Below are 288358 nucleotides of genomic sequence, written 5' to 3'. Positions count from 1 at the left end.
CCTGGACCAAGGGAGGAAGGGAAGCCAAAGACCTGGTCAGCAAGCTCTCCCAGTGCTCTCTCCAGCACTGTGGCCTGGGCTGATGCTGGCAGGCTGGGGACAGCCACCCTGATGTGTAGAATCAGATTTTAATTAAATCTTGTCATATGGAGTCCAAAGACCAACTATTTATCCTTCTAGGCAGACAGCATTCCATCAAAGTGTGTGAGATCTCAAGTGCAGATGTGGGAATTGCTGAGTGCATTTGCTTGCCGTATGAGCTCTCTCTTTACAAATTGTAAATTGATGATAATTAAATTATTTTCATATCTCTCTCTCTATATATATATATCATTATTTTAAGATGATCTAAAAATTTGCTTCAAAAGCAGCAAAGGGAATTCTCAGAGTCCCCCTGCAGAGCAGCTCTTTTTCACTCCTGTTTTACAGACAGATAAAACGAGGTGCTGTGGATCAGCATCAGTATCTGGTTTGGAGATCAGACAGATAGCTAGATGCAGAGCTAGAAATAGAAACCAGGAAACTTATTTTTCACTCTGTGTACAACAGCATCATCCATTCTCCTCCTGTGGGAAAGGGAAACAATGAAATTATCATGGGAGTGCTGTGAGTATTTGGAAGCTTGGAAGGAAAACATTTCCTTCCCCACACGTAGCTCCGTGTTGGCTTCTCTTCTCTGCCAACCACAGTGAGCAGTTGCAGACCCTCAATCTTGTGTCCTAAGGAAATGTGTCATTTGCATTTCTGACACTTACTGGGTGCCATGAACTCCTCACAGCTACAAGGCCACCCTCACTGAGCCTTCCAAGCATCCTTTGGGTGGGAGATGGAAGATCTGGCTGCTCACCAGCTGGGAACAGCGTATTGAGCCAAGCAGTGGCACTCCCTCTCACAACAGCTTTCTGTGAAATCAGAACATCCACCATTATTTGGAGACATGTTCACTCCTGAGCCCTCAGCTACAGCCTCACAGCAAATATGGTTACCACAAGATTCTTGAAAACTCTCCTAATTATTACATTCTTTTTCTTTAAAACAGCCTTACCTAGTTACTTGACATATGGTTCAGAGTATGTGATTTTCTGTGCTCTACACTTGTTACTAGTAATTGTTCCTCAAAGTCCATTCCTTCCACTTCTGTTTGCTGAGCTCACAAGAACTTGCCTAGGATTGAGTGATAAATGTTTAAAAAGTGCTTCCAGCAGCGTGGACTGAAATTTGGTAGGATAAATCCTGTTCAGGACAGACACGGGCTGAAATGCAGGACAGTCTGGATTTGGATCAGTTTTATCCAGAAGGCACACAACTGCAGCCTTCTCCTGCCTAGGACATAGCAAGGAACCTGCTAGTGGGATGATGAGGACAATGCAGCTTCTGTGTCTGCATATAGGCTGCTCCTGCAGCCTGGGATTTTTTTTTTTCAGCATGCTCATTTGACCAGAAGGAAGAAGCTGTGGGTAGGACTGGGGAGTCACCTATAACCTCCAGTATGACTTAACTTGTTTGATTTAGCATGGATAATTCCTTAGGCATCTGGTGATCAATGGGACCTGCTTGCAGCTGGGCCCCTTAGTGCTGTTCACTTTTCAAAGAGATGCAGCAATGGAGTAGAACAGGCAGCAATGAAACTCTGAAGGACCCCAAAGCAGAGCTTCTTTTTTCTCTTCCTTTAATTGCAGGGCTAATGTTCCACATAAATATCTAGCAGCTGGTTATTTGTGTATGTCACTTTGAAAGCCTGGCTAAAGAACAAGAGAGAGTACAGCTGGGAGTCAAAAAAGCTTTCAGAGGAGATAAGGCACTTTGCCACCAGCATTTCATGGGAGGGGCATTCAGACAGCAACATGATTTTAAAAGATCAAGTGCAGAGAGTATTAAGTTCATACAGAATTTAAATATTTATTACACATATGTACCAGAGGCAGGCACAAAGCACCAGGTTTAAGAGAGGACTCCTGAGATAAAGGTAAATAGAGGTGATATATAATGCTCTCTGGTTCCATGAGGAGAAATCAGTCAGACATTGCTAAATGAAAGAAAAAAGTAAAAGCATAAATCTCTGAAATTAGCTGAGCAGTAATTGCCTAATGTCAAAAAGACAAAGCACAGGGTTCTTTCCTCTATTCTCTTTATTATTTTTAATTAACTTTTTGCTCAAACCTGCAGCAGTAACTGCTCCAGGTACAGAGTCACCGTCTGGGAAGCTACCGGAGGCTGATATTTTAAAGGCAGAAGGGATCTGAGCTAGCCCCTGAAAAGCAAGGGCTCTGCCTCTGTAGACAGTTCCTCTGATTTTTCATGCAAATATATGGATAAATATCCAATTATCTGTATCTGACAGACAGGCATGTCTGTATGAATAGAGACATACAGCTGTGTGCTCATCTCAGACTCGGTGTTTAAAGACTCACTGCCTCCTGCCTCAAGGAAGCTGGCATTCAAGAGGAGAGACGTGTTAACTCCCAGACATCAGCTGAAAAGCCACGGGAGTTCACGTGGGCCACCTCCGACAGAGCTGGCTGTGGTGGACACGGGTGAGTAGGAGATCAGCTAATGGTCCAACAGCTCAGCACTCTGAGGAGCAGAGGGCAAGGCAGGGCACATGGGACACATCAAGTTCATGGGCTGGGCTGCTGGGAGCCAGTGCAGACAGAGGCTGTGTGGCTCAGCAGTGAAAATAAGAAAGGTGAAAATAATCACATGCAAAGACATGAAAGTGGATACTTGCAAACGAAGAAAGTCTTGGTTAAATTCAGAAAGCAGGTTTTAGAAAGGGATCATACACTGCAGATGACAAACGCTGCAGGGACATCAGTCACAGGAACTCAGCCTTCATGTGAGACTGGTTTTTTATGCTCTTAAGAAGTAACACTAAATTTTGAACTCCACATGATCTGATTAAGTATGTTCCTGTCATCTTACCTTAGCATAAGTAATGTGAAGAATATGTCTGTTGGTACTTGCCAGCAAGCTGCATCTTTTGACATTTTTCTCATGGAAAATCTTGACTCATCTCTTTCTCTCACCTCCAATATTTGTCCATTACCTACATTCCACTTAGCTTAACTAAAGCGAGGATGACATAAGATGCCTGTTACAGCTACTCATTTCTGGTAAACCACTAATCATATTCATATCGCATTCTATTTCTAGTGATCATAAACAATTTCCTCTATAATACAGGGCTGCTTGACTATTTATAGACCTGCTAAAAGAGTTAAAATTATCAAAGGGCCAACACTTGAGAGACAGGACATGATCAATTGCCAGCACCAGTGCTAGGGAAAAGAAAAATCTGTGAGAAGATGGCTTGGAGAGATGATAGTGGATGGAGGGAGTTTCCCACCAGCCTTTTCCAAACAGGGGTTTTGCTGTCCAGATGTGAGCCCCTGGTACAGCTGTTCTGTGGTGCCACAGGGCTTCCTTTCTCACTTTCCAGAGAGCTGGCTCTGGGGCTTGCTCTGCAGTGCAAGTGCTGCTGCCCTTGTTCATTGTGCAGGACTTCACTTTCAGAATGGCTGTGTTCAGCCCTTTCCTGTCAAATCCATGTCCTTTAAGTTATCTCCAAAATGGAGAAATTCTTAGGCATTTCCTAACCCCCAGTGTCATAAACTCAGAAAATTGAACGTTCTTAGAGCAGCCTAAGCTAATTTACAGGATCCATTTACTGGCAGGATATAATTTTAAAGGTTTTCCTCCCCCTGTTTTTAAATGCTTGCCAAATGGTCCTGCAAACATATTGACATGGACGCTCTCAACACGGACAGTCTCTAACTGTGCAATTAATGACTCTCAAATATTTGCACTGTGGGAATGTGGGAGTGCTATTGTTTTTCTTCCCAGGCAAGCATGATGTCCACATCACTCAACACCCCCTTCCAAGGTTTTTGGAAGAGCTATGAGAATGTGCCCTGCACAAATAGCTGCATGACATTTTTATCTAGACCAGATTTACTTTATGTGTTTTCTTCAAATATTTGTGGGAAATAGATAAATGCATCAGGAATGTATGGTAGGGAATGAATTCTTTTCAGAGGAAAACAGTGTCACGGACATACTGCAGCTCCTTCTGCTCCAACCTAACCCCTCTTACCTCTGCGGCTTATCTCTGGGTTTTAAATGGTTTTGGACAAATCCCCAGAATTCAGGTACTTTTTTCAATGAAAAATGAGGCGGACACCCTCACACATCTCACAGAAGAGCTGTTTTGCTTCAGTCTTGGATTTTTCTGTGACTATGTGTGCCCTGCCAAGCATTTTCATTCTGCTTCCTCAGCAGACCAAATGCAGGTCAGTCTGACAGTCATTACCAGGGCTAACAATGCTGGGAGCTCTTCCCTTCCCATGTTCTTTCCTGTGAAGGGAGATGGAAAGGTGGAAGCTTCCACAAGATCACCAGGAGGAAATGGGCACAGCATTGTCCCACTCCCGTTTCCACTGACAGGGAAAGACGTTCAGGTTCCTTGAGCAGAGGTCTTTCATGCATGTTGAGAAGTTCAAGGGAAAAATGGATTTATTTGTTCAACATTTTAAGGCATAAAGTTGAAAAGCCTAAAACTCTGAACTCGTTTTGCCTGGTGAGCACGAATGTACCCAAGAAGTAACAATACCTGCATGTCCACCACACTTTTGCCCATGTTGGTATGAATTCCACATTTCTGGAAAAAGAAGTAAGGGATAGACCTGCCTAAAGGCCTTTTGATCTCTGATCTTTGTTTTGAATGACCTTCTAGGCTAGTTTTGACTCAAGGGATGTTGTAAACTGGGAAGTCCTTGTCCTAAAGGAGGTAATGAAAGAACAGTTTGTGCCAAGCAATACCAAAGTGACTGCATTGAACAACCCAGAGACTTCTCTGGGAAACCAGAAACCTGTGGGTGAAAACTATTGATGCTTGACTTTTTATTTTTTTGTCACAATTAGCTTTCCAAATGTCAGTGCCACTCAGTTTGCCAGCAATAGCACCACTGTGCTAGAAACTAAACTGGGATACTGATTTATACAGCAAAAGCTCAGAGTGGAAAACAAAAACCCTTCAAACTGCACCATGATTTTATCCAACCTCAGGAACAGCCAGGAAGTTTTCACAGTCAGAGTTCATCTGACACATTTTTTTCATGCATCCAAAGTCCAACTTGAATTTGAGTTTTGCTTTCCAAAAGAGTGTTGTGTTCAACAATGTGCCTGTTTGAGTAACCTCTGTGGACAGGATGTGAGAAGCTCACAGGTAAATGTTACAGAAAGCCCAAAGCCCTCTTTGCACAGCTATTCTTAGCAGAGATTTTATTGACCCAGCATCATCTGTATTGCTTAAGATGCCAGTTCTGGTAAAAAGTGCTGGACTGACAACTGTGGGGACTTGAGGTTTGTTTACTCACTGAACCAAGAGAAAAGGAAACAGCAGCAGGGAATGCTTCCTTCTCAGCACTCCCTGCCAACTTTATTCTTATTACCTAACTTTTATACAAAAGCAGTTTTTCAGAGCTCCAACCAGCAGCTCCTGCTGCTGAGCACTGTAGAAACAGACAACCTCTTCCATTCCAGCAAGCAGGACCAGGATAGTAAAGCACTTCTCACTCCCATGAGATTTCCAAAGAAAAGACAGCTACATTCTGTGGATTTTCACTGTCCCGACCAAGACCTGCAGACTCATTTTTTGCAGGGAACAGTGTGAACACCTGGCATCACCTAATCACTCACCATCTGCTTAGGCTGCCATCAAAATCCTGCTTTAGGAGGACCCTGACCTAAAGCTGTGATATGTTTCTGAGTAGTACATATGCTTTAGCCAAAAAAAAAATAAAAAGAGGAACAGCAGAAGGAAACTAAGAAAGGGGACAGTTAGTAGAAACAGTGCATTACTGAGACATCTGTTTGCCACAGGGGCAGCAGAACAAGACAAACTTGTGAAAATTGCCTTCAGTGGTCAGGGTTGAAGTTGAAGAACCTGCCAATATCTCGATTTGGGGGGCAACTCCAGTAAAAGGAAAAGGCATCCCCATTTGGAGTCCACTCAGTTCAGCACCCAGAGACAAGTGCAGCCCTCCAGCACAGACCACTCTAATTGCATCCTATTCACAATGTAATTGCCCTATAAACAGACACACACATGCAGCATAAGATCATTTGGATCTGTAATTAGCAGTTAGCAACATTCATTGCTCCCTGCTCTATTTATCCCTAATGAATGGCCTGTGCAAACAGCAGGCTTGGTACTGGGACAAATTTAAGTGTGACATGGGCAAGAATAGTGCCAGAGATCAGCACCGTTTATCACAGAGTGAGGAAATGTCTAGTATGGGCAATGAGAAGATTCCCCAAAGCCTCGGGGAATAGGGGTCAGAGAAACAGTGCATGACCAAAGGATTCCGAGGACTCAGACTGCTTTTGACCTGGAAGTGTGGTTTCAGGAAAATAATTGGGTGTCTTTATGCATCAATTTCAGCACCTACAAGACAGGGCTGGCCTCCTCATTTCTTTGAAATTGAGGTGGGAGAAAGAAGAAAAATTTTATGCTCCTTGTATGATATATATCCTCGTATATTAGAGTCCAGAAAATGCTTTGAAATCTTAGTGGATGCAAAAACAATAGAGATAGATGACTTAAAGGCTTAAGCACTAATCAGCACCTAATGAGAGAGGCACTGGCTGAAGGGGCTCAGGAACATCTACAAAGTCAGAAACTTTAGGATCAGACAAAACCAGATGTGTCTGAGGTGTTGGCAGCAGACCATGGGGAAACAGGGACATCCTCATCACCTCAAGCTTGTGAAACAAAGCAATTTAATGTTAGGAAACTTTGTTCTTTGTAGCAAAGAAAGCCCTTCTGGGCCCGACAGATGGAGAAAATGGTATTTTCTGTCCCTAGAAGCTACAGTTCTGGGAAACAGAGCCGGGCCTTGAGTGAATCAAAACTGTGAGGCTTTCCAGCAGATCTGTCATTTGCTAAACAGTGATGATAATGGTGAAAAAATATCCATGTTCTAAAAAAACCGACTGCAAAGGGAAACCACCCAGCTGGGCTTCCACTCTCTGTGTGAATTCAGGCTGTGGTATTATCTGGGAGGATGCCTTCTTGCTGGCAAATGATAGCCAGTACCTGCTGGAAGAGAAAAAAATGGAAAACATTTTTTCTGGCCCAGCTCTCCTGTGGAGGTGTATCCTTCCAGGAGTGACTCAGCAGTTTAGCTTGGAATTGCTCTTTTGCTGCTCTCCATTTTTTCTTGCATTCCAAGGAATGTAGGTCATTTATTTTGGCCTCCCCAGGGAGGGGTCCTCGAGATCCCAAAGATCCTCGAGGGGTTTGATCTCTTTCCCTCCCAGAGGACCATGTTCTCCTCTGGACTGCCCCTGCCATCAGGGGCAGGGTTGGTGCAGCAGGACTGGCTGGGGTGGCCGTGCTGCTGCTTCCTCAGAGGGACAGCACTCAGCCTTGGTACTCCTGCACCAAGAGGGTGCCTTGTGCAGGAGGCTGACAAACCTCATATGCACCATTACTTTTGAGGAATTAAATAACTGGGAATTAAGCATGAATTTCTGTTCTCTCTTGTTTGATTAAGGTTGGAAAATACCATCTCAGTGGGGCTGTCCTCTTTTCCCACATACAGCCTCTGGCAGCTGAGGCATCTCCTCCTTTGTACTCCATAGCTTTGTGCCCTTCCCAATGGGTGCCCTGATCTGAGAGAACTCGTTTAATGAAATCTCCTGTCTAATGGCAAAGTTCCTTGACATAGGGACTTACTAGGCCCCAGGAAATTTAAGAAAAAGCAGAGGAATTTTTCCACCCACGCAGAGCAGAGTGTGAGCCATGGGTGGGTGGGCAGCAACCTTGGCTTTGGTGCTTTGGAAGGCAGAAATGCATCTCCTTGGAGAAAGGTAACTCCAACCTGCCCTGGGGGATCCATCCTCCCATTCCCTTTGAGGAAACACTCATGGAGGCTGCTTCTGGTTCATCTCCTTTCTGGCATGTGCTTGTCTCTTTGGACCCCTATTCCCATGAGCTTGCCTGCATTTTTCAGTGCTCTGCAGAGAAGGCTGCTATCTGTGATTCAGAGATCAGCCTCACCCTCCCATCACAGCGCTCTCCTTTGCGTTTCTGCTCTCCTGAACCAGGAGAGCCCCGTGGCCCTGCTGCAGCCCTGGCTCACCCCAGCAGGCTGCCCAGCCCCGTGGAGCACAGCATCACACCAGGCCAGGCTCCCTGGTGCAGCCCTGGCAGCCCAGCAGCTGCTGCCAGCCCTCCCTGTGCCAGGAGCCCTGCGCAGGGAGGCATTAGCCAGGCACAAGCCTGTTGACCTGGAGCGATGCACTGCTGGCCCTGCTTCAGCTGGAGAGCTCAGCAGGGCCTGGCTCTGGATAAGCACAGCAACCTAGGCACAGCCTCCAGGCTCAGCAAATACTGTGTTTCATGTGAATAAAATAATTACAGGAATGGCACTCACTGTAGTTAGAAAAAAAGACTGCCTGCACCTTCAGTGTGTGTTACCACTAAGGAGCCCTGTTTTCTTTAGTTTCTTAATTTAAATTTTCCTTAAATTCTGCTTCTTGCCCTGGAGCATTTGAGAGCCTTTGAGAACTAGCAATGGGAGGAGAGAAGAGGGGAAGAACTTGAAACAAATTCTGTGCTGGGCTCCAGGAGCACTCTGGGGCCAGATCCTTCTCCTCACCCGACCAGCAGCCAAACTTTTGCTTGGACCTAGAGGGAACACCTAGAAGGGGTTTATTGCGTGGCTACCTAAAGGGCAAAACCTTTTTGGCAGCATGAGGAAGAGAAGCAGCTCATTCCTATGCAACAGAAGGGCCCTACCATTAGAGTCACAGCGACAGAGACTTAAGATGACATTTTTAAGTCCCCTGTCCAAGACAGCAGTTGCAGTAAGCAAGACTTTTCTTTAAATTTCCAGTAGATACTGAACTGCTTCATGATGAACAGTTTTTGGCAGCCTGTGAACACAGAGAATGGGTCATCTGGACACATCTGTGGGTTGCAGATGGGGCAAGTGCTTTGCTGAACTTCAGGAGACCTTAGGATCTTGGCAGCGTGCAAGAAAGAGGAACAATTTCAGGGGCTTTTGTGAAGCAGCACCCACAATAACAAGAAATTTTTCTTGTTCTTTCCAGAGCTGCACAACTCTTCCAGTGCGTTAAGAACAAGGCTAGCCTGTAAGTCCTAACAACATCCATCAGGAAAGATGATACAATAGAGCATGGAATAAGTGTATGTGGGAGTAAAGGAGGGGCATGAGGAGATCATCTACATAATTTTTAAATCCAGGCAGATCAGATGTGCTGAAGCAGCTCCTCACATCCAGGGAGATGCAACAGCTGAGCAGGTGATTAATGAGGCCTCAGCTTGGCTGTGCTGAACATTCTGCCAAGGCGTGGGAAGCGACACAAGTTGGCGAGCTGGGGTGGAGTTGCAAGGAGGCAACTTTAAAAATTGGTACCATATGGCAGCTTGCTGCTTGCTCAGACTGGGCAATTCCTCCCTGTCTGGGTTGCTCTGAGCATGGACAAGGGGATTGCAACCATTAATTTTGGAAGGTACTTTGATTTTAAAAAATTGATCATTAATTTTTTTTTTTATTTAAAAAAGATAATAAATTTCACAGCAGCTCATAATAGCACCATCAGCAACACATTAATCCTCGTGTTCCTTGGAGACGAGCAATGGCAAAGATTAGTGAGGCACGTAAGCAGAAAGAAAGATAAAATAAATTAACATAAGATAACATTGACCTCGAGGAAAGTAGAGAGAGAAATGCACCATGGCAAGTTAGAGTGCATCAGAAAGGAGGAGAGAGAGCATGCTGAGTGAAGCAGCACAACGGGCCTTGGGAGAGCCATAGCAACAGAAACAGATTGAGGTGATAAAGCAAGAAATGCTTCACAGGGAGAGGTTTCTCAAGGCAGAGAGATGACTGAACAGGACTGAAACAAGACCAGCCAAAGAAAATCTCTTTGGAATCTGCTGTTGCTTGCTTCAGAAAATAGACCACTGGAGGTCAAAGCAGTCTCTTACCTTGGTTCAAATGAACCCTGACATGTCTGTTTTCTTGGAGCTGGAGCAGTTCTTAGGTCCAGCAAAAGTAAAGGCAGCATTAACAATCACAGTGCTTGGCTCTAGCCCTAATGCCTACTGGAGTGCATATTGTGCCATAAAATACGGGGTCCAGCATGCCTGTGCCTGTGCAGTTTCTTAGGCAAGTAATCTTATTAGACTGTGGCAGAAAAGATATGAAAAAGAATAATGGATTTTATCACATGATTTTGAAACAGACTGTTGTTGATTTTGAAATAGACACTGTTTTCTGCTCTGTATTTATAGAGTCTGAGATTTTAAACCCAGAAGGCACTGGGCAATTCAGCCTGACCACCTATCTTAGCAAGCTGGCCAGACTTTCTTACCAGCAATTTCAGCTTCAGATGGGTAACATCTGTTTAAGATCCACCATCTCTGATTGCTTTCTTTTCCCCAGTCCTCAGTCTGTTGCAAGAGCTGTTCCAACATTCAGGTGCAGATTAGAGCCTGCTCAACTGTCAGGTGACAGGAAACCTTTTCTAAATAGGCTCAGGATTGCAGTAACAAAGTGCTCAGCAAACAATATTGTCATTGCAAGGTGGTTTTCTGCTAAGATTGCTTCAACACACTGTTAATGATGCTTCACATCCTTGTGATCTTGGTCACGCATCATTTTGGGAGGAGGCTGGATGCGGTGCTGGTAACAGCACAGGTGCCTTCCACTTTCTGCTCTGAAGCTTTCTGCAGACCTTCCGTTCCCACCTCCATGTCCAAAGAGGATGAGGCATTTCCGTCTTGCAGGAGGCCTGTAAGAACTATATCACTGAATTTTCTGAAAGGCTGATCTACGGTGGGATTAAACCCATCCATCCATCCATCCATCCATCCATCCATCCATCCATCCACCAGGAATTTAGAGTGACAAGGTGAAATCTTGTTCCCCTTTGAAAAGGGAAGGCAAGCTGCTCCCTGATGTCAGTGAGATGCACAACCCTTCGTTTCAGTCAGTGGTAACTCTGCCTCTCCCACGGGGACTGATGGGATGATTGATACAGCCGGTGCAAGTACTGAGGACCAGAATATGTCCTGTTGGGAAATTGTAAAGGACAGGGTGAGAGTGGGCTTTAATTGTATTTGCTAGCAGACTTCACCACATGTTGTGTGAAATAAGATACTAGTATTGCTGTTAATCTGCAGTGGCAGCAATCTTGTTTTGCTCTGTGTGCTGACTGCTCACAATCACCAACCACTGGCACTTGCTTTTCTTCAGTTCTTTCCTTTAATGAGCAATTAGACTCTACAATGGTGGACCCATGGTGGATATAATGTTCAGGTGAATACCTATGCTATACCGTTAAATTATTACAAAATCTGCATTAACTGAGTTAAATTATTAAGAAATATTTCCTGGTGTATGAAGTGGCAGCTGTTCTGGGACAAGGGCAATCCTCCAGGCTCATAAAAAGCATATGAAAACGCAGCATGGGTCCTCATTGGAGAAATATCTTTGGCTGTCTCTACTCAGCCTCTTAGATAGCTCTCAAGCTTGAAATATAATCTTAAACCTACATGCCAGAATAGGGGAAAAAAGCCTCAAAACTTGAATCCAGGGCTTGAACCCTGAGCTTTGGGGAGTGGTGGTGGTACAGTAGTCTGGCTGCCCATGTGACGGTACATCAGTATAAAAGGAGTCAGGTTTGTGTCTGATCTTGCTTTGTCCAAATTAAAGAAATCTAGACAAATAACCACATCTATTTTGCTTTTCACAGACTCAAACTAGATAGGATGGCCCTCTTCTTCCTCTTGCTGCCCCACTGTTTTGCACATGCAATCAACAAATCTAGTGAATGAAACTGCTTGTAAGTATGGCAGTTCCACTCAGAACTAATTCAGATTCTGCAGAAATGTTGTAGAATAATTTTGTGGAACATTTTTCTTCTGTGTGCTTTTAGCTTCATGCTTATATGCATTTATTTGATCTCTCTTACTCTTAAAATATATCAGAAAGACTAGGAGACATTAATGATGAGATAGATTGCAGGTCTAAATTGCATTATCAACACTGCCTTGTCATCCACCATCTGGGTAAAATAACATGTAATAGAAATGGAAGTTTAAGTCAAAAAATCTGTTCAAAGGATTCAAGATTTGCCTCTCTAGCTTTACAGACAAAGCTGTATGACAACAACTACAGAGAGCAGTTTATTTTCTCCCTTCAGAAACAGAGTTCATTGGATGCTCTGCAGGCAGTATGCCTGAATTTAGAGTTCTGTGGAAACTCAGAGCAGCAAAATGACCCTCAGGGGTCCCTTTCTTTTCCTAAATCAATTTCTCAGCTCAAATGCTGAGATAGGCTATGGGATGTAATATGAACCCATTGAATATATTGTGCCCACTTCAGATTTTGCAGGTCTCAGAAGTTTCAGTTAGTGAGGAAGAGGTTGTCCTGTGCTAGAGGCACAAAGCATCATCTCCTGCTCTTGTTCTGCCCAAATGCTTGTAGACACAGTTCAAGAACCCTCATGGTCCTGAGATCCTGGTTTGTTCATCAGCTGCCTTTGCCTGTGACAGCACTAAGATGAGGCAGGAGGGCTGCCACTGCTAAAACCATTGCAGAGAGTGCTGATCTCTTGGGAATTTCTTCCTTCAGACCTTATATTTAGCTATAAATAGAGAACAATGCAAAATGCAATTTGCAGGGCATTTTCTTGGTTACTTAGCTGGATGCCTTCTGTCTGAGCAGATGAAGACCACCCAGAGCACAGTATTTTAAACAAAATACTTGTTTTACTTCTTCTTTTTTTTGTTTACTTCTTCTATGTGCTGGAGGCCTGAATTGTGCTAGACAGACTGAAGTGGTGGGTACTGACGGTATCCTGCAGCTAAATTTTTCCATAAATTCTTGGGAGATGGGCTGGGCTGGCTATGGGTGTAATAGAGGCAGGTTTGCCCTGAACCCTTGGCAGCACCCCACTTTTCTTTTGCTTAATTTGTAATAGTGTTCATTAGCTGCTTTCCACTCTCTGCTAAGGGAGGAAGCTGATCTGAATGCAGGAAGGGTCATGAGAAATTTTAAACAACAAGAAATCTGCTGGTGGAACTGGCTGTAGGCAGAGGTCTCTCTGTGGCTGCCAGACACAGAGCCCCTCTGGCAGTGGGACACACACAGCCCCTGCTTCGGAGTCAGCTCCACCAGCTCCAGGGGTGGGCAGGGAGGGAGGAAACCACACACAGCAGATCCCACACACCTTGAGATGTCCCCAGTGGCCTGGGACATCCTCTTCTGCACCCACCTGAGATGCCTGCTTGGTGCTTCTCGGGTTTCCTGCAGTCAGGATGACCCCAAGGAAAACCTTTTTCAGAGCCCAATGGTCGAAGAAAGAGTCGGGATTCTTCGGCTCTGGTTCACGAGGTTGTTTATTGTCTCTTATCTAAAATATTCTTTTTCAGACCCACAGAGGTCTGTCTTGCAGGTCTGTCAAGGGCACACTGCCTGCTCCCGGGCTGGTGTCTGCATTTTATACTATGAATTATGTGTACTTTATTTATCATTATTTTCCAATACCTGTCACCTATGTTAGACTGTCTACTTCTACTCTAAACCAATCCAAATGTGCCAGCATCACCAAGAAGATGGAGGCTAGGGAGAAGAAGGAAGAAGGACAGGACAAGGCCCAAATCCCTCCATCTTGCCTCCTAGACCCCTGTAGTAAAATCCCCAAAATTCCATTTTTCATCCTGTGATTAATTCATTATCATTCTACTTAAACTTCTGTGACATGTAGTTCTTCATGCAAGGTTGGTAATTTGCTCCATGGGTTAAAATCGAAATCCCACGTGTCTTTGGCTTCCTGCCAGGACTCCCCAGCCCCCTGCCAGGGGCACGTGTCACCCAGGGCACCCAGAGGAGTGTCCTGGGTTCCAACAGGTGGTGGTGTTTAGCCGTGAGTCTCCTGGAATGGGATCCTCCTGAGTCCCATGGGAGGAAGCAGTAGGCTGGATCCTCAACGCAGGGATTCCGTGTAGAGCACAGGAGTGGAGTTTTGGAGATGAATGCACAACTTTTGTTGTGGTCATTTCAGGAGAGTGGTAAGTACTCCAGCACTGGAACAGGTTGTCTTGTTGAAGTAATTGTGAAATCTCCGTCCCTGGAAATATTCACAACTTGGCAGAACAAAGGGCAAGTAACCCCACATGAGCTTGCCCTCCTTTGCATGAAATGATCCTCAGAAGTACATTTCCTCCCAAATTATCTTCTGGCACTCTGATGTCATGTCAGGGTGACACAGCTTTTGAAACAACTGTGAATATTCTCAATGCAGGCTGGGCAAAATGTTAGAACATAGGCTTCTAAACTTTAGGTTAATAAAAGTCAACTGAAGTGCCAAATCCACTGATGTAGATGGGCTCTTTAAACAAAAGAAATTGCTATTTTTCAGAGCTCACCTTAACCTTTCCTTTTTTTTTTTGTTTGTGTTTTTCTTGCAACTTAATAGTGAAGAAATATGATTTATTAACTAGAACTGACCAGAAAGAAAGAATTTTTATAAAGGATCAAATGCAAAGCTGCCTAAAGATTAAAACAAAAACAAGAAACCAAACAAAACCAAAACAAAAACCCAAACAAATGAAAAAAAAAAAAACACACAAAAAAACCCCAAACAAAACCAAAAAACTAAAACCGTAACATCACTTGCTCCCCCAAACACACTATCAACAGCCAGGACTTGTAGATTCTACAGAAGCATCCAGACAGGCCAGTTCTTAAAGCATTTATCTTAGGTATGGGCAAGCCAGAGTTAAGATCTTTACTCTTTCTGGTTCATTATGTGGTCAATGTTTTTAATTTATATTTGTTTTGGCTTAGGATAGGGCAAGAGCAACCTGAGATCTGCTAGGGGATCAGGGTCTCAAGGACAGCTAGAGGAAAAAGCCAGCTTTTTTCTCTAGCTTTCATCCAAAATCATGCTGGCTTGAATTCTGTACTGGGCATAGCTGGAATGAAATGACAGATCTGAGCCCATAAACCCCAGAACTGAAGCAAACTCAGTTACGCTGGTAATTCATTCGTCTCCCTGAGACAGGAACCAACAGAATTCCATTAACTGTGTGAGAAGGGGAGTCAAAACAACACAAACGTGCAAGCCTTCAGCAGAGATGAACTATTATAAAGCATTTTTCAATAGTTTAAAAAACACCAACATTTTCCTGTGGGTCAGATTTTTCCTGCTCTTTTTCTGCTCTGCTGCAGGTTGCACAGATGCACAGTCCTGCTTGCTGCCTCCACCTCTGCTGGGGAGGAGCGGCACAGACTGGGGCTGCCACTCTCATGACAGGTGACACACACTGAACAGGTCCTGTTGCAATCCATCTGTGGATAAAAGCATAGATTGGGTGACCTGCCTTACCAAGAGTGTCTCTTGGGGAGCTGTTAGAGATGTAGTAAATGGAGCAGAAGAAACCATCCCTTCTTTTCAACTTAAGGAACTAATTTCGGTACAGCCTGGAACAAAACTCTGGGAGAGCATCACTTGAGAGCTTGCACAAATACCTTTCCTGTCACAGTGCTGAATTCCTCAAGAATAGTGCAGTCATGAATAGAAATATACTAACCATTATATGTTTAGTGAAACCAAAAGAGAAAATTGGCAGAGAAAGAAATGTTCTTTTTAAACTTCTGAAAGAGCACTACAGGCAAGAGGGAGGAAATAGCAATATCACAGCCTAATAACATTGCTGCTTGAGGACTCCTTTAAAGTAATAAATATGTTTTTAATAAGCATATTTCCCCATTTTGGCATCTCTGGGTTCACATACAGATGTAATTTCATACGCAGAGAGTGGTTGTGAGGATACATCTGAAATGCCTGGGGACTCTCCAGATGGGGAGATGTGGGTATAGGAGCAGTCTCTGTTAGAAGGGATTTAATCTGAATTGTCTCTCAAAGATGAGAAAAAGCCAGAAAAGCTGGCATTCTCCCAGCCCCCTCCCTGTTGTCTGCCTTCCCCAAAGATGCCTGCACAGCAAGTTCTACCCAAGAGTGTGCAAGACCCAGCGCTGAGCAGGGCAGAGCATTGGTGTCCTGGCTGTGCCTCCTGGATCACACCCCAGGGTGTGGGGCTTTTCCTCTCCCGCCCTGTGCGAGGCCACCAGCCTCTGGGACAGCCACAGGGAATCTGCTGGCAGTGCCAGAGTGGCACAGTGTGACAGCCCATCTGCCAAGGGCCTCTCACACCTCTCTCATGGATCTGTAATAAAATTATTCTTTCCTCTGCACTGTCGGGTGAGGGAGACAGAGGGGAGGGGTAGGCAGACTTCGGGTATGATTTTCTTGTCTTCCCAAGCTTTTTAGTAAATAAACCTAATAAGATGCTGGGCAGCAATTCAATCTGTCATGCTTCACACATCAGAATAATTCAGCCAGAAATAGAAAGTGTTCAACCCCCATTAGAGGCGGTGCCCTAAAGAACAGGCTCATTTCTCTGGTTTTTGGCTTGTAATTTATTTCACTTCAATTATGCACTGCCAACAAAAGTAGCTTCGTGCCAAGCTGTGATCTGCTCTTCTTTTAAAGACATCCTAACTATTTAACTTCTTTTCAGACTGCTTGTTGGCAGATCCCTATTGACAACAAAATCTTAACTATGTGAAGAAGTCACACGTGGCACTTTGTTCCCAGTGCTAAAAGGTAATTCTCTCTGTGGCACAAGGTCCTGAGCCAGCTCTCCCAAAGTCTTTTCTTCTCGTTAAGAGGAATCCAAATTTTGCTTGGCCTTGTTCTGATTGTCTCTGAGTAGGAGCAATATGCTGAGAGAAAAATGTTCCCATCCCAATGACCACGAGATTGACCACACGCTCCCTGACACTCACTCCTTGGCGGATCAGGGATCCAATCCTTGCAGCTTAGGCTCATCAAAAAGAGGTGGCAGAGAGAGAAGCAGGGCTGCTGGGCACCATGGTCCAAACCACCCTGCTGGGAGCCGGACCTCATGTTCTCTGCACATCTGCATGCTCCCTCACTGGCTGGGAAGCTCCTCAAGGAAAGGGATCCTCTTTGCCTTGTAGGGCTGTTCTACCCCTCTGCCTCTCGCTGCATTGTCATGGTAATGGCTCTGCTGCAAACGAAAAGTGATACTATTTTTTTTATTATTGCTAAATTAATTATTTGGACCAAATTCCATATGGCTTTGCTTCTCATATTGCCACTAGCACAAAAAGTGGAAAGATTTTCTATCTAAATTGCACCCTGTGGAAAAGGCACAGATCAGATCTGCAACAGAAAAGCAAGACAGCCACCAGTCACATTTAGGCAGCATTGCTGAGCTGATGTTTCTGTAAAGCAGAGGGGAAGCACCTGAATGGACCAGCCCTGCTGTTCAGCTCACTCTGCTCAGTGTGATGCTCTCTTGCCTTCCCTAGCTTTCACTGCACAGTGTTTTTCCAAGTTTGCATGAATCAGACCTGGAATTCACAGCCTGTGCCAGGAATTGCTCATTCCATGCCATTCAAAGTTTTGCTGAATTGGGCATTCTTTTGAGTCTGTTTTTTCAATCATTTGCAAACACACAAGGGGAACTAAAAAGGTTTTGTTTCTTTGGTCCCACATCTCCATCATCTGTGCTGTTTTGAGAGCTCGTTGCAGGCACATGTGGAGATCTTTGTTCCAGTGAGCCATTGGTAGCTGCTGTCTTGGGAATCAGGAGAGAGGCAGGCAATAGCCCTCTGCCAGGGAGAAGGTGGAGGTTTTTTATGTTCTTCCTGCATGATGCTGGAGCCTGAAGGGAAAGGCATATCACCAAGAGGTGCAGCTAAAAGCCATGCCTGTCCAAGACATCCAGGACTCTGATCCTAAAGGGGATCCAAGTGGGAATGTTAATTAATGTTGTTGTTGAGCTGGCTATCATTTCCATCATTAGCAAGGACAGGCAAGAGATCAGTCACTCTCAGTGGCTGGCTCTGCCCCGGGGTGGGCATGGCAAAGTCAGTCCCTGGCGGCGCCGCAGTGCCAGGAGTGTGAATGCATTTGCCAAAGTGGATCCAGAGGGCCTCGCTTGCTGCATTCCAGTGTCTCTGCCCTCTGAAACAGGGGAGTCAGGCTGGGGAGAGGGGGCCTTGCCTCTCCTGGTTGCCCTCTAGAGGGATCACAAAAGCACCCAAGTGCCTGGTGTTTCCCAAGGGAAAGTAGAGCCTGCAGGTACCTGCTGCTTTGCAGGAGAGGGTGGCTGGGAGCTGGAGTCAGCACGCCAGCAGGCACTGAGACTGCTCTGCTTATGAAGGGTCTTATTTAATTACTTTGCTGCATAATGGCATTACCTGTGTGTTTCCTTTGCTAATACATTTTTGCTGGCTGTAGGAGACAAAGTGATTCTTAATCACAGCGCTATGACGGTTCAGGTATCAATACCTCACTGTGGTGGTTATGAACTACGGCAGTATTGCCTTTACATGTATTTTTATGCCATTTCACCTGCAGGAGGTTGTAACTATTTCTCTCTAACTTCCTAGCTAATACTGTTCTGCAGAGTGTTTCTGGGAGTTTTGCAAACAAGGCCAGCTTATAAAAGACATTATGATCTCTCTGAATAGCCAGGGTGAGCTGTGACTGAGCCCTCTCCCTGGTGAAACCAGACTGTGGTGCAGGACTGAGATGCAGAGCCAGCCAGGGTGGCTGCGGGTCACCCAGTGCTTCTCATACCCCTACAAGTGCCACTGTGGAGGGGTGGTGCTCCTCATGCACACTAGTTCTCCAATCTCCCCTAGACAGGTACATAAATATACATCTATAAATAGTCCTTTGCTTCCAAGCAATTATTTTCAGAAAAATCTCCAAATCTTCTGGGTTTACAGGAAAGCAGCTAGATCATAACAATTTCCTCTGGCCTATTCAAGCTGTTGTTACACTTCAGCTGAGACACTATGAGGTTTGCTTGTTTTCTTTAGAGCCCTGGCCTAGAAGCCCTGCCAGGAGCTCAGTGTGCAAACACGGTAACAATGCTGAAGTGCTCTTCCCAGCGGGCTGAGTAATGTTTCCATGCCCACTTCTTGCAGAGAAGCTCTTTGCCACCCCTAAATATACCCACAGCCAGGGTTATGTTCTTCTTACCCTGTCTATTTTCTTCTGCTTGCTGGAAAAAATGAGGAAACTTGGGTGTTCTGTAATAGAAGAAATTGTACAACCGCTCCTGAAAGTTTTTCCTGATGGGATAGAGAAAAAGCCAGGTTCCAGCAGGCTGGGCTTTACTGGCACAGCCAAGAGGTCTGTGTCTCATTCCTGTCTCCAGCAGAGGCTTTCTGTGTGACTGGAAGGAGCTTCACTGAGGCAGCCAGCACCCCAAAACACACTCTCATTCATGAGTTCTTTAATAATGGCTGATTTGGTCTATTATAGACTGAATTATTTATTTAATAGACATAAAACTAACAGACATAAGACTTCAAACAAACTGATACTACATAGGAGTAAGGACAAAAAGAGACTACTAGTAGGTATATACAGCACTGGGTTAAAGGTACCTAGTAATCTAACAGCTAGAGAAGAAGTAAAATAACTTAGGATTCAATGTATCTTACCGTCCAAATGTTGGTGGGGCACACATGGAGATCCTTTCCCTCAATCCCCAGGGAAGCAACCACGGGTTTGTGTCCAAACTCTGGGCAGAAGTCTCCCACACTTCCAGGATGTGTGTGTAGAAGGCTTCTGCCTCTGTGATAACTCGTGTGTTTTTTAGAGTTTGTGAAACAGTGTCTTTCAGTCAAGAATATTTCTTTTATCTCTTCCCACTCAGCTCTCCAGACTAAGATGCTGATTCTGGTGCCAGGATTATCCCTTTATGCACCGTCTGTAGTAGAGGGGGTGGATGTCCCGCCACACATGGGAGCCTGGAGACCCTGCAGCACTCACCTCCATGTACTCACCTCCAAACTAGAGGAAAGCACTGGACCCTCACATGATACATCTTCTATTTAAAGATAGGCCAAAGGACATCCTTCTCTGTCTCGATGACTAGGGACAAAAGCTCCACCTTGCCCATCAGAGTGTTTCCAAGAGTGGGAAGGCAGTGATTTCTGATGCAGATGGAAATCAGCCTCGCCTTGAAGCACAATGATGGCCTTATCTCATAATTATTTCCTAGTGAGTATCATTTCATATGCAAATCCTATCCATGCAAAAATTTAATCCTTTTAAAAATTCTGAATAAGTGGTGGGGTCTATAATTTCCTGCTGTGGTGGCACTGCGCAGTGTCATCAGGCAGTGTGGTGGTTCCAGCACCCACTGCTCTCATCTGCCTGCACCCAGCAGGAAGCATGGCCAGGAGCTTTGGGCTCTGCTGCAGGAACAGCCAAAGCTGCCAGGGCACTGGGCAAGCTGCTCTCTGCAGGCATTTGCAGTCTATGGGGTGTTCGTAAAACAGGATTTTCTCCAAACAAGCCCATTCAGGAGGCAAAATGCAGCTGGGTAAATATAACCCAGGTGCTTGGGGAACTGAAAAGAGTCCCTGATATGTATCTGAGAAAGGCTAATGTGGGTCAGGCTGATAGGTGCCAGCTGCCAGCCCATGCTAGCCTTGGCTTAGCACAGAGCTAGCACAGAACCCTCTGCAGATATTCTCTATGCCATCCTTGTCTAGGCTGGGCCTTCCCAGAGGAAAACTATATCCCTCATTAATTGCTGTCCCCATCCCTGTCTGGGATGTTCTTGAAGAATTATTTGGGAAGACCTATTTTTTTTCTCATTCACTGCTTATATCATCACCCTCTTCCTTGTGTCACTGTGAAGAAGAAAAGGAGAAAAAAGGAAATTTAGGAAGGAATATTACTTCATTCCTGAAGGTCTTCAGAAGCCTCTAGCTGAGAAGCCCAAGCTGAGAGCAGCCTGTGGGCCAAAGCCCATGTTCTGGCTGGGGATCTCCTGGTGGTCTGCTGAAGATTTTGTGTAGAGAGAAGTAAAGAAAGGCACTCTTCATGGGGCTGTTTGCAGCTTTCTGTCCACTATCAAGGAGATGAATTCAAAAGTTTCAAAAAACTTTAAATAGGTTTCATATTTACACAACTCAGTGCCCCAAACCTGTCTTCCACAAATCAGAATTTTAATGTGTTGAGTACCACCTGTCTCTAGACATTCATGTTCTTTTGATTACTGATGCTCACGTTGGTACACTGTCAAATATATACATATATCTATGTCTGTGTGTGTCTGTGTGTATATATATGACTCTTTCATATACATGTGTTTAATATATACAGCTCACAACTGCAGTCTGAGCTCTCTGAGAAAGGTGGGAAAAGGCAAAAACTTGAGGAGAACTGCTTTCTCTGCCTGGAATGGGGGCCTGCCCCAAGCTGGCAGCCTTCAACTGTGATCTGTCAGTATCAAATTCCTCACCAGCTTGCTTTCACATAATTACAGCACAAGTGGTGCTAGTTTTGATATAGAAAGCAAAAAAAAAAATAAAAAAAAATCTCATCTCTGTCTCCCAGGAGACTCCTCTAAATGAAGCAAGCCGTCCTGCAAAGGCTTCCCCAGTGACAAACAGAGCGTGCCTAATGCTGAATCGAAACTAAAATATACAGATTGACAAGAAAGAGTATCTTGGGCTGGGAACAGGAATACAAAAACACAGAAAGCAAAGCACAGAGACCAGGCAAGGAAGGAGGAGAGCCAGGAGGCAAGTTAATTTAAGAGACATGAGCTGCTCCAGGCTGGATGTCTTCTGCACAGCACTGGGACTCTGGAGCTAATGCTGGATTATAAAACAAGCTCTTGTGCTGGCTGCTGCTGAGGAAACTTCACTTACTACAGGAGCTGGGGAAGGGAACAATTTGCTGGAGCTGGAGCCCAAATCTGTGAGATATCTGTAACCAGGGAAAAAGCTAAAAGGTTTTCCAAATGGCAGGAAATGGCAAAGTAGAGCAACATATTGAGAAACCTTGGGTCTGCTGCCAGCCTTGGCCCTTGTAGATTTGTTGATTTATGCAAAGTTAAAGCGTGCCTGAGCTCTACTCACTGCAGTGTTATTGCCTGGCTTTATGCTAAAGAGCAGCAGTTGAGAAGACAAAGTACAAAGTTTTGTTTTTATGTAAAAATGGCTCATTCAAGTTTAGCTCAGAATAAATAAGAGCAATAAATGATTGTCTCAGAGCCCCATCTGTTAACCCAGGCAGAGGGAGTTTGGTGGCTAGCAATCCAGCTCTTAATGGCCCTGCTTGCAAAGCAGGGGCACATCCTGTCTTGTCAAACCAGAACAGGCGTTTCCACCTGGGTTTGTGAGAGAAGGCAGGACATATCCTCTGCTTTGAGATGATTCTTCCAAGGCAGGAGGTGAGTAGATTTAAGAACTGCAGAAAAAGTTATCTTCCCCACTGGTGTTACACTAAAGCCGCAAATAAATCTACTCTTTCTGAAGGCCATTGCTGGGCTGTCTTTTCTCACTGCCCTTATCTCTGCCTGTCCCTGTTGCCTGAATCTGAACAGCATCCACACCCTGTGAATGTCAACGTGTGGTCTAAAGGACAGTCCTTCCTGGTTGTGTAGGGAGCAGGGAAAAATCTGAGAACTAGAAATGAAATTGATTATTCTCCCATTTCCTGGCCACATTAGTATAAATTCTGTATTATCCTCTATTCATCCCAAAAGAACTAACATGACTCAGAGGACACACATTAAGAAGATTCACAACTGCACAGCAGGCACTGGTGGAAGTTACATTATGCTGAGGTTAAAAAAATATGAAGTAAACTTAAATTTGCCATTTTCTTCCTTGTTGCAGTTCTTCGGGAAGATAGATAATTTTACATAGACAAAAGAGAGGAAGAAAGCCTGGGAAAAGCAGCTGTTATCTTTGTACATATGTATGAAGCATGCATTCAAGCCCCAGAGATTTTCTACAGGAGCAGCCAGCCCAGAGAGTACCCTGAGGTCCTATGAGGCCGACCATGAATGCAAAATTGATCATCCTCAGTACTGGAAACTGGCTACTTTACACTATGGAGATGCTTTATGATGACCTTGCAGTGGGATTTATGCATCAGAAAATGGTCTCACTGATTAGTGGGAGAGCAGCCTGCAGGCCCCTGGGGATCTCTAGTCTTGCATCAGAGCGCTGAGCAGTGGGAGAGGAGCATTAGCCCCCTTTCAGCCTACTGCTCCCGGCAGAAAGGAAAGATGATAGCTTGCCAATCCCCCGAGTCACCCTTAGCAATGGGCAAGCATCAAACAAACAAAAAAAAAATCAATTACATTGCCCTTACTGCAGTGCAAGGCCTAATGAACCAGTTACTCTGTTTAGAGATAGGCTCTGGTCTATCTGTCTGGTCCAGACTGTGCTCTCACTGCAAGGCACTTCTGCTCCTCAGTTTTGTAGCTAGTTACTGCAACTCAAAAAGCTTCAGAGTAAAACATTTTATTCCAGTACCTTCCCAAAACTGAGTCCCATTGCTGTGCCAAGCTTGCTCAAGTTCATGACAAATGAACTACTTAATCCTCTGCCCTGCTCATGGTGCTCTGCCTGTAACAGTTCTGCAGTTCTCAGGTAAAAATAATGCCTGTCCTAGGTCTCAGCAAATCCTGTCTCCTCATGGGCTGCAACTAACCCATGAAACCTGCTTCTTCTGAGCAAACAGATGGGTAGCATCAAATTTAGTATCTCTAAATGGATGTCTGTCTTATCCCATCTCTAAATGGATGGGAGCTTCTGTTCCCTACGTCTTATAATTTATCAGCTTACTCTGGAAACAAACATATATGAGGAGACAATGGATATCCCAATGCCTGATAGAGACAAGGTGACATGGGTTTGGGGCTGTTAGGTACAGAAAGTTCCTAAAAAGAACTTGCCAGAGTTATCTGGCATAACTCTAAAATATATGGTCAAGGTGTGGAGATGCTACATATTGATACACCTACTCCAGTTTGAAATGTTATTCTTAGGCCCAAATAACAGCAGTGCTGTGCTCGCTCTGAGTTCCTATCAGCCAGGAAAATCCAGCTAAGAAGGTGGATAAATCTCTGCAAGGTTATCTTGTGTTGATCTTTGTGCTGGACAGACCCTGTAAATGTCAATTTAGGGGATCTGAGGTCTGTGTAACATGGTATTTGGTGCAAGCTGTGTGAGGCAGGAATCCAACACCTCAAACAACTCTGGAAAAGACATGCTCAGTAGATGCTGAGGTATAGGCACCTGTACACAAGTCTTTGTCATTTAGCCATGATTGTTTCATTTAATGATATGATGTGATTGGATTGTGAGCAGTTTATATAATTACAGCACTCATTGTATCTCCATTGTTCAAAGAGCTTCCTTATGGGAGAGATTATTCTCCCATATTATTCTCCCATATTATTCATGTGAACAACATTATTTGTTCTTCTGTCACAGATCTTAATAATAATAAAAAAAAAGCTAAATATAGAGTGGCTGGTGGATCTTAACTTTTCAGTGTTGCTTGCTGTAGGGGAAGAAGCCATAAGTGGGAGACTCAGATTCACCATTTCAGTGCATTCAACACTGCAGTATATGATGCATTAAAGCAGGAGCAGGCTGCACTGGTGGAGAGGGGAAGTAACTCAGGTAATGAATGACTGTATTGGCAACCTGTTTGTGAAACAGGTGAGAAAGGGCAAAAATACATGCAGCTAGCTCTAGATAGCACAATTTAGCTGCAAATCCCTGGCATGTAGCATCTCTGTCTAGCTGTATCATATTGTCAGTGGCAAATTGTGTCTCTAAACCATCTCAGAAGGGAGCATCTGCCCACAAGAGCAAAGTATTTGTTTATATGCTTACATGTCCTAGCTACTGCCAGACTGGATAAGGACATCAGTTCATCAAAACCTCTCTAGCCTGCTCTAATGCACCAATTTTAAGTCCTATCACATTAAATTGTCAGCTATGTTTCCCATATCTAATATCTTTGGAGACAATTAGTTTCACTCACCATAAAATGTCATGTTAATTACAAACAGAATGAAATGTTATATGCATTTACTTCATCCACTTTGCACATCAGGCAGTGGGTTGCACTGGGCACAGTTCAGTAGTTTGCTTTAGAAAAGCATCTCTGATACTGCAGAGCTGTGAAAATTGGAAAAGCTTGTTGGAACATCGTTGGACTTTGATCCTCAGCAGGGCAGACAGCAGATCTTATCATCTTTATTTCACTTTTTCTGAGTCTAAAACTCACTCTGGGAAGTGAGAAGTTCTTGCCAGCTTTCTGGCAGCCTGTGCTTCAGACTAAGCTGGGAGTACCAAAACAGCAGACTCCAGAATGGCAGTCAGCACACTGTGTCCTTTGTGCCTGCAAGGTCACCTTCAGCTTTTTCCAGGGCTCCAGGGACTGACTCATTCGTATTCATAGCCTCACCTGGGAAATTTAGCCCACAGGAAACCTGCAGCCACAATTCATGGCCTGTAAACCTGGTGCATCACACATCCTGCTCCAACGTACATTCATTCACTCCCAGATCACATCCCAGGATCAGAGTTTGTACATGTCCATCTTGCCATGCTAGAAACAAATGCATTTGCCAGTATTTCCCTTTCTGGGGGAACTTTTCATTTAGAAGAAACCCTCACGTTTTTGTTCATGATTTCATACATATGATGGGAGGCAATCTGCTGCTGTTCCAGAAACCTCCACCCCCCAGGCTGCCACACAAGCAGTGCTGTCAATCTGTAGTGAAAAATGAGCAAACTGATAATTTACTTGCCTGACACCCTATGGCCACAGAAGAGGCTTGTCACTTGTCCAGGTGAAATCTGAGGATGCAGAAGCAAAAGAGGTGAGGACGAGAAGGCTAGATCAAGCTGTCTGATTCAGACTGTCTTTGAGAGTCACAGAGTACCCAATTATCAACACAACATCAAGCCATAATGTAGGAGATCCCCCTGTTTTAGTAACAGGTGACATCTTGAAACTAAACTAGTAACCAGGCTGGTGAACACACATTATGTCATGGTGTAGTCACTGCACATAACCTCACCATGCCCAAAATGCGTACAAGGTCCTTGAATTTTCATGGTAAATCTTATCTGGTTTTGGTTCCTCTCCTGAGGCTCCTGAGCAGTTCCTTGGTGAACAGCATGTCAGCACTACAGTTTGCCTGAGTGTCCTACTGTGAATAGTTGCCTTTTTGCTCCTGCCATTACCAGGCCTCTTCCAGTAACCTACAGAAGATGTGAATCAAACAATCCACAGCAGGTGTTTAACAGCACAGGAGAAAAATACCTTCCAGTAATGCTTTACTGATGTGTCAGAGACACAGGAGGAGAGAGACATCACTAAGTGCACTGTGCTTTTACTATCCTTGTGTCCAAGGGTCCAGGTGCCTACTGACTCACCTGCTTATTTTCTTCCTTCAGCCTTTGGACTCTCACCTGCTGCAAGACATTGCCAGGAGACAGAGCTGCCCAGGAAGTCTCTGTGACATCGACAGAGCCTGCCATGCTTCCTCTCCTCCACCCTTTCCTTCCCGGGCTGCCTTTTATGTGCTGCCTGCCAGCCTGTAGCACATGTGGCCCCTTACTGAAAAGAAGCACAGAAGTATTTTAAATTTAAACTGAGTTGACAGCATCAGTGCTTGGAAAGATTCAGGTGGGGGGATGAGGAGGCCAAATGGAACTTCCCAGAGACTACTGTGCTGCCATGATGAATCACAGCCTCATCCCTTTCCATTGCTCTGGGCACAAACATTTATTCACTGTGCTGGCTGCTGAACCATGAGCATCAAAAGGATTAAATATTTCAGGTCTGGATCCATGTCCAGGATTGCTGCTGCTATTGCCATGACATCATTTGGGTCTCATTAGACAAGCAGTTTTTAAAGCACTGCTGCCTACCTGCACAGGGTTTTCTACCAGTAACAGGGTCTATTAATGAGGCAACTGGTTAGGAAAGCCTTAAGGTCAAAATGATGATGAGCCAACTCAGTTTATTGGCAGAAGTATCCAAGTCCTGTGTACAAATGTCCCATGATAAGTCATGGCCAAATCACCACCCACTCAGCACACTGTTCTTGGAGGAAGAGTTAGGTCAAAGAAATATATTTATCCCATCAGTCCTCCAGGGCTTTGCTTAAATCAGAGGCAAGAGACACTGCCTGTGCAGTAGGCAGCATCCACTTCTCCCCAGCTGCAAGCCTACTTAACATTTATCTAAATAAATAAGAGCATAATCAGCTTCCCTCAGAACTCCCAGCTCTGCTGACTCCTTGGTAGTGCTGTCAGGCACCACTGGAGCAGTACAGCCATCCACAGCATCCCGGAGGAGGGCTCTGCTCTTAGGAGAGGTGATGGTCCAACCTGGACAGTGGCACACGGGCCGCAGGCAGGGCCTGCTCGCCCTCATGGAAAGACTGGTGCAGCTGGAAAAGAGAAAAGGTGTCCATCCCAGCCCGCAGGGGGAATGCTCCCTTCTTGCTTTCCTTTCAAGTGGTCTCTGGTACCCTGTTTGCCCTGATGGACTGAAATTGTGCTCTCTGGAGAAGCTGCTCCGGGGTGGCCTCTCCAAGGGGCAGCAACAGAAAATGCAGCCATGCAAGCTCAGTGTTTGGGGAAAACCACATCTCCCAGGCTTCTTCTGCTTGCTCTGAGAGGCAGGCACTGCACAGGAGCAGGGGCTGAATGGAGCCTGAGCTTTGGAGGGCTTGGCAGGCAGTGCTAAGGGCCAGGGTTTTGCACAGTGGGGCAGAGCTCAGGGCTGGCTGGGTCTCCTTGTGCAGCCGAGCTCACCCCAAATCATGGAGAAATGCAGAAGGGATAAGGGCACAGCTGTCCAGCACCCCTGGGGCCTGCTGCCGCTTCCATGGGGAGCCCTGTGAGCTGCCCTTCCCAGGAAAGGTGAGTGGAGCTGGGTGGGCCAGAAGGTGTGAACGTGGCCAGAGACAGAATGCTTTTGGGTCCCAGATAGGGAAGACGTAGAAGGAAACCTCTTGGGAAAGCTGCATGTCTAGCCTAAGATTCTGCATCCACATTCTCCTTAAAATATTTACATTTCTTCATTTCTGCAACATATAGGCACAGGACTGGTAAAGCAGATTACAACAGGATGAGGCTTTTGTTTACACATTATAGAATCACTTTCTCTTTCTAAATGCAGTTGGGAGGCAACCTCCTTTACCACATAATAGATTATTTCATAATGCTGAAGTTTAAACAAAATACTTTTCCAGAACAGGAAAGAAACTGGGATCTACCAAGTACAAAAGAAATACAAACCCACTCAAGAATAAAGTATGTCATTTTTCTTCACATGGCTGAGATGTGGTATCAGCAATTGGAAGTGGCACTGTTCAGCATAAAGGCAAAGACAGGAAAATGTGACAAGTCACATAGAAGGAATTGTTAGCTGATGTAGCTAGTTTACACTGAAAAAATGTGTAGTTTACACTGAAAAAATGTGTAGAGCACAACCTTCTTAAATTTGTGCAGTTTCAGTTTCTTTAAAAAAAGAAACAAAACAGCCCACCCTGTTGGGCACATTGTTTCCTTTCAGTCTGGTTTGTGGTTTGGGGTTTTCTTTCTCTGTTTTAAATATTTTCCATGTAGGCTGGCAGTGGAAAAACCCACTTTGCTCACCCCCTTTCTCATCCGCCAGCTCCCGCACAAGCCAGCACAGCCCCCAGCTCTCCCAGCTTGTACCAGGCTGGTTTTGCAGCAGTGACTGCCAGTGGAGGAAGCAGGAAGACTTTGGATGCAGGACCAGCATCCTCAGAGGTGCAGACCATGTCATGCAGGTGCAGGTTGCAGATCCAGTAGTGCCTTTGATGCCATGCACAAAGCGGCTGGCACTTGGCTCAGGCTGGAAAAGCTCAGCTCTTGCTCTGTGGTGACAAGTAAACTGCTCTCAGTCAGACAGAACATTGTGGTGGTGGCATCCAGTCTGTCCCTTAGTTTGTCCATTGCAAAGCAGGCTTGTGAGACAGATGTGTGTGGGTGATGAAGACCTGGAGGCTGTCTGTAGCTGCCTCAAAGGGGCCCACACTGCAAACTCAGGAGGATGGCAGTGCAGAAGCTCTCACTGCCATGAGTTAATTAACAGGACAGACTCATCCCTTGTGTGATGCTTTGGAAGCTGAACAGAGCCCAGCATCTTGCTTCCATGGCATCAGCAGAGCACAGCTAGATGCCAGCCCCCAGAGGACAGGTGTTTGTGAACAAGGAAGGAAGTAGCTAAACACCATCCTTGAGCCCTTCAGGGAGGGAAGGAGTGCATTGGAGCAGTGGCAGTGATGGCAAGGGCAGCCAAGGCTGGGCTGCTCCCTGCAGAAGCTGCTGGGGAGCGATTCCTTGGCCACAAGTGGCTCCATGCTCCAGAGCAGGGTGAAGTGCCAGAGGTACCTGCCTGAATCATGCTGCCTGTACCCCAAGAAATGCCTTCCCAAGGCAGCCCCAGGAGAACAGATTCCTGGTGTTTATCAGCTTCTTGGAGCACAGCTCAAAAGCACCACAGGCTCCCTCCTCTTGGCAGGGATAAAGAAAGCAAAAATAAACCAGCTGGAAGAGACACAGGCAGTCCTGGTGACTGGAGCAAGTGCCCAGGTTTGTTCAGAGCACCCACAGCAACAGGAGGCAAGACTGGAGCAGGAAGGGCAGTGGGGAACAAATAAAGGCTCTGCTGGGACAAGGAGTGTCCCTGTGCTCAGGGTGGTCCTGTCCACTCTCTGGGGGCTGCCATAGGAGCAGAGCATGGAGCAGCTCTTCCCAGGCAGGCTGCTGCTGCTGCCCACTCTTTAATGCCAAATAATACAGAAAAATCTACTGGGTTTATTACCAAAAAACATCTGCTCACTGTCAACACAAACCGGAGCACTGAGAGAAGGGATGAGCTAGGCAGGGGATATGGAAAGTCTTCAGCAGCCTTTTTATCTGATCATCTCAGTGATCACTGCATCCCTCATTTTTCCTCAGCATGGCTATGGCTCTCCCAGTGACATGACCATGAAGCTACTTGGAAGGGAGTGAGCTGAGCAACCGTCCCTGCCTCTTTGATCCCAAAAATGGGGAAAGTTGGGCTTTGTGCTCTTTAACCTCGTATTAGGAGGCTTAGTTAGGTGTCTGTTGTAGACTCTTTGCAGGATATACTCATCTGGTATGCTTAGAAAGGCAATGGTATGTTTGCAGGAAATACACTTTTCCTCTCCCTCCACCCCTTTTTTTAATGATCTCATTCCCAGAGCAAGGAATGGCAGGTGGTTTCACACCACATATGGCCAACTCATAATGTGCATATCCACAGAACGAATATCCTGCCATCAGCAATGTGCTTTCTTTGGATCACATTTGGAAGGTGATATAATCCTGGATGAATTGTTGCAGGGAGACACACAACAGTTTATCTGCCACTCTCCTCCTCTGGTGTCACAGTGGTTATGTTCAGCACTGGGCTCCTGTTTGTGTGGGGTTTGTGCTCAGCATCACTGTGTGCTGAGATTTCTCCCACTACTGTCAGCTGGCCAACACCTGGTTTCTGTGTGAGAGCCCAGGGCAGGTGAGGAGAGCTGTGCAGTGCTCCTCAAGTGGGGAAAAAAATGGTAAAAAGCCTCTATAAGAACTCATCCCTCCACAAGCTGGTGGTAGAAGCAATGGTTAACATTTCTTCAAGTTCCAGTAAAACAGGAGTGCAGTGTAAACACGTGATTGCTAATACAAGAATTGTTAAAATAAATGTATATGTGGGAGATGTTTTAAATAAAGAATATTTGTGGGAGAGAAGGAAGGGGGTAGACAGCTGTGTCATCCTCACAGCCCTCCCAGCACAGCAGTAGGGGAAGGTGACTCCCAGAAAACACACGTGTGTTGTGATAATCTCCACTGACATCATACCCACCACTGCACCCTATGCCTGTTTGGAAGACACTGGGATTTACTGGAGGGCTTTTGGTGGCATCAGGCTACCTCCTAACTCACAGGGAGACAACCAAGTGCATCTTGTGCCACCAGAACTGACTGACAGCAGGCATGGAGCTCTGCTTCTTTTGCCTCTGTGGCAGCGGGGTTTGGTGCTGCTCTCCCACGGCACAGTGCTCTGGTTTTGATGGTTTGTTGGGACATCAGTCAGGGGACTTTGTCCGGTCTGCATGGTAATTTTTGTTTGACTTGAGCAGTCTTGCTGGGAGACAAATTTCTTGCTAGCAGGGCTGTCTGTATCTCTGAAACATATGAGCTTTCTCAGCACCTCCCAGGGCAGTTCCCAGGGAAGAATCAGAGAAACAGAGCTAACTTAATTATCTATCAACTAACAGTGAATAAACACATCTCACAGTGAGCAAACAGCATCTCCAGGCCCTTCTGTCTCCTTTGCCTACAAATTGTAGAGGAAAGAGAGAAGCCAAATGGCTCATCATTCAGTTTCCTGGTCTGGGAAATATCAAATCTATTCTTATTTGATGTTATCACAACATTTCTGTGTAGGTGAAGCAATATTTGTGGTGGCATTTTTGGATTTGCAGAAAATGTTTGGAAATTACAGGGGTTTGTTTCAATGAAAAATTGTAAATTATTTGAGGGTGTGTCAATGGATCAGAGGCCTCTTTTTTTTTTTGTTTACTTATGGAGAACAAAGAGGAAGGATGTGTGTATGGGCTAAGTGGAGAGGTACTGTAACTCGGCATGGGAAAGGGAATCTGACACATGTCCACAAAGCCAAGCAGATGGATATGCAGTTTATACAAAACCTGTGTGCAGAAGGTAGGGAACAATCTGGGGAAGGGAGGGGAAGGTCCAGAAGCAGGATAACTGATAATGTGTGTTTAGTGCCATGTAGATTTACAGTACTTTATGAGCCCTAATGAAGGCTCACAAAGGTTCTCCCAAATGACAGCTACAAATGCTGTCCTGCAGAAGAGATGTCTTCTTCTGCCTGAAATAACCCTACGCACATTTATACAGAACAAACAAAACAGGGAAATGCAACCCCAGCCAGCAGGAAATCCTCAGATGCATGAAGGGAAATAGGCTGTGCTAGTGAGATGATTCCTTCATTATGTCACCTAATTCAAGGCAAAATATAACCCCAAGGTTATTCTACAGAGAAAGGCAAGTAACCTTCTTTTGATAAACACTGTTGATGTGGGCAAAGAGACACAGGATGGCACAAACAGAAATATGTGCTTGGTTTTCATTTTGACTGTTTCATAAACCATAGAGAAACTTCCCTTCATTTCTCCTTTTGAAGGCCAGACTGGATGGGGCTCTGGGCAGCCTGGTCTGTTGAAGGCCTCCCAGCCCATGGCAGGGGGCTTGGAACTAGATGATCTTCAAGGTCCCCTCCCCACCCAAACCATTTTATGATTCTATGATGATGATTCTATGATTCTTTTCCCTATTACAGTTTTGGGCAGGGTACACCTTACCTAGCATGGCTATCAAGTGCAGTGGGTCACCAGTGGATTGGAAAAACCCTTGGGGAATTTCCCTCTCCTCATTTGACTTGTTTTTGGCAGCAGGGGCTCTGCCTGCCCTCTGGGAGCATTGCTGTCACCCAGGGCAGGCAGAGCCCTCCTTCTCTCTGCCTCCACTTGCCTCTCTCCTGCCCCTGATTACCATTGTATGGCTGTGGAGGGTGGCTGAAGCCCCAGTGCACAGTCTGGACTTTCTCAAACCACTTGATTACAACAGGGAAGACAGAGGCCCCTTGCTCCTTCTGGCTGTGCAGCTGTGTGCTTTCTCTCTGAGCCATCCTCCTGTGGTTCTTCTCCCTTAGCTCTTGGCTCACAGGCAGGTTAGCCTTTCCTCCTGGTTTGTCTTCTCCAGCTAGTCTCCATTTCAGACTCAGTGACTTGTCACACTCTTCTGTTTATTCCCTTTTGCATGTGGAAAACCATTTTTTCAGTGGATCTCACCATCTGTCAGGTATTGCTGCCATTGCTTGGATGGCTACACTGACAGCACGTGATGGAAGCATTTCCTGGACAGTAATCCAAGCACTGAAGAACAGTTCTTCAGGCAAAAATGTCCAGGAGCACAATGATCAGAGAAAAATATTGCAAGATTATTCTCACACTTTTTCTCTGCAGATTTTACTCATGTCCAGCTGTTGCCCACCTTCTAGCACTGTCAAAAATAATGTAGCTCAGTGTCATCCCTGAAACACGGTTAACTTGTTGTTGTCCTGACACCACACTTCCAGGGAGAGGTAATATCTGGTTTTCCTATAAATAACTGAGACTTCAACAAGTCTCAGGTGCTCCAGGCAACAATTCTCAAATACTGGCACAGATATTCAAGAGTCACAGGTGCTCTCTTCCCATTGCAAGTTTTGAAAACAGATCCAGAGGGAAGGATTTTCATGCTTCTCCAGTTGAGCTTCCAGATCAGATGACGTGTGAACAGCTATTCCCAAATCAGGGAAGACACTCTGTATTTGAGCTAAAGCAGATCCATCTGAGGGGACACTGGCAGGCTGCCATGCATGATGTGCAAGAAAATATTGAGGGAGTTGGGCTGCTGTAGCCTCAGGATGTTTCTCACTGCTGACTGTAGCTAACTCATGCAGCAAGACAGAGCCAGCCTCCTCTCCGGGTCGGAAGATAAGAAACAAGGAAGACAAATTGCAAAAAAGGGAAATTTTGATTGCATATGAGGAAAAATATTCCTCCCTGTATCATAGTATCATAGAATAGTTTGGATAGGAAGGGACCCTTAAAGGTCATCTAGTCCAACCGCCCTGCCATGAGCAGGGGCATTTGCAACTAGGTCAGGTTGCTCAGAGTCCCATTCAACCTGGCCTTGAATGTTCCCAAGGATGTGGCATCTCTCTGGGCAAGCTGTGACAGTGTTTCACCACCTTCATTGTTAAAAAAAAAGATCTCCTTATATCTGACCTAAACTTAGTCTCTCTTAGTTTAAAACCATTACCTCTTGTAGACACCCTGCAAAAAGTCTGTCCCCATCTTTGAGAGTCCCATGTGGGTACTGAAAGGCTGCAATAAAGTCTCCCTGGAGCCCTCTCTTCTCCAGGATGAACAACCCCAGCTCTCTCAGCCTGTCTTTACAGGAGAGGTGCTCCAGTCCTTGAATCACCATCATGACCCTACTTTGTCCACTCTCCAACCATCCTACGTCTTTCCTGCTTCTGGACACAGCACTCCAGGTGGGGTCCCATGAGGTTTCACAAGCTCTTTGGCAGCAACACCAAGCCACAGAGACATGTATTAATAGACTGGGTCCATCTGCTTTTTCCAGTGTCACTGCCCACAACTGGAAGGAGAGAGGAAAAAATAACCTGTGCTCCAGATTGCCTTCCTGACCATCCCAAAGGCCCAAAGTCTCTTTTGACTGCCCTGTAAAAGTGCTCACGCACTGGAATGGGTGCCCCAGGAGCCTGCAGTATTTCCACCCTTGGAGAGAGTCACAGCTGAGCTGGACACAGCCCTGGTGGCCTGATCTAACTGTGAAGACAGCTTGCCTTCAGGGGGAAGGTCAGCTCAGATGACCTTTCTAAGTCCCCACCAACAAAAAGCATCCTGTGACATCCACTAGGGCAGAGAAAGACAATGGAGAGCTTGGACTGGAGTGTAGGGAGTGACGGCAAGAACTTCATCTCCTGATTCTATTCTAACCGCTCACTCGGGAATACATTATCAATATTATGGTCTCAGTTCCTCAGCAAAATAACCTCAAAAGCAAACAAGTTTTAAAAATAACCCTTGGAACACACTAACACTGGACATCAAGACACCCTTTCTTGATCTTCACATGGACACACACTGGATCTTCACATTCCAGTGACAAAGACGAAACCTGAAAATGTCCTAAAGAGACAACTCTAATTACCTCCCTTCACTAGGCAGCAATGTGCTGTTTATAGAAAATCTTAAAATGAAATTTATTGAAGAGGAGAGGAGGAGACGAGAATTTGTCAAATGTGGTGACGACCAACGACCTATGGTGCTATATAAAATGATCCTTTCTCAAATTCTTGTTGTGAATCAGCTACTAGGTGAGAGAAAAGTGAAGTGGCTCCCCTTTGGATAAATCATGTGCAGCACCTTACCCTCAGGTCACCTCTAAGGGGACTGACAGGAGAAGAGAAAAGGATCTTGGCCAGGATCTTTCTGCAGGAAGCCAAAAGCTCAGTATTGCTTATGAAACATATTTTTGACTTTCTGAGGAAACATTTCCCAGCCAGATGCTTTTCATTTTTTCAGCACAATTAAAGGAAAAGGAAGAGGTAGGCTAGGTTTGATCAAAATAGACAGCAGTTGGTGGAGAAGGAGAGTGGGAAAGGTTGTCAACTGGAGCAAGGAGGACAGAACAGCCCGCTGTGCATGGGCACAGCTGGAAAGGACCATGGCTCCACAGCCTTTCTGTCGAAGGCTGGAGCCACTTCACCTTTTCATGTGGAAGAGGACAGGTTACAATAACTCTCACAAGAAGGGAAAAAATAATTCCTAAGCCCCAGGGAGAAAAGAGATCAATATTAAAGTGAAGGCAGTTATTCCCCATAACAGAATTAACTGTTTCCAGGATCTTGTTTTACAGCTACACCATCCAACTTCTGTGTGGCAGGGGAGGTGTTTTATCTGTAATTTAGTATATAACCTTGATTGTAATTTTCTCTGCAGGTATTCAAGATACCCCACGCAAGCATAGGAAACAGGAGGTCTTGAGCTAAATAACTTCCTGTCTAACTGCAGAAAGTAGAGGGATATCAAATAATTTGGTGGACATGATGTAGCTAGGCAGTACTGCATCTAGGCACAGAAGTCCGGTGTATGGAGTGATAGCAGAAATCTGTACACCCTGAAATAGGTGACCCTTCTTCAGGCGTCCTAAGTACAGCTCCTGTGACAGAGAATGTGCCCTTGCGCCCAGAAACACACCAGGTTACACAAGGTTGTTAAAGACTCCCGCACCAGCCACAAGAGACCACAGCAAACCTCCCCACTTCATTGGAAAAAGCACTTTTGATCAGAAAGCATGTACCCCAAGGTGCTGGGAGAAACCCAGCAGAAATCTATAAATGTTGTTAAAATTTGTCTTTGTTGTTCATTCTTAAGAGTGACAGAAGTGGCATAACTCAGTGTAGGTCTGCTTGTCTTATGCAGCTAAGGTAACTATGAAAATCCTTCTGACTTGCACTAACAGGCAGCAAGTTCCCATTTCTGAGTTCTCATTCCTTGTTCCCTACCCAGTAGGTCTCAGTGGGGCTGGCAGCCTCCAAGCTTGCAGAGACAAGCACGTGGCAACCTGGGTTCAGTGTGACAAGGGACATGTAGGAGAAATATCCTCATGTTCTTAGTATTGCCTTGTTAATGGGTGACCCAACACAGCCCTGCTTTGTGCACTGCTATTTGTTTAAATCCCTGCTGTGTAACACACAGGTACAGCTTCTTCTGCTAAGGGCCCCAACAGCTACCAAGGGCTGATACTGCCTGTGATGGTCCCCCAGACAATTTCTCACCACAACAAATGTTATAATCTTTTGCTCTGAGAGGAAATACACCCCAGCTTTTCCAAGAAAGTACAAACCATAGCATCCCAGCACAAAGAAACCATTCTGGCAAAGGGCAGATGTGAGGAGTTCTTTTTATTCAGTACCATTCTATGAAATTATTTCTAAATGAAGCCTTTCACTCTGAGTCAAAGAATAAACACAAATATTAGCTGAGTTGGTCTTGATGAGTTTCCTTGTACCTTGGGGTTTGTCATTATTGTGGCTGAAAACAGGGAGAGGCAGAGAAAGGGAAAATTTGCCATTCTTGCTCCTGTTGTTCAGAGAAAAAAAACCTAAATAAATCAATGAATAGTTCCTTTGCAAGCAGTATGTATCAAAAGCAACAAAGACTGGCTATTAAAGAATGTCCTTTGTTACAACTTGAGTAGAAATGTCACATCACAGAAAATACTTAAACCATTTCATATAGGAGTGAGGAGAGATTTTCTATTTGAGCAAAGGAAAAAAGAGGCAAGGACTTCAAAATGTTCTTTTCTGACTTACCAGACTGACTGCATTTTTATGGAGATTAGTATAAACCACAGATACCCCCAGCATCTCCTCACTCCTGCTCTGACATCTCGTACATTCCGCATTTTCACACCATCATCTCCTGAAGGCAGGTTTTGTTTCCAGTTCTCCACTTCCAACAAAGCCAACAAAAAATGGTTTTTTGTAATGGTCTGAGTAGCAGAAAGCTAAAAAGTCTCCTGAAGTCTTCAACAACACACTGGCACTTCGAGGGCTGTGCCATCACCTCCCGCTCACCGTGATGGCAGTGGGAGATGGATGCAGCTCCCAAAACAACCAGCTGCCTCTGGCTTTCCTGACACCTGATGTCAGCTCTGTGCTGGTGTGAACCACTTCATGGCACAAGTGAACATCACAGTGCAGTCCTGTGCCACGCTGAGGTGAGCACTGGCATGCAGATCCCCTGCCAAGGCAGGGCCGATCTGTCCGGATTTTAAAATCAAGCTCCTCCAGTCCTGCCTTACATGGTGGCTGCTCAGCACAGCCCTGCCCAAAACCCTTCCTGCTAGCAAGGCTGAGGGTGGGAGCACACCTCATCCTGCTCCAGACCACGTCCCAACACACCTGGAGGAGAAGAGTGGGGGCTGTTGTGGGCAGTTCTGCAGGCAGCTGGCGGGCGCTGAGTGCCCTGGGTGGGCACTGAGACACATTCCTGGTGTCTGTTGCTCCCTGCTCTCCCCCTGCAGAAACCTGCCCGTGCCACCTCAAACCCTGGCCTTCTCTGGGGAGCACTACAGGGTGGAGGAGTCGGCAGCAGGAAAGCACTGCTCTTCCTCCTGCACATGATCCTGCATCCCAGCGGTGCCCTTTGCCTTCCATGCAGCAGCAAGCAGGTCTTTGTCAGCCTTGGGTGCATCCTTCCAGGAACGCTTCCAGGGGAAGATGACCTATCATTACGGACATTTTTAGAGGAAAAGAGATAAGGGTCTTATCTCTTTTTTTTTTTTTTTAGGAAATCAGAACAGTTTTTTTTCAGAGAGGGCTAGATCTCATGACCCCAGTCTCTAATGACTGCACTCCAGGACTGTCCTGTGCCTCTGTGATTCATGACAAATCTGTGGGGCTGAATTAATATTTCTGAGCCTTTGAAAAATTCAGCTACAAATCAGAAGAGGACTTTTGGCCTTAATTAGGATAAGGCTGTTTTCTGCTGTGATGTACAGTAATAGAAGAGCAGGATTAAAAGTGGTTAGAAGGATAGGGAAACTTTCATAGGAAGACAGATTGAAAAGAGAGAACCTGTCTAGCTTGCAGAGAAAACGGGTAAGGATATGCTACATAAAATATGAACAGGCCAGAAACAGTAAATCCTTAATGCTTTCTTCTAGAAGAAAAATAAGATGTTCAGTGAAGCTGATACTCAGTAAATGCAAAATCCAGGGAAAAAATGTTATTTTCACACAGCACACAGTCAGCTTGTGAGACTCAGGATATTTAATCCAGGAGCTCAGCAGAACACAAGGAGGGAATGTGTGTTGTACAGAAGAGGATACTCTCAAGTACTATGGCAGAGGTTGAATTTTCAGCTGGAAAACTACAAGAATCTGTGAGGGATATAAACTGTTCTGTACCAGGATATCAGATAATCACTAATAGAGAGCAAAGGCAGAAGATTCACCTGGGCCATTTATTTTACAACAGCTTGCTGCAGGTTGTATGTGCTGACCCCCGAAGTGCTGCTGAGAGCCAGAGGCAGCCAGAGCTATGCCACCAGGGCCACAGTCCACTGTGGACTCCACACATTCATTTCTGGGAATGGTACCACAGCTGTGGAGCATCATCCCCCACACACAGCATGGATTTCAGCAGTTGCCAACATAAGCCCATGCCCCAAGGCAGGTGAGAGATGAGTGGAACGTGCAAAGCCAAGAGAGACTTGAATAACAGAGGCATGACCACTGATCCAGCAATATTAAAATGAAGCATGTTTTAGAATCTCTAAATTTATGCCATTGCCCAGTTTGACTTCCATAAGAAGGTCACAGACTTTTACTCATTTATGACTGTAGTGAGGGCAATAACTTCTGCTTAAGTAAAAGATAAGTTTTAGAAAACCAACCAGACTTCTGAATAATTGAATTAAAACCCCTTTTCTTCTGTCAGTTTATGGTTAATTTTCCATGTTGTTTCCATATATATTTCTGTGAACCAGAATAGTCTTTGCTGTAAGTGAACAAAACTCTCATTATTTTATGTTGGTGGCAGCAACATATCTTGCACCTCAGTGAAAACACACACTGCAGTACACTCAGTCACAAGATGATGTTATTTCTTGGTACTAATATAGGATCTTATATATTAGAAGCACTGTGGCTAATATTAGCTAATGATAAGGTAATTAAGCCAAATTTAGATGCCAATATAATTTCATTTTTGTTTCTAAAAGCATTTAAGCTTTATACAGGCTATGCTGCTCAATTAGCTGTATCTTGTTAAATACTGCAGTCTGCTACTCAATGTCTCAGACAGAAAAAAACAACATTATTAACCACTGATGGTATTTGATACAAATAATAGCTTTAGAGGTTGTCTGTCTTTGTCAGTGATGACAACCAGCAATTCCTTCTCCACAATAATTTTAATGATGACTTCTAATATGAAGACCAGACACAGTGATGAAAGTTCTCACTTGCACAAAACCGGGAGAACCAGGATGGCCTTGGGGGCTTTTTCCTTGTCTCTTAGGGGCTAGATAGGGGTATTTTGTAATGCAATCTGATCATCAGGTCTTGTCTTTTGTCAGTTATGCAACATGTCCCAGTGAGACAGGGGAAATTTGGCATTTTGAGGGCTGAACTTTCTCAGACAGTCCTCTCCCTCTACAAGAGCTACTTAATACTGATAATCTAGCATCAGACTTTGACAGGTCAGATGGCCCTATTCTCCTCAACCACTGCTCTACCTTGCAGCATACCTGTCTGCACAGGGCTTGGTCACCCACCCCATAAAAATCAATGTAAACCACCTCGTCTTTAGTCTTGTCACCTTTATACCACACTGGGACACCCTCTGATTTTATACTGAGCCATGCAGCTGTGGTCACTGGGGTTAACAGCACCAAGAGTAGGGAGATGTCCCACTGAATCCCTTGGGTGTAGAGGTTCTTTCCAACACAGTATTCCTTGGCTGCAATCACAAGCATATCGTAGAGCAGGTACAGCTGTGACCTTCTGAGTTACTCTGCTTTACACTGCAAGTTCAGCACCTCTTTTCTCCCCCAGCTCTGCCCAAAGGTTTTAGGGAGCACTGATGGCTTTGCAGAGCCCCCTGTGCACTCTGCCAGCGGTGAGTGCACCGCAGGCTCAGTGAGAGCAGCAGCACTGGGATGCACTGAGGGTGACTCCTCACCCAGGGGGGACTCATCAGGAACCTCCTGAATGAGCCACTGCCCCACAGGAGTGCTTATGCTGTACCTTGCTGCAAAGTTTGATTATTCCCATTTATGTGAGGTTCATGTCACCTCTGGGAAAGATGAAACAGACTCTTTTATGGAAGAGTTTCCATATCCTTTCTCATACTGAAATTCTCAGTCACTGGGAGGGCCGTCAGATTTCTCTGCACTTCAGCTCAGGAGAAAACAGCTCTGGGCCCTGAGCCATACTGGCACAGTTTTGCAGCTACAGCTTTCAGAGCATCCACACCTGCCTCTGTGTTACCAGCTTGTCACTGCTGGACTGCAATCCCAAGTGCTTGGTGACGTGGAAGTGGGAGAAGGAGCAGCAGGCATTGCATGAGTTGGAGGAGGGAGCAGGCTGGAGAAGGCCATCAGCTGTGACAGGTTGCCTTGCCTGATCTTACCCAGAGCAGTGATCTCACCTTTCCATCTAGCTCAGCCACTCTACCTTTGGAGGCAGGGAAATTGATATTTCTGCTGGTTTTGTCTGTCCTACCAAAGGTTCCTTTCATGCATGGAAATGTGAGATAGGTTTCTGTCCAGCACTTATGGACAATTGTCCAAGACATGTCCCCAGAGAGTCCTTACCATAAACAAAGCCATTCAGGGATGACTATTCTTTGAAGGTACTGCGTCCAGTTAGCAGAAGCACTTTGGTGATGCCGTTCCAGTACAGCACATTTAATTTCTTCTGGTGTTCAGATCAGTTACAGGACAACCCAAACAGGTCTTTCTGTACCCCTACATTGTCACTGCTCATGAGGAAATAATCCAAACTCTGAAACATAAAAGCCTGCTGTGTCACCCAGCACTGGTGAATAGTGTGGAGCAGATCCAACACCTTGGTCATGCAGCATCCATCAAGATGACAGAAACCAGGTTTCATGCCCTACACTAGTTATTTTTGCACAGTTGGACATGTCATCCCTAGCATAATATATTCGCTGTATCTAGATAGTCTTTTATGTACACACAAACTCAGTGAAGTCCTTTAAAAAAATTTTGGAATGCATTATTAACAACAAAAACGCTTACGATCTATGGAACAGGGTGCATGCTTGCATTCCTGCCCAAACTCCAGGAAGAGTATTATTAGCCTTATCTAAATAGAGCTCTTCTTTTTTCTCTGTACTCTTTCTGAAACGCAATCTGCCTCACAAAAAAGGCAGCAATTATCCCCATTTTTTGATTCTTTTTGATTCAGTTCTCTGGTACTCATGTGCATTCCTATAACACATCTGATGTTGATGGAGGTCTTTGGGTGCAATCACATGGAATTCACTTCTCAGAAACCTGGCAGTGCCTCTGTTAATTTGTTATGCTACAGATGTACACATTGCTCTACTCAGTGTAACCTAATGATAATGAGTTTGCCACATAGGTATGCTTTAATACTGTGATAAACACCTTGATTATGGTGTGACAGAGGTCTAGATCTGCTTTTCAAAACACTTTATTTCATAAATTATCTATTTACTTTCTTGCCACTATGTGAAAAAAGGCTGTTTATTTTCCTGATGTATTACTGAAGAATAATTGCTTTGATAATAAAATAATAGAATGTGGGAACCAGGGCACCATTTCCAAAACCAGAACTGAAGGGGTGATCCGAGAACCACAAACCAGCATTTCTGTTATTTATCCTGTTAGATATAAATGGTACAAAAAGGAGGAACAACCACGGTTTTTGCAGAGGAAAAACTTGCCTTGGGAACTGCTAAAATCCATCGTCACCCCTGGAGCTGTTCAAAGCTCGTCTGGACCCAGGCAGTCCAAGTACCCTGGTCCAAGCTGGCTCTGCTTCCAGTGGGCAATTGGATAGACAATCTACACACGTCCCTTTGACCTAAATAATTCTCTGATTCTATATTCTCTCAATGATGAGAAAAATGCACAAATGCCACATAATAACTAAACTTCAAAATTCATTGCCAGTGGACATCATTCTGATCAAAAGCAGAAATTATTTAAAAGATAAAAGCCATTTCCATTGTGGAAATACCAATAGCAATTAAATACCAATGGCAATTAAATGCAATAATTTGTGTTCAACCTCTGGCACTGGAAGTCCCTGCAGTTTAAATTACATGAAGCTAAAAGCTGCTGTCTCAGACAGCTCAGTCTTGTGAGCTTGGGCTTCTCCTGCACACACTTCCTCTGAATTCCTGCTAAAGTTGCTGGAAGGGTGGCAGCATTAAGTGGACTTTTATCCTGACTAGTGTAAATGCTTTTATGTGCAAAAGTGATGAAAGTGAATGGTGCACAAAGTGGTGCAGGGGTGGTAAAAAAGGCAGCAGCAATACCAGTGTGAGGCAAGGCTTTTCGAAACTAATCGTCTTCAATTAGCCTTTCACCTTTGAATAAAGACAGACTGTTACTGCCAAAAAATGCCTCTTGAATATTCATTTAAATTAACTTCCCTTGGCCTGGTTTTGTCCTGATGGGATTTGCTTTCTCTGAGCACTGACACAGGATGGTTGCTCTGGCATGGAGGGCTGTGAATGGGACTGTCAGAGCTGTGTGCCCAGTTGTCTGTGAACGAGAAGCTTTTGACTTAGTCACAAAACGTCGATGTCAGAAGCAACACACTGGAGCAGCAACACACTGGAGCAGCGTGGGCTTTTTTGAGCAGCCTCAGTAAAACAACTTGATTTCCAGGGAGTTGTTATTGGCCCAAGGCGATTTTAAACGAGAAAGCTGGGAATACTGTTTGGCTGCAAAACCAAACAAAATTAAAAAATACATGAATCTACACAGTCAAGGGAGAGAAGACGAAAAAACCCAAGCAAGTCTTACTCATTACAAATCATTTGCATATATTTTCCCCACTGCGTTGAACTGTACCTTTCTCATAATCCATCACACATTTTGGAAAGCAAGAGGTTGTGTATTGACCGAAACTTGCAGTCTCACACTTTCCTATTTCATATATTCACTTCTTCCTGGTCTTCTTGAACACCCCTGAGAAAACCTGTGAGCTGGCCCATGGGTCAGAAGTGCTGACTGACATGGAGAGATGTTCCCAGAGACGAGACACGCAAAGTAACTGGAATAGCATTGGAAACCCTGTGTTTTGAATGCAGCCTCGACATTTTTCCTTCCTTACATGATTCTGCCTACAGTGTCAGGCTGCTTCGTTACAAGTAAATCAAAATCATAAGGCCCCATACATCTTTTCTTAAAATATAAACCTTAAAGAGCTTGTGCAGTGGGTTGACCCCAGCTGATGCCAGGCTCTCACCACAACTGCTCTATCATTCCCCTCCTCAGCTGCACAGAGAAGAGAAAATACAACAAAAGGCTTGTGGGTCAAGATAAGGACAGGGAGAGATCACTCACCAGTTACCGCCACCGGCAAAACTGACTTAACTTGGGGAAATTAATTTAATTTATTACCAATTAAATCAGAGAGGGGTAATGAGAAATTAAAAACAAATCTTAAAACACCTTGGCCCCACCCTTCCCTTCTTCCTGAGATTAACTTTATTCCTGACTCTCTTTCCCTTCCTCACAACTCCCTGTTTTCCTGCACCCCTCACCAGCAGCACAGGAGGACATAGAATGGGGGCTGTGGTCAGTTCATCTCCCGCTGTCTCTGCAGCTCCTTCCTCCTCAGGGATAGGACTCCACACACTCTTCCCCTGCTCCAGTGTGGAGTCTCTCCCATGGGAGACAGTCCAGTCTTCACTAACTGCTCCACCATGGGTCTATTTCCATGGGGTGCAATCCTTCAGGAAGTTCTGTCAAACATCTTTCTTCAGCATGGACTCCTCTCTTCACGGATTCACAGGCCCTGCCAGTGTTGGCTCCATCACAGGCTTCCCAGCCTGCTCTGGTCACATCCACTGCTCTGGTGTGGGTCTCCTCCATGGGCTGCAGGAGGATCTCTGCTCCACCATGGACCTCCATGCGCTCAGGGACACATCTGCCCCACCACGGGCTGCACCAAGGGCTGCAGGGGAATCTCTGCCCCAGTGACTGGAGCACCTCCTGCCCCTCCTTCTGCACGGACCTTGGTGTTTGCAGGGCTCTTCCTTTCATATAGCCTCGCTCCTCTCCCCTGCTCAGTTTCAATTGCACAGGTTTTTGTTCCTTTCTTACCTCTGCTATCCTGAGGCACTACCACCATTGCTGATAGGTTCAGCCTTGCCCAGCTGGTGTTGTATCTTTTGGACATAAGGGAAGTTTCTGGCAGCAGAAGGCAGCCTGAAGCCCTGCCACAGCCCAAACCTTGCCACACCAACCCTGCATACCTTGGCAGTGTACCAAGCCCTCCCAGCCCTACCTCAGTGGCAATACTTACACCTGACTGCCCTACAGAACTTCACATGCAGCATGTAATAGACTTCTTGACAGCTCCCCAGTCATTGGAAACCCACATAACTATTCCAGGCACATTTTGTTCCTCCACAAATCATCCACACATTTCCTTTCCTCCATAAATGCTGTGATAACAGCTGAAAAGTGAAAGCAAAGCTGTGTGGTACATGTGAAATGCAAAATGGTTGCTCTGTGCTGGTACCATTTGTACAGTCCTTTTCCCCTATCACCCACAAAAAGGGGATCATCAGTAGAACAAGGCAAGAACTGTATTAGATGCACTGGTACAGTCCATTTAATACATTTGTACAGCTTACCCTGATAGCAGATTATTTCAGCCATGTTTGCATTGAAATTCTAGGCTTGGAACATGCAGATCAGAAGTTCAGAGATAATAAAAAAAGAGGAGATACAGAGAACTATGGGGCTGCCACTAGGGTCTCCTGCACAGGAAACAACTCCTCTGTTGTGAACAGAAACCAACATCAGCTCAAGGACAAGAAGGATTCAGGGCAAGCAGAAAGCCTCTGCCAGAGAGAGCTCTTAGTTCAGAGCCTGGTCTGGTAAGATGCCATGTAGAGTGAGGGAAGGGCTAGCAGCCTCGTGAGTCCCTTAGAGAAAACAAAACAAACCAGTGAAGTCACTATTACTAAAGAGGACTAGTACTCTGTGGCTTTGGAGCATGGTTTCTGCTCAGAATAGCCATCAGAAAGTGCTGCACAGGATGGGAAGGGGTACAGCCACTCCCTTAGGGTGAAACAGCTCCTGGACATGAGGGGCAGCCCCAAACCTTTTCTGTTCTGGGAAGCCCTGCAAGCTTGCTGCCTTCCTGGAAGGGCTGGTCACGAAAGCTGGTGAGAGAGGGTCTCTTTTTGCACATTGGCACACTTTCCTCTGACGTGTTCACACCTGGAACTTTGTAGAGCAGCAAGGGAACAGTAATTGCCAGACGGTTCATTGGGAGATAAATGCTTCAGTGTTAGAGCCCTTGTATAACTCTCCATCATTTATCATAGGCCTTTCAAGGCTCAGGGAGAGGGTTGAGGCATGAAGGGGCTGATCTGGAGGTGAGCAGAGCCAAAACTCTGTCTCTATGTACACACAGACATGTACACACACATGTGGACACACATGAATGCACACACAGGCATGCAAGTTTATTTTCACACGAATTTAATTTTATACCAAACGTCTGTGGAGAAGGATCAGGCTGAATCTCTGTTCAAAGCAACAACATAGGACTGTAGCTCACTTTTCTTATCTGCCTTAAATTTATATAAAAGTCCTTGTCCCATTCCCTGTCTGTAGGAGTGGATAATCTTCCTCTATCCTGCTGGAGATTAATCTTAATTGTAATGGCACCTGTCCTGATATTGCTCCTTTTTTTTTTTTTTTTTTGAGCCAATTCCAAATCCCTCAGGGGGGTTAAAATTCGTTCATATCAAATAGGAAAGAAATCTGTTCTTTGTGCAAGCGGTTCAGACTAGATAACATCAGATCTGGCTCTCAGATCTCTAGCACATGACTGAGAATAATAATAATCATGAGAGAACACACTCCACATCACCTTTGGTCCAACCAAAACAATCCCCAGGCTCTTTCTCTATGCCCTGTGGCCCCAGCCAGAGCTGAGATGGTTAGATCAGGGCGAGGATGATCACGGCCCCTGTGGTGGAGCACAGCAGGCCTGGGCTCATCAGCATGCCGACAGAGGCCCATCCCAAAATGGAAAGCACCACAGAAGGCTCATTTTAATGCTCTTGAGATGAATAAGACCGCAAACCAAAAAATATATCATTATCTGGGCACATCTTGTAATTCTTGTTCAAACATTTTGAGTAATTTGCTGCTACTTTTAACTTCTCTGTCCCCCATGTGGCAGTTTTTGACAAAGGGGAAACAGTAAATGATCTATTCTTGGAACATTTTCCATTGCTTATTCAGAGCAGACTCTAATTCAAAGGATAAAAATCCCCATACAATCAGGGGTATGAATAGGACTGTCTGGTGGAAATCAGCCCGCCGTTTAGTAGCAGACTAGCTACAGTTTGTTACCTCTCGCCCCTAGAGCTTTGGGGACAGGGAAGGAACTTTCCAGGGAAGCAAGATGAGTCAAAGATCAGTCTCATTAAATACAGCTTCAGCACACGTCTGTCACTGACCACTTAGATGAAGACAAAGCAAGGAAAGGCACAAAAGATATCTTTTTCCTACCTGCATGCTTGTCAGGTAATAGGATGTATCTGATGCAGCAATGTCTCAGAACTGCCACAAAAGATCACTTGGGATTTTTTATATGATGTAAACCTTGCTCTGAAGTTTCTGGAATTTTTGTTACTATGAAGAGCAGCTCTGCACTGCCATTAATAGATATGCTGAAAAAGGAGGGGCCATGGTCTTGCTTGCAGACCTGTCTTTGCTCTCCTGTGAGCAGCTATGGGGCTGAGCTGTTCCCCTGCCAGCTGAATGGAAAGATTTCTGCATTTTCCAGGGACAAAATTCCCCATTCGGTGGATACAGACATGGGCAATGTTTGACACATAGAATTTGGTATACCCTTTTACATGTCAAAGGTGTAGAGAGAGAGGATCCACTTTCATAAGAAATTAGTGATTTTGGTGCTCATGGGAATCATAGAATCATTGGAATTATTTGGGTTGGTAGGGACCTGTGCAATGAGCAGGGACATCAACTAAAATCAGGTGTCTCAGAGCCCATCCAACCTTGAATGTTTCCAGGGAGAGGTCACTCACCACCTCTGTGACCAACTTGTTCTAGTGTTTCACGAGCCTAATTGTAAAAAACTTCGCCCTTATATCTAATCTAAATTGATTCTCTTTCAATTGAAAAGAATTGTGGTAGGCCTGTGTCCTGCCACAACAGGTACTGCAAATGATGTTTGTCCTTTTCTATCTTGTAGTCCTTGTTAGGTACTGGAAATCTTGGATAAGGTCTAACTGGAGTCCTCTCCTCTCCAGGCTGAACAATCCCAGCTCTCTCAACCTGTCCTCACAGCAAAGTTGTTCCATCCCTCTGATCATCTTCACAGCCCTCCTTTGGATTCAGTCCAACAGGTCCAAGTTGTTCCTGTACTGAGGATCCTAAAGCTGGTTACAGCACTCCAGGTGGAGATCTCACCAGAGTGGAAAAAAAAGGGTGACTTTTTTATCCCATCAAAACAAAATCAAACCCAAAGCACTAATATTCATGGATAAACACTAAAACATTTGTTGCCTACTGTCACCTTGATATTTTCTGAAAAATCCTTTGCTACAATTTTTCCCTCCTGAGAGCTGAGGGCCTCAGGAAAGAAATGTAAACGATAACTATCTGCTGCTGTGGAATGCAACAGGTGCATCTGTGATTGGTGCATGTTGGTTGTTTCTAATTAAGAGCCAATCACAGATGCAGCTGCATCAGACTCTGAGAGTCACAAGATGTTGTTATTCATTCTATTGTTCTTTCCAGCCTTCTGATGATCTTTTTCTCTCTGTTCTTTTAGTATAGTTTTTATATAGTATTTTAATATATATATATATCATAAGATAATAAATCAACCTTCTGAGAAACATAGAGTCAAGCCTTGTGTCGCCACACATGGGGAGTCCTCAACAGCCTACAAGTAACTATCTGACTAATTCCAATCATAAATACATCCCATCAACATCATCCTTTTTTCTCTGATGAACTGAATTGCATTTTTCTATGTATGCAATAAATGCTAATAAAACCATGCCAGGGGATTGAGAGTGGCATGTGTCATGCATTGACACTTCCTTATTTGCAGAAGATGCTGAGAGATTATTGAAGCACTCTATCATTGTTTTGGGCTGGCCAGGGCGGTTTCAGCCACGCTGTGACTTACAGGTATCCCCTTGTTCCGTGGCTCAGCTGGGAACTCTCCAGTGGAGCAGTGAGTGTGGCTCAGAGGGCTTCACCCCTTCCCTCTGCTCCCCATGGCAGGTGGCAGCTGCTGCCCTGTGCTCTGCTTTCACTGCACCCAAGCTCCCTGCACACTAAGGGGCCATCTCAGCATGTTAGCAGGGTACAGACAGTGGTCAGTTACCAATGCTCCCATGATTTTCTAGGAAACAGCTCTGACTGCAAGCAAGGGTTTAACAGAATTGTCAAACTGCTGTACAAATAAGGCTGCTCTCTGGTGCAGATGATGGTGCTGATACAATCTTTGTGGCTTGGAGTTTACTTGCAGCATGGATGTTGGAGCATATTTATTCGACAAAGGGAAAGAAAATAATTACTTGGGCTACTGCTGGATTTGTCTGAGGCTGATGCATCAAGTCAGGCCAAGGCAGAATCCCCACGTGGTGTTGCAGATAAATGATGGACAGACTGGTCTTCTCTGGGCAGAGTGCCAGGGCATGTCCAGGGAGCCCCACTACTCTTTTAAAGGGTGTAGTAGTAAATGAAACGTGGATAAACTGACCTGTTGAGTAGATACAAGGAGCCCATTTACCCTGTATTCCCTAAACTGGAGGCAGATAATCTCCTTTATCTTTGTTTACACTCAGCTGCACACAGGTTTATTGAGAGGAAAGCCGCTTTCCCTGCGACTCAGAATGCAATTATTGTAAGATTGTGCCTCCAATGGGTCCCTGTCAGCAATTGAGCCAGAGGCACTGCCAGCAAGGAGAGCTGCCAGGAGCTTCTCAGGGCTATGCTGGTCCTTTGCACTTCACTCTGTGACAGGCTGGTGAGATCTGTCCTGCTGTCCTGCTCCTGGGGAGTCTGGTGCTGGAGAGATGTGAAGTCAATTTCTTCAGCATCAGTTCTTTAATTTTGTTTTACTGTCTTCTGTAGGTGTGACTAATTCCCTCCTTCATTGCTGGTGTTGTGAAGTGTTTATATGCTCCCATCTCTCCCATCAAGTCTCTCTCCTCATCCTGAGCAATCATTCTACAATGCACAATTCAGATTGTGCATGTGTAGCTTTATCTTCTCCTCATGTTTCTCTTAATTCCTTGCTAGCTGGGTAATTTTCTCATTGCCTTTCTTAGCACTTTTTAACTAATTTTTCACACAGTTGTGCAAAGAGGGAGAAATGGAAGAGCAGGACCAAGGAACACCCTGGCCTGCAAGAGCCCCACCCTGTTCTTCACCCTCATCCTTGGATAGCTCTGCTAGTCTCCATACCCCTGTGTGACACAACAGCACAACAGCAGTAGACAGAGTACTGGCCAGTGTCTCTGCCAGAACCCCTTGCACTGGACTCAAGAATGTGTATTTTTAACCCTTTGCATTGTAGGGCTACACCAGACAGAGTCAATCAGACTTCTGTCAGACACAACTGTGTAAGCTGTTTTGATTGCTTAGCTTTCAAATTCTAACTACCAGAGGAATTGTGTGAGCTCTGGGGTTTGGTGTGGGGTTTTTTATTCCTAATTATTTTCCTTTGGAATCAGACCAACACAAAGTGACTTCAAATAAGTATTTTAAGTTCCATCGCAGATTTCAAGTTCAGCTTAAGATAAGTTGTGATGATTGTGGGAAAGGCAGACTTACAAAAAAACAGAGATGAATACACTATCAGGAAATCATGACAGGTGAATAAATTGTGGAGTAATACAAATAACCAAAATAAGGGAGGATGGTAATTCTAACTGTCAGTGCTGACAGCAATTTTATACCAAAGAGGCACTGTTCAGTGGAGAGATAGGATCAGCCACAAACTAATAAAAGAACAGTATGAACGAATTGTACACTGAGCCAGGGGAAGCAGCTGATAGGCTCAATGTCTGCTTAGACTCCTCTGCAATAAAGCTCTACAGTGTCTCAAGGGTGGCAGTGATGGGCAAGAGATCCATGTGCTTCTTTAAATGGGCTTTCTGACATGGAGGCCACAAAGCATAGAGGCAATGAAATGATAGATAATATTCAGCTTTGCTTTCTCTGCTCCTGGCACTGAATGAGATTTGCTGAATTTGTCCTGAACCCAGGAAAACCAGAGGGCAGCCCTTGGCTTTGGGATGGGAGGAAGACTCATACAATTGCCTTTTTATGTTTCTCAAGGCAGGGAGGGGACAAAATGTTCCTGTATTAAAGGGTTCATGTTTGATAGCCACGCTGGGATTTGGACATGCTAGTTACTTGTCTGCAAGCCATTAAATGTGCTGTTTCCCTGCACAATCAGATTTACACTTCTGACCCACTCAGCTTTGTGGTTTATATCTGATAGCAGACTTAGGCTTTATATAATTAAGAACCAGCAAGTTAATAGAAAATTATCCCATTTCTTGAACAAATTAGAGGACTGTCACCAGTGTCTGAATGAGAAAAATGCCTGGAATCATCTTTATCTAATCAAATTTGAATTTGTGTGCAGTTGTTAAAGAATAATCTATGCACCTCTAGCTGTAATCATTCAAAAGGGTGAAGGCAATGGCAAGCATTTTATATGCAGGCCTACACAAATAACACCAATTAACCTGCCCTGAGAGTTCTCTAGAGAAAAAATTGTTATCGAGGAGTTCTCGCAATTGTAACAACTGCCAAGAGAGAAACTTTCCCTGAAAAAGAAAAACAAAAAACATAACCAAAGATTGCCACAAGAAGAAAAGGAAAATGAAGCGTCATGGAGAAGAACCAGCCAAGTAGCAACAATATTTAAAAGTTTTGATTGCGATTTTCAGTAGGAAGCCAAGAAAATGAGATTAATTTGCTGAGGATTCTCTCACTACTGTGAACTCAGGGCCTCAGGTCTGCCAGTTTCCAGACACTGGGACTTCCTCCCTGCAGGCATGAACAAAAGGGGGTGGCCGGTCATTAGCAGGTCTGAAGACGAGAGTGGGATCCGGCTTTAGTACTTACTGGATTATTATCTCCTCTTAATTAAAATGTCCTATAACATTATTCCTCCTTTAGGAGAAAGAGCCTTTGAAAGATGTAACCCTCAAGAACAGGTAGGAAAAGTTTCATCCTCAAAAATTTGAGGAAAAGGAAAGGTCATTTTTCCAAATTAGAGAAGCAAATCCAGGAGTGCATTTGCTGACTGGTTTCAGAAAGGAAATCTTTATCCTCGAGACAAAGCCAATTAGTGAGGTTCATGACTACATGTTCCACAAAGAGTATTTTGTGGGAGGAGAAAAAAAAGAAAAGCCAGTGGTAGACTTTGAAAAGGTGATGAATTTCTTGTCCCTCTTTCCATACAGTAGGCACAAACAGCTGCAGGGCAAAGAGCCTTCAAGATGTCACATTGGCCTGAGCCCACTGCCCTTTGGACCAACATCCAGGTTCCCAGATGTTCTTCTCTACCAGCACAGGGCCCACCAAAGCTTGCTCAACTCTGTGTCACAGTCCTGAGAGAAAGTGCCTTGTTTTCAGCGACTTGAATGCTGGAACTGACTCATATTCCCTATTTTGTTTATATACTCATCATATTTGCTTCCCACTTATGCATCACTCCAGCTTATGTCACAAAATTAGAAAATGAGACAGACTTGTTAGAGACCAAATATGATCTCTGGTTTGACTCAGCAGTGTTTATGAGGAGCTACCCAGACATACTGTGGTTAGGCACACTGATGATGACAGAAAGGACAGGTTAGAATAATTTTCCAGTCTGCACCTCCCCCCCTGAAAAAAGCCCGACCCATTGAAATTAATTGTCATCCCCTGACATCTTTATTAATAATACAAATAGATACTCATGAACATGCCTTTTAGATCTGAGTTCAAATTTTAAGACTCCCAGGAAAAGATTGCTGTTTTCTCCCATCTGTAGGAGTGATGCTCGTGACAGGTACTACCTCTCCCTCCACAAATGTTCTTGCTCATTGCTTCACATATGGGAAAAGATCATCCCAATTTCACACTTCAGATGTCTGCAAAAGGCTGAATCATCTTTATCTCTGGCTCTGACTATGGCTGGTTGTTTTAGGCTCCTGTGCAGGTGTTGGTGGATGCAGGCACGGGGATTGGGGTTTCCCGGTGTGTGTGGTGGGTGCCATGCCTGGGCAGAGGCTGGCTGGCTGCACCCATTGCCAGGTGTGGCTGTGGCTCCAGGGGGTGCCAGGTGAGTCCACAGGGACAGCAGCTGCACAGAGTTCTTCCCTAGCATTTGTGTGGGGACCAAAATGGGATCTGGCAGCCAACAGAGCAGATTTGTGTAGCCAACAGAAACTAGCAATGAAGGCAGCGGCTCCAGGAAAACAAACACAAATATAAGAGGCATAGCAACAAGATTCTATGGCAAGGATGGGAGATGAACTATCAAACTGACTCAAGCAATCAAGCACAAGCCAGCTGCACAGGGCATTCCTCAGCTTGGGAGGGAAGATGGGCAAAATACTCCTTTTTTGGCCCTGGAATGATGATATGCTGTGAGGGCAGCAAATTGCCAGCACAGGAAGTGATGATCAGTTGAGGGCATGGTTCTGGTGAGGGCTTTTTGTCAAGACGGGAAATAGCAAGGATCTCGTGTTTGAACATCCTCCCTATTAATTATGCAATTGACAACGTGTTACACGGCAAATTTTTGGCTAAGGTGATACTGAAACTGAAATCTACTAGGTCTGTATCCTCTGCCTTTTTCAAGTATTTGACCACATTCTCTCTATTCCTTTCCCTAACAGAATCACTGGTTTCAGACTGGCACTGCCTGGTCAACAGAGTGGAAGCAGCCGTGAGAAGGGTCCTGATGTTCCTTCTCCTCAGATACAGCGGGGCTGCATCCCCAGGAGTGAACACCCTGCAGGGATTGCAGCAGCAGTGCTGGGGATGGATGGTGGAGCCACATTTTTGGCCTGTGCCAGTCTCTGCATGTTCAGTACAGGGTGCAAAAGAGCCTCAGAATGGCTGAGCCAGGTGGTCTGGGTCGTATCTCTGTGGAAACAAAGCCAGATCATCTCCTTCCCTCTGCCAAGGCAGAGACCATGCTGGACTATTCACCAGCAGTCTGGGAAATGCAGCCAAATTCAAGACAAACATTGACATCAGCTTTTGAATCCTAACCAGCCTGTGCAAAGATACCCTTACTTACACTTGGTTTTCTTTCCAAGCCTGTATTCTCCAAAGGCCTGGGAACAAGCTGCTTTCTCACACTGCGTGAGAGCAGAGTTAGGATGATCTAGAGCCCAGAAAGAAGGGACAAAAAAACATCTTAGTGGGGTCACACAGTCTTGTCTAATCTTTTAGTTTTCTATGGGCCTTCTGTTTTGTTGTCTCTAGCAGGGTTTCTGGATGACCCCAAAAGCATAAGTCAGAGCAGTACAGCAATTTGTGGAAAACACATCACCTCAGTACAGCTCACAATGTGCTGCTCTTTTGTAGGGCAGCAGGGAATCTCAAAACAACTGGACCCACATTTCCACAGCAGTCAGCTCCTCTTTCACTTTCCCTCCACCTCAGTATTGTACCTCTCTGTCTTGTGACAAACAGCCATCCCTATGGCTCCCAGCTGGGGTGATACAAACACAGGATTAGGACCATGGCCACTGTGTTGTGTAAATTCCCTTAGGGTTAAAAAAGAGCAGTGAGATGACAGGCAATGAGAATAATGACCTTGTGCCATCAAATATTTATTGGGAAGGCAACCATGCCATCAGATTTGCAGGATTTTAAGCTTTTTAACAGATACCTTGGAAGCACTCATTGGCCTTGGGGGGCTGTACCTATCAAGGTGTTCTGTACCACAGGGAGCTTATTACCATGAGCAACACCAGGCAGCTCAGGGCGTTACTCAGTAATGACCTTGGTGGATACAGCCATGACAGTCACCCGGCCTGGCACCATGGCCTGGAATCAGGGGAAAATATTCAATGGCCTGTGACTAAATGAGTTGAAAATGGGGATTCTTCTGTCACTTTAAGAAAACTCACATAGTATTCCTGGCAGATAATCAATTTCATCTTCTTGTGCTGGAGAACTACTCTGTGCCCCTCGATGATAATTCTCATGGCATGGAGCACACACTGTGCTGCTGCACGACCACCTGTCACAGTCAGAATAATGTGGATCTCTTAAAACAAAAATGTGTCCTTCAGTGCAGGTTGGAGGGAAATTAAGAGGAGCCTTGCCTCAACACTTCTTTCCTGTCACTCTAGTTTTGTGGGGAAAGCATAAAGAGTTGGATGGATAGAAACAAGAGGTATTGATGCTTTCGATGTACTTCTTTTGGTGTTTCTAGAACACTCACGCACCTGCCTGTGATTTCAGCGTTATTTTGGGGGCATGGACCCTGTTGGGCAGCATGGTGGGCAATTGCTGTAAGGTGCTGCATACCATGGGCTTGTTAGGGAGCCAGTGCAGCTGAGTTCCCCCAGTCCTTGCTGGGCTCTTGGGTCCGTAACCATGACAGCCAGGAACAAACTCTGATTTTCATCTGATCCTTCACTTCCGTGTCCTTAGAAGGATTAGGCCACAGACAGACACTGAGTTTTTGTTTGATTCATTGTTTCACAAAGTGCTTAAACTGGAGGTAATCAGAAGGAGCAAGCAATCTCCTCTGGTGTGTTATAATGGTCCACTGGTGATAAGGGGCTCCTCTTTTGGGGTTCTCTATATGCTTCCTACCAATAAAATAAGCTGTCTGTCACACACAAGGAAGTTGGTCCTGCACAATGAAGGTCCTAATCTGTCACAAGGTGTTTTGAGGCTTGTGATGCACTGACAGGTTTCTTCTGGACCCAGCTGGATGAGTGGCCTGGGGTGATCATAGAGGTCCCTCCTTCAGGGATCACAACCTCGCCTTGCACTGTCCCTGCCTGAAGCCAATCTTTGAGCCAGAGGTTATGCTACTAAAGAAACAAATAACAAAACCTTTCTGCCCTTGGGATCAATAATAACAAGAGAGGTGGATATGCCACAACCTTTTCAAGGCAAGTATTATTCATACACCCCCTCAGACATGACTGGTGTATATAAATCATAGCAGAGACTATCTCAACGTGTCCTGCTCCATTCTTGTAAGAAAAGGTGCACCTGGATTTTATTTCTTTTTGAATTCTATTTAAAGAAGGAAAATAATCTTCAATATCATGAAAGTCTTTTTCATCCCTCACAGACAGTACAGAATAGAAGGCTCAGGATCCCCGAAGTGAGTGGCAGATGAAAATGCTATTCTTCCTTTCATAAATCAAAAATCAGAGCAATTTTCTTGAATTCAGTCCTGTTATTGTGGTTTTCCCTGTTTCAAATATGAGCATTAATCCTCCTCATTTTATGCAGCTATGTAATTGCATTCCCCAATCCAAGAGGACAAGTTTGCTTGTTTCAGTAATTCTTATGATTTGCCATTCCACTTGCAGCTTGGAGACTGCACAGACAAATAGGAAGAGCTTTGAATGACTCAGAGTCCAGGAGAACCTCTTGGGACACAACCAGCTTAGAGGCAGGCTGGGGGGAAGGAGGGAGCAGCTCAGCATCTCAGCCACTGGAGGACTGTGGATGCCTCCTTCCGACGTGTAATCCATTACCCTTACACTGATTTGTGTAACTACTCTCCAAGGAGAATCAAATGGAGAACAAAAGTGTTAGGTCTGACGTAGGAGTTGGATGCTTCTTATTAATTCAAGTAACATTTAAGTTCAAGTCCAAATGCGTTTGATCCTTCATCTTGTTATCTTGTTTGGCCGCTTTCATTTCCTCTTTCTTGCATGTTTCCAAGTCATTGATTGTTTCATTCTGCAGCTAAAGCTGCTTAGTTGGGAGGCGGTGGGGGGGGGGTGGTGGGAGATTGCTCTGCCTGAAATGCTCTTACTTTATTGCTGCTTGGGTCTGAATTCCTTCCTGCTCTTGCAGTCAGTAAATGTTAAACATTGCTTGCTCTCAGTATTTACCTATTTTTAAGCCTGACTCATTTTGTTTATTTCCATAATGTATGCCTCTCTGTGCTTTACTTCTTAGTATCCTCATTCATTTTTTTTTAAGCCGCAGAATATCCTCACTTATTTTCATTTGTAAGCGCTTCTGTTGTTTCTATTTTTAGTTCACTTTTTAACTCTTTCTTTTTTCCTTGTCTAGCTCTTGGAAGTTTTTTTCTGAGATGTGGGAGGTCATCTAGCCCAAGAGCTCACATCTCTCTGTATCCTCAGCTTGGAGCTGCTGAAGAAACACTCAACCTGTCAGAAACATTCACCTTTCTTACACTTTCCCCTGCAGAAATACTGATTCATCCAAAAAAATCCTTAAGTGTCTCATACCCCATTGTACGGCAAAGGCAGAGCTGAAAGCGTCAGGAGACAAATTATCTCAACAGTTCAGCTTTCTGCTTAGAAAAAGAAAATCAAAAAGAAGATTTTAAAGGCAGATCCTACGGGAAGCCAGCATGGTTAGCAATGGAAAGAAAACCCTTCCCTCCCCACTGCTAGTAATGAATCTTCTTTCCCTCTCAGCTGGTCCCAGTCCTCCCCTTGGAAAGCTAATTACCAGCGTAGGGCACACGTGAGCCGGCCATGCAGCGTTAACTCTCAGACCCTAATGAGGCAGAGCGGCAGATGCTGGGGTTATTCAGAGGTTATGGGTGACCCCACAGCCCAGGAGGGGAAGCTCTCCCTGGGTCACTACAGGCTCACACAGGGAGCCTGCCTCGGCATATCTCCAAGCCAACCAACAAAGCAGCAGACAGAAGGGTTAATGCTGCTCAATAAATGAACCGGCATCAGACAAGAGAGGCTTGAATCTTTCTTCCCCTGTAATATAATTTGTTGGCTGCTGGGAGCCTTCCCTGATTTAACTGGGGCTTTTCTCTCAGGCAAATCAGGGTGGGTGCTGCTTGCACAGCTGCAACATTGATTTCCAGTTTGGAGTAGAAAAGGAGTTATTTTCTCCTCCTTTGTGTCATCCCAGAATGAAAAGGAGACAAATAAATAAAAATCCCCTCTGTGCAGAATATGACACTGAGAGATCGTTGTGCATGGTACAGCCCCCTCCTCCACCCACCCCTCACCCTCTGGATACAATGCTCCCTCGTTAACTGGACCTTTCATTCAGAGGCTGTTGCCCAACTTAATTTGGAATAATTTATTGGATCAGATTCATATCAACTTAATAAGGCTTTAGTTGAGTGCAGAAAATCCATTTTTCAGCAGCAGTAATTGCAAGCGATGTTAGAAGGTGACTCCCTCCAGCAGACACTGATGGGGCTGCAATGCCACCGGGTAAGGCTTTCATGGGCACCACTGGAAGGTGGGATAACACAAAAGGTATTCCAAAGGCTTAATTCCAAAGAACACAATGTTTGTCCCCCATCTTTCCCCCCTTCCCACATCCTGCTGACCTCTGTTGTCCACTTAGTGGGTTTCTCCTCCAGCCCCTGCTTCTCAGCTCCGTATGGACCCCTCAGCTTTGCCCAGTTTCGCACCTTGTCAGACCTTCCCCTGAACCCATCCTGCCTCTCCAAACTCAGTCTTCCTTTCCCACTTCACTGCCTACACAGCCCTTTCTCATTCTGTATTCAGCCCTCCCAAATGACCAGTTTCACCTAAACCAGCGTTGAGGGAGACACACCCTTGCTGCCCAGTGAAGAGTGGGTATCAAGCTCTGCCACGACAAAGAAATGCCCAACATTCACTGCAATCCCATGCTGCTGCTCTCCTTGCTGCCCCCAGGAGCTTGGAGAAGGCGGTAGAACTCTGTTAAAAAGCAGTTTTGGACACTGTAATTCCCTCTCTTATCCACTTACAAATAATTTATGCTGAGCCAAAGAAGCACACTTGGAGAAGAGGGGCAGAAAAGCCCATCCTGGGCACAGCAGCAGGAATGCCTGGCAGTGAGGTGGGACCTTCATCCCCCCATAGCACCTGAAGCATCACCAGCAGCAAGGGGCAAAGTCTCATGAGGGATTATCCCTTCCCACAGCTGCTGGGAGTCACCGCCTGCTCTGGCAATTCAGTCTGCAGCAGTGACTCCCTTTATGTCCCAATCTGTCGGGCTGTGGAGGGGTTAAAGGGAGAGGCTGGCCCATATGCCAGGGCCTTTTCAGTGCCTGACCCCAGAGCTGCTGCGCCCGAGCAGCGCTGACTGACAGCGCTTTCATTTCAGCCGGGCAATCGCTCACATATGCCACTGGCTGTGCCCACCCAAGCTCCTCACACGAACTGGTTTTCCTCAGCCTACATCTGTCATGAAAGGGTTGGATGGACACATGCACACGGCAGGCTCACCTCTGCCCTGTGCACATCTGCCTGCCGCTTCTTCGCAGTGTTCCTCAGCACCGACCTACACTCTGCTTCCACTGCCAACTACAATGCAGTGGGGAGTGGGAGGTCGGGAGAGAACAGAGAGACCTCCTTTCATAACTGCCTGAAGCCCTCTGACCCTTTATTTGAAAAATTAGCATCATAATACCTGGCAGTATCGCTGTGCTGTTAATTCTTCTCTCATTGTCCTCCTGAAAGAAGCAAATGGCATCACCCCATTACTAATTCTCAGCATCAGAGTTCTCTTTGGAAGAAGCTAGGTGATAAGAAAGTAATTCTAAAATCAGCTTAATGGGCTTCTGCGGAACCTGAGAGCAGCTGGTGAGCCTGCCAATGTGCTCACACCTTCCAAACACAGCGGTGGGTGAATGAGTGCGCTTGCTGTCCTTCCAGCAGAGCACCTCTATTCCTGCTAGAGCACTAGGGAAAGGGTAAAGTCCTCCTGTATCCCAAAAATGAATAGCATTAAAGAAAGGCTGGGCAGGAAAAACATCTCCCCTGGTTTTCATAGTCTTTTGTGCAGAAGGAGAAGGGATTTTTCAAAAGCCCAAAGCAAACATTGACCTAAGGCTACTCTCTGAACATAACAACCACCATGGAGAGCTTTTGCAAATCCTGCTCCCAGGCAGAGAAGAAGAGTTTCATTTGAATAAAGGGAGGGAGTGACTGAAGTCAGAAAATTATAAAGCCATGAGATGAACTATTTCTGGAAAAAATCCTAAAACAAATAATGGAAGAAACTTTTAAAGCACCTAGATAATAAGGCTGAGAAACTTTTAAGTTAATAGGAATATGTCAAGAATAGGTTGTGTCAACATGATCCAATTTCTTTCCTGACAGGTTAATAGGGTTTGTGGATGAGGCAGGAGCAAGCAGTCAATGTCATGTGTCTTCAGTAAGGTTTGGACTTATATGACACACTCATAAACAATTTAGGGTAGCATGGCCCAAAGGCAGTTTCTATAGACTGAGTATAAGGGTAGCTTAAAACTGCTCACATTTAATTGTCAAGTTGGAATGATTCATCAGCTGAGATTTTGCAGTGATCATTCCTGTAGCAGATGTTATTCAATGTTTTCATTAATGGCTCAGATGATGGAATGAGAAAAAGCTTATTAAATTTGCAGGTGGCATTAATCTGGGAGGGACTGCAGGCACATTTGATAAGATTAGAATTCAAAATGCTCTTGATAAGTTTAAGAAATAGTCTGAAAATAACAGGAGACACTTTAATAAAGACAAGTACAAAGTAGTATCCTTAGGAAGGAATAATGAGATTACTGAATGTAAGATGGAGATGGTGGGATGGATAGTGGGTCTGCTGGAGGAAAAGGGCTCATAAAGAGTCATGTGCAGAATTTTGACCACAGTTACATTGTGGTGTAAAAAATCAAAATCATATTGGGATGTATGAATACACTTTTTAGGTGAGTCTACTTTGCTGGAGTAAGGCATTGATGCTCAGATGTGGCTCATGTGTCACATGGGTGCCCCTGTCACCACAGGGCTGGTCTGCAGAGGAGTGGAGAGGAAAATGTCTGGGAAGTCATTCTCCCAGTCAGAGCACTTTAACCAATGGTTAAATGCCTGAAAACAACAACAACAACAACAAAATAATCCCAAAAGTAAACCTCCCCAGCAGCCTAAACTTTGTAAAATTAAGGCTGGCTTCCTCCATCCCACTCACTTCCACACAGGGGTGCAGCCCCTGGGATGGAATCACTTGGGTGACAGTGTAGCCGAAGTGGCTGAAGCACCAGCCCTGCAAAAATAAGTGTTTCCTTTGCACTCTTTTGCCAGCAACTGAACTGCCTGGAAATGAACCCACTGTTTTTTTAACTTTATGAGGGTAGGATTCTGCCCCCTCAGTCCTCTGAAGCCTCTGTACCCAATGACCCACCCGGCTGTGGCAGCAGTCCCACTGGCCACAAGGTAACCAGTTCTCAACAAATACTTGCAAACCACACACATGTTGGCATCGCTAGGCAAAATGGCACGTTTTTTCAAGAAAGCCAAATTTCACAATTCTCTTACACTTGAGCAGAGATCTTTGCCAGCTGCTGATTGCAGCATAAGTCCAATTAGAGGCTTGCCTGCCTTCCCTGGGGAGCCTGTGACTGGTGATATAATGACAAAGTCTAAAACAAGCTTGTTTGTTTACCTTCTCCACTCAGTTCCATTTGCTAATAAACTGCCCACACACATATTAAGTCCCATATAATCTTACGCCTCACTACAAGTGGAATGAAATTGGTTTTCTCTCTTAGATCAAAAAACCTGATGTAACCTACACTATTTCTAAAAGTCAAGGACCCATTGGAATTAAAGCTGTTTTATATTGTTCTTCCTGTCTCCCACTCTCTGTTTCCTCAGAAAAAAACAGTCTTCTTTTCCTCCAAAGCAAACACCCTGGAGCATACCCAAGCCCAGCTACACCACCTGGGTTTTGCTACAAGCCCTGGTTTCTCCAGGAGACAGTTTCAGATGCAGCAGAGAAAATCCAGCTGCTCCCCACCCTGAGAAGAAAGTCCCTCCTTGCTCCCCTGCCATGTCCCTGTTCCCCTCCTTTCTGCTCTAGCTCCAGAGATGTGCTCTGGACACCTCCTTGCTTGGTTTGACTCCGAGACGAGCCCAGCTCCTTACAATGGCACTTTGTCTTCAGGTTAGTTTGAGCAAAAGGCTCTTTTTGGTGGCTTGTCCCAAGGTACAGCCCTACAGCCTGTTCTATCAGGGTGGCAGCAGTGGGGGTCTCTCACGCTGGGATACCACCCCACCAAAAGCAACACACCACGGAAAAACAACACGTGCCAGCTCAGATCTCATTAAACCCCTCCCGGACTCCTTTTACAGGACTAAAGTAGGTAGGCTTTAGCTAATTCATTGTCACTCTCCTGGCTGTCCCCTTGGGGAACCTGGCAGTCACTTGCACCAGGAGGCTTAGATCAGCCCTAATGAGCTCACGTCTGCAAAACAGGAGCCCACCGTTTATGCTGCGCACATTGTGCAGAAGAATGTGAGACTTAGCAAATGCTCACAAAGCCAGTTCAAACACTCATTTTTTACCTTAAGATACACATTTCCTTAGATAGCTTAAAATGCCATGGTGACTGCTGTTTGTTAAAACACAGATAAAGGCTCTCTTGAGAGCCTAGAGGCTTTTTGGCCAATTAAGCAAAGATCTTTTTGTAACCAGAGGGGTCATTTGACTGGTACAAGTCCACCTAAGGGTGTATGTACAGGTGTTGTTAAAACCCACTGAAAGACGAGGGGAAAACAAAACTGCAAAATTAAATGTAGAGCTTTGGGAGGGGCACATGTCCTCCTGTACCCTCCGCATGCACTTGTACACTCCTTCTTAAATCCTCCTTCAGTGAGAGCAGGAATGCCTCTCAGGAGTTGCCCTGAGCAGCAGCCTCAATGTTAGTGCTGTTGCTGGGCTCCTGTCTCCAAAACTCTGCTCTCTCAAGTGGATGAAGAGTTGGTACAATTATCCCAAAGCCTGTCCTGTTTAGATCTGGGAGTGTCTCAGGCTGAGATCTCCAGATAGGGACTTTTGCTGTGGGTATTTTTTTTTAAGACTGCCTTATGCCCTGCATACCCTGCAACAGCCTTTCTGTGGGGAGGGGGATGCTCTGCAGCCAGCCATGGAGGCTGTGGGTCAGACCGCACAGCATCAGTAACGCTGCGAGAGGGCACGTGCCCCCTGCCCTGGGCACCGCTCATGGCAGAGCTGCTGCTGTCACAGTCAGACCTGGCTGGATGTCTGCTGACATGCTGCTACCCAAAAAGGGCAAAGGAAATCTCTGTCGATAAGTGAGAGCTAGGCAGATGTGGAGTTTTGCCAGGTGAAGGTGTTTGGGCTGTTTGCAAGAGCTGCTTCTGCTGAATAAGGAAGTGCAAGGCTGCTTTGCTGTAATAAAGCACGCTGAGGAAATTATTTGTATAATCAAAAGAGCTCTGCATGAATGCACAAAGTAGGTAAAGAAGCTCTCAGAAAATTACCTTAGTACAAGGGTTAAAAAGATATGGGGGAACCTTGCATGGGGTTTAGGTTCCTCAGTGCCAAGCTAATGTGCTTCCACTAGTCTGTGCTGAAGTTACCAGAGCAAATAACTTTTGGCTTCAGGAAAAGAGTGTGAATATTGCAGACTTTTTATTTCCCCAGAAAGACTTTTCTTAATAAAAGGAGTAAGATTTGTTAGATGTGACCCTAGAAAATCTCCTAAGCATTCATTGGCTTCTATTTACTTAAAATGTTCTTTGGAAATGCTCAGTCTTGGTAGGTTCGTGCCCAAACACAAGCTGGAATTCACATTTGTAATAAGCAAAGTTGAATTGAAATGATGAACATATTTTTCCCCATATGTCCTTCCCACAAAGATAAAGCTCTAAACTGTTAACTGCACTCAAAGTAGCTCCCAGTATTTTCTACAGAGTAGGCTCTCACCTCTCTGATAGTGCTGGATTTTATTTTAAATTTCACGCCATTTGTCTCCTTGGCTACCTGGCCTTATTCATCTCCCAGTGCCCAGGGAAATGATATTTTACGCTTCTTTAGAAAAATATCATTGTAATTTCATTAGGAAGTGTGTGGGCTGAGGCCAGTTTGCATCTCGTTCTCAAGGTAAATATTGGAGAAGAGTCAGAGGCACCTCTGATAACAAGGATACACTGGAACAGTGTGTGAAGCTGGGGCCTTGCTCTTCCTGAACCTCTGCCAATCTGGCCACCCCACGACTATGTCCAAGCTCTGCCTGGCCTAGGGGCTGACCCAGATCTGAAAAGAAAAGCTGTTTGCTGTGGGCCTGCTGCCAGCTGATACAAGATTTAACTGCCAGCTCATATAAGATTTAATAAAAATATGATGCTTAAAATTCAGGCCGAGTTTGCCCGAGGCTAGAAGAGAGAGCTGGACCTCATCCTGAACAACAGACATGTCAGAGACTTGGCCTCTTGTGGTGAAGTACCTCCTGATAAAACTGACCCTTTATGGCTATGGATAGAAATGTCAGGAAGAGGGTGATGGAAACATGGTCACCTGTAAGCCTTATTTCAAACCTGTTACTATTGATTTGCATTTAAAGCTTAATTTTGATTATTAGAAAGTAAGGGGACTTGTCACCATTTGTACTGCTTCTTTACTCCCTATATCACTTCAGGTTAAACCTCTTAGGCAGAAGCACTCGCTAGAGACAGCATCCTACTGCATCCCCTATTAGCATGGAAGTGGTTCATAGGCTTGGGACTGGCTCTTGGCACTGAGGGAAACTGCAGCTTTGGTCCAGAGCAGTGATGGACAGCTTCACTTACTGTTAACACCTGCTGCTTCAGAGGTGTCTGCACATCCCTGGTGCAGGGACAAGCAGGGATGGGACAAAGTCTGTGTCGCTTACAGATGAAGAATCTGGATTAATTCTTGTTCTTTCCTTCAAAGTTTCTTCTCCCCAAACCTATCCATGACTTTGAATCCCACTTTTAAGGGGTGCATTTCCCTTCATTAAATGCTGCTATTTATCCTTGCTCCCTGAGAGGAGAACAGGCTCCAGGAACAGCTGCATTGGGAACTGGCCTCACTTCTGGCATGAGGGGAGCTGTCAGAGTGCCCAGAGACATGAAGAGGCCAGATGCAGGAAGATTTCTATTTACCCTAATGGGACTGAAAACATGTTTAGTAAATTGGCACAATATACTGAGAACAGAACTCAGCACACTGGAAAATGTGGAAGTTGGCAAAGGCATTCATGGCATTAAAAGTATATATGCAAAGATGCCAAGCATTATATTTATATAACTAGCAGGCAGTGGAACATTCCCATCCTGCTAGATGGTCACCAAGGCCCTGCTCCCCGAGGGAAAGGTGTCCCCAGGGTCCCACCATGAGCTACCCAGTGCTCTGTGCTACGCACATCAGTGTCCAACAGGTCAGGCAGGATGCCCCATGGCCAGGGCAAAGGGCAGGCCACCATCCTGGTGACAAAAAAAAACCCAAGTGGCCCTCCAGGCTACCAGTGAAAGAGGAAGAAGTGACTGAGGAAAAACCAAGTGCTCTGTCCCTTTGGTGTGAGGATCAGATCCTGCCTCTTGTCCAATGCCAACCCCATCAACCAAGGGTTGAGGAATTTAATTTTGTCCCTGCTCTGTCACCAGGGCAGATCTACATAAATGTTCTGTCTCTTTTAAGCTTTCCCTTGTTTACCCTGACTGAGCTCATACCACTCACTCACCCTCATTTTGGTGACCACCATGTGCTAAGCTACAACATTCTCTGCCGTGGTGCTGAACACTCCAGTCAGCAGGGAAAGAGGGAGCTGGCAAGCCTCAGCCAGCACTGCCTGACCTCAGCCTGACGCAAAGCAGGGCTGTGGGACCCTGCAATCCTGACACCTGGCTGTGGGCAGCAGGTCACAGCTCTTCTTTACGAGGGACTGGCTGAATGCCACCGTGCTGTGTCCCCAGCACGTGCCCCACATACAGCACACTCTCAGGGTGGTGCTGCACAAGACCCGCCCTGGATCCTGCTGACCCTGAGCACCTCCTGCTAACTCCCACTTTTCTTATAATGTGCTTTTCCCTTCTTTTGGTTACTCCTGCATCAGACTCCTTGTGGGCAGCTTTCTGTGGGTGCCTGTGGCTCCTCACAGCCTGGCTCACATTGACTCAGTAGGCTACAGCAAGGTGCAGGAACAGGTTATTTCCTAGGAACTTGTCGTGTTTTCCCTAAGAGAATCTTTCCTGCTGATACTGCAGTCAGGTGCAGGACAGCTTGTTGCAGCCTACCCCTAACAAGCACCATTTTGCTTGCAGGGAGGTGTTGGGGACTCTCTGCGTGTTGAGGGGACACGAAGCTTGACTCCATTTCAGAAGGCTGATTTATTATGTTAAATATTATATTAAAATGCTATATTAAGACTATACTAAAAGAACAGAGATCAGAAGGCTACAACAAGAACAGAACAGAACAGAATAGAATAACAAAAATCCTGTGACTGCTCACAGCCTTGGCACAGGTGGCTGTGATTGGTCATCAATGGAAAACAATCCACATGGACCGATCATGGATGCACCTGTTGCATTCCACAGCAGCAGATAGTAATTGTTTACATTTCTCTCCTGAGGCTCCTCAGCTTCTCAGGAGAGGAAAAATCCCAGCAAAGGATTTTCATAATATCATGGCTACAGGGAGGTGCACTGCGGAGAGCAAGGGACACTGCAGAGTACTTTACTTTTTTATGTAAATGTTGGCTTCTAACAAGCAAAGGTGCTTCCTTTCCCACAGTGAAGTTACTGAAAAAGCCTTGGCTTCAGTTCACTGTTTATGAATTTTTTCTATGCTTTTGTCAAATAAACCACTAGCATCAGGAGGAAATCTGTCACTGGTATATGAACACATTCTGGTTTCTTCTGGGAGTGAGTGAGTTTGGTGTCAGCCAGAACCTGGGAGAGAGGAGCTACACAGCCCAGAGCAAATGGCTACAGGCACACCAGCAGTGATGGCTGAGGAAGGGACACCCACCTCTGGCAGAGACTGTTCCTCTGAGGGGCTGCTGCAGTGGCAGTGGTGGAGTAGTGACCACCCTGGAAGGTGACCCCACTGAAAACTTTACTGTCACCAGCAGGAAGCCCTGAATTTGAGCTTTCAAGATGAGGAGACAAGGTGGGCATGCTCTGGGTGAGGGTCTGCAAACCCTGATTTGGCTGCACTGGTATCCAGGCTGGGAGCAACTAGAGGCACACAGCAATGGTCTTCTGTGTGTGACCAACCAAAAACTCAGCAGAGTGCAGGAGCTTGCTGGGCAGCAGCACTGCTGTGGCAGAGATCACAACCAGTGACATGAGTGCCTCTGCAAAGGGCACACAGGAAAGCCATACCTGCAGCAAACCACCAGCGCCAGCTGCAGTGAGGGGTCTGCTTTGAATATTCACTCTGTGGTCATGCAGGGTGTTGTCCTGCATGGCTGTACCTCTGATAGTGCCATGTAGGCAAAGAAGTCTCTGGTGGATGCTCTGCCCATTCTGCTGGAGCCTTCCAGCTGTTGCTAGCTGCCTGGCTTTGTCCAGGGGCTGAAGCAGTTAACTACAGAAACAGCTGAAATGTTAAAGTAGGTGGCCTATATATGCCAAGAAACATTCACAGCTGCTCTTTGATGTTGAATTTAATCTGTAGTATGCTGTGCAAGTACGGTTGGCTGTGCATCTCGTATAAATTAATTACAAAGCCCTCATGGTGCATGCAGGGAGCAGGAGGCAGCACTACAAACACTGCCTGCAGTCATTTAAGGTCACAGGGGGAAATCCTGTTGTGAGGCTCTGCCAAGGGGCTTGCCTCTTCCCTCCTTGGGAGGACACCCTGGGCATCACAGCTTCTCTGACTGGTGAGCTGCAGTTGGAGCACATGGGTGTTTCCCTCCGCCCTTGTCAACCCCAGTGGGAAGCACAGAGCCCTCTATTCAGGCACCAGCACCCTGGGGTTAAAGATGAGGCATGCACTTGGTCTGGATCCTGGGGATACACTTACTCTTTAGCAAAAAGATGAAAACTAGTAGATCTGGGAGCTGTTCCAGAAAGGGGCCATGCAGAATTACAGGGAGGCTGTAATGGGGTCACTCATTGGAAGGCTGGTTATCAGTGTCCCACATTTTTGGGAAAAGTACCGTGGAAAAAAGAGAGAGACCTTCTTAAGACATCTCTGCTTGGCAGTGGCACTTGGTTGGTTCAGTCTTCTTGCAATCTTTTGTTCTCAGCCTTGTACCAACAAGCTCTGAAGTCTTTACCTTGCATCTTAAAAAGTAAATTGCTGCTTAACTGTTGTTAGGAAGAGGGGAACACACATTCCATCTGCACTATGCACACATACCAGGCCCCAGCAGCACCTTGCTTCCCTGCTTTGCATAAAGAGACAGGCAATGTCCTTTTCAGAAGGGAGAAGGTATCTTCTTTCTTTCTCCCATCCTTCTGACCTGGAACTTTGGCAATGGAAATCAATAAACACAAAGGAGAAGCGTCTCACATTCTGTTAGAGATTAAGCCAAGGAAATCTCAGTCTACAAGGCAAGAAAAGAAAAAAGAAAAGCAACAAACAACCAGAAGCAAGAATTCAGAAGGGAAATGCAGCTTCATGCAGCCTCATATTTGTTGGTGGAAAACTGCTGCAGTGCTTACCCCAACATCTGATGTTGATTACCTTCTCACAGGATTTTGTGGTCATTAGCTAAATCAGCTTACTTTAATGTGGAAAAGGGACTGGGAGTATCCAGGATGAAGGGCACAGGCAGCTGGGTGTGCAGGGCACCAGTGTGGGGAGCACTGGGCCTGGCCTGGGGTGCAGTTTGGGCTTGTGACTGCTGGCAGCCTGGCTGCCCTTTCCTACCTCTGCAGTTTGAAAACACCATCACTGAGCTGGCACCTGAGCTTTCCCTCCCTGCTAGAAACCCTCAGCAGCAAATGGCTGGGAGATGGCTGTGAATGGCCAGGCAGGGAGAGAAGCTCCTTACTCCTGGTTTCATTGATGTGGCAATACAGCCACTCTGCAGTGAGAGAATGCAATGGCTGCAACAGACAACACAGCTGACCTTGGAAGAAAGGGCTCCAAACAAGGCTTAGTCATTAATTTTCCAGCTCAAATCAAAGAGGACGGGGCTGGGAGAGGGCTCTGTCTTTGTTTCTGCATGTTTCTTCTATACCTTCTCTTGTTGCAGCCCCTCAGAAACATTCACAGCCTTCCAGATGGGGACAAGAGCATTACCAGACCCCAGTGGGGTACTTAGGTTTAGGGGAAATCCCACTTTGCCCATTAGTTCTGACACTTTTGCAACACTGGTCTCTACAGCCCTCTTCCCATTTCCCACTGGTCCATCCCTCCTGTTTTTGGCCAGCAGATCCACTCATTAGGGTGTAAGACAGGCTCCTCTCAGGTATCAGAGGACAGGCAGCTTGCCTGTGTCATCTGCCTCACCTTTGCCTGTACCTGAAAACAAAGCACTGGCAGCTCTTTTCCTGTGGGCAGCTCTCCATCAGCTTTGCTTTCTCCAAGGAAATGTCACAGCAGGTGCCAAAGATGTCAGAGGGGTTGCAGTGGCCCCCCGAGTGCCGCTCACATCCCTCTCTGGTGCTGTTCTCCACCGGGGAGAGAGGACGGACTGCAGGTGCCTTTTCCTGCCTAGAAGCAGCCACAATCCCAATAATGCCATTGTGGGTGAGGAGCCAGCAGTGGCTACAGGGCTCTGGACATGAGGGAAATGGCAGGGCAGGAGCTGCAGCCCCCACAGCACAGCCCACCTGTCTGCACTGCTCACTATCACAAGAACCACAGCACAAGGTACAATCAGGGACCATTTACAAGTGGCAGTCATGTGGAAATCTAATCCCAGGTATAATCACTGCACTGTTATCACTGGCACGGCACCTGGGATTGCCAGCAGGCAACAAAGCCTGCTGGGATGATATCTGCTGACTCTTAGCATTGCCACACTTCGACAGTCAACTCTCAAAAACCAACTCTCTCCATTCAAGGATCCCACTTCTCTCATATCCACACATGGCTTGTTCATTTTTCTTGCAGCAAATCAGGCTGCTTTGCATCTGCTGAGCACCAAGGAGGGTTTGGGAGGTAAATTACTCAGGGTGGGAGGCCTGAGACAAATGCAGAATGTTAACCAGGAGATGACCCTGTGGTGTTTCATCTGTTAATAGGAGATGCAAAATATGTATGCTTCCAAAGCAGCTCCCTGTGAAAACTGAATGTAAGACCTTTAGATACAGCAGCCATACAGCTGCTACTCCTGGAGTTAAGGAAGATACTTGCTTGTTAAAAAAAAAAAAAAAATAAATCCACGAGGAAGTAAACACATGGAGAAACTTTGAGGTGCAACATCTTCAAATTATACATTGTTCAACGCAACTGCTCTACATACCTGCTTCACCACCACAAGCCCAGCACTGCTGAGGAGAGCGTGTCAGCCTTTGCTTTCAGGTGTGCCATGTCCTTGAAGCCATCAGTACAGGGTACAGAAACCTCTGGTCACCAGAGATGGATGCCAAGCAAACCCCAATGCAAAATTAGGTATGTTTTTCCCACAAGGCTGATCAAACATCATGTTTTTGGAAGGGGAAAGGCACTCAATTGCCTGTTGTACCAGGTTTTTGTGCCCACCCTGCAGACTTGCTGTTGGTTTCAAGAAGCTTCCTGTAGGATGTGCACAACAGGATGGCTTTTGCTGCTACCAGCCATGTGCCTTCTGGAAGGCTGTGGGTTGAGACACAGGGTCAAACAGGGTGTTGACTCTAGTCCTCCAGTGTTCAGGAAAGTACTGCAAAGCAGCTTTAGGGTAAAAGCTAGTCCTGACTGCTCTTCTGGAAAGCACGCTATGGCTATGAAACTCAAGAAGCTGTGATGGGTAGAAGAGCTTCAACTGCATAGTCTAACCATCCTCCCTGATCTTATAGCTTACAAATTTACCACTCAGCACATTTTCTGTAGCATCTTCCAAAGGAAACTGTAGGAAGTATTTTCAAGAGTGAGAAAATGACAACCCAAAAGGTGAAAACTGAAGTCAGCAACTATCTCAACATACTGTAGGGACAACAAGACAATCTCAGATGCAGAATAAAAGGACTGAAAAAAAGGATTCTCATGGATGCTCAGAGGAGCCCAGTTGCTGAGATGAGCAGCTGGGGGTAAAAGCAGCTGTAGGGTAACAGCAAAAAACATTGCAGAATTCTGAAAAACAAGGGTGGCAAGCCAAAGGGGTGTGGGAGGCCACTGAGGGGGGAAAAAATCTTGCTCTGCTCCAATGTGATATTCTTTTACAGGGGATGGAGTCTGTGCCCAGCCTGCTGAGATGGCAAAGCTTCTGCAGGAGTCTTGTGCAAGAGCTGGAGCCCCTTTCAGTGACCCTGTGTACGCACAAGATTCCCTCTGGCTCCTTCAGGTGACACTCTGGGAGTAGCTTTTTCACTTTAATTTTTGTGTTTTAGTTTGTTGTGGGGTTTTGGTGGGTTTTTTTCCTCATAAAAATGCTATTTCAACAAAGACATTGAATATGTCTTATTCTGCTTCAGATAAAATTTCCAGATATTGTTTTAAAAGTTTGTATTCCAATGACAATTTTTCTGCTTGTGTAAATTATTTAAAAGACAGAGATTCAAATGCAACCATTTGCAGGCTCAGAATCAAAAGGCCTTGACCAAAACCAAGTTTTTGAGATTTCCTTGAAAGAAGAGCAAAAATCTACGTTTCCTTCTTTCTAGGGCTTGCCACTTTTCACAGATCAGAAAACTCAATTTTCACAACAGCTTTTTTTTTTTTTTCTTTGAAAGCCTGTCCATCTGACCATGCAGCACCCTCAAAGAGCAAGCTGGGGACACAGATCCTGCACCAGATCTCTGCACTACCCTTCCAACACAAAAAGGCTGCCTTGCTCTGAAAGCAGCTTGTGTCTTGTTCCTGGGAAAGAAAGTGTCCTGTCATCATCTTCATGCCCAGCCCAGCCTCAGGGGCAGAATTAGTTCCTCTCATGAGAAATGATCCTAGCCCAAATGGGACATGCTATCTTGCAGGACCTGCGGAGCTGGGGTCACACCTGGTGGACACCAGGGGACAGGTGGCCAGAGCTGTGAGAGGTGCCAAAAAAACCCCAGAGATATCTACAGGGTGTTGATTATTTGCCCGTTTCAAAGTTGCAGGCAGCTGCCTGCTCTGTGCCAGCCTGCAGTCTCCCTTCCCTGGGCTCAGAGGCACCCACTGTCCTCTGCAAGTCCTTTCCACCCAACACCTTGCAACATAACCAAGTAAAGTAGGTCTGCACCCATCAGGTGCTGTGTAGGCAGGGGGCTTGCTTGGAGACGGCTCCAGCCCCTTGGACAGGGACCACCTTTACTTGCTAGAGCCCAGGAGGGGATGTCTGAGGGGGCAGCACACCCCACTGCAGCCAGCTCTGGCCCCTCACAGCAGCCTGCTCTCTCTCTCATGCCTCACCAACAGGACACACTCACTCATACCCCTCATGGGTATTCCCAGACTTGGCTCTCCGAGAAAAGATGACAGAAGGGGCCAGGCCCCCAGGGAAGAGCAGGGAGCAGTGCCACGCACCGGCTTTATCTGCCCTCTCCAAGGTTCCAGCTGACCTGGGAGAAAAATTAAGACTCAGCATTGCCTGAGGAAAAACCAAATCCTCCCCATCAGCATTGCGGTGGCTTGCTGCACACACAGTCTAACAGAACCGAGTCTGTGCTCTAGCCTGCCTTGCATCCTCTCCGAATGTATTTTAATGTGTTCAGCACTGCATATAACAAATCCTACTGATATAGCTGCCTTAGCACATTTCAGAGGCATCGTGTTTAACAAACTGTCCTATTTGGAGATGCAGAAAGGAGGCTGGTGTTTCTCCAGCCCAGGACTATGAAAAACAGGGCTCTGCTGTGCCTTTGATCTACACAAAAGGCTTTCTCCCCCGCAGTGGGGGAGGCTGCTAGACCCTTCTCCTTTACAGATGCTCCTCCAGCAGATATTCATGAGCACTGCTTGGGAGGGACTCTGGACCAACCTCTCCCTTCCCCACTGCTGCGTGGGCCCTCTGAGCCCCCATCTCTCTGTGTCCCGCTCTCTGTGAGTCACTGTCTCTGTCCATGGACTCTTATCAAGCACAAGACATTCCTAAATGATCGTTCACAAATTTTTCCTTTACTTTTTTTTCCCTTTCATTCAAACACCAGACTCTGGCTGGATTGTGTGGGATCCAGGTGCAGGTGCAACCCCCTCCCTGCTCCCCTCTCCACTCTGGTTTGCAATGCTTCTTCCCCCTGGTCCAGCTTGGAGTTAGTTTTCCATCCTTCCCTCTCTCCTGCCTGATTAAGTGGCTCAGCCGAAGCTCCTGGGGCACAGCGAGCTGGTGACTCTGAGCCACTTGATTTCCTTGGTCCTGCAGAACAAGGCTGCACGTCACTGTCAGCCCCAGGCCACTGGTGCCTGCTAGAGACGCTTCAGCCAGGGTTTGATTGCGCACTTAGTGAAGCTGCTGTGAAGAAAACCAAAGCCTGTCTGGGCCCGTGTAGCACAGCAGCGTGGTGCAGGTGAAAGCTCCCGCAGACCAGCTGCTGCCTTTTGTACATCCTCTCACAAGGGCCTCCTGCTGCACAGAGCTGCTGACCCCACTATGAGCTGTGCTGCACTCCACGCCTGCCTGCAAGGAGTCAGGTGGGATCTGCCTGCACCCATCCATCTGCCTGTTGCTGGGGAAGCCAGGAAAAAAATGTGCCTGAAAGTCTGATGTTACTTACCAAATGTGGTCACACAGACCAGTGCTAATGCTGTGACGATCTGCTCTGAGCAAACAGCATCAAAGAGAACGGGGAGAGGGGCAGAGCTGAAAGCACATCCTGTGGCAGTTGTCTTGCCATTGAAACACCCAGCAGGGAGGACAAAGGCTTGACCAGGCTTCTGAATTAATAAAAGGTGGGTGGGTGGGTGATCTAGGCAGTCTCAAACAATGCAGTTGCTGCAAAAGGCCTCTGGCTCTTGTTTATGCATTCAAATCTTGGCGGAGGGTAATATTTTCAAAAGCACATTTATATGTGCCAGAAATAACCCCATAGTTCCTTGTGACATCAGATGACACAATTGTTTGAATGACGAACATTGAAAATAAATGTTTACTACTTCTGAAACTCTCACCCTGATGAAGCAGCCTGTGCTATCCTCGGAAAACTGCTCATTACTTCTTTGAAACAATTTTGAGAGGTCTCTTTGAATGCAAATTTCTCTTTAAAAAAAGCCAGCATGACATATTTTGACTTTCCTTGTTTGACAATATCATAGTTATTTCATCTCAATAATGTAAAATGTGATTGTTTTGGCTGTGCCTTCCCATTTTGCTCTGTGTGCTTTTGTATTTCATTATCATATTTCAATGACACAAAGCCCAGATGGAGTATGTATAATATATCATCTCTTGTACATGTTCTGGCACAATCACACTGAAAATTTTGAACTTTATCACAGTAAAATGTTTGACTAGCTCCAAGGGAGGACTGAAGTTGTTTCAGAACTTGGATTAAAAAAAAAAAAAAAAAAAAAAAAAAAATCAAAAAAATCAGCACTTCCCCCCCGTTATGCAGCAAAACCAGCTACTGAAATGTCATATATACCCTCTGAAGAAATTTTCTGTTTCCCAAAGATTCATTACTTGGCGTCTGTGAAATGGTACATTTCAGCCCAGTTCCCAGTGGATGAGCCTTCAGTTTCCAAAGGACACCCTTGTGTTTGTGATGACCTCACCACACTGTATGTTTGAGGATGCCGTTCTGCATTAGGGTTTATCCATGGGGTTAAAGTGAGTTCAAAGGTTCCCACGCAATCCCACTCTGTGTACCTCCCTCTCCCTTCCCCTCACACAGGCATCATCCTTCTCTGTACCTTCAAACTGGACCCGTGAAACGAGCTGAAAATGAACACATTAGAAACCTCCCTTGGAAAAAGGGGTTGCATCAGGATAGGGACAGAGCTGCCGCCAGCTCCTTTGCCACCCCGTGTCTAACAGCCCTTTACCATGCTGTCATTCTCTCTCGTTGCAATCTTATCTGCTCTGAGACAGCCGCGACATTAGAATGCCGGCACGCCCGACTTGGTGTCCGAGCATCCTCCCAGAGGGACCCGGGGATGTGAGCCTCGCTCCAGGGCAGGCTCTGGCCAGGCTGGCTGTGGGAGATGGCCCTGCAGCTCTCTGTGCAGCCAGGCTCTTACCCTGCTCCACTCCACCTGGAGAAACTGTGCGTGTTCCCCTGCGCCCACGTTTATTCCCTTTTGCCTTTCTCAGGGAACCTAATGCAGTCCTCGAAACCACAAGGCCGTGACCAGCACGATCGAAGCCCCACTTGTATCGCAGAGAAGGACCGGGACAGTCTCGCTGCCGACCCTCGGTAGCTCTAACCCGTCGGACATGAAGCGATGGGACGCCCTCCTGCAGCTCCCCGACCAGCCGGGTGGGACAGGAGCCTTTTGTTTCTCCCATGGGTTTATTTCCATGGATGCCCCCGCCCCTCCTTCCCTCGCAGGAACCGGGACGCCGCTCTTTGTTCCCACGCGTCAAGATGCGGTCACAGGTGGCCCACGCCAAACCTGCACAGAAGCCACACAGGACCCCGGCGCAGCCCGCAGGTAACCCAGCGCTCCTGCGGGGGGCCGGGCCGGGCCGGGCGGCGGGGCCACCCCGTCGGGCGGTGGCGGTGGCGGTGGGCGCGGGGGCCGGGCTCAGTCTGGCCGCCTGCGGGCTGCGCGGCGCCGCGGCCGCCCCCGGAGCGCTCTGCCCATGGGGCAGCCGAGCCGAGCCCTCGGGACTGTCCCCCGCCGCCGGGACCTGCGCTAGGGCGGTGAGTGCTGTGCGCGTCCCCCCGCGCCGCGGACTTTCCCCGCCGCCCCTCGGGGTCCCGCGGAACGGGAGCGCGGACGCCGCCGCGGCCGTGCGCCCCGAGGGAGCCCGGGGCTGGCAGCCGGCCCCCGCTGTCCCCTCGCAGTCAGCGCGGACGGGGGAGGGATGATGGACCGACGGACGGACGGACGGACGGACAGGGGCTTAAGGAGGGGGATCAGCCCTTGTGCTGGCTGTGCGTGGCTGCGATGGGACCGTGCCCGGTCCGGGTAGGATGGGTGGAGGAGGAGGTGGTGGAGGAGGAGTCCTGGTGGGAGGGTGGCAGGTTGCTCCCAGCCGTGGGGGGACAGGAGCCGTGCCGCCTTGCGAGGTGATGCGCAGGCGGTGCCTTGGCTTTGTGGCGAGGGCTTTCTCCGGGCTGTTACTCGACTCAGAGGCAGGGGTCCGATGTCACTTCTTTTCTGGAAGTGCTCCGTTCTTTTCCGCCTACTCGGGAAGCGTCGCAGGAGGACCACGGTCCCCAAATGAGCACTTGAGGTGCCTGAAAAGGGAGGCTGAGTCCTGGCCACTGCACAGGCTCGGGGGTCAGCCTCGGTGGCTGAGCGTTGCGTCGGGTTGGGATGAGGGAAGCTGGCACAGCTGTGCTCCCCGTGGGATGCAATCCCGTAGGTGTGCTGGGGAGCCCTGGCCGCAAGGAAGGCTCGGCCGTGGTGGACGGCGAGGTGCTTGTGGGGGATGGAGGGAGAGGGGTAGGGGGCGGGAGCCGCGATGCGGGAGGGAGCCGGGACAGACCCGCTGCCATCACAGAGGGAAAGGTGGGGAAAGCCAGCTCTCAGCGGGTTCTGCATCCCCTCCAGAGCTTGCACATTCCCGCGTGCTGAGCGGTCTGCTATGCCTCTTACCGGGTCTGGCTGTCCCATCTGGGCAGGTGCACTGCTTTGTCTAGTGAGGCTTCTCTGTTGAGTTCAGCTTCCGCTGAGTAAACCAGGCTGAGCAAGAAGCAGCACCTTATTCAGCACCTGCTCCTTGCCCTGCCTCAGCGCTGCTTGGAGCTGGAGTTCAGTGAGCCTTTTTTCTTACCTCAGCAAGGAACCTCTTGCAGCTGCTTGAGAATCAGGGCTGCTGATGGTTAAATTGGTACCATTTAATCTCCTCGGTCTGCAAAGGGTGGGAATTACAAATGCCGGCAGCAACCAAAGCCTTGTTGACATTAGGGTACCACTAGCACGGCTGAGCTATGAGAAACTACAGAGTATGCAAGAGCACTGGCTGTTCTGGACTTGGCATAAATAACTTGTTCAGTAACTCTGTCTGCAGTAGAGCAGTCTGCTGAATAATGGCATTCAGGGCCTGTGGATGAGGAAAGTGATTTTTAAACAAACAAATAGTAGTTACAGTTCAAGCAGGGGAGTCTGCCCAGGGAGGAAGTTTGCTAAGAAAGGTTTTGGCAAAACCCCAAAATAAACAAGGTCTTAAGACTCAGCATGAAAACACCTCAACTAGCCCTAGCCCTGTCTCAGCTAGGTTGCATGAATACGCACCTGATGCGTGCCCAGCAGAGTGTGAGGGACACCATGAACCTGTGGTGTCCTGGTGCCCTCAGCAATGAGGGGCTGGATACTGATGGCAGCTGGGAAAAGGAGGGACTTGGTTGCTTTAGGATGTATGTGTTCTTGTTCTTCGACTGCAGTGCAGGGCAAAGTGAAGGGAGCTCTTCCCTGGGTAGGTGATTGTCCCAGCCAGGAGGCTGAGAAGGTGAGTTCTGCTCTACAGTCTCAAGAGAAGTTGGACCTTTCTGCTTGTGGGCCTGTAGTGACATTTTGTTGTTGAGATATGAACACAGCAAGGTGAGGCTTGGGGTGGCCATTGATCTCTTGGAGAACAAACCACAGACATGCCCTCCCCTGAGGTTTTCAGTCCATTTGGAGCTGCTTGGAAGCTGGGGTGTGATCCAAAGGCAAATGTTTTCCTATTGTTCTCACTGAGCATTGAGTGCTGAAGCGTGCAAAATGCCAGGAGTACATCTGCAGCTGGTGCTCACTTGTCCTGCAGCTCTCTGAAGGTCAGCATGTTGAATAGTAGGGGCTGGGAGGGATGGTACCACAGGCTGGTTACAAATACCACTTTGAGCTATTTGGATCATGCAATGTTCTGTGTGATGTGTGTGCTTGGTCCTCACCCAGTAAGCCCCCAAATTTCTACTGAAAACTGCTAAATGCCATTAGAACACATCTCCCTCTGACGCAGGCAGGATTGGCTGCCTTCCCACCGGGCTGCCCAGGAGGCTGCATGTTGACCTGGGTGGAGCTGTGCATGAGGTGGGGGTGTCTTGTCTTCTTAGTGCTATGTTTTTGGCTACAAGCTTTCCCTTGGCACAGGATAAAAGCACACGTGAACCAGAAAGATGTTGAGATTGTTTATGTTTGACTTCTGGCCTGGCGCCAGAGGGAATGGCTTGGTGACCTTGGCACTATTGGGACATTATTTATAGAACGTAGATCTTCTGGGTTTTGTATTTTTGATGTAGGAATGTGAAAATAAGTCTTGGGAGGAAAAGACTCAATGCTGGCCACAAAATACATTTGGATTTTTTCCAGAGCAGGAAAAATAACACTTAAGAGGTGACCAGGTGTTCCCTGTTCACATTGCTTTCTGCCTTCCCTTGGAAAATATGGGTTTGGTGCTGTCCTGGAGATCACAGGCTAGCATGAGTTCACTCCACGTTCAAAAAGTTCTTGTTCAAGATGCTAAAAGATGTTAAAAAAGAAATCCAGCTATAACCAAAGATACTCCTGATAGTTTACAAATGATAAATGACTCTCTGGCCTTCTGTGCATGAAGCTGTGTCATCTGCAAGGCTTAGTGCATCTCCATGTGTTTCAGTGCCCATCTGTGGTGCTGGTTAGTGTGGCTGACCCCAGATGACAAATGGAGAAGAAGAGGCTTGGATATGCACAGGGTTTTACTGGAAGGCCCATCACACAGTGCTGGCCCCACAGCTCTGCCTCCCGGGGCTCTGGTGGAACCCCAGTAGCAAACTTCCCTTCTGGGTTTCACAATGTGCATAAGTCTCTCATCCTCATTCTGAGCAGTGTATATGCTCCAATTACCTAAATCTGTAAATGTCTTTCTATCCCTCTGTATGCAAAGTAAGAACTTCTTGAGCATATTTGTGCATTGGTTTTGATGGGGAAGCCCTTGCCCAGGCTGTACCTGACTCATGTATACCAGACTTTGGCTGGACCCTTAACCAGCTAATCTTACAGGGCAAAATCAAGGACCAGTGTCTGTAAGAAAGTTCTGTTCCAGATTTATACTGACTGCTGCTGTCATTTTAGGGAGGAGAGATCCATCACCAAAACAGGGAAATTATCAAAATCATTGTAGTTGGGTCTAGTGCTGGAGGCTGAGCAGCTTCTGCTGATGTTGATGGTCAGAAACCATGTGCCCACTCTCTGAGCCTAAGGGGCCAAAATTAGAAACCTAAGCATAGGGACTGGTTGCTGGATCCATTGATGCAGAGTTTCCTAGATGTTTTTGTTAGGGATTTGGATTAACATAATTTAAGTCAAAGGCACAGAGGAGAGCATGGGGAGAAAAGCAGTTAGGAGTAAATCCATGGTTCAGTAGTCCGGTCTCCTGAGGAGTGGCATTATAGGATAAGTTGGTGTAGTGGGAGATGTGCACAGGGGAGTGTCAGATAACACTGGCCGCTTAATTTATTTGTTTGAAGGGGTTCTGTATTTTAGAGGGAGATTAGTGTGCAGTCCCCTTTGCAGCTGCCTGCTGCTGCAAACCAGAGAGGAATCCCTCCTTTTTATACTAAAATTAGGCAGCAGCACTTTGACCGCGTGGCCCAGAGGAGCAGGTGCAGGCAGAGCAGCACACAAAGGCTTGCAACCCTCTTGTTTTTAGCTGTATCGTGCCAGGGTTGAAAAAGTAAACAGTTTTGAGTCTGTGTCAGCAGTCAAAAAAGAGACCTACAGAGAAAACCCACAAGTCTTCAGGAAGCTCCATGGGTGACTCAGACGGTGTTTTTGTCTGAGTACCCGTTCATTCAGTAACCCGTGATGGCAGCAGAAACACTTTTTGTAGTGGTGCCACCTTATGAATGAAACACAAACATCTGTGTTGGATGCTTATGGTCATATAAAGACTTGAGAAGCTTTTTCAGCCAACAGATGTTGTTCCAGGAATTCCATTGCTGAGCCTTAAAATAATCCCAGCCCTTGTTGGGTGCTGCAGTTTCTTTCTGGGCTTCCAGCTAGGGCTGCTGTAGATGGAGATACATGTGACAAAGAGCAGGCAGTTTCCCAAGGACAGCTGTGCTTCCAGTCCTTCCTGACAGCCAAGAAGGTGCCTTTAGTTCAGCCTTGCTGGCTGGCTGGCCTGCCTTGCTGTACGCGGCATGCACCCAGCCAGGCAGCAGCCTCACTAGTGCCCCATACTGCGTAGCTGCAAAGCTGTGAGAGATGTGTGGGCAATGCTGGAGCACAGCCTGGATGCACACTCTGCCATGTTGTATGGAGTCCTCAGGAAGGACAGTGTTGTGGAAATGCAGGGTTTATTGCGAGTCTTAGCCAGAGCTCCAGGAAGCAGGCTATTTTCTGAAGAAACAAGATAACTTAAAAGTCCATGGTTTTAAGTCCCTCTTAGTCTTTCTGTTGGACACTTAAATTTTAGCTGCCTGGCATACCATTCATGGTAGATGATTGGCGTATTCCAAGTAGGTAAAAACATGAGCTGCCTCATTGTAGAGGGGAGAGGGAAATTCGAAAACCACAATACTGAATCCAGGGGAGCTGGGTGGTATTGGCTTTCCCCCAACATTTTCTTTGTGGCCTAGGAAGAAAAGTTTCTGTAAAAGCTGCTCAATAGCAATAAAGAGCATCCAAACATTACTCCACAGAAAACAGAAATCTACCAGGAGTCAAAGGTTGCACTGAACAAGACCAAAGAATTTAGACCATCTGTCTGTGTTTTCCCAGGTTGTTTTCGTGGTAAAGTGAGTAAAATTTAGTTGACTTTAATATCAGCATTGCTGGTGGAGTCTCTGTAAGTGCTAACCAGAGATCTGGTGTGCTTCACCTGTAGTGCATCCTTCCACCCTCCTGCCCTACTGCTCTGCCCAGTGCTACTGTTTTCTCCTTGGGGTATTCTTGCCTTGTCTGCTGGCAAAAACCCATCAGGAATTCTTCCAATCCCTTCCATGAACTGTGACAATGTCCACTGTTTAAATCTCTGACAAGCAGGATGCATTGAGGGTTGATGGATGGAGGGATAATAAAGCAATTGAGCTTATCCCCTCCAGCCAATTTATTCCCTGCATCACATCACCATGCAAAGTGAGTGCCTGTCATTAGTCAAAGGACATGGGGGAGAAGAGGCCAATCTGAAACCCCCAGAGCCCTGGCTGCATGGAAATGACATTACAAGAGAAGGTGTTGATTAAAACCTGACACTTCTATGTCATGAGCTCTTCTAAGCAGGAGGCTGTGGTCTATGTTTGTTGACAGATGTATATATACACAAGCACAGTAGGAAAGTACTGTGTGTGTATACACACACACACAGAGTCCCAATGGATGATCCTGATATTACTGGAACTTCTTGTACCCAAGTGTCTGAGACTTAAAACTGAAAAAGAAGGGAAGGTCCTTAAACAACCCTTGATAGTAGCGATGGGACATCTGGCAATGCTGTGTTTGCCATGGTTACTTGAGACCCTGATTTATCAGCACTGATGCTGCTGTCATTTGGCTGCCTGAATCTCTCTGTTGCCTCCTTGTCCCAGGGTAGAGGAATCAAACAAAAGTAGGGAGAGGAGCTAGTCAGTACTACCTTTAACATTTTTTTCCTAAGACTTCTCTTGCATGTGCCAGGCAAGATGGAGAGAGAGCTCCTGCAGGACCTCTCAGTTCTCAAGATATCCCTTGTCACCCAGGCTGTTCATGCCACACACTGGTGCCTCCTCTCTGCTATGAAAAGAGAAATCATTCATTAGTTCCTTAGGCTGATGTGGCTCCTTCATGGATGCGACTATAGGACATAGCATCTCCATACCCTTTCCTTGCATGTTGTTCAGTTTTTTCATAATCCCAAAGTGTGGCTCCATGCTGTGAGATGGGCAGAAGTCATACAGGGCTTGCCTATGACCAGGTAGTGAAAAGTTTTCTGCAAGGATCTTGATCTTGTCCATCCATATAAAAGCAATCAAAAGTCTAGTCTTGCTCATCATCCAGGCTCCTCCTGTGGTATATGGAAAGAGGTGAACCATTGCAGGGGATGATGCATCTTGTCTCTGGGGGTTGGCTCACCCTGCCTATTTCTGAGGGAGCCTAAAAGAGGGAGGTGAGGAGATGTACAGATTCAGGTTATAGTTGGTGCTTCCAAACTTAATTCTCTCCACCCATGAAGTGCTTTTACTCTGGGCTGGGGGCAGATTGACTGTGCGTGCTCTTCACAGTACACATACACTGGTCTTTTTTGGAAGCTGGAGAACCTGTCATGCATCAGAGACATTGTCTCTTTCAATCTCCTTTATATGAGTTTCTTTTTCTGATGAAAGCTTTCTAAAGGGTACTTGTGTGCTGAATAGCCATTGTTGATAATGCACGATATGAAATCCAAAAGGAAGGCTCAGATTAAATGTCACGCACTTCACAGTCGGGAATTCAAAGAGCCTTGTTGATCTGTGCATAACTGGGGGCTTGACAGCTCATGCATAAACAAACATGTGCACATTCACGTACATGGGCGCAGGCAGTTTTCCCCTGACTCAGCAGCGTATAAAAGCAAAGTCGGGCAGGTGGGCTCCAGAGGGCAGAGGGGTGGGTGCTGTGTTCCTGGGGAAAGCCTGTGGGTTCTTCAAGCCTCTGACTTGAGAACCACACTGGCAAATAAAGTCACTTGTTATTAATGTGGTGGGCTTTCTTCCGCCTTGCTCCCCTGCGCCACTCTCTGCTGAGCTGTATCTGCTTTGATTTTCTCTGATTTTCTGGGTTTAATCTGACCACAAGAATCTGCTGAGAGTTTCTGGTGTGTGCAAAGGCAGTATCCATGTGAGGTTCACCCCAAGGTTTCCACAGTGCTTACTTCCACCAGCAGTGGAAGAAAAAAATAGATTTCATGCTAAGCTGCTTGCTAGTCAGGCCAGGAAGGGCATTTCTGCCTCTGACATGTTGTGTGTAATGAACCAAGTGCTGCTCAGGAGTCCACAGAGCAGGCTGAGGTGGCACTGCTGGTGTACAGTGGCTGGGCTGTTGTTTGTAAGGCGTCTCACCTGCTGCACATGAGCTGTATGATCTGTGGTAGATTTACTTTTCATACGCATCTGGGAAAACTGAGCTCTCAGAGCTTAATGACCCAGGCTTGATTTTACAGAAGGAGCAGCAGTACCGCCAAACCTATAATCTAATAGTTTGGCTTTCAGGCTTCCTACTCTGCATGCTGTGCTGTAGTTCTGTTCCTAAAAACAGCTGGTTTCACTTTCAAGTGCCTCATTGCAGGAGAGGGGGATACTTGTGGCTCCTCCTCGTTCTGAGGTATGCTGTGGAACAGTGCTCCACAGACATGTCCCTGTGCACCACGTGTTCCCCCTCTAGTGGGTTGCTAGAAGTTTCTTTCAAGTTGTTTCACCATCAACTTGTGAATTGGCAGAGCTTGTGCTAGCTCTGCCAACAGCTATTTAGAAGTTTTCCTCTTCCAAATCTGTCCTCGTAGCTCCTGTTTGCCCAACATGGGGAATTTTGCATCTGACATTTTTAGCAGTAACCTGTTGCTATAGAAACTGCTAAGGTGTCAGAGGGAGATTTTTGCCAAGTTGGGATAGGCTACCAAGTAGTTGAAGTATGTGTTTTGTTAGGAGGCCTTCTCCATCATGTTTTTGCTAAGCAACTCCCTGAGCCTGTCTGCATTTCTGGGCTTATTTAATATCTAAGGAGCCATGAGGGAGCAATAAACCCAGTGTTCTAATTGTGTGTAAATGAACAGGAAATATTGGCAAATTATTTAGGGGGGATGTGAGGAGGTGTTCCCAAGCTGCAGTGATGGGTCCAAGTAGTATGTAGGTGGTAGTCCAGGGCTGAAGGTCACAGGTGGTATCAGTCTTTAGAGCAGTAAATGGTTGACATAGAAGCAGGTGTTGAGACTCTAAATGGCATCTCTCGGGAAGGAGTCTGGGACAAGCTGCTCGTCTCACCCTTGAGACCAAAATATCGGTGCATGCCAGCATACTTGGTTGGTCTGGTAGTCCGAATTCTTTTTACTAACCAGTCAAGAAATCGTGCAGTGGGACCCAAAGTAAGTCCACACAAATCAACCCATGTCTCTTATTTATATGTGTGTGTATATCTATATATAATATATATTTATACAAATATGTTCATGTACAAATACATATATTTATATGCATATATATGTACATTTATATTTCCTTTATTAATATGTAGCATATTGTTTATAAATTAAATGTATTTATATGAATAATAAACTTTTATTATTTTATGCAGGATGTGGATGTAACCATGTACATGGGTTATGCTCTATAACAGGGTTGTTAACAACTCAGCTGTTGACTGATAGTTGCTTGGGCCATTTCATATCAGGCCTGATCTACAGAACTTCTGTGTCTTGGAAGGAAACTTTATTGCTTGTACAATGAGAGGTGTGAGTCCTATGAGTGCCTATGTGCCTGGGACTCAGGAAGTATCCTGGCTAGACCAAAAGGCAATCTTCCTGACTAATGCAAATTTATTCGTCTGCCCTTTTTCCTCCCTATTGTGTTTGCCTAGACTGCACATCTGGTCATATCATGACAGACTATGGAGATGAGAAACTCTTTGTTTTCTACACAAATGGAATAAAATAATCTGATGCTGCTGGGGTGTCCTGCAGGAGTTGTTCTCCAGCTGGAGTTGCAAATTGATCCATGAAACTGGTTGGGAATCTGCTTTTGCAGTTCTGGAGTGGAACAGACTCATTTCATCTTCCATTTCATGGTTGTAGACATCTTGAGAGTGTATAAATCACAGTGGTTGCATTGTGCTGATTAAGTTCCAAGATTGCAGATAGAGAACTAATGTTGCTGGAGGTGAAGATTATTGTCTTTGGGTAGGGAATCCATCGAAAATGGCTTTGAAATAACTACTTCAGTGACAGTCTGCAGATGGATGTTGTGCCTGTATGTGGCTCAGGGAACTTAATGTCCCAAATTGTAGTTTCTTAACAATTTTCTTTTGTGTTCTGGAAAAGGACAGAGGTGCTGAGAATAAAGAGCATTGACTTCCCGGAGCATTTATGGAAGTCTCTTGTCAGTGCTTGGAGGCACAGTAGAAAGAAAATTTGGGGAGGTTTGAGGTTGTTAGGAAAAGAGGTGCCAAGAAGCCCCACGTTACTGTGAAGCACCATGTGTATGGACTCCTCCCTGCTCCTCCCCAGATCTTTCCGTAGAGTTCCTTTGAGCCTCTGTTATACCTCAGGTGCGAGGCAGAGGAGATGAAATTCATCATAGTTTCTGTAAAACTGACTTGTATTACCCTGTTTGGTTGAAGGGCTTTCCTAGCTTTTTAAGCTGCTCTTTTTCAGTAGCAAGGGTTGATTTACTTGGGTGGGTTGGGTGTTTTGGTGTGTGTTTCTGTGTGTGTGCATATGGGTTTTATTTTTCCTTCTAATGTTTCCCTGTAGAAATCGTCTGCAGGACATATGGCCTCTTAAGCTTCTGGGGCTGTCTCTCACAAACACCTGTCTAAGGCAGCTGGGAATCAAAGAGGAATTCTCCTCTTTTAATGCCTTTAAAGAAAAACAGTACCCGATCCTAATATGTCCTACTTCTCTGTCTCCCTCTCCATTCTCTCAGCTTCCTGGGAAACTTAACTCCTTGGTTGTGGCCATCTGTTGAGAGAGCGAGGGGCTGGGTGGGGAAGTGGCAGCCACAGCCTTTGGGGAGAGCAAGGGCAGCTTTGAGGTGATGGATTGCTGTGGCTGGCTGGGCGGAGAGCCTTGGTGGCAGAGAGGAGGATGATGCAGGGGGTGGACTTTTATGTAAGTAACACAGGTGAGAGCTGCTGAAGCAGCTGTTGTACATTGTTGTGTTTGTACCTTGCATCCTTTGTATTTGCAGCCAAAACGCACCTCAGCAGCCAGGGATGGGCTGCTTGAGAAGGCAGGGTGGTGTGGCCAGGCTTGCACGTGGGATGTGAGCGCACGTGTGTGGTAGCTGAAGGGTGAAGTCTGTTTGTCCCCTGTGGCAGCAGCCCCTGAGCCCTTACAGAAGGGCCACAGTGGGGCCAGGTGTCCAGCTGGGCACCCGTGGGGAGCCCAAACACATGCCGTGTGTCACAGTCTGCCCTGCCAGCTGCTGTGAGAGCCAAACAAGCATTTCTCTCTTGAGGTGCTGCCCAGGCTTGCACGGAGGGTCAGCGAGTTGCTGCAGGTGGTGGTTGGCAGGCCGGCAGGAGTGATGTTGCTGTGTTTAATTATAGCTCCCATCTGAGAAACTAGTAGAGCAACAGAGCTTTTTTATCTGTTCTGGGGGAACTGAGCACTTTACACGTTTTGATTGCTGTATAACACATCCTGTGACACAGACAGAAACTTTCCTGTGGTCTCTGCAAGAGGAAATTTGAAACCTATGGGCAATAAAATTCCGGAGATGGGCCATACCTCCCAGATGCTGTGGGATATAGCCAGTAGTAGCTCTTCTTGGGGCAGGATGTTTGTACAGCCGCAGGGAACTTGGGGCAGGAGCTGCTGCACCCAGGGACTGCAGAGGAACACTGTGGAGGAGGGTGCAGGGGCTGAGCCTGCTTGGGCTAAAGCAACCCTGAAGCAGATGGGAGGAGAGGATGCATGGAAAAGACTGAGCAGACTTTGGATGTCCTTTTTTGCATGAAGTGGTGACTGAGCAACACGAGTTAACTCTTTCCTCCCCAGCAGGCTGCAGAGGACTCCTTGTCCCCTGTTGAGGGGTGACATATCCATTACGTTTGAGGTTGCCAAAACTGCTGTAGGCACTGGGTGCCACTGCCTTGTGAGTGGAGGCTTTGTGGTCACGGGCAGCTCTGCACCTCTCACAAACAGCTTTGGAGAGCCCATCCAATGGTGTCTGGCCATGAGATGTGCTCAGCCTGAAGAGTGAGCTTTAGATGTGCCTGAGGCTCTTGGTGCATTGCAGATGATTTGGGAGATGACCTGGAGGCACCCAGTGAAGGTGTCCTTTGACCTAAGGATCTTACTTTGCATTTTCATCATTTAGGGGCAGGGAATCTGCTGCCTAGGTTTGTAGGTATTCCCTAGGGCTGACACAGTCTCCCTGTGCCTTTTAGAGTTGTTTAAGGAAGCAGCTCCCTGTGCCCTTTAGACTCGTTTAAGGGGCTGTGGCAGGGCTGGGGATGAGCCTCTGTCAAGACATGCTTCCTGCTGGTATTACAAAGAGCCTTCTGTGCTGAAAGGGCTGGTGTTTATGTGGGAATGGAGTCCTGAGCACCTGGCTTGTTACAGGTGAGAAATCTGAAGTCTCCCTGTTGCTTAGGGGTACAGACTGTGCCAGACAGAGCGGGAGCAGCTGCTGCATTCTGCTGCTGTGGTGGCTGAGTGCTAATTGTTTTTACTGCCTGAGCATCAGGTTATTTTTGGCTTGATCAAGTTTAATTCCCAGCTGGCTGGTGGTAGAGAGGTCCTAATAGTCTAAATCTCCACGCTTGATAGAAATCTAGGCAGGGAGCTGGTTTGGTCACCGTGGGTTTGGGATGTGCAGTTGCAGAAATACAGGATAAAAACAGCTATATTTTGGTAGTTACATGGGACATGGGGAGTTCTGGCTCAGCATCTGCTGCACCATGGGCTTCCAGGGAAAACTCTTTCTAGGCTATTTAGAAAGGATGCACAAAGATGTTTTGTGAGTCTCGGGTGTGTTTTTGGGTTAGACACAGGGAATTTACCTCATTCCTCAGGATTTCAGCCTCCTTCATTAACACATAACACATGTTATGTTTAAGCATATAAAAGTGAGCAGACTGAACCTTCATGTGTGGTGGGAAAAAAGGAATCTTGGGTCCCATGAGATTAGGCAACAGTGTAATGTTTGCAAGGACTGAGGTACTTGATAGGTCTGTGGATCCTGTCCTTAATCCACCTTTGTTTCCATGCATCTCCTCTTTACTTTGAGTCCAGACTTTCTCAACAGCTCTCTAGCTGAGGAGGTACAAGGTCCAGAGCAGCTGCTGTGGACCTGGGACTGTCCTCAGCAGGAAAGAGACAGAACTGACACAGCCTGGCAGAACATCAGAAGAGCTGGACAAATCCATTACAGCTGCCGGGCCCTTGCAAGAGAAATGCTGTGGGCATCAGCCCATCTGTGAGGGCCAGGTACAGAACAGATGCCATGGTGGATGCCCCTCTCATATGTACACTTCCTTGTGCTGCTGCAGTGCTGGAGAACTCCCCTGGGCTCTGCCAGGTTGCTCCCAGAGAACTCCATTGTTGGAACGGGATACTGCCTCTGATTCATCTGCTCCATACTTAGCATTGGTTCTCAGCCTGTGCTCTGTAGAAGATGCTTAGGCATGGCAAGTGTCCTGTTAGGCTTGACATCCACATCCAGTGCAGATATCCACTGCACCTTCCTGGATAATTCTTAGGCATAGCAAATCAAAGTGGGCTCAAGATGTGTCTTGGACATACTGACTTGGGAAATCTAAAACAGGAGAGCAAGAATCCTCTCCCTGGCCTGAACGTGATAAAGCTGAACAAACTGTGTCCAGCTTAAATATATAAACATTTCATTGTCCCAGCTTTGCTCTAGTTTCATACACTCTTCCTCTGCCTGCAGACTGGCAGTGCCATCAAACCCTTGGAGCGAGAGGTTCTGTAGTGCCACCTCTTTAAACAAGCACCAATGCTTTGTCAGGTAAAAGGCTGCACTGTGGACGACAGTGCCATCCAGCCTAGCAGCAGGTAAATAGCTGTACTTTGCCCCGCTCCCAGGGCCCTGGGGAGCCGTGTCCTCCCAGGCAGGCAGCTTCCACCCACGAGCAGTCAGGCTCTGGCTTGCAGGAGCTGTAGGTGCTGCCGGAGCAGGTCTGGTTCTGCGCTCCGCGCTGGGTGCGCAGCTCTGGCTGCTGCAGCGCCGTGGCGTGTGCAGTTGAGTCTCCTCTCTCCCACGCTGTGGAGCTCGCCTCTCCAGACGCTGGGAGGGAAGCAGAGACGTTGGAGGAAGAGCTGTGGAGGTGGGAGAGATCGAGCTGTCGTTGGTGTGGCACCAGTGGGGTTTCTTTGCACCACTAAGCAGTAGCTATCAAAATTGAATGCAGTATGCTGAACAGCTGAGCAAGGGAGCAGACACTGAAAGGAACCTGCGAAGAAAAGGGATCTAGGAGAAAACCCTGTTTCAGCTGCACGTAGGCACTGCCCATCACAGAGAGCTTTGGCAGGGAGTAGGAATTGCCTGTTTATGGTGGTTGATCTGCACAGTCCCTGGGATGCTTGGAAAAAGGATTAAGGAGGAGAGACTCACAGAAGAAAGAGGAGGTGGAGGTTTCCCTTTGCAAACTCACAGGCTAATAGAAACGATCCTCTAAATTGTCAGTGTGTCAGGATACATTAATGTAAGTATAATGTTTTCAAATCCTCAGCATCTTCTATCTGCATGTCAGTGAATTAGCGCTAATTGTATTCATTAGCTCGTTAGCCATTAATATTCAGCATCCGTTAGGCTGGCTCTGTCTCTGGACAAGGGGGGTAATGAGATGTGGGACTGGCTGCGGGGCCATGCCTTAGCTGTGCTGTAGGAGCGTGGCTTTATGCACCAGATTGTTTTATTGGCATTTGTGTCTGGCCTGTGTTGTCCCAGCTCTTGGCCAGTGGCTTACCCCAAATTAGTGGAAACTGTTAATGGGACAGCAGTGTTAATGATGATGTGGATAAATTTCCACCAGCTCCTGCCCTGAAAGCAACTGGCGAGACAAATGATGAAGGCAAATTTTGATCTTTTGGCCTTGAGCCAATTGCTGAACTGCCTCTGTAATCACAAAGCTATTCAGTGCAGTCTTCATTGGTGAGAGATATTCTCTGTTACTTTTTTTTTCTTCCTTCCCTTTTTCTTGCTTTTTTTTTTTTTCTTCCTTCCCTTTTTCTTCCTTCCTTTTTTTTTTTTTCTTCTTTTTCTTCCTTCCTTCCTTTCTTTTTTTTACCCCTCTTTCCCATTTTCTCTTCCTCTGGCATTCCTGACCATGAGGTCAGAGCAGGAGGTGTGGCCATCAGGCTTTCCCTAGCAAGAAACCAGGAAAGATCCAGAAGTGCCTGGATGGCATGGCCAGCACACTCAGCACCCCAAGTCCAGCAAGCCTCAGGTCTCTTTAGTAGGATGCTCCTGCTCAGGCCCTCTGCCAAACTTTTCCCCTAACTTTAGAGATGTGGGATGGCCTCAGAATGAGAGAGAGGAGCATTCCCCACAGGACTGTTGCTTCACAATTGGAATGGATGGCTTTGATCAGAAAATGCTGGGGTAGAAATACCACAGCAACATGTGGTATTTGAATGAAACCATCCTCTGGTTTCAGCACTTCTGGTGGGAAACCACTCAGCATCCGACCTTGTGAGTCTGGGTCAGCCAGGAACAGAAAAAATTGCAAAAACTGTAGCTAGTTAAAGAGGTTGAGCTTTTCTTTTAGACACATCACTCTGGCTTTGGCCTGGATTTTGTGTGCAGATTATCTAGATTTGAATACACACAATTTATTGTGACAGTTTAGGTTGGCAAACCCCAGACATGATAAATCTTTCAAACTTTTCTACTGTCAGCTACCATTTGAGCTTCCTGCCTTGTGCTCAAATGTAGACCTGAGTATACAGCTTCTACCTTCCTCCTGTGGTGGTGTTTTCCACTGTTCCAATTCTGAAATATTTCTAGATCCTGACTGCTGCATCTGGCTTCGTGCTGCTTTTCCAGGAGCCTGGGCTTAGTTATTCAGTGGAGTAAGAGCAAAAACCCATGACCAAACAAGCCCTGCTACAATCCAAAAGAAGTACCTCCAAAGCACTTGGTAGCTCAGCTGGCTCACTGAAAAGCATTTAGCCTGGTCTGCTGAAAGGATCTTATTAAACCCTTGATCATGAGGCTCACCTTTTGCACTATCCCAGCAAGACCTCTTAACTTTGCCTTAAAGAAAGAGTGAAGTTGGGCACTTGCAGACGGGACTGGCTGTTCTTGTCTGAACCACCACAGGGAAGGGTTTTCCTTTGAGAGGGAAATCCCTCGCAAGCACTGGCACAACATTTGCATGCACAGTGCCAAAATAATTGTACCTCATTTTATTACTCTCCAAAGACTCATGAAATATTTAGACATCAGCATAAATTGTCTCCTCCTGGGGCAGCTCTGGGAAGGCTCAGCTGGGGCATGAGCCCTATGCTTGCTTGGGCTGGATTAGCTGTGCTTGGTGCCTGGGGGAAATTTCTGTGGGTCTCTGGAATGGTCAAGTGGCAAACTGAAAAAAGTGTTTGTGTTTAGCTGAGCCAAGATAAAATGAAGACAAATTGGAAGAAAAGGCTTTCTGAACTGAGAGTTTCCAGGATTTTATATTTGTGGGATGAGACAGAGTGATTTAATGGGATGCAATAACTATAGCTTTATACACATGCCAGGGCAGAAGTTATCTTTTTCAAGTCTTGTTATGTGTATTTACTGATCCCAGATAGTATTTGTAGTTTCTAATTTCCATCATTTCCCAGAAAGCAAAGTGAGTGTCTTCAGGGAAAATCATGCCTGTGGCTTCTTGTTACTCAGGGGCTGATATGTCCTGGCACAGCCTGGGGGCTGCAGCATCTGCGTTTGAGTGGGGGAACACACAAATAAATAACTTGTTTGGGGTTTGACCTGAAATGGCAGCTGAAGAATGTGATGTATTGCATGGGAAAAGAAAAAAGGCCAAGCATTACTTAATGATTTTAATTCCCCTAGTCTGAGACGCAATTAATTCCCGTAATCTGAAAAACAGCAAAGAGGTACTATTGGGCATTGCCTCATGCTGGGACAGACAAGAATATGGTTTGTAGGTCAAAAGCATTTCTAACTAAATGTCCATGCTAAAGCCACTCTGCTCTGAGGTTTTTTCTCTCCCCTCCCGTGGCAGATCCCGGAGACGGCAGAATCATTCTGAGATGAGCCACCTGTAACTGGGGCCGGCCTCCTTGCCAGGGCTCCCTGCCCCACGATGATGAGAAGCCATCTGCCAGCCTGACAGAAAGATCTTGCGGCGGTGGTTGTTTTATTTTTCCCAAACGTAGTGAAATTTCATGTGACAGCGGAGCCGCTGCCTGCACCCTCCTTGCACCACCTCGCAGCCAAGGGCTCGGTGCGGCAGGGCCACCAGCATGGCGGCGAAGCAGCCCCCGCCGCTGATGAAGAAGCACAGCCAGACCGACCTGGTGAGCAGGCTGAAGACACGCAAGATCCTCGGCGTCGGCGGGGAGGATGATGACGGCGAGGTCCATCGCTCCAAGGTGAGGCCAGCAGACAGGGAAGCTCATGTGCAGTAATGGTGGAAAAGGGACTTCTGCTGGGCAAACCAAGGTTTGCCCATCCATGTGGTTTGGGGTAGTTATAGCCAGGCATTGTGGGCATGTTCACATGAACATGAACAGCTCTGGGCAGTGTGCACATGACAGCAGGACAGATACACTGTGACACTCTGAGGGCTCTGCAGGAGCCTGTGCTCCATCAGGATGGGACATGCAGGTGATGTGTGAGGAGTGAGTTCCCTTCTTCCATAGGTAAGAGGAAACAGGAGTTAGTGTTGACCCTTCCCCAGCTGCATGCTACAGGTCGCTGATCCCAGTAAGGGAGCAGTAGAGGCTGCAGCTCCTCATGAAAATCAAGGCAGGTGTTGGGACCAATGAATCACAGCTGAATCCTTTGTCCTCCTCCTTCCAGCACTCTGAGATAAACTCCCAAGTGGGATTAGATAAGTGGGTTTGGGCTGGTGAGTACTGCCCAAAGACTGGGGAAGGGTCTGCTTAGCTTGTGCCTTTCATTTGAATTTCAGATTAGCCAAGTACTGGGAAATGAAATCAAGTTTGCAGTCCGGGAACCACTGGGACTCAGGTAAGTACTGGATCACCTTGGAGCTAGGTCATCTGAGGCCCCTTGGCCACAGCATCCCTGCCAGCTCTGGTTTCTGACACCAACTCTGCTCCTGTGCCAGCCTCTCTGCTCCCTGCAGGGGCTTCTTACAGGCTGTGGAACCAGACCAGCTCTGCATTCTTCCCCCACTAATGAGCCTGAGGCCCTTAAGTTCTTGTCTTATTGCATGTGCAGAGAACTGCTGCTTGGGGCTGGAGGAGCTTCTCTTCCATTGTGTGACAGGGTGGTGTGTCCTGTGGGACCCTGCTCTGCACCATTCTCTTGGCAGGGTCACTTCCCTCCTTTAAAGTTGAAGGGGAGTCTGGCTCTGTCTCACCAGCAAAGCTGGTCTGCATGTTGAGGGGAGCTATAGCGGGATATGGAAAGCTGAGTCCTTCCATGGGAGGTTTCTGGCTGTCTTGCTTGTGCATGGGGGAATGATGAAGGCTGATGGGGTCACCCCCAAGCTCATGCTGGGTTCTGTCTTCCCTCTCATGCAGGGTCTGGCAGCTTGTTTCCGCCGTCATGTTTTCCGGGGTTGCTGTCATGGTGAGTGAGGGATGTGGTCCTGGCAAGAACCAGCTCCTGACTGCTAAAGGGCTGCCCCAGCATGGCCCTTCAGTCCCTGGCGTTTCTCTTCCTCCCCTGCCTCCAGCAGTTCCTACCACTTTGTCCTGCGAGGCCTTTGCCCTCACTGTGTCTCGGTAATGGGCTTTGCCAACAGTGTCCTTGGCAGTTTGTTCCCATCGCGAGTCTGTTTTCATCAGCAGGGCCCATAACCAAGGAATGGCAGCCTTGGTCACAAACCCCAGCCTTGCAGCCCATAGCTGACGTGGTGATATTTCTGCACCTCCTTAATTGCCAGTTTCCTGGCCAGCGGCTCCAATCCCACAAAGGTCTGATGCTGGAGCGCTGCTGCCCGAGAGGACGTGTTTTGGTGGCCAGTTCAGGTTGCTGAGTCTCTCTCTCACCTCTGCCAGGCCCTCGCTTTCCCTGACCAGCTCTTCGATGCCATCTTTGAGGAGGAATCGGTGAGCAGCAAGACTCCCATCCGGCTCTATGGAGGAGCCCTCCTCAGTGAGTGCTGTACCACTGTATACTGGGGACGCTGCTGCCCCGCAGAGTAAGGGGACAGGTGGCCAAAACAGCAGCAGGGGCAAAGTCCATGCCCAGCCAGACACCTGCAGCTGGAGAGCAGAACATCTGCTGTTAGCAAAGAAATCCCTGAGGGTCTTTTGAAAAGCTTGGCTACTACTCCTTTTTCCTAGGAGGGATTCAGGTGTGCTGCAGGTAGGGTAAGAAGGGCTGTGCATGCTCCGAATCCCTGGGGAATCACCCCGTGTACCCCAGCAAAGGGAGCCTGTAGGGGGGCCCTGGGAGGGGCGCTGGGTCGCGGCTGGGGCTCCTTGGGAGCGGCAGGGGAGATGGGAAAGCGGCGGCATCCCGGGAAGGGCCCAGGAGGAGGGGGGCGAAGGACAAGGAGACGCGGGGAGCTGGAGATGCAGTGTGGGAAGGGAAAGGGGCCCGACCCGCGTCCTGCAGCGGCACCGCGCGGGGCGGGCGGGAAGCGCGGCCTGGCCGCTGTGCCGGCCCTCAGCCGGCGCGCCCCGCTGTGCCCCGCAGGCATCGCGCTCATCATGTGGAACGCCCTGTACACCGCCGAGAAGGCCATCATCCGCTGGAGCCTGCTGGCCGAGGCCTGCTACTTCGCCGTGCAGTTCCTGGGTGAGTGCCCGCGGGCCGGCCGGGACGACGAGGAGGAGGAGGGTGCGAAGACTGTGCGTGGTGGGAAGCGGGGATCGACGGTGGGCAGGGCAGTAGTAGAGCATCTTCCCTGCCAGCTGCTTGCCTTTGTTCTCCCCCATGGAATAGCCTCTGCCCTGAGCTGCTCCTTGAACATCACCCTCTGACAATTCATTAATTTTTCTCCCTGAGAATGTCCTGGACTTCATAGCCAGCACAGGTCATTCCTGGAGCAGGCTGCCTAGATGCAGGGTCTAACATGAAAAGATTTTAGCAACCTACACTAAAAAGGGGGATGTTTAGTGTTGCCAAAACAGAGCATAGCGTTTGGCTTGTTTCTAGGGAGCTTATCTATATTTAACAATGAAGGGGGTTTTTGTATGTGTGTCTCGGTAGCTCAGTGTGTAGCTGGTTTAGATACGAGCTATGTGTTGGTAGCCAGAAAAGAGAGGTGTTCGACAGAGGCGATGTGTGTGGACTGTGCATATTTTGTAGATGCTTCTAAAGTTGAAAAATGTTTATCAGTACTGTTCAAGACACAAAGCAAACTCAGGAGGATGTGACTCCCAGATTAACACCTGAGCATAATGGAAACTTACATCTGCTTGAGTGAGTGTTTCAGGCTGCCTGAATGTGGGGCTGCCTTGAAAGCACGTTTTCTCTGAGGGCGAGCTCTGGGGTCCGTGGCAAGCTTCAAGGCTTGAAAAGAAGCTAGTGAAGAGCCTCTGCCATGGGTTCACTGTGCCTGTGAACGAGCCTGTGCTGAAAGCTCCTGCGCTCACAAGGCTCAGCAGTTCCTGCCGAAGCTCTGCGTTAGAGGGCAGCACAAAACAGTGTTGTGCTATTTGTCTCCTTCTGGTTTTGCATCACCAACCTCTGCCTTGTCTCTCTCCTTCTCCTCCAGTTACCACTGTCTCCCTGGTTGAGAGTAGCCGGATAGCCACAGGTGCCGTGCTCCTCCTGGTCAGCCGAGCTCTCTTCATCCTCATCAGCATTTATTATTATTACCAAGTTGGACGTCGTCCCAAGAAAGTCTAATTGCTGGGCTTTTTTGTTATGGGAAAGGTGGGAGGGGGGAGTTTGTGTCGGTAATTTTGCATTATAATTATAATTTTTTCAATTTTTTTTTTAGTCCCTTTTGGTTCCAAAGTAGTTTATTTCTTTACCGGCATGAATCAGTGTGTAACCCAGTGCTGGAGGCGTTGCCAGGTGAAATGGGGGGAGCAACATCTGTGGGAACCCCCAGCCCCTCTGCAGGAGGTGAGGAACAGTGGGGAGGAAGGCTCAGGGAAGTGTGTGGGCCTGGCAGGCTCAGGGAAAAAAGTCAGTTTTCTAGGGGGAACTGGCTGATGGGATCACAGGCTCTGAACCCACTGGAACAAAGCACAAAATAAGGCCAGCATATTGAAACCAAATCCCTGAGGAGACAGGGTAGAAAGGATCCGGCTACTCTACTTGGCAAGCCTTGCACCTCCCCTGGTTTACAGCCCTTTCCCCTTTTAGCAAGTACTGATTGTCCAGGTAGCCAGGAGCTGGATGGGGTCAAGTTCAGTGCTTTGCAAACAGCTCTTCTTTCCTCTGCCAGAGGTGCGTTTTTGTGTAGTTTATAGTTTTGCACCTGATGCTGTGTAGGGCTTGGCAGAAGATACAGCAACCCTCGTTCCCTCTGCAGGGACAGCACTGGGAACAGTGGAGCAACTTGAATTACAAGATGTGAGAAGTAAAGGAAGCTATTGGAAATAGCCCATTGAGCACAAAGACATCCCCTTGTTTGGGGTGTTTCATGAAGTTTCTAGGCTGGGGTCCTGTCCCCTTCACCCCAGAACACTTCCTACAGTTGAAGCTTTACTGATGGTAGTAGCAGTGGTGGGTGTGCAGTAGCTTTATCTGATGCTTTAGTGGAGCAGGAGCTGGAGTGCTGTTGTGGTTAGCACTGGTGAGAGCAGAGGACTGTAACAGTAAGAGCATCTGTGCAGGTGCTTGGGTCAGTGAATAGCCTCTAGATGTGGGCTCTGGCTGTGGGAGATGGTGTTCCACTCTGCTAATGTCTGCATCACATCTCTTCTGACCTTGAGAAGAGAGGACCAAAGTTTGTAGCATTAAGATATTTAATATTTAACTGGGATGAAGAACAGCAAGGAGCGGAGCGTATGATGGCAAGGACAGACTGAATGTGCTTTAGTACTCACTAGCCAATTTCTCCAACATCTCCTGGGCTTAACAGCATTGCCTGCCCTGCTTCCTAGTGCTTTCCCTGTGGATTATCCCTGTCCACAGCTTGAGGCAGCATTTTTTATTCTCCATGGAACTAAAGCCAGAAGGTCTGTGCACAGGATATGGACTTGTTACTCATGCACTACTGTTGACTGGATCAAAGCTCGCCCTGGAATATAGCTGATATTCCAAAATCCCAGTAGAAAGATTTCTACACAAATGGGACTGCTTGTCAAGCCACTGGTAAGACTGGGATCTACAGCTATTGCTGTTTAATATCTTAGTAGAGTTAGAAGAAGGTAGTGGGTAGTTATTCTATGTTGTGTTAGTGCTTTTGGCATTTAGAAGCTGCTGCATAAGCTTGGGACACTGTGTGCATTGTACTTACTGGCCATGCAAAATGTCTGTCACATAAGAATATTGGAAATTGTTAAATCAGGAAACATCACAACTGTAACTTAGTTTTTTGCCTAATAAGTAAATCAAATGGAGAGGCAACATGCAACAGCAGGCTAAATTCTGGAGCCTCCTGACAATACACGCTTGTCAAGCTGCTTTCAGCACGTCCAAAAATGATACTGAGCAACTAAAACCTTTAATTAAGAGGAGTGTTCCTGTTCAGATGGAAGAATTGGGGTCTAAGAGGCAAACCTTTCCTGTGAGGCAGGTAATGATCAAATGCAGGCTGGAGAGGATCAGAAATTAGACCAAGTGGTGCAGCATGCAGGAGCTGGAGCATGGCATGCTGTGGCTGTTGCTCTCCCCCTGTGCATCACCTGCATGGGCAGCTGCAATGGCCTCAGTGTGGCACTTTGGCTGTAGTTGTGGGTATAGGTACGTGAGGCTTGATTCTTTGTGTTTTGGAGTGTCACTTGAATGTATACACAGATTGATGGTTGGTTTTTGGGGGGGGGCGGGGTGGGAAATTATGTTTCTAGGACAGACAAGTAAAACCTACCACAGCAAAAGCAATCTTACAGGAGAAGGAAATGGGGGGGTCTTCTTCATGCTGCCTCCCAAGTGTGTTGGCCACAGGTCCTGTGAACTTAGTTAAGACTTGGGTCTGACTAACATAGCTTAAAATGTCATCCCATAGGTGAGAGAAATTAGTTACTGCACTATATGGGAGCAGTACTGCAAAAACTTCTTGATGGTTAGATCAGGTAGGAGGGTGAGGGAAGCAGTTACAGCTCTCCAGGGTAGCTTTAAATAAGGTAAGATTAGATTTCTCGGGTTCCCTGATTAGCAGCTGCTTCTGCAAAACTTGAAACAGTCAGTCACTTCTAGGTTTGCTGGTCAGTGGATTTTTCTGCTCCAACATAGAGCAAAGCCTGGAGGAGTGGCCACTTAAAAGATTTCATGTTACTTGGTACCTAGTCCTGAGAGTGGAGACATGAAGTTGTTCTATTTTGATGCTTCTTGCTCCATCTTGCTGTAACTGGACTATGTAGAAAATGCAGAGCTCTACACCTCCTCTACAACTAAGCTGTGGTTCCTGGCATGTCCCTTCTCAGCAGCAAGGTGATGTGGGATAAACACTGCCAGGCCCACTGGAGGTGGTGGGTGCATAGCAGGTGGGGCCTAGGAGGGAGTTGCTCAGGGTGGCTTGAGGATGGAGCCCAGGCAGAGCAGCTGCAGCACTGCCAGAAACCAGCTGCACCTGGTTGTCTTCACTCGGTTGTGAATGGGGAGAAAGGGAGAAGGATGCCAAACCTTTGTACAGAACTGTGTCCCCAAGGATGGAAGTGCTGACATCACAGCTGCAGGTGGCAGTTGAGAACATAATTTGGGATCAAAAAGCCTGAGGTGTCGCTTCAGGCTCAGCTACTGATCTGCTGAAAAAAACTTCCATCTCCACAGGCCTCAGCTTCCTTATTTATTACATTGTGAAAGCGCCTTGGACCGATGTCATCTCCCAAGGGAGACTGCAGTGAACTTCCTGCATTTGTACAATGCTGTGCAGGACTGGGGGTCTGTTCCCCAGAGAATTGTGCTCCAAGCAGGCACAGGCCGGGACTTAAAACTGACCCCCTTTCTCTGCCAGGGATGGACCCAAACCATTGCATTCACAGAGCCCTCACTTTGGAGGGTGAAGAAAACTCATCATTTGAATAACTCCCCACATCATCTTATTTGCCTCTAACCAATATCTGGCAAACTGGAGCTGGTGACATAGGAGAGGCTCTGTCTGTGCTAAGCTGGCCTCTTTTCTGGTCAAGGGTTTTTACTTGGGGAGGGTGTGGGTGGGGTGGGTGGTGGTGCAGGGGAGAATGGGACACTTCAATTTATACCTCATTTTAGCTGCTGTACCTGAGTTTATTTCTCCTCTGGTAAGAAAGTGACTGTACTTAACACCAAGCAAATAGTGAAAATTAAAGCTGTTTCACTTCACTGTCACAATATCTTTCTTTTATTTTTTGGGTTTATTTTAAGAAATGCACACAAAAACCGTGCAGAGAGTGCTTCAGGCTTGTGATCTGGTTTATATTACCAAAAAAATTTCCTTTCAATATAAAAAAGCATTACAGTAGGGAATACAGGATAAATTAGCTCCACTATCTAATAAAAAGAACATTTACATTTTTTTTAAAATAGATTTCAAACATTATTTCACACACAGCCCTTTTCCCAGGCATTTGTGACAGTCATTGGAGCATTAAATAGCAACCAGGAGGCAGGGATGCTGAGAGGGGCTGGGGGCTGGCCCAGGCTGGTCTCTGCTACTCCCTCCAAGGTGCTTGGGCTGTGGTCACAGTGCTACAGCAAAGGAGACAGCAGCTCCTTCTGCTCTCCAGCCTGCCCAGAGTTCTCCAGCCAGCAGTGACTTCAGCTTGAGCCCCTGGCCCCAAAATACTCACCAGAGCTGTTAAAAACAAATACAAAAGTACAATTGCTTCTCCTGCCTACAGTTCTGAAAACTACTGTACCACAGAGGGGACAGCCACAAAACCAAGGGACAAAACCAACAAATTTACATGCTTTGCCATACAGTGGGAGTCTGCTTTCTGGGCTTGTTTGTTCATTAACTTTCCCCAAGGAAATTCCTTCTGCTTGTTACCTACAGATCCTACAGACTTGCACATATCTTTACAGCTACAGATCCTCTCAGACTATACATATCTTTACAGCTATCTCCAGTTCTTGTTGGGAATTGCTGCCTGGCCTTCTGAGCTGTGTTCCCAGTGGCACGTGAGCCAGCCTGCGGAGAGGATTTGAAGTCTTCACACAGCAAAGAGCAGTGAGGGATCAGAAAAGGTAGAAGAGGAGAAACAGCTGTGCACAGCCCAGAATAACAGATGAAGAGATCCTTTTGAAGATACAGAGGACTACCATTAGGGAGAGAGGGAAAGCAAGAAAGCTAAAAACAGACAAAGCAATGAGTACAGAATTAGGAAAGCCAAAGAGAAACAATCCAAGCAAGATCATACTTCAGGCATGTATATTTAGTACTTTGTGCTCTGGCTGCTTTGGTCTGGTTCCCCCAGCTCTAGCAGGTTTTTTCCCCCCGTGCCACTGGTGGCAGGAAAAGGCTTGAAGGCTTTTTTTTCCCCTTCAGCCACCCACCATGCACAAATGGGGCTATTTGCCAGCCAGGCTCTGACCTGAGAACTCTGCATAATAAACTGAGGGGAAAGGAAGAAACTGGAGACTGGGAGAGGCAGTTCTGCTTCTTTCGATTACCTCCAGCCAAATTACCAACTCTGCTGACAGTTTTGTTCCTTCCCTGGGAATTGCTGTCCCAGAGCAGTCACTGACACCAGCTCCTGAGGCAGAAGGAGAACAGATAAGCTTGCTTTCTGCTCAGCCCATTCCCCACAAGACTGGTAGATGGAACAGATTTTTCTTATCTTAAGTGCAGCACCTGCTGTCCAGGACAAATACTGCTGGGTTTTGTCTAACAAAACTGTTTTTCTTTATTAAACAACAGAGTTTAATGCTAAAATGCCTCATTACAAGGAGGTCCAGAGGGAACTAGTCCTGAACAGCTTTCCAGAAGGTTTAATGCAACATCTGATGCTGCTCAGCAACCCTGGCAACATATTTTGTTGCTGGAATATGCTGACTGCAGCATGGGGGGGCTGCAGCTCTACCTGCCCAGCCCTCTCTTGCCATTGAATAAATTGTTCTCAAGTGAAGCTTGGAAAAGCTCCTAATGCCTCTTTCCTGTTCCCTAGTATCCTCATTCCCCAACCTAGATACTTAGCCATTATCTTTGTCTCCTGTGGTCCAGGCTTGCTGCTGCTTTCCTTCCTTGCCTGTAATCTGTGCAGTGCCACTGGGAGAGCTCAAGGCACTGAGCCCCAGGGGTCTAAGGCAACAGCCAGAGGATGAACATGCTGCTGCTGCAAAACCTGGGCACAAAGTTTAATGCTCTGCTCCTTCCTTGCCAGAGATTACAGCTTTCAGAGGAGCTAATTTGAGCCTTTATAAAAGTGCTCCCATAATCTGAGCCTATAAATCCGTAAAAGACCTAATCTAAACAAGAAACCACATCCCTTTCTGTCATTCCCCAGGTAAAATGAGTTTGGGGTCAGGGAATAAGTGACCAGATGAACAATTAAGGCAACAGGGATTGATGATTCCAGATGAGAGAAACCAGTCACCTGTCCAAGTCAATATCCACGGCCACAGCGGCAGCTGGAGCAGTGTGGCTGCACACAGGGTATTCTTGGATCCTGCCTGGGGTCTCAGTAGCTCCAGCTTAATCTCTAACCAAGGTCCAGTCCCAGGCATCTTTCTCAGGTTCACTTCCAAATGATTGAGCAGATGACATGTTATTAAATACCAAATTATCTCAAGGAAGGAAACACTATCAACTAAAACAATTCTGACTTGATTACTTTCATCATGAGCCCATGGGAGAATCTCAGGGGAAATTCTCTGACCAGAAATGATTCCACCAGACTGGTCCAGGAAAACAGCATGGGAGTAGTTGACAAACTTCAGCCTCTTCAATCCAGCACCATGTCTGGACCTCCCCTTAATGCTGAAAAAGCATGCAGGAACCACTGCAAATATTTATGCTAATAGAGCACCACAAACCATTTTTTTTTGCAAGTATCAGAGGAAAGGCAAAGGCTGACAAGATTTAAACAATATATCCTCCCCTTCTCAGGAAGGCAGCAGTATCAATGATGCTTGACCAGAGCCATTATTTTCCCCAGGAGATGGGAACACAGCAGGGAACAATTTGGTCTCTTTCACAACAGTGAACAATAAATCTTAGTAAAAACAGAAAGTTAGGCACCAAACTCTCGACCCTCAGCCAGCCTTAGCCGAGTCCCATTGCTAAGCTAGATCATGCTGCTCCTGCTTGGAGTTCCAGAGAAAAGCCAGCCTCACTGAAGTGCTTGACATCTCTGACAAGTTTCACATGACAGGGGCAAAGCTTCCACTGAAGAATGAGTGTTTTCATCCTGTGGCTGGAAATTAAAGCCAGAATCACACAAACGTTGACTACGCCTGCTTAGACAAGCCACCACTGCTTGTTTCAAACCCACCTGCACAGTCAAGGCCAACCTGTTGCCTTATGCAGCCCCTGCATGTCTGTTCTTGAGTCCTTTGTTGTCTAAAGCACGATGAAGTGGTGAATGGTAGGCTCAGCCTGGTGTGAGAGGCAGCTGTGCTCATCCTCCCACTCCACCACCAGCTCCATCCGTCTCTAGTGCAATCGGCGGCTCTGGGCTCCTGCTCCACGCTTGCTGCGGGTGGCTCTGGGCAAGGGTCTGGTGTACAGTGTAGTGCACATCACCTCAAAGTTCCAGCCCCTGAAGTACAATCCTTTTGGTCATTCATATATTACAACCCTCTTTTTTTCTTTTTGTTTTTTTTTTTTTTTTTTCTCCCTGTCCCATTTTGTTAAAAAAAATAAAGTTTTTTGGGTGTTTTCAGATTTTGTTTCTTCAGATTTTCCTTCTTGCTTCCGAGCACATGGGGAACATGGTGGTTCATGGGCCACTTCTTACTGGATCCCTCGGAAGAGACACATAGCAAAGATCATGGCAAACAGCTGGGAGGAGGAGACAGGAAGAAGAGGGCAGAAACAAAACAGAGAACCATGAATGTCAGCTGCATCTTACAGAAGGTTGGCAAAGCCCTCCCTGACCCTGGGACCCCATTGCTTCCTCCTACCCAGCAGTCAGTGATGCCGAGGGGGAACCTTTACCACCCATGGGAGGCTGTGGCAAAACTCTCTCCTCTGCTCCTCCCTCCTCCTCAAACTGTTAGTGGCTACAGCAGCAGCCTGACTTCATTGCCAAACTGCCCTTGGTGTCACAGGGATGCAGGACCCACAGTGCCTGCTCTGTACATCACTGTTACTGCCTGGCATGGGCACAGCACAGCCTTTGTGGGACGCTGCTGTGCCTCTGCCCAGATCTCTCTCCTTTGCACAAGATGGGGGACTTTTAAAGTACCCAGCCTTTCCCTGCAATGCCACAGGGACATAATTTCTGGGCTAAAACCATGTCTGGTGGATGGCTGTTCCTCAGAGACATTGTCAAAGAAGTGGCTACTAATGCAGGACAATGGAAGTGCTCTGGAGCCCATCTTTTCAGTCTCTAAACAGAAGCTTGTAAAGCACAGGCAGGGTTTGAGCAGGGTTTGAACCAAGTGACAGATTAGTCAGCTGGCCGGGGCACCGTGGCAGTGGCAGCAGTGACTGGGCAGGGCCCTGTGGAGGCCAGTGGGTCCCCAAAGCCCCTGTGGCCAGCGTGGCAGGGCACGAGCTCTGTGCAGGCCCAGCACGAGGTGGCACTGCAGGCGTGTGGCACCGGTTATTTCCCTTTGTGTCAAAGGATCAAGGAGCCTCTTTGCAGGCAATTAAACCCAGAAGCTGATAGCCTGCTCGCACTTTGCCAGAGCACCTTTCCCTGGCAAGGGGGAGCACCTGCCTGTTTGCCTTACTGCTGGCACCTTACTGACACTGCTTTGTTCCAGTCAGACAACAGCCAGTACCTCAATAGCCAGCACTCCGATGGCAAGAGCTCCTGCCAGGTACACGTACGTCTCAAAGGAGTTCAGGATCACGGTGTAGCAGCCCTAGGAAAGACAAAATATGGTGAGATACACCAGAGCAGCACATTGTGGTGTTGTCACACAGAGCCCTCGCTAGGACATGAGGTGCTCTCAGACCAGGCACTACAACATCAGCTCCCTCTCTCCACCTCACCCAGCCCCACGGCACAGGAGGCAGAGGTCCACGGCACCTCTGGGAGTGCTGGGGAGGGGAAGGTGGAAGGTATTGCTGGGAGTGGTTCACACCCCTCGCTGACCATGAGGAACTGTGAGTTCCTGCAGGGCAGAGAGGAGCAGCACAGAGAGGATCTCCATTTCCAAAGGGCAGAGATGAAGCACAGAGGGAAGGACACTCACTGCAGGTGACAGACATCCCAGACTGGCTAAAGAAAAGCATGATTTATTTAAAGCCAAGGCAGAAAATTCTTGATTCACCTCTCACAGCCAGAGCTCTTTACCAGCCCAGGACCTTTTCTCTGTGTTTCCCCCCAAAGAGGCTGGCTGAATGCCTGCTGATCTTGCTATAGAAGAAGAATTTCATTAGGAGCTCAGGGCCATGCACTATCGCAATTATTCCACTTATGAAGCATAGCCACCATTAAATTTATGGTTGCTAATACAATTAACAGCAGGTAGACCTTCCTGCAAAGGTTTCAGGATATTTCTGGAAATCACCAGCTTACCCTGGCCTCAGTTTTCCCAGCCTAAAATATCAACCCACTGGGAAATTTCTGCAAATAGGTGACACATAAAGAGAAAAGTAGATTGTAGTTTTTCCAATATGAAAAACAGATTCCTCTCCACTGAGAATATACTTCACACATACATTTCAATCCTGTCTATACTGCTAGGATGTTTCAATCACCTGTTGTTTTTTTTTTCTTTCACTTATAATGAAAGTCTTGGAACTGCAAAGACAGCACAATAGTTATGTACCTCTGTCCATGCCAGACCCTGCTCACTGTGAGTGAGGTACAACCGGTGGATAATGAGGGAGGGCATGGAGAAGATCCACTCATGAGGCCACCCCAGGGAACCCAGACTGCTGGGCAGTAACTGAGCTGTTAAAATCATGCTCTTGTCAACATGACTGCCCAGAGTCAGCTCTCTTCCAGCCATGTTTTGGCCAAATCTTCAGAAAAAAGCATCCAGCGCAGCAACAAATATTTGTGTGCTTGCCAGACCTCCAACCTTAACCCAGCCTTCAGCATGCTCTGCTCAGCTGGCTACAGACAGGAGTGAGCACAAATGTGTCAGCACTGTCCTACGAGCATGGTGCCCCAAGAGCTTGACTTTGCTCCAGCAATGCCTCAATTCAGCTCTCAGTTGCTTGGGATTGTCTCTCCTGTTTTACAAAGTGCACCACTCTGTGCTTGATGACACTCAGTGTGCACATAGCTTCTTCCACCAACACTCTGGTGACATGGGCTTGCAGGAAGCCTTCCCTTTAAATGGAAGTGGTAGGCTTCAGCATTACCACTCAGGGAAAACTTTAACCCTCTTTCTCACAATGCATTTCTCTTTCTCTCTGTGCTGTCTGTCATCTCTCTCCTCCCCATATATTCCCAGCAATCAGACCTGGCAGAAGCAGCATGGTGCTGTCTGCTATGATCTCTCACCCAGAGTGCCTTTGCCAACCATTTCCAGCTGCCAGTCAGGGAGCAGTTCACATGCTGCTTCCAAAATTCTTTCCTCTCTTTCTCAATCTGCTCTTAAGTGCTGAAAAGAGGACCACTGCCTAGCCTGGAGGGAGAAGGAGGCTTGTACATACGGTCAGTACAGAGCTCATTTGGTTTAACTAATGCTGAGGTGAACACAATCAGGAACTTTGCTGGAAAGTTTTTTAAACCTCATGTCTTGGTGACATTGGAAGGAAACTCGACCCTGCATCAATGGGATGAACAGTCTTGTCATAGTCCAGTATTGCAACAAATTGCCAAGCAGAGAAGCCTGGCAAAAGAATCATAGATTAGAACTATAGAATGGTTTGGGTTGGACAGAACCTTAAAGATCACCTAGTTCCAGCCCCTCTGCTAGTGGCAGTCAAATCACTGCCACTAGACCAGGATGCTCAAAGTCTCATCCAACCTGGCCATGAACATTTCTAATGATGAGGCATCCACAACTTCTCTGGACAACCTTTTTCAGCATCTCACCACCCTCACAATCAATAATTTCTTCTGTAATATCTAGACTAAAACTACACTCTTTCAGTTTAAGGCAACTCCTCCTTGTTCTATTATTACATGCCCTTGTAAAAAGTCCCTCTCCAGCTTTCTTGCAGGCTCCCTGTAGGTACTGGAAGACAACTATAAGAAATGCCCTTTTTCTACAGTAAAGAGTAAAGAAGCAGAGAAATGCAGCTTTCCAATATTTCTCTTCCTTAGAAAACAGACATGGTTTTCTGTGGCTGTTTAACCTTTGATATTTTGATTGTATATATTGATTAGGAGTCTTTGTGAACTAAATTGGAACCATTCCTCCAGCCAGTAAGAGTCAACTCCATCCTATCCTACCTGACCTGTGCTGGCTTGCTAATTATCTTCTCAGAGGTAGTTCTAACCTTCATAAACACAACAGAACTTGAGATAAATTTCCATCTTACCTCTCAATCCCTTAGGAAAGTCTTCGTATTTCTGCTGATACAGCACAACATGGACTTAGCAGTGTACGCAATGAAAGGAGATTTTCAAAATCAGCCATATACCATCACTTCAAAAGCTGTCAGCAGGAGTGTAATTAGGATGTGAGGCACAGTCAGGACCTGCCAGATTCACTAGCTAACCATGATGACTGCAGCCATCTCTCTGCCCACTGTGAAGCTCCTTTTCCTAGTGCTCAGCCTCCCTTACCTGCCGGTTCTGAAACCTGTCAATGCCTTCTAGACAAGCTTCCTTGTTGACAAACATCCCTTCCCGGCTCTGGAGCTCTCGCTGGCAGCAAGCCTCCGGTATCGCCTTTTCCAAAGAGGAATATGGAAGGTGACGAATATCTTCAAAATCTTCTGGTCCATTCACTCCACAGCAGGCAAACTGGGGAGAGGCACAGAGAAGAAAGGAAGACAGAATCAACACCTTTCCCTCAAAGCAGACTTGAGAAATCTAATACCTATGACCATAGAGATCAAAGCTTTAGTCAAAGCAGAGACAAAACAGCCATTGCTTCCAAAGAAGTGCGTTGTGCTTGTACCTTGGAGCTTCTGTTTCATTAAAGCTTTATGAAGTCCCAATGTTTCTATGTCATACTGTAGATTCTAAGGTGCTACTGGGAGTATTGCTGCAAACTACACAGGGCTTTGGAGCATATCCAGAATGACTTGCCTGAGATCACCCAGCAGTACGATCCAGGCTCCCAACCACCCTTCTCCCCATAGCTAATGGCCAGGATTGTTGCTGCTCAAAGGCACTGCTGGGTGAGTTGAGTAAGGTCCCTCTTTAGGATTCCAGTCAGATGCTTTTTAAGGATTCAAGTCATACTCTGACTCCGTCTCCTTTCAGTCAGCAAAAGGAAATGTCTTTATTAAAGTCCTGAATCAGCATGAAGGGCAGCAATCATCCTTTCAAGATTAAAATTGACTTTTCATCTGCAGAAGCTGACGTCCTGCTTTTCACTCCTGAAGGGATGCACCGTGGGGTGTACAGAGCACTAACACATGTGTACACACACACAGAGATTGAATTCCTTGTGGTAGGTAATAACAACTGCATTTCCAATGACAGTCGACCTGTAACCTGCCCAGTTAGGGGTGTAATAGCAAAGTCAACTTTTATAGCTAATATTTCTATAGTGAAAAGACATCATTAGGCACAGTCCTGCCTAAGCTGCTGTTAACTACAAAACACTAGTTAATGCCAGCTTTTGGCTGCTTTTGGCTGGGAATAATTCTGAAGCAATCTGCAAGGTGAAAGGCCCAGAGTAAATGCAGTGATACCCAGTTGCAGACACTTCCACTGCTCTCTATGCCCAATATTTGAAAACCAAGGGTACTCCAATGCCTCAGGCTTTGGCAAATCAAGTGACCCCGATGCAGTCATTAGGAGTGTCTCTCTCAGGACTGGTGGCAGCTCCATTTGGGAAAGACTGACTGCCAGCCAAAGTCTCACCTCTCTTCAAGCACAAGCCCTGGTGCTAGGCTGGACATGACAGGATGGTTGAAGCAGGCTGACCCGAGGAGAGCTGACGGTGTGGGCTGAGCATCGTGGTGGTGGCCACTGACCACGGGCAGAAAGGGACTGGCATGATTTGACTTACTGTGATCATAACAGAATTCCAGGTGGAAGAAAAGACGTCCGTGTCGTTGTTCCTCTGGTAGTGCTTCTTCAGCTCCTTGGTGAAGAACTCTCTGGTCAGCTGAAATGCACAGACAGCTGGAAATGTAAAGGCTATTGCCAACATCTTTCCCAAACATTTCCCAAAGCTCCCTCCTGTAAATGATAGGGGTTCTTTGGTTTTTTGGGTTTGTTCTTTTTTTTTTGCAAACCTCAGAGGAGAAACATGTGAAAAGCCATTGGCGAGCCATACCTGTGTAGAGGGTGAAGGTTACCTGTTGAATACAACTGTCACTCATTAAAATCAGGGACTAAACTATATCTGTACTTCTAAAATAATGTTTACACTTAAATGTTGGTTGGTTTTAGTTTTTCTTGGGGTTTTTTGGATTTGGTAGTTTTTTGTTGTTGTTGTTGTTTTTTTGTTTTGGTTTGGGGTTTTTTTTTGTTTTTTTTTTTTTTTTTTTTTTTTTTTTTTTTTTGTTTTTGGGTTTTTTTTTTTTTTTTTTTTTTTTTTTTTTTTAATTTTCAGCACTATGAAAGTATTTAATAAATTGAAACAGGTCTGAACCAAATTTTAGAAAGATTGTCAAATCCACACCAAACTGTATTTTCACTTGCTGTGCTTCATGAAGTCTGCAAGCAAAGCTTGATTTTCCCCTCCACTTTGCAGTCAAACCAGTTAACTTCCTACTAACAATAGGGAAACTGCTCTGAATTTACTTCAATGTGTGACAAAGCAGAATGAAGCCTTAACAAGCCATAAAACTTTCTAGAAATTAAAAAGAAGTAAAAAAAAATCATTAATAGGAACTAGTCAAGTCATCTTATGAATCAGAAAAAAACACCATTTGCTTGACAATGCTTTTATCTAAACTAACCTGCATACAGGAAAAAAAAAATCCTCTTTATATTTAGATAATTTCCTAATAAAGATTTTTCCAAATGTCAACAATGTAAATTATTGGAATTTCATTTACCCCTGTCTATATTTACAGTAAAACAGATTAAATGCACAAAAAATTTGTTCCAGAGCCTTCTCGAGAAGTTAGACACCTTGAAATTACATTTACTTAGGATGACTCTCTGGAGGAACAGTGAACATACAATCCTAATAATTATGTTAAACGGAACATCCCAGTTCAATCTTGTTGCCTTTCTGTCAGTTCAGGACAAAAACTTCAAGAAATCCTCTTTCATGTTCCCAACAGATCTGGACCTGTGTGGTCCTTTCTCCAAAATGTCTTGTGATTTGTGATCCACACAGGCAAAATTTTCTGCCACTGCAAAAGCCACAGTAAAGGGGGCTGGACTTGGCTGGCTACAGCACTGCTGTGATGTTGCATATTTGTAGGATCAGGAATTAAGCTGCCTGAAAAATACCCTTTTTATTCCCCCCTGTTGTTCATACAGCACTGCTGACGCAGTAACAGAGACTGCTACAAGCTGGTTTCAGGTTCTTGATATGCAACGTGAAATATCTCACATACACATACATATGTATGAGCTCTATGGGTGGGCACAAGAGCACAAGCACAAAACTGTTTGTTTCGTTTGTATTACAAAATTTAAGGACAAAAAAGCCACTGTAGTGACTTTTAAAAAGACCCTGGATTCCACCTAATATTGGCTTCTCTTTTACAAATACAAACAAAGGCCAAATGTAATTACTACATCAGTACTGGGTAAAACTTTGTCACAAATACTTGAATATATGCAATTAGCTCAATCTCACTACCTTTAATTAAATATACCATTTAATTCCTAAATATTTTTTTTTGGGACAGATATTTGGGACTCTTTTTTTTTTTGCTTTTGGACATTAAAATACCAGAGGACACGGCATTTTTCCTTTGGGAATTTGGTGCACTGAGGGAAGGTGAGGTCAGAAGATGCTGAAATATGTCCTCGGTGTTCTCTTTTCCTTCCCTTTCTCTCTGTACTCCACACAGCATCCAACCCTACAGACAGCAGCACATTTTTTTTGATGCTCATCTGTTCCTGAAGCACACACTTTGAAACTGATATTACTGCTGGTAATAATCCCAGCCGGCTGCCTTTGTTGGGGTCTAAAACAAAAGAGTAATTTAAATATAAAGTGAAACCTTTATTTTGACAGCAGCAATCCCAGAGGAAATTGTTCAGAGTTTGTGTGTGATTTTTACAACACTTGGCCTAAAACAAAGCCTAGTGCTGGAAGAGTACATTTGCCAGGAAAATAACTGATTCCATTTTGGAATCAGTTAAACTGCTTATCCTGAGCATCTCAAGTTCAGAAGAATGGGGCAAAAAAAGAAAATCTTGTTTAAAAAAATTGCTGACAAAAGAGGATGAAATAAGACAGTCCTATTGCCATGCCCACGGCGCTCCTACAGCTGAAACAAGTACCAGGCTGATGAGATTGGTGCACATTGGACTTTTATGGCAAGAAACATTTGGAAGGGAGCAAAGAACTTACTGATAAAACTGGAGCTTCACACAGGTTTAGACAACACAGTTGTGGCAGCCACAGCCATGAACAATAAGGAGCTATTCAGCTGTGTTTTGGGCGGGGTGCCTCCAGTGCAGCACATGCATACATTTACATGGCAGTGAATGAAGTGAGACTGTTTTGTCACACTGGTTCAAAAAATAGCTTTGCTGGGATTAGTGCAGCCAGATAAAAGGGGTTTATTAAAAGGAGGGCATTTCTGCACAACACAGGCATGGAACAACACTGCCCAGGAAGGTCACAGCCTTCTCATGCTGTGCTGCTCTCAAGGATACTGAATGCTGTGCAAGAAGCTGCCTTCATGGAGCCTGCTGGGGAACAGGACACACTCCTGCCCATCCACATCGGCCTGGAGCATTCTGCTGGGTCTGGCACAGTACAGGGCATGGAGGTGCAGCCACCAGTGCTGCCCTTCCCACTCCTGCTGTGCCTTCCATCTGAGACACCTGTCCACTCAGCTGAGGAAGGTTCATGCTCTTTAGCTTTTTGCCTTGTCTGAGGACATAGAGGCACTAGCATCCAAGGTGACTTGCTTATTAAGTGTTAGAACTGGAGCTAAAAATCCAAACATCTGGACTCCACCCAAAGCCTGCCACTGGATTCTTCTGTTCCATACCATCCTGCTTTCTTGCTTGCTAAGACAATTCACTAAGAATTATATATCCTTCCAGGGCTTTTCCCATCCAGATCTCTCAATGACATATAAAGAGCAATTCTTATTGCTCTTTCACAGTCTCTCTCCAGTGTTCATGAAAGTCATTATTTCACGGGGGATCTTCTAGATGACAAAGGGCTCTCCACCCCAAAAACCTAATTTTCTAAGGAAGAGAAACTCTGGTAATCCCCTAGCTAACTAACAGCAGCCTTCTTCTTCAGAGACTGCTTTTAAATAGCTCTTTGGAAGTGCAGCTGGACTTGCAGATCACAGTAGCTCACCTTTGTGAACACCACCTTCACCTACCCCACCACCTTGCTCTGCTTCACTGACTCTTCTTCTCACATCAAATCTCAGCAGAAAACATCTCTTTTCTCCCTTATTTTTGTATCTTTATTTCTCTCACTCCCTTAGCTGCTAATAATTTAACAACATTGAGTGTTTGGGAGCTGGTTTGAATGTAAAACTATACAACAGAAAACTGCACTGAACACTATCTGTAAAGCAAACAGATAAAGTGTTCTTTTGTCGCATTTTACACACCCAGAGAGGCCACAGACATAAGGACTGGTGCAGCAGCCATCACAGAATTCTGCTTGGTAAACTTTGAAGAAATTTAAATTGGCTAAGTGTGCATTTGCCAGCACATGCCCGGAAAGTAGTTTATTTTGCAAGGAAGAGAAAAGCACATCTGATCTTGACCTTAAATTGCTACTATGAAGAATTCTTCCCACCATGGGATCCATGAAAGACCACCTCTGTACATCCATGTAGCTCACCCTAACCCAGAGGTGACAGCAAAATTGGCCACAAGTAGCTTCCAAGTCAGAAGAGCTACCACCACAACTTACAACAATGCCAAAACAAGGGCTATTTCTTCCAGAAGAAACCTGAGAAGAGAACAAACCACAAGAACTCACAGATCAATTTTGACTTCTGTATAGAGCCGTCCCCAGCTATGCTGGGATCTGACATTGTTCATTCCTTCCCATTTAAGCCCTTCCTGTCAATCATTCTGACAGAGTAGGAAACTGGTGCTACAAACATGGAGACAAGCTCAAGAAAGATAGAAGTTTGTTCCCCTTCAAGTCTTATCTCACAGAACGCTGCCAGATGCCACAGAAGTCTAGAATAACCACTGTGACCTTATCTTGCAAGATAACATGGCCTCACATGTCCCATGGCTCCCATGGGTGTGGAAGGTACAGATGCTTTTCCCAGAAGCAAGCTGTAAGTGAGAAGGACAATCAGAAGTGCAGTCACCTTGCACCCAGGACTTGCAGCAAGCCTGGGCATTTTCTTGTACCTGTCACCAGTTTTCCACAGAGAAGGGGGGAGGAAGGAGCCATCAGGTGGGAGCTGCTCGCCCAGCCCCTGCTCCCCAGGGACCGTGTTCCGTCTCTGTCACAAAGCACATACCTGGGTCTGCAGGCCAGTTTCTACCTGTGCAGTCTGCTCCTTGTGCTGGACCAAAGGAATTCTCTAAAAACTCCTTAATGACCACCAGACCCCCCATACTGCACTATCTTTATAGGTGTTTCCATAAGGGCATGATCTCAAAGCCTAACCTGGAATGGGGCACCCATTCTATGTGCAGAGTGCCATCCCTTCCCCACTGCCTTCAGATCTGAGGCAAAGACAAAAGACCACCAGCTCATAAATAGAAGAAAGTCCTCTCACAACCTCCCCCCAAGCCCATCCTACTATACAAATACCACACTCTCTTGCTGTGAGCTTCCTAAGTTTTGATTCTTTACTATAAAAAAATTTAAAAAATTAATAAAATAGAAGTATACACTACTTTAAGAAAATCATTATACACGGCCCTTCTTTGCTCCTGCTACATTTCTCTCACTCTCAGTACAGCAAATGTGCTCTATGTTCTCCTGCTACTGGCAGAGGAAAAATAAGCAAAATAAATACTGATATAGTCACTAGTGACCACCTCTACCAGCCAATGTTTTTCAAAGCCATCACTCCAAGAAGGATGGACCTACTTCAGTCAGGCTTTCCTTTGCATATGTGTGAACATGAAAAAAAATCCACAGACCTTTGCTGTTTAGAGAAGGAAATGAGACTGTGGTTACTACTACTGTAATAAACATTTACCACTAGCCCAGGGCAGGGGTGATGGCCATAGAACAATATTCATTGCAGAAGAATAGAGAAAGACTACATCATACGAAGCTTTAGAGAAAGGACAAATCTAAGCAGGGCAATAAATGGGGTGAGATTTGCTTAGGTCAGGTCAGGGGGGATATCTTACAAGCAGCATTGGTAGGAATCTGGTGAGCATCAGAACATGGAAGATCAAGAGTGAATATGATTAGAAGATTCATAAGAGATTTTTTTTGCACTGCAGAGCAAGCATTGCCTCTATCTGGAAAACAGGAGTTTTCAACAATAAATCTTAAACCCATTTTATATTGAAAAAGGCAAATAGTTGCTTTTAATCACAGTGTGACTTTTATCATAAAACTTCTCTCTGATGGAATGTGCAGCTGGTTTGGCTGCAAGAGAGTCAGGAAGACTTTAAAAGACCCTAAAAACTTCAGGAATAAGTATGTCCCCATAAGCTCTCCAGCCTGCACTAGCCAGGTTAGTTAGCATTCCCTGACATGCTGGCAGTTCTGCAGGCAGGGTAGTAATGAATGAGATTTGCTGATATTTGAAACAGTTACTGTTCAGAGAAATCATCCACTGTCTAACATCCTGCTCCAGCTGTGTATAAACCTACTGGGGTCCAGAGATTGCCCACCATCAGATACTTACATTTTCTCTGAATATAAAAGCCAGGATTGCAGCTGAAAGCTCCGCCAGGAAGATTAACAAAATAAACATGAAGAACTGGAAGAGAGAATATAAAAACCACAAACATAGCATTAAATGTCTGCAATAGGTTGTAGGAATACAGGGTTTTGCTAATCACTAAAGAGATGGAAAAAGTAACTAAGGAAACTTTTTTTTCCCCCTGACAATTAAGAAACTGTATGAAACAGTCACTTGAATCACACACATTCCCTCTCTGACCTCATCACAGGACATGGGATCTTGTGACACTTTTGCCTGATTCTAATGAGTAAAAGCATATAAGGTTACAGAACCCATAGCAACCCCTGATAAACCTGCACCAGGTCAAACCAGTAAAGCCCACTTTGATGCAAAAGTTATATAATTGTGGACATGCTCACAGAGGTTAAAACTGTCCAGACACAAGTATAGGTATCATGTGTCCATGCACACACACCCCCCCGACTGCAACACAAACAACACAATTTTACTGTAATATAATCACAGCTTATCTTGTGTGGAAGGAGAAAGTGGGATATACCCTCAAATATTTGTACCTATAACCTAAAATGAATTGTTTTCATTTCAGGACAAAATTAGCCTTGGTTACTATCCCCCCCCCCCACAATGAGGTTGCACTGAATTAAGTACTAACCACACAGGACCTCTACGGAAAGTTGATAACACACCATAATAATTTAATTTGGTTATCCAAGTACCATCCCTGCCTTGTATGGCATCCAAAGTGTGCATGTTCACATCCTTAAGATAAGAGCACACTGCAGACTTGACAGAAAGCACAGCCTGCACATTAAAAGTTAGTAAAAGAGAAACAGGCCTCCAGGTTGAAGTAAAACTCTTTACACTTATGTCATCATAATTTTACAAAAAGGGAAGGAAAGCAAAACAGAGAGGCACATGGCTGTTCAGTCTAAGCTGGATCTATATTTCATCCTGTTGCCTTTGCAACCTTCTGCTGCTTCAGTCTAAACGTTTGGTTTTCAGTTTTGCCAAAGGCACCTTGTTCCAGTGAGGTTACCAAGCCTGAGTGATGCACTGTGCCGTCACCCCCCAGCCCACAGAAGTACATCAGATGCACTTCAGAGGGCTCATCCCCACAGAATGGCATGCTGCTGTGAGAGTGCTGCTCCTGGGAGCTTGTCTACCCTTGTCTGGTACTCAGGAATGTTTCCAGCCCAGGATGAGTGATGGGACTCCTGTGGGCTTCCACTTCAGATTCTGCCTGTTCTTGTGACCAGTTCTCAGTGACACTGATGCCTTGTGCTAATTTGATGCTGCTTCAGTCATTATGAAACAGTAAAAAAAAAACCAGACAGGGATGTGCCCTTTAACATCCTTAAAACAATGAATGTTGGTGCTGAGGAATAGCTATAGAAACAGAGCAGAAAGTGGCTATATTCATACTCTCTCCCAAAATGGCATTTATTTCCATTCTTGTAGACAAAAATCATGGACTTGAATAACCGTAAGTCTGAACTAGGTGGACATTTTTTACATTCTTATTGCCATAAAGAGAAATTACCATTTGAATCAGCCTGTCTAAAATTCAAACAGGCCAAGAATCTGCCCACAGGCTTTGAGATTATTTTACAGAACTGAGTAAATGTTAAGACATTAACTCAGACTTTGGCATTGTGTGAGAAAGGCAAAAGTGAACAGAGAACCCTGTAAGAATCATGTAGAGGGTAATAAACTTGGTACAGGTCACCAATGCAGATAGATGAAGCAACAAGTAAAAATAAACACAAGAGAAGCCTGGATTTTTTGTGTGTGTGAGAGAAGTTTATAGAAGGTCTTTCTCAAACAGAAAACAGGCAGACAGGGCTAGAAGTACTATTGTGATCACCAAGCAATTATTTATAAACACTGTCTGAAAGGCTGTGCATTGTGCACTTCAATAACAGAGAGAGAATTCAAACTATCTGCTTGGAATGGGCAAAATGTTGTTTTGTTGTCAATTATCAGAGCTTTAAGTGATTTTCCCCCACTGGAAAAGCACGTGCACCACCCTATCACATTTGTCTTCCTGTTTCTGCGGTGGAAAAAAAAAAGGAAAGGAGCCTGGGCTCAAATGACAAAACAAGAAAAGTCAGATGAGCAGGGATTTTGGTTTTTTAATAGCATGCTGTTGCTTGATTTTACTGAACTAGTTAATTCTCTAATTTATTCTTACTGCTGGAGTTTTCTGTGTGGCTTCTTTTTTTCCTGCTCAGAGACTGTTTTAATTTCACCACAGGAGGGCAAAGAACAAGTGATGAGAATGAAGACGCTTTGCAAATTCACATCATCATCCATCAAGGGATCTCAGCATAGTCACTAAGGTCTAAGGTGGTGATCAAGTGATTAATCCCATCACCCTGCTAATTGCATTTCATTTACTGATTACTAGGAGGCACATGTTCACCCAAGCTCCAGCACAGGTCTGTTCAGAAGTGGAAGCAGTCATTCCCAGATTATCTGTGATAAGCTTCATTATCATTCCCAAACTGATTTACACTTATATTGTGCACTCTGCATTACAGATTTGTAAGTTACAGGAGGAAAAAACCCACAAGCAGCCATTAGGGTTGATGAGAAAAAAATGGATCATCAGTATTTCAGAACTTGCTTCCATTCTGCATTTGAAGGAGAGTCAAAATCTGCTTAACGTGTTTGCCTTCCAAAAATTAAATTGATTACTGATATGTGAGAGCACAAAGGAGCCAGCTGGTTAATGCATGGGACACAATAACCTCACATTCAAATTCAAGCTTGATACTTGATATTTGAATACAGATACTCCCCACATCCAAGGTGAACATCCTAAGAAATGGGCTCCCTCAAAAATTTGCCTCAGCTCCAGGTGGTGGTTACAGGAGTTTTCACAGAAGTGGTCTATTAAAAGTTTCCACAAAATAATGCTTTGTGTTTATTTTTCATAACTCATCCAATGTTCCAGTTTCAGAACTGCTGTTCCAAAAAGAGCATCAACTGTCTTTAACTCAAAGGACCTGGACCTGCATTTTTATGCTGAGAAGTTTGAGGGGCTACTATATCCATTTCACAGGAGTGCAAAACAGGATGCCTGCATTTGAAACTAAGCCAAATGAAGCTAACATGGGCTCTTCTTTTAACAAAGCTGAATTCAGGTACACAATTTATCCTGAATTCAGGTACACAATTTATTTGTACCTGAATTCAAGTACACAAATATCCCTTGGTACACAATTTTGTACATTCAATAGTACTTTGGATTCTGATTTTTAGTGTTGTTTTGCAGTCAGAGGACCTTCAGGACAAGTCGTTCAGTGTCTGATTTGCAGCCCACTGTTCCTTTTTTTTTTTTTTTTTTTTTTTTTTTTTTTTTTTGTGAGCCAGGTTCAAATGCCAGGAAATCTAGAAATGCCTTACAGCCTTGTGCTTAATACAACATGTTAGGTTCCATAGTGATGGGGTTATTTTTTACCAAAAGGAGCATAATGAAAAATAAAAGTCCTTTCAAACACTGAAACCAGAACCTAGAGAATATGTGTCTGTCTTGTCCCTTCTATCTTCTGTTTACATTTGGACTAAAAGCTTCAGGCATACATTATGCATCACTGAAATCTCATTCAAGCAGCTCTCTGGCTCATCAATTCTTTAACAACTTTGTAAGTGGACTTGATTTGATCTAGCAACTTCTCCCCAGGTACCACCCCCACAAAGACTTACACTCTCTATTTTGCAAGTGTTCCCAGTCTCTCTGGCATATAGTCATGAATCTTTTGCCTATTCATTGTCTAAAACTTACTCCTATCAGACTTCGGGTTTCACAGATTCTTTAAGATCAGCTGATTTCAACATCAGGTGGTGTGGCCCCAAAAAAGCAGTTAGAAACATATTTCTTCTCTCAGGTCCTCATCCAAGTGCTTCACACTGCTGAACATGAGATGGCTGGCTGTTTAGCTGAGTTGGTGTTGATACAAAAGCCCTCAAAAATCTGACTGATCAAAATGGAACAATAATTCCTCATCCAGTAATTACTTTTGGAGTTTCTCCTCGTCTGGGGCATTATTTCCATTACTTCATATTTTTCTCACATTTTGTTCAAAATAAAATAATAATGAAGGTAAATAAATAAAGCAGCAGGGCTCAGAACTATCTCTAGGAGTAAGAAAAGTAATAACCACAAAATTGAGTGTACTGGAGTATAACTAAAATACAAGGAGAAACATTCAAACCTGTATCAGGAGAGAACATGGCCCAGAGCTCCCTTTTTCCAGCCAGGTCACCAGTCTGTGTGCAGCAGACTGAAAATATTACTCTCCCCTTCACTTACAACAACATTTCTCATCAAACTTCATTTTTAGTTTCTTAATCTGACAAGGACAGGCTTTGAAGTAACTTCAGGCTCATTGGGCCTCATCTTTTCCATTTTATTAGGTTCCTCTGGGCAGATCTCCACAGACTTCACAGGTGATACATTTATTTTTCTGATTTACTTCTGCAATGAATCACTAGAAATCAAACCCAGAGTGGCTTCCCCAAAAGGGCTCTCATTTACAGGCTATGAAATCAAGGCATATGGGAGCCAGGGGCTGGAGAGAATTTATCTCAGTGAAGTCACGCTCATCTCTAGAAAAAGATGGGTTTGCATTCAAGACAGAGGACTTTCCTGTCCTGTTTAAAGTTAGAGACAAGCGTTTTTTGAACCATGAAGCAGCTGTGCAAGACACAAGCCTAACAAAATACAGTAAGAACAGGATTTTTTAAAAATTAAAAAAAAACCAAACCAAAACCCACAACAAACCCAAAGTGCCACCAGACCCATTGGGAGAAACAAAAAATCACATTTCACAAAAAAAAAAAAAAACAAAAAACCAAAAACCAAAACCCACAAAAAAACCAAAACAAATAAACAAACAAAAACCACACACACACACAAAAAAAAAAAAAAAAAAAAAAAAAAAAAAGAAAAAAGAAAAAAAAAGAAAACTAATGGTCTTTGTCTTTCAATACATAACTGGCAATGCTTTTCTGTAGGAGATAATGGCTGGAAATCCTTCAGTATTAGAACTTGGGAGGCGTGGGGGGCAAGGGCAGAAGTGACTTATTTTAGCTCTTTGTAATTATTGATGACCACCATGGGCTGAAATTTAATCCTGTCATTCAGGGGAAAATTTGTCCAAAGATATCAAATCTGGTTAATTTTAGGAACAGAGTAGGCTGCATCAGGGAGTGGCCAGCTATTGAGAGCAGCAATGACAGCAGTGACTGCTGTGATGCAGCTCTGGGCTGGGCACTTCTGCTGGCATGGGGGGCTCCCTTGCACAGGGGCTGTGCCCCAGTGTTCCCTTCTCTGTTGTGGACCCCCAAGGAATGAATCTACAAATGGAACAGTGGGTTCCACTGTTTTGAGTAGCCAAGAAAGGATCATTTTTGTTCACTTTATAAATGTAGTCAAAGACCGAACAACCAAACGGGATCAATTAGAATGAAAACTTTAAAAGGTCAAAATATGCTCCCAGACTGGGCTCAAATCTGTATAAGTGAAAAAGCAAATTATCTGTATTTCTAGCAGTGCGTAAAAGTATCCTAAGCCTACTTATCCTGTGAAGGAATAACAACTACAACACCAGACACCCATTCCTGTGCTTATCCCAACCATTGTGTCTATCCAGTCACCCCTACGGGAAGCACCAAGAGGCCAACAGGAATTGCAAGGGCACTTACAAAGAGCAGGAGACATTTGTTCTCACGGATGGCACCACAGCAGCCCAGGAAGCCCAGCAGGAAGAGCATTGCTCCCATGGCCAGCATGATGTACGCTCCTGTGAAGAGCAGGGGGTTGGCAGCCACGATCTCTCGGAAACCTGTGGGATCCACAATGACCCAGATTCCGAGTCCCAGCAGGCATGCTCCTCCCAGCTGTCACAGCACAAGGACAGGAGAGAGAGAGAGAGACAGGTCAGCATAAAACAACTGCTGCAGAAAAACTGGATTCATTGCTATCTTTTGATCAAAGACGTTAATTTGGAGAATTTGTGTTTCTGCAAAGGCATGCTGTTCAGGTCACTTCTGACATGCTGCTCTTAGTATCTCTTGCTCAATAAATTACTCATTTGCAGAAAAAGTACCTTTCTTTCTTTCTTGACACATCACTCTACCAACTGTTTACTCCCTCCGTGCTGCTAAAGACAGTCGTGATCTGCTGCCACATCTGTAGAGGACAGTGAAGGGGCTCACGTGAGCCATACCTGCCACAGAGGCCAGGGTGGCTGGGCTCTCCCACCCTTCCTTTCAAAAACAAAAACAGCTAAGAATGACTCCACATGTGGTAAGGGAATTACTGCTCCTGAGTGAAAACCTCAGCAGGGCACCCAGGACTAGAAAACAATTTCTTCTACCATTCAAGGATGAACTATGTGCATCATTAGTTACAGCTTTCCCTGTGGTTTCCCCTGCCAAGGACAGCAATAACTCAGACAACAGTGACCACTGTGCTGCCTTGCTGAATGTTTGGGCATCTTCGGATGCTGCAAAACGCTCAGTGATTGCTAGTGCACAGCAGAGGGGATATTTTGTATTGTGGCAACTTTACCACACTATAGCCTATCCTGCTGGGCAACAGCAGGATGCTGGAAATGGGGATCCAGAAAAGAAAATGAATTCCAAATACTTACAAATATAAAGAAATTGAAAAGAAACATCAGGTATTTCATGCAGCTCAGACAGTCTCCCTCCATGGTCTTCAGGGTCCTTTGTCCAATTCCTCCTGCAAAACAACAGCACTTTCTTAGCACGCTCATTTTTATTGGAATGACACAATCCTATCTCCAATCTATTTGTATTTCCCCCAAGACCCTGTGGAGTTCATTATAGAGAAGATCTCTTTTCTTACCTGAAGGGGGAACATAGCACAAGCTAGTAAGAGATAATGATTTCTGCTTGATCCTTTTGCATTCTTAAAGGTCTGAAGGTGAACGCAGAAGTGAAGGGAAAGGTTGCAGGAGACCAAAGATCTAGCTTTACTTGCAGAGTGAGATACTGGGGAAAACTAAGAATCACTGAATGTACCTGTCTATTTCACGCTGAGAAAAGGCCATATTGAAACAGGAGCCAGAACAAGCTGTGCCCAGTTAGAAGACACACGAAGAGCATTTGGGACAGACATCTTCACACAATCTCCCTCTACAGAATGAACACCACACAAACATGGACAACAGCTTCAGGGAAGCTTGTAGACATTTGGGCTTGGAATGACAGCAGTGTGTGGACATGGCAGGGCCCAAGGAGGACGTCCTCACGTGGTTACTCAGCCTGGGCACAGCACCTGCTTGCCATGCAGTGCGAGATGCTCCTGCACAGTGAGATCCTGCTGCTCTATGCCCCACCCTGCACAGGTCCTTTGCTAGAAGAACTCATGGATCAATGTTGGAAAGTTTTTGAGTCCAGGAAAAAATGCTAAGGAATCTTCACCAGTTCTGAAACTCAGTGTCTGATTTAGACAACAAACTGCTTGGCCAGTGCTTCTGTTGGGAGAGCAGCAATAAATCCTGAGCAGGTTAGGCTACACTGGAGGAAAGTTCCTGCTTGCTGTTTATGTAATGAAGTGACTGTGTGTCCAAATATGCCAATATATCACTAAGTACCCTAGAGGGACAGACAAATAAATACATGAAATAGTAAAACTTCCACTGAAGCAACACAGTCATGGCAGTGTGCACAGATGGAGCCATACATTTGCAAACCCAGAGGCACAGGTTTGCTTGACTCCCCAGAGGAGCCTTCCCAAAGCCCCCATGCTTCTTCATGCATCTCATTCCCTTTCTCCACTGCAAATGCCATTCCCTAATAGAAGTGTATCTAATGATATGCTATGTTAGCAAAGTCCATATAATTGACTTAAAAGAAAAAACTGAAATTATCCAAGATTTTCTCCAGGCCAGAAATAAAACTGCCTTTCACTCCATTGTTTTTGTTAAACCACAAAATCTGTGAGTTCTCTAGAGCCTCATGAGGTGCTTTCCTCTGTGACCATAGGAACTGCTCTGCTTTAGCCAAAGAGCTGAGAAAATCCATGGCAGGCAGAGCTCCCAGCACGGGGCTGCCTGAGGTAAGAGCCAGATTTTTATTACACAGTGTGTGTTTGGTGTACTGCTTTCACTTGATTAAAATCAAATCAATTCCTTGTTTGTGAAAAAACAGGCTGAGACACAAATGGTGTTTCACAGAAGCTCATGTGGGCTGCTTTCCCTCTACAGCTGCCTGTACCTGGGGTGGGACAGCAGTGTGCCTCTGCTGGCTGAGTACTGCCCAGGGAACTCTCTATGCTGGAGGAATCTTGGAAAGATCCACCTTGCTTCTGGAGAAACACAAACCTGAATCTAAACCTGAGAACGAGGGCAATGTTTTTTCTTTACAAAGCTTATTTTCTTATACCCCTGATACATAATTGCTCTGCCCAGAGAAATTCAAGGACAAGATGGTGACAACAAGAGATGGGGTAGGGCACAGAGCTCAGATGTGGGCCTGCAGGAGATGCCCACAGCTTCCTGACACTGTTTAAAGCCAAGTCTGCAAATCTGACAGAGAAAATGGATCTGCAAGTCCGGAAAGCAAAGGAGCTGGGCAGGGAATTATTCAGTTTCATGGGAAAGGTGAGCCTTCAGCTCCACTAACACATGACTTGGACACTAGAGAGGGACAAGAAAATACAGACAAATCAATAGGGTACTGGGATTTCAAGAGTCCCACAATTACTGTCACCTAGATGTTCCCATCAGCACACTAAAAATTCATGCTCCAGTGAAACATAGAATGGCTAAATCTTGGTAAATTAGCCAAAGTCTTAAATTACAAAGCCCTGCTGCCTTAAGCACCCATCTGTGTGATCCATATTATAGTAGACTTTGTTTAAAAAAAAAAAAAAAAAAGAACAAAACCCAAAACAGTTTGGCCTTGTTGTGGCACTATACATAATTCACACACCCCACTACAGTCACTCACACAAAAAACAATGCCTGTGGTCCAAGAAGCAGCAGCTCCTAAGCCTAACACTGTCTTGCTGCTTTGTAGTGTTGACAAATCACATTCCTGCCTTACTTTCTTTTCCGTGTCTGGGACTGCTTCCTCTGTAAGGTGAGCAAGCTCCCTTGGGAATGCTCTGATTTGCATGAGCTGAATGCAGGTCTAGTTTTATTTTCAAAGACAAACATAGGCTATGATTGTTTGCATCTCTCCCACCTGCCCATCCTCTCAATATGTTAAAATGTTTTCCAGGCATAAGAAGGGAAGGAATATTTTAAATCCAATGAGCAACCAGATCCTGGAAACTTAACTGTCCAGAAGAACCAGTCAGTCACAAAAGCTTGGGAGTAGCACGAACACAAAGCTGAGCACACTCAGCTTTGACAAACAAGGGCTCCCTTCTTCTTTGTTTCGGAAAGAAATTGTCCCCAGTAGCGGTATTAGGCTCAGATTTGTAATTCCTGAACCCACTACGCTTCTCACAGCAAAGCAATAACTAAGTGCAACCTTACTCATTAAGATTGTGCTTCAGATCAAGACCACACCCACTGGGGCTTTCAGATTCCAAACTTCTTCCACTCAGAATGAATAAATGGAGCTCAGGGGCAATAATGCGAGGTCTGGGCTGGTAAAGCCAAGAACAAACCATATCAGAGTTTCCACATCAGAAGAACTCAATGCAAGCTTCCAATTAGCTTTGCTAATTAGCTGAAGGTACCCGGAGTCCCTGATGACAGGCTTCATGGCTAAAATGACTGACATTAAAGGACAATCCTGACTCACAGAGATGGGCTTTCATTCTACTTGTCTTTTTAAGCCATTCACACAACGAGCAAATTATCTGAGTTACTCCTACTACACACTGATACAAGTGTGATAAGAACTGAATGCCTATGTCCTAATCTACCTTTTAAAAATACCTTCACTCCCCTCCTCCAGGCCCCAGATCTGTGAGAGATTAAGTTCTTCTCTGCAGGAGACATTTAATGCTAAGCAAACATGAACAGTCAGAACTGCAGAAGATAGCGGCTGACAGATGCTGTCCCTGGCTTGTCCCGTCTCAGACCTGTGAGACACATGAGATGCATTTGTTTTTGTCTGAAATGTAGCTATAAATGTTCAGCTTTTTCTTAGCCACATCATTCTATATTTCTCTCTCCCCTGTATCCCCCATTAATTTTATCTTAGAAAGGGATGGGGAAGCTAAAAGTCCCCAGAAGTGTAGCCAGGAAACACAGCCCAGCTGCTGTAATCAGTTAGGAATAAAGTCTAGTTTTTAAGGCAATGCATTTTTTTGTTCTCCAGCCACTTCCTTCCTTTTGTCATTTGCTTTGCATGCCTTGCAGCTGCCTTGAACTTCACATTTCTAAAGGCAGCTGCCCAACCACACCCCTCCAAAAGGCCTCCAGTTTTTCTCTTTGCTGCCACTGACATTTCCCTCAACCCCCATATTCCTTTAATGCTGGATTGAAACCCATGGATTAGGGTCACATTAGTTAAGTTTTGAATGTCTCCAAGGACTGAGGCCACCCTCATCTCCCTGGACACCTCTTCCAGTGTTTGATGACTCTCCTTGGTAAAAAGACTTTTCAAAACAGCTGCCCAAGGTGTGTCTGAGTTACCTGGTGGCAAATGCAACAAGAGCATCTCATGGATGTTCCAGTCTTCCAGAACTCTCAGGAGCACCTTGTCTTCACCAGTCTCAATCCTCACATCATCTGTATTTTATCACTCCTACTCTCTACTGAAAAGAAGTGTGTGAACCATTTCCCTTGCTCGTCCCTAACAGGCCACTACAAACAATTTCTGTTTCAGTATAGAAATTCAGACAGATTGACTGACTGCTCATCACAGTCTCCCCATCTCAAATACTTGATAGAGAACACAGAATAACAGAGATTGAGAGAGATGTCAACAGGTTCTCTTGCCCTCATGCAAATCACTTTTTCAGTCAGTGCTCTTCTCTCACATAAATATCTCTTCGCTGTCAACATGCATGAAGAACTTGTCCACTGAACTGATGCTGAACTGTTGCTTCCTCTAAAACATCAGAACCAGTTCTGCAGTACTTCCTACAGAACATTAGCCAGTGGCTCGAGCAGGAAATGATGCCAACTCACACCTACGTTCATAGCCATACACAATGGACCATGTAAAAGCAGATGTGTTTGAAGTTCTCCAGAATCAGTGCCAGGTAGCCTTTAAAGGTATTAGAAAATATGGACTAGATTCTCTTGCAAGTAAATGTATTGATTTCTAGAGGCTGCCCCAGATAAGGTGTCACTGGAAACATCCCTGAAGCTCGATGCTGCACCAGTGGCAAAGGATCACCACCATTTGGCATTGCTCCATGGTGTCCCCTCCCCACCAGTGTGGCAGGCCACCCTTTGGCTTGCAGGCATGGAGAGTTGGCTCAGCATGCTTGCCTTCATTCCCAAGTACACCTCCTTTAAGAAGATTTCAGTGTTCACTACCTGCAAGCAGCATTCAACTTTACACCAAAGCGGTGGGATCTCCAAAGAGAACATATCTAACAGGAAGAGCCATCCAGAACCTCCTGTCAGAGCATTATTTTCACACAGTCTGCTTCTCTAGATGCAACAGAGATTAGGGGCAGTTTCATAAGGAGTTTCATAAGGAAGGATGACTTTCTACAGTACCTCACTGGTGACACAGTGGCAGATGAGCTGTGTATTTCTTACTGCCTCCAGCACACCACAGCCACCCTTAAGCTACTCCAACAGAGATACAGAGAATGTACCTGGCATACAGAAAGAGCAGGCCATTAACAGCACTCACCTTTACTAATCTTGGGACTTGAAGCACAGTGTCTCTTCCAGTGTTTAATTGTCTGTGTGTCCCATGTATCTCCTTCTATCCAAGCTTGTCCTGTAAGAGAAAAATATGCAATTACTGAAGTCAATAAAATGCAATCATGTTAAATACACAATTTATTAAAACACACCATCCTGGTGAACGTGCTCAGTCTAATTGCCACCTTAATTTGGTGTACATTAGCACTAATGAAGAGCTTTTAATACCCAGTGAGGGATTAAATTCCTCAGAATCTCTTTAACAATTTTTGGGGGTGTTTTAAATACCCACAGACCACGTGAAAATATATAGTCCCATTACACCTGCACTTCATACCACAAGAGGACTAGATTAATACCAGCTGTACCTTCAATATTTTATAGGAGGTTTAGACAAACTTTAATCTGCTGTGACTTTACAGCCCATTTACTGGGAAAATGGAAAAGGCAGGAAGGAAGATGGAATGAATCTTTGGGAAACCCAGCCATTAGGAGCAGCAGCGTAAATGCTGGGTGCTATCCCTCATTCTTCCAGCCAGTTGTCACACCAAGTTGAGCAAACTGTTTCTTCTCCCTCTGCCTCATTGTCACTGCCTGGGAAGAAACAACAGAGAGGGACAGCAAAGCCACAGCCCTGGCCACTCAAAAGTGTTAGATGTATGGGTGCAGGCAGGGGACTCAGGTGCAGACTGCCACTGTCCTCAAGGTAACAATCACGGTTCTCTCAGTAAGTTTTAATTTCTGCCCACACAACGCTAATGAGAGCCTTTGACTAGGCAGAGGTGAGGTGAGACTACAGACTAATGTGCAAGGCACATATGTTTGATTCTTGCTTTCTCAGGGCACCCGCTCCTAGATTGCTTTTTCCATGCATCTGACATGGCCCCAACTCCATATAGCAGGGCCTGGGGGGAAGGGGCAGTCTTTCACTCTTCAAAGAACACCCCATGCCATAAGAGTCCAATATTCACATAGGGCTCAGCACTGTAACTCACTCACTCATCCTTCAAAAATGGTTTTGGCATACTTGCAGCTTTGCTGGAGCTGCTGCTTCCCTGTGAGACACTAGATAATCACCTGGGTCTCTCCCTGCTTTCTCAGTGCCAGCATTTCATCATGATTCCTGGGGGTGGGTGCATTTAACATCTGTTTCCCACAAACATTTGTAAATGTGCCTTTGAAAATTGCCTGCCATTAAGACTTCTGTGAGTAAAAGTCTATCATTTGTTGTTGGCAGGAAGCGAACAAGGAGTTTCAAGGTGGCTGAAACTATTACAATATAAAACATACAATGAATATTCATAGACCTTTTGTTTTGCATTAATCCCTCACATTTAATGCCCTTCCTCTGTCACTGTAAACCTACATCTCCAGATGAAGAACAGGGATGGCTTCCCCTTGGAAATCTGGAGGGTGCAAACATCTCTTGCCAATCCAGCTGTCTCTGCTGGGAAATGCCGAAGGCATGAGCTGAGCAGGGGTGAACTGCCCTTCTTCACAATGCTGGGTACAAGGCTGCTCCCAATCAGTACAGCTTTTCCAGCAGTGCCAAAGTTCAGAGGGTGCTGTGGGAGTGCCTGGGAGATGGCTGCAGCAGGCTCAGCAGGTCTGAAGAGAGGACATCTAGGACAAGGGACAGTGCCTCACAGCAGAGAGCCCGTTTGGCATCAGAGCCCAGTGCCCACGCTGACCTTTGTATCTATTTCTGTGGTGTGTAGGACACTTCATCCTGTGCTTTGCAAGTGTGATTGAGAGACAATTTGTTTGTCCTGTCCTGTGATGCCATTTGCTTGGGATAGATGCTGCCAAGAGAAGATGGGTCTAACTTTAAAGCAGAGATGACACTATGCTATATAAACCTATCATTAAGAAAATAACCAGAATGATAGGATTCCTGCTCCTACTGTGTGTGCATATAATTACATTCCTACAAGCCCTCAGAGGTCTGCGTGGGAGAGGAGTTTTATTTTTTTATCCATCATAAGTCACAATATTTTAAAGAAATTACAGCACCCCAGAGAAGAAGAGTTTGAATGCTTGAGTAGGTACCAGCAGGTACTGTGTCAGAAGGGATGAAAGACTGCATTTAGTGCCAAGCAGCAGCAGTGTTCCACCTGACTCTGTTGCCTTAAAGGGGATGAAGTCCCTGCCAAACAGATTCTCTTTGGTTAATAGCTACGATTTTGTCATTAGGGAGAACTGCACAAAGTGCAAACCCACCATGCCTAATTGTGACTCCAGCAAGCTGATGCCTTTAATTACAGTCTCTGGGGAAACACAGTGGGAGCAGGAGCGACAGCTGAGGCTAAGCCTCATCCTTGGGCTGGCCAGCTGTGGCTGGCACATTGTCCACAGCCACCGCATCAACTCTCCTTGCTGAGCATTGGCTCCTCTTCAGATTCACACTGCAGCCCGTCGAGGAGCCGGCTTTGATGGAGGAAAAGCAGCTAAACATGTGCCTCCTGCTGGTATCAGGCTGCAAGAAAGGCAGCTGGAGCTCCAGAGCAAAGAGGGATGGGACAGAGAGGGGTTGAAACAGACAAAAGGCAGCAAGTGAAACAAGAAATTAATGGAGTGTGCAGGATGAAGAAGCAAGGCCTGTGTTTATGAGAATCTGGCTTGTTCACTAGAAGAGGAAGGGCCACCAGATGAACCCCTCAAAAACGTTGTGTTTCACAAGGGTTTCTAGCTACTGCCAGTCCCCTGTGCTCACATTTGGAGGGTCAAGATACACTTAAACACATGCCAGCCCATATGCTCAAACAAAGGAGAAGCTGAAGACAGAAGTCATGTCCTGCTGGATCTCTGTGTCAAGTCAGTGCTTTCACAGTGAAGGGTGAGGAGAAACATCTCTGTGGAACCTGGATCAGAATAGTTTCATCCCCTTGCAATGGTTTCAGAAAAAAACACTTTTTGATTTAGAACTGGACCTTGGCACAAGCTGTCAGCCCCATGTGTTATCCTGTAACTATTGCTCCTACATAAATGACTGTTTGTTCTGGAATTTCATAGCATTTGTGCAGCAAATCGTTGCTATGACACAACTACATTACTTCATGTAAATCCAATTAGATCCCAAAGTGCACTGTGTAACTGTAATCGGCCCCTGTGGAGCAGCCATGAGGGGACCTGCACAAGGCCATGCAACTGGATACTAAATTACAGTCAATCTACCTCCTCTTTAGTTGCATTAAAATGCTAATATTACTGTAACGTGGGCCCATTTACCAGCCATGACTGCCTTGCCTTGCAACACTGGAGCGAATGAGCCTGTTGCACTGCCTCAGAGCATTTAATTCCTCAGTACAGTCGAGTGAGCAAAGCCCTTAGGGGCATCCTATACCTGCAAACAGTAACCTGATTGGCTTTTATAACACTAAAAGCATATGAGGCTTGTAACAGTGTTTAAATGAATCGGAGCTGCCTCCAAAGCTACCCTAAAGTTTCCTACACTGGGTCTCATCTCATCCTGATTGCTTTCAACAAAAGCACATTTCTGCTACCAAAAGCCTCTTTGTGTAAGAGCACATCAATCTCACACAGGAGGACAAAGAGCCCCTCTGAACTTGAAAATTTGAAAACTTAGAGGGGACTGGACCCCTCTAATTTTCAAATAAATAACAGCAGCTTTGCAACAAAGCTAATAATACAAGCCTTATCCTCTGTTTTATATTTGCAACTTTGCACAATGTGTGCATGGAATACATGAGATCATACGGAGGTAAAACCTTCCACACGTGCAGACATCCAGAATGGAAATTCAGAAGTCCCAGAGCAGAACCAATTCTAAATGCTGTAACGTTTTGAAAAGTGCTAGATTATGTGTTTGAAGTGCCAGCACGGCTTCAGGCCACAGACCACTCCATTTCAGCTGGTGCAAATGTGCACAGTGCACCGTTCAAAACATGAACTGCTCGCTCACTTTGGCCCCTTCCCAAGGAAAGTTCCATAGGTAATCACATCTGGCTCTTTCGTACAGCTTCTCACACACAGGAACCAGCTGTCTCAGAAAAGAAGATCCTCCATACAGAATCAAAACATATGATAGCCTGCAATTCTTTTGAGTTCTGTTCCTTTTTAAAAAAGCCCTCAGATATCTCACAGGTGTATTTTCCCTTGTATTCACTGCAGTACCATGGAACCATATGGTACCAATTGCCTGCCTTTCTAAACAGATGACCCACAGATTATATACACTGATACTATAACAACATTAATTTTGTTTATTAGATGAGAAAAACAGGGCTAAAAGGGGAATGGATGTGCTAAACCTCCTGACCCCCAGTATAGCTCTCTGCTCATACTGTGACCAGTCCCAAACCCATGGAAAAGATGATCACTTCTTGCTGATAAGTATCACGCTTTATCAGGCACCTTCTGTCCCAGAAAGCTGTTATTTAGCAAACCCAAAGAGAGGCAGCTAACTTTGGCCTCCTATTTCTGAAACTATTTCCCTTCTGGATGGAATAAATGTCACTCTCCTGAGTGGATCATGCAGCTGCAACACAAGCCAAGTGACATTATCCACTGTCATGTCAGGTACTGTCGCGTGTTGGAACACTCCACGTGCTTGCACGGCACTGCAGTCACGGAGGGGATTTAACACAAAGTCTAAACGTCTGCCACGTTTTCCCTGAGCCTGACACATCTCACCTTTACAAGAACTAGCTTCTCAGTTCTCTTTTCTGTTCTCCTTTCCTGTAGCCCTGCTTTGTTTGCAGCAAGTGCCTCAGCAGTTTGTGGCATTTGTGATGATTTTGAGAGATGCAGGAATAAATCTCAGGAACACTGGACAGTTGCTGTGGCAACCTTGTCCTCCTCAGACCATGATTTTTAATATTTTAAGAATTTTCCCAATACTTGTGGGCTTCAGGGAAACAAGGCAGAGGAGAAAAAATATTTTAAAGTAAGGATGGTACCAAAAGGGATTACTATAAGCCACAGGGCTTTTTTTGTCCTATCAGAAAGATGATGATGTTGATGTCCGTAGCAGGAAAAAGAAGCCATGACTGTCTGAGCAGAGGGAGAGGCAAGGGGCCATGGGTAAGGAAATATGAAATCTCTGCTTTGATCATCTGTTTCAAGGCAGAATGGAGTTCCAAATCAATAGGTTAACTTCTTTTTGTTTTGTTTATTCTCAGTGCTTTCTCATAAGGCAGAGGTGTGCAAAAACTAACCCACTATTTAGGATCATTTGATTGGGGAAGTAATAACTTTAATTCCTTTATAAAAAGATATCTCAAAGAGAAACAAAAACCAAAAACACAACAACAACAAAAAACCCAAACCAGACAGAACAAAACCAACCCCCCCACCCCCCCAACCAGACAGAAGCCCCCCAAACCCCAGAAAACTAGCAAATTCTCTATTCAAGATAACAGCCTACTCAGATATAAAAACAAAACAGTCAGTTTAGTCAGGTTTAGTCAGTCTAGAAAAGCAAAGATTAGTAAAAAGAGCCTGTAAGAAAAGCAGATTTTAAATGAGGGATCTCAGTAATACTAAATAATCCAGATAATAATATTCCTGGAAATCTGAGAAGTGGCATTATTAATCTGCTTCTGGTCATCTGTTAAATGTTTTTAACAAGAATAATAATAATGCATCCCAAAGTGTTATGGATTCTTAACACAAGAGGGTATTATAGGAAATACATACATTTCACAAGCTGTAGGTGTGATATGTGCAGGAAAACTTCAATGCAGCAAAAGACATGAGAAATGGCCTAGGAAGGATAGGCAGACCTGAAGTCTAAGTTAGCCTGCTTATAGTCAAAATGATACATATCTCATAAATATTTCATGTGCAAATGTAAACTGAGTTTCGCTGTAATCAGCACCTTTAACTTACTCCAGCACATAAAATTGCAGCTAATCTGGTTTGAAAGGTAAATGTGACTGATCTAAACCACACCTGCTCCAATTAAGGTATGAACACCCAACCATTCAACATCTTTTGCTACATGCATTTTTGATTTCAGATTAAGAGAGTGAACCATGGCCACAGCCCACGAGAGGGCTTCAGATGTTCTGCAGGAAAAGAAATGAGAGTTAATAAATCCCATAATCTTGGCATACGTATTTCTAAATGTTCTCTCTTCCTCCATAAGACATATAATCTAAGTGCTCCAGCAACTATCAGGTTCTAGGCACAAAAAAGACCCCAAGCACAATTCATACATAGATGACAGGAGTAGAGGGACCAAGTGAGATATGAGCCAAGACTCAAAGGCTGGCTCCCAGCTGCTTTTGCTTTCCCAATGGATAACAGATACTGCATCAATACACACAATGTCATGCTAGTGAGTTTGCTACTCTCTTAACACCTCATTTTTCTCTCCATCTGAACTTATTTTGAAAGCATGCAGTTCACTGTCCCCTTCTCCTTTCTCTTTTGTCCTTACTCATGGCATGGTAAACATGAAAGGCAGCATGGCTGGTTATTGTTAATGCATTTTAAAGTGCAGACCTTTAAGAGGGGGTTATTCTGGAACATGCCACGGTTTTTCTTGTTATTTGCACAGGCAGCTAATGATCATCCTAATAGCTTCTCTCTCTGAAGTCGTAATAAGCTTACAAATGAACCCATTCAGCACATATTAAAAAGCAAGGGATGCTCCTTTGATTACAGCCTTTATGGAAATCTCCGAATATTTGTTTTGTTGCTGCACAGCCGCAATTAGGACATGCTGCTGGGAGCCGGCTCAGCTGCCAGAGCAGTGGGGTTTGGAGACACCTCCAGTGCCATAGCAACACAGCCACCTCTCCCAGCATCAGACACAGGGAGCCTGGCAGCCCTTCAGCTCTGGCAGAAATGCAGAAATAAAAGGTGCCTAATGAAAGTCCCTTCACTGGCGCCTCACCTGCGTTTCTGCAGCAGCGCGGACAGCCCCGCGTGCGGCTCTCGCCAAGGAGCCGTGTGCTGCGCCCACCACGGCCCTGCCACGAGCACGGCGCGGGCACACAGCCCCTGAGACATGGCTGCACGCCCCACCCTGCAGCCTGGAGGTGTCACTCCAGGGGGACACAGGCTGGGGACACCTGAGGTGGCGGGAGCTTTACATTGCTGTGGTGCCAATATGGGGGACTCACTTCCCTTGCCACCTATCTTCCCCTCCGTGACCTCATCCTTCCACATGTGGGAGGGGAACCAAATAACCTTATGGAAATCTCCTTACCACTTAAATGCTCAGAGGTTGATTTAAATCCCACTTATATTGCTGACAGACTTAAACTTCTCCAAGAGGGGGCAGGGGAGGGGGAATTAATGGATGTAAAAAACCTGCAAAATTGGGGTTGTAGTTTTCATTAAGATTGATCAAGCATTCTACAGCAACTAAAAGTTAGAAGACCATACCTTTTTTCCCCTAAAGGAAACACTATGAACAATATACCCTCTTTCTCAAAATATCCCTATTCCCTGAGCACAGTGCATATGTAGAAGTCTTAAGTGAAGAGACTTGGGGAGTAATTTATTTTTGCAAACAAAATCAGCAGCTTACGTGCTGATGACATGGAACCAGAGCCTTTCAGACAGCCTCAATGGGGTGACTTTCACCCACAAAAAGCATAACATCTCCTCTCACAAAGCTGGCACTCTAAACAAACCGCTTCTACTTTGCCTGAAAGCCAAGACCTTTGTATGGAACAGATATTTTCTAAATCTCCAGGAGACTGGCTGAGGTTAAAGCAGGTCAAACCATGTAATACAGATATCTTTGTGTTGATACTACCCACGGTGCCTATTAGGAAGGCCACAATTGTAAGAAATCTTTTCTCGTCAAGGATATTTAATACAGTGCCAGAGAGTCTCCCCAGGCAGTCTTTGTTTTAAGGTTTGTGAGCTTTGGGGGGAAAGGATTGGGTCTCTGATTGTGAAGCAGGTTTTTAGCTCTATTGTAACCTAAATAACACATGAGAGCAGCACTAGAAACTTCAATGCCAGCATGGCTTGCAAGAGCCCTGGGTATAGCCTGGGGCAAAACCTGGAGCCCATCAGTCATACATACACATAAAAACTGGCATGCACTCACAGGGCATCCTAAGGACTCTCTCAAAACTGAAGCAGCAAATGTAACTATGGAAATGCTCTGGTTGCTTTACTCAGCCTTCACTTCTATTTTACCCACTGGAAATCAGGACTTAAAAACTAAAGACGTGAAACCCTTTCTAATTCAAATCAGAAGGGCTGGAACAATTATAAATGTGTCAGTGAATGATGAAGGCAGAAGCTGATCCCATGGCCTTAAATCAGTACAAAAACAATTTCTAGATGGACTGATGAGTACCTTCCTCTTCACACCCAAAAGAATCACAAACACAGTCTGACCCAACCAGGCAATTCTGATTTTGAAAGTCTAGGCAACCTTCTTAGGGAGAACAAAACCAGATCTCTTATGAGGAACAGGACTCCACAGACTAACTTCCACATCAGTCAGGACTGGGCTGAATTGTGAACACAAAATCACACCAGTTTTCGGTGGCTGGAGACATTTTGCTATGTCTCTTTTCTGTGTCTCTTTTCTTGATCAGCATGCAATTTGAAAGAAATGCTGCATTTCAGCTAAAACCCCCATATTTTAAAAGTACCAAAATGAAGTTTGCAGAGCAAAGAGCCAAAGCAGCCTAGATTAAGGCAGAGAAAACCTAGGAAACAACAGGATGTTCAAGGTATCCTGAGCATACAGATACCACCTTTTGGGGACAATCTCCTAGTCAGGCCACAGAGTTGCACTGCACAAAGGACAAGAAAAGTTGTCTCAAGAAACACAGCATTTAACAGCTTCTTCTCCCATCCCTGCAGTCAGCACGGGGAGAAGAACCTTTCTGAAAACATTGTGGAATCATGCCATGAAAATACATTTGACAATAAATTTTATGACAAATTTCATTACAAGATTTGTGGTTACCATTCCTCATGTCTGATGCACAAACCACCTTGCATCAGAACATTAATACCATTTAAGCCTTAGATTGCTTTCCACATTAGTCTGAAAGCCCTTTATGAAGCTGTGCCCTTTATAAAGCTGATGTGGCTTTGCTCCAGGATACCCAGCAAGTGTCCTGGGCAGCTTCTGTGGTCTCCTGTCTAGTGCTCAAACCACTTTTAGATTCCAGTTCTGCTAACATCTCTCATAGAAATCCACAGACATTAGCAAGTCATTTCAAGTTGGTCTCCATCATCCTCTCCCACCCCCTGTATTTAGTATAATTAACAGCAACACTTATCCATCACCCATGGGGTTTCAGAGACTTAGTTCAGTATCCTATGAAAGTGCCAGGCTGCCTGTACTGAAAACAGGAAAAAACATACCCAGAAGACAGTATTCAAAATATTGTAATTTTTAGATGAAAACAAGTATTTTGAGTGACTGCCAGTATTTTTTAAAACTGTTCAAGTACAAAAACCCCAGGTGAGGTCCTTCATATGGACCACAAAATGTCAGTTGGTTTGTACTCCACTTTCCTCTCAACAATGTGCTCAAAATCATAGAAATATACATTTAGAGCTGATGTCTCCAAAAATGCTCTCCTGCATCCCTCAAACAAAGACAACCCCTTTGAGTCACACCAGGAAATTTCTCACTAGGAGAATCCCAAGTCAATGATCTTCTGATGAAGACACAGCAAGCTTTGTATTCTTAGAAGTGGACACTGTCCACAACACAGCTGAGGTCCCACATCAACAGCACCACCAGGGCCCCCAGACAGTGAGAGGCCCTGGAACCCTGAACCCCCTGGATCACAGGGGTTGTGCATTGGAGGGGAAGAGCATCCTGGTCACAATCTGCAGGGCCACTGCCAACTCAGTGCACTTTGAAACTCCACGTTCAGCACCACAGCTCACACACCACGCTCCCTGCTGTTCCCCATTGACAATGGTGTGAACCAGCTCTTCCAGGGGGCCAGCAGAGATGTGAGAGACTTCAGGGCATTTGGGATCAAGGATCAGTATCCTGGAAGCCCCAGTTGCTTATAAGGCATGGGTACTGGATGTGGGGACATTTTTGGAAAATGTAGTTCCTTCAGAAGTACCTCAGGAAATAAATTTTTCCAGGCAGCATAGTGTCAATCAGGAATCTGAAGCAGGCACTTCCTATAGTCTCATACTCATAGCAGAAAAGCTGCAGTGCAAAACATCCCCCAGTAAGGGATCAGCTACTTGCATGGCTTGGAAAATCAGGTTTGTTCTTATATCTTTTGGGTGAAGCACATTAATCTGAACACAGGATGCATTAATGTAAGCTGGCCTCCCATTATTTCTGTTTATTTGTACCAGCCTCCTCCAGCTCTGAGCCCATACTTAACCTCCATGCTTGCAAGCTGTGCACCCAGGTGCTGCAGAAGTGAGTGCAGTGTGACTCTGATGAGATGGAAGATGAAGTACCAGAGATGCACAGAGAAATATGAGAGGCAGGAGATGTGCTTAGGGATCTATCATTTCGATAGGCTGAGCTCCTTTTCTGAGCCTGCACACTCCCTATGGGCCAGGGGAAAGCAGGTGATGATGCTGGCCCACTGTGGAAAACCCTGCAGAATAGCTTTGACTTGGTTTGTCCTTCACCAGTTTTGCTGTTTAAATGCTACAACTCATTGGAGCTGAGCACACGCTATCAGCAGAGCCAAGTTCTCCCCTTTCAGCCCCTTGAACCCCAAAGAGTGAGCGCACAGAGATGTGCAATCTTTCCCCAAAGTTTTGCAGCTGCTGAAACAAGCATGGGCTCACCTTGCCCTGACTGACTGAACTATCCCCCCCTCCTCTCCTCCAAGCAGAGGCTTGTCTGTGTTTCTCTTCCTCATCCATTCCACTGCGTCAAATTTTGAGAGGCTCTATTTTACTTTTTATTTCCTAAGTTTCCCTCTCTTCTGCAATGCATGGTGTTGCACTGTTGATACAGCCATGTATCATTACCATATCTCATACCACACTAATCGTTTTTGTCATCTGATTTTTGCATTTAGAAAATCTGATTTTGCTCAGAAGCATCCAAACAAATCTGTGAGTCAAAAAGAATGAGAGAACAAAAGCAAGTGCCAAGTAAGCTTACATTTAAGCACTTTACATATCCTGTATGAAATACCAGCTCCTAAAATTCTTTTTTTTGTGAGATGACATCTCATATAATATGCTGTCTTTCCATTATTCCAGGGTCACACTGCTCAGGTGTCTCAGCTAATCTGCAGCTTTCTGTGCTATCCTGGGAAGATTACAAATAAATTAGGTGACTCCAAAGCATTGTGAAGGAAAAGCCAGGCTATCCTTCTGATAAAATATCATAGTCAGAGGTGACCAGATAACTACAGTCTATCAGTACCAACCCAGGGGATTCGTTTCTGTAAATCAATGAAATACTGCTAAATCTATACCAAACACCCAGAATAATGATTTTGTCACTACTTAAACTTTGCTTTTGGCTCAGTGAATCTGAAATTAGTCCTTTCAATTGGACCATTATTTGGTCCAGAGATTTTTTTTTTTAAATTCCTTCTAGGATAGGATATTCCTGTAATATCAAATCTCATCCAGCCATTTAATAAAAAAAAAAATTACACTGGTGGGTATGGTATAAGCTATTAACCTACAAAATAAACTGATTTTAATTAAGGCACAGATGTGCAAGGTTTTGGCTGGAGACTTTAAATATCTGCTTCAAAAAGTGTGATACATTTATATGAGTCATAGGCAAGACAGGAAGGAATTTACTTTACACATTCTTTTTTTTAAAGGATGGAAAACGCAGGATTTAGTTCATGAAGGCAGCTTTAAGTTACCACCTGTGGTTACTACCCCAGCTTTGCTTGGAGACCTGCATTTTACAGCCTAGCAGTAGTGACTCATATAAACAAGGGAATTTGCCTGGGGCAAAGGGTGCTTAACCTCGATGAGTTTGACAACATCTCCAGTCAGACTGTGTTTCATTTTCCCAACCACACAAGCAGACTACGGCCTCATCACAGAAGCAGCTTCTGCTCCAAGCAAGGACACATTTTTCTAGCTGTAATAAAATGGTATGTCATGACTCTGTTCCCTTTACAGCATCAGTTTCTTTTCTACTGTACCTGAAGGCTTAGTGAGCAATTTAATAGAAACTTTATAATGTGGGTGCTTTTTTTCCTTTTTAAAGATGATGTATCTATCCTTTTTGTTAATGGATCTAAATGGAGGTACACCAAAAAAAAAAAAAAAACCACAAAAACCAAAAAACCAAAAACTGGAGTAAGCCATATTGTAGTAGGGGATATTGCCACTTTAACTGTGCAGCTAAGAGTTTAATTAGCAACCCTGCATAACGTAGCATAAGGTTTCTTTGCTCCTGTCCACTTCATACAATGTACAAGAGCTCCTAAATCAATAAACTTACTCCAGACTCTGAAGAAAAAGACCATCAGCCTTTTACCAAAGCCTTTTTGCTCCACTGTTTTAAATATAGGCACTTGAGGCTTTACATGGCCACTACAAAAAGTCCATGTAGGTCTGACCTGTGAACACATTACATATTAAAGGAAGTAGCATTAATTACAAAGCTGAACAGATTCTGTGACCACCACAGAGTGAAACAGGTTCTTATAACTACACAATTGGAAAAATAGACAGAAACATTAAGAAAATACACCAAAAATAGCTAAAATCAAAATCTACCAACCTTTCCCCAGCTCATCTTCCTGGTAAACATGAGTGGAAACCACCTTCCCACTCAGCTTCAGAAGTCAAGTGCCTTGTCTCAGCCCCAGATGAGCCCCAGGTGTGAGTGGTAGGATCCTCAGCCAGGACTCACAATGGGTGCTTTCTGCAAAAGGGCAAATGTGGCATCTGGGCCAAGCACAGATGTGCTTATGCTTGGAACTGCTTCAGATATATTTCATGTATCAAAAATGAGAAAGCCACCAGGCTGGAAAGCTGGGGTACCACTGCTTTATGACTTTTCTCTTAAGAACACACTGCACTCATTAACACCTGTGACATGTTTCCTTAGAATACGAAACTGAAACCGAAGTGAACAAAGTAAAGAGTGAACAAAGAAACTTCCAAAGCATGTTCAGGATGCCTTACACTGGCATCTGTCCAATGTACCTTTTACAGAGCACCATCCTGCAGGAAGGCAGCCACTGGCATTTCTACTGCTTAACTGAGAAATGTAGTGTCTGTAGTTCAGAAGGAGACAGATATGTACATACTTTTGTGTTTATTCTTAGTATTATGCAATACACCAGAGACAGGTGGGATATTTTTCTTCAAGGACACACCACAACATATCCTTTCTCTTATCAAACCTCTAATGTTATTTTCTGAATCAGGTGATAGCATATTCAGTCAATCTAGTGATAGGAACTTCTTCCTAGATGGCTCCAGCTAGCAAGCACCTGGGAGCTACAGGTTGTAGGTAATAAGATTGCAACTATGCAGTATTCAAAGGGGCACTGCACTGGCAACCCCAGAACTATATAATAGGTTGTCTGGTAAAAAAATGCACTTTTTGCCTAGTACACTACCTGAGATCACCACATTTGTCCACGGCAAAGGAAATGGACTGTGGAGGAGCACACCCTACCCTAATGAGTGTGACACCACCCAAGGCAGGCTCAGGGCTCTCAGGGAGGGTTACAGGTTTCCAAGTCAGTTCTGAAAAGACAGATTCCATGAGGACACTGACCTGCTGGGCAGAGATTAGCAAGCAGGGAAGTGCCATCACTCACAACAGCAGGGTAATAAGACAACCTCTACATTTTGCAGCCTCAATTCTTCAGCAACAAAGGTTTTCAAAATACCAAAGATACCGGGTGCAAGGAGACGGTGTTTACAGCTTTAAACAATAGCACGGTGATAGGAGCTTTACAGACCTTGGATATTGCATGACTTACTCAAGCTCACAGCCCTGAGATCTTTGTCACAAGGTCTCTGTTCAGAACAAAGCCAAGTCCTTTCAGCTCCACTTAAGTGACTCTACTAAAAGAGTAGAGCCTTCATTAAAAGGATAGCAAAAGGGACAACAAATGGTTTGCTAATAAAGACTGATTCTGAGGTGCACTATGAATAGAGGAGAGGTAGCATAATTACATTAGTAAAGGTAACTGAGGTCACTGCCACATTGTTTTTTGCTCTTTAATTTAAGCAAAAATAGTGTAAGGTGGCCATAATTGGAGAGAGAGAATGAAAAAAAAAAGACAGGAGAAACTGTTCTGCTTTTGGATGAGTTTGACTGCATGATTATAGGATGTTGGTTATGTCTAAGAGGGAGCTACTGAATATTTAACCTTAGAAATGGAAGCCTGGTTGTCTCTTGTCCTGTTAACATCCACACATATCTTCCATTAGCTCTAATTAGGGCTAACAGGGTGTTCACTAAGTATCTCCATAATTAATGCTAATAGTAGTTACAGGCAAACGTTGATAGAAGATGAAATGCCAAGGTTCTTCTCCAGGGTTAAATGCTCAGCAGCCTGTCTGTCTCTCATTTCCATTTCCTCCTGTAACAGCTCTTTAATCAATCGCATGGATCCCAGACAGCCTTACACACCCAGTCTTGCAACAAGAGACACGTGCAGCCATAAGTAACAGCACATGCTGTTATTTATACAAAATATAAACACAGACACACAATATCTGACACATATTAGGCTGGTTCACGTCCGTATGCTCACCGCCGTGCTGGTATTCCAGTAACATACAGACACAGACTGACACGTCCCTTTTTCCTTCAAGATGCCCAGGCTTCACAGGGAAGTAACATTATTTCTATCATATATTAAGATAAGTAATTTCTAATTAACAAACCAAAGAGCAAGCAGATCACAGAAACACCTCAATTACCCTTATTAATGTCGTTATGCCACCTTTAGTTGATATACTGTACTATATTGCCAAATCAGAAGTTATTAGCAAACCATTACATTTATAAATGAGAACAGAACAATTATTAGCCATAATCAGAACAGCTATAATAATGCACCTTCTGTTGTGCTTCTGGGTCAAGCCCTGAGCAGCAGTTCATAGAAAAAGTGTTAGCAGACTGCTTCCAGCCAGGGCCCATTTGCTAGCACAAAGTCTCACTCTCTGCTCTCCTATCCCATCATAAGTGGAGAATATTCATCAAACGTACAATTCTGTGGCTGAGTAGGTTTATAAACTGCCTTTAGTTAGGAATGTATTTATAAAGCCTCAGGGAACCAGGGGAGTACTCTGCTGTTTCCATCAGGAGCTGCAGATACTATTTGTAGAAACCTTAGGACATCGAAGTCTTTGCCAGAGATGTCTCAAAAAGGCAAGAAAACATAAGAAGAGGAGTGATGGGACAGCCTGTGCAGGCATCCAGGAAGGGAGGAAGGACCAGGACAGCATCCCACTGGAGCTGGCTTTTGGAGCCAGACGAGGAACTGTGCTTGTGGAAAATGTGACTCAGGCATCTGAACCCTCCCTGCGCCCCAGTGCTGGCTGTCACTGTCCCCATGCACTTTGGGGCAGCTCCAGAAAAAAAAAAAAACACATGCAGACATGAGTCCCACAGAAAGGAAGAGGTGCTCTCTATAAGGTAAGGGAAAAAAATCAGTTTGTATATTTATCAAGTCACCTATACTGGCCTCATGTTACATTAAAGAGGAGACAGCTCCCATGACTCATCTTAAATCAGAACTTGAAATGTTTTGGCTTTGCTGTGTGAAAACAAACTTTTTTTGCCTGCTTTGTTTTCTGCCCTGGGGAATTAGTGACTCAAGCAGGATGCTGAGGACTCAGGGGGATTTATTTTTCATCATGTTTAGGGAGGGTTTTCTTCTACTAGGCATGCAGGCTTATTGATGCAGCTTCACTGCATTTAAAGTACTTCTATTTAAAGTACTAGACTTTAAATAAATCATTTTTCCCCTCCATTTTTCTTCATAGATTTGTGGGGGGAGCATGGGGAAGTTACTGTTCAGGAAAGCAAGGGATATGAAGCACAGAAGGCACTATCTGAGGCATGCTGGCTCTCTGCAATGGGGTCAGAGCCAGCCACCTTTCTGAGGCATCCCCCTTTGCCACTCCTTTCTCAGCACTTCTAACAAGGGGAGGATCTCCCACAATCCCCAGGATGGGTCCCACTCTGGGCACCCTCACATTGCTCTTTTTGTGGCACTCACTCCCTGTACCACATCCCTCCTCTTCTGGTTCCACATTTCACCCACTCTCCACTGACAACGCATCCATGACTTGCACTGAAGCACCCACTTCACTGCTGGATCCTCAGACTAAGAAACTTTGTGAAAGAGGAACCTTCCCATTTTCTTGGCTGAGTCTGATTTACCAGAGGTACTTTGCTGTATCCACACAACTTTTTTCAGAGCTATAGGACCAGCAAATATTTTAGCTATAGGCAATCTGACACAGAACGTTTCTTCCCAAATAATGAGTTGCTTTCAATATATTTTGAATGTTCATGATATGCATTATGGTATGGAATCACCCAAAACAGAGGAAATATATTTAACAGTAGCAGAACCAAGAATGGCCAGAGGTCTGTATTATTATTGTTACAACACTGGTCCCTTTTCCAGCCTGCTCATACTCTTGGCACGTAGAAATGCACAGTGAAAAAGAAAATGTAGTCAGTAAAAGTAACACTTGTAAAATTGTATTTTAAAATCAGAATGTTGTAAAGCAGCAGCTACAAAATGAGCTGAAATTCTAAGCAATGACTTGTCTAGACATTTTTATAAGAGTTGCAGTGAATGTTGAGTAAGTGTTCAAGGAAATCTGAGTTGATTGAAACATCTGACTACTCTGTGTTTTAACTGGATGGCTGGTGCTGCTTCAGCATCTTGCCAGCAGGATGAGAAGGATATTAAAATAGAAGGGGATCAACCAAGAGCAGTGAGAGGATAGTTCATCTCCTCTTCATTATTACTTAACTTAGTGAGAATGTTCTCTGATTGTGTTGGATATCCAGTTAATTTTATCCAGGTCTCTACAGAGCACAAATCCACATTAGCAATACAGGTAGCACAAAGAGATGAATCATGTCTGAAGGAATTTGCTCTCACTGAATTTTTTTTTCTTTTTTCTTAGCACAAACAGAAACAATAGAAAAAGGTTTGAACCGAATATTTTCTGCAAGACAGCTTAGCCAGAAGCTGAAAACACGAGCTCTGAGATGCATTTTCTAATTTGAAATCTTTGTCTTTTTGCATTCTGATGCCAAGTCACTTTCACCTATCATTCTGCATGATGGAATATCATGGACTTCCTGAGAGCATGTTGTATCTTCCAGATGAAGCCTAAGTCTGAGCAGAGAATTTCTTTCAGTTTGGGAAGAGACATTTACTGCTTGAATTTGTTTTCAAACTCAAACCCAGGAATTCTGTGATATTTTTGTGTAATCTAGGTTGGAACTTTTAATCAAAACAAGATAGACTGTTTGAACTACCCAGAGGTGTGGTCAATGGGGCACGAATGTGTGAGACAGAAGATTCAGGCTGACGTTTCTGGTCTTCCCAGTTCTCGACAGGAAACACAAGCAACCTACTAGCCAGGCTATTGAGCTAGAATTAGGTTAAATAGAACACACCTTTTCTGCACAACCCTAACTTACAGATGCTGCAATGTACTACACAGATTAAAGTTCCTTATCTTTTGAGTCTGGTATTGTCCTTGCTCAAAAGGCCACTTGGAATTCCATTGTGTACAAGTTAGGAAGCATTTGGGGAATTTAGGATGAACAATAGTAATACAGTGAATAGTACACAAAAGAACTAACTTGTTAGATCTTAGCATCTTCTACAGACCACTCTGACCAGACACTGAGTTATTTTCCAACTCCAATTCACTGACAAATCCATGCTGTAAGAGGCAGAAACAAAACCAGCTGCAGACCTACTGATATACCAGAAAAAGCAGAAAATTTCTCCAGAGGCATGGAGCCCAAGTATCTCCTCAGAACTTCACACCAGGGTAACAGTGTTATTTTTTGCCCTAGCAGATCTACCTGTCTCTGGCAAAGCCCCGTGTCCGTGTAGCCCCTTTGCTGTCCCACTGCACTGGGGTCAGTGCTGGGGCTCTCCTCCCACTGACCAGCCTCAGCTCCCCTTGCAGGGAAAAGGCACATGACAGCCTGCAGCCCAGGCTGGCTTAAGGACCAAAAGCAACCACCAAAGTCATCTACATCCAGGAGCCACAAAGATATATTTATTTTCTTCCTCTCTCTAAAATAAAATAAACCCCAATTATAATCATCCTAACCATAACACTTCAGTTTGCAAACACTCTCAAAGCTGCAGTGGGCAATAAATCAGACATGTCACTTCCAGCAATTCATCTCTGGAGTTGGTTGCTACATGGCTGTAATATATAAAGAGGCTTTTTCCTGGTGATCCTCAGAGCCAAGATTCTTTTTGTTGGCTCTTCTTTAAATAAACACTCCTGTAAATTGCAGTTGAATCTAAATTTATCATTCAATCCTAATTATTTTCCTCTAATCAGTGGTTTGAGGATGACTTTGGTTCTGTTAGGCTGATACATTGTCATACTCATTAAAAAAATCAATTCAGTTAAGCCAACTCCAAATGTATGCACATGATATCCCTGCTGCAAACTCATCATCGTGACATAGCTCACACTTAAGGCAACCAAGACCTTTTGTTTTCAGGAAAATTGTCTCAAAAGAATAACAATAAAAATCAATAAGGGACAAAAGAAACTTCTGCAATGTCATGAAAGACCAGCAAAATGCACTGAGACTCTGTCAAAACACAGCTGTAACATCCCATCCCATCCCTTCCTATCCTTCCTATCCTTCTGAGTGAAGGATACGAGAGAATTTTCAATAAAGCAACAGAACATGAAGGTTTACACATCTTTGATGTTCCACAGCTGGAGGGAAAGACAGCAGTTTACTAATCCTGTACCATTTCTCTTTCATTAGTTTAAGTTTTCAGTTTTGGATGGTGCTAAATTTAGAAGCAGGGGTTAATTGTTTAACCTTAGAAAAATAATTATGCTTCTTTTGGTGCTGCCTTCAAAAATTTCATATTTTTAGTTGCCCAAAGGATTTAAAGCTCAATGCAATGGTAAACTCTTTAGTGGAGACTGTACCTGTGGATTCACTAAACAAAAAATCTGAGACTAGACTACAAGTTTTTATAGATTTTGGACCTGCCTGCCTGTGCTGTGGGAATATAGCCTCCCAACACTTATTTAAAACAAAACTTGAAATCATGTTTGGGGTTTTTTTATTTCTGTTTTGTTTTGGTTTTGGAGTTTTTTTTAAATCCAGTGTTTCAATACTGCACAATGCTCAATTTCATTTCTATTCCAGTTACTACTGTCACTTGGCTGGAAGAAGAGGTGGAGTGGCATACCTAAGTGTGGTTTAGAACTTTCAAACAATTTTAAATCAGAATTTCTTGCAATTCTGTAACTATTTGTCCTCCTATATGTTGTGAGTTATGGTTTTTTTGTTGTTTTTTTCCCAGTAGAGGTAGTTTAGTAGTGATAATTCCTTACACTCTCAACAAAACTGGTGTTCAGCCCAGCCTTGTCATTCACACAGATCTGTGTACAAAGGTAAGAATTTCAATCTCCATTCTGGTCACCATTTTTTCAAGTTCATTGGTACTAATATGGTTCCCAAAAATGTTACTCCACTCTCCATTTCAGCAGGAACCAGAGTGAACATTCACTCCTCCCATTTCAATTTTTCAGATATTACACAGGCCTTTCACATATTTTCTCCAATAAAAAGAGAAATCAGTGAAGAGAAAGGGGTGTGGCTTCCATTTTAAACAGAAAAATGTATATGGTGTAAAGTGCTTAATCCAACAGGTTGTTGGGAAATTAATACTAAAATTTGATTAGGAGATGGAATTTTATTGATACCCCTGCTTAGCATATACTTGGTTTACTTAAATAAATGTGGCAAAACATATAAGAAATTTATTTATGAAGACAGGAGGAAGAGAGCAATAAACAATTCATATGACAAAACCCCTGTACCAAAGTACAGCAATTTAATGTCTAACTTCACCTTCAGCAGAGAGAAAAGGGTTTCTCATTTCTACTTACAATAGATACTAGCCTTCTGTGAATAGCTATTTACTGACAATCAGTGGCTTTGTGTGCATATTTTCATACATATATATGTATGTGTATATATGTATATATCTATATATATATATTTATACACATACACAGAGCCAAGACACAGCACATTCACCTTCAGCCCAGCTTTTCAACAGTTGCCTCACAAGGGATCTCAGTGAGCCCCATCTCTCATCCCTGACACCCTTCATACATGTGTAAATAGGAACACAAAGTGTGGACTGCAACATCAGAACAATGCGCTTGTGTCGTCAATCATTTGCACTCGTTTTGCAGAGATGCAAATACCTTCATAAATAAGATTTTCTAAAGACCTAGGAAAAACTGCTCCACATTTCCTGACCTACTACTGTTAGTCTTGAAACCCTTCAGGTTTTCAGATTTCTAACAGTTTTGTTTCTAATATTACTTTAAAGTTTGGTGTTATCCTCTTTCAGCAATGAAGACGAGCCAATCTTTCACGTGACTTTGCTCAGGTGTTCATCTCCCTGCCACACACACACTTCATTACACTAATTTGTTTTCACATATTAAAGTTAAATATACATATTCGTAGATCAGGTAGTATTCCTGTCATGAAAATTGACTGAACTTTGAGCAAGAGGACCCTGATCCATTATTTGACATCTTTCATGCTCTCTCAGTCTAAAGGTTAATTACCACTACTGACACAGTTCCTAAGTGCTCTTTGAAATGGCACAATGCTCTACAGATCCATACAGCAAAACCCATTACAATATGAAATAGCCCAAATTTAAACTAGCTGAGCTTAAAAATTATTTTTGACTACTCTCAGGCAGTGAAGTTTATAGACATTTATACATTTGCTGTACAACAGGGCATCCTCCTAACAATAAGCTTTCATGTGCTCAGCAAAGGAGAGAGGAGAAGTTTTTTGCCCTACAGTCAGCATAGTCCCCTCTGAATACAAGAATAATGCATGACTTGGCCAGTCACTGTCACCAAGCAGTGATGAGTATGAACTGCAAAGAGCATTTTCATGTTTAAGATGAAATAATTTATTTTTAAATATTCAGCAGTCAGTGCCTTCTTTGTATTGTACTCACAGGGTCTCAAGTCACAGGCTGTGATTCCATGTTGCCAGGAAGGCTACTTGTCAGCAGTTGTAGTGTGAGCAACAGCAGGAGGCTCAGAACAAGCATGTGAAATAAAGTGCACACACCAGAGACAGCACAGTGGCTGGTTTGCTAAGTGGCACCAAGCGCTTCACCCTGCGGGAGCCCTCAGATCTCTGCGCCGAGCAGCTGGGTTGCACTTTTCTCCTATCAATAATAATGATAAATAATAATAACAAGAGCAAAGTAAAAGGAAGCTCTGAGCTTACAGACTGCATCAGGTGGACTTTGTGCTCCTGCCTCCAAGTGCACAGGGATTACTTTGCCCACCTCTCCCCCACAACCTTTGCTTTCGCAGGGCTGGCTGGGGGGCTGAGATGCAGGACTGCCCTGTATCCAGGCAACAAGCAACGCTGAGGCTCTGCAAACCTCTGCAATGCAAAACAGGAGAAGCTGGGACAGGTACCTCCCCAGATTTCATGGAGTGTGGGATAGAAGGAGCTTTTCCAGTTTTAAAGAATAAAGACAGAGAGTAAAACAAGCTGCCTAACTACTTTCTGTCAATGAAAGCATGTTCCAAGGTCTCCCTGGGGCTGCCTGCTTTCCCAGCACTGCTCACTGGGAAGGTATAAAAGTTACTGTGACCTTCCCTTTTCTTTCTTAGTGCTCTGTATGTTCTCACCTAGGTACACCTCTTCCTACTGCAGGGATTTTCCAGATTTACTAGCCACCTATAGGCAGCAGTCTCAATTCCTGGAGCCAAGTTTTGACCCTACCAGTGTCGTGATTGATGGACATGCACTTACATTACCAGGCTTCAGAGATAGTTTGTGGGAGGAAAAGATCAGTTGGGAACAGATGATTCATCAATCCTTATATTCACAAGAAGTTCTTCATCGGTAAAGGGATAAACTTCTGGGCCAGAGAGATATGTGGGAGTACGTACACCGACTCCAGTGGCATTCAGATTTCATACACAGTGCCTTGGGCAGGTTTACTCATCATGCACTCTTCCACTCGGTCTCCAGCTTCAGCTGATGCTGACAGAGACTGGGACAGTCTGATGAAGATTTCATATTTGAGGAAAGACCAAGGAACACTGTAAGCTAAGAAAGTTATAGACAGATCTGGTCCCCAAGCAGCTTCAATTCTCAGATAATCTATAGATTACTGATATTCAAAACATGAACGGCAGAGGAAGAAGTTATTTGACAAAGAACTGGAAATATGCTCAGAGAGCTGCTGTAGTGTTCAGCTGGCTTTCAAACAATTCTTCAACCTGCCATATGGATATTATGTAATTGCAAGATATACAGGGAAGAACAGTCATGAATAAAAAAGGTATGGCAAATTGCTGCACAAAGATGTTCTGATCCAAACCAGGCTTAATTCAAAGAAACCTTGTGTCTAGGATGAAAAAGGGGTCACAATGGCCCTTTCCTACTTTACTTGATGCTGTGTCAGCATTTGAGGTTCTTAGCCATAAACATAATTTGTGACATAACAACACTGCAGAGCAAACACAACAGGTAGCCTAACCTTCCTCATCATCACAGTACTAAGACACATCCAGTCAGGATTTTTACTTTCATTCACCATGACTAGAAACATTAAACACACCCCAGAGCTGTATGAAAAGATAAAATCAGGAGTACTCTTCAGAGCTTGGGAATTCTCATGACTCCTGCTGCAATCTCAGATCCTTGTCCATAGCTTTCCTTCTCTCTTACCAACTTTTACAGCCTCACTGCCTTGGCAAATAGCTTATTTTCCTTCTAGCACTGACAGCTGTTATTGCAGGAGACAGCACAGTATAAAGTTACTCTTTAAGGGAGGTAAAGAACTACCTCCCTTCAACTCCAGTTGAACTTTGGGGAAAATAAGTACAAGTCCTTCTTTTCTCCTTTGTGAGCAATGGCATGGAACATCAGAAAATAATGGCCTAAGTGCGCTTTGTACAGATATTCTCGAGGAGATTAACTCAGGGCATGCAATTCCCATCCTTTGCAGTACCAGGTGTAGCTTCCCAGCCAGCTACCAATTTTACAGCAATTTGCTTAAATAAGAAGGGTGAGGTGGGACCTGTGTACCAGGTAGGTGTCCTGGATTTCAATCTGAGTTCACCCACTGACAGAGAAAGGGCAAAGTTTCTATCTTTTAAATCAGACAAGCTTTTCCCCCCAAAGTCTTATGCACGTAAAACCTATCTTGAATCACATAAATATTTTTTACAGCTTTTCCCTTCCCAACATGTCCATTTTGCAACACTTCCTCAGCAAAAGCAAGAAGAGCTGCAGCAGAGAATCTGGAGGTATGGGAAGTGGAAGGACAGAAGGATAAATAAGGGGGCAGGACAGTGATATGGCACCACTGTAAAGCTGAAGCACAGGGTCCTTTCTGAGACAAGATGTGCTCCAGATCAGAGGTGACAGCAAAGATCCAAGAGGACAACTTAATCTTTTGTTAGGAAACCACTGAGATCTTCAGAGCATACTTCAGCAAAGCACTGCCACCACTGTCTTCCTCAGGACCTACAACTTAAAATACACATTTAAGTGCTTTGGAGAAAATAGGCCAGTTGCTTTCACCCACTGCAAAACCAACTCTTCTGCCTGGTTCTGTTTTGTACAAATCGGTCTCTCACTCAGAAATTAAAAACAAAATGAGCAGCACTGAAAGACACATCAGAGGAGCTCTGATTGAGAAGAAGCCCAGAGTGATGCTGATTGATGACTCCCAGAATGCCTTTCCCTGAAGCAATAATGAAGTACGTGCCTGGGACAGAAGCCCTGAGCACTGCATGGAAACATTTGAACAGCTCGCTTGCACCCACAGACCTCCCTGCCTGAGGAGCATATTTAAAGCAGTTCTGCAAAGCACTACTGCCAGGGTCTCTCCTGAAAAAAATCAAACATTCCCTTCCCTTCCATCCTCCTCCCCTTTAAATCAATCTCAAACCCTGAAGCTGGGGCACCTCTACTATGTGTACAATGGTATCTGTCCAACATTCCTCAGTAACAGAACCACTTGGAATGGGGAGGAGAGTGCTGCTCATCCTGAGCAGGCACAGTACAAGGGATACAGGGAAGATAAACAATACTCTTTGGAGGTTTCAAACAGAGCCTGCTGCTGGTGCTGAAGGCAGTTATTTTAATGCTCAGCTGCAAGTCACTGGGACACAATAAAAGAGAATTAGCAAAGAAAACATGTAATGATAACAATGAGCATTCATGCCTTATTCCTTGACTTGCAGCTGAGAGTATTCAGTAATTCAGAGGTGGATGTGAAAATAGAAACAGGAAAACACAGAGCAGTCTCCCTGACACTAAGAGTAGCAAAAGCAACTCATCAGCAGAAGGAAAAGTAATACCCTAATAGTAATTTTCCTGCCAGACAAGCCCCAAACTCTCTCAGAAATGGGGCACAAAAAGAAATTTTATATTTAAAAAAAAAACCAACCAAACGAAAATTATTCTGCTTCAGTATACCCAGAAAGAACATAGCAAGATGATCAAAAGACTCTGTTGTTTGGATGACAAAAAGAAAAAAATAAAAAGACCAAACCAGATGGGAAGAATTGCTTGAGTTTGAACTGGCAAAGATTTATTCTAAAACAAAAAAAAATACAAAAGTATTCCTTCACATTAATTTCCCAAAGTTTGTTGAATTTAAGATGAAATTTTATTTTTTTACATTTTCTAACTTAAAAACCACCAACTACCGCACACAAAACAGCACAAAAGCTCTTTTTATAAAATGTTTGGATCTAATTTTAATAGGAAAATGTAGGTTTCATTTTTCAATATTAAAAAATCAGAGCTTTGGCATTTCTAAACAAAAAATATATTGCATTTAAAAATCTGGAAGTAAATATTTTAATATTTACAAATATATATATGTAGCCCTACTATTGATTGAATCAATTTACTTAATTTTAACTTGAGTTTATGAAGATGTATGATCTCCGTGAAGATTCCTGGATATAAAAGTTTGTGCAATTTTTGATTTTTGTCTTTCATAGAAATTGTCTACTATAGAGATGTGATTCACACACTTGATATGTACAACTGATTTTCTATTCACAGGAAAAGAACCAACAGAGCACTAGACTTTTTATCAATTGTCATTATTACTGATCAATAGAAACAAACACAGAGCAAAAGACTAAGATCCCAAGGAGCTCAGGCAGCACTTTGGGATTAGCTTTGTACACCTAACATTCAGGACTACTGAGCAGCCCTGGGGATTTATATTGCTAGTCCTAAACATCTGGATTTACATTTAGCTAATTTGGACTTTTCCAAATGAGTTCTTTCTAACTACATCTTGGAAAAAAAAAAAACAAACAAAACAAAAACCAAAACCAAAAAAACCAAACCAAACCAAGCCAAAAACAAAACAAAACAAAAAACAAACAAACAAACAAACAAAACAAAAACAAACAAACAAAAAAAAAAAACAAAAAACAAAAAAAAAAACAAAACCACCAAACTAGAAAACATTTCATCACTGCTTTTTAGAAGTCACCATCACTTATCCACATTTTATCCACATTTCCTGAGGTGACTTGTGGAATATACACAACTTTTTCCGAAGTGTGGTCACACTAAGTCTCCAAGAAAATCAGAGCTTTGCTGCACTGATTTTCAGGTATTTTAAACAACCATAAATTGTGCTCATGTGAGTAGTCTGTACTTACAGTCTTTACTTTGAACACTGGCTTTTGGCAGAAGGACCCAGAAGAGCAGAAAGCCAACTCCTGGTTCCAATCAGTTCAGAGAGACTTTGGCCTTCAGTGCTGCTACCAGATAACATACAGAACTGGGAGATGGAAAGGGAAATGGAAAAGCAAAGGCAGTCCTGGCAAATAATTACACTTTCCAGTAACGTGATCCATACATGAATCCAACTCACAGGCCAATAATTGTGATAAACTTATAGCTCCATTCTGAGAGCTGAGCACTTTAGCATGGAGAGGAAAAAAGAACAAACTCTTTCCTTCTTGTTAACTGAATCCTTGTGGGAGAAATAAGTTAAAGTTGAAGATATTATTTTTAGCTTTCTTGGAATGTACTCTTGGATATACTTTGCAGCCAGAAATGTTGTAAATGGTCCAGGTCAGTTTGAGGAGTCAGTGACAAATTCTGCCTTGCCAAACATGTTCTCTGTACTGCACTGGGTGTCCATCTTTCACTCTCTACCACCAGCAAGGGCTACCCAGACAGCAGCAAGAATGCCCAAGCCTGATAGCCCTGCTGCTGAGCATGGGGAAACCAGAGGGTTGGAGAGCCACAAACTCTAATATCCTTTCGTTAACAGTCACCAGGGAAAAGTGCCAGAAACAGTTCAAGGTGGCAATTACACAAGGCCAGGTCACAGGAATAGCTTCCTCCTACCCTCCTGGGCCCGGGGCTGGCTCCTGCCAAGCTGCAGGGAGGGAGTAAGCCTGTCAGTACTCCTAGATACTTTAAAATGTCAAGACAATGCTACAAGTTCATCTGAAAATTAGCACCTCATTAGTGATTGGACGTTTGAAAATAAATCTTTCACAGGCGATTAAAAAAGGAATTTTATGTTGCTTAAACATAATTCTTTGAAATATATTTGTATTTAAACATGCTGCTGGGGGTGTTGGTCAACTCATACATGTGCTCTACTCCAAATTTTTGGGACAGGAACAGCTGCAGACATGTTCAGCTCAAGACCTCCACATGCTGGGCACTGCCTTTATAACCCTCTTCATCTCATCCAGCCACAAAATGCCTGCATGTCCTCTGTACCTCAGCTCTCCTGACCCTTTCTTCTGAGGAGAACAGCCCTGAATGTCCAGCACAAGCATATCCAAGGCTGCTCCTACTTTCTTATCTGCCAGGAGCTGTCAACAAATGTAATGTCTGCCAAGGATGCAACTCCCATCCATTAGAAGGTAACCGGAACATGAGTCATCTTACAAAGGACAAACCAGACATTAAAATATCATTATCTTTACTGTGCACAAGCCTGGCCAGCAGCTGACCTATGGGTAGGGTCCTCTCTCAAAAGAGCTCTCAAGAATTTGACTAAATAGATGCATCATTGCAAGCAGAAAGAAACCTCAGCTTTAAAACAGGTCTGGGCAGTTGATAGTAATAACAACCTTTTTCACGCTCTGCAACTTTAACAATCAACAAGTTTTCAATTTATTTTCTTTTTAATGTAAGCTGAATAGAAATTTTTTGATATGCAGTTTTACAAGGGAGGAAAGGGAATTTCTGGATTACTTCTTCAATTTTTTCTTCCTGTTCCTGTTTTGTCATAGAAAGGAGGAACAACGGGGAAAAATATGAAGATAAACCCTCCAGAATTAAAACTTTTTCATCATCAGATTTCTCTGAAAAGGAAGGCAAAGATCCACAAAGCTAGCTTCTACACAAAATAAAATACATTTCCTACATGAAAAATCTTATCTGCTGTTTTACCGTCTTTATATAGATGAGGAAGGAAGGCAGAGAGGAATCAAGCAACTTCCCTCTGTCAATATGCAGTCTAGGCACAGAGCTAATAATTGAATGCAAAATTCCCCAAACCCACTTCACTACTTAGAGTGTAACACTATCCTTATTACTGATTTTAGTAGTTATCACCTTTCACTGATCCCAGCTCTTACTCATAAGCCCAAGAATAAAAGCTTCAAGTACATGCACATATACCCCTCTTATGCATCTGTTTCCTGAGAAATCTCTACAGTGAGAGAATAGTTCCAGCAGCTTTTAAACTAAGTCCCCAGCTTTACTCAATAATTTTCAAAATGCACAAATCAAAAGCGACTGTACTTTTGTAGGTTTCAAAATGAGCAATGCAAAGCCTTCACTGCCGTTCTCAGGGACACCCTATCTCAGCCACTCCACCCAGGACATGGCACAACAATGCAAGGCAGCTCTGCTTTCCTGTCCTGTCACATTGGGTAAGCCTCATTTCCCTTGACAAAGCACTTTACCCATGATAGAGTTAGTCAAAAAAGCTTTAAATTATTCTGTAGAGGTAAGTGACAGGAGCTGTTAGAGATATATTTCTAATGACAATTTCTTTCCTCCTCCATCATGATCATTTCCATGTTACACAAGCTCCCAACTTCATAGGGAAACAGGCACAGCCCAAACCACCCCCCACCTGCACCACAGTTAGCATCAGAAGGACTAGCTCCAAATACCTCCCAAAAGGTCAACCCACTGCTGGCAGAATCAGCTCTAGTGACATTTGAGTCCTCTGGAGCCATTAGAGACAGAAGTGGCAAACCCGTGCCACATTGTCAGCAGCCACATTGTCACAGCCTGACGAGCACCTCCTGCAGCAGAAGAGCTGAAACCTCCCTCTATTCCAGCTGAGATCACAAGCTCTGCCCCTCAGAGAAGGCACTCGGGATGCATGGCTGACCTGGCACTCACCCTGGACACCCCTCTCTGCCCGGTTAGCGCGCACAGCAAACATCGGCCACTGCAGCTCCTGGGACAGTTACAATGCGAGCAGGCTGCCACCAAAACACATGGCCTGGGAGTTTGCAGGGAACATCGGCTGCTGGGCCAGGAGCATCCCATTTATCTGTGCAGAGCTAACTCAGACGTCCCATGCCAGCCATGTACATGTCAGGAGCCATTTGCCGCTTCACTGGTAATTTGAGAACCGAGCACCTGGGGCATCGCATCGTTCCACAGCACTCGCTGTGATAGCTCCTCTTGATACCACAGTGGACAGCATTTAGGAGGCACCAAATGGCCTTTCATGAAGAAAAAGCTATGTGAGCTCATTCCCCTGCTGTACCAAGCCCAGAGTAAAGTAAAGCCCAGAAGGCTTCCCCAGTTTTATCTCTAGTATAAATACAATTTATAATAGATGAAGATTCTCCTGGAGACTAATTTTGTAGGTATTGGAGAGTAGCACAGCTTCTCCAAGGAATTTAATTCACAGCCAAAAGAAAAATTAAAGAAAATTAGAACTTTCTCAGTACAATATCAGATTCTTTTGGTCAATGCAGCCTCCATTTACAGGCTTATATAAAAAACTCTGAACCTTTAAAAAGTCCTTACTGCATTCTCACTGAATTGCAGTTTCTTTAAAAGTTGTCACACTGTTCAACATTTTAATAAGGAAAAAAGTGTATATTGTCACTGCACACACAGTGCATAATCATCATAATAATATTGAACTATTAATATTCTGCCCAAAAATGTGTTTATAGAAAGTACTTTCCCTTTTTCCACTTCTGTAATCACACCTCAGCAAAACACAGATTGTGTATTGTGACATATTTGTGGTAAATGAACCTCAAAATGTGTTGCTTCTTCTTTTTAAGAAGGAATTGGGTTTTTCTACTTTAATTTTTAACAAGTTTGCAACATTATCAGTTGTTGAACAGATTTTTATGGGGACAATCAGCAGAGCATCAAAAGGAACTAGAAGTGATGGCAACCACAGAAAGCACAACTAAAAACTGCATCCCAATTCAAGAGGCTACAAGAGGAGACAAAAGGAAGAGTGTCCATGTCTTATGTTCACATGCTCACGCATGCACTCATTCCTCTCCAAAAGTTATCTTTTTCCCAGCTTCCAAACCTATGCTTTTCCCACTCCAGGCTCTGCCTCTCCTTTCTGGAGTCAGGGGATTCGGCCTTTTTGCACTCATGTTGCTCCAGCTGTTCCTTTGTAGAAGTTGCTAAGTGGATGTGTTTGAAGTTCAGACTTTTTCAAAAAAGCAGACACTTTCTTTTCATCAACAAGTGACAGTTGCACCAGGAAAAAATCCAAAACTTCAGGAGTCCTTTTGCTGAGCTGGTGCATGTTTAGACTGACCCCTGCAACCCGCAGAATTTCACCCCTGAAGTACTGCTGCTCACAGCCTGGCTTCCTGCTGGCTCAAGCGTTTCAGCTGCCCTCTGGGATGGTCGGGTCCCCAGCAGTGGGCTTGGCCACCCAACAGAGAGGAAGCTGCTGGCCCAAACTGGTGCATGCCACTCACTCTGCACTTCTGCTGCAAACATGTATGAATATGAAGGGAGAGTGTCAATGAAAAGGGACACAGAGGGTTGCTCTCTGCCTTTGTCCTATGGCCTGAGCATCCTCTTAAGCAAGAAAAAAAAGGCGACAAAACAAACATCATTATTACTCGTTATTACTGAGTTCAAGATGCAGGAAAATGCAACATCCTCTCCTCTTGTCATAGTAGCTGCATCATTTGCCATTTTGCTGCTTTGCCTCATCACCTGAGATAACAGAGACAAAGACTTTTGCACAGCCCAAGATGTTATACCATGTGTACCACAGGTGACCACTTTCCTTTTGCCTACAGCTCGCATCAAAACAGAACAACTTTCAGCAAGGGGGGAAGAAAAAGTAACTGTAAGAAATCAATTTTTAGAAAGAATGTAACATTATGCCATTTTCCTTATATGGCCACTGGTATCCCATGTGGAGGCACAAACAATAGTCAGCTTGGCAGGGGGTGGAGTAAGAAGAAGACTTGGGGGAAAAAAATTATATATATATATATGTATTCCCTGCTGGCCCTCACCCTCCATTTCCTCCTGAATTTCTTTGTGACTGCACTGAAAGGGGTCAATAGCTCCCAGCTTGAGAAATGCTGCTTTTGAAAGGACTATCACCAGCATCTGTATTTAAAGCAAGCCTTTTACTTCACGGCCCCCCAGCTAATGCAAAGCTTTTAAAAAGGGAGCAGCAAGATAAACTTTCAGGGTAAAGAAAAAGCAAAGGGGAGAGAGGAGGAACAGTGCCAATCTGCCTTGGGCTTACTGACACTTTCACTGGAATAAAGCTTGACTGGCAAAGCAGGGACAGGGAACATAAGCTGCAGATGTTCCAGAGTGCTATGGATCATTACCCCTGGCTTTAGCCTCCACCTCCCCATCCTTTAAAGTACATTACAAAACCACATGAAGCAGCCAAGCACCAAACTGGAAAAGAGTTTCAAGTAATTGAAAACAATGGGAAAATTAGTGCAGGATTCATTGAGCATATCAAAGCTTTGCAATCTTCAGTGTTTAAGAATTTTGTACCTGACAAACACAGGCCACTTAGTCAGATTTTAATAACCTTAATTAACTTATCTTGATAATGAAAGATTGGACCAGTGGCTAAGTGGCTAAGATTATATTCAGGCTTTCTGTTTGAAGAAAAACTCCAGAAAAGCTATGGTGTGTTAGAGCCAGGATTTATTGAGAGGGAGGAGGAACAGGACTGTATCCTCCTCCTTTAGTGCAGAGGACAGAGCCCATGCGGAAGGCTGGCACATCCCCAGTTTTTCAGGACCCCCAGGATCCATTTCACATTGAAACCTCATTCAAACATCCAATGGCAATTATATTACAGTTGCTTTTTCTATTAAGATGTTATTTTTAATTCACTTTGGAAGTGGATGAATCCACACAAGGAATTTGTACAGCTCAGCTGTTGCTGTACTCTCCAGGTGTAACCCAGTTATCTGCATTCTGGCATTCATCTGCTTTAGAAACTATCTGTTCTCCCTAATAAAACTTTTCCAAATTTGAGGAAAAAAAACCACAGGTGAAATGCCTCAACACGATGCTCTACTTTGTGTTAACTAAATACACCCAGCTATGGCTTTCCAGCTCAAATTTATTTGACTTTATCTGATTATTTAACTGGAGGCTTTCAGTAAACATTAGAAGAAGGCCACACCATTCATCTAAGACAAGCTGAAATTCACAGATGGAAAGGTGCAGTGGTACCTCCAGCAGCACCACACACAGCAAAAAGGTATTTCATCCTACCAAATTGTCTGGGAGAAAAGCCAGAGAGACCAGAGAATGCTCCAGAAGCACAGAAGTAAATTGCCTCTGCGAGTCTCTAGCACTGGCAGCATATGACTTTGCATTTCACTTTAGCTCCCAATCATACTGTCTTTCTCACAGGCATTCAAATACATTAGTCTGTACCTTATCAGATCCTGAATTACGACTGTAGAAAAGCTCCTAAGTCTGAGAAATGTAGTTCAGAGACATTTATGGGGCTGTAATGAGTACTGACAGATAAGCCACACTCATGCAAACACACTTGCAACTGATGTCTGGTTTAACACAATACAGCCCTAAGCCTTCATAATACAGCCTAGGAAACAGAATCCTCCCATCACCTACTACTAATTGCATCTGCAGCGGTCAGGGGTTGAAAGAGAAGTAAGCAGATTAATTCTATTAGTCTGTGCAATAGTATCCCAAGGGGAAAAGGGAAAATCCCATCATTTAAATCAGGGCTGGTAGACGCTGCTGGGAACGATGTTACATACTAGTAGGGGATTAAGAGTTTGGACTAAAGGGCCTCATTTTTTCTAGATCTGGTTTCCATGAGTCATAGCAATTAGAACTGCAAAGCTTTTGTGTTTGTTTTTTCCCCCTTACGGATGACCTGATACATCTTTCCGAGTTGAAAACAACATTATTAAATTAATTTCTTACTAAACCCTTTCTCCACAACATACATTCCTTTATTCATTTTTCTTTAAAAGTTTTCTGCTTAAATTTATGTATTTTCAATACAAAGTTATTTTAGAACACAAGAATCTAAATATTACTTTATTAATACCTCATATGTAACATTTTTCTTTTTTCAGCATATTCCTCCCACACTTTCTACCTATATTTATCTCAACCATATGGGCAGTCTTGATCCTCTGAAAGTACATTTTTGCTGAGAAATGTTCCCCATGCTGTAAATACACTGTAAGGTTTCATCCCTGCAGACATAACAGGCAGTGGTGACAAAGCCCTTCTTGAGCCAAATGAATGGGAAAAGTAATTTGCTCAATCCAGTGCAAGTGAGCCTGAGCATCAGCACTGTCTGCCTTACCTGTGTGCTGCTTTGACAGACTTTCAGGGAAATATTTGTTCTCCTCAAGAAGTCAGGCTGTACTGAACATGCATCTGTCAGGATCCTTGCTTCAGGTCTCTAATACTGTGATCAAGGCTGGTCAACCTGTCAGAAACAGCAAAGAAAATACATAAGACACATACTGGACCTGAGGAGAAGACTGCCACCTTCTTTTATTTCCTCCGCTTGGGTAAAGACCAACTTTTTATTGTACATCTGAAGGAAATGAGGGGAAGCGTCTCCCAGCCATCCTGAAGACCCTGCCAAGGTCAGGACTAAAGGCAAAATCTTCTTCCTTACTTTCCAGTTCATGACCAGAAAAGGGCTTTGACTGGAAGGCAATAGGAGGACAAGACTATTTCTAGCAGAATAAGATGGAAGCAACACAGTTGCTCTGCATCTTTCTCTCTTGCTCCTCGGCACAGCAGAGGAGAGTCATGCCCAGGAAGAGGTGCTGTGAGTCCCCAGAAGGCAAGGTCCAGAACAGAGGATGGAGTGGTGTGTGATAAAACACAGGTAGTTAGGTGTTTAACACACACACCCCCTTGCTCTTTGTAGGCAACAAACATGCACACATCTGTTCACCTACTGGATAGATGTTAAAGTACCACTTATTCTTAATGGAGGAAACCAAAAATGATTGAGAATCAAAAAGAAGGTGACGGAGTTAAGAGGCAGGTAAGGGTGGGAGGAAGACACCAACAGGTGCTCAAGGGGTGAAAGCAACAAGGCAAGCAAAAGAAGGTAAATCAGAGCCTGCAGAATGGCACAAAAGGCCAGTGGGGAAGGAGAAGGGATCATGCCAGATTGTGTTTGTTTTCTACTTGCAGAAATCAGCCAGACACAGAGCACAGAGGTGGGGCCATCACTTTAACTGAGCAACCGTTCCATAACAGCTCCTCTCTGGAGAGCAGCAGCGAGTCTGGATCTCATTCTCCCTGACAGCTCCAGTTCAGATATGAAGATGGCGCCATGTAAATCCATTTCATGATATTAATTCTCTCCTCTCTAGTCTACCTTGTTGATTTGCTTTCTTTTGAAGCCCAAACCCTCTGCCCTGCCCAGCTGCTCCAGATCTTAGAGCTAATACCAACTGTCCATGTGAAACACCACACAGTGCTTAGCACCTCCTTCAGGATCAAGATGAAAAGCTGGGGGAGAGGGTCTTGTCACAGCAACTCCTCACTGAGACAGGGCTGCAGCAGGACATGTCAAGCTCCCCGTCTCTGTCATGCTGTCTGAAGATGACAGCCATACTGAGCTGAACTGCCATTTGTCAATCCAGGGATTACAAAGCCACCTACAAGCCAGCTGGAAAGCGCTAATGTCACACCAGACCACATGAAAGGAAATTCCTCCCACGCACAGGGTATCAGCCCTCTGTCAGCAGCTCCCTGCTTCCCATTGCAGAGGTGTTGTTTCACACTTGCCCAGAATGAGAGAGAGGCTTTAGTGGGAACACAGGGGCATTGGTGAGGAGTGCTCTGCACCCTGGACATTCATCTTATATGCAATAGAGCAGCAGCATGGTCTAGTGAGCAGTGCAAAGTACCAAATGGTACTTGGATGTTTCATCTGTACCAAATGGTACAGATGTTCTCCATGCCTGTGTCTCCAGTGGACTCTTTCAGCTGTGGTTCATCCTCCCATGGGTGTTTGTTTACAAGACTTTTCTCTGGTCTGTACAACCTGGCATTTTAAATACACACATACCAGCCACATCCTTGTTTCTTTGAAGGGGAAGGGCAAATATTTGAGTGGTGCAAGAACTTGTGTGTAGAAAATGCACATCCATACACTTCTGCACAGGACAAAGTGCCGCTGCCTAACAAAAACATATCCTATTGCACACAGTCCTAGTCCTTTCAGACAAAAGGTATTGAATATTAATTCCCAGCCTTTGAAGACAGTGAGGGGAAAAGTTTATTCAAGTTTGTAAAGTGATCTGAAACCACAACATGGAAAGTGGCACAGGCAGGCATACCAAGAGTCATCAAAATTTTGATTCAATGGCATCTTTAGTAGCAATTTCCCCTTTACATTATGGAAGAACAGTCGTGTCCATGTAGGGAAGCCCCATTCATTCCCAATTACTATTCCAGCTGATGCACCACTGTGATCAGAAGCAGAGGGCTTTAATATATTTAGGGTCACTAATAATCTATTTTGTCTTCTGTGTGTGCTTGCTCAGATGAGAGATTTCAATAGTCTCTATTCAAGGAACATAAACAACAAGATATATCAGGTCATATAAACGCTCCTCTCCAGTGGAGGATCATGCCTCTCCCCTCCCCTCTGCATTGTTTGTATGTAATGCAATTGAAAGTGTCTTGGGCAGCAGGAATATTCTCCTTTCTCTCAGCAGACTCCAAAAAAGTCTGATAGAGAGCTGTCTTAAACACTTGTTGCATGCATAAAGAGTCTGTCTGGCTTGTTTTTTAAAAAAATGTGATTCCTTAGTATCTCACCAGAGCAAAAGCAGTAGAATGTGAGAAATGTGAATTAAGGAAATAAAAAGCAGGCTTCTTCTCCAAGGTTGGTGCAGAGGGACAGAGATGGACAGCAGCACTAGAGGATCCAACACTCCTCTAGCCTGCAGGTGAATTTTCAATAGAGGAGTGGGCCCAGTGGTCTATGGATCATCTGGGCTCAATACATTTTTAATATGAAAACAAAAATAAACAAAAGCTTTATGTGGAATTTCTCCCGGTTGTTGCCCCGGTCTCACATTCTCTCTAATCAGCGCTGGCTGCTATCAGAGACAAGACCCTGGATTAGCCATGACCTGACCTGGACTAGCAGCTCACGGGTGCTGCTCCCACAGCCCTGCACTGAGCCCCACACCCTTGAGGCTTTAGACTCTGTGGCTTCTGAGTTTGATTAAAGGAACACAACTGACTCTACTGGAATTTAGTTTCTAAAAAAACCATTTTCTTTTAAATCCAACCCTCATCACAGCTTTCTCCTCACCTCAATGTCTCTATGCTTTTGGGCCCCAGTGGTGGTATATCTTGCAAATGACATTTTTTTCTTCCTTGTATGCTTGTGGCTTTATACAGCCACACACATGGTTGTATAAAGCCACTTAATCAAGCATAAACAACGAGAGTTTGCACTACATATTGACACAGACATGAGGAGGAACACAAAGCATTCCCGTTTAACATTTTATGCATCAGAAATAACACCAAAACAGATGTAAAGCAAGCCAATTCCTCATTACTTAACACAACACAAATCTTTGTGCATTAAATACAAGTGAAAGGGAGCTGTGGAGTTGGCATTATCTTGACAGATGTTGAGATGAGCTGCACCAGAACTGAGTATCTCAGCCTGAAACAGTGCATGTTAAAAAGGCGTCTGCTTATTGTTTGATATGTGTATTTATTTACATAGACAGCTTGCTGACATGCTGAAAGGTTGGGGAGGGTGGTGTAGGCTGGCATTCTAAATTCTCAGCAGGCATTCAGCAAGTGGTCTGTTATCCTTTGGTCATGTCACCAGCTTCCATCTTATTGCTGAGTGGTAGCAAAAGAGGCAAGCAGGGAAGGAACCAGGATCCCCTCCACTGTGCAGACTTAACTCCCCTCCAGCAGCTTGCCCCTAGCACACAAGGCAGCATTTCCAAGCTCACCCTCCATAAGCATGTTGCCCCTAGGGCTCACTGTCCAATTTCTGGGGCCTCTGTGCCTTTGACATAGACATGAGAAGGGTCTCTGAAAAGCAAGTCAAGTGCAGCTCCTTGTTGCATAAAAGGAGATCTTTTTTAACAAGAAAGAAAATTAATTAAGTGGATAAAATCCCACAGGTTGGAACAACAGCTGAGGAATTATCTTTCTATCAGGTTGGTAATGAGGACTAGAAAACCTCACACAAACATTAACAGCTTTATATGGGCTCATTGGCATTTCAGATCAGATGTGAGATTTGGCATTCCCAGGAGCACCAGATGCAACTCCAGTTACAGACCAGACTATGGGCAAAATGCATTTTGCCCTGCTGAAAAAAGTCTTGTCACAATGTCTGAAAATTAAAGGTACATATCTATCTACACAATAACTTTTTTCCCACAGAAATTGCACCCAGGGAGAATGTAGGTCACAACATCCAATGCCTCAGGTTAATCTGACTCACCTCTGAAACCTGAGTTTAGATACCTCAAGTGTGTGTGAGAATTCTTCAACATGCTGTGGGGAACAGCCAGCACCCATCTGGGTGCACATCAAATCACATGCTCAGACACTGGCCAAATCCACAATCTTCAAACTCTGTCAGGTTTGTGCTGTGATCACTTCCCTGAGGTGCCTGTACTAGTGCCCAAACACCCTCTGGGTGAAGAAACCTTTCCTAATATCCAACCTAAACCTCCCCTGACTCGGCTTCATGCTGTGTCCTCGGGTCATGCCCCTGGCCACAAGAGAAAAGAGATCAGTGCCTGCCCCTCCACTTCCCCTTGTGAGGAATGAGGTCTCCCCTCAGTCTCTTCTCCAGGCTGAACAGAGCAAGTGACCTCAGCTGCTCCTCACACAGCTTCCCCTCCAGACCCTTCACCACCCTCATAGCTTTGGACACTCTCTAATAATATCTTTCATACATTATGGCACCCAAAACTGCCCCCAGCACTCGAGCTGAGGCTGCCCCAGTGCAGAGCAGAGTGGGACAATCTCTTCCCTTGCCCAGCTGGTGCTGCTGATGCACCCCAGGACACGCTTGGCCTTCCTGGCTGCCAGGGCACTGCTGACTCATAATCCGCTGTCGACCAGGACCCCCATGTCCCTTTCCTGTGGCACTGCTCTCCAGCCTCTCATTTCCTTATCTATACCCACAATCAGGGTTGCCCTGTCCCAGGTGCAGAATCTGGCACTTGCCCTTGTTAAACTTCATATGGTTGGAGAATGCCCATCTCTCTAATCTCTCGGGTCTCTCTGCAGGGCCTCTCTGTCCGAGGGAGTCGTCAGCTCCTCCCAATTTAATGGTGTCAATAGAATTACTTAGTATTCCTTCAAGTTCTGCATTCAAGTTGTTAATGAAGATGTTGAGGAGAGCTGGGCCAGGGATGGAGCCCTGTGGAACCCCACCAGTGACCAAATGCCAAGCTGATGTCGCCCTGTTCCTTGTAAGTCTTTGTGACCGACCTGTGAGAGCCAGTTGCTCACCCACCACATGATGTGTTCATCCAGTTGTGTGCTGGCTGTTTTGTCCAGAAGGATAATGTGAGTACCAAAAGCATTGCTGAAGTCCAAAAAGATTGCATTCACTGGCTTTCCTAGATCAGCTGGGTTGGTTACCATACTGTAAAAGGAAATGAGGTTTGACAAACACCACTTTCCCCTCATGAAGCCATGCTGGCTGTGACCAGCCTTTGTGTTGTCCTCCAGGAGTTTCCCCACCAACACTGCTGGCTGCTCAACTGTTAGCACTCACAATTACTATTTAATACTCACAAAATAATACAGATTTTTTTTCCCCATACCCTGAAATGGAAAAACCACCTGATCCGTGACCAGTGACAAGAATGGCAATCATATTCATGGCAACCACTGCAACAGGGGATCCTACCACAAAGAAGCCACGTGGCCTACTGAGCACCATGACAAACTGTTCAAAGCTAAATTTCAGAACTACTTTAACTTCCCCGGCAACTAAGGCAAAGGAATTTGTTCCCTCCCCCCAAAAGAGAAAGGGAAAAAAAAAGTGAACTACTGTCCATCTTTTCCAAACATGCCTTTGCACATCTTCCTACCCCTTTGTTACTGTTCTTATCACAAGAGTCCCTTGAGGTCCCACAGAAGCAAGCTTCTTACTGTGTAGCATAAAAGAGTTCCCTGCCCAAAAAGCTAGCTGACTAAACAAATAAAAAGCAGGGGGAAAAAAATAGCATTTCCCTTGTTACAGATGGGAAGCAGAAATCCAGAGAGGCATTGGCAGTAAAGATCCGGCAAAAAGCCAGTGAATGAACTGGGAAGAAAACATCTTCAGTCTTGAAGCTTATTGCTTCAGTGTGGAAATCACTGTTTCTTCCTTTCTTGTTCTCCTGTTTTTCCCTCAAATTTGTTCCTTTTACAGCTTGTAAAGTTCATCCTTAAAAACAAAGTTGATAGGCTATTGATGCTTCTCATTTTCATGGGCAAGAGATTTAGGGACTCTGATGTAAATAAGCACAAGGAATTCTTAGCTGGCACCCAAATATTGCCCCAAAGAGGCCAAATTCTTTCCCCCCCCGCCCCCGCCCCCAACCCCTTAAATGAACAGTGAACAGTGCTGGCAGGTGCAGTTTTGTGAAGTTTTCGTACCTAATCATGGGGCCTTCAACTCACCACTCTAGTGCAGGTACTTCCAAGGTAGATGTTTTATATATTACCCATGTGTTATCAGTCAATACACATGACAACCCTACCAGATTAAAAAAATATTTTGAAATTGCATGGAAATTAAAGATATCTCTTTCAAGTGTTTCACTAATTAGCCAGACTTACCAAAAGCTAAGGATAATGGAGTATTTTCCCACTATGTCTGCCTCTCATTAATTCAAATGCCCTCTGTGCCCTAAACCTATTGGAAGAAGAAACCAACTGCACTTATGAGCAAGAGGATTAAATTACCTGCCCCAAGGAAGCAGGTAGCCTAACAGAAGCATTTGCAATATTAATAGCTACTTCAAATAATTTTAAATCATCATCTAACAACTATCAGTACTTCCTCAGTTTTTCTTGTTTGAAAAATCTGTAGTGCATAAACAACAGTCAATCTAACTGTTTTTCAAGTTATTTTTTCTTGTTTGACTCAGAAATGATGCTTTCTGTCAGCCTGAATTGTTAATTTAGGTTTGCCATTGCTGCTCTCTCCTCTTTCCTTGAATAAAGGGCTGGCTGATCCCTGGGATACTGCAGCACAGCACTTGGGTTTTCACACTCAAGCTGTCACTCTATTAGCTCTACAATCTGGCAGGGTTTTATCCTACTTTTTAAAGGCTCTCATCTATCTCTTGTAGCTTTTTAAAACCTCAGATTCACCTGAGACAGAATGTTGAAAATTTTGAGCAGGACGTTCCCAGAATTACTGGAGCATCTAAGGGGAGAGAAAAAGACATTCAAGACAGCACACACTCTATGTGCAGCAAGGGTGTATGTCTATTATAGCAATTCAAACATCTGCTGGTAATGAGGTTAGTTTGGAAAGGCTTTGATTCCTGCCTAGGGAATTTAGTGTAGTTTGCTTGCTCCATGAGAATGCCATGGGTTTCCTCATGCAGCGTTAGATTAAAATATACTTTCATGTATTACAGAGTTTTATGTATAATACATGTGTATGTGATTCTGGTCCTTCAAAAGATTTCCCAGTGAAAAAGCTAATAGAGAATGGAGCACTTCATGGAGTTGTATAGCTCTTCAACTCTCCTTTGGAATGCGTCATTAGTTCTGCATAACTGATATCTCTGTTTTATCTTCTTCAGATCCCCTTCTTTAAACAAACTCCAGATTCCCCCACTCCCAAAAAAATGTCTCTTAAGTCCCGATTGTTTTTCTTGAAACACACAATAATTTTAAAGAGCTTAGCAGGAGTATTTCAAGAGGAAAAAGTACACAAAACCTAATAATCAAGTGATAAAGGCCAAAGAGAAAGCCACAGTCAGTTATGGAAAAGGACATGCAATGTTGTTCCATTATCCTCTTGAAATGAAGAGTTAAATCTGCAAAATTCCATTCCAGTGCCTGCTACTCCCCTTAAATCCTCCTAACCACAGCAATAAAGCCATTCTATAGCACACCTCTTGGCATTTTCATCATGTTCCCAACATCTAGCTCATGCTTCAAAGGTTTTGGTCCTTCAAAGTAATGAAACTGGTGATGAGCACATGAAATCAAATTGCCAAGTGCGAAGAGAAAATAAAGTTCCTTTTCCAAGACATGAAGGAAACCACCCTCTCCCCTCAAATCCTTCTCTATATTCCCCACTGAGCAGGTCAGGTCTCCTTGCCCACATGTTACATCATTTCTGCATCACCTCAGTGTCCAAACTTATGCTGTTCTTAACTGCTTCTTCCTAGAGTCTGGGGTAGCTCTGGCTGTGCACAGGTACAAGCAAGCCACAATAAAGCTTTGAGTCTGCAAATTTCTGAACGTGACTTCTGAATAAAGAAGAGCACAGTGCAAATACAGTCTAAGTCAAATTAGAGCAACTTTAAAAATTAACAGTGAGTAAATTTCCTTGGAACATGCAAGCCAGCAAAGTCACACACCACACATGAAAGTACACTTTAAGTGGCTTGGATGGAAATCACTGTCTCTGAGCACTAGGGCTGTCCATGGCAGAAAACTGAGAGAAGGCAGAGCTGAGCCCTACAGAAATAGCTACTAGATTTTCAAGTACCATAAAGAATCAGATGCCAAAATGTAAATACTATTAACAACTTGAAGACCTCAAAAAGGTTTGCTCTCTCTGCACAACAGAAAGGCACCTATTAATGACAGAAATTCCTTCCTGTAACTGGAAGGAATTAAGAACATACTGAATCAGCCAAACAAAGAGTTGTATAAAGATAAAGAAGAAATCTAAGTTAACACCAGGCAAAGACATACATCCATTCTATTCTTCTCCCAGAAAACAAAAATAAAAAGTTGTCATAAGAGCTGTGTTTTTCTTTTTCCCTTCTACTCTCTGTATGTTTAGTGGAAAAAAAAACCAACAAAAAACAACAAAAAAGCCCCCAAAAAACCAACAAAGAAAAAAAAAACACAAAAAAACCCCACAACAAAAACAAAAACCCACCTCAAATCGCAAAACAAATACAATAAACTTTCTGACCACCAATCTTTCAGGAAAGGACAAATCTAACAGATTTTTTTCCTGGAATTCGGTGTTAAAAGTGGTCAAAACTTCAAAACTTTTCAATGGTTCAAAAGAAACATGACTATCAGTAAATGTATTAGCAACTCCAGCACATGTTAGAAACATAGGCATGAGGTAATTGTTTCTTTAGCCAAGGCTCAATTGTTTGAGCACCTTACAGCCATTTTGTGTTGGGTGGCATTCAGTAGGATTACAGCACATCGGAATGGACTGACTAGGGAGAAGGCAGATATTAATTTCTTGCTGGTATTTTCATGTGATGGTGCTTTTAAGGACTAATACCAGCTTTCATTACAAGGGCATCTTCCTTATTTGCAAATGTTTTTCATCAGCATCTTTCCCCCAATCCATCCCACTGTTTTTCTCTTCTGTCCTCCCATTCAGCTGTTTAAAGGGTTAGTAATCAAAAGCAGTGAAGCATAATGGAAGTTGCAAGTGTGGAGCTGCTCATGCAGTTTAGATCAAGGACAATTGTTGTTATTATATGGCACAATTCTCTGGAGATTCTGCAACAACGCTGGATGAATCCCAAAGGATCTCCCAGAACTGGAGAAATGGGATGCCACCCCTCTGAAAGCTGCAGAAATCAAGCTCTTTGGCTCACTGTCACAGTGTGTCAGCAAAGAAACATCTCTCCCTAGCTTTCCCAGTTATTAATACACTTATTAAAATGTGAGACAATGTTTTCTGTTGTAAAAACACTGTATTGTCAGTGAATACCCTTTTGGAGGACTCAGGCAATTAGAGAAGGAGCAATTCTGAGCCTTGAATACAAGTGAGGGAGGGATGCCAAGGGAAACTACAATTCCATTGAAATTGAGGGCAAAACTCTGTCTGCAATAGGACCATAAACATATCCCAAACAGATGTATAGAGGATAGCTTTACAAAGTTTCAGAAGTAATCAGCGGTTTGGGGATGCATCACAACAAATGTCTCAGTCTGGGTGTTCAAGCCTCCTGAGGCAAGAAATACTTAGCTGTTTCTGAAAAGCCTGGCCTTTTCTGGAAGGATTTCAAATTAAACCAAAAGAATCTGTCCCACTCAAAATTTTGCATGTCACTGACATAAATGGTGGAACTTCTGCCTTGCTCATCAGCCCACAATTTTAGAAGTATTCCCAAAATGCTGCACATGCTGATATGCCTGTCTTTCCAAGCCTGGTCATGTAACAGCCTGTAGAAGCCCAAATGCAACTTTTTACCAGCCTAAACAGCAAAGAGGGGTTCTGACTCTCAGGTTTCCTCCAGACAAGTGGGACCCAAGGCTATTCCTTCCAACCAAGACTCTGCATTCTGTTTTTCTATTACAGAGCTGGTTGCAAAGGTATGTATTGAAAATAACCATGGCCTTATCTTTTGCCTGACCTTCCCCTGTGCTTTTTTCTATAATTTCAACTTCAATTTTTTTTTTCAGCATTTCAATAAAGGGCACATCTGCAATTCAGCGTTTTGCATCAGCCTAGAAACAGTGAAACTGAGAGGCAGGGAAAAAGACCAACACAACTTGTAAAACAGTTTGGCAAAGACAGTGTGAACTAATATAAGCCTATTGGCCTTACAATTGGCAACAAGAGCTTTTACTAGTACTTAGCTTTTAACTGCAGCACTCCACAAGAATCTAGAGGAGGCAACATCCCAACTAATTAGGTAGGCATCAGGAAAACATGACAAGGAGACAACTGCACAAAAACTCTCCCCTGCATTACTTGTCCTGGTCTCTTGGGCCACACAAGCACAGAAGGCTTCCAGATGAGCTGTGGCATAGCTCCTAAGACAGCTGCTCTGGACAGACAGCTGTATTTCATTTTGGGTGGAGTTAGGTGTTTAAAGGCCCTCAGAAAGCAGCTCTTAGCTGCAAGATGCCAAAGAGAGCTCCTGCAAGGGGAAAATTTTGTTCCCTTTGTCTCACCAGGGGAAAGCTGCTGCTTATAATTGATGATTACTTAAGTCAGCTCTAATGTCTGGCTACCAGCTGGCAAGATACAGCAGTCTGCACAGAGCTCCAACTAGGATCATGGAGGAGCTTTCTATCAGAAAAATGCTTTTTGGCACATGGAAAGCAAGCACAGCAACTGGGAGAAAGGACAAAGCCTTAGGAGGCTGTGAAACCTTGCTCTTTCACACCCATGGATGGTGCAATCAAGATTTACAGCCTTTGAAATCTTTCTCAACACTTCTCTAGCCCATCCGGGCAAATTACCAGACAACTCCTCCAAGGCACAAGCATGTCAGTCTCAAGACAGCAAGGAGAGGTGTAGCGTGCATATCCCTCACCTGAGTACACCTCAGAGTGAGCTTGCCAGAGATTTTACATGCTGCTAAAGCAGTCAGAACACTCCATCTCCTAGCTACAGCAGAAACCAGCTGCACTTAAATTAAAGGCAGGTGGGAAGGAAAGCTAAGGTTCAGGCACCAGCTGCCATCCCAGGTAAAAGCTGTCAGAGCAGTGCTACGGCACAAGTGTCTACAGCTAAAGGCTTCTTTCCCTCTTGGGCCTCGCCTCAGGAGCAAGACAGGTGGAGAAAACATTTCCATCACTTTGGGCTTTGCTTTCTCAGTGTCTTCTCTGAACAGCTGCCACAGTGTCCTGCTGGAACCCAGGGCCGGCTGAGTCAGGGATCTCCTTTGACTGTCCTGTCTCCACAGCTCACTCTCAATGCAGTGGACTCCTGCATCAGGGGTTAACCGGAAACAAAGAAGGCCAAACAAAATTATTGGTGTCAGCTCTGCCAAATCAGCTGACAAGCAGTAAGACAAGGAAGCCCTCACTAAAAGCAATCACAGGATGCAGGAACTACTCTCAGGGCCCAGATAATATTCCAAAGGACCCTTCTCCACTGCAACCAGAAATTCCAAGCCAGACAAGAAGCTTTCCAAGGCAGACATTAAACATTCATTTGTAATAAACACTCTCCTGACCCCCAGGGATCAGTGAGAGGTGTAGGGAAACACAGTAAACAGAATCCTGAGAGGCCAGATGCCTTGCACTCTGGTTATTGGAATATGTGAAGAAAAATAATGGAAGTGTTTTCAAAATGGTCCATGTACTAAGACACAGCAATGATATATTTTTATTTTGGAACCTTAGGGGTTCTTCGAGGGCAGTTTTCCCTTATCTCTGAACAGCAAGAGAGCATGTTTCTCACTGTTATTTTAGAAATGTGCACAAGAATTTCAAACATGCTTTCTGTTTTCCAATGCAATCCTTGGACTGAAATGTCTCCACATTTGCAATCATTTTATGTCTACAGAGCAAGGGGCAGTTGGGGACAGCAAGGGAAAAAGGCATCTGTGAGACCACAAACCAAAGATTGGGACCCATCAGAGCCACTGGCTATTGCTCATTTAATGGCTCTGGCTTGTCCAGTTAGTGTTGGATTTCATTTGTCTATTGATTTTATATTCATGGTATTGTGGTTTTAAACAGAACTGCGGAGTTCTAGCAACATATGACAGGAAAAGTCTTGCAAAATCAGATGGAAGGACACATATAGGGTACTCTGCAACCATCACTGAGGTTGGAGGTCACTGTATGCAGTTTCCAAAGAAAATGCTTATAACTCAGCAAGAAAAATGTATTAAAAAATATATGTTTGTAATAAAATTACTTATTTTCACATATGCCAAAAAAATATTCAAATGATTAATATTTTGAGATCATAGCAAGAGGACAGGCAAAGACAGTGAAACTAATAAAAATGCAGCTGAGTGCATAGCTGAAGCTTTACAACAAATTTGTTCATTTATGGTAATGTCCACTGTGCATTAGCATTTCCATAAATACTCTGTAAATAAGATTAAAAAGGATTGTTTCAGTTTCTGCTGATAATCAAGTGCTAAAGAATGGTTGCAGAATAAGAATTTTGTAATTCAATGCAAATATTCGTGCAAGAAGCTAGATCCTATGAATTATATGCATTTAGTCAGGGAGCAGAAATACTATTGTGTGACCTATGTGTCAAAATACAAACTGAATCGTGCAGCTGGAAGCTGAACACTTGAATACCAGCCACTGAATACTAAAAAGGAATTGCCTGTAAACAATCAGCAAACCAAGAAGCAATCTGTGAATAATTTCAAATAAGTTGTGCAGTTGAAAAGTCAGTAAGTTATTTGTAGACAATTTGTCAATAGAAGAACTCACATAAAAATGTATTTTAAAATTTCTACAAATTATCGTGTAGATATCAAAAGCACATTTATGATTCATCATTAAAAGACATAAGTAATTATACCAGGGGTTGAACAGGCATTTTCTTTCTTGTATTATTTTCCATAACCAATCAGGTGCATCAGAATAATACCTTTAGTTATAATTCTGCTGATCCCCAAGGAATAAGCCATTAGTGTGTGATGGAGACACGATGATGAAACTTGATGGCTGAGTAATCTGATTCGCTCTCACCAAATTTGAGCAAAATCTGACGTCAATGAATCTGTACTTGAATGTACTAATGTCATTATTCAATTTCATTCCTGCAGGTGACCATACCAGATAACAATTTTATTCTCTTGATTTGGAGAAGACCAGTGACCTGAGATTCAATACACAGCACAGCCCTCTTTAATCCTTTAAAAATTTAAAGCACCTGATTTGCCACCATTGTGCAGTTGGGAAAAAAAAAAAAAGACCACAAGCCCTCCTAGCAATGTATTTTCCAAGGGCTAAGAGCTGCAGGACAGAGATCTCAAGCTGTACATGACAGCTATAAAAAGAAGATTGGTGACCTTCCTGCACTGCTAAATCAATTATCTGTTGAATTTACCACAACACTGCACAGAGAGGCAGCAAGCAGTCACCAACAAGCCTCAGTTCCCCAGGTTCATGGCAGCAGTTCCGGATGGAAAATTCATGAGCCTCCCAGTTCATGAGGAAAACAGCAGGTTATGGAATACAAGGAAAGCTGGCCCTTTTCAACTTAATGAGATCTACTCCAGGAGAAAAAGGAAATACATTTTTAGAAGGGTCTCATTCTGAAGGAGAATTTCTGGAGCCACAGATCTTGCAAAAACACTAGGTTTCCTTAACCTCAATACTAAAATGGCAGTAGACAACATTGCTGCAGAGATTTTGCAACATTTTAAAATTATTTTATCATTCTGCTTCTCTCATAAATTTTGAATTTCATTTGATCTTTGTTATGACACCAGTTCCTCTACTGCTGTAACAATGAAGATCAGTACGTGACATCCTTTGTTTCACACAGAAGCCTTTGCTTCCTTCCTCTTGACCTGAAATTAGGAGCACTGCAGTGGATGGTCTGAGAGGAATGAATCACCTTGACTAAATAACCCAGTTTGCTAAATCACAGAATCCAGAGCAGCAGAAGGGCGGAAGCAACCTCCCTCCCCACACTATTTTAGGGTTTTGGGATTCTACGTTGTGTCATGTATCTTCATTCATTTGGGGTTCTACCACCTGCCCCTCCTAAAAAGTTTAGATCATTACTTTTTACACCTCAGCCGGGCAACACATCTCCACAGCCTTCCACGAATTATACATGAGACCTGTTGCATTTCCTGTATGTTTTACAAGCGGTCTCAAACACTTGTACTGTTCCCTTCCAGTCAGGTACTGGATCAGATGAAGAACTTGCTCTCAGGTGTATCTTGATGTCTCCCAAAAATCAGGAGGGCAACTTAAGTAAATGGTTACTTTTTGCTAAATACTGCTTTTCCCTGCAATTGCACCTCTCCTTGTCCACATGAGCTTTACTGGCAGTAAATGTTGAACAAGGACAGATTACAACTTGCATTAGCACATCAGTGGGGTATAACGAAGCCTTCAAACAAGACGGATGTATTTGGAATTGAGAGCTAGACAAAGAAAAGGACAGGAGAGTCATCACAAGTATGCTCTGTTTGATTTGCAGTCCAGCACTTTGGAAGAGGTTCTGGCACAATTGTCTAGTCAAGATTAATCACACTTCTGCCAGCACTCAGCCAGGCTTCAGTGATGTCCCTTCCCTGGACACTCTCTTCTCTGGTTTGGGTCAGCAGTTAGAGGAAATCCTAGCAAAACAAGCACCTCTTTGGGGCTGTATTTAAACAAACACACAGCTCCTCCTGAGCAAATGCCACTGTCATAAAGACATCCAAATCATTTTTCAACATTTCACAATGTGTTTAAGGAGGAGAGATGCTGTCAGGCTGAAAAGCTCAAGCAGCAGGCCATTAGGAACCAGCCACACTTCTGGGAGTGACTGACTTTAACTCTTCTGTACAGTTCTTGTCCTCCTGCTTCTCAGGATAAAGTAGCAGTGTAGCTGCTTTGCACACACCAGCCACAGAGGCTGGGCAGAGTTTGCCCAGGAACCCTTGGAGCTCTCCCAGTCCAGGCAGGGCCACAGGCAAGGAAGATCCTAACCTCATCCTCCTGCTAAACTGAGGAACTTTGCTGTCATGAGAACACCAAGCCAATACAGCACAATTTTGGAGCCTCACAGAAAATTTATCTTTTAAAAATGAATAAAACATCTTTCTTACTTCTAAAAAGGAACTGTAACACCACCAGGAAAAGCAAGTAGTTCTCAAAAACTTTACTCTGTGCTAGGGAAACAAACAATTTTATTATCTCCTCTCTCACTAATGTGCCACTAACCTATCCAGGCTTCACAACTACATTTTCTCCAGCAGATGGTCTAAGTGATTAACATAACTTTGCTAAACTTGAGGAAAGTGTTCTCAACATGTACTTATTTAGTTTCAAAGGCTGATGTTTCTATTTCAGATATGAGAAACCACATTCACATGTTGAAAAGACTGCCTCCCCCAACAGTATCAATAGACCTAATAAAAGATCCAACCTGCTTTCCCTGTCAACCTTATCCAAGAAACTGACACTGATAGTTGTGTTGCAGTTCAGCTCTTCCCACTGAATCTGCTTACATGTCTCTGCCGGCCTGTGTTCATATTTCAGTCAATAAAGGATGAAACACTAAAAGTAACAGCTTCCCCTTGAAGCATGGCAAAGCATTTTCTTGCTGTAGCATTTGTATTTGCTACCAGTACAGATAGGATTGTGTCTTCCTCCTCTTAGACCAAGTGCTCAAGAAGGAAGAGATCAGCAGGAGCTGAGCTTGCTCTCACAAGCAAGAGGCCTTGCTTTCAAGTCCTTTCAAAGTATTTATAAAGCATCAATGGAAACTGAAGGTGGCAGCTGGTTAACATCCTCTAACACCACTACAGAATGGTTTTATCCAGAAGTTAGCGAGAGCCTCATAATTAATTGAGGCTGCAGAAGGAATGCAGGCAGACTGACTAATTACCTCCAATACTCTGGCTAAGACGCTTGCTTGTTGGAACACGTGTTAGGGGATCTCTAGTGCTCACAAGCAGCCAGGATCTCTTTTTCATGTCTCCACTAAAGATGCATTTCTAAGTACCTAACACAGTTCCCTCAGCCAGAGCTTTCACTCTGTGTTGTATTGCTACAGCCACCACTTCCCTTTGCCTTGCACAGCACAGCCTTGCTCAGAGCTGCCATCCACTCCTAGCAATTCCAAGATTTACCTGTTACATACTGACCACCAGGAGAAATCAAGTGTGAATACTGAGGGCATCATAGAATAATGTCAGCATTGCCCCCGCCAGCCCTCCAAGCTGGGCATTAACTTGGAAGCAATCAGAAAATCATTCTTGCACTGAGAACCTTGTAAGGTTCAGCAAAGCGAGCACAAGGCAAGTGGAGTAGGAATATAAAAAACCCAAATCACATCTTTCAGTGGAAGGAAAAAAATAGCATAATTTAAAACAAACTTTAACACAGCATTGGCCAAAATGCCTGCTAAGGGTACTTATGCAATAAATCAGCTTCTGATTTCTATTTAACCTCTTGACCTTTTAAATCTGTACATGGAAATCTGTCTGGTTAGAAAAAAAGCAAAAGGAGAGATCAAGTTAAATAGTTCACCTGGCAAATATGCAAGGGGCTTAAAAACTACTAGCCTCATTTCCCCAGATTAATCTGCAGTGCAAATGTGAAGATGCTAATGATTTATTTCTCACCCCTTGGCACCAACTCCCTCTCGGTCTCTTTAAGACAGAAAAATGAATAATAATAATGATAATAATAACAAATTTATGTGCTCTTTTCATCAACAACTCTGAGCTCTCATTTCTGACTTGGAACTAAAACATCAAAAACAAGCTCCCCAGCCCCTATCCCACAGGGTGATCAATGATTCTTTAGCACTTATAGAAGATCTAAAGAAGTACTTATTACATTTATAATGTTACAGTCACTGGCACAAATTCTTTTCAAAATGTAGTAATCCTGTCCACGTGACACTTAACTCCCCAGTAGGTCCACTTGCAGTCAGGTTAATAACCTTCATATTATGTAGGTAATAGAAGATTAACTCTGAATATGTTGAAACCAAATTTATAGTATGAAACCTCCTCCTTTTGTTCAGTTCTAGGCCCCACTGGTCTCTACCTAGGACTTGACAAATCTCATTTGACATTGCTGGCAAATGCTATTTGATTGAGCATTTGGGATCAAAGAGAGTCTTCTCATTTCCTCCCACTGCAGCTCTGCTGGTCTAGTCTCACCTTAATTTGTCTTCCTAGACCAGCAGAAACAGCTAGCAAGCAAGCAAAAATAATTCCTTTCCTACTAGAAATTCAGCTCTCAAAAATTTATTTTTAAGTTCTGTGTTTTATCCACACTGATTTTAGAGCAAAATAATATATTTTCAAAACATAATACCCTATTTCCAAACTTCAACAGGCACTGAAACTCTTGTAAGCTAATAAAATCCTTAATATAAGATGGAAGAGGAAACTCTAAATATTACATTGCATTCTTAACAAAAGGTAGGTGTTTTTTCTCTCCTGTTTCTCCATCCTGAAACAGCACCCAGCAGACGTGCAAACACAGCTTGTTCTGCCCAAGTCAGGAAATCCCCAGAGCAGTGGCCTCCCCTTTGAACCAAAGCAGCAAAAATTCTCATCAGATATCAATGAAGCAGGCACCTCACCCCCCCCAAGCAAGGATACGGCAAATGACCCATCTGGGTTGCCCAGCAAAACATTCCCATCACATCTTTGCTCCAGTTTGTTCTCCTCGGGGCTCTTCTGTCCAGAGGCTTTTGTGCTAATAACCTGTGCGACACCCAGGTGCAGGCAAGAGCAACAGGGCTCATTCAGCTCAGTGCAGAGACACCGGAGGTGCTTGGGGAGCAAAAGAAATAAGGGATAAGAGAAAAAGGCAGCAGGTCCTGAAAATCTGAAGGGCTTTAACCTAATGAGAAGAGGATTTTACAAATAGCAGCTATGAACCTGCTCAAAATCATAAGCATATGAACGGAAAACATGCTGCCAAAACGCACTTGCCACCACATGGAGAGCTACCAATCGCTCCACCCCAAGGGAAACAGGAGCCTTGTATTTCAGAGGGTCAATCCTGTTTCCAAAATGAAACACTGATAATAAACTGCTGATAATTAACAAAACTCCAAGTAGCCATGAAACACAGAGTCACTCAGGCATACAGAGTCGGACTTCCAGCTCTCTACTTGACACTGGCCACCAAGGACAAATCCTTGCTTTGAGTAGGGAATAGACTTCAAAAGCAGCCAGGGTATCATTTTTATTGGGTGCTGTCAGGAGTTTTGAGCTGAATTAGGCAGAATCCCTAATCCTTTTCCTCCATCCACTCCAGTCAGATCCTGGACTGCCAGAGATCCATTTTCAAGGATGTCTAAAATGAGATCTTAGAGATGGAATTAGAACTTCCATACCTTAGTCATCTCCTTAGACAACACGATGCAAATTCACTGGAGGTGGACCAGATGAGCACTATTATAAGACCTAGGCACAACAGCAGGACTTGTGTGGGCTAGAAAAAGAGCCTGCCTAGGTAGACAGGAAAGAAGACTTTGCAAGAAACCTTCAGTTTCTTATTTTCAGATGTTGAACAGACTCAAAATCCTCTCCACTCCATCCCCTTCAAAACAAAGCAAGATGGAAGGAGGAGAGGTTATTTGTTTGTTTTAGTGATTGCCTTTTTTTTCCAATCACAGGTCTAACTGAAATTTTCTAGCCAAAAGTTCTTCTCAGATTAAAAACAAACAAGCAAACAAACAAACATTCTCAAAGCATTAAAACTCTAATCTTACAGGTTTCAGATTTTAACATTTTGACTTTATAGAAATTCCACAGAAAAGAGTGTATCCTCCTAGACCTCAAAATAATTGGGAAGAAACGACTCAGGCATTTAAGCAAAATGCATATCGCTGGCTCAAACTAAACTGAATAATCAGCAGAGCTCCTAACCCCAGGCTGGCTGGAGGCCTGGCTTCCCTTAGCTTAGACACTAACTGTAGTCACTCATTATTATTCAGCACTGGCTCAGCACAGACAATACACACACTTAGCATTGTAAAAAAGCAAAGAAAGGTACTCTTCCTGCCTCGGTGGATTTATTTTCTAAGGCCATCAATCTCACCCTGACACTTGGTACACGTGGCAATCAGCAGATAGATAACTGTCAAAGCACTGCATCCTTTTTACCTTTCTTATACTAAAGAGAACACAGCTACATTTGGGGACTCTTTTTTGAAAACAAAGCTGGTCAAAACATTTTGAATTCATACTTCCTCTCAAAATGAGAGAGGAAAAAAACACCCCGTGGTAATCTCTCCTGGTTTCCAACTCAGTCTACCTGAAAAGCAGCTTTGAAGAAGATAGTGTTCAAAGGATATCTGGAACTAACAGAGCACAGGTTATGAGGAGCCAGCAGAGCTTGAAGCGTTCTGATTCTCACTTGGTAAGGAGGTGCTGATTTTAATGTGATTGCTACAAAAGCAGAGACAGGAAACCCTATGCAGGGCTGCCATGAGGCACTCCAAACTTGGTAGATTTAATTGCAAATGTATCTTAATATAGGATAGGATAAGGTAAATGGAAAGAAACTTTGTGCTGACTTAGCCAAGGTAGTGATCTTTGTGATAGATGAGTAATGCAATGATTGACTCTTACAATTAAAAGGCAAATATCATGTATATGTGTTAAGAGAAGTTATGTAGATTTATAGTTATGTTTTACCCCCCACCTTGCGTCATCAGGGGACATCCTGGATTTGGGACATTTGGGAGGGTCAGCTTGATACTATGGCAACATCTGACTCCCAATCAACATTTAAGGAAGTAAACTCCACCAATGGACAGAGAAGAAGGAGACAACAGACAGAAGTTTGGGAGGGGCTAAAAGGGTAAAAGGCAAAATATTCATTGTGTGGGTGAGCGCATGGTGAGAAAGATCCTTTGCTCCCAGCACCGTAATATTTTCTCTATTCAGTCTTCTGTTGTGTTTTTGATAAGGTTTTAATAAACCCTTCTAAATTTTTGGAAGCGAGTAGCATTTCTCACACCTTGATGTGCCAAGCCTGTGTGTGCTGAGCTGCAGCCTCATAGCTGACAGACAGCCACGAGCCAGGTCAGTGCCCCATGGCAGCCAGCAATCACACTGACTTGCTCCACTTTGTGGGCCGCACCGGTGCCAAGCCACGCTGCAAAAGAAAACTTCTCACTTCTTGGTCACAGATGAGCAGGAGCCAAAGACTTCCTCTGATAGGGTAGATAGGAATAAATAGACCTGGGTTTTTTCTCCAAGATGTTACATCTCTAATAATGTATGCACAAGAATGAATGCAAGGGGAAATCTACCCCAAGGGAAGTGCTTTAAACATTACTGAAAGGAAACCTGCCTCAATTCCCACTTAAGGGAGCTGGAGGAAGCAGAGATCCATCTGTGTATGCAGCCACAGCAGAGGACTATATTGCTACAATTTTCTCCATAGCTTCCTTGGTTCTAACAATCAGATCTGTCCTTTATGGATATAATTTTTGGATGCCCAGACCACAGCTACAAACATCCACCAGTATGGTGCTGTCAGAATGCAAACAACCTCCTGTTGCCCCTGAACACAAAGCCTCTTTTGGCCAGCAGTTTTTCCCATTCTGTGGGAATCATTCAGGTGTAGCTAACAGCTATGCTGAATCAAGATGGCTGTAAACCCCACATATTGAAAATCCTCCATTTTTGAGGCAAAACATCTAATGACTTTATTTCATGGAGAGCAGAAAGGGATAGCAGAGTAGGTAAAAAGAAAGTATCCTGCAAAGCAAGGAGATTTCTATCCCCCTTTGGTCTTTGTTCAAATACATAGTGTAAAGGAGAGCCCAGATCAAAGAAAAGAGAGAGACATAGGTCTGGATGAAATTCACTGGAAAGCTTGAAGTTTTTACTCTCTTACAAGACACTGGGTTTACTCCATGGGCAATTCCTTCTTTCTCTTCTATCTATCATGCTATATGCTGCCTCTGAATTTGAAACACTGGCCAGGTCCTCCTGTAGCTTTATGCCACTTCACCCTAGCCAGCTTGGGCAGAACTGAGTTGAGATGGTTGCCTGCTCTCCTAGCACAAGCACCATGGGTGCTGCCAGGCACTTTAGAGAGGCTGGGGAGAGTGGCTGTTATCCCCACCAGCATTTCCTGGAAGGGGAGTATGCCCTTTGGAGCCTTTGGGCAGCCACATCAATATGATATCTCAACAGTGTGAAATTGTCAATTTAAAAGTTAAAAAGAGCCATAGCCCAGCCCTGACATGCTCCATAGGTGCAGTCAAAGGGGAGATAGGCAGTAGTTGAGCAGGTACATGCTGTATTCCCTATTTCTACACTCCTCTAGGCAGCAAAAGAAGAGATTCTGAGCCTCTGTCCCACCCATATCTCTGCAGAAGAAATACTAGAGGGTGCTGCCTGAGCCCAGCCGCAGCCCCCTGAGAGAAGACAGCCATCAGCAGAGTCAGCGGCCCAGGACAGAGCTGAATTGAGGGCTACATTCAAATTGTGATTTCAGGTTTGTGTTTGGGTCCATGCAGTGTCTCTGGATGCCAAGTCAGGCAGGGAGGCGGCGCAGGGAAGGGCCGAGCGCTGCTGGCCAGGCTCCATCCCTGGGGCCTCCAGCCCCAGCGCTGACGCAGAGCTCCATTGTGAATGAGAGATCTCGGGGGAAATGCTCGCATCCGGGCAAACATCCCTTTTGAAAATCCGAACCAGTCATTAAGCCCTCGCCTTGCTGAGCAGGCTGAAGCAGACAGAAAGTTAAAGTCCCAACTGGCAGTGTGGCAAATCAAGGACTTACTGATCATCACACCCAGTGCATGAACAGCTACCCTCTAAAGGTGCCTTGAATTGAGTGTGTGCAGAAGATGAGCCTCCTTTCCATCTGAGGGTAACAACATCCTCCAACTCACTGAGCTGAGCCAAGCACACCAGAAGCCAGGGTGGCAAATGACAGCATTATGCACCAGAACATGAATTATGTAAAATTATGCACACAAACACACAGGGGAGGAGGACATCCAACTCCTTCTTCCAGTTGTGGCAGACATTAGCTCTTCAGCAGGGGCTTGCAAACTCCTTAAAATCCTCAAAGAACATCTTTCTGGCCTTGCATACTCCTATCTCCTCCCTGCCCTCCTTTTCACAAAAATTTCTCATAGCAAAAATAGCCAGCAATGAGCAATACACTACAGAATACAGGCTGGATTTCTGCTTGCTGACTTCAGTTTCACAACCCTGTGGCTCCGTTTGCTTTGGTTGTGTCACTTCTGCTTTGTGAGGAAGGGAAATCTCAGGTCTCCAGTGAGCAACTCAGGCACAACACTGTAAGTGTTTTCCTGTAAAGCGGTTCAGTCATACTCTCAGAAAATAACTAGAGCCAAGAGTGATTTTATAAGCTTAGAGGAAAGTGTCTCAAGCAAGATACAATGGCGTGGGTTGTGAAAGGCACAAAACACCATCTATACCCTTCGCCCTAGGCTCAATGTAGCAGTCTCTGACTGCTGACATCTGTTAACTTTAGCAGGCTGTCTGTTTTTAAAACAGATAAAAATGAGTAAATGAGTAAACCGTCTTGACAAGAAACCTACTTTCCATGCCCATTAAACCTTAAACCCTTCCAAATATTCTCCAGCAGCTGCAAGCATCTTCCCAATCATTTCTGGGATGCCTGTTGGCAGGCTGCACAGCAAGCCACAAAAGTCTCTAATAATTCCTGTCTCTCTCCTTGCAGAAGTAAAGACAGATTAGATTTGTCAAATGGGGATAAGAAGTTAACGGGGCCGATAAGGTTAGACATGCCAAGCGATTCAGCAAACAATTCTGGAAAGAACGATTAGATCTGGGCTAACTAAGTATGATAAATTCTGACTTTAACCCAATTACTTAGAATGATTTTAGACGTCTGGGAAGAGCTGAGCACCACAGCGCTGTAATCAATGAATGTGCGTGAAACTGGGCAGGCTCCCATCCTCACTGTACCTCCCAAAGACATATAAAATCAAGTTGAACAGTTTTTGAGAAAAAGTCTCAGAATTTTTCTAAATCTAAACCTCTGTCCTGGTCATAGACAGGCTCTAGCAGCAGGGAAATCAAGATCAGTTCTTGGTTTTATTTAATCATTTTTTAATTGCAGAAAATAAACTTGTCTCAAAAACTTCTATGGTCTGATGTTAGTAAGAAGCCAATAGAGACAAACGCTTGATCTCCACTCTGTCTGAAGAAAGCCTTTTCCCCCTACAAATGTCATCAACTGGAATAGTCAAAAGAAAGTATTTGTCTTAAGGAAATGCTCTATTTATTTTTCTCTAACCTAAATCCAAAGACCCTGAGGTAATTTTCTTCTTCAGCTGGTGCCTCCCCACTTTCTGTGGCTGTGCACCACCACCCTGTAAGAGTGAAAGTCACCCCAGACAGAGCCTGAGGTTTAGGGTTCACTTAAGTCATGGCTTAATGCAAAGATCAAGGGGGTTTCGAAACCAAGACCATTTACATCAAATTTTAAAAACTCTAGATGGGAAAAATATCCTGTTCTCTTAGCTGCTCACCAACACATGTCATTTAATAATAGCAAAGACAACAACTGTAGGTTAGGCCAAGAAGTTACTCAGTCAAGTTGGCTTTGATGTACATGTCTTCAATAATAAACTCATTTGCTGTTCATGTTTTCATGCTGAGACCTTATCCAGAAGGAATACTGCCTCTCTGCTTTTTCCAAAGCATCTTTCATTTATGTCATGAAACATATTAACCTAGTTGTTTTCATCTAATTTAATTTGTGGTCCTGGCTTGTCCTAGCACCAAAATATTTCTTCAGTGTGTTGTTAAAGAGCATAGATACATTCACACAAGCGTCAACAAACTATGGTGGACAGGGAAGATTTTTGGGAAATTGCTTGGAGAGGTTTAAAAGAAATCAGTGCTCTTTTATTGTAAGGACTTGTAGAACATAAATACAACTCCCAGACATTTTTCCTTTTTCAAAAACTTCTGTAGTCTAGGAAAAGCCTTGAAGCTATAACAAACTGGCAAACTACAGACCCAAGGATTATTTTGTAGAAAAGAGTATGAAAATATTTTTCATTGCATGCATTCAGAGCTACAGTGTTCTTGAATTATGCTGGATGTCTAAAATGTAAATAGGACGCACCAGTATGGCATGTGTTGAAATGAAATACAAAATACACAAAGGAAAATTTTGCTTCAAGACTGTGCATTCCCTTACTGCACCAGGATCACAATATCTTATGTGTATCCTCTCTTAGCAATGCTTTTAGGAGCCAGCGAAACTGAAGAATGTACAGCAAGCATCTGAACAGAGCTCAGAGGTCTGGCTGCCCACAAATCCCTGCACTTCCACTCTGCAACCATGTGCTTGGTCTCTGTGTGCCCAGGGCAGCACCTGCCAGCAGCCCCAGTGACGAGCCTCTTGGAGACAGTTCTTTATTAGTAGAAGCAGAACTCTGTGTTTCTAAGTCTAAATGACTTCCAGGCTAAGATAGTGTGCAAATAGCAGTAAGCAAAATTTCTCCAAGTCAGCTGTGACAGAACCTAAAACAGCACTATGCTCCTTAGTGTGTGCAGGTACACAGACTTATAATTCAGGACCACCAGCAGAAGGTAGGAAAGAAGGGCTTAAGAATTTATGGACCTGTGTTTTTCCTGAAGAGTTTGTTTAAGGAATTTTGGCTGGCAAGCAGGTCAAGGAAGAAAAATCTTGGATGGATAACATTAGTTGATTTAAAATATATTGTATTTCAATCATGGTCAGAAATCTATCTACTATAGAATCATAGAATATACTGAGTTGGAAGGGATACATCTGGATCATCAAAAGTCCAGTTTCTGGGTACCTCTGGGGTGCTGGGCAAAATTGAGAGAAGATATGATTGTGAAACAGAACTAGCTAGAAGAATTATCCAAGAATGAGCTATGGAGATGCACAAGTAATGCATTATCTCCAGGAAGAGGGTATGGTGTTAAAATAGTGTGGGAAAGAAACCAGGAGAAGTGATGAGTCAGCAAATAATCGGTTAAAATCTCTAGCTTTAGCTGTGAGGCACTGGCCTGCTCAAAATCATACTTGGAGCAGAGCCTAATACTCTCCAGCTGCTCTCTTCCACCATAAACTCAGGGGCACTAATTTTGACCAAAAAGGCTGGGGCACACCCAGGAGAGTCCTATGAAAGTCCTAGAAATATTCCCATCAGAAACAAGGCATGCAGCTACTCCTTCACTCCCCAGTTCACCAGATGACATGGACACTGCTAGCTCTGCTGGGAACCAGTGCAGCACTGCAATTATTTCTGTTCTCTAAACAAAACTCTGCTGGGCTTGGGTGATTAAATGCTTAGAGGCAAGAAGCAGGTGGAATAATTTTGTTTGGCAGTGATTCAGATCTGGCAGTGCCTCAAGGGACAACAAACCCAAGCAATGTTCAAGGGTTTAAAAACACTCAGGCCAAGGCAAATTATGAAGACCACAGAGTGGTGTGAATTGAGAAGCCCCCATTAGGCAGCAGATGTGTGAGGGGTTCTTTTGGTAGGGCACAGACAGGCCCAGCAGGTCCTGAGACGAGGGGAGAGGGACAGAGAAAGCTGTGCTGGCCAACTCTGCCTCAGCCACCAGGATCACAAACCCAGCCTGCCACGTGTCCACTTGGTGCTGGCTGGCATTGAAGTACAACTGATCTAAGCTGTCAAAAGCAGTTTCTTTATTAGTACAACCAAAAAGTCATCTCTGGGCAGCTTAGCTCAAAACATCAAATAAAGCTGATATCAACACCAAGGTGTTGAATTTGTCTATGCAGCCAGGAAAAAAGGAATAAAGAGAGCAGTCTCCTGTAACCCTGCTTATTGTCAATTAGAGCATTTGATGGCTCATTCAACAAAGGTCTAAGTATCATTGTGCCCTAGCCTTAAATTCCCACACAAGGTATCACATTTGCTTTGCCCACAACTTCAGACTTTGCTAACAACCGTTCCTGCTATGTGGATCATACCCATAGGAGAAAATTATCTTCGGTAGGAGGTACTCCAATCCAGAACAATGGTTCTGAGACTCTTAGGCCCTCTTGATTCTGCACCTTGTTTTGCTGAACTCTTCAAGGACATCGAAGAAGACATTGACAGGAAAGTAGAGAGAACTACATTTACAAGAATTCCTCGTAAGCACCAGCCCCTGAAAACCAGATTGGGATACTGCTGCTTTTAGGAAAGTAGAAATGAATGCTCTTGGTATATTGCTTTCTCAAAACTTTCTTTTCATTACACATGAAGATTGGGCTCTTATTACCTGCAAAGGAGCAGGGAGTACTCCATAAGGGATGGACATGGAAACTATGCAGACAAGACTGCTGTTGGGTTAACATTTACTTTAACTCTAATTTTCTGGTGACACATACAAGTGTTTGAAAATAATAAAGGTTGTCAAAATATTTTCCATAATAAACTCCTACGCACAGCACATGTACAAGACCAGCACAGTTTCCTACCCAGCTGGTGCACTAGCTGCTACCAAGATATTATCTGATTACTAAGATGCCATTGCAGCTTGTGTGGGAGCTTGCCTTCTCCGGATGGGCCAAAGCATTGTCCCTCTTTGTCCTTACATCTCTTAGCATGCATGGTGCCCTGCATTCTCACAAGTGGCGACATTTGGGAAGTGGAGGATTTCTCATGTAGGGATAACTAGTGATCCCAAAGTTACCAACTACTCCAAAATCAAGGCAAGGGAAGGCAGTATATCCCTGATGTATATAATGCCTCTGGGCAGACTGTGAAAGACACCAAATCACAACTCCCCTACTTTACTCCACATCCACATGGTTACACGTACAGGATGCAAGGGTATGGGGGATTTCCATTTTTGCTAAATACAGCAGCAAGCCAGAAAAAAAATAATTTAAGATGTACTCTCAGTTTGAGAACAGCAGATTCATTCCCACTACTTCCTATATCTGGCTTGGGATACAAGCTCTGGAACAGAGATCCTGAGGCTCTTTATTTCAGACCTTCATTTTATGCCTTAGTAAATCTTCTTTCCTCCTCCTTCCCCCCAGCCACCTCCCCCCTTTATTAATTGGAGATATAAAAAGAGAAACAAACAAAAAAGTCCTCAAAAACCCATAACAGGGTGAGGCGCCCATACTTTCTGCCATAATAACATTCTCTAATTAAAACACAAAGCAGCCAGGGCTACAGGATTAATGAACATGGTTTCCTCTTTTCAAGTCTTGCCTGCTGACAGATCGCCTCATTCCTTCCTTGCTCTTGAACCTCTCAGGAAAAAAAATAATCCAGTTTGCTTATCTTACAGTGTGGGGTTGCCATGGAAACCGCATCCCCCTGTGAGATGCTCTGTCATAACATTTCAGCACTGTATGGAAGGCTTAAAGACACAGCATCCCCTACTCTGAGGGCTCCTGAGCTAGCCAGAGTCTGCAGATGAGCAGCTGTCAAATCTAGTGGAAGACTAAAGTTGGGAGGGAGAGAGAGATAGAGAAGTAAGAGTAGAAATACTCAGTTGCCTGGTTCTTTGCAAAAATCCACTTCTTGCACTGGCAGTTAATATTGACCAAGATGTCCTTCAGTTTGGTGTAAGGCATATTTTGCTCTTTGGAGAACCTGTCCCCTGACAGCCTGTTGGAAAAAAGAGTGCTGGCACCAAAACATAACCCATCACTCTACCATAGGGTAGCACAAAGCACCTCTTTAGTCAGGGTTTTATGTCAGATTAGTCTTTGAGCCCTATTTTCTCAGTCCTTTTGTAAGAAAGCAGGGGAAAAGTAGCAAGCACAATAATTGCCCATAATGGGAACAGGCCTCCTATAGCCTACTCCTTAATTACAGGGATGGCTTCCAGGCTGTAATCACTAGGGGTCCAGATGGAAGTTCTCCAAGCTCTTTGAGGGACAGAATGTGTCAGTTATTAATTAAACATATGAGGCAATTAGCCTCAAAACTTCATAGTAAATCACTACAGCTGTGTTACTTTCACTTTTTCCTTTGGTGAGTGCAAGTCAAATGCACAGTGCATTTCCCAGGGGGGTCGCAAAGACTGCAGCCAAAAAGCATTCCCAAACAAGACCTTTGTTGTTGGATGGAAAAAAGTATCTGCAGAAAGCTTGTTTTCAGAAGTCAGCTACTTCACAGTCACATCCCTCATGAGAGAGGATGGATTCTGTGTACAAAAGCTATTCACCACTCAAGCTGTCTGGTGTGGAAGGCAGCTGAACTCTCTCTGCTACCCCAAATAGCAGCCTGGAGTTGTTCTGGTACAGCAGCAGGAGGAAACCATGGCCCATATTCCAGCATCAGCTATCAATTGTAATTAATTGGTTTGGACCTTGTCGAGATTTGTGTCTTGGTAGACTCCAGCACATACAGGACCCTGCTGCTGGTTGGTCAAAATAGATTGAAAATGAGATGCTGTGTTACAATTCTTTGTCTATCTCCAAGTTCAGAAACCAGGCCGAAACCACCACAGTTGTTAAAACCCAGTTAGTGATTTATTCCAGTATTTGTCTTTGCAGACAAAAACTCTCTCAGTCACATCAAGGCAGCCTGACGTCAGTGCATTGTTAGTCGGCTTTTTACTCTGTAGTTCAGTGCCTCAGTTGGAGATTTTGTCAACTACAAAAACCCCAGTTAGTTTCTCTACACTTTTCTCACATGCGGCTGACAAAAGATGCAGTAAGTCGTAATTGACAACAGTAAGAACTGGGTGGTGACCTCAGCCCTGTTTTACTCTAACAGAAAAAGAACTTCAACCCAATTTTACTCTAATATATAAAGAACTTTGACCCTTTCTTTAGACATTTTAGCATGCTTGGAGAAAACACTTTGAGAAAACTCATAGTCAAAATGAAGAAGAACACCTGAAGGCTGTAATCATATGCTGCAAGCTGCCCCTGGTACTTGACAAAACACAGCAAGAGGAGTCAAGAAGGCTTTTTTGGAGTGAGCAGCCACTGGATTCTCAAGGATGTTTGCTTGCCCAGTTCAGAGAACACAGCAGCCTGAAAGAGACTTGAGCCTCTGAAGGTTATGTTAGTTAAAAGGAGGACACACATATCCTCTTGCCATGGAAGAGGCTAGAACAAAGCCAAGAGTATGCCAGGCAGACTTTAGTCCACTTGAATTTAACAAGATGATGGATGACTGATGTGCAGAATAGTAAGTATTTCATGTGCAAGCCATTCTTATTTATAAATTTATTTCCCACATTTGCTCAACAGGCCAGATATAAACAAAATAAAGTGGATTTCTCTGGCAAACCAGATTATTGTGTTGAGGTTTTTATGACAAAAACTGGATGCAGCTTCTCATGTCTACCTCATCCTTTTCTCAGCATTGTAACTCGTTTGATTGCCATGTAAGCAGAGAAACATTTTTGCAGATTTTCTGCAATGAATTCTATCAAATTCTAACTAAAATACTAAATATTGGTCAAAGTAAAATCTTTCAGAATGTCTGCAGCGAACAGAAAGTAACGTAAAATATTACCATCGTCTTTGATTTTAAAGTTTGAGTAAGGTTAAATTGAATGACTTTATAGTGGATGCACAATGTCTCTAAAGCTTCATGCTTAGAAAACAATAGATAATACTCAATACATGTAGCCACACACATGTGGGACTTTTAATAGGGCACTCTCCCTACTGTACCTTGGAACAAACTTCTCACTTCTCTGCACAGCCAGTGCCATTCTCAGTGTAAACTTGATAGCATTTGCTCAGCACTCCAAAAAAACCAATCAAGAACTAAGAGAGTGTGTGTTCCCTAAGAATAGAAATGCACCTTAATTTAATATATTTAAGGATTATTCCAGAAGAGAAAACAAACCAAAATAAACAAACAACACAAAACCGCAAAAAAACAACACAAGAATCAAAAAAACAAACAAACAAAAAAAAAGAGAAAAGAGAGAAAAGAGAGAAAAGAGAGAAAAGAGAGAAAAGAGAGAAAAGAGAGAAAAGAGAGAAAAGAGAGAAAAGAGAGAAAAGACCAAACCTCACCCCCAGGAACTAAGGCACTTATAAAAAGGGGGAAGAAAGTTCTTTCAGCAGACACAAATTTTAAGCTGGGTTTCTAAATTGGGTGTTAGAAGTCCATCATTGTACAGCCCTGCCCAGAGCATTCAAAATGTTATAGTAAAGGGGTATTTTCATTTTTCTAATGAAAAAGAATTTAACATGAAACTTAAAAAATAAAAGTGATTTAACCACACCAGTACATTTAAACCTTGAGAGTCTTTGACATTCATGAAAGCAGGGAAGTTGTTCTGTATACAGAGTGTTACCCAAGAGTAACCTGATAAAAAACAAACCTCAAAATCAACCCAACCATCAAAAGAATAATCTCTAATTAAATATGCTGGGGATTTTTTTCAGCCTATTACTCAGGTCTTGATGATCTTTTCTGAATACCCACGGCTCAGGCAGGAATAATGACATTAAACATTCTGTGTGTTATTGGAAGAAAAGAAATAGGAGAGAACTGACACAAACTGCTTCAAATTCCTCTTAAGATCCTACACTTTGTATTTACAAAAAGGTGGAACTCAGTTCTGGTCAACTCAGAACATATTTTCACTGCCAAACAAGCCCCAAGAACACTGTGGCCAAGGAGCTTCTGTTTTCTGGAGGTCACTGGCAAGGTGTTACATTATTTTGTGATGCACAGGGAGACTGTTTTTGTCCTTCAGAGCTTTTTTTGTTTGATAATGGTTCTGGACCTCTCTGCCTAATTGCACTCACTTCATCATCATGAAGAGAGATTTATAATGGAACATAATTTTGAGGGATTAACTTTGATGCTGGTACATGGCCCATGCAGAAATGACAGTAAAAATTTATATTAGCTGTTGCTCCTGCCAAAGAATAACAGAGAAGCTTATTACACAGGCAATCTAACTCCCAAATTAGTGTTGATTTTCACCCCATGGCACTTTACTGCTGTTGATGATGGGAAGCAGTAGCAAATATGAAGCAAAAAGCCATTCAGGAACCAAGCTGCCAACTTTTACTATTGAACAGGGTGACCAAAGTCTTTGTTCAGGTACAAGTCTCAAAGGCAGCGAGAGCTGAAGACAGAGCACAAAAATTACTGGAGTAATCAGGGACCATACTGAAAGGTTCTTAGGGAACTTCTAGTCCAGCATTTTTAATTCAGAAGTCTGTCAGAGCATCCGTCTTCTCCCTTCTACTGAAGAATTCTCCTACAAATTGTGTCCAAGGCAAAGCTGGATGCTTTTGGGACCCACAGCCACATTTTACCAGCACTCCTGTCTCTGGGAAGCCAGAACTTCACTTGAAACTTCTAGGTATGGTGTTTAACCTATGGAGATTTCAGTACTAATTGTAATGGCAGCAATCATGATCCCACCTGCAGAAGGATATAGGAGGAAGACGGGCTCCATCTAAAATTTCTCTGCCACAATTCTCTTGGAACAGAGCTCAAGTGGACAAGATATTCACTAGGAACAAACTGTGAACTGTGGGGCTTCAAATATTGCCAGTGCTGTGATTCACCACTGGTGTGATACTACTAACAGACCTAAATTGCTGCAAGCAATGGAACAGAAATAAATCTGGAAAAACAAGATAAACTGGGCCCCTTTCTAGTATTCAACAGAAGAAAGGAGGGTTCTTTAGCATCTGTCATTTGAGAAACACCCAAAGGCACAAGCCAGCCTTAAATATTCACAACATGATGCACTTAATAGGAAGTAAGGCTAGGAACTCTGCCCTGGAAAGACCATGACACATTGTAAGCAGAAAGTTTACATTTGGCTTCACTTCAAAAGAATCCTGACTCTCTAGATCACCTGAACCGTTTTCTGTTCCCTGTGATTTCCCATGTGCTGTTGATGCCTCCCTGTAATTAGTTAAAAACTTATTTCCTCTCTCCTGACCTTTATGCTTTAAGGGGAAAAGGCAACTTCTATGATGGAAGTGTGCTGTAGGACTCAAGTGCTCACCTACACAAAATAATTTCTTCTGAAGTTCTCTTTCAAAAACAGGCTAGTGCCTTCTGCAGCTCTCACTGAAATCAGCTGTAGTTCATCTACCAAGTTCCAAGCTAGAGCCATCTTAACAGAAATGGTGTGTATATATATAAAGCTTGTCCATAGTTCACATAGATCCTCTGAGGATTAATCTAACCAAATAACGATCATTATCATGGATAAATGAAGACCATACAAAATGAGACAAATCTCCCTGCAACACATCTAAGAGGTTACAAGTAAAATATTTCTTCTTATTCTTTTATTTTCTGCCCTTTCATACTATGCTTACCACATGGATTTGTTGTTGGCTTCAACAATAAATCTCTCTATGTAATCTCTCTTAAAACTACTGCTTATCAAGACTTGTTACCCCTATTCACACTGTGCATGCCTATTCTTATAGCTAAGTACAACTAGTTTTTATGGTGAATTCTCAGCTATCTCAACATCTCCAACTGCTACTGAAATGCAGCATAGCAGTTGGAGGCGTCAAGGGAGAGAGCTGTCCTCAGATCAACTCCGATGGAGGAACTCCTCAGTCACATCATGTACTCCTGAGCATGGCAAGGCCAGGCTGACAGTCTGGGCCTGACAGCTCGGTGACATCTCTTGTGTTCATTTGTTAATAGAGTCTAGAAAAGCTTTTTATGGTAGCTGACAGAAGCCATAGTAGTAACTCAAGACAGGTTCATGCTCCACTTATTTTGCTAGTGTTTGGTTTAATGAAGTACTTCCATAAATTTTCAGGGTAGACCCCTTTTACCAGAGAAGGCCTGGATTAGACAGGGACAGATACCTTAAAGGATTCAAAGACCAGCCTTGTAATTTTGCTGAAGAGTAACTGTGACTCACCACTCTGAAAACTGGTGGGTCAGTCCAAGGTCCAGCATGAAGGGGCTAGACAGGTATTTAAAGTTATGGTGTCAAAAATCATTACTATGGACTGAATAAGCAGAACCATGGGTGCCAGATGGGAGGGGAGCATTAAAGAGGGCAGATGGAGCCATGAGCTGAGGGAGGGGAGGGAGCAGACCCTCCCCTCCCTCAGCTGAGGGAGCAGTGGGCACTGCACAGGGCTAACACTGGAGAAAGGGAGCAGGCAGGGGCTACAGCTCACCCACCCCTCCAGAGAACTCTGCTCCCAGCCTCCAAAAGCATGCTTTTCATAAATCAGCCAACAGCTCCTTAATGGGCAACTTCACCCTCAACACCGCAACATGGGCAGAGATGCATCCAATCAGGGATGGCTCCGGAGTGCTCTGCCAGCAGAAGTAGCAGAGTAAATTACAACACTATCCCCAGGATCATTACAGAGAAAGAACAGCTGGAGACAAGATCCTGGAATATGAATGGTTCACAAAGAAATCCAGATAACAAAGCACAGTTAATGTATGTAGAGCTGTGGTGTCTGATAACATGAGAGCCCATTAAAGGACCAAGGGGTGCCAAAAATATGCTTCAAGTGAAAAAACAAAACATAAACATAACTGCAAAACAAAACAAAACAAAACAAAACAAAAAACCAACGACAACAAATACCCAAGAAAACATAAGAAGCAACACATGTAATGGAAAAAGGGTAAAAAAAAAATCATTCTTTAGCATGAGGTCACAAACCATACAAAGGGGCCTTCAAGACCACAAGCTCTACTGCTGGACACTGATATCTGTGGCATGTTCAGCAGGGCCAAGTCAAACATACCACAGCTAGGTCCAAGTAAGTCGATATTGCAGTTTTGTGTGGAGATGCAAATTCAAGTTCTGGAGGCAGTAGGATGGCCACACCATCCTACACATCTAAGGGTCTGTCTATTGGTTGTCCTGATGTCATTGTATTACTTCCATTTCCAGAAGCACTTTTCTAAACACTGTCTCTAGCATCTCTTCAGTGCAATATAGGCAAAGGTTAAAACAGCTTTTCCATCTCATTGTATCTCTCTTCCTCTCCTTCTGCAAGTCTGTTTCTCTCTTTGTACAAAGGAGTGCGACATCAGTTAAGTCATCCAGCAAATGGAAAGTGGTTACAGTTTCTGCTGAAAGGGACACTGTAGCCATGAAACTACCACTACAATTAGTGATTTGAAGTCTAATGGAGCGGGAAGCAGCAAAATATGCAATAAAACTTTCAGAGAATATCCACACTAAGCACACATTAGGCTAGCAGCAGCTGTGGCTGTACCAAATTCAAGGTCCCCAAAATGACATTTGCCTGTGCCTGAAAGAACCTGCTTCATTGAACATCCCTGAAACCTGATTGAATCAGACAGTTTCAGTGATTCTCACACACAAGCCATGCAAGTTCAGCAGCTCTGAGCACTCTCTGCAGTTGTATGCTCCTGCCCTTTGAGCTTGCTTAGGTATCACACTCGAAAGCTCTACGTATTCTTCAAACTATCCAGGGATACAGGTCTGATCAAGCCAGACATCACCTCTACAGCAGCAGCTCCACTAAGGGCAGGTCCTTTTCCTGCAGTGCTGGTGATTGGAGCTGGGAGATGGTAATCCAGACCAGAAATCAGGAGCACTCACTAGCAATGCTGGCTCTGGCACAGACCTTATCTACACAGCTCTGTTTTGGCAACTCCCATAGCAGCCCATGGTCCATCTGTGTCTCAGTTTTTTCACCCTACAACATGGGCAGCACACACCATTTCTGTATCCCACTGGAGTGCTGCATTACCTGTGGTTTGCTCACTCCTACAAAGAAACCAAAGAGCACATTTCCTCAGGTAAGCACATCAAGAGACAAGTTCTAGTCCAAACTTGAAGGCTGTATGAAAAGTAATATCTTTGAGTCTCCCTTATTCCCACCAGCAAAATCCACCCACTCCTGCAATTTGCTTTGAAATAAGGGGAAAAGCACTAATTGTTCAGATTTATTTGCTGGCTGGAGCACCTGAGAGTATGTATTCTCTGCAGACAAGAACTTGCTCTGTCCCAGGACTTGCAAAAATACCAGTTTTGCTGGTGCACAGCATTATCTATTGAAAAACTCACCACATCATGCATTACATGCACTTGCCTGACTAAACTTGGACTCTAAACAAGAACAGATATATTGCTGTGAAAAGCCCAAGACACGTCTGAGCAAGTTATTTCCAGATGATTTTCCTGTGAACATCTAACAAAACTGAAGTTTACATTAAATATACATTGAGGATTTTCTCTTTCTTTTGAGAGCAATCAACATCCAAGTTCCTCTGCCCCAGGAGGTACTGGCACAATCCACTCTGATTAGACTCAGAAGGGGGAGCAAACAGACAATTATTCTGATAACAATCTTATCTGAGGACAGAAATGAGATTAACAGCCTAACTGAAGTGATTCTTACCCAGATACACCGTTAAATTGTGACTAACCCAGCATGAGACAGGGAAGGAATTTCCCTATGGAACCTGTTGGCAAGTAAAGTGAAGTGAAATTCTTCCCCTGCTAGTCCTTTTCCAGCAAAGAGAATTACCTGTTAGAACCCAGTAGCCATGAACTGCATAGGTTCCAGGCGAGACATATTTCTAAAATTGCAGCAGCTGAGCAATTTGTTCCCTCTAGTTGCCAACTGTTAGAATCTTGCAAGCAAAAAACAGAGTAAATGGCTGGGACCCTTCCCTGCCAATATGGAACAATTCCATCCTGCTGGCTCGTGTGTTATTTAATTTTTTTCAGTCTACTCTCAAAATTCTCAGAAGTACAAATTAGCTTCTCATGAACCTAATGACCAATGCTGTTGTGAAGTCCTCCATAAAGAGTTTTGATTGTACTTCTGTAACCTGATCTCATTGTTTTTAGTTATTCCATTTGAAATAGCCAAATTAACTCCTGTCCCCAGAGTGTTTATTGCCTTCACAGGTCTGGAACAATGAACAGTAACAGACAAGGCAACATGATGGGATATTAACAGAACTTCTCCAAGATAAAGATCCCAAATAATCTCACAAAGACAGATAATTAATACAGTAACAGGACAGAAGCCTAGCTGCTCAGAAGGTTGCTTGCACCATGCCTATACCAACAGGTTTACACAGGGGTCTTGTAAGTATTGCCTGCAGTGGGCACGGCACACCAGTCTTGAGGTGTCAGCTTTAACTCTGGTAAATCCAGATGCTGCAGGCTCCACTCTGCAGCTGCGGGAATGTCCCTGTGGAGGGGATGGGGACACCCTCAGCAACGGAGCTGGTACTGTTTAATGAACTCTTTACATTGCAGAAAGAGGTCAAAGACCAAAAAAAATCCACCACATATTCACCAGCAATGCCATACCCAAAATGAATAACAATTTCAACAGTCTGGGTAAATCAAGCTGATGGTTATTTGAAAACTGATAAAAGGTAGAGGGTTAAACTTTCTTCATGCAGTATATGACAGCATCGTGCTCCAGTATTTGCAGTTTTCTTTACACATCTATTTAGATTAAGATGAATAACATTACAAAAATACATAAGTAAGCAGCAGAAGAAATGGGCCAACTGCTGTACTTCTATTTGCTGATCTGAATTCACGGCATTTAGTTATAATCCTTCATATAGGAAGTTTATTTATGCAGACAGGGATTTGGGGAATTCTGCAGGATTAGTCAATCTACAGCATTCTCAGGGCATGAATTTTAGCATCAGAGTTACACTGCCTGGATATTCAATACCTAGAGTAAATATTTGGGTTGATGAAGGTTAAACAGATTAGACAAGATGAAGCCAGGGTTCTCTGCTTATTTACACACAAGCTTAAATATTGCTGCTCTTCATTTAAGAAGCCTAATTTAAAAGAAAATCCCGCAAAAGCAACAAACATAATATACTTACCCAACCTGAAGTGAGGTAGCACCAAGATTTCTATCATCTTCAGCCTGGGTAGGCATGTGACAAAGCCACACACTGAATCACAAATCTCACACTCCTTGGCCTCCTTATGGGAAACGTGCAGAGGAAACAACAGCTTCAGCACAAGCTTGCTGCTCTGAGTTTCAGCTGCACCAGGGAAATGGGATAAACAACCCCCCGCCCGGTTCTATTCAAAAACAAGAGGAAATAATTGGTGTGAAAACCATTTACAGTTCAGTTACACTTTGTGATGTGAAGAGGCAGTTATGCACAAGGCTGTCTGGGACTTGATCATGTCCTACTGTGGAGAGGATTTCCAAATGTTCCCAGCAATGCCACTGGTCAGCTTTCATCAAAATCAGCAGTAAATTCCCATCCATAACAGGTAAAGCAGTATTAACCTAAGTCCAATTCCTACACCCACCTGCTGTATCTGCCAAGCTTAGTGACATTTTCTGTGTCATATCAAGTCCCTGATCTAAGGCCCCTCCACTGCCAATAGGTTTTGGATCAGATGGTGAAGGACCAAGCTCTAGACACAAAAAGCAAAATTTTGCTTTCACTCTTTGATACACAGATGAAGACTGAAAGCAAAATAAGGCAGGTATGCCAGCAGGTACACAGCTAGCACAAGCTAGGAGTTAGAGGAGGAGTGGCCAAGCATTTGTTCACATTTCAGTCCAATTGTTCAGTTTCAATTTCTGAGACAATTTTATTAAAAGGAACAGACATTAAACTGTTTTCTATTATGGCATCAAGGAAAAAAACCCCACTTGTGTCTAAATTAAATGCCTCTGCAGAACACTACTCTCACTCGCTGGATTTTCACCCTTCACTACTGCCCATCACTCAGCCCTGACCTCACTGAGGTTCTGTTTTGTTTACTACCGTCTCAAGAAAATTTGTGTACAAATTTCAGACACTGTGGAGGAAGAATTTCCACCAATCCACGTTTACTCTGAACAGATGTAACATTCCTAAGAAGCTCTCAGCTGACTGCCTTTGAAGTCTGAAGAAAAAGGGAGGGGTGGGAGGGGTTGGGGGAGCATATTAAAAAAAAAAAAAAAAAAAAAAAACTCGACCTTGAAAGCTGCATTTCTTCCCTTAAAAGAAGAAGTCTCCAGGGACTCATGAGCAAAATAAAAAGCAAATTACCCAGATCCTTATCTCGTGTTATTTTTGAGAACGTTTTCTTTTGTTCCTTTGCTCTTGTCATCTTTTGGATTAAAAGACTTTCACAGAGGAAACACATGTGCAAGCAAACCATTCACCATTCCAGATCTGTGCCCCCCATGCCAGGCCAGGGCAACTCCTCCCACTTCAGCTTTTCCTTTTCAAGAAAAGCACAGCCTAGCCTCAGACCCAAGCATGACAAGAAAAATTTAATCACAGGCAGCTTGCTAAGATGAGTTCTGCAAAGGTAAAGCATTGACCCAAAGTGAATTCCCACCCACAAAAGCACTCTCACAGCCAGTCACACCTTGTGATGGGTCAGTGTCTGGACAGCACTTACACAGCACTCAGACTTGCACACCTACTGCCCTCGGAGCTGCACTGTGACCTCTCACACAGCCATGGCTGAAAATATTATTTCATCAGACACAGCTTACACTTACCCCAAAAAATCTCAGTGGGGATTAAGTTAGCTTTAACATTGTAAAAAGGGGCTGCCTTTCCTGTTTTGCTTCTCTCTGTCTGCTGCCATGTCTTCGGCTTTCCTCTCCTCCTCTCTCAAACTCAGCTCCTCCTCTGTTAGCCTGCCCTATTAACCTTCTCCTCATCCCACCCACCCAAATTTGCACATTATTAAGCATCCAGAGCCTTTTGTTCAGGTCCTTAAACAAAAGCATGGCTACTGCATTTCCTGGCAAGAGGTGTCTCATACCCGGCAGTCACTTAGGGCAGCTCTAATAGACTCATTACTCCCAAATAAAAAATCTGGGCACGCCAGACAGGCGAATTCAAGGACATGTCCTTTCCCGAATTCCACAGAGCAAGATAAGCCTGCGAGCCTTGTGCTTACTTTATCTCAACTGAGAGGCTTCCCCCTTTTTCTCACTCAGTAAGAAACTAATTATTTGCCACTGAGGCATGGAATAGGTTAAAGTTTCCTCTGTCTTGTCTCAGTTCCCTTTGCAGATTAGGGGAAAACAATGAAGTCTCCTCACTTTGTGATACTGCTAATGCTTCCTGTGGGGATAGCAGCGCCGGCTGCAAAGAGGATTATGATTACAGTTTAAAAGGAGTGTGCACTGTACTGCCGCAAGAGGCACAGGCTTATCGGGAAAGAAACCGAGCTGCCCCCAAACTATGCACTCGGGACTCCTGCCTGCCTTCGGTTCTGGCTGGTCGCTCTGCCTCCGATCACACACCAGCTTATCGGGTGTGATAAAGCAGAGGCTGATCTCGGAGGGGCTGGGGGATAAATGAGTAACGCTGTGCAAACAGCATGCAAACATTCACCATCAGAACACACAGCGATGTTTACAGATCGTCCCACCACATTCATCTGCAACAAAACACCGGGCTGGCAGAGTGCAGGGGCTGTGCATTCCTGGCCACAGCTGGGGAATTTGAAAGAAAAAGTGGTGGAGCAGCACTAGCCTTGGTGAAGTTGGCTGGCCTTCCAGAGGCAAGGCTGCAAATCCTTTGAAATGCACAGCATCACCAGTGAGATCTGCTCCGAGCAGATTTAGCTTTGAGGTGCAGCTTCAGTGCCGGTAATGGGCCTCTGTCAGTCTCAGTGCTGAGCACGGAGTGGATTCATTGGTGGAATAATAAGAAATTGCTGCTGTGGAGTCATAAGGGGCATTTCTATTACTGGGCAGTCTAAGGTACCAGGAACAAGATACAAGTTTGTTCACACCCATTCATCTCTACCAGCACAATTGCTTTTTTATAATGCCAAGGCTTTGGCCAAAACAGCAACCAAAAATTCCTTGACTTCAAATAGTGCTTAATGTACATGACAGGATGCAACTACAGGTCAACATGGCACCTTTTTTCCCCCTTTCACAGTTCAGCCAGCATGAAAACCTGTATGCTCTTGGTAGAGACACACTGACATGTGTCAAGAGGGCTTTGTTGTTCCTGTTGGTTTGATTTTTTTGTTTGGTTTGATTGTTGTTTGTTTCTCTTTTTTAATGCTATGCTTGTGCTTGCTCTCCTCCAAGTAATTTGTACAACTGATACAAGCTGAAGTTATCAGATATTCCCCCTCACCCTTATTTCTATTCAGAGAGGTTTAATAGCTCTCTATCTGCTTGCTAGAGGCTACAACAACAAGCATTAATGCATGTTTTCCTGAATTTTTACAGGCTTAAAAATGCCTGAACTTCATCCAGCACGGCACTGTCTCATGACACACTGCTGTTCCAAGCAGTTTTTGCCACCTCCCACCACACACCAGAAAAACCACAGACCAAACCTTCCAATCAGCCATAATACTGAACAAAACAACAGTTTTAAGATGCTCACAAGGCACTTCCATGAATTGTTGCATGCTTTAAACCAAGCTGTTTGACTTCTGCAGAGGGATAAGGTCTCTTAACGTCAGCAAAAGCTGGATGATTTTTGCCAACTGAAAAAAACCTTCTTGTGCTGGTAGAGCTCAGGCATCTCTACTGACCTTTGCTGCTGGATGCCAGACTTGCCTAGGTTCCCTCTCTATCCACTGTTCCTTACCATTAATCTCTGTTGAAAAGTAAAGGGAGTAGAGCTGAAAGACCAAAGATTTTCCTGGCTTATGGCTGTTACAAAACAGAACAGAAATTTTCCCATCAACATGACCTCAACCAGCTTGTGCTTTAAGGGACTTGAGAGCCCCAGTAGAGACCTGAATTCCAGCTGCCTAATGGTTGAGATGCTCCCTTTAATTCTTACAACAATGGGGGCAGAGGCACACATTTTTAAACTAAATAAAGTCACTGTCTTTCAAATTTTAATCTGCTCATCATGTGGGCCCTGAGCCTTGGAAAGGACAACCCTCAGTGCACTTCTCAATTTCACATGCTGAGAGCCAGGTGACTTAAGGTATGCAAGGAAACTCCATACCTCAGGAAAAATATCCTGCTTGATGGTAAGTATTTTAGAGATGACTAAAAAGAGTAATAGGATTATTTGATAACAGGTTCTACACAAGGCAACAGTGAGAGAAAGCAACCTAAGCAAGGAGGACCAGCACAGAAGGAAAGAGAAGCAATAAAAAAAAATCTATCTCGCTGGAGTTTGAATAAGTAGACTTGAGAAAAAACAAATTGATAAGACTGGATCCAGGTCTAGTTAAAGGCACTTCATCACCACCTCGGCAGAAAAGTCATTCTTGTTAGCAACATGGACATTGAATTGTATCAGCAGCATTCCACAAGCTTTCCACTCAAATCTAGTCAATGTGTCTCTGCTCCTTCCATCCTCAGAGCCCCTTTGACTGACAGTGGCATCCATGATCATACTGAAGAGATCTTTGATACTCCCCATAAAGGGGACCCATCCACAGGATGGGCTGTTGATTTAAAACAAAGGAAAAGCAGACACACTTTGCCAGGCTATCACTAGCTGAGCAAATCAAAACTGCTATCAAAGAGAAAGCTGGAAACAAGGAATCAGAAGTAGCTATACAGGCAAACTTAACACACCTCTGTCCTGTTTGACAGCACAGGACAAAGCCTACATAAAATTTACCTTAAGATTCAACTGGAAAACAATTATTTAGATAACTAAATGTCCAACTTTCAGAAAAGACTACGTACACAGAAAAATTGCAGCCACAATAAACAGGAGAAGCATCAACACTTCATGTTAAAACATGTTATTTTTCAACATGGGTCTTAACGTTAAATGTAGTGATTCATTTTAGGACCTGCCCAGACTCAGCATTATATTTCTCACCAGTGATCTCTACCACAGTAAAGGATAAACCAGGTTGGACTGAACTGACCACATCACACCCAGGAGCTCCACACTTGTATGGCCCCTGAGCCTGCTTACCTGAAAGACATTTAGCACTCTTAACACTTTAAACTGGGAACTGTTTGCTGCCCTGCTTGGATTTATCTCACTCTGCCTATACAGAGACTTTGGTATATCAACTTTCAGAATGCAATTTATACATTTCTAGAATCAATAAGAATCCCTAAGCTTTTACAAAAGGAAATGAAAAATATTACTGTCAAATGTCCATCAGACCTAGAAGCCTAGGTGACTGTCATACATTAAGGAAATTAAAAGGCTGCATTTGAGATAGTATATGCTCTTCCCATCCCTATCTTGAAAGGCTATGATTAAAGTACTCTAAGAATCAAAATTCAATTTCTTTCAGGTCTTGCAAACAACATTGGCCTTGAGCTGAACGAAGCCAGCCTGCCTGCAGCCTTTGAGGAGATTAGGCTTTTACCAGCCAGCTACAAGAATCTTAAATCCAGCATTAATCCTAATTCCCATTTAACCACATCTTCATTGTGCAGAGAAAGCAAGCTGTACATGAACTTGCACATTCATTCTTCCATGTGCAACGATCTGTGTCACCAACAACAGATGCTAAACTTCATGTATGTTTAAGAAACACATTCCAGCCCTGGTTTACAGAAAATCACAGCAAAAGAGAGACTGGAGCTAGAAAGAGTTTGTCACACTGGAATGATTTCTGAGAGACTACATGAATGAGAAATTTTCAGCACAAAAGCTTTTATCAGTCAATAACAGGAGATTTCAGACCTGGCTTGGAAGAAAACAGGATGAACAACCGGTCACAAGGACACAGAAGCATCTGTGACCCTGACTGCATAATCACGGTGCAGTGGTGCTGCCAGCATCACCTCACCAGCACCAAACCATCGCATGACAACCGCTGGGACTGCAGAAAGTACTGCCTGTCATCACCAGGATCATGGTCACGGACAGGATAGCTGCTTGGGACAAGAGGCTCAGCATTTCCTCTGAGCAAGCCCTTGTTCCCCTCTCCTCTTAGAGGTTCTGCAGCTGGCAGGGCCCACTTGCCACCCTCGCACTACGAGCCCCAGCGGGTCGGGTCAGACCCCGCCGAGGCCCACCGGAACAAAGGCACCGCCTGCCATTCTCGGCCTCCTGAGGCTGAGCTGACACACTGGCTACAGAGGCTTTTGCTAAAGTCATCTCTTCCTAGCTGTCCTGGGGTGACTTTATGATGCTTGTATCCCCATTTGTCTGTTTTGCCCAGAAATAATTTTTGCACCTTTGAGACTGGTTGTGAGACTGAAGGGAGAGAAGCAGCTCAGAGTTTGTTATCAGGAGCTGCACTTGCTCCCCCATATCCTGCTCCAGGACTGTATTGTCTGCGGACAGACAGACAGCGGGACACTCTTTTGCTTTTATTTAGCTTTTAGCTAGCTGAGGCAGAGAAATTCCCTGGACTGTGATTTTCTTGGAATTGTTTAAGCATGCTCTGGACTGAACACCAGAGGAGCACTGGAAGCTCCGCCTGTGGCCCACCGGGCCAGGCCTGGGCCGGGCCTGGGCCGCAGCATTGCCAGCACAAGAGGGACTGAGAACAGACTGGCTGAGCTGAGCTAGAGCCCACAAAAAGGACTTTCTAAAATTGTCATCTCTTCAGATTGGCAAGAGGTTTTATTGTTTAATATTGTTCTTTTTGAGGAACCCTTCTGGAGGTTTTCTCCCAAATTTGCCCTCAACCAAGACACTAGTGTCTTGTTTTGTTTTGTTAAAAAAAACTTGTTTGTTTTGGAGTCCAAGGAGCCAAAGTGCATATTCCTATGTCCTTTGTAACATCACTTTAAAGCAATTCCCTTTCAAATCCCATTTTGGCAGCCAAATTGGACACACCTCCAGGCTGCCAAGCTTGCTGGATCAGCCATGGAAAGGTCAGATCATTCAGTGACTCTCGGTATTCCTAGACAAGGAATACTGATCTCAGAGACAAAGCAACTGAAAGTGAAGACAGACTGCTGCTTGATCTGCTATCAAATGGGACAATTTCAATTCATTTGCAAAGAAGTTCTCACAGATATTTGGAAAAAAAACCCATTAATATTTCCTGTGTTTAAAGCACAAGAATTCATTGCAGATGAAAGGAATCTTTCAGGAAACACATTCACAAGAGAACAAAAAATGTATTTGGCACCACTGCCTGTTACAAGCAAAAGGACCTCCCTACAGGCAAGGGAGCCAATATCTGCTGGAAATGGCAAATTTTTATTTTTTATTTTAGTAAGTACAGTAATTGCTGAAAACCTCTCTTTCCATCAACTTCAAAATCAGCCACCTGAACTTCCCAAACTAAAAATGTGATGAGCTTTAGGAACTACATTCTCTAAATGGAGGCACAGCTATAATTCCTTCTCCTTGCAACTGGCTATTACTTGTTGGCTTGCCCACTGACTTGCCCACTGGGACTTTCCAGTGGAGATCCCAATAAAGTTCTGGTGTACTGCAGTAACAGTAGGCTGAGCATCAGCTGAGCTGTGGTAACTCTCCATGTGCATGTTCATTCTCTGAAGACGATGTGAGGTATATTTAATTTAGCAGTGATAGAGCTTAGTTGAATTTCATTACCTTTCATTTGCCACGGGCTAAGACCACACACATGGACAACAACCACAGCGCATCCAAAAAGTAATTTGACTGAGTGCCTGGCTTCTGGAATACTGCAGACTGGTTCGTGTAGACTTTTTGCCTAAAGTTCAAGCCAATATTTGAACTGAGAACTTTCTCTTTCCCAGAAGGTGTTCTACCCATCATGCTGCTACATGTCCTGGGGTAAGGTATCTTCAGTCTTGGGAATCTGGAAACACGAAGACTCTTGGTGGAAATAATTATTGCTGCACCAAAGATTAAAATCTTTCAAAGCATAACAACTCCAATGCTTTAAACCCCCTCAGTTTCTCTGAGAGGAGAGCACAGATATGTCCAGTATGAGCAAACAGGAACTTTGCCTGTTTACTGTCATGGCTGCATCTCCCACAATCCTTCTCACCTCAGAAACATAGTCTACTACACGCAGAGAATCCACAGCCAACCTCTGAAAGGTGCCAACTTGCAAGATCAGGGCTGTGGTTGCTGTTAACCAGCCCTTCCACACCCATTCTTTGCTCATGCAGTCAAAAGAAGGGAGAATTATGGTTTTAGAACTATGCAGGCATGTAAAAAAAAAAAAAAAAAAAAAAAAAAAAAAAAAAAAAAAAAAAAAAACGCAATTTTTTAAAAGGGCTATCTATTAAAGAGGGTGACCCATTCCCTTCCAATAAATAACCTTTACAGACCATGCCTGCATATCCCACTGCCCCTTTGACTAGTCCAGCAACCTGCTTCATAGGCTCATCCAAGCCTGACTCTGCATGGCATGTTTCTTCAGACATAGTAGAGGATTTTGTTTTGCATTTGTACTTAGCATTTAATCTGCAGAGATTACCTGCATATTTAATCAGAGAAGTGATGCTGACATGTCACGTACTTACACTCCACTGTAAATCCTACTTTTCCCACTGCCAACACCTTCATCTTGTAGCATGGAAGGAGGGATTATGGTGGAAGAATACAGCTCAAGCTCCCTTCTCTCTGCACACACAAAAACCCAAATGGAACATGCAAAGAAGTTGCACAGTATAAAATTCATGTCTGCAAACCAACTATGGACACATTAAGAGACATCTATTTATTCATTCAGCCTTAAATTTTCAAGATTAAGTAAAATAATTTTTTGTGAGAAATAAGAATTATAAAAAGGTAGAGATTTTTTTTCCCCAGTGATCACGAAAATTTCAGGGGGAATCCTTTCTCATTAAAAAAAGAATTGTTTGCAATTTCTACAGACACCCACTGAGAAATGTAATAATTAAAGAAAAAAGAGTCCACTGAAAACAGCCTTTTAATATACATGAGATTGGCAAGTGGATTGTAACTGTCTGTGATGGAGAAAAATATAAGGGGATGGGGTGAATAGCTATTTCTTCTCATACACACATTGACTAAAGTAATAAATTTGCTAGAAACTAAACAGGAAACCATGGTCAACATGATGCTTAGTGTACAATGCACCAGCCATATATCTTCATATTGTTTAGAACAATCCATGTGAAAACAGCTTTCCCTAAAGCTGACTTCCCAAATGTCCTATCCAATCTACTTTAGGATGTCCTAAACTATACAACACCTCACCAAACTCATGTTAAATGAGAAAGCAAAAGCCTATTCCACAGTGTCTCACTGCTATCCACTCTCTTTACCTTGCTCCATCCAATGTCTCCTTAGTCCCAAACCCAAACAAATCCCTGCAGCAATCCTTTCCATACTGCCTGCCCTTTCCCCTGCCCCCCCGGAGCAACCAAACACTTCAGGTGCAAAATGGAAAAGACTGATGCTTTCAAGATTTGAAATAAGAGGGCAACACTTATTTAACAGTAAATATGCCTTAAAAATAATAAATAAACAACATTATAGGTTCACAGAAACCTGAAAGCCATAAGCTTAATGGCCTAGATAGCCCTGCAGCTCAGTGATTTGGGGTCTCCTGAGGGCTAGAATTGTCTGGCTAGTCCTGATTAAAAAGATAAGCAGAGACAGACCTATTGCTCTAAAATATTTCTGAGACAGCTAAAGGAATGACTGAATCTCATGGGTCTAATAATACACAATTTCAGCCATTTATATCATTGGCTCGCCAAGTATTTACCTGGTTCCAAAGCAGAACTTTAACAGAATCTCTGTAGAGTTGAATGAGATATTCCTAACAGGTCAAAAACTTCAGCCAAAAACCTAAATAAATGGAACAGCAGTTCCTGCACAGACTTTACTAGCACAGACACTTAGGGCAGCAGCAGCAGCAGAGCAGTCCCAGCACTGCAGAACCACTGCAAACACAGCACCTGCTCAGTATCTTAGACAAGCCTTGCTGCTCAGCTCACGGCAGACATGGAGAAAACATTCCCAACCTGTGAGTCCACCTGGAGCCCATGTCCTCCCCGGCTTAGGATGGTGAGGCAAGGCACCCAGGAGAATCAGAGTATCCTCGGTGAAACACAGTATCTTGTGCCACTGTAGGACACTCATGTTTCATCTGTGCAGGGAGGAGATAAATCCATCCAGTCCCAGAGCCCTCAGGAATGTACATGACTGGATGAGTTGCTGTGGCAGGGACAGACCTCCCCCACAACAGAGGCATCCTTGGCACTGTGGGCATGTCCCACAAAGTGGGCAGGGGGCAGGAGAGGCACCAATGTGAGCTCTTCAGCCTCTCCTGTAGGGTGGTGGTTGCAGGGAGTGCCTGGCCTACACCACAAATGCAGATGGGCTCAACTGTTCATACAGAATTGGTTCTATCCAGATGATGGGTGCATCAGTCCTCCTTATCACTGGGAGAAGTGGCTAACAGATGAAAAACTGCTTAAAACTTAATTTCTGACTGAACTGTCCTTTTGCAGTAGAATATCATCATTCTTACTTCCCTTCCATCAGCTCCATATATTGAAAGGGTTAAAAAAGACAGCAGAACCATTAGCATTTTGATAGCTTTCCACATATGTATAGCAAAAAGTCTTTAAAATTCATTGCACTAAGATAATCCTTCAAGTCTAGCATTTCCTCCTCAGCTTGAGGCAACCAACTGGTTTTCCTCCCCTTAATACCTTAATAGAAAGCTCCAAGGAGTTGCCAGGCTAGAAGTCTCAAGAAAAGCAGAGTCCTGAAGTTCAAGTGAAGTCATGTAAGGTGTCTGGGGCTTAATTAAAAAACAACTATAGGGGGCATCTTATTAGATACTGCAAACCCCTAGAGATCCTGGCTTCTGTACATCACAGCTCACAACACATGCACACGCTGTTTTCCTTCCAAAATGCTGAGCACACACAGCTCCCACTAATTTCAGCTGCCACAGAAGGTGCTCAGCATCTCTGAAGAATGAACAAATTAAAAACCTTGACCCTGATTCCACTCAAGCTCAGGGACTCGAGCTCTCATCAAGATCAAGGCTGAATTTTTTAACACTATTACAATCTCGAGAACAAAGCTGTGATTTTGAACTGCACAACTGGCATTAATACTCAGCAGCTCCCCACCTGTGCCTGGGATGTTATTTTTTTTACAGCATGTGCTGTTTTAATAACTCCAAAGCAAATTGCTTTCTCAAGGAAGCACCAGGGAGTGCCTCGGGGCAGGGAAAGGGGCCATCTCACTTTGTGGCTTTGATTAGGTTTGTGGCAGTGAAAACAGGCAGATGCTTCAGGACCACATCACTCCTCAGATACCACTAAAGCATAGGACTCAAGGAGTCACTAACTTGTTAAGGGCTATTAGGCATGATAATATGCTCTTCCCAAACACTATTTTTGGGGGAAAACAGTCTGAAAAACCAGTCTGTTCAAAGGAAAATGCTTGTTATGAACCTCTGCACACTTCTAAGGAAATTTAACAGGCAAGAAGTTGACATTCCACAGAAAGAAAGAGTAGCAGTGAATGTACTGCAGTAGTATGAGGAAAAGAAGGTACAGATCTCAGGGCCACCGCCTGTAGTCTCCCACACTCTAGTCCATATCCCAAACCACGAAATATTGACTATTTTGGCTGAGGTAAAAATTTCCCCACCCCTAGCTCTATTCCTTCCTTAAAACTTCAGAAGGTCTTTATTTTCTATGAGAAAAAAAAACAACCAACCAAGCCTTGCCCCTAACATTCCCCTTCAAAAAACCCCAAACACGTCACAAATAGAGCTTCATTTACAGAGAAAAAGTTGACCTATCCAAATTTAGTAAATGCACAATTAACACAGCAAAAAGAAGAAAAGACCTTAGAAACATGTCATCAGGTTACTTGGGACATTTGGCTCCAAGAGCACAGCAAAGCAAGTCATTTATTAGGGATAAATCTAGCTGGGAAAAAGCTTCTTATGACACAGGAAATACTCCCTCCCCATTTTTTAAACCTGAGCTCTCTCTCCTAGGAGAGAAATTTGGATAGGTGCTATTCTGTTATTTTCTAGTATGTTACAACTTTCCCACAATACCCTCAGAAAGTTATTTAGATTTCACTTACATATAGTAAAATGGGAATTCTCTGCCTCAAAAAGGTGCTACAAAGATACAATCCATTTGCAACTGTGAGAGGTTCAAATAATGTGGACCACACAGACACTCAATAAACAAGTGGTAGATAATTGCTGTGACATGAAACAGAGAGGCTGCATCTGCCAGAAAATTTCTGAGCAACTGACTCATTCTGGTGGGCCAGTCCAGGATAGTTCAGATGCCTGCCCAATCTGTTCCTTCAGGCACAGTGCTCTGTTCATTATCCAGCAGCCAATCTCTGATCTCTATTTCAGGGTGCACACACAACAGCAAATGCTACCAGCACTTCGAATCCTCTGTCAAACACATTTGCAGTTACTGGAAGGGTGAGAAAATTACCTTATCGTCAGTTCCAACAACTGCATCTGTTTCACCACCTCCTTGCTAGACAATAGTGTATCTGGACAAATCCCTGCTTCAACTTAGGCAGAATCCATCACAAGGAATAAAGCTCAGGGATAGTAGAACCGAAAGGAGAAAGGAAGAAACAAATCTTGTCTGTGAAGTGTTACCTATGAGGCTACAAGACAGCCAGATTCAAGCAGTTTTACATTTAATCATATTCCTTTTTTAAAAAATCAGTGTTTGGTCCTACTCCACACTGTTGCACTACATAAAGAAGCAAGGATTACAGGTGAAGATTGTAGCTTCTTGTTAAAGCACAGTCTAGAGATGTAATCTTGTAGGATGTTAAGGGAAACAGATCCACTACATAGCTTCTCTTAGGCTCCTTCACCTTTCAATGACAAGTCCTAGACAATGACATTGAAGTCCACAAGAATACAGCTCCAGCCACAAAAAGGATTTTGCAAACCAGTCTCAGGGAACAGCTGGAGCATGCAGCGCTGCTCTGTGTTATGGCAAACCCTTTACAACACTATCCTGGTACAGCCTGACTTTATTTCAACAGGACAAATGTAGAGTGTGGCTCAACCATACATCTAAGACCTCAGCTTGCTGGAACTATTTTCAGACTAACCTATTTTTTTTCAATTCACCATCACCAATTCAGAAGAAAAGACCGAAGTCTTACATCAATAGCTTGCTTTTTGCAATGATTTAGGTATACTTTAAAAATGGGCAGAATTTAGACACTAAATGGATGCAAAGTAGTCAGGTCATTCTGTGATTAGAAGATGCAAACTGACTTTATAGGGCAAAAGGTACAGTCCTTAAAAAGGCCTGATATTACAGCTATGATTGGGAGAACAGGTTCACAGTTGAAGGCTCTGAAGAAAGGTAGCAGCTTACCTTTGTCTTCCTGGGGATCTATGGAGTCTTAGCAATCAGCCTCCTGGAGGTTCCTTTAAAGGTTCCTTTGATGACTGTAACCATAAGCAAGACTGGAAATCTGCTGTCATTTCAGTCCTAGAGGTCTCAGACTTGATTAACTTAAGAGAAATGTTTTCTTAGGTCAATTTCTTGTGAAAACATATTAAGATATTATCGTCATTTTATATTTTAAGATAAGTATTGCCAGTTTATTACCAAAAAAGAAAAAAAATCCCACCAACAACCAAACCATAAAAGCAAGGCTTATGGTGTTTTAATTTGTTCTTTCAAACACTCTGTGTTTGGGGTCTGCATCTCTGCAGACAGACACAGTGGAGCTCATCTCACATCCAGGACTGCTTTGACATTATATGGTTGCCAGAGCTGACTGTTGTGGATCCAAATGCTACGCTGCATCCAAAAAAGCTGTATGGTAATCCTGGTTCTGATTTCCACCAGGTCAGGCCTTCCACTGCTGCTTCCATGTGCTGTAAACACACCTTATGCCTCCTCAACTTGAAGGAAAAGAAGGGGTGAAACCAAAAGGGCAAGCTCAGACTCCTTGTTTACCACAAGATGAACACAAGTCTTCTTAAAACAGGTTAGTGGAGGCCATCTGAGGATGAATTTGGCTTCCCTGAAACAGGAAACTCCCATTATTTAAACCTCAAGTACACAGCAAGGGCTTGGATTTTTTTGCCTTTATGAGGAGTGTTTTGTCTTTCTCAATGCAATGATGAAGCTTCAACACTCAGCCTTCTCCCCTGCCCACCCCCCGCCCTTTTCTAAAACTGGCAAGAACAAAATACAAAGTAAAGGCAGAGTAGCATTCCCATATAATCAGAACTGGAGTGTGCACCACAATTTTGCAATCCCACCTTTTATAACAGACTGATCCTCTGAAAGGTCCCCTTGGCAACCAAGCAGGACAGACCACATCATGGTTCAGGGAGCTGAGCTGCCCTGGAATAACCAGATTCAGGGTCTTTGGTGGTACAGAGCACAACCACAGAGAACAAACACCCCCACTAGGCACACACCTATCTTAGCTGAGACCCCCTCTTGACTTCTTGTTATCTCCTTACTCTCCTAAGAGAGGATCAAGAGAGGACAACTTTCTCCTCCTCTATATAAAATACAAGGAAAGAAGAAATTTGAAGAAAGAGGCCTATTACTGAAACCACATACTAGCCTTCCTTTACTGAGCTCGCTGCAATCAGACCAGCAGAAGAATGTTTCATGCTGTTCCAAGAAGTTCCTCTCTTGCCCTAAGCATTATTTTTTCCTACCCTGCCCAACAACAATGGCCCAGCCACAAACATAGCAGCAGTGTTCAGCTATGTTTTCTTTGGCTGCTTAAGGTGATTTTCTAATAATATTCCTCAGAGGCAGCAGTGGTTTAGGATTTATATATCCTTGTACAGCCTTGACCCTGACAAAATACACCAGCAGTGCTTCAGGGTCAGTCTTTCCCCTCCTGTCACTGACAAGCTGATTGCTTTGCCAGGATCTCCAGGGATTCTTTGCTCCACTCCATAAGAGCACAAGAGAAAAAACCTGCAGAACCAGTGAGGAAAGACAGTAAGACCATTGAAGAAGACACAAGGACACCTGGATAGGAAATCAGTTTTTGGAGGGAACCCCATTTTTTGAGACTTGAAAGATTTTTTTATTTCACATAGGGACAAAAATTTGGAATACACCTTGGAATCCTTCATATATAAACAGATGTGCTCTAGAACAGCAGTTCTGTGGTTAGGATTGGTATTTCGGGCATGTAGGAAACCTGCTTTCAGAACCCTGTTTTGGATTCATGACAGCATAGGTGAAAAACTCAAACCACTTGGCTCCTATCTGTTTTGACTAAGAAATTCTATCTCATATGCAAGAAATTCACACCAGGAGAACCGAGTGGAGACCAATCCTTTCCCACAAAGCAGTAATGGTTTCAATAAATCAGCATCTTCTGCAGGCAAATTGTTTCCTTGAAGACTCCTAGCCAGTCCTAACCTCAAGTAGCAGCCAGTGTGGTTTCTGCTGAAGACATAAGCCTGGAAGCAACCCACCCAGCAGAGGTTCTGCTTAGGAACAGCTTGTCTCCCCTAAGTAGGGCCACTGCAACACGGTGTAGAAGAAGCAAATAAAGCTTCATAAAATTTGCCCTGCCAACTCAGGATTCTGTCATTTTCTCCTACTCCAGTAGCTTGCATTGTTAAACAGAGGGAAGGAGGTATGGTGGAAAAACCTCACACTCTCTGTTCATGTTTACTTTATTCATTCCTTAGTCTGAGACTGTAACAATGTTGCTGATATCCAAAAGAGCATGTGCATGTGTGTGTGTGGCAAAAGCTTTGGAGCCTGGGCTGTACATGGTATGTCAATTTTACTCACGGGGGCAGAGAGCATCTATTTGGTTTTTTTTTCTGTAGCTCCAAGGAATAGTAAACCTGTCTTTACGAGGAATTCAAAGCAAGCACAGTAATACCACAGATGTATGCCATAGTTTGTCTTGCTGATTTGAGACACTTCCTATGAAATGGCTTAAAAGAATCTCCAAAGGTGCAGTCTTCTTAAAATGTGTTCTCCAGAAAGAATGTTTTTCTACTTCTAAACACAGCATTTTTTTATGTGCAGTACAGGATTACCCTATATAGGTCACTGACACTCCATAGAAAGCTAGATAAATAGCTTTATTCCCACGCTAAATTTTGTTGGCTTCTCTTCCTTTATTGCTAAGAATATTTCAACTGCAACAACATATTTGTGCCTTTGAGGTTCTCTGTTCCTGCTGCCACTTCCCCACCTGGAGCTATAATCCTACGCTTGTCACAAACCCAGCCACTGCTTCAGAACTTATTACAGCTACAATCTGCAGATTATAGCAACTTCTAATAGGGGATAAGCAGCAGGGAAAGGTGAGTTTAAGCTGCAAAGAGCCTGCTGGTTCAAAGGGCCCTATTATTAATATTTATTATTTTTAAGCATTCATTGAGTGTTGTAGAAGATAAAAGAATGAATTGAAAGCAAGAACCAAGAAACCAAGTTTATACAAGACAAGAAAATGTGAAAGCTTGAAGAATAAGTGCAGTGTCTGGGGAGGAGGGGAGCCAAAGAAAAAGAAGTAACAGCAATGGGAAGAAAAGCCACACCTTTTATCAGCACAATGTTCTTAGCATTAATAAGTATGAAGAGAATTAAAGAATTCCTCAGTGTCTAATCAGAACTGCTGTCCATAGGGGACCTTCTGAGCATTATTGCAAGGCATTGGCATATCTTTAAAGAATGAAGCTTTGATCATAAAAAGCAAGTGTGTGGAGGAGAGTGTGTGTGTTTTTTTTTTTTTTTAAAAACAGCAAAAGGAAATGCAACTGGTGTTAGGGAAAAATCCAGCCCTGGACAGGTGCTTTAAAAAGCTCCAAATAAATCCATTTAGATTTTGTGTAAAGGGTTATATTGAGGCATAATTCTCACTCATGTCCCTCCATTACAGGCAAATTTCTCCTCTTTACCACAAACTCTTTGTGCCTGTTGCCAAAGGTCTCCCAGTTGATATTTCTCTTCCCCAACAAAGACGCAAGCTCACGGCTTACACCATTTTAAACCTTCACACTTTCAAACAACAACCCACAACGCTTCACACTTCCAATGCACTTTAGCAAGATTAGCTAACAAGAACGTTCATCATACACAGTGCTGAGGGTACTGTCTTCATTTTCACAGCTGGTGAAACAGATGCTCAGAAAAGCAAGGCAACTTTTCCACAGCTAAGGAGTGTCTACAGCAGGCTGATGTTAGGAATTCTGGCATTCACCCACCTCAGTTCTGAGCAGTAAAATCCGTGATAGTGCTTGGGAGTGAGAGTCCAGCCCCCCTCCCAAAGCCCTCTGCTCCCCAAGGCTAGTGCAGAGCTTCAAAGCGTTTCCCAAAGAGCATCACATTACAGAAATACTGTAAGAAATCCACTACAAACTGAAACTTGGATCTATCTGCAGCAGCATTAACAAAGAAAATTAATGTTTTTAAACTAACTCTGACTCTTCTCCTGCCAAACCTTCCCCACTGTAGTATCAAAATATGAACACACAAACTGCAAAGTCTGAAACCTTCTGCTCCCTTCAGCACAGTGAGGAGATAGAATAAAGACTTCCAAGAGACTGGCTGGATTAACTAGATTTTTTCTTTTGTTTTGTGTCTTTTCTGTTTTTTCTTTCTTAATCACATCAGAATGCTGTTCCTAACTGCTGTTTCCCTTAACATTTAAAAGAAGAAAACCAGTTTTTAATTAACAAAACATCACTGTAAGCTGAAATCCTTATCAGTTTTGCAGGTTTTTTTCAATCCTCTGAACCCAGAATGATTTGTCACATCAGCAAGATATTACATTGTCAACTCTCAGGCTGCCAAAGCAAAGAGATCTTTTGGTGCTTCCAGCATTGTGCCTCAAGCACTTCCAGAATTATCTATCAGTTTTCCCTGTAACTTATTCTGAAAAACAGCTTCGTGTAATTCTAGAAGATTCACATTGCATGCCATATTCCCATCGGAAGGAAAAGTTTTGTTGATCAACACAAAATAAGCATCTCAACCTAAGCAACTTTGAGAATCCCCTCTGACATTAACAGGAAAAAAGGGCAGTCAGCAGTTCAAAAATACAACATATCTAAAGTTCACCTCTCTCAATGACATTCTGACACATTCAATCATTTATTTGCTATTTTTTTTCATACATGTCCTTGCTGTTCCCACCATATTATTATCACCATTAAGCTCCATCAATTTTTTATCAGTAAGACTAACATTAAAACACATTCTGCTTTCAAATGACTACAGAAATAAACACATCAATAACAGCAACAGTGACTCCCATTCCAAAATCCACTGAATTTCCATTCAGTGGAAATCCCATTGTCTCATTTATACTGGCAACAGGTTTTGAGGACTTCATCTGAAAAATGCCCACAGGTCCCAAAGATTTCCACGGGAAACAGTTTCTCAGCAGCCTGAGAAAGCAGTCCAGTATAGGCACAAGATCCCTCTGTACAAGAAGATCTGGTTTATTTTCACTCCACAAGAAAATGAGATGTGCCAAGAACAAACTCTATCATTGCTTTCCCAGCATAGAGTGTTCCAGTTCAGTGCCCTGTGAGGTCCATGTCTCAGGAACAGGCAAACTGCCAGTCAGTTCATTTGGGCCATTTTTCCTGAAGAAGTGTAGACACCATAATTTAGTTCAATATTTATTACTCTAGAACTCTCTCCTCATAGACTGTCTTACACTGAGCTTTCTGCAAGGAGTAAATATAGTAACTGTTTCCATAATAATGTTAAAAATACCCCAACAGATTAAATTCAACAGATGAAACAGGGCCATAAATACGTATGTCTAGCAACATGACCAAAATCACCCTTCTTCAAACTGGGCATTGGGCCATGAAAAGAAAGCTGCTAGCATTACAATTTCAGTGTTGAGCCTTAGGAGCAGCACAGAGCTGCAGAAACAGTCAGTACAGTAATCATGCACAATATACACAACCCAAGCTGCAGCCAGGGCCTCTAAGCTTCTGAGTCCCTGCCAAGCTGTGCCACTGACCCACAGTCAACTAGTCACCCTATGGTCCCATACCCATTCCACTCATCTGTCTTGTGGGCTTTCCAGACATCTGGGATGTTATAAGATGCATTTAAAGCTGTTTACAGCTCAGGTGAGGAGTCTGAGAAAATATAAGAGCTCTTATTAACTCTGCTGTACTACATGGCTTTTCATATTAGCAGCTGGCTTTAGTTCCACTTTCCTGGAATCAACATCTACTATAAGGTTTATTTCCTGACAATAACACCACAGCAACAGGGGTAAGAAGGGTACTGGTTATACTGCTTCCAGAAGAGTAATCAGGGCAAACTCCAGATCACACTAGGCACCACAGATGACCCAACAAAATCCTTCTCTAACACAGCCATGCACCAATTAAATGAAGGCAAGGAAAGCAGGAATAGAGATGAACTGAACACAGTCCACCAGAAGCTGAGCTACTAAGCAAACTCAGACCTAAACCCTAATTCATATAGTAATGCAGCATTTTGATAACCAAGTAATATCAAGCACACAGATGAGATTCAGTTTCAGCACTACTTATTTCATCAAAAGCATCCTCTCTTTCTGCCTGAAGTGATAGACTGGTCTAAAAACATCTGAACTCCATTTGAGTTTAAAAATTGACTCTTCTACAGTAATTTTAATTTATTTCTCAAGAAACGGGAAACTTCCATTTTAGACCAGATTTATTTAGTAAATACATAGCAAAGGGAAGATCCTGATAGCAATAAATAAAGCCCAAAACACAAGAAGCCCCAGAGACTTATCAGTCAATGGAGTCCTTGCTGGAAGGACTACACAGCCAGGAAGATTCCTGTGCAGAAAAAAAATCCATACAAAAAATATGTGACAGTCAGAACTCCACTTCCAACATCTCTGAGGACAATGACAGGATACCGGTTATGGTTTTCTTTGAAATTAACTTGGTGGGGATAAATTGACACCACATGACTACTCTCAATTGTCATGTAATATTTGCTGCATATCAGTCCACCAGAAAAGAAGCATTCAGGTTAGGCACTTGGTCACCCAGAGCTTCCTGTATCAAGACACCTGCAGAGGCAATTCAATCCAAAACACCACACACGCAACTCACCAGGATGGTGAGACTCTGCCTCTAGCTCTGAGGAAGACCAATGAAGGGCAGCCCATTGGCAAAAAACAGAAGGTGGCAGAGGTGCAGAAGCAAATTCCATTATAAGAGCAAAACATCTTTATCATAGCTTATTTCTTTAAATTTTATCTGTGCAAAAATAAATAAAAACATGCTGACAAATTGGTTTAGCAGATGGTGTGGTTAACAGAAAAAGACCAACACACTGCCTTCCTATAGCCACTTCTTTCAGTCTCAGAAAATTTACACTACATTAGCTCATGACAGATATTTACCAATGCAGAAATGATAAATAGCAAAGCAGCTGTTAAATGCTCCAAGACAAAAGACTGGATGGGGAGGAGACCCATGGACTGTTTGCTGGGCACTGAATTCACCCAAATCCCCTGAAACTCCCAGGGGATGTGTTAACTCATTCACCAGTTTGGAAGCTCAAGACTGAAACAACAGTGAAAAGAAAATAAATGTAGGTGTAGGGGAAGGAATGGACACAAGAGGGATGCTGAACTGTGCAGTCACAAGCTCAGGTAAGACCAAATGCAACCTGGCTGCCATATCAGTTACCAGTGAGGCAGCACTGACCATGGGAAAGCTAAGCTCTGGCCATCTGGAATATATCCTCAAATGAAATACAATTAAAGCCCAATCATTTTCCCAGTGCTGAAAAGTGGATAGTGTGAAGGGAAGGGACAATACAAAACATTAAAGTTTTAGAAGGAATAAGGAGGATGAGAAAGAATGGAGTTGTCTGTACTGATTTTTCTGTGCAACTATTTTCTTCCTTCATTTGCCACTTCCAATTAAAATTAATAATTATTTGCGGGGGGGGGGGGGGGGGGAAGAAGAAAAGGAAAGAACACATAAGAAACAGCTTAAAAGGGAATGAGCACTTTCAGATCTGAAGCATCTCATTTCTATGCATCTTGAGGGAGAAACACACAGGCTTTGCCCTCCCATGCAAATACACTGCTTGGTTTTGAGTCATTATTTTAAAGTGACAACTAAAGACCACCCCTTCCCAAAACAAGTTACTTTTCAACTCTCACTGTACCACTTGTGGGGTTCCCCCCCCCAAAAAAAAACCAAGAAAAATGGGTCCATTTTACTGGTGTCATTTTAAATTAAACAAACAAACAAATCATACTGAAATTAGTAAAAAATTCTTGAGAAAGTAAAAGCAGGGATTGTCTCGCAACAGTATTCCCAGAAAAGGACTGCTTCAGCAGCCTCACAGGGTTAGCAAGGAGCATAGATATCCATCTGTTTTAATTACAACTCACAAACAGACCTCAGACCTACTACCAACTCATGCAATGACTCATCTTCAAGATGTCAAGAACTATGCACTACCTCAGGAAACTCTCTAAATACAACTTGAACCACCATCTGCTCTTTTTAAAGATACCTTAGGCCCCTTAGGCCTCAATTTTGTAGCATGTGAACTTTTCTTTTCAAGGCCTTCCTCTCCTCTAAGACCTACAGGCCCATAAATCCAGTAGCTTCTGTCCCCAGAGCAGTTGTGCCTGTTTTCCTGCAGCCTGGTGAGAACAGACAGGACTCAAGATAATTAAATAAAAACACAGGAACTTCATTATTTATTTTAAAGGAAAATGTGTTTTCTAGGAAGAAAGTCCTTTAGTTGGGCAAATCTGTAAGCTGTTTATAAGCTTAAACTCATTATCTGTCCATATGGTCTTAGCACTGTGGTTTTAAAAAAATGGGCATGCACTAGCTGATGAAATGTCATCTGCCCTTATGCCAGAAACTACTATTTTTTTCATTGACGTCAAATTAGGATCCTTGCCACAAGTGAAGGGCTACCATAAGCACAGTCATAATATTTTAATTATGAAATGATCTTACAGAAGGCAGCAAGGAAGGCAGGGGCAATGCAAGAAAACCCATTCACAAAAAAATACAAAGTCACTTCATTCACATTTTGCCTCTGTTCTAATTCTTTTTGTTTGGGGAGGTAGGGTGGAAAGAGAGCAACCCAACTTAAAAAAAAAAAAAAATGGCAAGGGAATGAGATGCTAAAGCCAATAAACACACATCAAAGCATGAGATGGCCCTGCTTCAATTGCCTACAGTATTCAAACTGGGATAGATTAAGGCAAGACAAAAGGTGCTATGAGGGCAAATACTGCCCCTACAGCAGTGTAGACCATCTCCCTCACTCAGCCCTAATAGTGAGACCCCAGCCAGCTCTGCTGCACTGAAAGAGGCAAGGGCATATGATAGGCCTAGCTTTGCAAAAAACCAAATTTGTCCCCTGTCGTCTGCTGTTGTGATTTGAAGCCCTTCCCACTCCCCCACTGAGTCGCTGCAGAGAAGCAGGAGCTGGGTTTATTGATTCTGTGAGTCACAATTAGCCATGGGACACACGACCAAAGGTTTAGCACAGGACATTAAACCTGACTGTCAACTCCGTTATTCCAAGGAGAGAGAAACAAATTGAAGTCACGGTAACAGATGTTTCTCATGTTTTATGAACTGCAATATTATTACTAGTTACAGACACAGTTTCTGCCTTTTAAAACAGACCTGCAACGCTGTGCGTGTGAAATTATTTGAACTCACACACAGACAACTTGGCAAAGGACTTACAGATAGCATTTTCGCACTCACACAATGATTCCCGTTTCCCTTTCGCCCAGCCCCACCCTGAGAAGTATAATACGTGTTAAAGCAGCCAAAAATGAGATCACGCCAGGATAGAGTACTTCGTTGCCAGCATCTGCGGTGAGGATGCAAACCCTATAACCCCTCTCCTCTTTTGTGAGAAACACAGTCGTCCTCTTCTCGCTTTCCACTGTGGGGAAATTAAGTTGTTGGGATCGTTCTGAGTTTTAAGGGAGCCTGGAAACTGAAGACTGGTGTTCTTCCCAGGATGTCTTATCCTTACACCTCAGGGGCAATAAAGGGATTTCCCCATAATTTACAAAGGAAATCTGAAACACCCTGTGAGCGCAAACCACCCCCAAGCCCATCCTGCTCCTCCGTATGGAGGAGCGAGCGGAGGGGCGGCCGGCGCTGACACGGCACAGCGAGAAAGCAGAAAGCCCTCTCGTGGAAAGCGCCAGCATCACCCACCCGAGCCTCCCCCTGGAGCCGCCCCGGCCCCGGCCCCTGGAGCCGCGGCTGCCCGGAGCGCCGCTGACCGCGGCTCCCAGCGCGGCCCCGCTCCCGCGGGCTCTGCCGCCCGGCCCTTTCCCGAGGGGTAACTCCGCCGTCACCTGCGCTTCTCGCAGGGTTAAACACGCGACGCGGGGAGCCGAGCGATTTGTGGCACAGCTGTGCCTTGCAGAGAGGGGGGAATTTTTGTGTGGATTTTGCTGGCAGTCTGCAACATCTCAGAGAAGTTAAAGGTCTTCCTTTCTCCTCACCCCGCTACGCTTGAATTCGTGGCAACTGTATCACATGGTATTTTAGCTTGCGCCAACAAAAGCTGTACCTCGGCCACAACAAATACAGAAACATTAACTGCCTTCCAAGGAGGGTGAAACATTCAAGTCATTTTAACATACTATAAAAATACCTCAGTGAAAGCAGATAATAAAGAAGTGCATCTTTACATTATGCTATACAGTAGAATTTGAAATATTCCCCCCAAATTATGAAAAAAATAAAGAATGCACCTATTTCTCTAAATGACATCCCTACCGTTTGCTCTGTTTCTATACTTTATGACGGAACAACTACTTCTCCTTACAAAAACCACTGAGTTTCAAAATAAGCATTTTACTGGTAGAATCCATCAAACACTTGCATACATGCTGTTGAATTAAGACAACTCTTTAGCAACTCCAACTTTTTGCCCACTAGCAAAAGTCCAAGGCGAGCCCATGGTCACAGTTAACATATACCCTGTCAGGCACACAACCATCTCCAGCACACTTCTGCCCAACCAGCTTTGGTAGCCACTGGCTATTGAGTGAATTATGTGCCTAGAGTCCATGAACTGTGTCCAAATTTGCTCTTATTATAGAAATACAAGCAGTAATCAGACCAAGCTTACTAATTGCTGAGAGAAGTGCTAGAGAGAAAAAAAAAAAAAAAAAAATCAACCATACTTCACAGAAAACCGCCCAAGTAGAACACAAATGAAAATGCTATTTACTCACTCACTATAACCTTTAAATACAAAAGTTACGATAAAACTTGAAGTGCCCAGGTCAGTTTACAAAACCCCCATGTGGTACCTCGCTAACATGTTGCTGCAGCTACAAATCTCTATTAAAGAGCGGACATTGACCCAGGGTAGCGGGATGGAAGATCAGCAAAGTGTGAAAGCGAAAATTCCTCCCAGCCCGGACTGAAGTAAAAAGCACGGGGAACCGTCCCACCTTCCTCATCCGAATGTCAGGGGTGGTGGCACACCCCAACACGCGACAGACGCAGTGCAGGGCGCTCCGGGCACAGCCTCCAGGCTCCCCGGCTCCTCCGCTCGCCTTCACGGTAAAGAGGGATCCCGGAGGGAGGGGTGTCGGGCGGAGGCAGCAGAATACAGAAATACCGAGGACAGGCTCTGAGGTTCCCGAAGACGCTCCCGAGGCCCGACCCCGGAGAGGTGTTACCAGCGGGGCGAGTTCAGCTGGCTGGGGCAGCCGGGGCGCCCTCCCCCAGCTCCCGTGCCGGCGGTGCTGGCGGGCGGGCTGGCTTCTCAGCCCCACAAACTTGCACGCCCAGCACCCCGGGGAGTGACGGCGCTCCCGCACATGCTCCCCTCCCCCGAGGGAACAGCGCAGCGGCGGGGCGGACGAGCAGCCCGCCGTGGCACCCCCGAGCGTCCCGGGGCAGCGGCAGGGCGGCGGGCGCCGAGCCGGAGCGGCACGGCCGGCCGCGGAAGGGCTGCACGCCCAGGCGGGCAGCGAGAGGGGAGCCCCGCCCGTTACCTGGCGGCTCCCGCGGCGGCGGCTCCGGGCACGGACCGGCAGGACCGAGCGGCGGCGGCTCCCGGCAGCGCTGGGCTCTCACTGCCGTGCGCGCCCCGTCTAGAAACTAAATGCCCCGGCCCGGCCCGGCCCCGGCACCGCCGCCCCTCCGGCTGGGCGCGCCTCTGCCCGCGCTCCCCCGCTCCCGCCCGTGCCTCTCGTCTGCCTTCTCCTTCGCCAGAAAACTTCCCGGGTGCCCTCGGCAGGAGCCGCCAAGCGCAGCCCGCGGTGACTCGTCCCTCCCGTACCGTGCCTCGGCCGTTCGGGGTGCGGGAATGGCAGCCCAGCAAGGGCGGCCCAGGGGCAGCTTAACCGGGGACCCGAGAGCAGCCCTGAGCCCGCTGAGCTCGCAGCTGGCACCGGTGGGAAGGAGAGCTACCTACTCCTGTCTGCAGGGTGACCCCGGTAACATCCAACGGGCTTCTGATGCGCCGAGGGGATCCTTGGGATGCAAAAGGAGGAGACCAGGGAGGTGGGAGAGAGGTCACTCGACCGGTAGCTCAGTGAGAGCTGCTGAAATGCCTTCAAATATCTGCCGTAGAAACTTCAAAGGATGACACTGAGGGACTGGGAAGCCTTTCCAAAATGCATACCAAACCAAGGGAAGAGCCCGTGTTTGCAACATGGGAAAAGCGTAGGGAAATAAGACTTGTGCCATTGTGTGGTGTGTGCTGTGTGTGTGTACCAATAACTTCCGAGCCTGTGAAAAAAATTCAACAGCATTTGACAGCTACAAATTCCATAGAAATAGATAACTGTCTAGAAGAGGTCATCTTTTTTACTGTTCTTGCACACAGAGTGACCGTATTTCAAGTCCAACAGCATCTGACAAGGGAATCCACAAGGGGGTTCATTTCAATTATCCCCTAGGAAGACTACTCTTCGCTGTTCCTAATACTTAGAAAGTCCTTACCGGGTTGGAGCAAAAGAAACTGAGAGAGTAAAGAGTGCAAAAGTAACGCTGTTACTACCAGTAACAATCAATAGCTCAGGATTAGTAAACTGGACTTTAGTAAATTGGACATTGCGTCCCTATATAACAACAGAGAGAACAATCCTACAAGGGCCAGATCATCCAAGTGATATACAGATGTGTCCTGGTGCTGATAAGAAGTCCTGCTTATTTCATGACGCTTTGCAAGATGGGGGATGCAGATTTGGACCTTCAAAATTTAGTAGAGGAACAAGAGACAACAGGAATGTCTAACGTGCAATGCAAAGGAAAAATAGATGTGCCAGCATCTCTGCATAATCTGCTAATGCCCCATGTATCTGGTAATGAACAGTTACAAGGCTCCCCAGGTGCAGATATTTGTTGGAGGTGGCTTTCTTTTATTTCCTAATGTGAAATAAAAGCAGGGAGATACACATAGAATTTAACAGTTATGGTCCCAAATCTATTTCTGTGTAATAGCAAAACTAGATTACACAACCAGACTGCATTTGAAGCGTATGTTTTGTTATAGTCTATTGCTTAAGACAGGCAATCATTTCAGGGTCTGATATTTTCTTCTAATGTTCGGGCCCATGTTTTTCCATTTCTGTTTTGCTATTCATTTATTTGTGTCACACAGCATGATCCTAGCTCTGCTTGGTCTTTGTGGCAGAGTAGGGGATTTCCATTTCTTTATTAGACACAGTGTGACATGAGGTAATAGCCTTGTTCCTTATTTGATTCCTTTGCAAAGGACTCAGTGCTATTTTCCAGAAGGCTGGCTTGTCATGCCCCTTAAGCAGCAGATCATAGTTCTTTCAGGAAAAGATTACATTTTTGCTCTACAGACCAGTCAGACTGGGTCCACTGGTCCTCCCCCTGCACCCTCCATAACAATCCCACATGTGTACCCCTGCACTGTCCAGGACTGCTGCAGGACCCCACGTGCCAAGCAATTTTGCCGCACCAGTGAATAAACCATGAAAGAGTATGTGTATCTGTCTGCCTGCCCAACACTTACCCTGGTTTTAGGGCCAAATACTCAGATCTCATGTGGAGGGTTTCCAGTAAACTGACTGGGCTTAGTCCTGATTGAAACACCATGGTTTTAAACAGCCCCAGATTCTACAGACAAGATCCTCTCCTCATCAGGGACGTTCTTGGCATTTTTTCCAACAACTGCCACCCCTTTCCCCTCCAGTGACATCATTATTCTGATATTTTGGAAAAAAAGTGCAGGGTGATGTATCCAAAGACTTGTATGTGTTTTCTGTTTTCCATACTGATTCTATGAAACTGTTTTGTAAATGAACAAAAGTCAACTATATGTGACCCCAGCTTTCAAATCTTCCACATGCTAGCATAGACACAATAGTGCTCTTACATGCTCAACTGTGCAATTTAAGGGGCCACTATTGAAAATTAGCTTCCCGAGTTCATAGTGCTTTCACCATCATGAAGGAATTGCTTTGTGAATCCCAGCCAGCACTGAACTGAGTTTTGCATTTAAAGCTGGGGTTTACATTCTTTGTTATGTGTAAAGAATATAATATATCCTCTGTGAACTTAAAGCATAACAGCAACCTTGAATAAAGCCAATTTTATGACAGATCAACATGTGAGAGGGTTGTTTTACTTGTTTTCTGATAAATAGGTTACTTGACTGAAAATCAGAACAAGAAGAGTTCCATGGTTTAGCCCAGAACACTAAAGCCACTTTCTCCCTTTTCAGAAGGGCCTAGAGCTGCAGTCCGCCCACTGTCTGAAGGCTCTGTCCCTTGAATATTACATCCTATGTATCACAATCCAAATTGCCTCTCTGTTACACTTCTGATAGGCTTGAGTTTTCAGCTGCAGAAACTGCAATATTGGGAAACCATGAACAAATCATGGCAGGTTCCTCATAGGTGTAACTGTATGAATTTTGAGATAAATTTCACTCCACAGAACTCACCCATTACTTATGAATGCTTTCTTGTCTGTGCTTCACATCTTAGTTCTCAACTTCACAGTTCCCCTGTTCCTTCCTTCCCTGGCCTCCCCAATATTCCTCCTTCTTCCTCTGCCTTCAGACTGCTCTCTTTCTTTTCCTATTATTCTCTCTCAGTATTACTCCTAATGCCTTTCTCAATTTGCTGTGAAGGCAGATAAAGCAGGAGTACAACCCTGATCCAGCTTGGCTGTGATTCCTAGAGCTGGACTGACACACAGCCCAGCTCATTGCCTAGACAGATGGGCAGAAGGAAACTCTCTGGCATCTGCATGCTGGAACCTGAACACCAATCTATTTCCAGATAACCATAGCACATTCCAGGAGCAATCTGTGCTCACTGGAAATCACACAGTGTTATTAACTCTGCCGTGAAACTGAATGGCACTTCTGAGAGCACAAAACAAACAAGGTCTCTGCCACAAAGAGCTTAGGATGACAAACTGACTGTCTGAACCTGATCACCTGCTCCCAGATGAAGACAGCAAAGCAAGAGATCTTGTTTTTCCGAAATGTCAAGCACTTATAGTGCTGACTGAAGTTACACTGATCAGTATGTTCTCTCATCTGCCATCAGACTGCTTTTCCAGGACCCCTCCATCAGGCTTGGGAAAACAGCATGAGGGGGCAGTTGATGTACTGGTAGCGAGAGGCTTGTTCAAGCTTCATTATTAAAATCATAATTAAAACCTTGCCAGTGTATTTTTCAACCCAGTTTTGCTTTCCCAGGCTCAGCTGGGAAAACTGAATCTAAATTGTTTATGAGTTGGTTTCTTTGTCAATATCAGCATTTCCCAATCATTTTCATCCAAGCAACAGCTAACATTTTGGAGAAAAAAAAAATCACAGGCCCTCCCTTTGTCATGTTGTTTTTGTTTTTTTTCTTAAATCAAGAACTAAGCTGCATTTTGAATATTCATTTACAGATTTATTTTTCCCAGCTTTGTTTTCATATTCACTTGATCACATGGTAACATACATGCATGTTTTTCTGAAGTGAAAAATCATGTTTTGTCATTATTTCACGTATCACCTCCTCACGTCTTTCTGACCCACAGACCACAAGATTGGAAGCAGGCTTCCAGGGCAAGAGACATGCTATTCTTAAGATTATCCAACCCATGAACACTACTTTATGCTCACTGAGATATTCAAATAGGTAGACATAATTTTCCTAAAAGCTTTCATGCTCACCTCCCTCTTCCCTTGTCTTTGAAGTTGTAAGATTACACAAAGGAACTGGCAGCAGTGCCTAAACCCAAAACTGTAGCAGCAATGACTGAAAAAACCCTTGGACTCTGCCCAGAAAAATCTCAATTAAGAGAATTCTTTATAGTAATTTTAATATGTAGCATTGAAGGGATACTTTAAAGGCAAAATGAACATATTTAAGATGACAGCCATTTCCACAACTAACAGCAGGTAATGCTGTATATTACTGGGGGGCGGGGGGAACCAAACATAAAATATCCCCTCCTATTTGTTTTTAATTTTTTTTCCCCAGAAGTTTTCTAAAATGGAGATTAAACCAAAACATCAAGATTTCCAACTTCATATCTTTTGAGAAAATTCTCAGCATTCACATTTCCTCTGAAACATGCAGCTGAGATTTTCCTCTACTCCTTGAAATCTTTATGGAAACTAACTCTGTTTCTCACAGACTTTTTAGTAATTTTCACTAAGAAACAAAAAGAAAAATGGAGATCCCCATTGTACCGGGATCCTTGCAATTCTTTACATGTTAAAATATGACAAGAGAGACAAACAGAGAGGAACAGTCATCCCCATTTACAAACAGGAAATTGAAGCAGGAAGAATGAATGCTGAAGAAGTAACTAGAGGTCTGTGTCAGCTCCAGTACATGAGCTAGGAGATCCTGGATCACAGACAAATGCCTTACTCATACAAATATCTATCCTCAAATGTTTTGACTCTTCTTGGCATTTGCATCCCTCTTATAACACAAAGGGAGGAGGCATTTTTAAAACTCCAGATGACACTAAAATCGTGAAGCTATTTTTTATTTTCATAAGATTTTACAAAGCACCTTTCTCCTTTAAAAAAATATAGCTTCAGGGTTTACTGTTCCTTGAGATGTTCCAATTAAATAACACCTTCTTGAACAGTTAAATTTCTTCACAATTTTTCTGTCAAAAATGTGGCATGCAGTTCACAGGTATCTACAGAAAGCAGCAGTAACTGCCAGGGGGGAGCTGGAAGTGTTGAAAACTTCACTTCTGACAACAGTTAGATGGTCACCTTACAATTTGTTTCAACACAGCCAGTTGTGTTGCCATAACATGTTAAACATCTGCTAAAAACATATGGAATCCTCCTGGGGGATGTAAGACGATGCCATTCATCAAACTATTTCACTGCTTCCCTTCTCCCCAAATGACTCCCTCCAGAGAGCCAACTGAAGAAAAGGATTCCAATGTCTACATATAGAAAGGGATCCCTAGCCAGAAAAGTGGTGATAGTTCCCCTTGGAACTGGGAGAAGGTCCTATCCAAGTAAATTCTGCTGAAGCACATGTAATGTAGTTAAGGAGAAAAATAAAATAGCACATCATCCGAACTCCAAAGCAGGCATCCCCCTCCTTAGGTGGAAGGAGGTAGTGTGGGGATCCGCAGCAAAACCAATCCCCATTCTGCAGAATTCAGTTTACATGGGCACTACCAGGTCAGCTGGGAGACTGCTGAAATAACCTTGGGCATGGAAGGACCTCATATTTTTCCCGGTATCACACAACATAGAATGTTATTACATCCAGAAAATTGAACTGTCTGATGCCTAAACACTGGGATGAACATTCATGGCTGTGTAAAATGATTTCAGGAAGGCTGTAAAATGCATGACTTAGAGTGGTGACAGTCAATTTCATGGTGTAAATGTTGCTGGACATCACACATGATCCCGCAATTTTTTATGATCAAATTCGGTGCCCTAAGTGGGATGTAGCTTTCCAGATCTGAACTGATCTCCAGTGACAAATGGAGATGACATATCCTGACAAGACCACAAAGCAATGATTGGATGGTGATGCTACTATAACCTCATTGGGATCGCTGTCAAAAACTACACAGCTTTCTTTTTTTCCTGAGGCTTCTGTTGTTTTTCTCAGATATGCTACTTTCTATAACAAAAGATAGTACTTCTCTGCAGACCTCTTTGCACTTGTCATTCCCACCCCTTCCAAGCATACACACAGTGAGGGCAGGAACAAAACTGCACAAGTCTTGCTTCTTTTTTCCTCGATCTCAAAGTCCTTTTGTGCATTTGTGCATAAGGCAGCCCTGCTCTTCTGTCAACAAAAGAGAACTGGTAAGTGAACAGAGCAGCCATGTGGGGTATGGGAGCTGTGGAATTCCTGAATGCTCTGTAGTGAGATTGAGGCTGACTCAGTGCTAGGGCAAGATTAGTTATTTTTAAAAATGTAGTCATAAAATTAATGGTCCTTGTGAACCCTCCACCAGGCACTAATTAATCAGCCTTCCGTTTTTACAAGTGAGAGCAAATGAATGCCAGGAATATGCAGTGATTTAGCCAAGTGGGCAGTAGGATTAGATTTATTAGAATTTAGGGCTCCTAACCTGTGATCAAAACATGATTGCACCTCTGTCAGTTGCTTCAAATGTGAGTTTTCTTTATCTGAAGATGAAAATCTTTTCGTTGGCTGGACACTCATTAGTCAGAACAACTGCTATACAAATAATTCTATTTTGCAGGTTTAAAATACAGATTTTTTTAGACCACCATGGAACACAGGTTGGAACTATGGGAGTCACTTATGTGACTGATTCCTGCTACGAATGTTTTAAACAACATTGTGAGTTATTAGCTGCTGTTTCCTATCAGGAAGAGATAAACTGTGTATTTATTAAATGTTGGAGCCAATTTCACCCCTGGTTTTACTGGACTGATATCAATGAAACAATGCCAAGGACACATTCTCTTAACTAAGTTGCCCTTAGCCACCTACTGCATTTTACTTATTGTACATACATCACAAAAGCTTACAAAGCAAAAGGAAAGAAACCATCTTCTTGATTCCTGTATTCTGAGCTACCCTCAGTGAAGGACTCAGAATCCAGATTCTGTTTGAAAGATCTCCAAGACTAGTCCTGTAGACTTACAGTCCACTAAAAGTTTGAATCCACCAAGCCCCTAAAACCTGAGAATTGTGGAAATCCTGGCAAAGGCTCTAAAGCTTCCTGAACTTCCCTCTTGTAACCAGGCCCCCTGTGCAACCTTTCATGCCATGTTCTGACACTTTCTGATCCTCCTGGCTGTGATACCCAATTGCAGAAGTGTCTGTGAAAGTTCAAAGCTTTAAGAAGAAATTATTAAACAGATTCTCCTGAAATCCTGTACAGCAGAGTCAAGACTAGGGAATTTAGAGGGAAACAGGAGTTTGCCTAAACCACTTCTGCAGCACTGCTTTTAAGATGATTCCAGTTGCTCTAGAAGAGGTGCAGAGTGGAAAAAGTGGAGCCCTAAGGTTAGATCCTTCTGTGCAGTATACATTTCTACATTTCTGTCTTCCTCCTTTTCAGTACATCTCACTCTCCTGCTGTCATCTCCACTTCTCTAGGCTCATTTTCTCTCAGTATCTCCAGCCTTCTTGTGTTCTCTGAATCTCTTTAATTCTTTACTTTCCCCTGTGTATCCCCATGATAACCCTCCCTCACTATCAGGTCTCTATGTTGTCTCTATGTCTCAGGTGGTCTCATTTTAGTTCTACAGATAAAGACACAAAGCAGAGAGTGAGTAGAAGAATGGGGGCCACAAAAAGTCAGAAGAGGTTTTCCTCTTTAAACTGACAAATGGGGGCAAATCCCTCTGTTGCAAGCAAAAATAATGACATGTTAGAAAGGATGAGAATGGAAACTCTGCCTTTCTTGGAAACAGCCACTGAAATGAAGCAATAGTTTTGGGAAGCCCAGGGTATTGGTAGAGCAGCTGGTCTCCTTCCAACTGGGATTTGCTGTGTTTCAGAGCTATAATCAAGCAAATAGAGAATTTGCCAACCAAAGCTTTATTCCATGTGCCAGGGAGCACCCATCCCTTCACCTGAGCTAGAAATGTCTTCACTAATGTGCAGCATGTGCACAAGTCACTAAAGAGCCTTCACCCTTCATCAATCAGACAAGTGCAGTTGTGTGTGCATCAGGATGAGCAGAGGCAAGGGGATGGCAAGCTATTAAGAATGAAGCCTAATGGCCCCTTGAGAACCCTGGGAGGGGGGAAATAAAATAAAATTAAAGAAACCCTTCACCTGAATTTTAATCATACCCAAGGGAAGACATGAGATTTAATACAAAACATTACACAGCTGCTTTGCTACACGAGATTAACTTCATGTAACAGGATGAATAAAAATATTCCCACTCCAACTTTCTGAAGCATTCTGCCCTGAGGCAGTGAGAGAAATGGCACAGAATGCAGAATGAGGCAGGGGGATGAGCTAGAGATGCTTTTAAGCTCTGTGCAAGTCACCCATCCAAAGCTGGGCTCTGACACAAATCTCCTTCAGCATCTCAAATTAATAATTCATCCTTAGCTGGGCGATCATTACAAGATCTCTTTCTGTAGACAGACAGTCAGAGAGAACAAATGTAAGAGTTAATGCTGGCTGGCAATACTGTGAACCTCTGAGAGCAACAGGCTATGGCAGCACTGCTTAAGTTCTCCCAGTGCTGTGCTGAGTGCCTGGGCATCTGCTAAAGACTGTAAATGTGCATGGATGAGGACTGACCCACTTCTGCAATTGAAAGCTGGAAAGCCTCCCAGATGCACACATGATGTTTTGGCAACTCAGAGAGAGAAAAGTTCAAGGAAACTAGGAAAAGAGTTCAGAAGAGGAGTGTGAACAAAAATACACAAACAGAAAAACATCTAGTTCTAAACTCTTTGTTATCAGTCGTCCAAGATCAGTTGCTGTCAAGGTCAGTAGAGATTTTTGTGGTAGAAATGAAGCAACTTCCCTCAGTCACCAATAGAAGCTGTAGGTTCACATCACAGCCTGTCAAAGTCAGCAGGGACTTGGTCACAAATTGATTTACAAGAACATCAGCTGGAGATATAACCTTTTTACTTTCCAAGCTGTGGAGTAAATGCATGTCCCTTGACAAGTAACTTTTCCTGGTAACCCCATCAACCATTTATGAAGCAAGAGTGGTATTTGCTTAGTGCTCAGCATGACAGGCAGTGTGTATTTCACAAAATACACCTCCTTCCATAATCGACAATTTAGAAAATTAACGATTTACTATTCTTGCTAAAAATTATCAGAAGCACCCAGCTGATCATTGTGCACATTTTTTTGTACTTGTCTTTTGGGGATAGCAGTACCATTAGACCCTGGAAAGTAAGGAGCTTCTAGCTTTGACTAGGCCTTGGAAAATAAAACCAGATCTCAACAACTGCCATGAGCCAGATGTGATTTTCTTTTTTTATGCGAGATGAGAATTCACAACTTGAGCATGATGCCAGTCACAGAAATAAGAAAACACAGAGCTGCCTAGGACAGTAATGTGCTCAGAGACACTATGGTGCCTGCTTAATCTCTGTGGAAGCTCTGCAAAGGCAGGCTGGTTGTGGCTGTGGCTGCTCAGACAGAAGTCAAGGTTATTCAGAGCAGATGCAGCAGTCACCTACCTGATCTCTCAGGTGTCTGGCAGTAGTGGTTGTAGCAATCCCAGTTTGCCTGTGCTTGCCTCTTCAGCCTGCAATTATGGTTGCATTCCTTCCTGCTTCTCTTCTCTTGCCTGTGGAAACAGCAGACTCACACCAGTCCCTCATCTTGGGGGCTGAAATATTCAACTTTCTGTTTGTTATGGAGAAGCCTGGAGTCACCCCCAGGCACTGGTGATGCTCTGCAGCTGGAGGTGTTCTGAGTGAGATGCAAATCAAGATACTTGGTCATAAAGCAACAAGTGACAAGTCTTGGAGGAAAAAAAAGGTGTTATCTTTAGTAACCAGGCCAAATGCCAGCTCCAGCTAAGATAACAGACATTCTACTGACTTCCTGCAATTTTCCTTCAGTGAAATATTATCCTCTTTACTTCCTGCCAGTGTGTCATTTAACACTGCTTTGCTGGTGTACTGTGATTCGCTCAAAGAAAGCTGCATTTCAGTGAAGACTAAAGTAACTCCACTACATTAGAGACGCCCAAACTCTGTGGTTCTGAATGAGATTTATATACATATTCAAAAAGCTACATGGATTCAGTAATTCAGTATAATTTTGGTCAGTGAATTTAGCAATCATCCTTTATTATAGGAAAAAAGGCAACAAATCAGTTACATACATGGATGACATGAGCATTATTACTTGTATCTGGAGAGTACACGTCACTAAAATAATTTTCTCAGAACAATGGCAAGATCCTCTTCCTGTAGCACTCTGATCTCACTCTGATTCCAGCAACCATTAATCCTATCACCTGGAAACAGCTCCTAGAGGCAGCACTGAAGTGCCCTCCAAACCAGAGGTACCAGCCTGATGCTGCTGCCCTGTTTGGACATGATGATCTTAAAAGGCTTTTCCATCTTAAACAATTCTGTGATTTTGTGATAGATACTGGCCTGTTACACACAGCTACATTTGCTGCACATATTGAAGTGTTCAACACCAGGTGGGATGGGGCTTTGAGCAACCTGGTCTAGTGGGGGGCATCCCTGCCCATGGCAGTGGGGTTGGAATGAGATGATCTTTAATGTCCCTTCCAACCCAAACCATTCTATGATTCTGTAACACTGCAGTTTTGCCTCAACAATGCCTTGCAGATGCCGTTAGGTGACACAAATACTTTGTCATAACATATTACTTGAATTCAAGATAAAACTACAACAAAACAATTTATTGCTACCTGTATATTTGCACTGGAATATGTCAGTGTACCTGAGGAAGATGCAACAGCTCCCAAAGCAGGCAGGAGGAAATGTTGTTTCTCTGTTCACAATGGGTTTCCTCATCAATCAGGAATGTTCATTAAAGCTTGTTTCCTTTAGCAGGATGACTATAAAGGGCAGTTGTGGAGCAGGAAAAGGAGTACACGCTTATGACATGCCATTTTATAGGATTTGTCCTGAAGATGAATTTTATCCACCACTTTAATGAGGCTGAGTCCTCACAAATGGGTGACCAACATCTTCACATTCTAGTGTGATAGTACAATAACAAGACAGCCTCTCAACACATGTGAGGCCATGTCTTTCACAGGAGCATTTAGTACTGAGCACAAATCACAGGACAAGTAGGAAAGGGAGAGCTACTCACTGCAATTCAGGTAGTGTCAGATCCTCAGGATCCATAAGGTCAGAACTGCTCTAGCTAATAGGCAATTTCTCCATCAAGTGTCACGCTGTTCACATGTTCCTGCTTTGCCCTTTCCTCCTGGGGTGTTGATGGTGCTGTTGATGAAGGTGGGACTACAGCCAGCTGTTCTCTGACACGAGGTGTGCCAGGCAGTGGGATACTGCCCTCAGCTCCAGAAGCTGTCAAAACCATCATGGATTTATATTCTGTGGAAGTAATTAGGGACTCCCCGTTGCTTCTCCACTCGCCTCCCATTTGTAGGGCAATCACATCAGACAAGAGCCGTGCTCAGTGAACACTGCCAGCCTCCCCTGAAGCCAGTGGGGACTATTAAGAAAGGTTACTGGGGCAGATGGAATATTCCCCACCAGAATGCACACGCAGAGCTATAGATTTTTCCTTTGAACATAGCCTGTGGCAATTTCCAGCAGATAAATGAAAGATGCTATTCTCATTTGTTTGGGTTTTTAAAATAATGATTTGCATCACTTGTTGCTTTTAGTCATAGTAATCCCATCTCCAGTCAGTGGTAGAGACAAATTATTTTTTTTCTTCCCTATTTGCCTGATTTTTTCCATTCACTTCCTCACTGTCTTCACAACTAATGCAGGCATACAGAGCCTTTGTGCTAAGGCAGTCTGCAAGGGGAGCTGCTGCTGCTCACCACACTCCTTTTGTTAAGGTTTGCAAGGGGAAGGGACTGGCCCTGAAATGCCTAAGCAGCTTTCTTCAGCCAGCTTTGGTCCTTTCCTCATGACCAAAACTGGACTAGCAGTTCAGAGGCTCAACCTGAGATCACTTTATCCTCCTGCATCAGGCAAAGGCCTTTATAACGCAGTGAGCTTCTGAGGTCCTGGTCTTCCCACTGTTATGTGAGACTCACTGGGGGATAAGACCCATGAGTTTTGCCAGGATGAAAAGCCAAGCTTATGCAGTTTCCTGTTTGATAGCAGATCCCTCCAGCAGAGTCCTTGCCCTCCCCCTCGGGTGAACTGCCACTGACCCAGCGAATTCAATTAGTATGGTTCTTCCTTTATCAACAAACCCCACATGGCCCAAACCAAACATGGTGCATTTGAAAACAAATGGATTGAAACAGCCCTAATCTAGTCAGACCCTGTCCTCTGTGCTTGTTGCCTCCACTCCAGCCTGCCCACAAACACAATCAGGGCATCGTCAGGATCCCATCTGGTCTGCAAGGGCAGTGGGGAGCCTAACACCCTACAGAGCAGAGGGTATCACTGATTTGGGCCTGTATCAAACACACCATTACAGTGCCTCCACAGTGCTTTTGGGGCCAGTTTTCTCACTGTCTCCACTGCTGAGCTCTAAAGGAAATGGGAAGAATGCCTCTGTAGAAGTCCTAGGAAGAAAGCTTGTGTAACCTTGATTCATTCCTTTTGTCCCATGCACAGTGGTGATGCAGTATACTGTCATGTGTAGTCTGGACAAACCCCACTACCTAAAGCACTCATATAAATCACCAGAGCAGAAAGCACAGCACCTTGACTGGAAGGCTCTGAATCACTCCAGCCATTCCATATGTGAAGATTTTCCTTTATACCAGAGGGAAGTTGTAAGTGCTTCCATTTCTGGGCCCACTGGTCAGCTACATCTGTCCCAGGATGCATGCTAGCAAAATGAAATCCCACATCAAAGTGGGATTCCCCATCTGACTTATTCAGAAGAAGCCAGCTGTGATGAGAAGGGAGTTTTCTTTGCTGGCAGATTGGCACAGACACAGATGCTGCCCCTATTACTGCCATCATAATCATCACAGACTTGTTCGGGAGCCCTCCTCTAACACCAAGCATTGAGTCAAGGTTGTCAGAAATTCCTGGGCACCCCCAACACCTACACAGACCCATCTCGCATGCCCCACCTTCTCTTAGCCAGAAGAGACAAGGCATGATCCCTGCTAGCTCAAAGGACATGGACACAGAGGGAAGCTGGGGGCTGTCCCCACCCAGCAGTCCCCAGCAGAGATGTCATTTTTCCTTGGGACACAGATGGAGAACAGCTTAAATCAGGCAGCACATCTTAGGCAGACTTCCTTGGGTGGCTCCCAGGGAAAGCCTGGTAGAAGAAGATCAGAGGCAGTGCAAGTGTGAGAGGCTCAAACAGCACTGCCATCAAATCTGGGGGAATGGTGATTTGCCTGAAGACAGCTCTTGTGTGAGCACTGAGGACATGTTCCAGAGATAGGCTGTAGGACCAGTGACACACACAGGAGTTTCAAATCAGGGCTGAACAACTAGGTAGCTGTCAGAGCTGCAAAGACACTAAGAAAAAAATCTATCTTTCTTAGCACAGCCCATCCCAAAAGACTTCCTCCATGTGGTCATTCAGACAGGAGGACACTTGAGCCATCTCCTGTGGCAATGCCCACTGAGGGCAGTCCCTCCTCACCCACTGGGCAGTCCTTCTCATTCAGCCTTATCCCTCTTGGAGGCAATCTAACAGCAGGAAGGAGGCAAGCCAGGGCAACTGTTAATTCCAGGAAGAGTCAAAGGCAGTGAAATATATTCCCTTTATACAGCCTTTATACATCTATTTTCATGTATAACACATGCCTTAGGTGAGTTTAACAAAACTGTGAAAAGAGAAATCCTGTGAAGCTAGACCAGAAATCTTAGCAGAATATATTTGAAGAAACTGCTGAAAAACAGAAATTAGAAGTTATCACATTTTCTATTCCAGGCTGCCTAAAAGGCATAACATATATATTCCTGTGTGGTAGATGTGAATTTTCCCACTGGAATCAGTAGCCAGCACTCCAAAATTCTGAGATAAGCCATTCTTTTGAACCACTTCCTTTGCCCCAAAAGCCCTTGACAGGTTTTCCATATTCTCTAAAATATGTGTTCACTATTTTTTTCCCTTGTTTTTTGTCTGTCAGACTTCCCAAAGATGAAAAAGGGCAAAAACCAAAGAGTAATTTCTGTTGCACTACCCAATCCCATCATAAGTAAGGAACAACTGGAAATTATTGCAAAGCTAGATGCTGCCCCAGGGAGAGGGTAATTCCTAGGAGCACTTATGGGCAGAATTCCACCCACTGCTGCTTCTTTTTCCCTGCAAACACAACATTCCCTACAAAGCACTCACACAATGGTGCAACTGCCTCACTGAGAACAAACTAAAACATAGCTGAGGAGGCCTCTGGAAAGGTCTTTAAGAAAGCTGAAGAAAGCAGTACTATCAGCAATACAAGTGCACCAGCACAACAGAATTCACTGGAAAAATATACTGATCTGGCTTTTCTGATTCTGAGATCTGAAAAACTCACAGGAATGCTCGAAGCTGCTCATTTGCATTTCATTTCCCAGAATGCAGTTCCAACTCATGTATTTCCCACAGGCACCAACATCAAAGCTGTGGAAACAAGCTATCTTTGCATGAAAGTTTTCTTTTTAATTAAACATTATAAACTAAGGCCAGAAATTCCTTCTTCTTTCACAGCTGGAGAAAGCATAAAGGCAAAGTGAGGCTAGAGGAACAGAATCCATCAGTCACTGTACAGAGAGAGATTGCTTGGCCATGGATGCTTACAATTGCTTTCTCACTGCTTGGCTCATTCGTGAAACATATGGCAAGGTATGGAAAGCTCACCTACAACCCAAAGGTCACTGTGCCACCTGCAGACCCCAGACAACATGCAGCCTTGCACAAATACACATGGAAGTAATTAGGCAGGCAAGGGAGCTGGGATTTGAAGCGGAACCCCCTCAAGTCTGCTGCATTAATCCTTCCTTGAGTTGGAGAAGAAATCTGAATTCCCAGGGGTCTGATTGCTGCAGCTTGTAGCTCAGGGTGGAAAAAAAGTAATTTACTGTTTCCTTGCCACAAATATGCCATTACATTTTTGGGGTTTGGATGGAGAGAAGAGCATACAGAAGAGTTACAAAGGGGCCAGGTTCACTTCCCTCATTATCTGCACAGTCACAGCTTGGCAGGCTGCTTTCTTAGTGCTGCTCTTCCACAAGCTTTCAATTTAGAAACTACATTAGGATTTTATGAATTTTCAGTTGAAGATGACAAGTTTTTTGGGACTAGAGTGGTAGATCCCAGTGAGTGGATATGGGGATGCAGAATGCCAGGAAGTTTGGATTCAGTCTCGTGTTTATAGTGTTGCATCCTCTGGAAGTCTTAAGCTGTGGATTGTTCCACCCTTCCCTGCATTACACTGATAAAACCAATGTCCTCTTACCCCAGAGATCTTATCTTATAGCTGAAGCACCATCCAGGAGATAGGAGTGACAGGGATATAGCATGACAAGGAAATCGTGGTGGTCACAGGGATGTGATAGGTTTGGAGGACAGGATTGAAAACAGGCTAAAAGGAAGTGATATTGAAGAAGGGTAAGAGGATAACTGTACCCATCAGGGATCCAAAGTTCAGATGTCAGTAAATCTTCAATCTTCTTCTCCAGTAGATCCAAACACCTGTGTTCATCCTACACATTTGCTAACAGGCAATTTGGGAAAAGTTTGCCAGTCATCATTCCCTTCATGATACTGCTATATTCCTGTTGTCTCCACCACACTTCGCTTTCCTAAGCAGTTCATCATCTCTTGCACACAGCTTCCCATGCTTTTTCTCTCAACGGTTCACTGCTCAGACCACTTCTCACACAAAATGATGACTCCATATACTGAAAATATCACCTAGCAACCCGTGAGAGTGCCTCTGGTGTGGTTAGTGGATGGAGAAAAAAACCCACACAAAAACCTCATGACCAAGACTTCACTTCAGTCCCAGGACCAGCTTCTTCAGTTTCTTCACTGAAAGAGTGAAGTTGAGCCTGAGCAAGAGCAGATGAAGGTGTTATTTTACTGTTTGGTATTTTTTGCTTTCCACTACCCAAATTAATAAATTAAATTTAAATTTTAATTATCAATAAATAAATTTCCCAAAGTTAAAGAATCAATCATAGGACCATTTAGGTGGGACTGGACCATAAAGAAGATCATCTGCTTCCAACCTCCACTCGATTGGGCAGAGACACTGGAAGGTGCAGTCTCTGCAGACTGCTGGCAAGTGGCACATCATGCTCATGTCACTTCATCAAGTTGTTCACATACACTTAGTGAGTGATAAACAAGCCACTGCATTCATCTTTGTGCCTCTTTTACTAAGTGAACATACATCATAAGTGCAGCCATCTACGATGTTTCTATTTCATCATTCCCCTAGAGGTTTTCTATCTAATTTTAAACCAACTGTTTACATTTTCTGGATTGTGTCAAATAAACAGACACCACTATATGGAAGCTAAGGATACAGGAAGAGGCAGGGATGGGGAGCACTGCTAAGCACTCTCTCTTCTCATCTATTCTTGGAACATAAATATTGGGCCTGCAATTCCTAGTACAATTGTCTCTGTTCTTGTGGAGTTGTATGGATAAATTCTCAAGCATTGCACAGAGCTATCTCTGCTTTTTGAAAAAGCCAGTAGAACACACGGGGAGCAGTTCTGAGTGAACAGCAGGAATGTTTCTATGCTACCTTGCTGCTGCTGCTTGGCCAAGGATTTCCAGGGACTTTTCATGATGTAGCCATTCTTCTACAGGGTCAAGATTATTTCCTTTTCATGGTGCTTATCAGGGAGGAAAAGGCTTGGTGCCTGCTGTTCCTGCTGAATCTTCCAACTCTGCATTTTCTACCCATCCCTCAACAGAGGTAAAAACACCAAACTCCATTTGACAAAATATTCTGCCTCCTGGTGAGAGAAAAGAAAGCAAAATATGCTGGGACAGCATCAAAGTCAGAACTATGGGAGCTGCTAGGAGAAAATCAAGGGTACAAGGTATCCAGCAAATCTCCTTGCAGAATAAGAACTGAGAAGCTGATCCTAAGTTTTAATCTTGGACTGTCATCCTTAGCTGCTTGTTGCTGGGGTTTTTTCTACATTTGGAAATAAGGAAAAAACTCTAAAACTGTTCTGGAAAGCTTTTACTTTGCATATAGTTGCCAGAGTCACATGTTGCACAAAGTGAAAAAAATAATTGTGTGGGGACAATGGACCTAAACCTTCCTCTTGCTGATTCCAGCAGCAGAGCACAGCACACTCAGTTCCATAATCCAGACTAAGCCTTTTGCTGAATGTCCCCAGACTGCCATTTCAGGGAATGTTTGCAGAAAGTTAATGCCATGTCAGCATCCCCATGTGGGAAATGGCAAACATTTAGGCACTGGGAATACAGAAATGCATGTGTCCAGAGGCTGCCTTAACAGACTTCCATTTTCACTGAATGCAGTGCTTTCCAAAACCAAATGTAGTTCACCATTGGAAAGCCAGATAACTGCAAGTCAGTGCTGCTTAATTTCTGCGTGAGCTGCATGGATGTATCTTAGTTCTGTCTTAACACAAAGGTCTAACATTTGAGGAACCAGTTTTCCCCAGAAAGGGATTTTCCATTCTACCTGGAAAGATGCCATCTCCCTGGTGAAAAACAAAATTCTCTAGCTAAGGGTCAATCACATGGTCCATGTAAGAGAATGGTGGTTTTCCTTCATTATCAGTCCAATACAATACTAGATAATCATGGAATAGCAGAGTGGATGCACAGCTCTCAAAGAAAGACACCTCACATTTGAATCTCTGACTGCCATGGTTAAGACAGGTATATCTGACCATCTAGTTTAGGAATTTAAAGCACATTACCAGGGTGATTTGAAGCCAAATCCTCCCTTGTTCTTGGTAGAACATTTTTCACAGTTTTTTTGAGCCATCAGGAAATAAAACAAGGCGGTGCCTGTTTTCTCCACACACTTTCTCTACTTCACTCAAAGGGGAGAAACGCAGCTCTGAATCACTTCCCATCAGTGCGAAGAAAGAGCTATAAGTGGTTAATCATACCCAGCCAGGCTGGTGCCTCAGTGACAGCAGACAGCAGAATGGCTGAGATGGGGTCTGAACAAGCCACTCCACCTGCTCTTCAGTCACTTCTTAGCCCTTGTGTCTTACAATCATTATGAAAGTAGCTGGAGTCATTACTGCAATGCTGATTTGTACTCCAGGGTCTGGGCATATGCCTGTCTCTTGCCCACTCTGGGGTGCTGAGGAACAAGATAAGCTGTCCGGTCTTTATCAAGATGCCTGGTGCCATTTCTTAGTAAACAGTAAAGATTTTCACTGTTAAAAAGCTCATCTTACAACAAATGTAATTTCAGCCTGGGCACAAAAAAAGCACATGGGATTCCTTCTGGAGGAAGCCTCCATTAGAGCAAAATAGATATGGGGACATTTTCCAGTGATCCATCACCTAGGATTATGTATAACACAGAGAGACAAACTTGGAAAGTACATTTTGACCCCATGACCAAAATCTCATATGAACTCAATTCCTGTTTGTGTTGAGAAAGAGCTGAAAAGCCTAGTTGTGATCGAAGGCATGCTTTTTAACTCAGGTTTTAGCCAAGGCGGTTTTTCCTGTCTCTGATAAATTGGTGCCTTAGCCCTTCCTTCTAGGCCAGAGAAAGGAAGGTGTGGCATTAGCACAGTTTGCAAGCCTCTTTTTGAGGGCTTGGAGAAACAATTGTAAGTAAATTAGTCTCTACAGCTTAATGAGTGTCTATCAGCTGAACTGAAGTAAGTGTGCACACTGCTCACAGAGAATGCCTTTATTTAATACACAGATATAATAGCTAACCTGCTGAGTCTTTATTGTTGATGGAAATAAAGACCTACCTTTAAACTCCTCTCTTCTGGTGACTACATTTATCTGTGCCATATTTTCCCCCTTCTAAATAAATCTCTTTCAAAAGCAAACATTCACAAAGAGGAATTCAGCCAAGCAGAGCAGCAGCCTGAGGCTCTGGAAACATCTAACCATTGAACACACCAAAGCAGTGGCTGTTACCATCTGCTGCACCAGAGAGCGGAGGTGTACAGCTATATCCTCTCCCAGGCTGTGGGGTGCCTGGGCTGGCTTCCACACCTGCAGAGCTCCAGGCAGCACCTTGCCTTGCACCACCGTGCACGTGAGGAGCTGCCATGTACCCCAGGAATCCTGGGCATTGCATGTTTGCCACCAGAAGGGTACAAGGAGGCACGGTGTGAGGGGCATTGTCAGAAAAGAGCTCCTAGACTATTTAGGCCAAGAACTCATCTGGGTTTTGCAGCTTCTTGAACATGTTCACCAAGAACAAGCTTGTAACTCTCAGTACATCAGAACAGAGTAGGTTGCAGGAGGTAACACTGCATTCAGAGTTTTCTCAGCCCTCCTCACATTTGCCTAAATTCCACACTATCAAGGAGCTTAAACCTTAAGTAGGATAATTATTTGAAAATATTACAGCAGAAGATGAATCACTCAACTTTATTAAACTTTAATGACTCTTTTGATTGCTCTGACTGAGATGACAGGACTAATTCCACTGTATTTACAAGACTGCTTTAAAACCATATCAATAATTTCAACATTAGACTGCTGATTTTCTCCTTGTTCAACACTTGGCCAGCAATCCAGAGCCTTTGTGTTTGCAGGCTGGCTTATGGAAAATGAGATGGCATAATGCCACAGTCCAGAGAAGCATCATCACCCAGATGAGAATGACTTATTCCAGAAATTAAAGTCAGCACTGCTAGTTAGTAGACCAGCAGCTGGAGAAGAAGCCCTTTACAGCCCTCTCCCATGTAAAACAGTTTGGAAACACTGTGGAGTTTGGTGCACAGGCCTTTTCTTTACACAAAGGAGAAAATCCCAATCATTTTACTTTTGCCAGATGGCTTTGCACATTCTGCTACTGGACCTGTAGTGGCAATTTCATCAAATTGAAGGGATTTACAGATGGGATAAGAGGAGATGTTTATCACTGAGTCTCTCTAGTTATGCTTGCCCCAGTTCTCTGTTGTGAAGAACTGAGATTGCCCGTGTTGTGTGTCACACTCTTTCCTCTGGCAACAGTCAAAGCTCTTGTCATGGAGTATTACATTACACAAGATCAAACCTCACGGGCTACTTCGAGTGGTTACTGACTCCTTTTTGTTCCATTTCAAACCTTGAGTTACTGAGGTCAAATACAGTGACCCTAGCCTTCATTTGGCATCAAAGGGAGGGATACAGCCTTTATACACTGTGGGAACTGCAGCTTCAAAGGACATGGCATCAATACATACAGGAAAGTGCCTCCAGCACTTACTCATTACTAGCAGGGGAAGGCAGGATTTTCCTAGAGGTTCCCTGTGGGCCCAGGCACAGAGCACACCCCCAGCAGAACAGTTGCTCTGGCTGAGGTCTGCAGAGGCTGTATGGGAAGGGCTCTTTTGTAAACCTTTCAGACAGGCAATTCCTTTAGGATGTGGGGATTCCTAGGAGGCACATGAGACTTCTGAAATCCCAGATCTTTACAGGTGCACTCTAAAATAATCTTAAGCATCACCATGGAAGAATTCCTGAGATACCTGCCACCCACTCACTACGCTGAGTCAAGGGCAGCACTCAGACATACTTATCTTGCTTTGAAAATCTTTCACATTGGCTCCAGCTGAAGGCACATGGCAAAACAAAAAAAATTGCTTTAGTAGATGATTGTAACTTTGTAGGACTTGCATGGACTTCACCATTCACACTACACCAAACCACAGGTACAAGCCTGGTCACCAGACAACAGATGCACTTAATATAGTGTATTTGTCCTATGAACATGCTCCTGCCTCCATTCTCAAACAGCTGGGTCAGCCTTTGGATCTCTGAGTTTTTCAAAACTGAAGAGAAGCTGCTGCCAGCAGACCTCAAAGTGGCACAAATTAACATAGCTGCTGAGGCTATGAGTACAGCATAGGGTTTTTCCTCAAGTTCACTCTGGGGAAAATGTACCATTTTAAAGGTTTTTCTTAATATTCTCTCCTTCCTTTCTCTCATATACCATAGTTCTTTGTTTTGTGACATTTCTGTTCTCTGTTAAATGATACAGAATATTTCTCTAAAAGTTGCTGAGATGGCCTAGCTTTAAACATAGATGTCTTAATGCAGAGAGAAACTCCCGTGACTGTGGGACCTCTCCTGGAAGCTGCATGTCTGAGTTAATGCAGCTGCCCATTTAATTTAATACAGAAAATATCTCAACAAAATATAAAGCAAAGGTTTTTAAAAAAATCCAAGCCCTGCAGAAGAGCTCTCCTATCCTAGCAGCACCAAAGTAAATGTCTTTTCCATCTCATTTGACTGTGTTCAAAGTTCTTCACCAGCAGTTTGAAGATTACAGACCTCTTACTAAATTCAAAGGTTCATTTCAAGAACAGCTGTGCACCTCTGCATCCCCTCAGTCACTTGCTGGGAAGGGTTAAAACTCCTCTTGCTCTGGTGTGAAAGGATTGGTCTGATAGCAGCAGATATAAAGGACACCCACAAACTCCTCAGGAACTGTGATTTGGAGACACCCTATTACTTTCTTAGAACATCCCTGTGGTGTATCACTGGATTTTTTTTTTTGCATATAGAGTAATCATCAGTGGAATATAACAGAATAGCAGAATATATCGCTCTTCTGAGAAGGGGAAAGAGCAGAAAAAGGGGAAAAAAGTGATAGCAGGGTAGTTTATTGCAGATGCCTTATTTTGAGAGGGCTAAAGAGGGCCCAAACTCATTACTTTAGAATATATCCCACTAAACAGTACATATCACTACCTAAAGCAGCTCTTTCCAGCTCTACTGCGCTACCAAAAATTACTTGGCAGAATGTCCTTTTTTAACTCTCCAAGCCTTTGTCCAAAGCCTGCTTCAAACAATGGCAGTTCACAAGGATGTGGAACAAACAACCACAATTCCTTTCTGAATGCTTGCTATGGTGGGAACAAATAGGGAGGGCTTAAAGGAAACCCTGCTTGCAAATAGCCCAGGTGAGGGAAGAACTGGCACGGAAAGGCTTTTGCAATTACATGCCAGCATTCTTTGCTCTGCAGCGGAAAGGAGGGAATCTTCTCAGCTGGGACTGTGGCTAAAAAGGGAAGCTCTTTTAGGTTTAAGCATGAGGCAATGTGAGGATTTTCATGCCTATCTAGAGGACACCAAAGGTTGTGAGGGAAAGGGGGGATAAAGGCAGTCTCTTCCAAGGAAGCACTCTCTAAAATTTCTCTGCTTGGAGTAAAGTCAAAAATTGAGGTGGGTAAATCCTAAGCAACAAGAGAAGAAACTTGCAGCCTACAGAAATTCCTCTAACAATGTCTTGGGATCGCATAAACAAGGTTATTAATAGAAGCCCTCAAAGGCTGCTTCCTCCCATTCTTCTATCTGCACCAATTCAAGGCAGAGAAACCCTGGCTTGAGAAAACCTCAGTTGCTCTCTTGTTGTTTTTATCTTTCCCTCCACTGTATTTCCCGTCAAGACTGCAGGTCAGAAAGGCCGGAAATCTCTTTGTACCTCTGAGACTGCCATGGTGTGACCGAGGAGCCCAAGTGCCCCCGCACGCTGGGGCAGGGCTGTGTGGGGAAGACAGAGCTGCAGAAGTGGAGAGTGAAGAGAAGTGTGGCTGCGTGTCGTGGCTGTTTGACACCAGCAGCCCAGACTAACACAAGGGAGCGTGGGAGCTGGGGCACAGACTGCTTTTCCAATTGCTTCAGAAAAGCCAGCATTCCTGCCTCACAGCCACAGGACACGTGGTGGACTTGACCTTGCCTTTCCTGAGCTTTCCAGTCAATGTCACAGCAGAAAGCCCCAAAACACTGGTTTTTTTTATACTGGCTTCACAAATCCCAGGCATCTCTTTAGTGATTTTGCTAGCAAAAGGCACAATTTTATGCACCCCTGGGGTTTTCTGAGGAACTGACAACCTCTGAGAAAATGAAGTATCTTATATTTTTTCCACCATTTTTTCTGTTCTGTTGTTATAGAGGTTGTAGCCACACTTTCTCTAAAAGTTAATTTTCTCAGCTTCTAGAGTTACAAAAGGGCTGGGGAATAAAGTGAAAAAAATTGCAGAGACTCTAGGATTAACATGCAACATCAGCATATGTACCTACCACAGAGAACACAAGCAGTCAGACTCACATTTGCACACACAGCAAAGAAGAAACCATTATTAATACTGCAAAACCATGAAAGGTCAGGCCAAATTTATCTACACTTGCAGACAAAATATTCAATAAGACTTGCTCTTCTTGGGTGCTGATTTATTCAGAAGATGTTAACAAACAGAAAACAAACTGAAATACTGCACCCATTTGACCTGATAGCATCTCCAAATTCAAGCCAAGCAAGGTGTCAAAAGAAATGCTTCCCCCAGGATTAGACTTCAAATAAAACACAGAGAAGTAGGCATATGCTCCCTGCCACTCTCTTTCCAAACACTATCTAGACTTTTTGCGGTTTCAAGCTCTGGTGTGATGCACAGGTTGTTTTAAACTCACAAGAAAACTCATAGCACAAAAAAGCCTCTTCCAGTACACATACAGACACAAGAGCTGTTGTTGTCTTTGTCACCGCTACCTCAGCAAAATACATTTAAGGACTCTGTCCGAAAATCTGTATCAGTTTGTGTATTGAAACACATTTTGCATAGATTTTACATGGTCCTCAAGGACTCAATCTTCCTTTCTTCAGCCTCAGTAAGCCCTTCTGAGTTGAAGCCACTGGTGCGGGTCTTTAGCTTTCTTTTGGAGGCCCTGACATATTTCAAGTGAAGGCAGGGTAACAGAGAGAACTCCTTTCCCAGTCCAAAGTTCTGGCTCCCTTGTTAATTTTGAAAATCCATCTGCATTATTCAATGACAACATAGTGCACAAGAACGTCTGTTGAGCAGAGTGCCTGCTGTGGCTGTGTGTGAAATAATATAACCCTACTATCTGCAGAATAGAAGAACTGGCATTACTTCTGTTGCTAAAGAACATTCAGCTGGAGGAGCTGGTGCTGCTTGGCTGTCTGTCATGACCACCAGCAGGATATCAGTGCCCCATGGGCATGGGGACACCCAGCCCATGCCTTGCATGATGTCCTTGGAGCTGAAGACATGACAGCACAGCACGCTGAGGCATCAAAGCTGTGAATTAGCTTGGGTTCAGGAGGAGCACAGCCACAGCACTCAGGGCTCTGGTAAGAGAATAAACAGGGAAACCACCACAGTGCTCTGCTGCAGAGACCTGTGGGTTCAGAATCAGGACTGACTCTTTGCCTCCTTCCCCACAGATGCTACAGACATGCCTCAGCAGCTTTGCTGAAAGCTGAGCAATGTGTAAGCACAGAAGGAAATTTTACAGATTGAGAAATAGGAAGCCAAAAGCAGTACATTTATGATCAGAAAATATTTTGACCATCATATTATTAGCTGTTGGGATTGACTTCTACAATTACCACAGAAGTCAACAGATTGAAAGTACTCAGAACAGGATGCTTGCATGGGTAATGGAGCATGCAAGGTTATTGTAAGCAGCATAAAATGGATAAAGAAGCTATAATCCTATAAACCAACCTATAATTGCTTACAGGAAAATGGAAATTGCCCTGCCCCAGTCATGATTGTTGACCCTACATTTTCTGCATTCTTCTTTGAATCTCTGCTTTTGGGTACTCTCTGAGACAGGCTTATTTTCATATGCATATGTCTTATTTTCATATCTCACCCTGGGTAGTTATTGCACGGTCCTCTAATATCCCTGATTTCTGTCTGCAGAATGAATGGCAAAAAGACAGGAAGATTTGATTATAGGAAAAGCAGGGAGCTGCAAGGGACTGAACTTTTTAAGGAGAAATATTCCTGGATTTTTTTCACTTTTCCTTTTTTCCCAACTCTTGCACTGCCAAGAGAAGCTGGGAGAGACCAGGGAGCAAGTATGTTGGAACAGGGAGTAGACCAGTTGTGATGCCAATCTCCAGTTGATCTTAATCCTGTCAAACTGCAATCAAGAAGACACATAGCTAAACAAACAGGCCAGAATCTCTCTCCTGTTAAACATCCAAAACTCAAAGGACTGCTCTCTAGGCACCACTAATGATAAAATCATGGAAGAGCTCAGGGTGTGCGGGAGCAGCCCACGGATCTGCAATGACTGTTCTCTGCAGACAGCGTTACTGTGCCGAGAACAGTCCCGCTGATGGCACTCCTCCAGCAAAACGTTATCAACCCTCTGCTTCTGTACACAGCTAATTATACCATGCTTAAATGCCACAGGGAGAGGGCTGCTCTATCAGGAAATGCACAGAAACATATGCTGCCATATGGAGGAGATAGTCTTCACTGGGACCAATCTCTGTGTGTATAAGGCCTCACAGCCCCATTATATTATTGTTTATAAAGCAAGTCCCTTAGAAGGTAAGCAGGAAAAGGGAAAAGCAAAAAAAAAAAAGTGGCAAAACATTTCTGTTCAGCTTTTGGTACAAGAACAGCAGCAAGTGGGAAGGAAGGTTATCCCTTCTTTCTAGAAAGAATAATAAAGCTTTATGAACATGTTGCTGAGTCCTGTTCCCTAAACAGGAACTTTGCTTTGTTGCTAAAAAGCATTGAGCTGATATATCCTATTTAGGAAATTCAACCTAACTCAGAACATACACACCACTTAAAGACCACTGAAAATGCAGCAAGGCAAAATTAAAATGCAATTGTATCAAATTAAATGCCTTGATTTCTAGTAGTGTGTTTCTAACTAGCCAGTAAATCTTAATTAGAAATAATCAACATCATTCTCACCGGAACCCATTTTGATTTTTGTCCTCAAGGAGCAATAGCAAATGTTCAGTGAGGCTGATTTTATTTGCAGATCAAGTGTCTCTGTCCATCTTCTACTCTCCTCCAGACAGGAGAAAACAAAGGGAATCTTTTGTTACTTGCCTACACAGACTTACTAACCTCATACTTGGATGGCTGGTGTGACTATCAGTTGTCAGCAGTCATTTACATCAGGTGCAAAGTGACTGTAAGATGATACTAAGTAAGAATGGTAGCAGCTTGCATGATGTAAAAATCACAAGGTGTTAAATCATGAAGCTGTCCCACTCTTCATCTCTGCTTGCAATCCCAGAGAAGAGTTTGCCTTTTACCTTTGAGCTTGTTAAATTATATCTTCAACATTGCTGGGTCTTGTTGCTTTTAACACTAGAGTCTCTCAGTTCCCTGCATGAGTGAGGAATCAATATGTCACTGTTAACTGGTGCAGCACAAAATCTGAGTAGTAGAATAAAGCCAGTTTCATTACTCACATGCAATTTAGTTTGAGGCCCTTCTCATAAGCTCTTCCTCCCGTGAGTTGCATCCACTTCATATGTAATGTTCCATCAATCAGGATGAAATGGATTAAGAAATCTCTCAAAGTTGTAATCTGTAAAGCAGTAGTTACCAAGAAGAAGCACTTAAATCAGGCAGCGATAGAAGTGCTGAGTGGGATGTCAACAGGAGCTACGTGCTCAATCTTTCCTGTTTCCCATTCAAATTCTTACCCTGGGCCTATCACAAAAAAGTGTGTGGTCCAGTTCCACTGGAGGGTGTAAAGACAGCAAACAATGACAGAGGCAGCTGAGAGAATCAGACAGGAGAGTCACTATGGAAATGTGATTCACATGGAAAGTGTGTGACAAACAATTTTAGCCCTGAGTAAAGGGGATGAGGCAAGACTCTTTCTGAATACCACGTAAAAAAACCCACAAAAACAAAAACCCAAAAATCTTAGTGGCCTGAGAAGTCTTCCTGAAGAACCTTTAAAGGAAAGGGATTATTTTTCTAAATACAATCAGGACTGGATGCTTCTGTAGAGTTTCCACTGACTCTCTATAAGGACCCAGTTATTCCGTGCCCTGTCTCAGTCCTGTCTCTGTCTGCTAATGGGAACAGTAATCCCTGTCTAACAGGGGTCTTGTAAGATTTAATATCTGCAGAAAAAAATTAAACTGGTAAAATGCAACCAGACACTGAAGTGTTACTCTGTTGTGCTCTTGATGGAAGGGATTTAAGCATTTCAATTATTGGTCTCCAGCACAACCTACCTTTTGTTCATGGATGAATGCACTAATGAGCAAAGCTGGACATAAGCTTTCAGATAGAACAGTTTTCCATTTGAAAAATGCCAGTTTAACAGAATCAAACTATTTCATGGGAATGTACTTGCTTAATTGAATTTTCTGGCAGAAATTTCCCTGTTTCCTCACAGGTTCTCCCGTCTACCTGATCAGTGGGCAGAACTGAGAGCCTGGCAAACCTAGCTCCAGCTGGGATATTAAAGATTTTCCTGGCAGGAAGCCTGGAAGCCAAGGAGCCCTGATTGAACTAGAGCAACCAGAGCTGCTAGAATCCCAGCTGTGTAGCAGCAGGCCTGACAGGAAACTCATGGCAACTTTGAGCCTCTTGGACAAGTCTGCTTTGTAAACAAAACAAACAAAAACCTCAAAGAAAGGCATTTGGATGGCATTTTTCAAGTTGAGCCACTGGAAGTTACAGCTTTTGATCTAATAGAAGACAAAGAGTTTTGCTCTTTGACATTTTCCCAGGGTGGGATTCTGGGCTGCAGGCAGACCCACTGTCAAGCCTCTGTCTTTCTTTCCCTGTTGGTTCATGTTCACACCTTAATGGGAGAGAGGAAACAAGACTAAGTCAGTGGGAACAGTGAAAATGCCTCTGAACGTGTTTGTGCCCATAGCAGCCTATCTGGGCTTTTTTCAAGGACAGGTGGTAAGGGAGGGCCACATTGATCTTCTTAGAGATTTTTCACTGCTCAGTCCACTGGTGTTAATAACCTATGTGAAGAACCAAAGCAGAAAGCCAAAAGCCACCAACTACCTTAAAAAAAATCCAAAGTGATAAGCAGCCAACTGGCCAGCTAAGCAGCAGACAACATCAGACAGCAAATACAACAGAGATAGAGCCATGCTCCCTGGTGATCTCCTGAGGGAGTCAGAGGCAGCAGAGAGGGTTCTGCAGATGCACGTGTATGTCTTGGTAGACCTGGTATGCGCTGTTCCTCTGACCCTACTTCAATTCTTTCTTCTTTTCCATGACTTCTAGTGGAGTTTGCATCAGACTCTCAGCTGCTGGAGCCATCAAATGGACATGTTCCCTTCTCTCTACAAGTTTTTAGAGCTGTTAATCCAGCTGCTCCCACAAGTATTCAAGCTGTGTAAAGGGCAGATGAAGAAGGGACAGTGGGAAGAGAGAAAGAAGTTCATAAAGAGCAACTATCAAGCACTACAAATGAAAAATGCAACTCAATAAATAACTGAAAAGGCCATGCTTCCTGGTGTGTGTCTGATCTCAGTTCTCAAGCTCTGAATCCTGTACTTTCATTCTATTTATAAAGAAAAAGTCACTTTAAAAGCCTCAAAACTTTTTTCTAAGTTTCTCCTTTTAGAGGACAAATTGTCTGCTGACAATTTCAATCTGTGACCCCTTAAAAATGCACATCTTCCTGCCAAGATACCCAAAGCTCTTCGTAGACTTGGAAGATTCAGTGCCAAAAGAGCCTTCCCTTCTTCTCCTCACAAATTCACAGTTAAAATATTGCTAAAAACATTGGTGGTAACTCTGACTACACATGTGGACTGGAGTGGAGAGATGAATGCAGAATCAGAAGGTCATGTTGATTCTCCACTTCTGACTTCAAGTTTTGTTGTAAAAATAATTGCTAATGGCTTGCTAGTACAGCTAATTACAAAGAGGTCAAGAGGGTGAGAATTTTGCAAAGAATATTCTTGTCTTTAGAAGATTAAAACATGTAATGTTTTCTGCAGTCTATTGAGAAGAGGGTTAATAACCCAGAACATCCTCACAAAGGCATGCAAAGCTTTTTTGGAAAATCCTTTTGTCACAGAATTTTGCTTTAATTTCCAAATTGAAGAAGCTCTTGTTGCTAATATATCTTTATACATGTCAATAAAGTACACCCCTTTGAGGAGCTCCTGCTAGTGCTGTCTTGAAGAACAGAACACTAGAATGAATAATAGAAAATGCAGGGGAACAGGCAAAATTACAGAGTCCTGGAGACAAGGGATGCAAGACACAGTGAGGGCAAATTTGCCTCTAGTGCTTTTTTTTTCATCTCTCTCCCTTTCACACTCTGATTCTTTAGCAAGTGCTGCCTGTGTCTGTGTTTTTGAACTTCCCGCAAAGGGAGGCTGGGGCTCCGTTTCAGAGAGGGGAGCTGCCAAAGAGAGCAGTGCTGACCAGGCAGGGATGACATCAGCTCCGGGGAGAAAGAATGACAGCAAGAGGAACAGGAAGCTGAAGATTCAGGAGCAGATGGCATCCTCTTTCTTTTCACCTCTTCTATTTCCCCTCCTCCCACTTGGACATTTTGATAGTGTGGGACTGTACTTCAGTCCAGATAGTCTCCGCTAAGGTAAACACTCTTTCACTACCCTACTCTCATAGCAAAAAAACCCATTCCTCTCTCCACCCTTTTTGTGCTGTAAGAACACGGGTAGTCTATGTTTGTGACAGCAAAAGCTTCTGGAGGATGCAGAGTGGGAAATACACGCAGGAATGTAGAAGTGAGGAGTGAAACTCAGGTGTGCAGTAACAGGAGGCTGCGTTCAGAGCTGCCTGACATGCTGCTGTGCGCCAGGTCTATCTCAAAGCAGGTGTTGGCTCTTTTCATAAAAATTACAATGAGAAGCAAGAAAATCTAGAGAGCACCTACAAAATTCTTAGAATACCACAGCAGAACAGGGATGTGTTACCTTTTAAAGAGAGGTCAAAAGCTGTCACAGACTTAGAAGCAGTGCCTGAAGAATAGCTTGGTCAAACTGACAGCCCCAAACCTCACCTTTGACAGAGTCTAGCTCAACCCAGACCCAGACTTTTTGCTGAGCAAAAAGCATAATGTCGTGTTAATAATGAATAGCCCTGTGTCTCCTGTACTTAACACTGGGGCTTTGAGCGGATCCACAGCACTTTATAAATTATCTATTGCAGCTGATTCAAGGCCCACTGGGAGTGTTCTTGCAGCAAGCATCTTGCTCAGCTGTAATGGAATCATACCATTAATGCAATTTCAATTAGACATACATTATAGCTCACAGGTGCCTAAGCAAACAGTCCACAGGAAGCCTCCCCCAGGGACTCATATCCCAGGGAAAAGGTGTGTAAGTGGGACACTTTCCAAGGGATCCTACAGTTGCACTGTGAAGGCACTAAAGAAATAAGCAAGCCACCAAGCTACAGCTGGAGAAATGTGTCTGTAAGGAAAAAAAGAATGGTCTTCACTTGCTGGTAGCTAATTCCAAACTTCCACCTTTCAGTTATAAGGTGAAGGACTCTTCCACACTTCACTGAGTAATCTCCAAGAACCAAAACCTGGCAACATTCTTATCAGCCCTCAGTCAGTACTCATGTGCCCTGATAGGAAATCCTGATCTCCTTTGGAAATCACGTAACTCTCATCCAGGGAACAAGTATTTAGTGGTTCTTTGGTCTGGCTGAGACTTTGAGCCAGCTGGGTTCCTGGAGAAGAAAGAGGTGCTCACCATCTACATACTTACTCTTGGATTAACAGACTCCCAGAGAGCTGGCACCAGCAGTAAGTGGCTGCACCTCTTGCCAGCTCTCTAGCCAAACAAAACCTTTGGTGTATTACAAGCAATGCTAGTCTCGCTGCAGCTAGGGGGATCTAAATCTCATTTAACTCTACATCAGGATAAGCTCTTCCAGGCTGCTGCTCAGGTCACCATTCTACACCCAAGCTGACCTGCAAGGACCCTGTGCCTGAAGGTGTTGATAACTGCAGGGAAAATGAGAGCACGGTCTCTATCCGTCTTTGCTCTCCCTGCAAGCCCACCATAAGGCATCTAATTAGTGTCAGTTATGGATGATGTTTTTCTGAGGGGCAACTGAATGAAGGATTTGCTAATTTATTTCATGCAGGGCCTACCAAGAAATATAAGACACTAATAACCACCAGCCACTGCTGAGCTGAACTGGATTTGAAATGGCAAGTTACAGATAAAAATGTCCCAATCTCCTCTGCTGTCCTGCCTCCTGCTGATCACCCTCATTAATAAATTCTTATATTAATGGCAAAAATATTAAGTAGACAGCATTCACATAATGATAATACTGGCCTGAAAGAAGCAGAGTCATCAATTAAGGCAGGATCTTTCTCAATGATTCATTCCTCTCTGCTCCCATTTTTTCTGCACCTGGATTCACCAGCCTGTGTCTTTCTTCACTCATGTCTGTGGCAACCAACACCTTGGGAACTTCCAGGTGCAAATGAACAAGTGGTGCTTGAACTCAAAGGCAGGCTCCTAATCATAGGGCCATTAACAACTCATAATTTCATAAACTGTTTCAGATTGTTGGGGGGGGGGAATTCAGCAGTAGTGTGTTGCAGTTCCACATGATCATGGCTGGCACCACTCCTAAACTCTCATTCTTCTGTTTTATGAACACAAATACTTACCCCAGATTCTCAAAAAATGGAGTAAGAGGGATGACATGGCAGACAGACTTGTCCTCTCCTTAATTTTTATTGAGTAAGCCAAGGAAAAGGAAATTTTAATTTGCAGCCTGCTCTCTCATTTCCCTACGTAGCAGGTGGTTTGTTTCCTCAGATACCTTTCACTGACCTTTCAAAAGTAACAATTCAGTGATAGACAGGCCACAAGAAAACCACTGTCATGTCATTCACTGTGTTCATAAAGGACATTTGGATACTGCCACCTGTTAAGTCTTTTTTTGACAAGTAAGTAACCAGAGTAGTCTTCCCTGACATACACCCTCAGTCACAGAGAAAGCAGGCCACTTGCAGCTTGTCTGATGCCGCTCCAGGCAGATTCTTGACAGCACTAGTCATGTGGAGGCTGCTTCCCAAAAGAAGAACAGCCTGGACAGATGGGGTTGCCACTGCTCAGGGCATCAAGGATCATAAAATGCTGCCACAGTATCTGCCCCCTGAGAGCAGTGGCACAGTGGCCATGACCTTAAAAGGGGGCAGAGTATGAGGTCAGGTTGTAGCAGACTCCTTCCAGACCTCACACCACTCCAGAAATGACATTGCATATTGAAGAGCTGAGGGTATCACCTAACAGATGATGCTATCCCTTACACTTCTAGAAGATGAAATACATTTCTGACAGCTGTCAGAAACTACAAAACAGTCACCTTCTTCCTCTGCTTTTGGTGACATCTTAGATATATAAAAGATGTCTTCCAAAACTACTTATTTCACCCTCATCATGATTGTCTTTGAATTGTGCTGATCACTACCTCTTAGCATACAAAAGAAGAGTCTAAGCTAAAATATGGGCCCAAATATGGGCTGTTGACTGCTCTTTGTCTTTTCCAAGTGTGGGTCAGATGCACATTATTTCCACTTTGGATGTACACAGGGAAAGAAACTTGTTTATACAAAAGAAGAGTCTAAGCAGAGGGCCCAAAGCCCAAATATGGGCTGTTGACTGCTCTTTGTCTTTTCCAAGTGTGGGTCAGATGCACATTATTTCCACTTTGGATGTACACAGGGAAAGAAACTTGTTTTAACTTGCACATCCTAACAAACTAGTAACCCTGCAGACCCTTTCCTTAGCAGTGGTGCTCTAAGAGAAATCCAGAGGCTTGCACCTGAGTAAGACCATCTCTCAGTATTGCCTTCCCCCCAGAATGTGCTGCCCCTCTGACAGTGTGTCCTGCTGGTCCTTAAAGGATAATTCAGGTGCAAAGCCACAGTTTCAATTAGAAGCTTCCCCTTCTAACACTACCAAAGGTTTAAAATAATTGGAAAAAAGTAGACAAGCTGTGCTCCCTTGAAGCTTGACAAGCAGCATAGGGGGAAAGGGACAAAGCCCAGGTGAGGTGGAAAATTTCACTGGTTCTCAGCATCTCTGCCCTTAACCTCAAATATGTTGCAGACTGTTAATTTAACCTGCAACCCTCCCCCAGCTAACCTCAAGGTGGGCTGAGGTTATCACCTTATTTCCCAAAGTGCTCATGGAGGGAAACAGCTGCAGTTGTCCAGCTGTTCCCCCAAATAAAGGAAATTATAGAAAAGGAAGTCCTGTGTGAGGAGGGAAGACTTTGCAAGCACTGAGGGCAACTGCAGAGGAGAAGGCTCCTCTGAAGGAAGTGCCTTTAGAGGAATATTTATTCTAATGGAGCAGAAAAGGTTGGGAGCAATGAGATTGCGTGTGGTATCCATCACAGGATTGCTGAGGGAGGCTTGGAGGAAGCAGCAGGGAACTGAACCAAGGAAAGATGGCAGTGGCTGCACAAGCTGTGGCCATAGTTTAAAGACTGTGAGCCTTGCTGGCAACCACACATGAAACCCTCAGATGACCAAGACATCAGACTAACATCCAAACAGCAAACCAGCTATGTTTCTTGGCCCAGAATACTGTAAATCACATGCAGAGGTTGAGCCACTGTCTGCTGTAAGTCTATCCAGGAGCTGGGGCATGCTGAACTCACATTTAAAACTTTGCATCGTTGCAAATGAATGAAAGGAAAGGGTGGCTTCAATGTGGTCTGAAACCAGCTGAAATAGAGACTGGTTCGTTTCTGCAGCTCAGCTTCAGTCCTTACAACTTCCACTGCTCTAGTTCAGAGTGCACTGCACCCTGTGCTTCAGCTCAGGCAGCGCACACAGACTGACCCTGTCCTTGGGCTGGACTTCCTGCTGCCCCAGACCTGTCTGGGCTTGTTTCAGATTCAGCCCTGAGCTCTTTTGTTTCTGTTCCAGTCCAAAGTCACAGTGGACTGAAAGTTACTGACTGCAGCAAAGCAGTGTGAGTGAGTCTGTGGGGGAGTCTGCACCAGCAGGACACTTTGAGAGGATCACATAAACAAACTCTCCTGCCATGAACTTGTCAAAGCTTAATCCCAAAGCTGCAGAGGTGAAATGCTCTTTCACACTTCCCCTACCTCCCTGTCTGCTGAATTTTCATGACATCTTAGGTTCGGAAACAGGAGGCTTAAAACTTCAGTTCCTGATGGCTGGTGAATTCAGACTCTGCTCCAGCCCATGTGCAGTGTCTCTAAAACACAAACACGCCTTTCCTTTGCTTTGAACAATGTATAAGGCTGCTCATGACCTAACTACTGTATTTCTCCTGGACTGACATGTTAAATTTGCATTTGAAAGGCTTGAAATGCTTTCAGGAACACTTTGGAAATTAATAAAAACATGATATTTATCTCTGTCCAAAGTCTTTAGTTCTCTCTGGCTATATTTAACCCACATTTCTTTTTGAAGCAAACTCATAATACAGGAACCTCTCACAAGAAAATTCCCAAATCATGATTCAGAGAAATTGCATATAGACTGAATTCCAGTGAGAGTGAGAGCATTTCTTCCAAAAAAGGAATGAATAAAATAGTTAGCATTTCCTCCTAGGATAATTGAATTTTAGTCCTACTGGATGAAATAGGCAGGTAGGAGTCCCTTAAACAAAAAATGTGGATAGATTTCCAAATTCTTTAAAAAGCTTTAAAAACATAAAAGCTTTAAAAATTACCACTAAGACATGCCGAAAAGTCTCACAAACTTTGAGTGCCCTAGAACAGTTGATTCAACGTTCAACACCTGAGAAGAGTCACACAAAATCCTGTGCAGCACGTGGTGGTGAAGGTCAGGTTGTGAGAAACTTGCCTTGCATCTGCTTGCAGATTATATACATTTTGTATAGCAAAGTATGCTACACAGATCTATGTCTTATAATGATGATCTCTAAATTCTCTGAAAGGTTCACTATCTTTGAAAATTCCAGCACCCACAACAGACAAAACACTTACTGAAGTGTTTCAGTCAGAAATCAAAGGTCTGCCACAGGATCACCTAAGTCTTTCTATTCTTCTTAAGTAGGAATATGTTGTAGGATCTTTCCAAGCATGCCTACCCTCTGCAAATAGTAACTATGAGTGCATGTAATTGATTCTCCCCAACCCACCAATCTTCCATCCCTCTTAGACCCCTGTTTGCCTGCAGTCTGCCTGTCTGGTGCTGCTCAGAGGCTGCAATACACTCTCTGAAACAGCCACCTCGGACCCTCCTGGCCAAATCAGTATTTAGTCAGGGTGCCAAGTCTTGGGGTACTGCCAGACCGTCCCTTAAAGGGCACTGAGTCTGCCTTCACTTGCAAGAAGACATACGAAAATCTTGGGTGGATAACAAAATGATCCCATCTTTGAATCAAGTGGTTTCTGGACAAGGATTGGGATACTGTGAGCCTTAGCTCTCTCAGCTCACCACAAACTAATGATGTGCAAGCAGCAATTTCCTACAAAAGCTTGGACCTGCAAGCAAAAGTCTCATCCCTGAGATTCTCCTTCACCAAGCAAATCTTCATTGGGCGATGCGAGAGGGAAACACATCATGTGTGAGACACACACGAGGCTTTGCTGCTGGAATTTGGGGTTGCTGCAGAATCTCATACTGAAAGGCACAGGCCCAGCCCATGACAAACCATCACCACACCCTCCCCACAAGCTGTGGTTAGTTATGGGTTTCATTCCTAACGTTACTGAAAAGGTCAAAACTTCTAGTCTACCTTTACTGACTTGCTAACAAATTGCAGGTGTCTTTCTATGTATCCAGGAATATTAAAAACCATAAAATTGCACCCTTCATCTCCTCCCACCTTCATCCCAGCACACTAATAAAGACTCAGAAATATTCCCAGAAAAAAACTGTTATCAGGTATTGTCTTTTTATTCTACTGTTGGTGACCTGAAAAATATGAATCTGGGACAATGCAGTCCATACAACAGGAATGGCTTCAGTGTATTCTTTAAGCTTCATGAAGCCTTGTCTCTCTACAGCAGAACAGCTTTTGATGATATGCCAAATAGTGACTGGAGCTGGTTGGAATTTTTCATTCAAAGTTGTTTTTAGCCTGGTTTACTAAGGAAACAAGGATTAAGAAACACAGTTATCCTTTTGTCCATTTACCATCCCAGCAAAACTTTGATTCTGCTGGCCAAATTGAAGAGGGGGTTTTGTCCCCACACTATGCAGCTTATGGAAGTTCAGGGAAAAAAATCAGTGCCTGGGTGTAGGACAGAAACCCTCCCAAATGCATCTATCCTGTGCTGAATAAAATTGCAGTGTGAGCTTGGGACTTCGGAGATACCAGAGACTCCGTGGGAGAGAACACTGTTATTAATGCTCCCACCATGAGAAGATCTTTGAAAGCTACTTACCTGTTATCACACATCCGAGAACCTTGTCAATTTTGAGAGAACTGCAGAAAGCCAGGCATCACTAGCCCAATGTGACTATTTGCTTTTTGATTGGATTGTTTTGCAGAGCTGTAATGTTAAGTAAAACCAGGTTTTCACTGAACAATGTATTTTTAGCAATTTTTTTTTCTGTATGACTGATGTTCTACAACTGTTAGAGAAGCATGTAGGCATCTTTATTTGAAAAGCACAATCAGATCTGAAACTGGGACCTAGGCATCCTGGCTTCTATCCCTCCTTGTACTGCCCTTTCTGCCTGTTGGAGACCTACCTGCATTCCTTCACAGCTTAAAGTATTTACAGCTGATTATTTTTTACACCTACAGTCATTTTCACAGAACATAAAAGGACATGTGGGTGCTATGGCACTGAGGACCATAGTTCTGCTGAAAACGTTAAGAACACAAAATCAGTCCAGTTGGAAACCAACACCATGAATAGGCTGAAAACGCTGACAGTTCATTTCAGCTTCCAGCTGGCTTTGCCACCTACAGGTACAATCTAGTCCCACTGATGCACCCACTTGTGACCCCATTGTTAGTGGTACCCTGGCACACAACCACTTCACGGATACAAGCACTGATGTGCCAAGTCCCAGATGCACTCCAGACCCAGAGCAGCACTTTTCTCTGGGCTTGCTGCCATTTTTGTGAATAGCTTCTATGTTAATCTTTGTACAAGGAACACTGCATTGCTCTAGCCCTGGAGTGTGAAGACTTCCATAACTGTTCCAAAGGAAATGTCAGGATATTCCTGCCACCACAAGGTGAAGTTCATGATATAAAACAGTCAATATACGGGCTACTGCTGGAGCTGTGTCTGCCTCATGATTCATTTCTAGTCCGTACAGATACTAGCAATTGAACTTTTCTGCCTTCCACTCCTTGATTTTTGTTCCCTCTTCCTGGCCTGGGCAGAGATAGTCCAGTTTATTAATTGCTCCATTGTAACCATTGCCCAAGAAGGCTGGAGGGGGACTCAATTCACTCTTTAGGAACAACCCCTCTGTGTTACAGAGGCTTGTAACGTACACAGAGACTGGACCACTTCTTCAGGTATCTCAGGCAAAGGGAAGAGCTCCCACTTGATCTACTTTCCCCTCCTTGTTGCCATCTTTACACTGGGCAGTTTTTTTCTTTCCTGCAGGTTGTTGAACCTCCCCAAAAAGGCAACTTATCCAGGTAACAGAAAGAAAATTGCTTCATACATATAATGCTGCCCTTTCTTCCATCAAAGTAAAGACTAAACATGAGGAGGATGGGGAGTTTGTCTAGGCAAACCCAGCCAGGATCTGCCAGGCTGTAGCCATCTCTCTTTCAAGCTTTTGTGTTCTTAACATCTGTCAGTACCAAGCTGCTCTGTGTTGCTTTGCCAGTGACCCACAGCACTGGCATTAAAGGCAGGGAAAACTCACCCGTGGAAAGGAGAAAGGGAAAATGAAGGGAAAGAAAACCTACTTGAGCTACCTGAAAGTATGTGAGAAGGCTTGAAAGACCTTGTTAATATTATGCAAAAGATGGGGCGAGTGACAACTGAGATGCTCTGAGAGGTTCCCCAATTACCAGAAAAGTCATCTCTCAGGAAGAAATCCACTGAGCAGTTCAGTCCTTAGGCCAGCCCCAGAGCACACACAAAGGGGAGACACGGCGATCAGAGCTGTTTTGAATGAGCTCATGCCAGTTCTTCTGGCAGTCTCAATTGCTCCCACCTGGAAATTGTAGCCTTACTTATTATTTGTTCAGATTGCCCTGTTCCTTTTCAGGTGGATGGAGGATCTACTCCTCAAGCACTCAGCTTGCAGTATGAAAAGGAGATGGTCAGGGCCTTTTGAAGGAATGGAAGAGGGAGATTCCTGCCTTTTAGTCGGTGCAGTTAACACCCAAACGCTGCCTCTGTGCGCTGCCTGTAGCTCCTGCAGCCTCTGTAGCACAGAGCACTCCGAGCTTTGGAATGATAAGTGAGAATAAATACTGCAGTAATTCACATGCTTCCCTTCCCCCACACCCTGACCTTAATGGAAACCACATGAGGAGCACAGGACATAGGGAAGATCACTGGGAAAGGCAGAGCTACACAAACAATTAGGCACCGAGCTGAGGCATGAGAGCCTGGCAGCTACTTCACACCCCTCTCCTGCCAGGGAGCCCCTCTGGCCCCAGCTCTGCTAAGCACAAAATGCACCTTCTGTCACTGCTCTGAGGTGGGAAGTCAGTGAGGACACAGAAGACCAGAAAGAGAGGCAGAAGGGGCAACTTGGCTCTCCTGCTCTCAATCCTTCCCCTGCTAGAGGGAATCTGCTACCTGCACGTCCCCAGTGGAATACTGTGATTACGATTACTAGACTCTCAAGAAGACATTCATTTTCTCATGACCTAAAAAAACCCAAAACCAAAAACAACAACAAAAAAGACCAGAGGAAAAGCATTTCTTCAAACTTTCCAAAACAATTAAGCTTCAAACAGACACCAAGCCTGAAGCATTTCAGTCAAAAAGCAGATGTTTTAAAAGCTCTGCACATACATCAAAATGAGGCAAAAAAGTCCTGAAGGAAGCGTGTAACTACCTTTACAAAGCTATCACACTCCAAAGAGAATTAACATCCGTAGGAAGAGATAATCCACAGGGTGAAGCTGACCTGCAATGATGAATGATTCTCTCAAGACCATGTATGAAATGACCGAAGCAATGATTGCCTCTCACAGAATTAAGTGGGTCAGCACAGTCCACTGAAGAAAAGCTGCCACCATGTCCAAATAGTCTGTAATACACTCTCTTCTTACATTATCTCCCACTCACACAGTTTTCAAGGGGAGGTGATATAAGGAATTACTGTGACTGAGTCACAGTAAGGTAGGGGAAAGCACGTCAGCAGGTGTCTGGGGCCTGTGTATGTCTGCATATGAGCACACATGCCACGTGGCTGCTCTTCCTGCGACTTTTTCATTGCAGTCAGTGGATCATTGGCCTCAAATGACATTCTTGCTGTGTTGTCTCACTCGATAATGTGAAGAAGGTCACACACCTTCTCTGGAATCTGTAATGAATTGTGTAGGAAAGACGTGTCATTATTAGTGCTGTACTCAAGTCCTGGGGCTTCAGAGCTCAGTTTACAGCTTAGCCACTGCCCTTGTGCGTGCCACACTGGGAAACACCTAAACCTCGCTTTCCCTTAATCTTTCTTTAACATAGACACAATATCATACATATCAGACACTTAAAAAGAATCTTGTCTGCAGGTCCTGAGAGCTTTGAAATCCTCAAAATTAAGCAGATGAGAAAGACACATTTTTTCCAGTTACTTTGAAGGTTCAGCTGATAAAAGATGATGCCAAAAGAAAGGAATTGGAGTCCGTTTGTAAAAAATATTGTAAGGTGAAGAAAATGTGAATTTTATTAACTGAAACTCATCTATTCAAGTAACCTTGGAACTGAAACCACACTGGAAACAAGAAAGATGATTCTTTATCGATCATGGGATTCATTATAATTTTTCAGTGTATGCATTTGAAAGATGCAATGTCTACAGAAGTGCTCCCTAATGTATAAAATCCACTAGCTGCCACTCTCAATTAAATGTAGTTAATGAGATCTCTGTTCACCCTATAGAGAAGAGGGTTGTGTCTCCATAGTTTACTGAAAATGGAGTTAAAACATGGCTGGGATTTTAATTGGTTATTGTGGATATCACCACGACATGTCTCCTACGGTCTGTCTGGTGTATCTGAGGTTCATAAAATCCAATAAAGCATTTAAACAAAATCCAATAAATGCCTGAGGCTCTGGGCTTTAATACCAGAACATGAAGCAGACGTACACAGAAATGACAATTGACAGGATATCCCTTGCCGATCTATACATAACAAAGGAGAAGCAGCTTCCACAGTTGTATCCCCCTCCCCGAGATGTAACAGGGCATGGCTTTATCCCACATCAAGCAGGTGCAAGAAAAACAATTTAGAGCTGTGGTGCACTGATGTGTGCCAGGAGCTGCCAAAGGACAACAGTTCACTTTTTCTTTTGGGGCTCATGGGACACAAATGGCCTGGAGGAAGGACACAGCCATTGTGATTCTAGCAACTGGGGGCTGACAAGGATGGGTGCTGGTGCTGACAATTAGGACTCTGTTGTCTGCTGAGGTTTTCCGGTCAGAGATTCTTATGGTCTAATTTTAAATGGACAAGTGAAGTTCACCTCACTTCTCTTGGAAGATTTTTTACATAAGACGGCAGAATGGAAGGTAGTCTTGGCTGAAAATCCTCTTCATTTTATGTCTTGGCCCCCAGTTCATCCCAAAAAACATACTGACCCCTTCCACTGACCTCTTTCCATAGCTTACTAAGAGTTCCCTTCTTTTTGGGAAAGGGAGCAGGAAGAAAGCTCAAGTGGGTACCTCCTGCCTGACTTTCCTTGGAAAATTATTTTTCTTCTGGTCAGTAGTTAAGAGGAAACAAAAAACAAAGCAAAATAAACAAACAAACAAAAAAGCACCAACATTGTAAATTCAGCACTTTTTTTCATCTCAAAGGGTCTAAAAATACTCTGGAATTATTGAGCTGAAAGTCACAGTTATAATAAAGTGGAAATGATCCCATCAGGCAAGACAGGACAGCTGTATCACTACCGTTGCTGGGCTGAATCCTCAGAGAGACCATTACCCCTTCAGCTGGGCAATAACAAAGTCAGTGACTGCACTGCCCACCATAAGAGCCCTGAAATGGGCGCTGGCCGAGCACCCCAGCAGCAGCCAGCAGAGAGCTGAGCCCAGCGGCTGCGGGGGGCAGGCTGAGGAGTGGATGCCTTGTGCCAATAACCTGAGTGCTGCTGCATGTGAGCAGCACCAGCTTTCACTCACCTGCTGCTCCTGCACGTTGCCTGTGGACCCTCGTATTTGGGGTTGTCCTCAAACACTGCTTTGATCCACATGTGACAGCAGCCCCCGAGCTCTCTCCATAACAAATGTGGTTCTTACAAGGTCTCAAACATCCTGGCTGTGGCCTGGATAAGGTTCCATAGGCTCTAAGTTCCCAGAGAACTGTACAGACTCGGGACAAAGAAGCTGCCCCGCTGGTTAGCAGCAGCTTTGTTAGCTGGTGGTGCTAAGCAGCTATAGCAGGAACCACAAGTTACAGGTGGCAGCAGCAGCATATCTCATCCTGCCACAGCTGAAAGGAATGTGTGATTGAGCTCATTGTGTGATTGGGCTCATTGTGATGAGCCCAGCTGGCTCTGCTTACAGCAAAGCCAAGTTTGGTCCTTTCCTTTTCAGTGTTTTCCTCTCCAGTCTTCCTCCTGCTCTCCTTTGCTCCTGCAACAAGTCTTTGCTGTTCTTGTTGGGCCTCATCTGAAAACATCTCTCTTCTTTCTCTCCAGTTTAAGGGCTGGGTCTGTCCTGCAGTGTGATTCGGCTGCGCTGTGGTAGATTGCAATTTTGGGATTGCTTTGTTTTCCTTGGCATAGCAGGGGCTGCTGTGCAGCAAGGGGAGGACTGGGGAAAGAGAGCTGCTGATTCATTGCAGCTGTTTAAACAATCCAAGCACCTTGTCCTCTCCTTCCCTTCCAAAAGCCATGCTCAGCATTTCAAGGCCAGCCTGGTCTCCTGCTCACTTTTGTTTTGCTGCCCATTAAGATTGTGGTAGCAGCAGAGGCATATTCTTGGGTCATTTTTAATTCAGCCAGAATCCACCTCCAGGTCCTACAGAGGCCAAAACCCACAATTCAGGTAAACATACAGCACCAGCACTCCAGCTCCCCTTAGGGTTCCATGGACACTAATTCAGTGGCTGAATGCAGGCTGCATTTATTGCCACATCCAGGGCGAGTTTGTAGGAATTGTAGGAAGATATCCAGAGGGCACACCTTAGCAAAAATCTCCAGTGATTCATCACACAGCACCATGAATATTTTCAATTTTCCTTGAAGGAAATTTTGGCAGAATATAGTAATTTAAATTTTGGAAGGGAAGAAAAATGTACTGGCAAGACCAACAAGAGAAGTCATTCTTCTGCAGGTAGTCATTCGTCTGTAAAAGGAATTGGTCTGCCAAACACCAAAGACTCCATACATTTTCAGCATCAGCTTTTCCTGAGACCAGATGATAAATATGGCATTTATAGCATGGAGATTCATGGCATTGAATCACAACACAGAAGACTGAGTAGGCAAACAAAAGGACTCAGAGGTTAAACATGGTATGCAGAGGACCTGGGTTCCAGAAATTGCTGGAAGAACAGGGATTAAGATTTATTTACACAAGTTCTGTGGTCTTCTGAGGTGAATTATATGATCTTACATTTGGAAGATGGTGGGAAGAGCTGGATAACTTTGGGGCATGGACATAGGATTAAAGGAATATAAAAAACATTCTGTCACCTGGACTAGCAACCCAGGCATGTGAACAACCACCACAGTGGTTTTACAGAAATTGCAACCTAGCAGGTGATCAAACAGATTTTAAATCTGTGGATCCTGGTTCTGCTCCTGATTTAAACAATATTGTGCAAACTGCTTCACTTCTGAGATTTTGTCTTGCCTTTATCTTACTTAGCTAAAAAACCTTTGGGTAAAGCATGCTTGGATACAACCTGCTATAGCAGCATCATGAACTTCATCAGCACATCCAGACACCTTAGCAATAAAGATAATTGAATGTGTTGTGTAAAGATCACACTGATTAGTACATTAGAGAAAAGTGGGAGAGACACTTGGCAGGAGGCTAGGAGACAAAAGGAGGGAGAGAGAGAAACATCCCTAGCTGAGTGTGCAGAATGAAATGGGATTATCAGGTTGACACAGAGCATTTATGCTTTGCTCACTGAAACATTATCATCTTCACTTTATGCGCAGAGACTCGATGGAAACAAAATGCTATCAAGTGAGGCCAAAAGCAAACTTCCTACGTGCGACTGTGGGTCTGGGACACACGTTCCCATATTCTTGGCATCCTTCCTTCCTGCTAATAAGAGAAGGAAAGCATGTGGAAGCTGAGATCTGCATGGGAAACTTGTGTATAGCTTTGGGCACTGGAAGAATGAAGTTATGTGCTGGAACTGATCTCATACATGGGAGACCTCTGGAGGGAAGGCAGAAGCCAGGGAACACTGGGAACATGCTCAGCACTGCTTCTCCCCAAGGACTGGATTTTGTCATGAAAGGTTCACTATTTTAGCAAATTGTATGCTTTACTTGTGAATGAGAGGACAGTGGTGAATACTGTTTTAGCTTAAGTACAGAAATATCTTTGACATGGTCTCCATGGTATCCTCATAGTCAAACTGATGACATTTTGTTAGAATAAGTAGACAATGAAGAGAAAAACAGAAGGAATGTCTGGGCTCAAAAGGTTGTGCCTGGTGACTGCTTGTCCCTAGGGATCAATATGGGGGACAATGTTTTTTTGATGTCAGGTATTGTCTGTGTTAATAAGATGGACTTTGGGACAGAGTGCACCTCAGCAAGTTCATGGATGGTACCAAATTTCAGTTTTACAGGACAGGGTTATTATTCAAAGGCACATTGGCAAGCCAGAAAAATGAATCGAGAACAACTTATTGGAGTTTCAAGAAAGACAAATTCAAAGTCTTTCAGCTGATACAAGATAATCCCATGCAAAACCAGCAGTTTAGGTATCTATAATTCAGTCAGATCTCTGTCCTGACAATAGCCAGGGAATTGTTTAACCCAGTCAGGCATTTCCTGACAGCGGACCAGCCTTCTTAGAGGGAGTATGGGAGAGGGAATATGAACTAATTCCTGCCACCAAATGACTGCTGAATTTGCTTTTTTGTTTTGAAAATGTGGAACAGCAGTTAGGATCCCATCAGTCCATTTGAATGCAGCATGGGCCTAGCTGGAGATAGGAGAAACATTTTCAAAAAAATCCCATTTTTCCCTGGCCTGTGGATTTCTTTCTTTCAGTAACATTTATGAGAAAATAGCATATTTCTCTAAACAGTAATGCAGCCAGAATGGACACTGAACTACAACTGTTATCTCAGAATTGGCCATGTATATATATTACTCATTAGTATAATAAACAGTTGATGTAAGCCAGAGGAGAACCAGGCCCTTAGATATTTATCTAAATTAGCAGAATCACATTACTGTTTTGATAGCAGATGAATCAAAAGGAGTTTCATATCTTATCACAGGCCTTTCCCCCTTCTTTCCCACTTCTCAAGGAGGCTGTGGGAGAGTGTATGTATCCCACCCCTGTTTCCCACACAATTGCTACCTCACCTGTCTTGCACCAATTATCTGGAAGAATATGTGGGTTTTTTGTAAATCAGTAAAAGTTCAGCTGAGAAAGAAATTAAATTGTTTCAGTTTGAATTTATAGGATTACCCTCCATGTGGATGCAGGCATCTTGAATATAACAAACACTTTAGAATTAAATTGCACACTTAGTTCCATAAGATTGACTTCACTGGGATTGTGCTGACAGAAATAAAACTGGAACTCCTCAGATTTCAATTAAGTAGATAAGTTATTGTCTATGCCTCCCTTCCTGTTACTTTGAGGAAAAAAAAAAAAAAAGTCCATTGTTAACTCACAAGATGGTCAGACTTGGAATTTTACAGTTGTCAGGTACTGTAATATAATATATCTCTTGAAAAGACATTGTCAATACTAAATATAGACATTATGTGACTAAGAGGGCTGAGGGAGATCAGTGCACCAGGTATGAGCTCCCTTGGTGCCCAGCTCAAGGTATTGTTTACAGTTGTATTTTGCACCACACAATGCATGGCAGAGGAGTGTGTGTGGAGGCTGCTCACTCCCAACAGCTGGCCACAGGAAGCCAGGCCACAGTCACTGGCAAAGAGGTGCTGCTATGAATGTCTCAGACTGCACATCATCTTTAGACTCATTGGCCTATTTACTTCATTGCAGTGTGTATTCAAATTTAAATGGCAGCTAAAAGCCCAGGTACTGACATAATCATCATTCAAGTATTTTTTCTATTGCTTTTCTCTTTCTGTATCTGCTGCTCTAAGGCAGGTCCTGCTTGGCTTACTTGGTCTTCTAAGGTGACCCTCTAAAAGGAGAGGGAAAGGCTGTGGATGTTGTCTGCCTGGACTTCAGTAAAGCCTTTGATACCATTTCCCACAGGATCCTCCTAGAGAAACGGGCTGCTCATGGCTAGGATGGGTGCACTGTTCACTAGGTACAAATCTCTTTGGGTGGCCAGGCCCACAGAGAGGTGATGCCTGGAGTTACATCCGTCTGGTAGCCCAGTCACAGTGGTGCTCCCAGGGCCCAGTGATGAGACCAGTCCTGTTTAATGTCTTTATCAACAACCTGGATATTGAGTGTACCCTCAGTTCACAAATCACACCAAGCTGTGTGGGAGTGCTGATCGCCGGAGGACAGGAAAGCTCTGCAGAGAGATCAGGGTAGGCTGGATCCACAGACTGAGGCCAACTGTGTGCAGCTCAACAAGTGACGTGTCAGGTCCTGCACTTGGGTCACAACAACCCCATGTAGCACTACAGGCTGGGGGAAGTGGGCTGGAAAACTGCCCAGCAGAGTAGGACCTAGGAAGCTGGTCAACAGCAGCTGAACGTGAGCCAGCAGTGCCCAGGTGGCCAAGAAGGCCAATGGCACCCCGGCCTGGATCAGCAACAGTGTGGCCAGCAGGACCAGGACAGTGACTGTCTCCCTGAAATTGAGTTTAGATTGGATAACAAGAAAAATATCTTCCCTGATGGGTTATTGAGTGTTGGAACAGTCTGTCCAGAAAAGTGGCTGAGTTTCCATCCCTGGAGGCATTTAGCAGGTGTGGCCCTAAAGGACATGGTGGATTTGGCAGGACTGGGTCGCACTTGGTAGCCTTAGAGGTCTTTTCCAACCAAAGTAATAAACTATCTTGCTGTATAATAGGTTTAGTTTTATCCTCAACACCCTCAATACAAGTGAGAAGCACCAAAGAGCAGGGAAAGAGCACACTACCCTGAGACAGAGCACACTCCTCAGAGAAAGGTGCTTCTGTGCTCTTCACAAATCATATAGCAAACAAAGAAGCAAAACAACCCCTACACCTTGTCAGAAATATACTGTATTATTAAACCTAATACTTCATCCTTCACAGGAAAAGAAAATATTTCGGTTCCTGGTTTTTAATCTGCTATAGACCCAACACAAATTTTGTAAATTTTCTATGCAAAGAAAATCCTATTCGTCTACAGTCTCAGAAAGCATTAATTCCAAGACCTCAAAATGTTGTTCTGAATGTGTTTTCACAGTATTTCAGTATATGAGAGGAGCTATGACAACTGCTGACATAAAGCTTAATAGAATAATGGAAATACTCTATTACATTTAATCACTAAGGGCACCTGCTACTTAGTACTGATTGAAGCAACTTATCTTAATTTCTAGATCAAGTGTCTTCTCTTAGTGCCTTAATGAAACAGTGTGACATACAAGAAAAATTACTTTGCTTTGCATATTACCATTTAAATTATTCAGGGGGGAGAAAATCAACCCAAACAAATATTTCAGTACTTTCCCTGTTTTGTAAACATCTAATTTTTCATGAAAACCCTTTTACAACAGAAGTGTCTCTCGGGTAACTTCACTCTGTGCACAATATGAGCACATTCTTTGGAATGTCCTATTTCAGTGCTGTTCAAGCCACCTCATGTTGGCTTCAGCAGGGTAAGTGTAGGCTCCCTCTAGTCCAAAGCAGGAATGCTCTCACTGCCATGCTGAACCAAGCTGAAAATAGTTGATTTAGTTAAGCAGGGTCATGTCTACATATAGTTAAGACTTTAAAATGAAGGATCTAGCTTATCAAAAGCAGGGGAATATCAGTAAGGATGTTAGTAAGCATTACTTCAAAAGCAAAGGCGACATGACAGGGAGGAACCATGTGAGGGAGGGATCCAGGCACCAGCAGCAAGGAAGGAGAGTAAGGGGAAGTGGAGTGGTGCCAAGAAGGGAAGCAGGATCTTGCAAGCACCTAATGCAGGTGTGAACCACATGGGAAGCTCTGTGTGCACAGCCCAGCCCACCGGGAGTGCCCTTGAGGGTGCAGGAGCTAGACAATTCTCAAAATCGGTGTACATATTACACAGCTTTTCCGTTTCTCTCTTCCTGTGCTGCTTCTCTCCCTTCCAAGACAATTTCTACCAGGGATAGCAGTTGCATTTTGCCCTCAGCTGCTTTGATTTTGGTCCCATTTCCTACTCTGGTGTGTCCCCTGAGGGCCACTAGTACCCTGCTCTTCCCAACCCCACCCTATTTGTGCCCTTTCCTCTCAAGGCTTAATTTCCCTGACTTTGATCCTTTAATTGGCTATTTCCCGCTCTCAGCCATTAGCCTGCTTCCCTGTGTGCTGGCCAGCATCCCATTATTAATCTACATTTTGAGAAAAGGGTAAATCATAGGACTGAAATGGCACCCAGGAGCACACAACTGGGGGGCTGAGTAAGCCCGACATCCATGAACACATATTCCTTAATGAGAACCGTTTGCAGGCACTGTTACCTGAGGCTTTCTAATGAGCACCAATCTTCATCTTGCTTGTCTTAGTCCTGTAGTTTTGCAAGTTCTTGTAGCACCCAAGACTGTGCCATCCGCTGCAAAACAATGAGGAGAAGTCCTACAAGAAAGATTTTGTGGATAATGATTGTAGCCACTGGCAGTGTCATAAAACAATTCGAATACTTCAGTGTACTGTAGGATAAGGAGCTAAGACCAAAATGAAACCCTTATAAACTAATCACAGATGTGCAACAGCTAGTAAGGAAACCATTTCTGGTATATGGGAATCATTGACATTTCTTGTATTTTAGAGAGGGAGATGCATATGAGTTAGAAGAAACTTCCTAAAATGTTGTAAATCCACCCTCAATTCCTTGTCTGCCTTCCAGGTGAATGTCAGACAGTGCTGGTGCCTTTCTCACCTTTCTGATATGAGCTGCCATTTTAATAAAACTCAGCATATTTGTAAAGTATCTCTCTAGAAAAATTCAATATGTAAAAAATTACCAGCCACTCTCAAAACAATTCTTTGGACTTGGAAAAATTTCCTTCATGATTCTGATGTCTTCAACTCACAAAGATGGGTGAAGAGAGAATAAAATGAGAGAGAACCATAGTTTCTAAGGCAGCAGCAGGGAAATAAAAAGGTAAGATGAGATGAAAGGGAAAAGGGAAAGGGAAAAGGAAAGAACAAGAAGGGACCATGGGATGCAGAGCAGTGTGGAGAGCTCGTTCTCTTCCTTTGACAGGCCAACAGCTAGATTTTTTCCTGAGAAGGATCAGCCCATCTCACAGCTGCTTAGAACATGAGCAGGGGGATGGGAGGGGAAGCAGAAAAAATAGCCAAGCAAAAAATTGCCAAGCAGAAATTGCACTGTAAACAGGCTCATGGGAATGTGCAAGATAGGATTTGCAGGCACAGCCATGCAAGGTGAAGAAAGAAGTCGTATTATGAAAGGTAGGAAAGGCCACTAAAGACAGCTCAGGTGTGGAGTGTGATCTTCTTTCTTCAGAGTTAATTCACACAGTTTGGAAAAGAAAAGGAAAACTGCAGTAAAAGAAAATGGCAATAAAAGTTCTTTTTTTTATAGGAACAGCTGCCCTGTTGGTGCTTACCCTCAGAGTTTGGGGTGTCCCTGACCTTCAGTTGCATGCTGTCCCTTCAGTGCACTTGGGCAGTGACCCAAGACCAAACCCACAGCACACTTGCCACCAGAAAACTCTTTCCTAAGACACTTCCAACCATTGCAACAAATCTTCTGGACAGTAGATTTCACGGGTCTGCTAACTGTGCGTATTTCTGTTTGGGACCATATGAAAGCACAGACTGTTCATCATTCAAGGTTTTGCTTTGCTGTCATGATATCACTGTCTGGGACTGATATTTTGGTGATGGCCAGAAACAGCAATAACATACTTTTGCTCATGTTTTGATTATACAGGAAGAATTTACATGATTACACTGATTGAAGTTCAGAAAGAGAACTAGTCAAGTTACTTTAAAATAAATTTCTAAGTAAAAACTTAGAAACTGGGTTTTCAAAACTTTAGAAATAAAATAAATACTTGTAGGAAATTCAATAATTACACATATTTCTAAAAAGCAGGTAAAACCCCCAACTTCCTTTTTTCCCCTTTTAGTAAGAAAAAATGAAAGTGAGACTAAGAGAAAAAACAGACAAAACTTTAAAAAGTGAATATTCAGTTTAACTTTGAAATTGAATTCTAATCTAAAAACAAAACTTTTAATATTTTAGACAAATGAATGAATGTTTTGTTCAGAGGCAAAGAAGTGTGAACAAAACTTTCAAAAAGATCTTTGTAGACAAGGTATTAATTTTCAGCTAGTGTCACTATTTCTTATTTTCAATTTAAAAGTCCAGCAGCAGAGATGAAACATTTTTCCCCAGAGAAACACGTAACACTGAAGTGCACAAGGTGAGAATTGTTTAGAGTCACAGTGATGGACACCAGCTTTCTGATAGTGTTCTAAGACAACTGGTGTCATTCTGTAAAAAGGGCTTTAAGTTGTGTTTATCTGAACTGACAGCAGTTAGAAGTACATTTAGTCCTTATCTATCGACTCTAAAGCTGATTTAACTGGACAGAAGACCATTTTCATGGAGGGCTGCTGCCCACTGTTGTGCTCAGACAAGCAAATGCAGACTTCATGCGGCCTGAACCTGAACATACAGACATTTGCACCAGTGCAAGCTGCATGCAGAATGCTTTTCTATCCACAATGGCAGCACTTGACATTTTCTTGCACATTTTCAGAAGAAAGGAGTCCACAGGGTCAGGACAACAAGGAATTAAACAGAGTGTCTGCGACAGGGAGAGTGCAATTATTATGAGTTACAACACTGTCAGGATTAACGTGTCTTTTTAACAAAATGTGCAAAGGAATCTCAAGCCATTAAACTGTCTAGCTCCTAGCTATTATATTTGATCCATAAACAGCACCTTCAACAGTACAGTGCCCTCTAGCACTGTAATAAAGTATCAACCATTAGTTAATACTTACCCTCCAAATTGCTACTTAGGAGCCTCTTTAAGTCCTCCCATTCAAAAACCTATCAAAAAAGAACAGTTGATTCTGAAAGGGCTGCAGCCCCATTTAGAATCAGTGTTTGACTTCAAACTGTTAACTCTTCCTCAGCCCCAGGGGAAGCAGTACTATCACTCATCTTTTACTGGTTTCTAAATTAATGTTGTGATTAATCTTCCCCTGGAGTTTTCAACCGCTCCTTATAACAATGCAGGTTACTCCCTGAAACAGGAATGGCAGTAATTGAGAAGTGGGAGCAGAGTTTAAGAAACCATGTTTTTGAAATGTGGCTAGGAACAAAGGAACTAGATAAGAAAATAAGTGAAGCAATTGACACCATATTATAGAATTGGCCATTTCTGACAGTAGCAGCTGGACGTGTAGAACCATAACAAACCACACTCACATTTGAGTCAGGATGAGCTGAGCTACCTCCTCACCTCCCCTTTTCCAAATGCAGCTAAACTGTATGAATTAGGCTCTCCTGAGCATTGGTCAAAAGAGCTAATTTACAGGAGCAGGATCAGTCTCAGCTGCTTTGGTCCCACACCCCTAGACTCGAAGGTGACAAAGTTCGGTGTGATTTTCTTGTAGAAAGGGACCAGAATATGGCATGGAAAAAACAATCACAGAATCATAGAGTGCTAAGAGGCTGGAATGGACCTTAAGGATCATCTGGTCTCACCTGCCCTGCCGTGGGCAGGGACACCTCTCAGGCTGTGCATAAGACTCAAGGCCTTATCCAAACAAGTTCACTCTTGAGGCATGTAGAATAATGGACCATAGCTAGATAACTCCACTCTTAAATGGTCCCAATGGCTAAGAAGGAGATTATCAGAAAACAAATTATAGCTGTGTACTGCAGTCATTGGGCAGCTCAGTGAGTGCCAGCTCTTCAAGAGGAACTAGGAAAAAGCAAGGCCTTTGATATGTAGTCCTATGTTGCAAGGCCAGAGCAGGGAGGCACCAGGCAGGGAACATCCATGTCCACACTCTACTGACTTCTACTGCTGCCCAGGGGGACAGCTGAGGGTCTGTAGCAGTGTGGATACAGTAAAACCAGTGGGTTTGGTGAAGTGGGAGGCATCTGAAGTGCCTGATTTCATACTACGTGTCTGTTTGCAGTGTTAAACAAATGAAATACTCACCACATAATAAACTTTCTTCTTCACTGATGCACTTCTAACTGCTTCTTGAGTTGCTGGTCCTGCTGCATCTGTATGGAACTTCAAGCTTCTCCCAGGTTCATGCTCATGGTATTTAGACCTTCCTTGTAGATACAGGCATGGACCTTATAATTGCAGTCACACAGAGCCACTCACCCAGACTCTGCTGCATAGAAGAGGGGCTACAGAGACAGAAGTTCTGTGCCTCTCCCCACGTACTTATTTTGGCAAGATACATATTAGGCTGTGCCTTTGAGCTCCCATCAGTACTTTTCCCCAGTCCTGTTTTGACTGTAGAGAACACCCTCAGTGACCAAATAAGAATGGATAAGCTATCACACAGAAAAAGGAGATATTTTCCCACCTTTTATTCCAAATATCTATGATATGGATGTCATGCACAGCAGATTACATCTGTGCCTAAAAGCAGCAGGCCACTCTAGTGGAAATTGCACTAATTAGGTATACAGGCTGATTGCTGTCTCATTTAGTTCCTGTCAGTTCTGCCCTGAAACAGGACACAAAGAAGAGACTGTGGAGACTTCAAGAAGTGTGGATGAGTTTTTCCCACAGTTTAGGATACTTGCATGTTGGAAAGTCAGGAATCAGTTCAGTTGCTGTATTCTTCCTCCCTTACCTGCTCCATCTTAGAAGTCAGGGCCTGTTACTCCAAGCACAGTCCATTCAGTCAGTGTGGCAGGAACACTTGGCAGTCAAGAGAATCTCTGAGCAGCAGGAGTTCAGTCATCCTCAGGTAGCAAGCTACCCCATTTGCTGATTGGAAAAGGACACACAGATTGCCCCAGTGGTGTTAGCATCAGATTCTGGGAGATTAGGTGGAATGCAGAGTATGATAAGGGCTTTGGAAGCAAGAAAGGGAATCACAGCCAGAAAATCCCTCCTCACATAGCCTCCTTCTATCTCCTCCAGTGGCCTGTAAGATGCTTTTGTTTCAGCCTCTGTTTTCAGTCTCTTTGGTCAGAAAAAGAGCAGCAGCTGGAAAATACTTTTCTAAAGGCTGTGGTAAAGTCCAGCTCATATGAAAGACAACCAGAGTAATTCCTATTTTTTGCTGGAAGGCTTCTCTCACATGAACTGCAAGATCTCTAAAGTGCTGTCAGTGTTATTTGGAAATAAAAACTATAAGGAGGTTCTATTTTAAAACACTCCATGTGAATACACATGCAGAACACTGTGAGATTGTACAGTTTGTATTGTACAGTTTGCATCACTCATTAATGCATTGGGGCTGGGACTGCTGTTAACTGACTTCCCATAAACTCAATACATTTAAACAATCCCACAAAAGGCACATATGACCTCTCAAAATACTTTATCACATGGAATTATTTTGAAACAAATAATGTGCTACTGGTGCTAGCTAGTGGACTTTGAAATTGTGATATTATGTATGAAAAGCCGATCTTGTCTTTCAAATGTCTCCCTCCATCTGATGTAGGCTTTTCCTTTCCCTGGAAGCTTGAACACCACCAAAAAGCTGGCCTTAGTACAAAGGAGGTGATCAGTATTCCAAATCAAGCCTTTAACCTCTTGGATGCATTTCAAAAATACACTGTGGTGAGAGATGCTGGTTTCATTAGTACTAGCCTGGGATGCCCTGCATCTCTCAGTGGTAGCGCTGCTAGATGCAAGGTGTCAGAGCAGCAGGAGAGGCTGCTCTGCAAGGGCTGGGGGTGACAGCAGGGCAGTGCTCCCACCCACGAGTGCAGGGCAGCAGAGCATGTCCAGTGGCTTTAATCAGGGCTGGACTCAGGCCAGCAGCTGCCACACAAGTTCAAAGGCAAGGCAGCTCTCAAGCCAGGCTATGAATTCCAGTCTCTGGGTCAGGGACCAGGGGGTAGAACATGGTCAGGCATTTCTACAGCATAGCTGCAGTAAGGACAAAGGGCCTGAGCTCAGCAGTGCCTCTCACCACTCTGCCAGGCCTCTCCGGGGGGGCCCTGCCAAGGCTCCACACAGATCTCACACAGCTTGTTTCACAGCATCTCACCCCAGGTTACAGCTCACACCGCAGGCCTGCTCCTGGGCACAGGCAGCCAAAACCCTTGCTAGGGGCAGGGAGTGTTGCAGAGCCTGTTGGTGCACTCTGACATAGGAAGACAGCTCTTCCTCATCTCAGGAACTGTTAAATGTGAAATCAGTGGATTCTATACCTCCACCAACTAGTGCCCAGTGCCTGAGGATGAACTATTTTATAACAATCTGGAAAACAATACAAAGCTGAACTGAACAAAATGTCCAGAACAAGTAAGCAAGCAGAAAAACATCTGTAGCATGTTATGGAGACACTCACAGAGTCACCCACATCCACACCCATTCACACAACACATCTGAGGTCATTACAGAATCCTATTTGTTTCTGCAAAAGAGAAAGAGAAAAATGTGTGAAGTTTCCTTCTTGATGCATGTTTAGCATCTCTGACTCAACTTCCTCCCACTCTCCATTTGGTTTGACTCAACTCAGTAAACCTTTCTCCTGCATCAACCATTTAAGTAGCATAACAGCCTCTGCCACTTCAGCACACTCATCCAGGACACCTAAGAGCTACTAAGAAAGCTCCTGTAACAAACCTGAAATCAGGGACAGCCTCTTGATACCAACACCACAAAATACAGGAGATATTCCAATACACCCTGGACACTAACCCTGGGAAAAATTATAACTAAATGCAGGCTGGATGCTCAAGAGTATCTTCTTTGCAGCAGGAAGAAAATAAAACTCAACCCTTACAGAATATATCCAATCATTCTCAAGCAAAACCATCTGGCTGAGTCCTTGTCATTGTGCAGACAGGACTTCAGGAGTGTACATCAGCACTGGTATCCAGATTCAGAATATTTGCCACTCCTGTGACACCATGCAGGCAATATTTCTCAGGTGATGGCACAGACAGACACTGAGAAGATGAGGAAGCTAATTAGTGACAAGCATTAATGCTGTTTTGTCACAGTCCCTTTGCAGACTCAGATTCAGATACCAAACGAACTCAAAGACAAGTGAGACTTGGAGATAAGCATCTCCCTGTGTTATTGATGTGTTTCACATTCAAACCAATAAAATTGAAACACTCAGCACTCCAGACACATAGCAGATTTCTAGGCTGAAGAAAAAAACCTGAAGGGAGTCACAAAATTAATCTCTTGGCAGAAATGAGAAATGTTATCAATTTTGTCAGTGGAAAAGCCCATCTAATGCCTGCTCAAACAGCATTTGACTCGAGCTTGTTCCTTCCAAAATTTTGAGATAATCTTGAAACTATGCAAAAGAAAAGGCATCAAGAAAGAGAAGTGGGAAGCAGAGCAGTGGTACAAATTTAATCTTTTGGTGAATAATATCTCTGTGCAAACTCTGACTCCACGGCTGGTGAAGTAGCACACTGTGGCAAGAGGAAAAGGGACTAGAAAAACAAGAGAAGGAAAACAAATAATCCTATCTCACTCAACACCACCAGAGACTATAAAAAAAGGGAAGAGGGTTCTCCTGAGCTTGGTACATTCCTCTGTAGTGGGAAGGTCACAGGACAGCTTTTGAAAGTTCCTGACCTGGAGGCCTTCCTGCTCTTTGAGGGCCTCTCTTTCCACATTGTGCTATTCCAGAAAACAGAGGCCATGTCTCATGGTTGCTTTAAACACTAAGATCAGGGCATTAGAAAAGCTGTTAAATGTTAACAAGAAAAAATGTTTAGTATTTTTGGGAGTTTCCTCGACTTGGGAGGGGAAAGGTTAAATTAGTAGGTTCACTGATGAAGAAAAACCACTGTCAAATGTAGCCTAAAGGATTAATTTACTGCTAATCAGTGGATTTTATTGTAATCTGAATTAAAAACACGCTGCTGGATATCAAAGCTCATCGCTGAGCAGGGCTATCTGTAGTAGGGACCACAAGAACTGAAAAACAAGACTTCAAATGTAAGGCTTATTCTGTCCAATTAATTCAGCCTACAGAAGAGAAGTTTTAGAGGTGACATAATTGCTGAATATAGGGATTTACACACAGAAAAGCATTTAATAAGCGGAGGAGGCAAGCAGACAGGCGTTTCAGTCTTTCTGTCAGAGACATAATGTGAACCAACAATTGCAAGTTCAACAAGAAAAGTTCTTTCTAATTTAAATAAGTTGTAATTTCTGGGAAGTCAGAACTACTACAGCATAACAGTGGAGGTCACTGTCTTTTGGAGTCTTTATGACAAGACTATCTATCTTTTGTGTGTAAAAACACATGCTTATTATCTAGCTTCAGGGGGAAAACTGCAAAGGGCTTGTTCAAGTTGGCTCCTTCCCTCACAAAGCCAAGACACCTCTGTGGTGCATTCACCCTTCAAGCCATTCAGAGAAGCCTGGGGTGGGGCTGGCAGCAGAGCAGCCTGCAGGAGCACCTTTTTTACGACTGCCAGCAAGTGGCCCAGGCGCTGTGGGAGCAGCCAGAGCCCAGTGCCCCCAGCTACCCTCGCCCACGAGACAGCAGACCAGCAGCTTCACGCCACAAAGGTCCAGAAGGATCTTTACATCAGCTCAGAACAACTCGCCCAATGCAGGGATCGTGTATCTCCCTCGGAAGCACTTGGCAGTGGCCAGAGACAGCATACCAAAGGAGACAGCCTCCTGGGCAGGCACAGTCTGGCAGGCGCTGCAGCCTTGGCACGGGCTGAGCAGCACACAGGGTGTCCTTGGAGGTCTCCTCTGCATGCAGCGACCAGAGCTGACCCTTCTTAATTTATGAGCTCTTCTGAGATCACAGCCTCATGTATTATGGCTCCAGGCTCCATTGAAATGAACTTTATTAAAATAAATTCCAGCTGCTTGGAAGGAGTTACAGAAATGACAAAAAAGAAGGCAAACTCCTCCATTCCCATACTCACTGACAGCAGAAAAAGAAATAGTTACTGGAGACTGAGCAAAATTCAGCTGGCTCAAATTGAAGGGGCATGAGAAAAAGATCTAAGTCAAAGAACAAGCAATTTTGATAAAATGAGATGGTTACAAATGCCAAGGCAGAATTCCCAGCTAGGCAACAGCCTTAAAGCAGAGAGACAGAAGGACAAAGGGTCAGGAGGGCAGCTGATAAAGCTTCTGACTGAAGGTGGGATACATTTTAATAAATCAGATTCATTTGCAAGGGGTCTTGAATGCTTGTACCTTTCCTGTTTTGTCTGTTCCCTGGCCTTTGGTCTGCTGTATTTCCTTCCCCAGGATGCCTGTGGGCCGTTAATGGAGAATATTAGGGAGCAGCACCAGGATGTACCTCACTCAGCCTGTTGTTGCCAGCAGCCTACATGCTCATTATTGTCCCCTGTTCGGTAGATGCTCTTTTTATCCTTGCTTGGCTCCTGGGGAATTTCAAAAGAATGAAATTTCTAATGAAGCCTGGCATTCTTGCCCAGCCACAACTAATCAGAATTGCAGTCTGGTAAGGATCTCAGAAAAACTCCAGTTTTCTGCTCTTTCATGGGTCAGCAGTGAGGAGATTAGCTCTATACTCTACCAGAGCAGCAGAATTGCTCTCCTTGGACATAGGGTTGCCCACTCCCACCTCAGGTATTGGCACTGAAACTGCCCACTGGAGTTCCAATAGGAGCACCCAAGCTTTCAGGAGCCAGAGGCATGAGACGTTAGCAGTGCTTATGTGACCTTGTCCCCATTCCTACCTTTCTGCTTCCCAGCAATGAGTTCTCATGACCTTCTCACAGATTGCCCCAGTTTTAACCAGCATTGCCAGCAGCCTGCTTTCCTCAAGAATTTCTGGAGTCTCCTTACAATCATTTTTTGATTGTGCTGGAAACAGCCTTTTTCACCTCATGCCAGGCATCATAGGCAATATGAGCAATATTTTACCTGAGGTTCCTAGATCCAAGCCACCTACAGTGCAAAAAAAAAAAAAAAACCAAAAAAAAACCCCCCCAAAAAAAAAATTAAAAAAAAAAAAAAAAAAAAAAAACCCAACCCCAAACCCACCCCAAACTAGAAGCCTGGGATCAGTGAAATTAGTTAGAATTAGTTAGTTAGTTCAGTGATGTGGAAAGAGCACATCTCCAGTATACTCAGCAAAGCAAAAACATTCGCCAGATAAATCCAATAAATCGGGAAGATTTGCAGATCTTCAACAGTTTAATGGCATGCACTGCCACTGAGGGAAGGATATCACACCTCAGTAAGAACAGGTTCCACTGAATGAGATGAGAACGTTCTGTTTCAGCAGTAATTTCACTTAATGTCAGCTCTGTAGCAGGGGTTTCATGTGAATAGTGTAGCTGAAAGCCATTAGACTTCTCCCTCATGCTATCATCAACCACTTTTGGCAAAGCCTGTTAAATGGAATGACTTGCAGAATGAGCCAGAAATAGGGCCTGTGGAACAGATTCTTCAGATCACAAATGTTAAACCATGGAAATGGATTGGTGACAAAGAGGGTGGAGGGGAGAGAGAGAAGTTTCCACACACTATTTTTCCCGCTCATCACCACCACACATGTGGTCTACACCCCTACATATGTTTGCCACAAGTGTATCCCAAGAGACATTCCAGGTCTTACTCAAGAGCTGAAACCTGGAAGAACCTGCCAAGTGTGAGATTAATCAAAGGGCAGGGTAACAGTGTGTGGTGAGTGTAATGGAGTCACCCATGCTCAGTTTCTACAGACAAGGGGCAGAGGTACCAATGGCCCTGCAGTAATGACTGGGAGTCTGAGGCTCCCTTCAGCAGCTCTGAAGGGCTCACCTCCCAGCTCAGACTAGGTTTTCAGCTGTGACTAGGCTGTCAATTTAGGCCCCCCAGGTGTGGTCCCAAAGTTAGAGAGATGAAGCCTGCTTTGGTGAGCACCTGGCTTTGAAAGAAGGTTCTTACAATTTTATGGCTCCTTCCTTTCTTGTCTCTACTTCTGTCTCTCTCCCCACTGCCACTGGATTGGTTTACCAATTTTCACAGAAACATTCTGAGCATGAAATGAAACGTCTCTTCACTTAGCAAAATCCAAAGTGTGCCAAGATAGATGGCTGCTGAACAGTGAATACCATGTCAGGTCATGTCAGATCAGAAAAAAGGAAGCTAATTTTTTTTAGCAAAAAAGAAAAAAATTAAATACAGCAAGAGGGTTACCATGGGACATGATTCTTCTGCCATGCCCATACAATTCTTCTAAAAATTAAAGTTATACATTTGTGTTTCACAGAGAGATTTAGGAAAAATAAGTTTGTAAGTTTGACAGACTTGGAGACTTATATCTTTAAAATTCCTGAGAAGATATTACAGAAAATCAGGAACACAAATGTATGTACTAACACATTACTGGTGACATAAGTTAATTTAGGGAGACCTATTAGGAGAATGAGATAAATAAAATAACACATTTATATAAACTATCACAAATGTTTGTGTACTTGATTTAAAACACAGCTAAAGATTTAGTGGGCCTTGGGATATAGGCTGGGGATTTTTATAAAGCTATAAATGAAAAGGGAGAAGAAAGGAGAAACACATTTCAATTTTATGTACCCAGTACTGAGACTGGAGCTAAATACAGAGTAACAGAACAGTGCTCCCAAATAGCCACAACTCTGTCACATGGGGGCCTGACAGGTAACATATGGAATTGTTAAATGGAAAATGACCCACCAATTTTTGGCGTCAGTAGAACTTTTTTTCCCAATGGAGTAAGAGCAGTAACTAAATAAAAATTCATGGAATAGGCTGAATGATGCAGGTCCATATCTTATCAGAGCTGGTGCCTATGTTCAAATGATGAATTAGTTTTGGCAACTGAATTTGGAAATTTATTGCTGTTTTTATTTTCCTTCAGTGGAAGAAAGACGAGCAGTTGGAAAGAAAGCCTATAAATCTTATCATTAGAGAGGGGAAAGGGCAAGGTGTTTTACATACATACAGGGGCTAGACAAGAAATTGTTTTTTCTAGACACAAAGAGCAATGTGCAACAGATTTCTTTTGAAGATTTTTCATTTACTGAAAAATAGAAAAAATATTCAGCACACATCCCCTTTGTTCTTTTAATTCCAGGTTTTATTAATTTTCACTGAAAAAAATCTATAGGCTTTTCAACATGAATAAAAACCTATAGCTTCTTTTTCATAAAGAAACAGTCACAGATTTTTGCCAGAAAGAGGAAATCACAAAAGAAAGCAAACCTCTCTACCTCTTTGGAGGATGACATAACCAGAGTTTTCCTGAGATGAGAAAATTTGGGAATCAAAACCCTTAGATGAAGTGTCTGACCCAAACAGTGGTTTGCTGCTCTCCACTATGGATCACAGATGGGAAATGCAGAGTCCCAGTGGGGAAATAGCCAAGTAGAACAAGGCTGCTGAAAGGGTGATGGGAGCAGCAATTGTAAACGATAAAAAATCCTGACATCAGTTGAAAGCAGTATGAGGAGCTCCAGCCTGCACAGGAAAGAACAAGAAGATGCAGCAGATATTTAACTGTTCTCATAAAACTTTCCACTGGCTATTTGCAGTGATTCCTCCTATCCCTGGGCAAGACTAAGAAAATTGCCTAATTAAGTCCACATCTTTGAATGCCCCAATTAAACCATCTCCTCATCTTCTCTTGCTGAGAGGCACCCTGCATTCTCTGATTGAAGCTGGTGGCAGCATTTAATGTCCTATGCTGAGAGCTTATGGCTAAAAGTTAGAAGTTCTGAGAATCTCTCCCATGCCTGCAAATTTGGGATGGAGCTGGTACGCAGCAGGCTCTAGAAGGAACATGGACACTTCAGTTTGAAATGAGCCATTGAGGAAGTTCATAAACTCTCTGGTAATAGCAGGTGATGAGTGTAATAGGGGCTGGTAGTAGCTTTAGAAGAGGTTTGCCTCTTACCTTGGCAAGCACAAGGGGAATTCCCTTCTCTGCCTCCTCATTCCCCTAAAAAAAAACCCCCTCAGAGCATTTTGGAAAGGAGTGTTAGTGCACTAGGATGACAAGGCATTCCGCAACATGGGTCTGAGCAACTGCTTCCAAGAAAGAAATCCTCATACACACAGATCACAGGAACTTGAGCCCTTTTCATATCAAAGCAACTTGCTCAAGGGCCTTCAAAGTGCATTCTCCATTCCAAGGCCTAATGGAGTTGGAAACCTTCACAGAATGAGAAATGATAAATTTCTGCCAAAGAGCCCCACTCCCTGGATTTTTAAGAGATCAAAAAGTTTCCAGCTGCTAGGTCTGCAACTAAATATGGGATAAAATGGGATAATTTATCCCATTAGCAACACTGCCTTCACACTCCTTTTTCTTCAAGTCCCTAGTTTAAGAAGGATTTGAGCAGTGGGAGGTGAGGGAGGGAGAAAAAGTACTGAAAGGAGAAAAACTGCTAAAAGACAAAGCAATGACATTTTAGACAATGAAAAACTGAAATTAAATATAATTGTATAATTGGAGTAAGGCAGGATCAAATATTTCTGATTTATTAGACAGATTGACTTTTGATTTCCAAGGAGTAGAATCAGCACTCTGATATATTGTGTGGCTCATAGAAAAACAGTTTCAACTTGAAACTGTAGGATAATGGTGACAAGATCAACAGCTGATGACTCTGCAGCACCCCATATAAGCTTTTGGGGTGTGATTTCCACATTGAGATCAGAAGAGCTTATGGCTGAGGTGAAGCCTTAGATCATGCCAAAACTTTTTTTCCTCATCTAAGTTATAAATTCAGTCCAGCAACCACTCATCAAGCCTCATGCATTGGCCAAAACCTTCACCAACCTTTCTCTTAAAACTACAAATTCTGGATAAATCCCCAAAACTCCTTTAAGTCCTCAAGCTCTCCTGAATGCTTCCCAAGCCTAGCCTCACCTAAGGCTGTCCTGACTGGCACCTAATATCCATGTCCCTTCTTGGAACCAGCCTTTATTCTTGCCCTGTAGGCAAGGAAAGGAAGAACAGAATGATAAACCTTACTCCCAGCCCAAATCGTGGCTGCCTATCTGGTGGAAAGACAGCAAGCAGTTCTGTCACCTGTGCCAAAATTCAAAGCAGCCTTACAACTCTGTGCTCCCTCTAAACACTGGAGTTAGGAGTAAACACCCTCCACGCTGACTTGTATTCATAGACCCATTTCAATGGGCAGCCATCAGTAACAGCCTAGAAGCCACCCCTACTCTGAGACCTCTGGACTTAGCAGAGCACAGGTAAGGCCAGCATTAGGAGGTTGCAATAAACAGATTTTACTGCAATGCCAGAGGGCTTGCAAAAACAATGAGCCTGTTGTGAGCCAGTGGCTCCAGCTGAACTTGCACAGAGCCAGGTGAACCCCAGGGTTCAGGTTGGATTTATAATTCTTGTTCCAGAATATAGGCATCAAAGAGTTTCAGCGGGACTCCTACATGTAGGTCTCCAAAAGTCAGTGTAAGCATGCCAGAAAGCTCCTCCCAAGCCATGATTACTTTCAGGGGTGCAGTGCCTCAACAGCCTTCAGCTAAAATTAGGATTATTAATAGAAAGTAACTGGAGGTCTTTCTGTTTGTGAATCCCAGAAATTTGCACAAGCAGGCAGATAGGCTCCCAGACTTGTGCTTTATTTGACCCTGCAACATCAAACTCTTCTGAACACTGTATCTATAGCTGGGGTTAGACTTTGCTTTTGGAAAAGAAGTACAGAAGTACAGACCACGGCCAGTTCTTATCATGCCCTGAAAGCTTGCAGCAAAAGGAGAAAACAGCAACATTCAAGGGCATTATTTAGATGACAGAAGGTCTCAGCAGTTATGGTGTAGCATCAGGGTGTGCAAGAAAAATGAGGAGAATGTCAGTTGTTTTTACATAATAAAAGACTTACACGGATCGTGGACAGAACTACCTTCAGTTGGATCCTACAGTTTGTAGGTATTCCACTGACAGCAGGCTGTGACACAGCCTAGGCTTAGGAAGGAATCAGACTGAACTTCTGTCCTTCCTGAACAAGTAATAAAGTACTGGTAGCTGCTGGTTTTCCAGGCACAGCCCTGGAACATTGCTGTGCCATGAGCGCTAACATTGCAAAGACTGTTCTAGAACCTTCTACCCATCTGGCACCAAAATGTTTTATTTACAGTTTATTTACTGTCTAAACCTAAGCCAGTCAATAGGTTGACCTTCTCAATTCATTTCACCCCACAATCATTGTTTCCTTTTCCAGTGTTATTTTTTCAGAATACAGCAGTAGGAGGTGTTCTTAAATCTTAAATCCACAGCTAACAACTTTAGCCATATATTAATACAAATTTCCAGTGCCAGAAGTTTTCCTAAACTAGAATCTTCTTGCATAGCTATTCACCCTTCATGCTTAACTCATGTCTCATTTTATTCCAGTGAGCAAGATGTTACTGAAGCCAAGGAGTCCTATCAACACCAGCCTTCATTCATTCCTGAGGAAAGGGCAAACACCAGCTTCAGCATTTCTTGTTCCAGCCCTCACTCTCTCTGTAAGTAACTCTGCAGAAAAAAACCCAGGGTTGTTAGAACTGCATTCTCACTTTATATTCATTACCATACACAGTGCTCTTCAAAATGCTGGATAACTCTAAACCTGATGCAGCATGTCAGGCTGGTCCCCTTGGCATGTCTGATAGCAGCCCTGCTATCTGGGCAGGCTTCGCCTCAACAGCACAAATACAGGTTTTTATTTAAAAAATGGGGACAGACCTTCTACTAGGACCTGTTGCAATGGAACAGGGGTAATGGCTTTAAACTGAATGAGGGTAAATTCAGATCACATATAAAGAAGAAGAATTTTTACAGTTCTAGTGTTGAAACTCTGGAACAGGTTGGCCAGGGGGGTAGTAGATATACCTTCACTAGAAACATTCAAGGCCAGGTTAGATGGGGCTCTGAACAAAGGTTGAAGATGTCCCTGTTTGTTGAAGGGAGTTGGAGGTAGTGGACCACCAATCTAAACTACTCTATAATGATTCTATGCAATATACTCCTCTTAACCCCCTAACCAGACTATCAAGACATTCTCTGCTTCTGTTACCAAACTGTCTGCTATAAACAGGTGAGCTTCACAGTTTTAATAAACTTTCATTTGTCCTTGCACAATTCCTAACCATAATCTTCCACAGTCAGTGAGGCAGGCTTTCCTTTACTGGTGGAATCTGACAGCAGCTGTAAGCACTACAAGCCTTCCAGTACCCTGAAATATACTCCCAACCTTCTGATGCTCAGCTTTTATCCTTACAGGAAACATCTCTGCGTATTATAAACCAATTACACGGGCAAGTGTAGCTTTCTTCCTGCAAACAACAGTTAGCAAAGCTCTTATAAGGTCCTGCTGGCAGTAACACAAGGATGTGAGAGAAGTTCTCTTAGTCTGGGAGAATAAAGAGTTGAGCATGAAACAGTTGCTCAGGAGATTCCATCATTATGTCAGAAGCTATCAGACTAACCTTTCCCACCAAGCTGAATCCAGGGTAGAGACAAAGGGACTGCTTCCTCCTCTACTTCTGCTTCACCCTCCCCTTTGCTACTGGAACACAGGAGTCCACAGCATGGCCTGTGAGCAATTCAAGAGGAGAGGAGAAGATCTCATTACCATTTTGCTGCCTATTAAAGAGTGAGACAATCGAGTGGAGATAAAAAGCAAATAGCTGTATGCAATTATGAGAATCGCCAGACATCTCATTTCATGGCAGGCAAGACTATTGCCTAATAGGAAGACAATATAATCCTGCTGTTGCCTTGCTCAGATGAGAGAGACTTGAGCTAATTAGCTTCCACTACAGCCAGGCATGAAATTGCCAACTTTATTTTATGATAGCCATCGGAACTGTGATGTGTTCTCTGCATCTTCTCATCACATAAAAGCTGGTGTAACCAGCTTCACTACTCCAAAAAGTGCAAGCTCCTCACTAATGACCACAGGGATACTGAGGGAAATCTAAGAGAAAACAAGAGAAGGTTCCCAAATCCCAGACATACTTCTGCTGTGGAGCCTTGGTCCCTGGAAGGACATCTTCCCACTTCTGCTCACAGCTCACCTGTGTGAGGAGACTCCTTACAGCCAAGAGCCCGGACCCCACAGCATTCTGCAGCCAAACCTTCTCATCAAGTTTTGGTATTCATTAGCCAAAGCAGGAACTGCTGGGGACTCCAGGAAGAGGCAGCAAGCGTGAGAACCAATGTTCAGTCTCGGTGTTACAGGAGGCAGGAGATTGTTTTCATAACATCTGTGGTGAGAGTGTATAAAGCAATAGACAGACTGCCAATACTTGGAACTACTCAAAAGGCAACTCTGGCAACCTCACAGACTGTTTTATAAACAATTGGTTTCAAACTGATCCTGAAGTAAATGGGAAAGGCAACAGAGTCGCTTAAGGATAAAGGTGCTGTGGTTTCTGCATTCCCTGCTGACTACTTCCACAACAGCAGCCCAACACTGCAGTGCTCACACTCAGGTACAGAGGTTCTGTTCATCCATCTCTCCCTGCTGGCAAGAACCAGGGTGGCAAACCTCACTGTCAGGTGGTTTTGACACCTCACTGCAGCTGAAATGCAGCCTACCTGCCTTGTAAGTCCCAGTCCCCTGAGAACAACTCTTCCAGAAAAATTTTCATCCTACATTCCCCCATGGCTGGCTGCAACTCATCCTGCTACCCTTCATGGCCAGACCACAGCTTGGAATTTGCTCAGCAAACCAGCCTACCTGGCCACGCTGGCTGGCTCCTCAGGGTAGGACACTGCTCTGTGGGGCCCATTCCTGTCACTGCCTTGTCAGGCCAAACCCCACACCAGCACTCTGTCCCAGACACCTTCCTCACCTCCAGACCATGTGCCAAGGCCTCCCCCTCCTCCTTAGGCAGTTCCTTCCTAGGAGTACACCTCACCTTCCAGAGGCTCCCACACTGCCCCAACCCACCTTCCACACCTCCTCACTTCCACAGGTTCATACAGACCTGGTACTTGTGCATTTCCATGTAAAAACCAAACAAGACCAGAAAAAAAAAAAAAAAACCCTTCAAAAAACCCACCAAACCCGTAAAAATAAAACAAGACCAAAAAAAAAAAAAAAAAACTCTTCAAAAACACCCACCAAACCTCACACAACCGTAGCAGTGGCTGCATCATTTCAGTTTCTGCACCACCCCTCCCCAGCCTCACAGCACACAAGGAGACCTTATCTCCCACCAAGCACCAGTGTGACACAGGGACACAGCTGCTGCCATGCAGCACTGAAGTCAAATCCTGTGCAACACTCTGCTCACTTCCCAGGTGAATGGGAATGCACTGCTCTTGGGGAAAGGCATCCACTAATTTCTCCAGGCAGCTTCCCTCATACGCCACATGGAGCCCCCCTCACTTCTGCTCTGCCCTACTTTGTTCTGCAGCTCTGAGGAATTGCCCACAGCAGTCTAGAGAAGCCACTCCAAAATAAAAATTGCTCAGGTGTCAGGGTCTTTGCCCAAGTAAAAAATGACAGGATGAGAGGAAACAGCCTCAAGTGGCACTGGGGAGTGGGGAAGAAAGGGGATTAGATTGAACACTAGGAAAAACCCTTCACTGAAAGGGTTGACAAACATTCCTCAGTCTATCCCACCTCAAAAGGCCAATACACCCTGATTTTAGGTCACAAGTTTAGAATATAGCTTTATAATCCTATTTTGTCCAATCCCAAGTCTTTTACATAATTTTTACTATGAGGTAACCACTGAGAAAGCAGAAGAAATCCCTCAATCAGAAGTCATTCAACTATTTTCAGTCTGTTTATGCAGAAGGAAAAAAAATAACAAAACCTCACTTTGTTATATAGGAACTTACATCCTCTAGGGAAAAATGGTTTTGCCAAAAAAATTCCCAATCAGTGCTTACCAGAGTTAATTACAACATCATATTAAAAGAACAACTTATTTTTGAATACTTGAGAGTATCATGAAAAAACCTCTGCCAAAATTAAAGGTCTGCACTGTGCTGGGTTATTGTTCCAGGCTGTCTGCAGACATCACTGCATGAGTTATACTATTCTGACATCATTTTGCAAGTTCAGTGCACAAGGCACATGCCTGTACTATAACATGACAGGACCTCACATTTCCACCCTAGTGAACCCCAAATAGTTTCCAGAAGTGCTATGCAGAAAATACCCGGGAAGCACTCTGGCTAAGCCATTCAGATGATCACATGCTCTGGGATTCTTGCTGTCTCTGAAGAACTTCCATATGTCCAGTCTATAACTCTAAGGAGGGCAAAAAGAAGGAAAGTTAGTCTGGTGCACAATCCTCTGATCTCCTGCACTGTCACAGCTGTTGCTTTGGAGCTGGTTACCTGATGGTGGCAGATTCCAGAATTGCAGACTGACAATCTCCAGAAAAATTGTTTGGACAAGGAGAGACAACATGGAGAAGATTCAAGCTTATAAACAGCCGATAACACTGGCCAGAGACACATGATGGAAAAGGTCTGGCATTCTGGTGACAGAGTGAGGATCTGGGGTCCTGCAGGAGGCCTAGGTCTGATGTCAGTATAGTTCCTAACCTGGTGAACACTCTCAGAATGAACAGCAATATCAGGATAATCCCTGAGCTGCTGCCATTGTTCAAAGAAACATTGCGAAGGAATGGGAGTTCTGACATCCTATAGATGCTCTCTTGTTTCCTAAAGATAAGGCCTGTTGTAGCTACAGAAGCAGGTTTCCATACTTTCTGCTAAACTCTGCATTGTTGAGGACAGAGGAGTTACTCCATGATGCCATTCATCAGTGAGAGAGTTACAGGAAAGAAGATACCAGAGAGACATTTAATTGAAGTGCATGAAAATGCCATCCTTGGGGCCTAAAGCAGGATTTTCCTTCTCAGATTCCATACCTCATAGAGCATTTACATACTACTTGGAGCATTATCCTTCTCTTAAGCTCCTGTTTTAAATGGAGGTAATATTTTTGCCTAAAGAGGTGAGAGTAATTTTTCTCCTGGTACCCAGCATCCAATATTCCCCAAATCCCTCCCCACAAAAGCCAAACAGCACACAAACCCCAGTCAATTGTATTATTAGGAGCTTAGAAGAGAGAAACCAGACAATTTATACCTGTGAGAAGAAAGAATTCATGGCCAGGGTTACAGAATTTACTTAGGAGAAGGCAATTTCCCATGTTTGGCAGAAAAGATTCCTGCAACAAGGCAAAAAAATTGCATGAACTCTGCCAGCACACACCTGCTAGAAATTGTTTATAATGGCTAAAGCACACTTAGTAGCTTTACTAGCAATATTTTACTAATAGCTTTGGTTCACTATTTTTTTTTTTTTTTTGCTAAGGGCCTTTTGCCAGTTTACAAGTGTTTGAAGACTTGCATGCTAGTAGACTTTTACACTGACAAGCTTTTAGCATCAACCTGGTTTAAGATATCATTCAGAAATCCTGGCTGCTAACTGAGGTTTATAGGTAATAAAAGGCCAAGGCTAGAGCAGAGTCTCAGAGGCTAATGGGGTAGAGCCAGCCCATGAATAATTGAGGGTATGTTCTCCATCTATGGCATTGAGTGGT

At 44.1% G+C, this 288358-nt stretch overlaps 2 protein-coding genes across 3 annotated transcripts; one reads left to right on the top strand and one right to left on the bottom strand.

Annotated features, from left to right (window-relative positions):
- The first annotated feature begins 75079 nt into the window (after positions 1-75079).
- On the top strand, positions 75080-98685 carry TP53I11 (tumor protein p53 inducible protein 11). The gene is made up of 7 exons (XM_041403047.1): positions 75080-75213; positions 91343-91712; positions 92255-92313; positions 92832-92880; positions 93312-93408; positions 93955-94056; positions 94979-98685. The coding sequence occupies exons 2-7, from the start codon at positions 91584-91586 to the stop codon at positions 95110-95112; spliced, it is 570 nt and encodes a 189-aa protein (XP_041258981.1). The 5' UTR covers positions 75080-75213; positions 91343-91583; the 3' UTR covers positions 95113-98685.
- TSPAN18 (tetraspanin 18) lies at positions 98152-220394 on the bottom strand. 2 transcript variants are annotated; one of them, XM_041402925.1, is made up of 10 exons: positions 220296-220394; positions 158328-158453; positions 125318-125407; positions 120172-120263; positions 119222-119416; positions 113492-113566; positions 107557-107655; positions 106158-106337; positions 103246-103329; positions 98152-102298 (listed from the first exon to the last, which is right to left on the bottom strand). In XM_041402925.1, the coding sequence occupies exons 4-10, from the start codon at positions 120232-120234 to the stop codon at positions 102251-102253; spliced, it is 744 nt and encodes a 247-aa protein (XP_041258859.1). In that variant the 5' UTR covers positions 120235-120263; positions 125318-125407; positions 158328-158453; positions 220296-220394; the 3' UTR covers positions 98152-102250. The 2 variants fall into 2 exon arrangements, with proteins under 2 accessions (XP_041258859.1, XP_041258776.1); XM_041402842.1 differs by having other exon boundaries at positions 219747-220388.
- Positions 220395-288358: the final 67964 nt, after the last annotated feature.

Source organism: Onychostruthus taczanowskii, unplaced genomic scaffold, assembly GCF_017590055.1.
Source record: "Onychostruthus taczanowskii isolate IOZ18803 unplaced genomic scaffold, ASM1759005v1 scaffold1, whole genome shotgun sequence".
NCBI lineage: Eukaryota > Metazoa > Chordata > Aves > Passeriformes > Passeridae > Onychostruthus > Onychostruthus taczanowskii.
Note: the sequence above shows the minus strand (reverse complement) of the source record. Positions and strands in the feature narration are given on the sequence as shown.

What these genes read in the sequence shown, in the direction of transcription:
- TP53I11 (XM_041403047.1), top strand. Translation starts at nt 91,584, where the DNA reads ATGGCGGCGAAGCAGCCCCCGCCGCTGATGAAGAAGCACAGCCAGACC. An exon ending in GCGAGGTCCATCGCTCCAAG is followed by an intron (nt 91,713 to 92,254) that starts GTGAGGCCAGCA and finishes TTTGAATTTCAG; the next exon opens with ATTAGCCAAGTACTGGGAAA. An exon ending in CTTCGCCGTGCAGTTCCTGG is followed by an intron (nt 94,057 to 94,978) that starts GTGAGTGCCCGC and finishes CTTCTCCTCCAG; the next exon opens with TTACCACTGTCTCCCTGGTT.
- TSPAN18 (XM_041402925.1), bottom strand. Translation starts at nt 120,234, where the DNA reads ATGGAGGGAGACTGTCTGAGCTGCATGAAATACCTGATGTTTCTTTTC. An exon ending in TTTTCAATTTCTTTATATTT is followed by an intron (nt 119,417 to 120,171) that starts GTAAGTATTTGG and finishes GTGCTGTGACAG; the next exon opens with CTGGGAGGAGCATGCCTGCT. An exon ending in TCGGAGTGCTGGCTATTGAG is followed by an intron (nt 102,299 to 103,245) that starts GTACTGGCTGTT and finishes TCCTCCTCCCAG; the next exon opens with CTGTTTGCCATGATCTTTGC.